Source organism: Gobio gobio (assembly GCF_949357685.1).
Source record: "Gobio gobio genome assembly, chromosome: 3".
NCBI classification, from domain to species: domain Eukaryota; kingdom Metazoa; phylum Chordata; class Actinopteri; order Cypriniformes; family Gobionidae; genus Gobio; species Gobio gobio.
Genome location: NC_137099.1, coordinates 19,870,758 through 20,085,786, shown reverse-complemented (window position 1 = coordinate 20,085,786; position 215,029 = coordinate 19,870,758). Strand labels below are relative to the sequence as shown.

The following is a 215,029-nucleotide window of genomic DNA, read 5'->3' as shown; positions in this document are numbered from 1 at the left end:
ACTGAGACAAAAACAGTGGCCTGTACAGTGCATCCAGAAAGTATTCACAGCATTTCACTTTTTCCAAATTTTGTTATGTTACAGCCTTATTCAAAAATGGATTAAATTCATTATTTTCCTCAAAATTGCTAGGTGACTATTTATGAATAGAGAAGGGAATAAAATGGAGAGTCTCTCAGTTGAGCTTAGATTAGTTATCTTGCCGGATAAGGTCAAACTTGATTTTATTGGTTACACACACTGTAAAAAAAAAAAATCAGGTCCCCAATTGAAAATTTTCTAGTGAAGGATCACATCTAAAATTTTCAGTTGGCCAAATTTAATTTCTTGAATTTTAATTGAATTAAATTGCATCAATTCACAGAAATTCAATTTGGCCAACTGAAAAATTTAGATGTGATCGCTCACTAGAAAATTTTCAATTGAATATTTTTTACAGTGCAGTGAGGCCATATGATATATACAATTGTCAAAAGTACGGGCATGTGGCTATATGGTGTCTAAGTCTAAGAAACGATGCACAAGATGTGGGGGTGACATGATTAAGGCAAATGTGAAGGAGCAGGGCTAAAATGTTGCAACTGTGGAGGAGATCACAGTGTTGCGTTTGAGGGATTTGAGGTGAGGAAAACAGCTACTGAAGTGCAGAATGAGAGCGCTAAGAAGAACAAAATATGCAGAAGCTGTTAAAGCGGTTGATACAAAGAATAAAGAGAAAGAAGTGCAAGAGGAGGGGAAGAATGAGGAAACTTCAGAGATGGAATTAGGATCACAGAAGATACAATGATTGTGAACAAAGTTCTTGTTGTCATAGCTGAAGTAATTAATTGTACTGCCCAAACAGAAAAGAAGACAATTAAGATTCAAATCATAGTCAATGCAGCAGAGAGATTATTAGTAAAGGATATATCATGGGTAATGATCAGGGATGGGCTGGTGACTGAGACACAGTCAAGCCAAGAAGCTTGGTTTGGATAGAAGCATGATTTTAATTTGACAGAATGCGAGAAGTCTTGTGGCTAATGGATTGGAGTTTATAAGTGTTAATGAGATGGAAACTAAACCTGATCTGATACAAGAGTCAGATTCGATTTTGTGAGTGAGAGAAGAGATTGTGGGGAGGGTAATGGTGAAGGGTGTTTTACTCTGATCAAGGAACGTATACAATATAGAACATTATAGGCAAATGTGAGTGTAGTGGAGGTGTGGGTGAATGGAATAAATTATGTCATAATAAACTTTTATTAATGTAAGAAATTAATGTTGAATGAGTTAAAACAAATAGGGTCAAAATGAAGATAGGGTGATTTGGTGGGACTTTAATGCACAGAGTTATGGGGAGGTTTAGTGATGGATGGTAATGGAATGGAGGTGGAAGATTTGATAGGAGGAATTTGGTGTTTGAATGATGGGGGTAATACAAGGGTAGATGTGGCTACAGGTAAAGAGTCTGTGCTAGATCTAACAATGGTGTCTGCCTCAATTGCAGAGAATACTGAGTGGGAAATAATGCGACAATATACTATTGGGAGTGATCATTATCCAATAATGACATGACATCTGTAAGAGTAAAAGCAAGAAGAAATGAGGTGAGTCAAATGAACAGGTTGCAATTGGAGGTTTGATAAAGTGAGTTGGGAAGAAGTTTGAGTGAAGAGGGATTAAAGAACATTATAATAGAACCAAATGATTAGTGATGAAATTGTACATGCAATTCAAATTGCAGCAAATAAATATACCAAAGAGGAAAGGGGGTAGAAAGAATAAGATATTTCCATGGTGGAATGTACAAGTGCAAGGAAAAGGTAAGCATTTAGAACAGTTAGGAAAACACATAATTTTCAATATTTAATAGAATATAAACAAGCACACGCCAATGTAAGGAGGACAGTAGGAAAGCCAACAAAGTGTATTGGATGTCATACAATGAATGGGGCATGATTAAGGAAGTGAAAGGGATTAAAAAAAGTAATAGGTAGGGAGGGAAATGTTTTTAAATGCGTTTATTAAAGTAAATAGTTCAGAAAATTAGAGAGGAAATAAGAGAGGGTGTGTTGAGGAGTTTCCAGATTTAATGGGGAAAAAATAGACTAAATAATTTGTTAGATGTATCATTCTCTATGAGTGAATTAAAGAATGCAGTAAGAATGAGACAATCTACTCCAGGATTGTATGGAATTAGTTATTGTATGATGAAGCATTTTAGTGAAACTTCTATGACAGTGATTTTAACATTTTAGAATATAGATGGAAAGGTATTCCTCAAAGTTGGAAGGAAGCATTCATTTACCTACACTGTAAAAATAATTCAGGTCTCCAATTGAAAATTTTCTAGTGACTGATCACATCTACATTTTTCAGTTGGCCAAATTGAATTTCTGTGAATTGATGCAATTTAATTCACGGAAATTCAATTTGGCCAACTGAAAATTTTAGATGTGATCAGTCACTAAACAATTTTCAATTGGAGACCTGGTTTTTTTTAACAGTGTATAAAAGCCTGGGAAAGATCCAAGTAATCGTATAAATTATAGCTCTAACCTCTCATTTATGCAACGTAATGGAGAGAAGGATAACTGAGATATATGTATCATTTGGAAAAAGGGAACTGGTATTTTCCTTATAAAAGTGGGTTTAGGTATTTTTTGATGGATTTTGGATCCAATAGTATCTTCAGAAGATGAAATAAGAAGACATTTATAAATAAGGAAAATGTCACCGCTGTTTTTTCTATATAAAAAAGGCAAATGATATGTTGTGGAAAGAGGGATTGTTAATAAAGCTACAAAAGATGAGTATAAAAGGAAGAATGTATAATTGGATTAAAGAGTTTTTAATTAGAAGAAGTATTAGGTTAAAGGTGGAGATATCTTCTAGTGAAGTAATTGATAACGGGACACCCCAGGGCAATGTAATAAGTCCACTTTTATTTATCAACATGATTAATGATGTTTTCTCAAGGATGCATAGAAGTATGATGAAATCATTGTTTGCTGATGATGGGGCTCTCTTGTTTAAAGGAAAGAATATAGAGTATAACATAAAGAAAATGCAATGTGTGTTAAATGAAGAAAAGTGGTCAGGGGAAAATGGATTTAAGTTTTCTGTGGAAAAGACAAAAATACTTTTTACAAATATGAAGAGGAATGTGGATGTTAAGTTCAAATTATATAAACAAGAACTAGAACGTGTGTGAGTTTGGTTTGATAGCAGATTAACTTGGAGAGAGCGTATTGAAAAAAATGGTGGGAAGATGCAAGTGATAAATAGTATGAATGTATGTGGGACCATGTGTGGGACAGGAATGGGGAGTGGATTGCCTTAAAAAACCACACACATATACTGTATATATATATATATAGAAGAATAGGAGAAACTGCCCAAAGCCAAGCTTGTAGCATCATACTCAAAAAGATTTGAGGCTGTAATTGTGCCAAAGGTGCTTCAACAAAGTATTGAGCAGAGGCTGTGAATACTTATGTACAAGTGCATTTTTTTAAATTGATATATTTTTTATAAATTTGCAAAGATTTCGAAGAAACTTCGTTCATGTGGTCATTATGGGGTATTGTTTGTAGAATTTTGAGGAAAATAATTAATTTGATCCATAAGGCTGTAACATAATGGTTGCACTTGCAACCCGTTCTAGTGAAGCGCTGTGAATACTTTCTGGATGCACTATATGTGGCAGTTGTATAGATTAATGTCACTTGGAGGATGATGAGAACAAAATAAGGTAAATAGCTGTATTAGCCCAGCCAAACTAGCTACTAGTAGGCCTATTACTAACTTGAGGATGTACATGGATTTAGAAACTCACAAATTCATTATAATAAATAATAGATAAGTAGGTATTATGGTTACACTTTACAGTGTAATTACTCAAAAAAGTACCAAGTAATAGTATTCATCATGTACTTGGTACTGGTTAGGGTTGGTTGGTAGGGTTAGTTGCTTGTAATGCATTGTGCAATTTACTGTAAATAACAAGAACAATGTCAAATAAAATATTACCAGTATTATTCTACATTATTTGTCATTTTTAACATTTATAAATGGGTTTGGGCTTACGTTCACTTACATTGAAGGTTTTGATTTGGCTACCCAGTTTGAACAGACCTTTGTGAGAGTTTATCAGGGAATTACATCCTTTTTGAACAGGTACCAATTTTTACTGTTCGTCATATTTCTACCGGAATAGCTGAGCTTTGGGTTGAGCTTGCACAATCACTGAATATACTACATTATATTATATCGATCCATAGGCTGTCAAAATCATGCTGTAGAACAATGTCAGCATTTTATCAATGCATTTCAATAAGCAACTGTAATGTAGTCTGAGGAATGTCATACGGATATTGACACATGCACACAAACACATATGCACACATATATGTGGGTAGTTTTAAGCAGTAAAAAATGCAAAACTCTACTTTTGAAGAAAAAATGCATATGAGAAAATATAAGGGGTCACTAACTGTCCATTTTTTGAACAGAAAGAATTAAGAATATATGGGTGTCGCACCAAAGGACAACAGAAATGAACACTTATAGTGGTTCCAAAAAAGTTAAATATTTGAACAATTCTTAGACAAAATCTTACCACGTGCAAATGTTACAGTAACATGGCCTTGAATGGGGTCCTTCAACTAATTAAACTTGTCTGATTTAAAATCAGGATATGGTGTCACACCGGAGGACATGCATGGTTTTCAGCGACAAAATGTATCCTACGCTTTTAGAATTGATGAAAACAATGATTGTCATTTACTAAAATAGACACTTGTAAAATTATGCCTGAGGTATTTATTAACATTTGTATGCTTTTATTTTTAATTTATAAAAGTTCTAATTTATTGAACCATGCTTGAGACAGTCACACCATTGGACAATTTTAAGGGCTCAAAAATGTAAAAAATCAAAGCAGTTTTTATATCAACAGGTCCATGTAAGACAAAGAAACATAATTTACTGCATTTTAAACGATTATAATACTAATTATATAAAAAAATTTATCTTGTGTGACAGTGAAAATGCCATGTAATGTCAACAACCCATGTGCTCTAACATGCACACACATGCCCTTTATAATCTATCATTCCTGGCCTCTCAGGCTCCTTAACACACACACACACACACACACACACACACACACACACACACACACACACACACACACACACACACACACACACACACACACACACACACACACACACACACACACACACACACACACACACACACACACACACACACACACACACACACACACACACACACACACACACACACACACACACACACAGTGCTAGTAGTCCATTTACTGAACACAACACTCTACATTTCCATTTATGTCCACTAGAGGTCACTCTCTTTCATGCAATAATATATGATTTGTCATTCTACTTAGTGAATAATTTTAGCTTTAACCACAAGGCGGCAGAGTAGGAAAAGTATTTTTTCTAAAATGTCATGTTATTTATTGTACAGGTGCTGGTCATATAATTACAATATCATCAAAAAGTTGATTTATTTCACTAATTCCATTCAAAAAGTGAAACCTGTATATTATATTCATCCATTACACACAGACCGATATATATTTCAAATGTTTATTTCTTTTAATTTTGATGATTATAACTGACAACTAAGGAAAATACCAAATATGACCAGCACCTGTATGTTTAATTTCTATTGGTTTAAATGTTTTGTGAATTACTTTTACTTGTTAGTAGTCCCTTGTTTGAAATGTATTATTGCTCTACCTCGAGTTTCTTATCCTTTTTTTTTTTTTTGTTGTTGTGATATACATGTATCCCCTGTATTCTTTGTTCAATAATAATAATAAAAAGGGATTGGTTAAAGGGATAGTTCACCCAAAAATGAAAATTCTGTCATTATATGCTCACTCTCATGTCGTTCCAAACCCGTATGACATTCTTTGTGAAATATATATATATATATAATGGAAGTCATTAGGAACCAAAACTGGTTATTAGCATTCTTCAAAACATCGTCTATAGTTCAGCAGAAGAAGAAAAAAAACGTCATGAGGGAAAGTAAATCATGACAGCAAGCTTGTTATGCTCTCTTACAGTGAAAGTGTGAGATAAAACTGAGTGGAAGGTTTATCAGAATATAGTTTCACATAAATCTTTGTCATATTTTAACTTCCTGATATTTTCGCTGTGAATCTCTAATGCATGTCTTTAGTACACATTTAAATAAATTCAAAATCTAAAACTCAATAAGTAATTAAGCGTCATGTGCATTATAATAAACAATACAAAATATAAGGATAAACATTTACAAATTTAATGCATTAATTAAAAAAATAATAATAAAATAAAAGCAAAGCAAAGAAGGGCACTGCGGTTGAAATAGGGGCACTTTCACACCTAAAGCGTTCTGGATGTGGGGGCCACTGGACACAGTTTGGGAGAGAAGTAAATACATTCCACAATATTAGGAACAGATATCTGGATCTGTATGCAATCCAGTTAAAGGTGAGGTTGAGATTTAAGCTTCTTTCTTGAAAAGTCTTTTTTCCTCGTTCTGATCAAAACCTGTATACATGCTCTAAAAAAATAATCAAACCAAGCAACTTTGCATCCTGTTTTCCATCCTTTTAGCAAATATCATACAGTGTTCTTGTGAGCATACAAAGAAACGGACAGCTTTACAGTTTTTACTTACTATGTACAAACCATTTTTAATAAAAAAAAGGGGGGGGGGAAAAGAGCACAAGTAAAACAGAAAATGACAGTCTGAGGAAGAGGTACTCTATGTACAAGCCCTGAGGTATGTTCCCTCCTCAGAGAATTTGTGTATGTTTGTGAAAGAGATAGGAATAAGTGGAGGGAGAGTCAGACAGACAGAAAAGAACAAAACAAGCATGTAACAGAACAAGGCAATTCCTTGATCAAGAAGTGCAACTGTGCATCATTGTCTTTAACTGGAAAAGGGAACATTTATAAACCTTACAAGTCTTTACAAACTGTACAAGTCCTATTATAGGAATAAAATGGCCAAAAGGTCCATAGGTGCCTCTGAGTGAGGGTGGTCCGAGTTCAGAGGTTATCTGGGTGATATCGGGGTTGTAGAGAAGGAGGCGGAGTTTCGGGGCGAGGGGAAGGGAGAGGAGGGCGACAGGCGTCGAGGGCTGCAGAGGTCTCCGTTGTGTAGCTTCCACAGCAACTCCTCGTTCTCCATAGATAGCCGTTTGTTGACCTTTGACTCTTTCTGTAGGGTCTGTTGAAGCATGGCCTGCTCTGTGGAGAGCTGCCTACAGCCAATCAGAAAAAACTAATATTATAGATAATACACTAATATTATAAACAAAATGCTGCTGGATCCCAGAAATACTCAAGGAGAAGATGACAAATCAAACGCTTACTTTGAAAGTGCAGCATGTTTGTCCATCCTAGCCCTGTAGTCCTCGTTCTCCTGCTGGACTTTCTTTAAACACTCTTCCAGTTTCAAATTATCGTCAATCTGTGAACAGTTATAAAAACATTAACTATGTATTCATCGAACAGACACTCCACCAGTGGTAAACCCAAAATGAAATTAATCCGGTTGCATTGAGTTTATGCTCCATTGATTAAATATATATATTTATATACATTGATCTATATAATGATTACCAAGATATTGACTTTTAGTCTTTCTGGATTTCCGTGGGTTAGAAAGTTTAAATGTGGCAAGTTTCAGCAGGTCTACTGAGGGCTATTTCGCTCAAAAATGAAAACTGTTATGTGTTCACCCTCATGCTGTCACAAACCTGTATGCATGTCTTTATTCTTCAGGACATGTAAGAAGATATTTTAAATTTCTCAGTGTGTTTTATGCATACAATAGTAGTCAATGGGGTCCAGTGTCATTTTGGACCAAATTACTGTCATTATATTACGTAAAAATTGTTTTTATCATAATATCTTTTTGTGTGTGTGTGTGTTCCACAGAAAAAAGGAAGTCATTCAAGTTTAGAAAGACATGAGGGAAAGTAAATAAAGACATTTCATTTTTGGATTAACTATTTTTTTAGGTGATCAATCAGTAATAACATAATGGAGAGAGAGGCGCTGAACAGACACAGGTACGCATCTCTCATCTCGCTTTCTCGATAATTAATTCAAATAAATGTAATCTTATGCACAACTTTATCTCGGTGTCTGATTCAAAGTGGGCTGAACGATATCTAAGGAGCTGTAACTGACGAAAATAACCGTCAATTTTACCCTTCCGGGCAAATATTGCCCAGCAAACATCAATAACACCTTTAAGTGGTATAGGTGGAATAATCCATACACATCTGTACATATTCTTACCAGTTTGTCCATTTGCATGAGTTTCTTGTCTTGCTGGTGTATCTGGTTGGTCTTTATTTCAAGCACAGCTCTGAGACTCTCCAGCTCCTGTTCCAAATACAGTGTGTGGGCGTCCTTCTGCACACAGAGAAACAGGTGCTCAGTTTGTTTCATGCCATATGGGACCAAATTTTAATGAAAATTAGACCTAACCCTACTATTTAAAATTGTTATAAAAAGAAACTAATAAAAATAACAAAAGCACATACAATTACTAAAACTAAAATTTAGATAAAGATATTATAAAAATAAAAGCCAATGCAAAATACTGATAAATACTATAAATCTATATTACTGGTAGTTTTTGGGCTGGGGCTTGTTGTAGGAATTAAAATTTTAAAAAGGATTAAAATTAACCAGCTGTAAACCAACCCTGTGCTTTTACTGTGACTAATGTATATCATTGCAAATTTTACCTGACTTTTGTCTGCCAGAGCTCTCCTCCGCTCCTCCTCCTCTCTCAGTCTTTCTTTCAAAGCCTCGTTTTCTGCTGTCAAAGTCTGAATTTTCTCCTGTAGAGGAGAGAACAGTGATTGAATAAACATTCACCAAAAAGCCAGGATATATACACATTCTTTTCCATTTGAAATTTGTGTAAATAACGTGTAAATAATACTATATATTTAGAACTTTAATAGTAAGTTCTTTTAACTTATTCATATTTGGAAGTTAAATGGTGAGATGGTGATGCATACATTGAGCATAGCCTCAGATTCCTTCACTGTTTTATCAAGTTCTTGCATGTCCTGTTCATGTGTCTTCCTGAGCTCTGGAAAAGAAACAAAAAAATCGGATTGATCTTCCTCGTTTGACAGAATAGATTACATCAAATTCAAAATATAGTATATTAAATGAAAGGAAAATAGGCCTTTTCATAAGTGCAGTGAAATTACCTGCAAGTGAAGTCTCGTGTTCATGTTTCAGTGTTGCTATCTGCTTAGTGTGTGCCACTTCCTGTTGGTTCCTCAGAGCTTCTTGTTTGTTCCTCACATCATCCACCTGTCAGTGGAAACCATACTCATCATCATCTTGCAATGAAAACATTAAACGTGAACTTTTTTTGCTTATGTTGTGCCGGTTGGTACTGCAGAGTGGATGAATCATCATGTAAAATATAACATGTTCAATTACTGATACCATTTATTCACAGCCATCCATGAAAAAAGCCAAAATGAAAATAAAAAGAGTGCACACATTTAAAAAAAAAAAAAAAAAAAAAAAAAAAAAAAAAGCACTCGTGATATTGCGTGATTAGAGCTGTGAGATTTGAATAGTTAAACCTGATTACATAACACTTGTGATTTCTTTGTGACGTAAGCTGAGGCGAGCCCAGGTAAGATCCTACCTGCTGCTGCATGAGCACCCTGCATTTATCCGCCTCCCTCTGATAGGCCTCGTGGGTCTTGTCCCATTCTGCAGAGTAGAAGTCCTTCAGTCTGTCCTCCAGCTGCTGTAGTTCTGTCTGATGCTGCTCCTGAAGTTTCTGAAACAATGCCTCCAAAGTCACACGGACCTCCTCCTTTTCTTTCTCCAACTGTTCACAGCATGAGACAGAGTTACCTGGGGAATGGGTGAAGGAGAGGAGCATGTTAGGAAGATGATGAGTCTTGATTATCAGAACTCTCAAGACCATATAAACTTGGCCTTGGTGGCTTGGTCTGGATCTGGTTCTCCAGTTTATTTCCAACATACTATAGTTAATTGACATGAATACTGCCTTTTCTCTTTCAGTTCACTACAATACTTTTTGAACAGGTCTCTGCCTAAATCTTGGCCTTGGGGAGTTTGGTATTGGTCTAGGTTAAAGGAACACGCTGACTTTTTGGGACTTTAGCTTATTCACCGTATACCCCAGAGTTAGATAAGTCCATACATACCATTCTCATCTCTGTGCGTGCATTAACTGTGCGTGCATTAGCTTAGCACAAAGACTGGAGGTAAACGGCTCCAGCTAGCCTACCACTCAACAAGTGACAAAATAACGCCAACATTTTCCTTTTTACATGTTATGATGTGTATAGTTACATCGTGTACTAAGACTTATGGAAAATGAAAAGTTGCGATTTTCTAGATCGATATGGCTATGAACTATTCTCTCATACCTGTGTAATGTTCAAGGAACTTTGCTGCCGTACCATGGGTGCAGCGGCGCAATGATATTACGCAGCCGCTGCACCCATGGTACGGCAGCAAAGTTCCTTGATCATTACGCAGGAATGAGAGTATAGTTCCTAGCCATATCGGTCTAGAAAATCGAAACTTTTCATTTTCCGGCGGTTTTAGCACACAATGTAACTATACACATCACAACATGTAAATAGGAAAATGTTGCCGTTATTTTGTCACTTATTGAGCAGTAGGCTAGCTGGAGCCATTTACCTCAAGTCTTTGTGCAAAGCTAGGCTAGTGGTGGGTGTGTCAGACAGAGTTATGGCATGCATGGAGATGAGAATGGTATGTATGGACTTATCTAACTCTGGGGGATACGGTGAATAAGCTAAAGTTACCAAAAAGTTAGTTTTTGCAATGTGTTCCCCACCGTTGGCTCTAGTCAGATGCCATCTGGGTTTTTTGGGCGATTCAACATGTAGAATCAGCATTGGGTTGTCGGTGATAGAGAGAAATCTGATTGGCTATTCAGTTTAGCAGACAAGTCAGTGCACGAGAACAAGAGCAAAAGTGACAAAAGCAAGCAAAAAAGTCCTGATGGCACAGACAGAAGGCTGTTTTAATTTTACATCATCTTACCTGAGCATTCTACTGCACAAATATTTTCATAATAACATGAGTGGAGTGGAATAAAGAATGTGATTAGCATGATTGATATTCAAAACTGTAAGCAAGCGTTGTTTTGTTTATGGTTTGTATACCAGAATAGAAATCCAGAATAGACTCCTGTAAGGAGTAGGAATTCTATTGTAGATTCTACTAAAGCTGGGCATACAAGGTGCAATTTTTGCTGTCGTACGAGCTCGCAGAAGTTTTTTTTTCTCTCGGGAGAAATCACGTGGACATCGTGGATGCTTGTATGGTTGCGGCTCGCAGCGTGTGAGAGGAATTACGAGACGAGCCGAGCACGTTAAGAGCACCTGACCTCACAACACAAACATGTTTAAAAAAATTCAGGGAGTCGGCCTGATTTTCACCAGCGTATGGCTGTCCCCTATTACCAAATCATGCATAACCACGTCACAAAGGCTAGATCAATGAGTATTATTAGGCTATAGCTCAGGGGCTGCAACCATACAGTGTACACACACACACACACACACACACACACACACACACACACTCACGCGCCCTCTCTCTCTGGTTTCTGTTTGAAAGGAATGGCTGCTGTTCTCTGCTTTTCAACAAATAATTTGAACACAAATGATTTTTCTTTCTTTTTTCTATCTGAAGCTATAGCAGCAACATTGAAAGCTCCAGTATCTGTGTTTAGCAAGAAAGCTCGTGTGATTGCCGTCGGCTCGCCGCGCAATACAGTCGTGCCGTGTACCAGCTGCTTTGATGCGATTATCAAGTTAACTGACTCGTAGCGTGTGCAATATCTCACGATATTGCGAGTGTCCGAATTTGCACAGTGTACGCCTGCCTTAAGAGAGAAAAACTAAATTTAAAAATCTTTAATCTTTAAAAATGTATTGAGCCTAGAAAATTTTGTAACTGAACCACTAATAGATTTACACCAAAAATGACATTTAGAAGGTCTGTGTAGCTGGTTCAATTCTAAATCGTCAATTTTATTTTATTATTTATTATTATTATTATTATAATTTAAAAAAAAAACTTTTATTCAGCAAGGGCACATTTAAATTGATCAAAAAGTGTAAGTAAGGACTTTTACATTGTAAAAAAACCCCAACCTTTTCGACAAAAATATTGTGTCCAACAATATCCATAAAAATAAATGTTTCTGGCCCACCAAATCAGAATTTTAGAATGATTTCTGAAGGATCACGTGACACTGAAGACTGGAGTAAAGATGCTGAAAATGTAGCTTTGCCTTCACAAGAACAATAATTTAAAATATGTCAAAGATATTAGATAAATTGTAATAATATTTCTAATATTACTGTTTTACTGATAAAATAAATGCAGACTTGGTGAGCAGACCAAACTTTTGAATGATAGTGTAGGCCTACTTAATTCCCTAAATACTGAGTAAAATCCAGATTGAAATCTAGAATCTACTGGGATAAGCTTTATATTCTAAAGAATTGATCCACCAGTAAATTTAAAAGGTCTGCGGACAGTGCGGAGCGAAGTGAAGATTCCCTTCAAATTGTCAGTGGACATTAAAGTCTAGCATGCATGTGTTAGCATATGTTTTAGAAGCCTCATGACAAATATTTCTTTGAATTCTGTGAGGTAAAGGGCAGTGAACTTTAGGAGCAGAGTGTCATTTGGCCAACTGCACCTTCAGACTAGCATCCAGAAGCCAGTGTGAGTGAAACATTCCTCATACGCCACACACATCCTTCACACTTGTCCTGAAGCCAAAGGCCATGACAGTGCGTAAGGCCAGACTAATTAAACATAACAAGCAGCACATCCATAACATTCTACAGCATCAGAAATGTGTGTGTCCGGGCTTGCCAAGAATGCGTGTGTGTATTGGAGTTCAAGGTACAAATGCATCGAGGAGTCATATTTTGTTGCCAACACATACAAATAAATACACAGACACCAAACATAGTGAAAGGCTGCCAGATGTCTACAGGGTGTAATAAAACAGGTGACGTGTAATTGCCGTGTGGTTGATCATATCGGTTTCCTAGTTCCCAAACACTGAGCTGTACAATTTCATCAATACTACGCTCATCAGAAGAGCATACAACAGGATAAAACATGAAACAGCCTCACTCTGGAATGTAGGAACATCATCGAACAACAATATGACTGGCTAATCACTCCAAGGCAGTAAAGCCTCATACACATGTTAAATGGCGTTAATGATAATATTAACAGATTACAAGAATTTTACATTTTCAAAAGAAAATTTCAGTGACGCTTGCTTCCACAATGCCAGGGCTAAGCCAAAAAGAGCCCAATATCAAGACTACATTCTGCAATCTCAAATAGGTGTGACCCCGAAACTAGACACTCAGTCAACACTATTTTATCAGGATTGTGCCCTTGAGCAAGGCAGTTATCCCAAGGTTTCTCACAGAGACTTTCCCTACAATTAGAGCTCTTCAAGTCACTTTGAATAAAAGCACCTGCTAAATGACAGCTATCTGACCAAGATGAAAACTTATGTTCTGTGAGCTTTGAGAACAGACATAGAAACCAAGCCTCTGTATATTTGACTGGACATGTGTTGCTTACCCAGTTGCTCTTGCAGGTTGTTGAGTTGGACGGAAAGAGTTTCCCTCTGTTTGACTGCCACCTCACGCTGTAACAAATGACAGAAACAAAACCGGAAAACAGTCATTCAAACCAATCAAGAAAATATAACAAAAGGATAGCTGACAATAACATGTATGACAAAGATTTTAGACTTAACAATATAGAATAAAATAAACAATAAAATACACTGGAATAAATAAATAATTTATATTCATTAAACAAAATATTTTTGAAAGGATATTCCATGTAGTTTAATGAATAATATGAGGTCATACAAATAGCACAATGTGTGTAATTCAAACTGTATAATACGAAAATAAATTGTTTTAAATATTTTTAAAAGTACAGCTTGTCACATTGCAATATTTCTTAAAAAATTTCAGGTGGCAGATCTGACCTAACCAACCAAATCTAGGGAACAGTGTTTTCATTATTTTTTATTTTATAAAAATAACAAACAAACAAAATTATAATTAATTTAATTAATATGAAGTGTTAATTGATATGAAGCTGAAATAAAATAAAATATAAATATTAGATGAAAAACTTAAACATATTAGAACATTTGCAACTAACAGGAATAAAATATGTTTGAGCTAGAGTACTAAAATGACTAAAACTATAATACAAATTAAATGAAAGATAAATATATACAAAAAAACAAAAAAAACAAAAGCACAACAAAATGACTAAAACTTAAACTAAAACTTAAATGAAAACAGAATATAAAAATCACTGAAAAAATTACTATAACAATATAGAACATATATAGAAAAATAGTACATTAATATTATTAGAATAACACAATGCTTTGATTAAAATTAACTACTGCTGTACTTCTAGCCAATTAAATGATCCAATTGTTTGTTAAACACAAATTCACGTTTAAATCACAAACTAACGCTAACTTAATCAGTTAATCCATTCATTAATGTCAGTACTTTTTTGTCTGTCATTAGTTTATTTATTTAGAAGCAACATTAAAGGGATAATTCACCCAAAAATGAAAATTAGCCCATGATTTACTCACCCTCAAGTCATCCTAGGTGTATATGACATTCTTCTTTCAGACGAATAAAATCGGAGTTATATTTAAAAAGTCCTGGCTCTTCCAAGCATTATAATGGCATTGACTTGTTGGATCGTTTTTGACGTCCATAAAAGTGCATCTATCCATCATATAACTACTCCACACGGCTCCGGGGGGTTAATAAAGGCCTTCTGAAGCGAAGTGGCGCGTTTGTGTAAGAAAAATATCTATATTTAAAACTTTATAAACTAAAATAACTAGCTTCCGGTGGTCAGCGGTACGCAAGTCAACTTTACGCCGAAAGAGTAACCCCTGAGGCGATGTACAGGAGCATCGCAAGCTTTGACGCCTCTCGTGGATAGGGCTGGGAAACAAACTCAAGCCCCTCTTCTCTTACATTGAAATTCTCAGCAGTTTCTCTTTAAAAATTCTCATTTTAGACTCTAATTCATGACCATGTTTTGTTTTGCTCTAATCTATGCGCTTCTGTGTTCGTCAATACGTATGCGTCAAGGGTTCAAGGGTCACAGGTTACTCTTTCTTCATAAGCCAACTTGCGTACCGCTGACCACCGGAAGCTTGACCCAACCAACAAGTCACAGCTATTATAATGCTTGGAAGAGCCAGGACTTTTAAAATATAACTCAGATTTTATTCGTCTGAAAGAAGAATGTCACATACACCTAGGATGACTTGAGGGTGAGTAAATCATGGGCTAATTTTCATTTTTGGGCGAACTATCCCTTTAAATACAACCACTAGGAACCCTTCCCGGACCACCAGTGGTCCAAAAAATGAGAACAACTGCAGCTGCAGGTCACTCATTGAAATTTGCTTCAATTCAACCCCACAGATGCTTTAATGAGCCAACACATTTTATTATTCATTTTACACACGAAATAAACACTCCCCCTTAGACTTTGTTTAAACATGCTACAATCCCCAAGCCTTTGCAATGACATCATGCATTACGTGTGGCTCTCAGCTAGACACTGTCAGTATTGGCAGAATGAGCTGTTGTTGTTGGATAAGAACCATCTCAATCAGTTTCTTATCAGCAGGCATGATCAAGGGTCAGTGTGAGGCTGATTCAAATGTTTCAGGAAAGACGTATGTGTGCGTCTGTGATCAAGTGATGGTTAATGTTACAGTAACCTCCACTTAATTAGCCGAAGATGGGAGAGATTACTATGTTTGTTCTGTGATAAAGACTGTCAAAGACTGCTGAACATGTGATAGACAAACTTAACAGAACATGCTGACACACAAATATCGCGTCCATACTGCAGTCAAACTCCATGTTATGGTTACTTTGGCTATACTCGCATACACTCGGGTTCATGGCCTTAGATAAGAGGACAGGAGTTTACACCTCTGTATGGACAAAACACACAAAGAACACTTTCTACAGACTCTTAACACCTCAGGGAAAATGCAAACACATGATTGTGCACTATACAGTTTTGAAAGCTGAATTTGATAACAAACTGGAATTTGAACCACAAACAAAAGATATTACTCCAAACCTAATCCCAGATGTGCAACACATGATACACAACTCAGGATTTCATGCCATCACAAATCATCAATCACCTAACAATGGTTCGGCTGTTAAGGATCAAAAAAGCCTACACAAGCTACTGAGAAACAGAGTAGTAACTAGAAAATCTGCCAATACCAATAGTTGCAAAATAACCACTCAAAATGGAGAGGTAGACTACACCTTTTCATTCTTCTTGGAGCCAGGATGTTTCTTTAGGCCAGGTTTGCTCCCGGAGGAGCCCATCTTCTCCTCCTTCCCTCTCCTCTCCCCGAAAACCCAACAATCTTCAACTACTTTCCTCCTTCTCTACTCTAAAAACTGGTCTGTCAGCATCAGTCTCCAGGCACGCTGCATTAGAAACCATTCCCTCCCTTTCACTGACCTGCCCCCGTATTCCTCCTAAGAGAGAGGGAGCGGAAACTCAGCTCAGAGAAAATGGAAAGATGAATGTTGAAAGAGCGAGTAGGTGGAAAGTCAGTTCTGTGGTTATTTTTATTTTATTTTTATGGGCAAGCAATTTGATTGGTCCTTAGCGATATACTGAGAGCAAAGTTATAGATGAATCACATTTTGCGAGCCAACATGGAAAGAAATAAGTCCAAAAGGTGATATCAGAGTTGCATAACATGGCTGTTCTATAAATGAGATTGCGCTTGGTGCATTGAGTTTATATAACATTATGGTCAACATGGGAACCGTTACATGGTAGAAGGCTACAGGTCTGCAAAGCTGTTCAGTTCATATATATATAGGAGAAGAAAAAAATATATGAAGGATCAGTGAGTAATAACTTGCAAAACCAGATTTTAATCAAATCCAAATGCAATAGTTGATGGCGGTTCAAGCACATGAAAATGTGCTTGAATGCTTTGTTATGTTTTCAGTATGATTTTATAAATATATTATATAATAATATGGATATTCCAGAGCGACATTTTCCACTAGAAACCGCCTAAAAATGACATGTAACTATATTCTATGAAATACGGTATGGTGTAAAAGGGATGGGCGGGTACAGAGAAAAATTGCTCTACTGTTATCAGCCAAACAGCTGTGAGGTGGGAAAATATACCACGCCCCTTCCCCAAGTCCCGCCCCCCCGGGGCTCAGTAGCAGCTGGTGCATTCCTCACAGCAACGTCTCACCTCCTCTGTGCTCACTATCAATCACTGTGGGTGACACAAGTGCTAAAACTGTCAACTTTCCCCAAAGTAAAGTCTCTTTTTTTTCATGAGGGGGAAGAAAGTGAAAGATTTGTGTGTTTCCTAGACAGTATGTGAGTGTATGTGGGGTTTCTGGAGTTGAAGTGCAACATTTGTGAAGTATCCTTGATGTTTTTTTTTTTACTTGTTTGGATAAGAAGAACTTGCTAATACTGAGAGATAAGGAGTTAAGATAACAAATTTGCATTCTATATAGAGTGCTGAGGAATGAGATGGAAAAAATGGAAAAGGACTGACTTAAGAAATAAAGAAAGAAGTTGTGCTTTTCTGGGTGTAATTGTACGCCTGGGGTCAAGATTACTAGACTGGGTGTGGGGTGCACATTGAGTAACCTATTAACATAGTTACACTAACATTAGCACACATAAGCCTACATAAGTCCCCTACTTTAAACCTAGCTAAAAGTGTTTGCCTTTAGATGGGTTCAGGCAGATTAGAGTAAGTTTAAAGTCAACACAAAATCAAAATCGACCCTATTCAATTTCTTAATACACGTTTCTGGCCTTGTGCATGATTTATTTGTGCACATTATTTCGAAGAAAAATGTTGTCATATTCTTTCAACAAAATAATTATAAGTTGCTCCACCTCTGAAACCTTTTTTGGCTGCCATCAGCAGGCCTTATTTCTCCAGCCTTTATCTGCACCAGTCCTTTTGTGAAGCGTTGGCACTTTTCATGATCCAATCAGTTGTAGATTGATAAAATTGGATTAAAAAATATTTTTGAATATTAGGTCCTTTTGAGTGGATGTTATATGCTGGCTCACTTTGATCTCTCCGGCCTCAGATGAACGCAACTAAAATTCAAAATCAAGAAAAAAATTCTGCCAGCCATGCAGGAAATACAGTAAAAGGTTCAGATCATCAAACATCAGAGAGTGCAGTATTGATTCAATACAGCATTGTACGTCTAGATGATTTTATTGCCAGCGGTTATGGCCCTCAAGGCCCATGAGGGCGGGATTACGCTCATTCCTACTCTGTCAAAAACAAAACGAAATGCAAAACAGTAGGGCGTTACTACACCCCAATCAAACCCACAGTAGACTTATGAAACTTCAATCTCACACTTTTCTTCTAAGTTTACCACAGAAGTTTCAGAGTGATCAAAGCTGATTATACAATTGGATATATTCAAGACTAACTGTAGCTTTCACCATCCTAACCTTCCTCAATAAAGAAAGGTCACAAACATCTGAGAAACTCCCTACTAAGACGTTAAAAACGTTAAAAAGGCATTCAATGAATCATTAGCAGTGTGGCAAAGACGTGTCAGTGCTGGTGATTCATTATTACGTTTTACTGGTTTGGCAAGCTAAATACCTGAGGCTTAACTATCTAAAAAATGACTGAATTACTGCTTAGTTGTAATTTCAGTTTTAATGATAATTTTTTAGACACCCATAGAGAATGATTCTGATCTTTTCAACTCTAGTACTATCCTGCTATTGTTTCACAGGGTGTTTACCTCATGGCTTTATGATGTATTCAGACCAACGAGAGCCCTTAAATACTTAGTAACACCTAGTGATTGACAACCTCTTTTGATCTGCAAATATTTGCAAACCGAAAGAAAACAAATGGAGATTTAGCACCGTGACAGCTTTGTATCCAGGATACAGCCAATCACAAAATAAAGGGCTTTTACAGACACTCCCAGATATTTAATCATGCCAGGCCCTATACTTAGAGTTTGATGGCTGACATTTAGTCAAACAGACCCCAATAAGACTGACTGTTTCCTCTTCAGCTTGTGTGGCTTCTATTGTGCTGGATGAAGTCGCTATCAAAGCTACACTGTAGCCACATTCCGTTAATTTAAAGAGTAATTTAAAGGAAGAAGATCAATGCACAAGTGCAACATCTCGCTAAAGAGGCCCATGTGTGGGTCTGATGGCGATGAGCATGAATCAATAGAGGAACCTGTGTTTTTGGTGGGTTGCAAACAGATCACATGATAGGCTCAGGTCCAACTTGGCTTATTGACTAACCCAAACCATGCATGACATCTAGAGTGAATGTGAGAGAACATCCTCCTGCAGCCCTCTTAGTTCCAACACACCTGGAAATGCTGGTTAATGATACCACCATATAAAAAGTTTCCTACTTCTGTTTTCTAGACAAAACAAACAGGAACACACACTATGGACCTGTCCACACGGAGACGCTTTTAGCTGTATACAGAACAATTTTGAAACTTTGAAATTTTTGGAAACTGGGTTCCAGAGTGGATAAATCTGAAACCGACACCCTTGCGTTTTCGTGTGTACAGTCAATATTTTGTGAAACAGTGATGTCATCACACCACGTCCCGCACGGTAAAGGCTAGAAGGGATACAGCTATAGCCACTGGGCATGCGCACATCAATAATGCATCATTTAATTACTGTATTTGCATTATTGTAAGGGTAGGTTTAGGGTTGTTGTAGGTGTAGGCTTTAATAAAACACAATCTGGTAAGTAGCAAATGTATTTATTGTTATTTATCATGAGATTTTGCCTCACTTCCGACCGTTGCTGTACCCCTTCTAGCCACAACTCCTCTTCTCTGTTTTTAGTGTATTTCTGTGGCAGAATTACAGCGCCACATACTGGTCTGGCATGGATACTACATCGTTTTGAGTCGGTTTCAGTGGTTTCGTGCGTACGCAGATATTTCTTGAGACGAGGGGAAAAAAAGATCAGATAGGGGAAGCTCTGGCTTTGTGTGGATGTGGCCTATGACATGCCCTTGTAGCATGTGATTATCCATAATTACATTTCAGATGTTTATAATTGCAACTGACCCAATTACAGTTTGAAAGGATGAAATACAAATTTTAGATCCTTGCAATTATAATCAGACTAATAGAAAAGATGAAGAAGATCATTTGAATAATCATCATATAATGATGTTTCACATTCACCATGGTTCAAAAGTTTGGGGTCAGTAAGATTTCGTTTTTTTCCTGAAATAAAGTAATATTTTATTCAGCAGTGATGCATTAAATTGATCAAAAGTGACAGTAAAGACATTTCTACTGTTACAAAATATTTCTATTTCAAATAAATGCTTTTAACTCTCTATTCATAAAAAACTGAAATAAAAACACATCAATGTTTCCACAAAAATACAGCTGTTTTCAACATTGATAACAAGAAGAAATGTTTCTTTAGCATCAAATCAGAATATTTTAAAATTATTTCTGAAGGATCATGTGACACTGAAGTCTGGAGTAATGGTGCTGAAAATTACATTTACACAGGTAAATTACTTTTTTTTTTTTTTTGGATTAAAATTAAAAACAGTTATTTTTAATTGTAATAATATTTTGCACTATTATTGTTTTACTGTATTTTCCATCAAGTAAATGCAGCCAAAGAGAGCATACAATGCTTAAAAAAAAAAAAAAACACTACAAAAATCTTACCGACCTCAAAAAGCATGGTGCATCTTAATTTGATTCGACACACACATTTCAACTCGTCAACATTATAATTTAGCTATTCGAAAATGTACTGATAGTTTAATGTAAGTTCAATCTAAGTGATAGTTAAATCTAAGTTAAATGGAAAGTGATATCTGTAAAAGAAGGTTAGTTCCAGATATCTGTATCTCAATTGCATATAGTCAGATGTGACCTACAATTTATTTTCAGATATCTTTACTGATGATGAAATAAAATATATTTTATTTGAATATGGCAAATCTCATTCTCAAACACAACTTACAGTACTACTAAAGAAGATTTAGAAAGTCTAAAGAACACTTAAATGACCTAAAATGAATGCTTTATCACACAGTCCCATATCTGCTCTCTGCACGTAGACCATCTACAAGTCAACAGACCACTAATGTGCAATAATCGCTGCAAGGAAGTTAAAATGAAAATGAATGGGGAGAAAACCTGCATAGAGTAATATATAGACAGAAAGAAAGAGAGAAAATATTAAACAGTAAAGCTCTCCAACCTCGCTGAAGATTTGCTGCACGACCAAGGCGAGAGCCTCCAGGCGGCGATTGCCGTTGACGATGAGTTTACGGAGGTGCAGGATGCATTGACTCTTCTTCTCATTTTGAAGACGAAGATCTCTCTCTTCCTCTTCCTCCGTCGGTCCTCCTTGACTAGCTGGACTGTGTTGTTGTGTCCGTCCAGCTGTTGGCCCTGCAGCTTTTGGCCCTTTGGAGCTCTTGTCCACTGTAAAAGAGCACGTGTTCAGTGCGGTCATTACATTCAGCATGATTTCACAGTCCAGAATCACATATACTCCTCGATTCAAAGAAAAAAGAAAAAAAAAATGTTCATGAAAAAGAAAACGCATACACATCCACACACTAGAAGAACATTAAGATACTTAAATTATATCATAAGAAAGAAATTAACATGACTAATAGAAAAGCTCTGCAACAAAAGCTTTAAGCAACAAACTCAGTCACACAAACATCATACGCCCTCTCTTGAGTTGATCCTGAAAAAAATAAGCTCTACTGCATGCTGGGATTGAATCTTAATGATAATGCACTAAGGTCCAGAGAGCACATTAAGAGTGCATTAGAAAGAAAGAGATCTCTCTCTCTCTCTCTCTCTCTCTGTGTGTGTGCGTGTGTGTTGAGAGTGCATTTTGGTCCCATCTTCTACAGGCTAACTGAAGTCAAAGTAAGGTTTCCCATCCCTTAATCTGTAAAGAATACTGACTCACAGATTTATCATACAGAAAACAATCAATATACCATCTACACCAATCATTAAAAGCTTATAACCAAACTGCATACTGAGAAATAATACAGAATTTACAATGAATACATCTGAAATGTAGAAAAAAGTATTTATTTATTGTGTTTGCTGGGACTGCTGGTTAAAAGATGTTTATTAGTGACATGGAAATCCATATATCCGCCATCAAGATAAAAGTATTTCATACTTCACCCCCAAGAAAATTCTTTACAAGGTTATAAAATCATAATTGATTGCAAAAATCTCCCCCCCCTTTAATTATTCACCTTCCCAAATACTGTAAATTATACAAAAGACAAAAAGTACAAAAGTGTGTATCTGACTGTATACTATTTCACTATTATTAGTTACCTTATAGATTTGTCATTTTAATTAAATAGACAAGCAGTGTTACAAATTATAAAAATGTATATTAAAATGAACTAATGAACATGAGGTCATAAATGTATAATATTTGTGCACAAATTAGAAAAAGAATATGTACGTTGGTGTTGATGTGATGCTGCCATTGCTTCACATGTCAGTTACTCATTGGATATGTAAAGCTTAACATGAGGATTAAGCAGATGAAGGCTGGATATATGTGTCCATAATTGTGGTATTCTTCCCTCAAACTCCCAGGACTACTGTAGGTATGACATTTAACAAGAACTGTAATTTGGATGGTTATTTAGTCCTTGTTTAAATGTAATCTATATTTACACAGCAACCATAAAATATTCCACACACAAATCTGCCAAGTAACCACAAGAAACACATGGAAGCGGTGAAAGCTACAAATTGAATATTACTCTCATTTCCTAGTGGACTGATTTGACAGCCGGCCTTAAAGGAACAGTTCACCCAAAAATGAAAATTGTATCATACTTTCTTTAGTTACACTCTATTTCGATGGTCTTACTAAACTATAAATAACTTTGCAACTACATGCCAGCTAACTCTCAGAGTATTAGTAGACCGTAGTAGAGTGTTACGGTTCGAGATAGTTGACATGTTGAAAAGTTAGTAGAATGTCTAAAGTAGACCATCGGGAAAAAGTGTTACCTCTTCTTTCTCACACAAAGCTGTTGCATGGGTTCAGAATATAGAATATTGAATGAATATAGCAGTACAAGCTTTACTCTTATGATGTTTTATGGAGATTTTACAACCCCCATCCCCCCAAAAATACTAGCAGAAAATAGCAGCATCAACATTCTGCTAAACTTCTCTTTTTGTGTTTCATGGAATAATAAAAACATTTTTTTGGAATGACATGGGAGTGAGTAAATGATGACACTTCTCATCTTTGAGTGAACTATCCATTTAAACTACCTTCCATGAATCACAGACTCTTGGATGCCCTCTGCTGGCAGATACTCAGACTTTAGTTGACCCTCAGATTCTGATCACATAGCTTCTTTTGTGTGCATTTTGTCACACGGCAAATCATCAACAAATTATTTATCACTCTTAATGAAAGGAGGCTGTTTACTCAGTGTCAATATAGTAATATATCAACCGCCTGTAGTAATTACACAGACACACAATTCATATTAGACAGTAAAACTAAATAATTAAAACACTCAGTTGGCAGTTAGTATATTAAATGAAAAAAACGTCTAGTCTTTCTTTATTTTCGACTATCATTCAAATGCTTCCTATCTTTCTTTTTTATACACAGTAAAACAAATTTAGTTCTAAATCTGACAGTCCACACAACCCAAATGTGATGTATAATGCAGAGATCACTGTTACATTATTTAAACGCAGGCTTGAAATAGTGAGATTGCTGCAGTCCTTTTCTGGCTCAAAATGTGATGTGAGGGGATATGCGCTTTGAGGTAACTGTAATGTCCTTAGATAACTGTAACCCAGTGGCATCATGTTAAACAGTGCCCTTGCCTGTGGTCACATGACCACATCTGCACAATCTGCGACCCCAAAGGACTGTATCATCAGCTCCGATCACATCACTGCTGACTTCAGATACGCCGCTACTACAGACATCATTGTGGAACAGAAATACATTTTGTCCTCAAAACAACTAACAAATCTGTTCAGTGGCAGTATTGAGGTATCAGATGGTAACTGTGATATACAGTATGCTACTGAATGATTGTCATATATATATATATATATATATATATATAAAAGGGCTGGGTATCGATTCAGATGTTCCAATTCAATTCGATTTCGATTCGCAAGCTCTCAAATCGATTCGATTTCGATTCTTGATTCAACTCAATGAATAGATATTAGGGATGCCACAGTTCTCAATATAATATTGAACCATTCGGTACGGCATTCACGGTATCCAAATACACGCTTGTGAATTGCATTTTTTTTCACGGTTTTATTAATTAATTTATATTTCTCTCCGAATTGGCTCTGTTTGAGTGTGCCTGTGAGTCTACGCACTGATATGAGTAAATATCCAATCACTATGCACCAAAGCTAGGGGGTGTTTAGCCACGCTTGCAATGCTGTTCACACTTTAACAGAGCGGTGAAGTGAGGAATCACGAAAGTTTGTTTTTGAAGCTTTGCAGGTTAAACATTTAATTTAAGTTTTAACATACGCTTTTCTAAGCGTGCACACTAAAAGCCTGTCAAACATATGATTACTGGACTGGTCTTACTGCGCTAATACTGTCAAATACACACAAGGTTAACATAAACACAGTCGGTTATGTCTAAAGTGAAAGTAAAATCAGTGCGTGTCTGTAATATTAGATGCGTGCAGGTCTTAAATTGAAAGCAGCGCAGCCTAGTGAACATGCTGCCGCTTGTCCTTAAAGGGACAGTTCACCTCTAAAATGATGTCATTATTTACTCACTCTAATGTTGTTCCAAACCTGTATTCATTTCTTCTGTTGAACACAGACAGTTGAATACCAGACAGTTGATGGTAGCCATTGACATCCATATTATTATTTCCTACAATGGGGACCAGCAACTGTTTGGTTTCCAACATTCTTCGAAATATATTTTATGTTCAACATAAGAAAGAACTTTATTCAGGTTTAAAACAACTTGAGCGTGAGTAATCGATGACAGAATTTTCATTTTTGAGTGAACTATCCCTTCAATTTTAATAAAACAAAAGACAAAGAGAAAATCACTCACTGCTCTTGACTGAAAAATGTTAATACAGTAGCTTTAATAAGAATCAATGTACATTTTATAGTGAAGTCTATGTAATTTTTTATTTTTTCACTTATTCATTCAATTTCATATTTAAATGCTGCCTTACAGCTCTGAGCTGCCAGTGTAAATCTTTATATATATTTATTTTATATTATACAATACACTAGGAATGTGTACAAGAGTTTTTGAAGTTAAGTTTTAAGTTTAAAGTTTTAAGTCTTTTAGGTTAAATAAAGATATTTAAGTTAAATTAGCAAAAAACTGATGTGACAAGCCATCAGAACCGAACCGAAAACCGTGGTTAAAAAACCAAGGTATGTATTGAACCGTGGACTAACTGTATTGTTGCATCCCTAATAGATATAGAATATATTAAACTCCTTTTATTTTATTTACACTTCTCTATATTTCAAATGCATACAATTATGTTAAATACAATACAATTTTGATGCAACTTTATTCTAAAAAATGTATCTGAGAAGTATTTTATACAATTGTGTTTTTATGGATATTTTGATATATTTATTCTAAAACATAAAAAGGATATTGGATGATTTTCAGTCCACGACAAACTTTTGTAGCGCTTTTGCCGACCGTCATGTGTGCAGTTACTTTTCATACACGAGAAGCCGTTCATACCTGGACACGTTACCACGGCAAGTAGTAAGTAGTAATGAACACTACTTTTATTTGAGGAAATCTGTTTATAATATAAGCTATTAGGTTTGAATTATTGGTCCTGCGCTGTCTATTGACTCAGCTGATTTGACTATAATGGATGACGTACGTGCTTAAGTGAACGCTTAAGTAAATTATATATATATACCGGTATATCCTTAGGAGGAAAACAGCTTATAAATCCTACTAAATTATGTTGTTGTTTTTTTTATGTAAAAATGCAGAAAGTTTTCTGTGATGAGTAGGTTTAGGGATAGGAGCTAGAAAATGTCATTAGCTCAGTATAAAAACCATGACGCTTATGGAATGTCCTCATAATGATATGAAAACCAGATAAGAAATAACATTTTTGGAAAACTAGTTAACGATGCTGCTGTGTTTGTTTGAGGGAATTACACAACATAAAAATGCAATTGTGGATTCTTCTGAGAACCCTAGAAATGTGAAGGTCCATTGGCTGCATCTTGAGTATTTGATTGATGTGTTTACAAAAAGTTTGTTGAATTGGGTTAAATATTATATTAAAAAGTTAAACTTATGTGTACCATGAAATCTTTATTAGATCACAAAGCAACTCAAAAAATAGCATCACTACTCCGTGTGAAATTGGGGCTAGTGCACATACAATTAGAGTCTCTCTTTGTAAGTGTGTGTGTTTGTGTGTGTGAACAGGATAAGTCCATGAGTACCGTGTAATCAGTGTGCAGTCTAGGCCTCATAATAAGCGTTTATGATGGTCTACTGTGATAGGAGACACGCTGCGATTGCTGTCCCCCAAACACTCCACTGGAGACAGACCGTAACTAGCTACCACACACATACACACGGAGTAGGACTTTACCACAGGCGTCCAAACACATGCTCCGTCAAGCGTGTCCACACCCAGGTCGGATATGTTCATGGTTATGCTAACAGACAGAGTGGTGCTCCTTTGATGTTGTTTCTAGCTTCCTCTTTTCATTACACTGCAAGATTATTCAACACACACGCACACACACATACAACCAGCAAACCGCAAGCCTTCCACAGAAAAAAAGGGCTTCCACTCTTCCACATAATTACTGGAAGGCAGATGAGGAAATTATGCACCCGTTCTGAAGGAAAGCCTGAATAAACGTTTCAGCATTTTGCTTAATGGAAAGAATTATCTCGCTTATACGGAAGCAGTGCCACACATTCAAGAGGAGACACATTCAAACACATTACAGCACATCATCTCAATAAAATGTGACAATCTTATCTAGAGAAAACTCTAATGATACAGCTAAACATACACAAATTTTCTGAAATTTTTATTTTTATTTAGTAAAATAGTCTCTTGTTTTTTTCATGTTAAAGTCTCTTATGCTCACCAAGACAGCATTTATTTCATGAAAAAATATTTAAACAACTCTTTTCTTTTTTAATATGTAATTTATTCTTGTGATGGCAAAGCTGATTTTTCAGCTGCCATTTCTCCAGTCTTCAGTATCACATGATCCTTCAGAAATCAGTCTAATAGGATAATTTGCTGCTCAAGAAACATTTCGTATTATCAATGTTGAAAACAATTGTGCTGCATAATATTTTTGTGGAAATTGTAATAAACTTTTAAAGATTCTTTGATGAACAGACAGTTCTAAAGAACAGCATTGAAAATAACAGATATTTATACTGCCACTTTGGAATTTAATGCATCCTTGTTGAATAAAAGTATTTATTTATAAAAAAAAAAAAAAAAATGACCCCAAACTTTGAACAGCAGTGTTAATATTACAAAAGTAAGCAAATCGTTCTTTTATTAATTCAGGTCTAATTCTTTTTTTTAATGTTATTCAGCCTAAAATATCTCTCCTAAAAATGCTGTAAAAAAAGTACCGTAGGATGTAACATGGTACAGTTATGGTATCAGGTAGACATACCATGGTACTTTGATATATGATTACCAAATGCCATGGTATTTACATGTTCCTCCAAGGTATGTCATAGAACACCATGTATTTGTTGGACCATGTCTAAAAACATGGAATTAGAATGGTACAGGCTAAACATAGTGAATTAATTTTGTTGGTTCATTCAGTCATATTAAATAATGATTTTGACTAGAAAAAAAAACCTGTTAATATAACCTCATGGCAACATTTTACCATATTCTATGCTAGCAGTAAACATCTGATTAAGTAGCTTTTGACTGCTAAAAGACTGGAAGTTGACTAAATCAGATCTGTTGTGACAGTTTGGTGAGATTACCTATCTGAGCATTGCTGGAAAGACAGACAGAAAGTGGCCAGTCTGCTGGACAGAGAGAGCGACATCCAGGGCCTGTGGTAGAATGACATACCACCATAATCACAACCTCATTCAAAATGAGTTTGATTATTTATACATTATTTAAGCTTAGAATTGGGGTAAGCAAGGGGTATGGCTCACTGGGAAGTCAAAGGGAATATCTGAAGAGGATAAGTGTGATTACACACACACAAACATGCATTCATTTTCTGTGGATCTCTTTGGATATTAAGGGCTTGGGATTTCCTGTTTTCCCGCAAAAAATCGCCGACATGATAACAGTGTGTCATGGATTGCTAAAGTGTTGTCAGTGGTTTTAGTGCATTACTATGCCGTTGCTAAGGTTTTCTGGGTGTTTGCTAGGGTGTTGCTAAGTGGTTGCTTATTGCCACATGAAGTCAGAAGTACCCACTTCCAAATCTCTATATTCTAGTCCCGATATATGGATATATGGTCTCCGCTTAACTACCTGTAAATCTAAGGTATATTTTTTTCTCTTGCAGGCAAAAATTGTAAGTGAATTCTTTTGCATTCTTCTGTGAATTCTTCTAAGCACCATATTTAAAAAAAGAAATATATATATATATAGCTATTTACTTCACAGATGCAGTTCCTTCACCCACACACACGAATTCTATTGAGATATGTGCTGTACAGAATGAGAAGGTGGGTCCAGGGAAATAATCTGGATTGGAATTACAAGGATAAGGCCAGTGGTAGTGTTTAGATTAAATCGCACGATAAGGGATGAAAACTACAAGTCCAAAGCATGCCATCAAATCCAGATGAATAAATAGATTAAAAAGAGGCTGTAATGACTGTCCGAGTTTGGTGGCCCACTTTGAGTACACTGTGTTCCCATGCATTTGGCACACACAAACACACACACATACACTCACACAACATTACATCCCTAAAATCTGGGTTTGTTTAGCATTTGGTCTGATTAGAGTGGCTGTGTTCTCAGATAAAGATTAATTTGAAGCGATATCACGTGCACTGTGTACAGAAGCGTACGGCATGTACAGACTGTTCTCTCTCCTGATGCTCTCGCACGCTCACTCAGAGCAGTTCAGGTCACATATATCAGGTCTGTTAATAACAGCACAGCATGATCCAGCATGCTAGTTTCTATGGAGACAACCATGAGGAGATGCTGCACTCTGAGTGTATATGTTCAAAAATATTCTGGAATTTTCTTCCATTAGGGTGAAGCCTGTAGATTGCTATACATATACCACATGTGTGGAAGAGAGATAAATATTGTGAACATTTTGGGGTCACATTTGACCCATAAATAACATTTAGAAAATTAGATTTTTTGCATTGTACAATTATTTGAATGAGAGTCATTTTCCACAGGAATTAATTAATCTATTGAGAATTATATATATATATATATATATATATATATATATATATATATATATATATATATATATATATATATATATATATATATATATATATATATATATATATATATATATATATATATATATATATATATATATATATATATATATATACTTATATTATCTTATAAAGCAACAGTTGCTAAAACCTTTTCAGAGAGATGATCAAGACTTGATAAATAAAAAATATTTATTAGGTCAGTACTTTTAAAGGGATAGTTCACCCAAAAATGCAAAAAGAAGATATGTTGAAGAATGTTGGTAACCAGACAGTTGACGGCACCCATTGACTTCCATTCAATGTCTGGTTACCAACATTCTTTAAAATATCTTCTTTTGTGTTCAACAGAAGAAAGAAACTCATACAGGTTTGGTATATGTAAATGATGACAACATTTTCATTTTTGGATGACCTATCCCTTTAAGTGTCGAGATAATCAAAAAGACAGACCTCGGCAAGAAAACTGTGAACTACATTTTGAGAAATTCCTACATGCAATATTAACCTCTATGACTGAAATTCTCCAACATGTTCACAGAGACAGAGAGAGAGAGAGACAGACAGACAGACAGACAGGGAGAGAGCATCCTTACATGAACCCTAACCTAAATTTCGTTTGACACAGAAAGAGGGCGGGCGATGGAACATTTCGGTTAGGGCGAGGTGAAATTCGGTTATTATACCCTAAATCTGTATCTGAAAACACAGAAACACACATAGCAATCAGCTCAGCCCTTACTGTCTTGATACACACACACACACACACACACACACACACACACACATTATCGCATTAATCTGTGATTTATATACTCCCAGCACAATAATCAATACTGTTCTCCTCGCTAATATAAACACTTCAATAGATGCTGTTTACGTATGAATATCAGAATGCAGGCATAGCACAGATAAACCCATTAAAAACACAGCAAGCAGTTTCTATTTGTGGCACTGCACATGGTGCACTCTGGCACAGGCATCACTCCACTAAAGATCACGCGACCGGGCCTTTCACTACATTACACACACAAACACACACGATTCTTTGTAAGCATCTTCTGTAAAAAGAAACAATGGTGAAGGCTGCCACATGCCCCTCAAAGCACGGATGGAACAACGGTAACTATGGAAAGACGGGTGTTAAAAGGAGAAATATGGGAGGGGGGAAGGGGCGTATGGTGAGAGAGAGATGATGGGAGAGATTGAGCAATGGAGGAAGGGAGAAGAAACGTTCTCCAACCTGCATGGAAGACCACCGTGGTCTTTTTGCATCCCGGCAGCAGCTGGAGATTGCGGAATAGTCCTTTAGCCGTGAGCTTCACGTGGAAGTTTGATAGCGAAAGTCTCGGAGACCATAACATGACCTTCGACGTCCAACTGGAGGAGAGTAAATCCTCCACAAAAATATAGGGGGAAAAAAATCTAGAAATTTCTCGGCTGAAAAAAATTAACAAAAAGAAGAAGAAACTAAATAATAAAAACGAAATGTTCGCTAAAGAAAAAAAATCGGAATTTGTCACATTCCAGTGCAAAAGTCTTCTTAAGGTGAGGGGGGAAGTCAAATGAACAATTTACGTGAAAAAGAAGGAAAAACAGAGAAATTTTTTTTTTGTTGCTATTTTTAAAAATCACAAAATCTCCCAAAAAATTAAGAATAGTAAAGAATGACACCCCTACAGAAACACCAAGGTGACGATGAAGATTGGATTGGGAATGACGCGCAGCTCTTGTGGGAACGGCCGCTCTGTTCAGCGGTATCCTCTTGGATGCTGAACCAGCCAGTGTCTCATATATTCTGCTCCTCTCTCTCTCTTTCGCGCGAACGTGCACACGCTAATCCTTTATGTGTGTTGCACATGCACACACACACACACACACACACACACACAAAGCCAAGCTTTCTGTAGTTCGACACACACACACTCGTGCACTCAGAAGGGGGGATGGAGGGAGAGAGGCGATGTAAGAGGGAAGGGGAGGGAGTGAGCACAGAACGAGGAGTAGGCGGTTTATGAATAATGTCGTTCTCTCACTCCCTCTCTCTTGGCTACAGTATGGGTATGAGGATGGAAGATGATGCAGTTGAAAATTATAGACTGCGATTCGCAAATACACAGCAAAAAAAACAATCTTAATCAGTATTTTTGTTTATTAAACATCTAAACATCATATTTGAGAAGCAAAATGATAGTATATTATATATATTCTAAATATATCTTCATGTCTCATTTTCTAATTTTTGTTTTCTTGTTTTAAAGGCAGCGTAGGTGATTTGTTCCAGGATTTTTTTTTGTTGCTGGCTTAAAGTCTTTTCACATCCAGATAGCAATGCACTGTGTACATTTTAGCGACATCTAAAGGTGAGGTCGCAAATTACAACCGCCCACCGCTCAAGCCTCCCTTTCGAACCACAGAGAAGCTACGGTGGCCGCCACAGGACAAAGATTTCGTCTGAGACAGCAGAGAGTAGCTAGCGCTCTGTAGAGCAGTTTGTCCGTTTAGGGCTACTGTAGAAACATGGCGACGCAAAATGGTGACTTCAGTGTAAGGGGACCCGCGGTGTATGTAGATAGAAATGGCTCATTCTAAGGTAATAAAAACAGAACGGTTCATTATGTAAGGTCTGTTCTGTCAATAGATCCTCATAAATATTACACACTGCACCTTTAAGTGGCCTGAATGTAATTATATGTATATATATAGTCTGTGGAAGGCATGGGACCATAAAATATTTGTCCAATACGATGTCCTACCTGCCTGTTAAAGTATGTATTTTCATACTTCCGCGCACCATGCTGCGCATCAGCGTGTTTTATGCCATGCAGAGTTAGACAGACGTCAGTCATCAAGCAGCGCAACCAAAACAACAGCCACCTTTTATAGTTCCCCCTGAACCAAAACAACAAGCTTATGCTGCATTCACGCCATTACTACTGTAATTTGGAAGAGATGGAAACCTGTGACGTTATACTCTGAGCAGTTTGTGACTTGAACTTATACATTTCAATGGGAACACTATCTAGGCCAAAATGAATCTGTAGCAGTCTGGTGGTACAGCACAGTGCTCTTTAAGTTGTTTATGTTCATTATTATTGTAATGTTATGTGTTTTGAGACATGAGGTAGTTTAACACAGTATCATGTGTTTTGAAGAAGGCATGGCTTTGGAGAGCGCTCTGAAGGGAGGGTGGGATCTTATGCTTTCAAAGCTAGCTCGCGATTGCTAACCTGTCCAAAAATCATCTACCCTACCTTTAAGTGTTTAAAATGTAACACAATTTGGTGAGTTTTTTTGCTTAAAACAAAGAAGAAAAAAAACACCAAAGAGGTAAGAATTTAAGATATACTTAATTACTTAGTTCAAGATAAATTCAGCTTGTTTTAATGATGCCTAAATGATAGAAATTCCCCAAGCAATGAAAGTCCTATGTTGGTAAGTTTCTTTGTATGGGCATTTTTCGAAATATATATTTTTGGGTTTTTGGTCAGCTATTCCTTTAACTAATTAATTTTATTGAATTTACTTGATCGCTGAAAGCCTACATTCTCTTTGAATTATTTCTAGGCATATTTAATTTTTCATATTTCATAGGCATAAAGTCCTTATTAGTCCCTAATCTTGCTTCATGTCATCTTTCTTTTAATTCCTCTTCTCTCCCTCTTTCCTCCCTTTTATTGGGTGCCTTCTCTCAGACATCTATTTAACGTTTATGTATCGTCCAAGCAGCAGCTGAATGGGTGCCTTTGTTGGATAAAGAAAAAGAAATAGAGAGAAAGAGAGTGAGAGAGAAACAAGCGCCTCAGAATACTGATGAGTGACACTGTTGAATAGAGAGACGTCAAGCAGCACATGAACGGCTGTGTTCTGACACTATTGTGCTTACGTATTCATCACTAAAGGCCAACAGCTGCACGGCCAGAGCAACGTAAATTAGAAACAGTCAAGGGGTAGAGGTGGTGCTTGTGGGTAAAATTCTGTTAAAGTCAAGATGTTTGTAAGTAACAAGACGTAAAGGCCAGAAATACCAAGAAATGTGCATTGGTTGGGTAAACTTGTTGTGAATGTGACTGGAATTTTGGCCTGAGGATATCTATGGCATTTATGTTACACGCTCCACAGTAAGTCACACAGGGTTACAAAGAGGAAAAATCAATGTGTGAATTAAACCCACAATCAAACTTACTTACAAAATACAGGAGGGCTACATACACACTACAAAGTTGACAATGCCAAGACATGAAATGGCGATAAGTAATGTTGTGTCTGCCCACTTTTTCAGCGGCGCTGGTTCCGGAATTATGTTTTCCATTCATTTCTCCCATAGGGATTTCAAAAAAGTAATTGTTTAAGTGTTATAAGCCATGAACCAAGCCAACCAGATTAGAGATGAATCATAACATTACAAACTTTGATTGGAAGCAAAACAAATTTAAATCTGACCAAATACAAAGGTACAAGTCTGTGTACATAACGGGTTTAGTGAGGGAAATAACTTAAATCCCATGAAGCATTGCAACAACATAACCAAATTAAAAACGATGGAGAAATATAAACCTACACATTTAAAAATGTTGATTTTATATATATATTATATATATATATATATATATAAATATATATACTGTATATATATAAGGGCTGTGCAATTAATCGCAAAACAATCGCGATTTGAGCACATGCGCTTTCTAGACCGCATAAGGCTGCAATTTTATTTATTTATTTATATTTTAATTCAGAATAATACAACGTTCTTGTGCGCACTTCTCTCACTGCAGCGGACACAGCATGCAGTGCAAGTTTCTTTACGGAAAGAAGTGAGAGGTTTTACAACCTTTACAAGCGATGGCTGAGGGAAATTAGTCTATGAATGGAAGTAGGAATGAATTATATTAATGTATCTCTGAAGGGAAATGACTGCCTTGAGAAAAGAGTTGATGTCATTATTTTTCTTTTTCCCTCCGTGTACAGTGTTTTATAAGCTCAGCACTGCTTTGTTTTCTGAGGTTACCAGGGAAACAGCTCTATTTATCTTGTTCAAAATTGTCCATATTGCACAGCCCTATTGTATATATATATATATATATATATATATATATATATATATATATATATATATATATATATATATATATATATATATATATATATTAGAGCTGCAACTAACGATTATTTTTTCTGTCGACTAATCTACCCAAACTTCAAAGACACATTTAAATGATTAAAACTAGAGGCATATCTTAACTTTAATGTTACTTGAATGATGTAAACTACCTATATATAGCATGTTATATATGCATGTGTTTGGGACAGAGGGGAACCCGGTCGCATTTGAAGCAATTATATGCTGCCCATAATAAATAAAAGGGTCGGAGAAGAACACCGGAAAATGTGACCGAATGGACAATATCCTTCTGTATTTGCAATGCACACACACCGGTTCAGCTGCGCGAGACGAACACTGGCAGTGTGAAAGCCGGTGAAAGCCCAACGGGCGCGCGCCGCGCGGCTCCCGCTCTCCATGCGCACAGCTCCTGCTCTGCCACCGCGTGCAGTGTGAAACCGGCGTTACAGAGCGAACAAAGCACAGTTTTATTCGGCTTCTGTTTAAAGTACTCCCACACTTGTGAATATCGCGGTCTAGCTTTATATGATAATTGATAATTTTCACTATGCCCGGGAGCAGACGCCGCCATTATTCTCGATCTGTTCTATTCTAGAACATAAATAATGTGACGGCGACACGTTGACGCATTTCACGCATGTCAACGTATTTTCGTAGTCGCGTCGTTGCAGCCCTAATATATATATATATTTGTATGTTTATTACAAAATATGCATATATATTGAAATACTGAAATATTTTAAGAGTGTAGGGAGAGTGATTATGTAATTTGCAGTGCTTTATGGGAGTGGGCGGGGCTAAAGAGATCTTTTGGCATTTGTTTTGACTCTCTGATTGGTGGGATTTTCTGTACAGCATCATAGGTAATGTAGTTTTTCTCCACAAATTCCGCTATTAAACAAAGATATTAAGTTGAAATAATGCAGGCTGACAGCTCGTAGCTCGCAGTAAGGCTGTCTTTAAAGGTGTATAAGTTATTGTTAAAAATCAATTTCCCCTATGGAGAAAATGAAAGAAGTTTTTACTTCTGGAACCCACCTGTTCAGTTTAAGCCTAAACTACTTTTGACCCAAGTAGTATTAGTAAACAGACATGTGATGTCGACATTTGTAAACTGCCATCAACAGAAACACTGTTAAATGTGCATTAAACTGAGAAAGAACAGAGAATGAAAACACAGAATAGTGTAGTTAGCAACCCATGCTAACCAACAAACCCTTGGGTCAGAATGCCTAAACATACAGATAATTAAATAGTGCAACAGTTACACTATGCCACTTTTCCACCATTGGGCTGAATGATTCTAAGAACAGTCAAGAATGGTTCCAGTTATATTTCCACTTGAGCTTGATTTGGCATGGCACGATTACAAACTCGGCCTCAGCCTGGAATTCTCAGCACGGTTGGCTAATTTTAATAATTTTTTGAATCGTGCTGTAGAATGTGTGTGACGTCACCACTCAGGATTGGTCACTAATCTGTTGCCTGTTCTCTCTAGCTGGCCAAGTGCGCTATTTGAGCGATGTAAACAAGTTAATAAATGAAATAAAATGAAAAGAAATATCTGATCATCCTCCATAATGAGATCGCAATTTGCATCTTATAGCATTTGTAAACTCTTGGTTTACCATGCAAGACTGATGCATTTGGATTACATTCCAAAGAGCTCTATTATCAGCCCCACAGTGGAAAATTAAACCATATCTGTACCGCCTGAGCTGGATCGGCACGGAGCGGAACAGGGAAGCAAAGAAAACGATTTGGCCTAGTGGTGGAAAAGCGGCTTATGAGATGGCAGCCTACAAATTGCTTGCTTATAGTTGACAAAGAGGAAAAAAAGAAAGAAAGAAACCCCACAGATGTCACCTTTGCAATATCAGTGCTTACATCTTCTTAAAGTGAGGGGGGGAGTCCATATCAGAGGTGGAGAAAAACTATTTAACATCACCATTAAATCAATTATTTTTTATTTAATTAATGTGCCCTCGTAATATATAATCAAAATAACTTTCCCTCCCTCTTGCAGCAACATCTCTTCCCTGACATGTTTACTGGCATGAGGGCGGGACAACCTGTCACTTACATTACATCACAGCAATAGCAAACCACAACCATCCAATCAATTCCTGATGGACCCACTCACAATAGGGAAGAAAAGACTATCGCAACTTCCATTTCATGCTAACTTTTAGATAAAACATAGGAAAAATACTAGCAATTTTGCTATTTGCAACACCTCTGCAATACAGCAAGATTACTCATGACTGCAGGTTTTTGATTATAACTGAACTAATGGCAAGTAGAAAAGTGCAATGACTGAATAAACACATCAGTGCAGACTGATACCATTATTCTATAGACAACACAGCAATGGTAGAATGTAATTGGACACACACTATCAAATTCTCTCCTTACCTGCTACTGATGATGAGCGAATAAGTCGCGCAGATCCACTGCGCTGGAAAGCATTCTGGTAAGTCTTAGCTGTCACATGGCTGGTCACAGCTGGGGCTTTCAGCCCTATTGAAACAGTGCAGAAGAAATCAAACTTCATGTTAACTGACGGTGCAGTGGCAGGTTTCGGTGACTGAGTCAGATGTCTTGTGGAGGCTTGTATCTGCATGCGTCTTTTAATGGCAGCGGGTGGGACAGGGCGGGGCAGAAAGAATCCTGCTAAACCATCTTTACACACAAAGCAATTAGCAAGGCAATCAATATCAACTCTAAACACTCACATAATGCTAAAATTCGATCTTTATCTGCACTGCAAAATTTTTTAATTTTTAAGGAATATGTTTATCTTGTTTTGGGGCGTCAAAAGTTTGGGGTTGATAAGATATTTTAATGTTTTTTGAAGAAGTCTCTTATGCTCACCAAGGAATCAAAAATACAGTGAAAACACTAACATTGTGAAATATTATTGCAATTTAAAATAATTGTAAAGGTTTTCTATTTGAATATATATTTTAAAATGCAATTTATTCCTGTGATGGCAAAGCTGAATTTTCAGCATCATTAGTCCAGTCTTCAGTGTCACATGATCCTTCAGAAATTAGAAAGTAAAATAGAAATGTTTTGTAACATTATAAATGTCTTTACTGTCAATTTTGAACAATTTAATATGTCCTTTTGTACTGACCCCAAACTTTTCAATGGTAAGATTTTTTGTTATTATTCTTAATTGTTTGTTTTTAGAGAATTGTGGTACGTGTGCTTTATTTAATCCGTATTTTAAGTCAAGTCAAGTCACCTTTATTTCTATAGCGCTTTTCACAACACAGATTGTTTCAAAGCAGCTTTACAGCGATGATAGGAAATACATTTTGTTTTAGATGAAAAGCTAAAGTACGTTTTTGATTGATTCATTTCTGTTGTAAAAAACTGATTTCAAAATGTAAAAACGCATGTAAAAAAAATATTGCACAAAATGAAAAAAGTGAAAATGATTTCATCTCTTAAATGTCTTAGTGTGTGCTTTGGTCATAATTTAGACTTTTTAAAAATGTAATTTCAGCTTTTTATCTCATAATTAGGACTTTTAATCATAATTTAGATTTTTAAGTCATAATTTTGACTTCAAATCCAATACATTTATTTTATTTTATTAATTTAATTTATCAGTATATCCAAAATATATTTTCTGAAATATTTCTCAATATTTTATGCTTTTAATTTTGCTTCTAGGGCAAATGTATGGGATGTTTTAAGGATGTTTTTTTTAACAGTAGAAAAATATTAAAGAAGAGGATATTTGTGTATGATTTACATGCCATATTTTTAACCTTCCATTTTAAAAGATCTAATCTAATCTCTTTCTATCATAACAAAAGAAGTGGAACAACAATAATGAATTAGGGTATTAAAATCTGTTTAAAACCCTATTAAGAGGGGTATATGGTAGTAATAAGATTGTGATTTTGTAACATCAAAGAAGTGCTAATTGCAGTGTCATTAGTTTCAAGCAATCAGCTTTCCCACTGATTAATGATTATAGAAGATCTTACGACACGAGTGTGAGTTTCCCTTTGAGGCTGTTTTGATATGTAAATAATAAATGATGAGAGACAAATGAATGTGGACTGAAATATATGAAAATAAATGTGGGTGTTAGAGAGAGTTAGTTAGATTATAAGATTAAAACTTCATGTTTCTCTCACCTGTCACTGGTTTAGACGGTGTGGAGCTCGCTCTGCTGCGGTGACCTGATACAGGTTTCATAGCTAGAGACTTTCCTTGAATCGGGGAAGTGGGTGATTGTTTAACAGACTTCTCCTCACTCTTCATCCCTTCAACAGGAACTGATAAAAAAAAAAAATCATCACATCACATTATAAAATAATATTGTACACAGTGCAATAAAAAACTTTTTTTTAAAATAATATTTGATCTTTTTTTTGTTTTCAGAGAAAATATCTTGAATATAAATGTACTGTCTAGTTTCATGCACTTTGTTAATTTTTTTAAAAATTTCACTTAAAGCCACAAAATGTCATTTTTCGCCGCTAGAGGTCGCTTATTCAAAACAAAGGTGTAGCTTGATGATGCCTGGATTGCACAGAGCCTTTATTATGCCACAGACGACCGCTTTTTCCGTTCATACATATGTTATGCAGCGCTGTTTTATCATATTAGATACATTATTTGAGTGTGTTGAAAGTTATGTTATAATGCTACCCTGTGCGTTCGCTCAGCGGCTACTATCAGACATTTGTTGCACACTGTAGTAAGGTAGATCGATATTAGGCATGGTAAAACATGGTACTCGCGGTAAATCAAGAAAACGAGATGAAATAGTAAGACTAACTGTGTTGAGCTATATAACAATGATTAGATTTATGTTGATGAATGTATCCAAACAGTTGCTCACCTGTCTAATAAAACACATACTATATTAAAGCGTCTTTAGTGTTTCCATGGTTTCTACAAAATCGGAAAATCGAGGATAATGCGGGTGTGATGTCATTGATAGGCAACGCACAGACATGGTCCGTGTCCTGGTTAAAATTGCTTATTTCTCTAGATTTAAACATTCTTGCAAACATTTGGGATAATGTATAGTCTGACGTCGTCATACTCAGATTCTAGTCAGAATATGAGTCTGATACTGCTCCATTGGGTCGTGATTATTAGGGCGTGCTCCAACCAAATCAGGAAAGAAAATGCCTGCACTCAATTGGATAGACCTACAACCAATCAGAGCAACGGACTAAGTGACGTGTTGAGTGACGCATAGTTGTCAACAGAACTCAACTGCATGCACGCTGGAAGAAGTAGAAAAATAAGATGAGAGTAAACTATCTTTGCTGGTGTTTTAAAAAATAATTTAAGGATACACGGAGTACTTACCAACACGATCTTGTCTGGACATCACCAGACAAAGCTCAATTTAAGATTGAACATTGATCTGGGGAGTCTGCTATGTATTTTCTACTGCACAAGAGGCATGATAAACGAGCATAAATTAAATGAATCTGTACGCAATTGGATAGTCCTTCAACCAATCAGACCACAAGAGGCGTGATAAACGAGCATAAATTAACTGACTCTGTACACAATTGGATAGTCCTTCAACCAATCAGACCACAAGAGGCGTGATAAACGAGCATAATTCAAATGACTCTGTATTAGGGCTGTACGATTAATCGAAAAATAACCGAAACCGACATTCAGAACCTCTAACTGACGTATTTTTCCCATGTCGGTTATTTCGGTTTTCACGTGACTCCGCCCCGTCAGTCACATCAAGTGCAGTTTGCAGGCACACAGAGAGATGCAGGAGCGGTTATCTGTGTTTATAGATGCCCAGAATCACTATAGCAACTGCACGTTTTACACAGTTTATATACAGGTCAGTTAATTGCTGTCTTATAGCCTATGCACTGACACGCACACACACAGAGACGGCGCGCGCAAGCCCCGAAAGCCAGATCGCTTTCACTTTCGGGCTCATAAAGTTTGTCAAGTACATGCGTTTAAAGGCTTGCCAGTTTCAACATTTAAAGCGATTGTGCACTATTCAAAAACAACAATACGGACAATGTATCCGTTCAAGGCTCAGCTTTTTTCTGTGACACAGAGAGCCGAGCCGTGTCACGTCTCTGACAACGCGCGCGTCCTGAAGGCAGATTCACCTGCATCCTCACAAAGCTTGTCATTTCTATGTGGTTTAAGCCCTGCCAGTTTTCGACCATCAGATGTGTATTATGTTGAACTAATGCCTGATATATTGTGACAAACGAACACTCAGACAGAAGCTCACAAATCATGTGAAGATCGTGCAAAGAGAGCAGCGAAGAAACGCAGTGTCAACGCTGTCCTATGACTAAAGTAAAGTCACTAAAGTAGCTTAGAAACTCAACCGTTATAGGCATATATTTTATACCTTTGAAGTAAGTACAAACCACAGCTTCATAATGAATAGAGACGGTATGAGTAATTCACATACACAATCACTCTCTCATTAATGCATTCAAATAAATGTAATGTAGGCCTACTGTGTTAATTTATCTGTATCTGATGTACAACAAGCAGAAATCTGCCCCATAGACAATAGCCACGTTTCCATTACCCTTCAAATTGCGCAAATTGAAATTGCGAATTGAAAATACGCCCAATGGAAACACGTCAATTTCGCAAAAACTCCCATATATCGCAAAAAGGTTTTTACGCTAGCATGAGGTGGTTTTTCAGGCAATTCGAAAAAGGAAATTTTCGCAAAACTGCAATGGAAACAGTTTTTTTCACATTTACAGGTCACCTGGTACGGTCACGCATTGCTCTCACATAGGGCCTACATATAATTTTTTTTCCACTCAAGTATGTACGAGATCTTATGTCGTTAAAACGACATATATTTTCTCCTAATAAGGAAAGTGGCGTAACTTTATAATGACGGACCCCGGTGCAACCACAAATATCATAACTATCTATAGGCCTACTGTAATTATGACATATAATCAAGAAATGTATTAAAACAGAAAGACGCTATAGTTTCAGCCTTGCTCAAAAACTAGGTCTATCCATTCCCGACGATCTTGGTTTGCTTCTTATTTATTAAATATAGCCTACAGCCAAATAGTTGATTAAACATGGATCAAAATTAAAATACAATTTATACAAAACGAAATTAATTTTAAAGAAAGACTTTCTAGAAAACACAATTCAATTGTGCTCAAAATCCATGTCTCCAGACATATGCGCATCTGATTATGTAGCCTTACTCATGCTGCTCACTTTTCATAATCAACATATGAAATTAAAAGATTATAATATTTAGACATAGCCTAACTATATGAAACTAAATAGGCTACGTTTTCTTTAACCCTCTTTCCGACGAAGTCGTTGTCGCCTTTTGATGAACTTTTTCCTTATTCCAGCGGAAACTTAAAATACTCCGTCATTTTTAGCCATACAGAGATAAGTGCAAGACATAATTATAAACTATAAACTGTCTACTTTTATTTGTGTACACTCACGATAACAGCAAAGGCTGTGGAGTCAGGGAACAGATTATTTTGCACTCCACTCCAAACGCTGTCTTCATTTCAAAAATATATTTTGTTTATTAAACGCAAAGTTTTTCATTTCAAAAGCATTTCTAAATTCAGTTTATATTTCCAAAAAACGAAATTCCGAGCCAAAATAACGAAGTGGTAAAAAAAACGTTGAGTTACCACCATGCAAATTCGTCTCTGTATGTGGCAATGCGCCTGGCGTATGTAAAAGTCGATCATTCTTTACAGATGATGGTAGGCCTATGTTTGGACAGAAGACGAGTTCTTTATTAAACTCATAAAAAAACAATAGAATATAAAATGCCACAATTTATCATAACACCTCATATGTGCCGCTCAGGTATAAGGTGCTTTCCTTGCCATCAGTGCTATAACACGCACGTCTCTTTCCATTAAAAATAATGGCGTGCGGTGGCTGGGATATACATAAACCTAACAACATACGTAGCATGATTTTTGGAATGATTTATCACGAGAGGAAAAAAAATGTTTTAGTCAGTTCCATCAGTTAATGGAAACGCTGTCATTTCGCAATATTTTTTTGTCGACTTTTAGAAAATATCACAAAAGTTTTGCGCAAATCTGTAATGGAAACGCGGCTAGTAACTGCTGAAAGTGAACCGTTTCCTTCAAGTACTTTAAAATCACAAAGAAATTCACTTTTTCATTAGAAAAAAAATTCCACCTTTTAATAGTAGAAAATATTTACAGTACAAACCTTATCAGTGAACTTACTCAAAAACCTTATATGAGGGCAAAAAAAAAAAAGAAGCAAAATAATCGTTCAATTAATCAAGGTTTTTATTTTTGGTCAAATCGTTACAGCCCTACTCTGTATGCAATTGGATAGTCCTTCAACCAATCAGAGCACAAGAGGCGTGATCAACGGGCAACGACCCATCTATCCGTCATCGTGTTAAGCCCGCCAATAGCGCGCCAGGTGGATAAGCCAGTCTGTGATTGGTTCCTGCAAAAGTGTAACAGAAGCAGTAGGAATGAATGTACAGGTTTCCAGACTGAGTTGCAGGGCGAAATCAAATCGCCGGCAGATCAGACTGGGTTTACCTAGTCTAAACATGATCATCATTTTTGAGAGAAATAGTAAAGGTGAATTCATATGCGAACAAGTTCTCTGTTTAAGATTAGAACAAATTCAACCTAAGCGCTCATTTGTGACGTGGATGATTACGTTACTGTTACTACGTCCATCATCGTATAAAGTACGACCTGACAATTTGATTGGTCTGAACAGCTCTGGTTCGAGTTCATAGTTGCTCCACAACGGATCAAGTCCAGACTGAACTTCCCAACCTCAAATTTTGTGGGCGGGGCTAAGTTCGGATGGCATATAAGTATACGAACAATATATATAAAAATGTTCTAGTAGTTTTTGGATATTTTAATCCAAAAATCTTACATATTGTGCCTTTAAATTTTGTGATATTTGTTTTTAAATTTATGTTTAAATGTCTATATATCTCTGACAACATGTATTAATATCTTAAGCAGTTTCTCTAGTAAACAAATCTCATAAAACATAAATAAAAAATACTGATGATTAATATGTTCAAAAAATGCAATTAATAAATACCAGATCAATTAGAAACAAAGCTAAGCAATTCGTCACAGCACAACAACATGATTACTTTATCAGTTAATCATTCAAATAAAAGGCTTTTTGTGGCTTTTTAAATGTCAATTTTAATGAGCAATTTTGTATTTACCTTGAAAATCCTCTTTAGTCATTAGCCAAACACATTCATACCCATTCCTATTGAAACTACAGCTCATTACTCCAATTTACCATGACAACCCAGCGGCAATCTTGATTATTCTTGAATTTAAGCTCAGAGTGTGGGACAGCAGGAGAGTGTGGGAATAAACTAATCATGATTCTGAGAGGGTGTTGTGAGGAGGATGTTGTGATTAATGTCTACAGCGCACAGCTTTGGAATGGCAGAGATTGTATTGTATATATGACTGTTGCTCACAGTCACTGAGCTTTGAGCAGAACTCACAAACTCTAAGCAGATGTGACCTTTGACCTGAGGAAAGGAATGAGGGCAGTCTGAGTCTGATTTCATTAAAGCACAGAGAGAAAGTGCCATGTATCTCACATGTAATACCATGGTACTTTAAAGCCATAGTATGTTAATACCATGGTAATATAGAACAGTGCTCTCTTCCAAAATGTCCCACGACTGAGGTGCCTTTGAGCAAGGTGCCTAACCCCCAATCGCTCCACAGGCGCAGCAGCCAAATGGCTGCCCACTGCTCCGGGTGTGTGTGTCCACGGTTTGCAGTGTGTGTGTGTGCACTAACTTGGATGAGTTAAATGCAGAGGACAAATTCCTCTATGGGTTACCATACTTGGCCTTCACATCACGTCAATTTAACTTTCACTTATGGTAATGACTGAATACCATATACAGTACATGTTTAATTTACATATCAAGTCAATTGATCTTGTTTCTTTTATACTGGAAAACAAGACAACATAATGATTAAGGAAATGACTATATCCAGCGTGAGAAAGAGGAAATCATGTATTTTAGCACTAAGAGGTTTTCAAGTATGTAGTTGAAAACTGTCAAGATGCAGATGGTGACTTCAGACTCTATACACGCACCTTTGTTTACAGCAATACTGTTGCTTTCGCTGATTGTACTTCCCAGTGATGACGAGCTGGGGCTTGTGGGTAGGCCTTTGACAGGCAGTTTGGAAGAGGCAGTTCTCTGAGGACTCTTACAAAAAGAGCTGGAAACAGACGTTGGGCTGCAGGGTACTGCGGACTTGTCTGTGGTGCGCATCCTTGGAATACCTAAACACAAAAGAACAAAAGGGTTATAATTAAATTCTACTTGCTATCATACCAAAGCTTATTCCAGCTAGACTCTATATGTTTTCGAAGTGGTTCTATTCGGCCAGTTGCACTCACAGAGTGTTTAATTATTTATAAATGGAATATCAATGTGAATTCAGCCATGCTGATCTTGAGCACCTCCATACACATAATGATTCTGCTTTAAAAATAGCTGGCTTAGGAAATGTTCATGTTCATGCTTACAAACTGACATGAGTATAGATGACCCTGACTGACTTTTGTGTAAACACTTTTATTTTTCAGTACTCATCACCTTTCCTCTCTAGGTTGTAAAATATTTAAGGATCAAGAAGCTCAGCATACAAGGCGGTGTGCAGTAATCTAACATGTTATTATAAAATATGATGGTTTAACTCTATGTTTCGCACATAACCCCCCCCCCAAAAAAACAAACAAAAAAAGATTTTGCCAGGTGCCTAAAAATGGCTTTTACTCATTTTGTTTTCCTACTTTAGTGCAATGGCTAAAGCTGTATTAACAACACAAGTACTTTATTATATGCACAGCCATTCAAATGTTTGGGATCGGTACGTTTTTTAAATATTTTTAAAAGAAGTATCTTATGCTCAGCAAGGATGCATTAAATGGTTTATAAAAAAATATTAAAATGTTTAATTTTATAAAATTCTATACATAAAATGTAATTTATTCCTGTGATGGCAAAGCTGAATTTATCACAGTTGAAAAGAGTTGTGCCGCTTAATATTTTTGTGGTAACTGTGTGGTTTAGTATTCTTTGATGAACATAATATATTTGAAAGAGAAATCTTTTCTATCATTATAAGGGACAGATTTACTAACAGCTTGCGCCAGTGCAAACCCTCTTTTGGTGTTAAAAAACTACTACTGTCAGGATGTACGAAAGACATGCGGTAATAAATTAGCGCTGAAAAGGCGTGGGCACAGTTATTTTTTCGGCTGAACTTATTGCATATGCATTTGTAGGAGTTTCCCTTTCAGACGCAAAATCTTTCTTAAAAGCACATCTTAAACCAGACGCTAACTGGTAGATTGCGTTGGACATTATGGAAATTATCACGCTACATATGTGTTCTTTAAATTGCGTGTCGTCAGTAGATCACGTGCAGAACTTTCCACTCCCATCTGCACTTTTCTGGAATTGCGCTTTCACGCTAATTTGTCCCTGAATGTCTTTACTGTCACTTTTGAACAGTTTAATGCATCATTCCTGACATATTACATATTATATAAACATATTCATTTATTTAAAATAAATCGTACCGACACCTAACCTTTCGACGGTAGTGTAAATAATATTATCAAAGAATATGTATAAAACACATTCCATGTTATTAGTGTTATGAATGTGTTATGAACATTTTTTAATATACAGACAAAGGTCAAAGAAGAAACTGTTCAAATGTGCATATGATGATTTCCCCAGTGAAAAGTAATACATTTTCCATTAAATGTCATGTTACTCTGTTAATTGATTGCTGAATGTATACGCAGATGATTTTTATAGTTCCACCACTGGGAAGTTGTGTTTGTGTCTTTTTCTTTGTGAAATGTGCAGTAGTGTGCTGGGAAATCTTTTTGTGTTTCCTGTATCCTGTTTTCTACACTACACTACAGATCAGTTCCTTGTGAGAACACTTGTTTGACTCTAATGGGTAGAAGCTGTTTGTGTTTTTGTGAATTAAAGAGTGAGAGAGAGACAACACCTCACACAAGCACATCCTGTACTGTACATAATGTAAGGTCTTCTGGGGGCACTGCTATGGAGACCAACCAACACAAATACTTATGTCAGCTGGTGTATTTACATGCAGGTTTGAATCTGTTGGTCTGGTACAGCAAGATTCTTCAAGTTCTGATCCAGAAACCACTCTGAACCAAAAGACGCTGAATTCAACAACAGTGAGACCAATAAATGGGATAAATGCCACCTGTGGGAGAACACATGGTACTACATTTTGCTTGTTCACCTCCAGACAAAGTCTGATTTTGGGTTTTTAATCTGAAAGTGGGTATTTTATCAACTATTAAAACAAGATAAGGAAAGCAAACAAACACATAGAAAGAGATCTTTGACAAGTGGTGCAGCTACATTTTTGTTGCTTTCAGGATCATTACACCAGTCTTCAGTGTCACATGATCCTTCAGAAATAATTCTAATATGCAGATGTTGACGCTCAAGAAACATTTCTTATTATTATCAATGTTGAAAACAGTTGCGCAGCTTAATATTTGTGTGGAAACTGTAATACACTTTCTTTTCAGTATTCTTTGATAAACGGAAAGTTCAAAAGAACAGTATTTATGTGAAATGGAAATCTTCTGTAATAAATGTCTTCACTTTACCTTCTGATCAATTTAATTCTGAATGAAAGAATACACACTCCACTTATCAGCGAACCACTTATTTACAATCAATAATCTTGTGCTTTATACAAATAATAGTTATAAAAATAACTGATTTTATCCTCATATCAGAGTTTAACTATTCAGCTTGATGAGGGCCAATAAGTATATATATATACAGTCAAACCAAAAATTATTCAGACACCAGATATAATTTTTTACTATTGTGTACAGGATACTATTGTTCATTTATGTAAGTGAGGATAGCAAAATAAAATAAACGGTGACATATTATACCCCCAAATTCTTCATACAGTGAACTACCAGTAAAATGTATAAAAATTTGGGACCAAAATTATTCAGACACTTTGACCTCACCATGTTTTGCTTAAGAGTTTTTTCTTTAATTGCTAATGTGACCTTTTACACCAAAGACTGAACAAAAAGAAGCATTGCTTGGTAATTGGTTGACCTAAATTGGTATTATCTAAGGCCACATCCACACACCAAGCCACAGCTTTCCCTTTCTGATCTTTTTTTCCCCTTCGTCTCAAGAAATATCTGCGTACACACGAAACCACTGAAACCGACTCAAAACGATGTATAATCCATGCCAGGCCAGTATGTGGTGCTGTAATTCTGCCACAGAAATACACCAACAATGGAGAAGAAGAGTTGTGGCTAGAAGGGGTAGAACGGTCGGAAGTGAGGCAAAATCTCACAATAAAATAACAATAAATAAATTTGCTACTTACCAGATTGTGTTTTATTAACGCCTACACCTACACCTACCCCAACCCTAAACCTACCCTTACAATAATGCAAATACAGTAATTAAATGATGCAATATTGATGTGCGCATGCCCAGTGGCCGTAGCTGTATCCCTTTTACCGTGCGGGACGTGGTGTGATGACATCACAGTTTCACAAAATATATGGATTGGTTGGACACGCGAAAACGCAAGGGTGTCGGTTTCAGGCTCCTCAAAAGGGCGGATCCGTCTGGATGAAACGCTGTCGCTGATACGATACAAAATGTTTACATATACAGCTAAACGCATCCCTGTGTGACGGGGCCTAATTCTATACTTAAATTTAACAGCTAATGTAATCCATTAGATACCTTTCTTTCAAAGTTATCTGACATTAATCAAGATGAATTTGTTCTGACACAGTTTAACTCTGAGTTCCTGTCATATTTTATTACCTATACGTAGGGATGAAACGGTATGGAAATTTAACATCACGATTATAGTGACCAAAATTATCACGGTTATCAATATTATCACGGTTTTGTTCAATAGAGATGAAAAGTGTTCAAAAAGAACAGATGCACTCACTTAAAACATTTCAACATTTCAAGTTTTATATTTGAAAATCAACAAACAACAAATAACTAAAGCAGCTCTAAGCACTTTTTTAAGCTAGATTCTGTGGGATTTCCTTCCTTAATGGCCGTCGTCAATAGCAACGCATAACGCATAAATAATAATAATTTGTCGTAAATATAATCTCTAATATTATCTCTGTAAATATATTCTCAAGTAATATTCTCATCAGTGTTCAGCAATGATGCATTTAAATCTAGCATATTTTGTGTAAGAGCCCAAACAGTATCCTAGTGAAATAATGCATATCATATTTCCATATGATTTGACAGTTTATTTAATTAAATATCAAAATGTGTGCATCATACCTGACACCTAAATGATCACTTTACAGTCAGTTTTATGACTGTCATTCTCTTCAAATGCTATTGAAGTTTGAAACGTGTATAACGTTACCAATGTTGTATGTAACTTTAGAGACGGCCCCTAAATTCGCCAGCGTTATGCCAGTCATATCAGAGGCGCTGTGGTTCTGCTGTGTTTTTTTAAACCATTTTTGCTGCTGAAATAGAACAGAAACAGTCAACCACTGTATGATGAGTGAATCTTCTGCGTACAGCACATGTTTATCTCTGCTTTGAGTGCAGATTTCAGCGAGTGAGCGCGGCGCGCGCTCTGAACATAACTCCGCTAATCTGAACGCCTCTGATTATGAGACATAGCATTCATAAACTCAATAGAAACACGTGTGAGTGGTTATAATGCGCAACGCGATTATAACAGATGGCTTTTGAGAAGACTATAATAAGTTCAACAGCCAGAGTGACTAGTGTGCAGCCGAAATAACGTTACACCCGCAAATGGTTGCTAATGTCAAGCCCTGATTATTATCCCTTAAATGTCACCCTATTCTTGTCTGAATTTGTTTGTTCGCTTCACGTTATAATTTGCCAGACGTAGTTTTGGTATTGAGGTAAAAGTCCACTTGCCTTGCGTTCGTAGTTTTGAAGTGTTCCCCCTATTACAGTGACTTTCTTCTGGCATGTTCTGCAGACAAGGTGACCATCTTAGATTAAGTTTCCCTCAGGACTTTTGTAAAAGACAAAATATGACCACACCTCAGATTTGGTCCTTTTAGAAGTCTGGACAATCCCCCGAGTGCTGTCACTGCCATCTGCCATTTCTTCTCATTCAAAAAACAGCGGTGCGCTGCGCCAGACTGACGCTGACTGGACAAGATTTACCGCGAGTTTTCACAACCGTGATAATCACACGCGGTTTTAATGATAATAAAATTTTATACAATATTACTAACCGTCACTAAATTTTATCGTGGTTTATCGTGAAACCGGTAATCGTTTCATCCCTACCTATACGTTATAGCGAATAAACTGTGATAATGTGAGAATATGTTGAAGGTGTCTGAATAAATTTAGGTTTGACTGTATATTCCATGGAATTAATTATTTATTTTCAAACATCTTCTGCATTATGAACTAAAAAGAGTTTTTAAAAAATGGCACTGTTTCCTGAGACTGACCCCACAGTAACATATCCTTCAACACAAAACTTTCCCCTGATTGTCAGCTACTAAATTGTGGAGCAAAAGTCACCGTGTGGGCCAGTGGTCTCTGTGAAGAAACAAGAAGACGATTGTCTAGGAGGAATGTGACCTTCTCTTCTTGAGTCAATTCTACTTTTCATTGACACTGAAACATGACACACACACACAGACATATAGAATATGGCCCCTGAAACCACTTGCACCCAAACATATCCCTGCATCCACATGCAATGAAAGAAAGAAGAAACACACGCAAAAGAGACAGAGAAAGAAAAGGATATGTCGCAGAGGAAGGTTAAGTTACGGGACAGCCCCAAACTTTTCAAAAGTGTAGACATGCACACACGTACACACACCGAGCACAATGAGACGCCTTTTTCTGACCAGAACAGGAAAACTGCCTTAGGCTACACACACACACAAATGGACAGACATACAAACGATGGGATGGGAGGAGGGAAAGAGAGAGAATGACAAAGAGCAAGAGAGATGAATGGGCAATATGAGATAGGAAACAGAAGTTAAGTGCAGTGTTAAACTCAAGTATGTGTTATGGCTTTAAATGCTGAACATATGGCCACAGAAAGAGAGGAGAGTTACGTAACACTACGCAGAGTTTGGACACTGAAGTGTTGAATTCTGCAGGCTTATTAACACCAGCTGCAGCTTCCCGCTTACTCGATAACCCAGACACATGTTAGATTCACTAGTAGGACATTTTATAGGCCTAATGGTTTTTAAATGGAGGTGATTCTATTTGCTAAACGTCAACCCTAATTCTCGCACAAACCTGTTGATATCAGCCGATTTAAAGTAAAAAATTATCCTTTATTTATGAAGGATCAATATTTATGATCCTTCGATATAATGAGGACAACTATAAAAGTTCTGTTTGTCCCCAGAGTTAAATCTTACAAAACCTCCCATTTGAGGGCATCTGAGGACAGCCTTAAAACTGAATCAAAAATAATGTCATTTAATGCTACAAGTTTACTTTTGGGTTAGGTAATTATTTATATATTTAATTATTCCCGTGTATTATCATTTATTTTGTCAAACTGGTAGTAATTGAAGAAGGATGGAGAAGTCGATTATTTGACAAAATAAATTATAAAAAAATACAAGAAAATAATAAACTACAGTTCAAAAATTTGAAGTTGGCAAGATTGTTTTCTGTTTTATATTGCGTACAGTATTGTGAAACATTATTTTCATTTAAGTAGCTGTTTCATATGTTAATATATTTTAAAATGTGTTGCTGTGATGGATTTTTCAGCATCATTACTCCAATATTCAATGTCACATGACCCTTCAGAAATAATTTCAATAATAAAACTGCTTAATTGCTGCTTAATGATTTTGTGGATACTAATGTTTTTTTTTTTAGGATTCTTGGATGAATAGAAAGAACAGTATTTATTTAATTTTTTGCAATTGTTTTAACCATCACTTTTGATCATTATTGCGTTCTTGCTTGATTAAAATATTAATTTCTTTAAAAGAATCTTACTTATCCCCAAAAAAGTACAATTAAAAAACATAAATAATAACAATTATTAGCTTAGTTAGCTTAATTAGCTTATAATTAAGTAATTTGCTTTATATAAAAAAATAATATGCACATTGAAAAATCACAACCCTGGCGTGTCAAATTAAATTGCAAATGTGCGGCAGAAAGGCAGTAAACTTTACTAGTTTTTTCACTCTAGCACAGTTACCTGGACTGTGACAGTGATGCTCAACACTTATAATATCAGTATAAGCTTACAGGAAACATTACACTGAACAAAACAAATCTAGAGGCTCTTCAACTGTAGCGTTAGCACTCTACTTCCTAAAACAATGCCTTTGAGATTTTGTTCTGTGCATGTGGTGCGCTAAACAAGCAAAACTCACCAGCCGGCTGAACCGCTCGGCCTCCCGGTGGACCCAGACTACCTGTGGGTCGGGTTTCTCTGCTAGAGGGCTTCGGTCTGGCTTCTGGGGGTCCAGAGGTGGATGTACTGTTAGTCCCTAGAGATGGTCCCAGCTTGGAAGACACAGTCTGGAGAAAAAGTCGTTGGTTAGTGACAGCATCCCAAGCGAGAGATCCCAACTCTGGGCGCCGCAGGGTAACCATAGTGTTGGCCATTCAACAGAACAGACAGAAAATGTGCAGCGGTACAGAGAGAGAGAGAGAAGCGAGCGCGGTGAAGGAGAGGGAGGAGGAGCGGAAAGGAGGGAGGAGAAATAAGACTCGCCAGCACCAAAAAGCAGAAGAAGAAAAAAAAGAAAAAAGCAAAGGGAAAAACGTTTCTATTGTGTTATTCCCTCAGGGCTTCTGATGCCAGGACCAGCCCAGATCTTTTCCTTCCCCCCCTCGTTTTTTAAACACTCAACACACACATGGAGTGAGTTTGTGGAAAGATTCTGTTGTCTGAATCAGTGTTCTCGAGTCCTCTAAAGAATGTTTCCCTCCACGTTCTGTTCTTTTCCCTCCAAGACAGTTGTTTTACTGGTAAAAACATCTCACTCATGTTCTCTAACCAAGTTGAAAAAGGCAGGAAAGAGAGAGAGAGAGAGAGAGAGAGAGAGAGAGAGAGAGAGAGAGAGAGAGAGAGAGAGAGAGAGGGAACTGGCTCTTGGGTGTTTCTTAACAGTGATAATAAAACAGAAACATGTAAAGCATTTACCTCTTGGACAGTGAACAGATATAGACAAACTCTAATCACAGTATTTACATTTGTAAAAACTTTTTTAAGTCTATATTTACTCTTGGCATTTGGTTCGACCCAAGCTAATAACACATTTAAGCCTGAATAACTACATAGCACAATCATGTGATGACACGTATAGAGCCGGACTTGTTGAAGCAGTTCTCCTCATAAGGAGAAGATTGACATGGAGACAGACAGCTGCTATTGATATGTTGGTTTAAATATTTCAGTTTAAGTAGACCAAGATTTGGATGCATGTCTATAAATGACACAAACAACTTGAAAGGTCTGTCTGATCACATTTAACATAAGTTGTGAAACAAGAATACTTCCTAAACATTAATATTTTCTTCTATTGGTGATTCAAATAAACATGTTTAAACTGGCTGAGGTCTCTTGATTCTTTCTATGCATCTCAGTACAGTTTATTTGACTAATCAAACAAAGCTTCATTAGACATGTAAGGTAATTATTTATATATTTTATTTTATTTATTGTAATATTTTGGTCAAATATTTTGGTTAGTAATTGAAGATGGAATGCGAAAATCGGTTATTTGACTAAATAATACAATAAAATAATAAAGAATGTACACTATAGTTTAAAAACTTGAGGTTGGCAGGATTTTTTCTGTTTTTGAAAGAGGTCTCTTTTGCTCACCAATACAGTAAAACAGTACTGTGAAATATTTTCATTTAAAGTAACTGTTTCATATTTGAATATATTTCAAAATATACAGAAAGAGTCAGAATGAGGCCTTAGCCAGTTGAAACATTTTAATGTGAAAATGAAATGCACTAAATAAAATATTAATAAATGTTTTAATCATATTAAACTTTAGATCACTAATCTGTAAATAATAAAACTTTTCATAATAATACTAAACATATTTAATATGTAAAAATAATAAATTATTTAATATGAATAAAATTTAAATAAATAATAATAATAATATAATAAACTATAATAAACGTTTTAATTAAGTGTTTGATAAATGATAAAAAACACTAATAAAACTTTTAATAATAGCAATAGTACAGATTAAATAAACCTTACTAACTTTCTAAATGTAAAAACTAAATGTACTACATAAAATACTAATGAAGTTGTAATAATAGTCAAATTTAAACAAACCTTATGTTTTACTATAATGAAGAAAAACATTCTAATTGTAAAAACGAAATACTAAATAAAAAAACGAATGAAGGCTTTAATGAGGTTTAAATAAACAAATAAAAAGTAGTTTTAAAAAAAAGTTTTCATTAAATTATAATATTTTTATAGTTTTATTTTGATACAGGGTTAAATAACAGTATAGTAAAATTTAAATAAATAAACCTAAAAAGTTACTGTAATAATAATACACGTTATAAAGTAATTACAATGTTACAATGTAAACTGTTTCTTTGTTAAAAGTGATCAAAATGTAAAAACTTTTTTAAATGTAAAAGAAAAAACTAAATGTACTAAATATAATGCAAATTTCTCCAGAGAAATATGTCCTTCTTACAAATGGGATGATAAAAAAGTAAATAATAACAATCAATAATTAAACTGCAGGAGATAAGTTGAAAGAGAGTACAACTGAATACTAACCTTGCTGTTACTCTTAGAGGTTTCTTCCCCCTCTTCTTTCTCAAGTTGAGGTTCTCCTTCATCTTTAAAATCAGTTAAAGGAGGACATTCTGACTTCATTGCTGTTTCTTCTCCTTGTGTTGGCAAGGGTAAAGAGTTTACATCTTTCTCATGACCACCATTGAAGGCAACCTCTGCACTTGGGCAAGTCTTTGTTTCTTTCCCTCTTGTATGGGTCGATGAGGATCTACTTCTTTTTCCAACAGCATTATCTTCCACCTTCCTGCTAGCAGGAACCTTCACACTTCCTGAAGCTGACTGCTTAACATTCATGTTTGTTTTTGCAGGATTGGCTGATCTTGGCACAGAGGCAGCCCTGGAGATGATCTTGGCCTTCACATTCCTCAGGTCTGGCCTGGGGAACCTCTTCACCTCAGATTTTGTGGCTTTGGCCAGAGCAGCCCTTGTACGAGGCTTGGCAAGAAAATGTCCTGCCAGATCGTTGGTCTTTTTTGCTGTGGACTTTGGCTTGTTGTCCTCTTTTGAGATGGATAAGCGAGAAAAAGTTGTGTTTCTGCTACTTGTTATGGGAATGGAGACTTTGTTTTCAGGAGACACCATCGTCTCGTTCATTATGTCATTTTTTTGAATGGCTGATGACAACTCAACAGAGACTTCCCCATTTTCGTGGACAACTTCCCTCTGTGGTTCATCCACCGCAGCCATGTTAGGCACTTCTGCTGGTTGGCCTTTAGAAATGTCTGGTAAAACGCTGTTTGGCGTTACCACTTCAGAGCTGGTGGAGACTTCCAGAGCAGAGACAACAACTTGGCTTTTCATCATTAATTCTACAGAGGCTAAAGAAATAAAAGAGTCATCTTCCTCTTCTTCTTCTTTAGTGTCATCATCATCATCATCACCACTATTTTCTGAAGAACACAAGGATGCATCATCACCATAAGTTTGCCCAACCTTCAGTGCTACCACCAAAGTAACATTATGGTTGTCATTGTCACTCCAGCAGTCTTCATTAGCATCCAGATAGACAGACACAGAGTTGTCGTTGTCCTCAGTGTAGTCTGGTCTGCAGTCTGGGCTCTGTATGCCTGAATCATCACTGCTGGCCGTTGCTTTTCCCATCTCCACGTCTGGCATGTCCACATCCAGAGGACTATCTGTTCTGGCACTACTCAGGCTGCTCAAGCTACGCATGGAGTCCGGTGATGTCTCACCTCTATCATACAGGAGCGAGGTTTTTGATGATGACAGTGAGGACTCAGAAGTGAAATAATTACTCTGGTCACTACTGTGTAATGGGAGACACATCCCATGCTGAAATCCCTGAGAAGTTCTCTTGGGGAGCGCAGGAGGCGGAAGTTCAGACGTGTTGGTTGGTGGTTCCATGAGACACTTGGGTTGAGACACTATCATACAGTCAACTCCCCCATAGTTAGATACAATTCAGCACTGATGGACAGGAAATACTCAACTTTGTAGAAGATGGGATTAAGGTGTTTCTCCTCATAGAAAGTATATTCCTTTGATCATTCAGAAGATGGCACCCATGGTTTTGCAGATACTCTTTTATTGACTCTAAAAAAAACAAGAAAAGACAAAAACATGTTAATTGTTTCATCTAGTCCTGATCTGTACTGTTAGATGTTTAAAGATTATAAAACCTGAGATAAACACAGGGAAATCAGGGTCAATGCTAATGTTGAATTTTAATTTGAAAGAAAAAAAAATCTAGATGAGATGTAATATTTTATAATATAAAGAAAATGCTGTCTTGTGGGGAATGTAAAATAGAGCACTGCTGCTCCCTACTGGCGATTTCACTTGCACTGCCCCCTACTGGTAACTACTCTTCTATATAGGAAAAGTCAAGGGAGAGAATGTAGCACAAACCAATACAAACTCTTTAATATCTCTTCTGCATTTATGTTCAAATTAAATAATATATTAAGCTGCCTACATATGTTGATGCATACATTTAGCTTTTATATCTAACTAATATAATATAATATAAAAATCTTTATGTCTCTCCAAGTTGACTCATGAAAGCTGTCAATCTGCTTGTGTAATGGCTATAAAAGCTTGTTCAGCACTGCCTGCATGGAAATGTATCTTTAAATTAGCCACTCTTTGCATAGTTTAGGCACACACATGATAGTGCACCTGCACAATCAAGTCTGCGTTATGTCAGAGTCACACTTTTCAATTAAATGTGGGTGATAATGTAGGTCAGATAGAAGCTAATAAAAGGAGAAGGCTTTTATTTTGATATTCAGGGCATTCTCTCTCACACACACAAGGCAATGGTGACAGTTACTTCTACAATGGTGTCCTTGTGTTTCCAGACAAATGCTGAATGGTCCTGACCAAGAGTCTGATTGTTCAGCTCACAAAAACCTTTCACTGAATACACCAAAAGTCATCTTTTAACACAAAGAACAGGCTGATATTGACCCGGGTTGGGAGGATGAGTGGGTGGCAAAATGCATCAATGCCCTTTCTAAGAGCTGGTGCATGTCCTCATGAGAGTCATGACACTGCAAAAAATCAAGCATTGCAGTATTGAATGGGACTGCGGTTATCAATCGTATACAGGTTTGATACTGCGGGTATCAATCGTATACAGGTAATGTATATGATAGATACCTGCAGTCCCATTCAATACTTCCCAAATAATGCTTGATTTTTTGCAGTGTCATGACTCTCATGAGGATATGCACCAGCTCTTAGAAAGGGCACCCACTCATCCTCCCAATGGTATGGGTACAGTTTCTGAAAATGTCACAAATGATAATTAATAGCACTGTCTAATTGACATGGCAATAAACAAGTTGTAAACAAAATATTCCTCTGTTGACCTTCCTGAGATATGCTTATGTGGCAGATCTGGCTATTGTTGATGAGAGAGAGCTGCTGACAACACAAGTTCATTTCACTCCGGAGAACGATATGAGCAAACTTAATAATGCAGAACAGAGACAAAATCGGATCATCTTCTCCTTTAAAACTAATACGATGTTTCAAAAAGCATTGTTATTATATAACATATTACTTTGTTTATTTGAACTAGAGCTCTCAACATACCTCTACACAATGAATGAATAGCTCTTTACTATGTACTACTGTAAAGCGCTTTACAATCATACCAGGGGTCTCTCCTCAACCACCATCAGTGTGCAGCATTCACTCACTTGGATGATGCGACGGCAGCCACCGTACACCTCACACACACCAGCTATAGGTGGAGAGGAGACAGCCAATTAAGTGGATTATTAGGAGACAATGATTGATATGGGCCAATGGAGGAAATCTGGCAATTTGGCCAATTTACAACCTTCTTTAACAAGAAGTGCCATAGGTCAAGTATAGTAACCCATACTCAGAATTTGTCCTCTGCATTTAACCCATCCAAGTTAGTGGACTAGGGCTGGGCGATATGGCTGAAAACAGTATCACGATATAAGTGTTTCATATCGGTCCATATCGATAATTATTGATATGTTTCATGACCTATTTAAAATAAAGACCAGGAGAAAAATATTTTACATTTAAACATTTTTATTTTAAATTTAACCTTCCTCTGATTATAATCCCCTCAGTTATAAAGGCAGAAATGTCAATACAACCATGGAAAACACTCAGATAATTAAAATATAAACACAAGTCTAAAATCACAATGAACACTTAACAATTATCTCTTAACATTAAGGTGCAATGCCTCCGTTATTTTTTTGTAACTGCCCCCTATACCCTTAAATAGTGCGCTATTTGAGGGGACAGCCATTTGTAGTGGTGTCCAAAACGATAGTGGACGTTATCCCACTTTGCACTGCAAAAACGAGTGTACACCCGATGTCATGAATGACATGATGACATGAATTCGCTCACTTGTTTTCATTCATTCCTTCAAGTGAACTGTATCAGTGGACTAAAGTAGGGAATAGTGATTGGGGGCGATTTCGGATTCAGCCAAAGCACGTCCCCAAACAGACGAGGCGCGCGCGCTGTCAGCGGAGCCAGATGAAAGTATAAACAAGGCTTGAGGTGGTAAAACAAGTTTGTGGTATTACCAGTCTTGGTGGGGACGACAGTCTTGCAGACGACATAGGCCTTTATCACAGAGGAATTGAATACCGGAAGTGCGCGTCGAAGCAGTGTGCTGATTCTTCCGGTTATGCATGTTTTCAATGTGCTGTGAACAGCTGAACAAACGACCATTAAAATAAGCATCTGGAGGATGATTTAAAAATCCGGACATTTTCCGAGACAGGAGAAGAGATAAACTGATCATTACTGTGTACAGGATTTTCCAAACTCTGTTGAACTTGTCGTTTTTTAATCCGACATAAGCCGAGGGTCGTAAACATACGTGATTATTTCACCACACGGTGTCAGTGCACGTCTAAATAGTGTCCGCGATTAAGTGAGTGTGAGACCTGACGAATAAGATCTGAATGAACATATTGATTTGTATTAATATTTTAGTCATTGTTCTGTCACTTTTCAGTGACAATCATTTCACTGTAGCCTACAGTATATGTAATTCACACATTTATGCCAAAATTCAGTCACGCTGTTAACGTATTACTGTTTAAGATTAATTAAATGCTTAACATTGTTTACTTTCTTTAAGGCAGTTACCGCGCATTCATTCATCTATTTATTACAAGAAAATGAACCATGGTTTTTATTACAAATAAAATAAAACATGGTTATTGTAGTTTATCATGGTATTTTTTAGTAAAACTAATACAAATGGTAGTCAATCCACGAAAAAAAAACATGGTTACTACATTCTTACTATAATAAAACCATGGTTAACTTTCGTAAGGGTGTTTATCAGTCAAATTAATTAAAAAATGTAACAACAGGTATGAAATATGATTAGTAAGAGAAACACTGTTAATGAGAAGACAATCACTGGACTGCGGCAGGTTAGAAATGTATTTATTATTCAGAATGCACATTTGGATGGGAACATTTCAGCAGGCTGACGATATGAGACGTAAACATCCGCAGTTTGGAAATGCATAGGCCTACAACACACAAACATACAACTTCATCCCACCATATCAGTCTCACCCATGCTCTCGTATATTCTTTTAGTGTCAGGAAATGGTCAAATCTGAGGTAAGGATGTCATTATTTAGTATTAGAGCACGGGATCGCTGCAGTTACACCCGCGTTTTGATTGAGTCGCGATGGGACCGGAAGTAGAGGTGCACTGCTTCACTTACCGGAAATAGGAAGTGTGATAAAGGCCTATTGGTCTGACTACGGTCAGACTTATACAATCCAAAAAAACTGCCATACTGGCGAGCTGACTTGTTTTCCTGTTTTATCAAAAATTTCCTCACTCGCTGCATCACTCATTTTCCACTTATCACTCCACGCCGGTTCTGTTTACTGAAGAATGAATCCAACGCGAGACAACGATATGGCGCAACCAAACTGATACATTTACATGATTGGCTCTCACTCCCTACATTGGCTTGGTTACCAGAGAGTGAGTGCCGTTGTTCATGCAACCAAACTTGCTTCGCAACCTCTGGTTTCTTCCAAACGAAAAAAAAAAAAAGTTGAACGTTTTATCGAACGCATTTTTTATTGATATCGATTACGTGTCTATCGCGATACATATCGTTATCGTTTTATCACCCAGCCCTATAGTGGACACACATTACGAGTAGTGAACACACACACACTGCAAACTGTGGACACACAGCCACTTTTTATTGTGGCGCACGGGGAGTAATTTCCTGCTGGTTTTGAGAAAAGAACCCACAACCTCCAGGTTACCAGTCTTGACTCTCTAACCATTAGGCCACGACTGTCCCCGAAGAAAGAGCCTCCCCGTTGGGAAATCGAAACCTGTGACAGGTGGAGATACTGTCCACTATACTAACAAGGACTGGTAATGACTACAGACGTTCCATCCGAAGGACGGTGCTTGGTACAGTATAGTCCCATCACTATACTAGGGCATTAGGACCCACACAGACTACAGGGTGAGCACCCCCTGCTGGCCTCACTAGCACCTCTCCCAGCAGCAATCTAGTTTGTCTCAGGAGGTACTGACCAGGCTCAAACCTGCTTAGCTTCAGTGGGCAACCAGTGGGCAACTACAGGGAGTTATGGCTGTGACAATGAATCAGTGATTGTAAAACTGGTATGGAGATTGCTACAGGGCCTAAATACCTTGTGAAAGTACTTTTCTTTCCTGTGTTGACTTATTTCTAATCAAGGGACTTAAAGGGATAGTTCACCCAAAAATGAAAATTATCCCATAATGTACTCACCCTCAAGCCATCCTAGGTGTATATGACATTATTTTTTCAGGCAAATACAATCAGAGATATATATAAAAAAAAAATGTCCTGGCTCTTCCAAACTTTATAATGGCAGTCCAAAATTTGAAGACCAAAAAAGTGCATCCATCCATTATAAAAGTAATTTAATAAGGTTAATAAAGGCCTTCTAAGGAAAATTGATGGGTTTTTGTAAGAAAAATATCAATTTTTCCATCCATTTTTGCTTTATAATATGTTAAATATAAATTTTTTTCTTACAAAAACCCATCCCTTCGCTTCAGAAGGCCTTTTATTAACCCCCCGGAGCTAAGTGGATTACTTTAATAATGTATGTATGCACTTTTTTGGTCTTTAAATTTTGGGCTGCCATTCACTGCCATTATTAAAGCTGGGAAGAGCCAGGACATTTTTTAATACAACTCCGATTGAATTTGTCTGAAAGAAGAATGCCATATACACCTAGGATGGCTTGAGGGTGAGTAAATCATTTTTGGATGAACTATCCCTTTAAAATAGCATGATTTGCTACTTGCTATTGTTAGTAAGTGGCAAAATGGAAAGTGTGTCTTCTTTATTTAGCCTTATAGAGCTTGCATATAGATGACACCTATTAAAACCTTCCGTGCTGAACTATGAAGTCTTGCCCAGTAATATTGATAGAACTAAGAATCCCAGCAGAAACAGAACAAAATCCTCCTAATGAATTAGCAGTTGAATAAAATAAAAAAACACATTTACTAATTTTTTATAAATTTTAAAAGTACTACTTACTACCAACAACAGCCCTGTATATCACTGTACATTCAGTGATTATGATATTATGTAACAATCTTGCTTCCTAATGTGCTCAGCTGAAATAACAGTGGGATACTGAACATGACGTACATGACCCTGGCCTGCATAGCGAGTGTCTGTAACATGGGTTTGTCCAAGGCCACTATAATCTTCTGAGATTGATAATTACTCTTGCTTAAACATCTCTGTGTACCCAGATTATCGCGATGAGACAGATTGCTGGAGAGAGAAAGTGTGAGAGAGAGACATACTGCAGCAACGATTCTCGCTGTGTTAGGGTCAGTCCTCTTACCCCCGGGGCGTGATGAGTATAAGAGAGGGACATCGATTGGATTGGGTTAACAAAGGTGAAGTTACAAGACATGTCACATTTCTCAACAACACTCTCTGTCATGGTCTCCACACACCCGACAGATTTGCATAGTTTTCTATACATTTAAGTGCACCTTCACACAATGCATTGGCTAACGAGAAAAGCGAGCCCTGTTGTGCTGCACTGCATGCCTGTCAACTGAAATAACTCAAAGCGGACATCACACTGGGATAGAAAGATCACAAATCTCAAGGCTAGAGATACACAGCTAAAATGCTTAAAGAACTGTTATATTATTACTATAAATAAAAGACAATTGTAATACAATTTTTAGTCTCTGCTAACTAAATTAGCAAATGTAAATCCTTTTAAATAAAAAATTTGCAATATTGTGAAACATTATTAAGTATACCTTCATGCATACATAATTAAAGTAGGTAATAAATTGTCGCTCTTTAAAAAAAAGATTCCACTCTGCCTCTCATGTTACTTGATATTTATTTTACTACATATTTTAAAGTTGATTCTTAGGACATTGGAGACCGTTTTGAAGAAAAATCTCCACATATTCTGCAATTTGGGACAGAGTGCAAACATATGGCTGAGGTTACATGGTAAAAGTTAGCATTTTTCACATATATCAAGAATGTTGGGATATATTTTAGGTTTAGTCTTAGAAAGATGAGCTCTGCAATGTGGTGGTGCGTATATCTAACACTCTGTCCCAATAATCATCCTCAAGCTGAAGGCCTACTTCCTCTTTTCAAGCACTTATGAAAGTTATCCTTTGACAAAATCGTCATATATATCTGTGAGATAATATGTGAGGGTTAAGTTTCAACAGATATTTTTATTTAATTGTATTGATTTAGATTTTCTTTATATATAAATATATAAATATATAAATATATATATATATATATATATATATATATATATATATATATATATATGGAAAACACCTTTAACATTCTCCTTTTGTGTTACACAGATGATGACAATTTAAAACAATCTGTGAAAGAAGCAATTCAATTGGACTGAGCATATTTAGACATGTAAAAGTGATTTTTGCCAAAGTGCCAAAAAACACCTTTCTCCCTACAATAAGTGTGCATAAACTTAGCTAACAAACATACAAATAACTAGTTTTTTTAAATACACCAGGCTCAAAAATCTGAATTGGCGTGTGCTTTTAAATGGGAATGGTGCTTATATGGCATCGTCACACCAGTGAATGACTGACATCAACCCAGTTTTTTTTACTAGTCTATTCACTGGCCCTCTGGGCAAAAAGAACAGTGAAGCGAAGGGAGGCTAATGCTTCCATCCCTGACAGAATGATCCAGAGAATGAATGTGATGTTCTAGGACTGAACTGAGTGGATTTCTAGAACACTTCTCAGTGCCTAGGGCCCCAACAACAACAGAAAATGGCCTATGATCTTATATAATCAATACTGAGCCGTTTCGGTATCAGAAACCCAGTATTTAAGTTTCAGTATGACCTTCCATAGAGTCACGGTATTTCTTTGTCAATTGGATACACAATACATTTGTTTTTCCCAGAACTAAAATGACAACATACTCCACGACTATAACCTTACAGAATATCTGATCATGTTTCTGCACAGTATCTTGAGCATCATGTCACATTTAGCACCGGCATAATTCCCCAGGTTAATATTTATATTTTGGGAAACAACGCCATTCTGAAACACGGTTTTTAGTTAGGTGTTTAATTAGGTGAGTATTCCCTAACAAGGAATTATGCTGATGACCTAGAACGAAAATATTTCAGCATGTGAGGACAAAAAGCTGCTATGCCCTCTTAAACCACCAACGCATGAATTGACAAAGCTATTTTTGGCCACTTTTAGCATTGTCCAAAATGTAGGCTGCTTAAAAAAAGGAGACAAACAAAAGGATACAAAATGCATTTCCATGTGTTTGCAACCTCTGTTACTACAAGTGTCCTTATATGACTTGCCTGTGCAGACAGCCCACAGCTTTATAGATGATGACTTAAACAACATAAATTATTAAGGTGGCCAGTTACACCTCCATATAAATATCATTCTTTCCTAGATGCTGGGTGAGATTATGCAACAGTGTCTCAGTTTTCATGCTAGTCTCTCTCTCTTTCTCATTCTAATATCATTCTCCTCTACTTTTCCCTATGGACAATCACTCTTGCATAGCGCAAAACCCTAAAAATAGATATTTAGATATTTAATTCAGAAATGAGTTCATTTGTAAACTTAATCAAACTATACTGGTAATTCCTAAATGTTTTATTCGCCTTCCTGCCTTCCATTTAAGTCCTAAAAATAGGCTCAGGCACAAAGGACGGAAAAGAGGTCTCTCTCTCTCAAACATGCAGACACCTGTCTATGTGCCCTGGTCAGGTAAATGTAGACGTAGCCTAAGGACTAAAGCTGTTCTATTAAAAACTGTTCCATTGAAAACAGCACAAACTCAGAAACAGAAGGACTTTGCACAATGCGATAACTTTACGTATGCATTCTGATAACAGTCTGGTTGCGTTGCACAAGCAGAGCAATCCTAATAAAGGTATATTAAGAGTGATTTTGTACAGCGAAACTAAAAATGACAGATTCCTCTGTAAACTAGAATAAAATATAGATATAGAACGAGTCTTTTGTCACTTCTTTTGTGTGTCTATCTCTCTCCATACTGTGTAATTATACTCCATAGTTGAGCCTAAGCAGGCTGTTTGCTTGGCTGGTGCTACAGCGGTTGAAAAGATGTTTATTCCCAATAGTAGCTCTTGGTGCCAAAACTGATCTCATAGGCTCATTCTAATTGCCTGAGTGTCAAGTCCAGATTTGCACAACTCTACACAGGACATAAATTGACTAGAAGAAATGCTAAACACAAATAACTACTGGTGCTTGAATTCTTAGGCAATCATTGTTGAACTAAAAGTCAGAGGGCACTGGGTCAGTTGATATTGATTTAGTAATCAGTCAGTTTTTCTGGCATGCATAATAATGTTATGCCCAAAACCATTCTTTAATGTGTTATATTGTTTTCAACATATTAATCATTTATTTATTTTCAAATTTCTACAATGAATCTGTATATATATATATATATTATCCCACAACATAAAATACTAAAACTAATGCAATATATTCTGAAACAAGTATGTACTTGTTTATTTGCATGATCAGATATGCTGTGTGCGGAAGTTTGTGAGCTGTAATTATGCTGCTTAAAAAAAACATGTAACCACATATAATGCTCATGGCTATGATGATGACATATTAATGAGTTAGATGAAGCACTTTCAATAAATGAGAACGGCCATGGAAAAAAAGCTTTTTTATCTAAATGGTTGCACAAAATTGATTTAGAAAGGCCTATATGTTATTAGTTGAACAAAACAGACACTGTACATTTGTTTTTAAATTATGTCAGTTTAATTATACTGATGTAGTAATTCTTACCATGCCTAATCATTTTTATTTTATTTTGTGTGTTCAAGGTTACAAATTATTATCTTTTGACTAAACTCAGATCAATCTAATGTTTTACAATTAGATTCTTATCATGTTCAATATACTTCAAAGCATTTTGTCACAGAGAACAAATGGGAAACGAGAACTATACTTGCAAAAATCAAAATGTGATTTTATACTAATGAAGTTATTTCAACCATGCCTAATCATTTTTAGGTTCTTGAATATACTTCAATGCATTTTAGCACAGAGAGCAAATGAGAATCAAAATGTGATAATGCAGAATTCATTTTTTAAATTAAACTGAATTGCAATACACTTGCGCTTACGAGGTTATTGTGTCTGAACACATTTTGAGCCTTATTATAACTTCAATCTTGTTAAGAACACCATTTCACAGTAAAACACTATTTTAACCCATTTATATTAACACACCGATGCAAAACATTCAGGAAATTTCACACTGAATATTCTCAAACAGGTAAAGGATCTCTCTCTGTTCCCAAACACTTCTGTCAGAACCAAACAGTTGCCATAGAGATAAGCTCTGTCTACTTTTGCTGTGCCGATACCAAAATACCCACAAGCCTCAACAGATAACTCTTTTTTACTGCCTCCAAACATTATTTTTACAGTGCTCCAGTAAAAGAGCTGTCAACATTGGGTCAATTAAGTTAAAACATGATTAGTTGTTCTGAATTTCATTAGGCTAGGTAGAGTAAGGTATATACAGGTACTTACTAAAGCGAATAATCTTATAACACACGCACACACAGTGTCACGTCCCTCTAAAGCAGTGATGGTGTCTGGTGCATTTTGACTTTGGTGCTGGTACATGTAACGTTGTAGCAAGGAAACATGCGTAAACAGATCAATAGATCACCCTGGTTATATCAAAGAGCCCTGGAAAGCATCCAAAAAGAGGGTGTGCTCTAATAACTACATCATTCATATGTACCACACTGATTCGGATTCCACGAACACACTTATCAATACCAGCATCACATGCACAAACAAATCAACATTACATTGCATAACTGTACATGTAACTAGTGTAGCATCATACAAACAGATAGATTGGCGAACAGATCGCAATATGAACAAACTCAATGCTCCAAGAATGTATAAACATCAACATTCCAATCCTAATATAAGTTATTAGACTGTGATGATTGTTATTGAAAAAGCTCCAGCTGACATACCTCTGAAGAAAAGTTAGAGGCTCTCTCATGCAACTACGCAATGAATGATTTACATACGACACAGAAAACATACCTGCTTTTCAAGTGTTTTGAATCAATCCTAGAGTGTATTTCATCTTATCAAAATGCACATTTCCCACAGGTAAACCCGTCCCGGACAGAATGTCCTGTTTCATGTGATCCTGCCAGCAAAAGCACTGCAAGAGAGCAGTTTCAGTCTGAACGGAGACTCAGAGAGAGAGACCCCTCCCCTCTGTCTTTAGCTGCAGCCAAATCGTGCCGCAGTAACCAACCAGATTTGTCTCTGTGTGCGTATGTGTCAGAGAGCCAGTGACTTTTCCGAGGCAGGAATGCATTTTTCTAGCCTTACCCAGAACCCTCCATGCCAGCATACGCAGCAGCAGGGACAATCCCTCCAGCTCTGTGACATACACATGAACATCACATATAAAATCACGACTAAAACTCCAAGATTTTCACTAAACACTGTTGAAGGGTGCTGGGGTTTTCGCGGCAAACAACGAGTCATAAAGCTTGAAGTTCACTGCTGACTAAGAACGTCTGTGTGTGTGTGTGTTAGGGAGTGTATGGGTGGGCAGATTACCTCCTCCTGGCTACAACTTCTGTAGAAATAAGGGGCCCTCCTGTGTGTATCAGAATGCATGGTTGCTAAGCAGCCAAGAGTCTGTCTGTGCAGTTTTAGACCTGGTGGATGAGAAAGAAAGATGGTGATGACAAACAAAAGACATTGTAAAATGTGCCAGTTTCTCTTCTCACTCTTCGGTGAGCTCTCACCACCAGCCCACCTGCACCTTCACCAGCTAGCACTTCCGGGAACAACACCACCGCTTCTTCGCCGCCGGAGTACGCCAGTCCCTTGGCTAAACCGGCGCCCTTCTCTTGTTTGGCGGAGGATTGCAACGGATTTCTCCTACAATGTTCGCTGGTCCTGGAGATGCAGCCGCACCTGTACCCACATGATCACGCTAAAGTAGCGTTCATCTTCTCTGTTATCTGGTAAAGCGCTTTGCTGGGCAGAAATTCTCTGGTCTCAAAATAACCCACTAACCCAATCTCCCACCAGTTTCACCAATCGAAGAACACCAGGGCCAGCTGTTGTTTTCTCTGAACCTCCGCCGACCAGAGTTTGTCAGCCCTCCAGAACCAGCCCACGAGCCCATGCAACTGAAGAATTATCGACTGTCGGCGGCTGACCCAGAATCTCCCCTTCGTCGCGGAGGTAGATGCCTCTACAACTGGAGTGGGAGCAGTCCTGTCACAGCAGCGGGGGAACCCCAGTTGTCTCCACCCATGTGCCTTCTTCTCCCGCAAGCTCAACCCGGCGGAAGTCAACTACGACATCGGCAACCGGGAACTCCTTGCCATCAAGCTGGTGGCACTGGTTAGAGGGCACTCAACATCAGTTCCTAGTTCTCACCGATCACAAGAATCTGGTCACTCCCACACGTCACTGGGCACTGGCCACCCCGGGTCAATGAAACCCTCTGGCTGCTAAAACAGCGCTTCTGGTGGCCACGCATGAGATCCGACGTCAGAAGGTACGTGCAGGGATGCAAGGAATGTGCCATGTCTAAAAGCCCTCGTTATCTACCTGCTGGTAAACTCCATCCTCTGCCCGTTCCTAACCGCCCCTGGTCACACCTAGGAGTGGATTTCATCACCAACCTCCCTGTCTCAGACAACTGTACCTGCATCCTAATGGTGGTAGACAGATTCTCCAAGTCCTGCTGCCTACTTCTCTTACGAGGTTTACCCACCGCCATGGCGACTGCTGAATTAATGTTTAATCATATCTTCCGGTATTATGGCATCCCTGAAGACATCGTATCAGACAGGGGGCCCCCGTTCATATCAAGGGTATGGAAGGCCTTTTTTACCCTCCTAGGTGTGACCGTCAGACTCTCATCGGGATACCATCCTCAGTCGAACGGGCAGATGGAACATAAGATCCAGGAGATTGGCCGCTTCCTCCGTACCTTCTGTCACGGCCACCAGGACTCCTGGAACCAGTTCCTTGGATGGCGGACAGAATTCCCTATGGCAACCTTCCACTCCATTCCAGTGCGTATTCTGCTATCAACCTCCTCTGTTCCCGTTGTCGGGGGATCCATCGGACGTACCCGTGGTCGACTACTGGTTCTGGGAGAGCGAGAGGGTCTGGGACTTTGCACATCACCAACTTCAACGGGCCCTCCGCAGACGCAGGATGACAGCCGACCTTCGCCCGCTCCAGAACTCCAGCATGGTTGGGCAGAAGATCTGGCTGTCGACCCGGGACATCAGACTGCGTCTGCCGTGCAAGAAGTTGAGTCCCAGATTCATTGGCCCCTTCACCATCATCCAGCAGATCAACCCCGTCACCTTCAAGCTCCAACTTCCTCCACAGTACCGTATTCACCCCACTTTCCATGTGTCTGTTTGTGTCCCCGCAGAGCCTGGCACTAATTGGCAGGGCCCGAGGGGCGGGATAAATGGTTGTCTTTCAAATTCCCTCTGCACGCAATAGGACAGCGCTACAACCAACCAGAGCAACGAAGAAGGTGAAGCGTAGCTAGTTGATAGATTAAACTTTCGCCGTATCTGGTTGGCAAAACTCCGAACACATCTTTTTTTTTTAAGAATGACTTCAGTGCCGTTCTTTTCTCAAAGAAAAGCTTAACTCCAAGTCTTCCAGAGTTGCGGCCAAAACCGATTCGAAAGATCGCTGTTCGCTGCTTCTTTGTTTAAAAGTAGTACGTTGAACCGCTGCAAATCTGCCATCATTATGTTAAGCCCGCCCACCGACTCTATACACGATGTGATTGGCCTGACTAGAGTTGGGTTTTTCCAGCTCGCAAGCCAACGGAGAGTTGCTAGACGACCCTGGCTGCAAATTAAATTAGCTGCCGCTAGGGTGCATCTAGATTTCTAGGTTAACAAAATAGTGTGCATAAGTAGTGCATAAGTAGGAAAATTAGGACGCACTTTAAATCACGCAGAAATACACCAAGAACGGTAACTATAACTATATTAGCATCCACACCAGCAGACGATATCATTCTGTTTATTCTAAGCGCACGCTTGTCTGTCACTTTAAATGCTTGAGCTCATTACAGCAGGATGGATTCTGATTGGCTGTGAATATTTGTATCGTTCCTCAGCTGGATAAAATCGTTCTGAAAGTGATTCCAACGATATTGTTTCATTGTGCCTTTATCGTTAACGCTGTGGTGTGAACTCTGCTATTCTTTAATATTGAGAACGATTTTTTTAGAACTATATCTTTATTGTTATCTTTATAGTTATCGTCCTTGGTGTGAATGGGCCTTTATAGTCAAAGAGATATTAAACATTGAGGAGAGTATAAGAAACTAAACTTTTGCTTATGTGATGTGTTTAACTGTTCACAATGCTATATGGTCGCTGGGGTATTCTGGGTGGTTGCTTATTGGCCCAAGTTAAAATAGCACACCAACAAGTATGATATTCTGGCTTAATAGTGGTGTGAGACAGCTGACTTATCACTGAACTGTGGTCAAGTGGTCAATAATAGACTACGGTATCTTCAGTCTCACTGCTGGTTTTCCAGATAAACTCCGTGAATTCATGCCAAGCTTATCATATTAGACGCCAGGAAAACACTGCTGACATGCACTGAGACAAAACATACACACAAACAAACCAAAAAAGTGTGATAAAGAAGTGATAATGTTCTGTCCACTTCACAACACAGCCAACTAGTTAATATTCAACTCGTAAACATAGTCCTGCTCACAATGAACCAACGAGATTCAGCAAGAAAATAAAAAAAACATTATGTGTAGAAAAACAGATAACTACAACGAAACATGCACACAAACCCCAGCCAGTGACCATAACCGCAGCTGTAACCACTGACATTCAGTACATGTTATCAAAGTGCTGTGTAACTGTGTTTAACTGCTCTTAAATAGATGGTTAGAATGACATCTTTCTGTTTGCCTCCAATTTCTCCTGTACCGTTTTGAGAGATGACAGTTAACAGTTAGTGTGTCTCTGACCCCCGTTTTCACAGACAAGGCTAAAATGCATGTTTAAGCTGTTTTAACTGAAAGCAGCTTGAACTGACAAATCTTAAAATATATCAGTGCCATTGTTTTGTCTCAAGATGCACACCAGTAATGTTTTTTTTTCCTTGAACTAAGGCCAAATCCTGGCTTAATCTAGCCCTGTCTGAGTGCGTTGTACGCTCATTCAACACTTACCACACTACATTTGCATATACATTTTAACACAAGAAAAATAATACAATAATAGAAAATAAAGTGCACATAAAGTTGCTGAAATTAAAAGATAACTTTTTTATGTAAACTCAAATTTCACTATTAAAATGAAAACGGAAATTGTACTATCAAGCTGTCAGAACTGAATCGGCCAATCACTGTTAATCAACCAAGCACACATACAAGTGCTGTAAATGTGTTGATTTATTCTTTGTTTTTGAAAATAAGTGTAAATTCATAATTCTTAACCAAATATTTCAAATGTCAGCACAGATAAAACTAAATGGAAATTATATTTAAGTGTTTTTTTTGCAACCAAACAGAATGAATGTTGAGGAATCTGTTTTTACAGTCAGCTATAGCACTTCAAGCCTGGATTCACTGAATAGTGTGTGTGTCATAGTGCATGGATGTAGCCAACAGTCTAGATAACAGGGCTTTAATTTCACTCTTTATCTGTCCAAGGCATTTTAACACCCTCCAACACACTTACGCACACTCAATAGCTAGTTCTTCTTTAAAGAGACAGATAAATAACCTAGCCTAGCTAGGTGCATAATAATGTTAATAGTGCATAATAGTGCATAATATAGCTTTCCTATAGCTCAAACAGTAGAGCATGGCGCTAGCCATGTATTAAGTTTATTATTTATGATGATAATCATTATAAGTAAATAATACATAAACATTAAAAGGCTGTATGCTGTTTATAAAAAAAGATCAAGTGAAAAATAATCAACCATCTAGGCATTATTATTATTATTAGAAGAGCCGTATTATTATTACATAGAGACGTAGCTAAATCTACTGTAGGCTACAACAGTAGCCTAATATATTGCCAATTTAATTTTTTTTAAACCAAACTTTTATTTTGACGGGTTGCCGTGAAGACCTTTGAGTGTTTATGAAATTCTCATGAAGTGACGGTTTATGCGTTCGTGTCCTCATATAGTGACACACGGCAGAGACTACAAAGACAGCGAGCGAGTGTCATGCGTGTGTGTGTGTGTGTGCACCCGACCGCCCGTCATTCACACAGAGACGTATACAGGAGTAATATTTAAATAGTATTTTACAGTTTAATATTCACAGACACTAGTATATATTCGGCTACAGTCTGGAGCCCTGCGCTTAGATAAACGAGGAAGCGACTGAACGCAGCTGCGGGTACCGAATATACTCGGGAGTCGGCACTAGCGGTACTACAGAAATGCTGGTATCGTCACATTTTTATAATTTCAGTAACGACTTGGTACCGAAGTACCGGTACTTGTGACATCCCGAGTGTTCTGTGTTAACGTTTATGGTCTTTGTGTAGTTTTAATGCGCTTTGTGTTAATTAAAGTTCCCGTTTTTCGTGTTTTTTTGAAGCTTTGATTGTGTTTACAGTGTGCAATTTAACATGTGTTCATGTTTCATGTGTAAAAAAACACAGTATTTTTCACACAATTTACTTATCTGTATACTGCTGTTTTCACTGTCCTCAAAACGGCCTGAAAGATTTCCCTGTTCTAGGAAGTCCCTCCTTCAGAAATACGTAACGAGTTCTGATTGTGCCAGCGGTTCCCGTGTTGTGATTCGACAGCAGCTTAGGGTACGTTGCCCGGGAAGGTCACGCCTCTTACCATAACGGGGAGATGAACGCGCTCAAACTACAACACCTGAAGGCCAAACAACAAAGGTGATTTGACTCCGGGATGAAAATAACAGCGTCTGAACGACATGGCGACAAACGCAACCGAACCGAACCGAACGCAACACTTCCTCTTCTCCACGAGGGAGCAACAAGACCACGCCCCCTTTTTCGCATATTCTTGTGGGCAGAGGTTAGTCAACAAACTGTTCTACTGACGTAATTAAAGCAGGATGTACCAGGATGTAGTCCAAACCGGCCGTTCGCTGTAGGCTTTGAAAGGGAACTTCTGTTAAATAAAATATCTCGCTTGGCATTGAACTTTGAGCTTTATAATTTTACAGGTATTATTTATGCTCTAACAGCAACATTACACACTAGCTAAAGTTTGAAAAATGAGATCACGAAGAACAGGACCTTTAAAGTCTATTATCATCCTTGGGATTTCAAAGTAAAATTGACTTAATTTTTTCTTTGTCAAGTTTTTGTACGCATATTTTTAAAGTAAATTTCACATATGGAATTAAGTCAACTCTACTTACCTAAGTTAAGTCAAATTAACAAAGAAAATAAGTCATTTTAACTTGGCCAGTAAATGGTTGAGTAATTTCTACTTAGTTGAAGTTTCCTTTGAAATACTTTTTACTGAAACGACTTAACACTGAATTAAACCACGCTTTTAAAGTGTATGCTTTACTTAGAAATATCTAAGTAAATAATACAATAGATATTGTGTAGACACCATGGGCCCTTTTTTAACGATCTAAGAGCATGGTCTAAGGCCCTGTCCACGCGAACATCTTTTTCTATGCGGTTTGGCCGTTCGTCCACACATAAACGCAGTATCCAGATACTGAAACCAAACTTTTTTGAAAACTTCTGCTAGGGTGAACATTTTTAGAAACTCCGGTTGCAGTGGTGTCGTGAGGACGGTGAAACCGGAGATTTTGGCTTGTTGCGTCAGAACCGGAACCGACAATAACCTTTTTCCAGGCTTCTGATTGGCCAACAGGGCTTTATGGTTAGGGTCATATTGCCACCTGTTGATTTGGCATGCTCTCGACAGCGCTTCATAGCGTGTTTTGCGTTTTCATGTGGATGCGGGTTTGTTTGTTTTTTTAAACAGAGAAGGGGGAAACTTTTTATAAGGATACCTGTGTACGTGTGGACTAGGCCTAAAGCGCACCACGTAAGTACACTTAAAGGCCCCGTTCACACTGGCAAAAGTGGCCCAAATCTGATTTTTTTGGGGTCAAGTGACCAGGTCAGACTTCTTCAGAGGTAGTGTGAACACTCAAATCTTGCCCAGATCTGATTTTTTCAAATCAGATTTAGACCACATACATATGTGGTCCTGAATCAGACCCAGATCTGATTTTTTTCAATGCGGCCGCAGTGTGAACAACCAAGGCGGATTTGATGCGACTTTTAAGTCAATCTACGTCGACATTTGTCACAATTATGCGCCGGCGAGTTAGCCCTAGACACAACAGACACAGACAGTAACATTAAAAACTTGACTAGATATGGAGAACAGCGATGGAGCGAGTCAATGGAGGGAGAGTGAGGTGTTAGACCTAATTAGTATATGGGGAGATACTTCAATTCAAGCTAAACTAGAAGGATCCTACCGTAATCGCTCCGTTTTTGAAAAAAATAGCACACGAAATGGAAGAACGGGGACACAGAAGAACGTTGCTTCAGTGCCAAAGGAAGGTAAAGAGTCTTAAAGGTTAATTTAAAGAAGCAAATGATTCTAACAACCGAAGCGGTCGTGGTCGCATCACCTGCCCATTGTATAACGAGATTAGCCGTGTTATGGGCGATAAACCCAGCTGTCAGCCGTTTAACCTGCAAAAGGCCAAAATAACCAATTTTGCTCTCTTTCTCTTCGTTCTTGTCCTCTTCAGCACCTGCTCATTAATGTTACGGCTTCCATTACACAAACATTTTGAAATAAAATACCTGAAGTGGGTGTCTGATGAGGGAGACAAACAAGATGTGCAGTAGTGTTGGGTCCCCAGGGAAGGGTTCAGAACCACTGCTTTAAATAACACAAAAAATACTGCACTATTGATTGCAGGTTTCAGTTGGTCAATGGCGCAGTCTATTTCAGTTGCCTAAAAATAGCAAAGCGCCAACAATGCGCTTGAACACACCTCGTTTTCAGGCCAGCACGCCCATGGGCGCAAATGCAGTTGCCATTTAAACAACGTGGCGCAGGACGTGAACATGATAACTGCGTCGGGCTGAAACTAAGAAAAACACTTGTATGATAAAAGTAGAAGAACGCCACTCTGAACACAGAGACCTCAATACTTGTTGGTACACAATGACGGTAACATTCGATGGCTCGTTTTTGAGTATGAATGTGTCATTTTGAGTTGAAAATGAACTCCAAATGTCACAAAATGACATGTCACTAAAACTAACAACAAAAGCAATGATACACAGTGTAAATAGAGCAGGAAAACTTCAGCCTTATTAAAAATCAACCGTATTAATTATTCAAACCCCAGTGCATGATGGGAACACTAGTATCAGAATAGTTGAGTCGTTTTGCCTAATTTTATAACGTTGATATTTACGCTTTAATATCCACAAGCTTGAATTGAGTCCTTTGTTTGTTTTTTGTATTCTTGCCTGAACAAAATTTTTTCATGTAGATATTACATTTGTTTTTTCTGTAGTATTTACTTCACCACAGAATCATTTTTATCAGTTTACATGCACCCCTAAAACATATATGGACAATACTCCTTTAGGTCCAATCTGTAACATTCTTTAAAGTTATTTGGTTACTGCATTCAGTAAAGAAATAGCAGCATCCATCTTCACTTAAACAGAAAGGAAACACTGACACTGTCCTGACCACCCATGCACATGTTCCAGCAGTCTGCACATCATATGTTTCCCAGGCTACTTGTATTAAACTAAGAACCTAGTGCTCTCAGAGGCCTGTGGACGTGGGCATTCAACCTGACCAGACTTTAGCGGATAGAGTTACTAATAATATTTACTTAACAAGAAACAAGCCATTAATAAAGTTGTTGGCCCGTTCACTTATTTAGTGAAGCAGTATATAGGGTGAATTCAGGTATGTTGGGTCCCTTTAAGCACAATTAAAATGTATATAAACATGTTTAATTTCCAAAAGTTAAAATAACATGTAAACTTTGTATGGTTCATAAATTGGGTCATTCTTCTAGCCTGTTCTGCAATTTTGTTTAATAAAACATTTTAGGTTATTTTGCAGATTGCTGTTTATTTTAATAGAGACAGTAAATATAAAATTCATGATATACTATAGAGATTAATGTTTTTTTATTTATGTATTACAAATACCACATATTTGGACCACTTGTTATATTTACTCTTTTTATTGAATCTTAAATAATTACAGTATGACACCCCAACTTCATCTGGCCCAATTCACCCTACATACAAATTCTCATTCTGTGAAAATATTTGAAGGCCAAACATCCTAATAAACAAATAAAAACTGAGTAGTAGTAGTAGTAGTAGTAGTAGTAGTAGTACTACTTGGACTTGATGATGTTGAGAAGATCAGATCATACCAGCTGTTGTCAAACTTCTTGTGCATACAAAAATCTCACTGGATTATTACAATTAATGGCAAAAGGAATGTTTGAAAATGTAAAGTGATATGTTCCCACTGACACACTACAGCAAAAGATAGAAATAACTGGCTTAAAAACATTTTCTTTTGTGAAAATACTAATGTGCCTTTTGCACAGTACTGCAGCAAAGACACATGCAATTGATCAAAGTGACAGTAAAGACATTCGCAAAGTTTCAAAGGATTTCTATTTCAAATAAATGCTGTTCTTTTGAACATTCTATTCATAAAAAAAATCCTGAAAAAAATATAGTTCACGGATTCTAAAAAAACATTAAGAAGCTCAACTGTTTTCAACTGTGAAGATATGTAAATATGCTGCAAAAACTTTTATTTTATTTTATTTTTTGTACAAAAACTACTTTTCTACATCACTGAGAAAAAAGGACCAAACGAAGACCAGGAATAAACAACTATGTTCTGTTTCTTGACAGCTCTTGTTAAAGCAGAGTAACAGGGAAAAGAAGATACTGCCACAGCAAGTTGTCCATCATGGCATACAGCAGTTCTGAACATCAACTGGAGTATTTTTCTTAATACTGTCTACAAAGTCTTTGCTACAGATCATAGACTGTAAACTAAGCCTTTCTAAACTTAATTTACAGAGACAACCAAGTAAACCACCATACGCAGGTTAATTCTCCTGAAAAGTATTATAGACCACTGCCTATATCGACCAGCCCGCCACAGCAACCGAGAGTTTGAGGCGGGTGTGAAAATGCATATTTCTCCAATTAAACAAAACTTTGTGGTGTCATAGATTATGAGCAGCATATATAAACTATAAATCTATTTAACAACATTAACCTAACGATAGTCAAAGACGACTTATTTTCATTATTCGTACTTTATTTTTGCTATCGTCTTACCTCCTCACAGTCTTCACATACAGTACTGTCTGTCTGACAGGCTGTTGGGCTCATGAATATTAATCGCGTTGTCTCCGTTGAGCTCTTCGATTTGCTGCAAATGACATGACCGCTAGCGTGTTAGTCCCGCCCACTCTGTCTGCTGTGAAAATTAAAACTGGTAATACCACAAAACACACAGTAAAACATTTGTTGTAAACTATTGTACATGTCAAATAAATTTACTGTAAACATCTTTATTAATTTATATTCATAAAAGAAACAAACAAACCAAAATCAGTATATAATTATATACAGTGAAAAAAAGAAAATGTACACAGTTATCATTATCTCGTTGTATCTCAATTCGTAGAATTGTTTAAAAAAAAAAAACCCCAAAAGACCAAAAGTTGGTGTTGAAAATACACAACTAAGCATTTATCGGAATCAATCAACAAATAAGCAACACAGATGGATATGCCAGACTCTGAAGGAGTATATAGGTATGCAGGGTCACTTTAAGACATCCTGAGCAGGGGTTTTCAAACTGGCCAGGGGTCCTCCAGAAGGTTCTAAGGGGTCCCCAGAAAATTTCAGGTAATAAAAAGATAATGGATAAATTCTACAAAACTGTTTCATTTCTTAATGTTTCTCTCCCTCTCTTGCCGTATACACAGTTTCCAGAATTGTGTTTGCTTTGTATCTTTAGTGAGTATATATCACTATAGTCCCCTTTATATTGCTCTCTGGGGTTGTAAGGCAGTATTCTTGACGCAATACACAAGCTGCTTACATTTATTGTGAAAGTTGCTTATACAAATAATTTTTTATCTAAAAATGTTCTTCTTCAGGTTTTGGAAATTTGGAAACAATATGTTGTATTTATAATGTCACACTTACTATTTGTAAATGTTTTTTCATATATAAAAATATAAAGATGGATTTTAGGAAGGGGGTCCCTCATAAAAGGTTCATCATATTCGGGGGTCCTTGGCATCATAAAGTTTGAAAAACCCTGCTCTATAGAGCACAATAAAAATGTATATAAACATCCAAAAGTTAAAATAACATGCAACTTCATTTGATTAATAAATTGGGTCATTCTTCTAGCCTGTTCTGCAATTTTTTTAAATAAAATATTTAGGTTATTTTGCAGATAGCTGCATATTTTAATAGAGTGACAGTAAATATAAAATTCATAATATAGGCTACTATAGAGAATAAAAAAAAAAGGTTTTTTTTTTTTTTTTTTTTTTTTTTACAAATACCTGTATATCAACCTTAGTTATAATGATAAAATTAGCATGTCAGGACGGACAGAACACATATTTATCCCAACCATCCCCATCCTGGTCAAATCAGGTGCCACACGTCAAAAATAGAAAAAGGTGAAATTATTCTTTTTACTCTGTTTATTGAATCGTAAATAATTACAGTATGACAGCCCAACTTAATCTCGCCCAGAATCAATAATAATCAACAAATAAGCAACACAGATGGATATACCAGATTCTGAAGGTCAGTTATATAAACCTGGTGTATACGTCCCAGTTTGCGAAGCTGTACCAGGAGGAGGAATAGAACTGGTTTCCAAGATATATGACTGGCAGATAAACTGGAGTGCAGAATCATAAAAACAGTGAAGTTTTAAACTCAACCAAAATAATAGGTTACAGCTTTTGCTTATAAACGACCAGCACCTCCTGTTGATGATATGATATATTCTCAAAATTCTGTACTTTTATTACTATTAATAAAACTATTATTGTATTTTTAATAATAGTTTGCAAGTGGAAATAGGGAAAACGTTGCCATCGAGCTTTCAAAAGTAAGGATCACGGCTGTAATTTATCGCCACCTTCTGGACAAATTTTGCATCCGCAGAAACAACAACATTTATCACATTTTTTTATTTTATTTTTATTTTTACAGTCTGCATTTATCGTAATCACGTATTTATCGTATTTTTTTCTATGAAAAGAGTGATCATATAATTAAAGCAGCTATTAATGTTGGAAATGCATCATATGATAAAAGGCCGCTGTAAAATTACTTCAGTTAAATTGTGCAACATATCATGGTGCATATGACATTATTACAAAATGTACAAATGAAACAGCACAAAATACTGTGCTTGAAATCACATGATAAAAGACAAAAGACGTGTGTGACTCAGTCTCAGCTATTGTAACCCTGTGACTGGAAATCAACTAAATCTTAATTAAATGATCGAATCACTGTAAATCATTGAAATCATAGAAAAGCTATTATAAACATCCATCAATACAACTATTAAAAAGATACAGATCTTTATTCGGAACCTTACATAAAGTGCCGCTTAAAATACATCTATAACCTATATTCTTGACCCTAGTCTTTATTATTTCCACGGGCGATAGTCTTCGTTTAAGGGATACAGACCGTACGAGATGTTTGCTCATGCGCTTTTGTGAAATAATCCATGGTAATGCGAAATACGAATCCTACTATAGCGAGGGATTTAGATCATGAAATATTAAATAGCCTAGTTCTGTATGACATTGCTTGGTTACCTTCTTAAAGCGTCCAGTAACCAGGGGCGGGGCCAGAGGGGGGCCAGGGGTGGCACGGGCCACCCCCAAAATGTAATTGGCCACCCCAAGTGCCCCCCCACCCATCAGAGTCGGAGGGTAATATGTTGTTGGACTTGTCAGTTTGAATTCTTTACAAGTAGTTCCAGCGGTTTTCTTAACTAAAACGAATATTTTACAGAGCATTGGTTTATTTATATTTTATTGTATGCATGCAAGTGGCCACTGTACTCCTCGCCCTGTTGTTGTTGTGGAGCGCCTCCGCACTGGGGAGGAACCACTCTACCATGACGTGCTGTTATCGGAGTAAATAGTGGGCGCAAACGGACGGCGAAGTGCGGTGGTTGGTTTCTCTACTTTAAAGCTTATAAAAAAACATTTGAGCACAAACATAAACTAAAACTAAGCCAATTCAGGAGTTAGAAAACGCGAATGAGAAGTTGTGCACGCTGTGAGAAGTGTGTGTGTGTGTGTGTGTGTGTGTGTGTGTGTGTGTGTGTGTGTGTGTGTGTGTGTGTGTGTGTGTGTTTGTGCTCATCCGAAGCGCGCAAACTCGCGTCTCGAGCAAATATTGAGTTATCTTTAAAGTCTTGCGCTTAAACGGACAAATTCACACAAACATTGTCAACATGATCGTCTTGAGTATTCTAGCAAACTAATATTCCTGCTGTCTGTGTTTTTAATGTTAATCAAACTACAAAAGACAAGTAAATCACTCACTGCTTTAGCTTTTATAACTTTAATAACAGTCTTTAATTTATACAGTCAAATATGCAATGTAATTTTACATTTGATTACTGATATTCCATTTCTGAGAACTAATGTTAGACCTACCAGAAAAACCTGAAAAGCACTGTTTATTTTATGAGTATCTTTGCTCTGATTGTATTTATTTGTGCTTTTGCATAGTTAGATTATTTGTTTTTATTTTCTTTATTTTTATTTGACAGTAGTTCTTTTTTCCCTGAATACAGCACATACAGACTGAACCATGAGTAATTTGAACAGTTAGACCCTATAGCCTAAATATTCACATAAAAAATATGTATTACAGGCCCCCACTAATTATTCTAGAAATAAGTTAATTCAACGAAGGTAACCTCTTTTACTGTATTTTTTTGATGGTTTGAATGCATACTCTCCATGTTTTACCATTTATGAACTATCATTTATGTGCCCTATACCATCACCATTCATATCTATGCAACCAATAAATAAATTACTACTAAAGTACAAAATTGTTTACAAAAAACAAATTTCTTTATGGATCTAGTCACTTAATTTTTCTCTCAAAATGCACCAGATTTATGCATTTAAATTTAAAATGAACAAAATTTTCTTTTGGGGAGCAACCCCTAGCCTAGAGGGACCAATGTCTACCCAGCACAGTCTTAAAAAAATCCTGTGGGAAACAAAAATAATATATTTATAATGTAATATGAATATGAATAAACACTGCTACAGCTTCTTGTTGAGCTCAAAAGCCTTTCTACTGTTGTCTAATGTTGGTCCATCTTGTTTACAACTAAATATGATGGAAAAAATCATGCTTGCATTGCATTTACTACAACCCATGTTCTTCTACTACTGTTGAGTTATTTGTTATTTCATATCACATTTGAAGTTGCTCATTTTTAATTCCTTTTCACTCATTATAATACGTTTTGTTATCAATAATATACAGTATTGTTACCTCCAGTGTAGGGCTATTTATACTGGTTCACTGTTTACATGTATTTAAATGTGCCACCCCTCTCTGAGTCTGTGCCCCAGCCTGGCCCCCCCACGAAAAATTGTCTAGACCCGCCCCTGCCAGTAACGTAGCAAATAATAACAAACCACACTCTCCTCAAAGCGAGAATCGTTTATTCGCCCTCTGACTAGAGCCCACCCACCTATCTGCATTTCAACCAATCAGCGAGGATTATTGGACTAACGTCACACAAAGTAGGTAATATTCATACACCATCACCAAGCCGTCGCCATAGTAGGATTCGTACTATTGCCTGTGTGCGCTCTGTGTTGTCCACCGTGTACCAGTCTGAGCGCACGGCGGATCTCCTCACTTTGACCAGAACCATGGCTTGAATTACACTACCAGCGGGCCACCCCATTGTCTAATGGTATTGTTTTAACCAGCATGCGACGCCTTGCTCTGTTCTTCTGACGTGATAAAGAGCCGCTACCCCGGTCGGTTGGGATTAATTTTCTGCGCATCATTTGGACGGGCGTCTCTAGAATGGAGCACATCAGAACACCAAAGGTACTGCTGATGTCCTTTATGTCCCGGACCCGGTGTTTAATTATATCTCACAATGCAGCATTCATCCTCTCGATTTCTTTCATTTTGAATAGCATATGCTTTGGGAAAAAAAACGTAATATTGTTTTCCAAATCAATTTGTAAAATGTATGGTTTGACAGAACAAGCCCAATGATAGGCCACAATGCATCCCCCATTTTCCTTCATCAATTCGAGTGCATTGTAACAAGATCTGAATAATGGTTCTGCCTGAGCACCACTGGTGCACCATGAGAGTCCGCAGATGCCATTTAGTTTTAAATGCATGCTCTTTAGTAAGGTATTTTACTATTTTAATGTAATCAAGGGCAAATTAATCCAGGTTAGGACAAGTACATAGATGATCTGGCCCTAGCTATGCCTCATTTCCTCATCAAATGAAGGTTTTAGAATATGTCAAGTGGGAGAAATGATTAATATTGTAATTATTGCAAAAAATAATTAGCATGACCTTCTGAGCCATTCTATTTTTTGGTAGGGTTAGGGTAGGATGTTCTTTTTCAATTGACAGTATATAATGTATATCACAATGTTTGTAGCATTTAAATGATTATATGTTGCTTTCCAGGTGGAAAATGTGCGTATGTTTGATAAACTGACCCCTAGGAAGTCTATGGTGGGAACATTATACCTCTCCTCTACTCACACTATATTCGTAGAGAACTCGGAGGCCCGCAAAGAGACCTGGGTAGGAATCGAAACCCTTCCATGCAGACATCAAGCTTCCTCCTGAAAATGACCCCAATTGTTTAAACCACAATGAAACAAATCATCCACTATGTTAACTGGTCTTCTATAAATTGCTATAATCAACTGCATTTGTTGTCGCCTTATTCTGCTTTTTATCTGCTATATATGTTAATTTCTAGACAAAAAAAGGTCCTAAAAATATACATATGATTCCAGAGTTGTGCGGGCACTAAAGACCTCTTTTGTTCCGCTAGGTTCTGCACAGTTTGATGAGTAATGTGGAGAGACTCCCGACAAATCCATCAGGAAGTCCTCTCATTATCCGCTGTAAGAACTTCCATGTTTACAGACTGCTGATCCCACTGGAGAAGGACTGTGTTGATGTGCTGGCTTCCCTCACCCGTCTTTCACGCCCAGGTGACGTAAAAATTATATTAAGTACTATAAGTACTATAAATTATTATAAGTACCTCACAAAATGCAATGCTAAACATGGTGCAAAAAATTCAAATATTCATATTCTTTTAAAACATCCCCGAATAGGTTACGCAGAATGTATATTGGCTTTCATTCATCTTTTAGGGTTTAGTTTGGTATTAAAATTAGGGAGTTTCTAGGTTTTTTTTTTTAAAGATTTGAAAGTATGTTTTGTGGATCAAGTAAAATATATGTATAGAAAAACTGGCAGCTTTGGTTGCCAGAAATTCACTGTAAAGAATATGGTGACAATGTTTCAGGTGTTATGGGTTGGGAAATTGGTGATTTGTATATTTTAAAACTTATAACCGTATATTTTATTACGTTATGATAAAATATACTAATTTCCTTGAAGAACAAAATCTGCTTTGATAATCACCATAATAATATAGGTGGTAAAATAGAAAGTCACATGACATATGGCCAGTGCTCAGATGCCATAGACACAGACAAAACACCATCAGGTAAATACACTAAAATAAATAAATAAGGCAGCGGCTATTTGCACTAAGTACATTAGATGCTATTTAGACTAAGTGGAAATGGTGATATATTCAATTTACGCCATTTAAAAGTAGCAGTTCTTATGTGTAAATAGAAATTAGATGCTATTTATACTTTCATTTAGAAGATGCAAACTATTTGCACCTCAGTATTGTTGTACATTAACAGGATACAATAATAACATAGTGTAAATTATTATATTTATTAAAATTATTAAATGGATGCGGACTCGAACCCGGGTCAATCGCGTCAAAACCAAGCTCCATGAGCCTTATGCTCTACTGACTACGCCACTGAAGATGTTGAAACATGTCTTTTTTAATCTTGTGTGGCTCAACCAGGCATTGTTGGGCGGAGCTAGTGCAAATGGCACTTGCAAACAAGGTGCGCTATTTGCACTTGTTGTAAATAGACACTCCAAATAAGTAATAGAAAATGTAACACAAAACTCCTTGATCTGCATTACTGATGACAAAAAGAAGAAACAAAAATAGTTAAATAAAACATAATCATATGTGATGTGTCACTGAGACTTCTGGAAATGTCCTTTTAATGTTTTTCAATGTAAATTATTTCTACTTCAAAAAAGCACAAGTATGTCAGTTTATTTACATTTAAAGTTACATATAATGTGATGTTAAGCCATTTACAGTGTTTCCCCGTATATGGTAAGGTGATTTACAGTTAACCAATAATCAGGTTTTTAGTGTAGCATTTTTACAGTATTTTTCTATTACAAACATTTTATTAGAAATAGTTTAAACTAGTTTCTTGTCAGCTGTGTGCCTCCCTTGGAAGTTATATAACAAATTTACTCACATATGATTTGGCGAAGCATGGTTAATGATCCGTACATTTGCATTTTCTTCTGTGAAAAGTGAACACTGTGGCTTTTTTGCTTAGACAATTCTAGATCTTATCTGTTGCTTCACAGTGCATTATGAAATACACCGTCTGTGAAATGTGGACAATGTCAGAGCACAGTTCTATACAGCTTTGTGAGTTTCAACCATGGGACCCACACACACATTAACTTTTACTTGCGTCTTTCTTTCTCTTTTGCAGAGCGCTATGGAGAGCTGTTTTGCCTCTCTTTTAACCCTAACTTGGATAAAGAGTTAAGGGAAAAGGCCTGGGCCTTCATCGACCTGAAGGCTGAATTCATTCGAATGGGAATACCCAGTAACCTCTGGCATGTCACAGCAGCCAATCACGAGCACAGAGTCAGTATGAGCTCAGATGCCTGTTAACCATCAGGGTCATTAAACATGATTTTCTTTTCCACAAAATGTCAGAGATCAGTGTTTGAGTTTTATGGGTATATATTTTAAGGTTTTATCAGTACCTTAAATTACACTACTAAAACCAATATTAAACATGATGTGTGGATTTTTTTCTGGTTGTGATGTATATGAAAACTGAACAAGGGTAGAAGACTATGTACTCTTGATGAGGTATAGTTAGCCCAAAATGTAATTTTTGTTTGTAGTTTCAAACCCATGGCTTGCTTTCTTCTGTGGAAAATAAAAGCTATCCCGAATCTCGTATTAATCAAGCTAATGATGTTAACAGTGACACCTCTGATTGGTGGATTTTTCACTAGGATTATGGGTAGTTCTTCATTGGGGGTTTGGCTAGTAAACACGATATGTAAAAAATAAAATTGAAATGCTGCTTCTACAAAAGCATGTATCACTGCTTGGCAAGTTCAGAGCTGACGGTCTCAGAGGCAGAGCAAATTATAATATTTTGATAAAAAAATCAAAGCACAGGACCTTGCATAAGCACAGGAATGTTTCTTAAACAGGGCCACTGTTGACCTTAGGAATGTAAAACAACAGTTGTAATCTGAATATTTTGATTGGCAGTTGTGTGACTCTTACCCGTCGGAGCTGTATGTGCCAAAGTCAGCCTCTCCTGCTGTCATTGTGGGCAGTGCCAAGTTCCGGAGTCGAGGACGACTTCCTGTTCTCTCCTACTACCACAGAGACACCAGTGTAAGTGCAAAAATAATGATGATAAAAGCTTTGACTTTTTACACTAAACCCAATATGTTATGTTGTCTTCACCTCCCCACTTTTAAAATTCTCACACCATTGCTTTTCTAGGCGTCAATCTGTCGGAGCAGTCAGCCTCTTTCTGGTTTCAGTGCACGCTCCTCAGATGATGAGCAGATGCTGCAGGCCATTATGAAGTCAAACCCTGTCAGCGAGTACATGTATGTGGTGGACACAAGGCCAAAGGTGAGAACACACACATACACACACAAACACAAAAACAAACGGACAAGCTGTTGAGATTTAGATGGGGTAGTTTGAAAGTTTTTTTTTATCTATGTCTGTTTGTCTGTCTGTTTAATACTCTACCACTCAAAAGTTTGGGTGGCTAAGATTTCTTTTCTTTTATGTTTAAAAAAAAAAGTCTTATGTTTTCAAATGCTGCATTTATTTTTATCAGTTAAAACAGTAACATTTAATTTTGACATATTACAATTTAAAAAAAAAATGTTTTGTATTAGAATATATTTAAAAATGTAATTTATTTCTGTGATAGAAAATCTCAATTTTCAGCATCACTACTCCAGTTTTCAGTGTCACATGATCCTTCAGAAATCATTTTTATATGCTGATTGGGTGATCAAGTTACATTTCTTAGTATATCACAATTGAAAATGGTTGTGCTGCTTAATGTTTTTGTGGAAACTGTGATGCATTTATTATTTGATGAATAGAAAGTTTAAAAGACAGGATTTAAAAAAGAAAGAAAAGGAATTGTCCTTGTAACAATTTAAAAGTTTTTACTGGTTACTATTGACCAATTTAATGCATTTTTGCCAGATAAAAGTATTAACCCCCCCCCCCCCCCCCCCCTTTTTTTTTATGTTTAACTCTTTCCCCACCATTGACTGAATTTTCCAACCGGCTTTCTGTATTTTCACTGTTATACAGTAGAGGGCGCTATTATGCATCTTCTGAAAAAGTAATGAATCTCCCAATCAAAACACAGGAGAAAAAGAAGCAGAAACAAGCAATCACAGATGTAAGCATATGCAAATGCAAAATAGTGCGTTCATCAACATTAAACAGCATATAAATCAAAACCGCCTAATTTTAATGAATGAAATGTCAACCCAGGACAAGCTATAGGACTGTGAAGCTTTGGGGATGTTGATGATCATCGTTCTGAATTTGATCCATACATAGTCTTTGACCACAGCCTGATTTTCTCAGCTTTTGCATAAGAGATTGTTTTTTATGAAACTTACCCACATTCAAGTGTTGATAAAAAAAATCATTAAGCCAGAATAAAATAAAACACAGGCTCTTTTCTTTATTTTGATATATTGCATGTTCAGATATTCATAGAATAAAATATTCTGGGGGCCATGAAAATGTTGGTGTTGACTGGCAACTTTTTTTTTTTTTACACTGACGGGGAATGCGTGTATATTGATATTTGTATCCAGAAATATATTTGGCTTTGTATATATAACTTAAAGAAATTGTGTTTTTTTTGTTTTTTGCATAGCGACATTTAAGCTCCACCCACTCCCCAAATTAGTGTAATGTACTATATCATAATGTACCATACCATAACTATACCAGTAGAATTCCATAATGTACCATAGTGTAAATAATCATAAATACTAGCAGTATTGTGTTTTTGAAAAACTGTTTTTAACTACTTTCAGCTGAATGCCATGGCTAATCGTGCTGCAGGGAAGGGCTACGAGAATGAAGACCACTACACTAACATAAAACTGCAGTTCATTGGCATAGAAAACATCCATGTCATGAGGAACAGCCAACAGAAGCTTATAGATGGTAGACAGATTAATCATTATTATTCTTATACCAGCACATACCTGTCTGGTGATCACTTGCTATCTATATGAAAAATCACTTTTTCTGTCTCTTTGTTGCAGTTGGTGATCTCGTGGCTCCCACCATGAGTGATTTCCTGTGGGGTCTGGAGAACTCTGGGTGGCTAAAACACATCAAAGCTATACTAGATGCTGGAGTCTTCATTGCAAAGGCAATATATTTTTTTACAAAGTTTATAAAGATAATTTATGTCTGGTTTAATTCTGGTTAAAGAAAAATGTGGTAACATTTACAACAAAAATGGAATGGTAATACCTAATTAGAAAACCTAAGTACGAAGAGCATATGATTATTAATCACATGTATTATTCTGTTCATGTGTGTCCACAGGCAGTGGCGGAGGATGGAGTGAGTGTTCTAGTGCACTGTTCAGACGGATGGGACAGAACAGCTCAGGCCTGTTCGGTGGCTAGTGTACTACTAGATTCATACTACAGGACTATCAAGGGACTGATGGTAATAATAACAACTTAATTTTCAAAACAGTGCTAGTCTTACATCATCTATAAAGACTAAATTTGTAAAAAAAAAAAAAATTTTGCCAGTATTTAAACACAAGTTTTCTTCTTTTATAGGTTCTGATTGAAAAGGACTGGGTGTCATTTGGACACAAGTTTTCCCACAGGTTTGTTTTTCTCATTTGAATTTACATGTTTCTGGACTGACATTGGACATGTGTGACGAGTGCTGGCAAAAGGAGTCGGAATGCGCACAGGATAATTTGAAACTACTGGCAAAACAAGTGAAAAATGTAGGTTTTGATCGATTTTGAGGTTTTCACAGAAAATGAGTTAATTAAGCCCTTGTCTCCAAATAGCAATTAAACATCTAAAAGTATCTTTATTTGTACGTTTTCAGAGAAGAGTACCTTTTCTTTGTCTGTGAAAACGATCTTACTCGTGCTGACTGACAGATCCAACACGTGCGCACAAAGACCCCTCAGACTGAGCACAATCCCCATATACACAGAACTACAGTACTTCAAAATATCTGTCTTGGCTAGTATTCACGCAATCATTATCTGTTATGTCTTAAGTGAACGTTTGGTTAACTGTTTGGGAAAAACATCTGATGTTACATTATTATAAACAATATACTGTATACAGTAGGTCTTAATATACAGGCTGTGTGTTTCATTAATGTTAATCAAACAATTGTGGTACACTAAAAAAATTGTGCTATATGACACTAAAAGTGGTTCTTTGGCTCGTAATCATAGGAGAACCACTTTAAGTGCTGTATAGCACCAAATCTTGGTGCTTCAGTGGTTCTTCACCGGTTCTTTGGCTGAGGTGCTATATAGCACCGCTGACTGAGGTGCTATATAGCACCGCTACCATATACTGAACATGTTAAAGGGTTAGTTCACCCAAAAATGAAAATTCTGTCATTAATTACTTACCCTCATGTCGTTCGACACCCGTCAGACCTCCGTTCATCTTCGGAACAGAAATTAAGATATTTTAGTTGAAATCTGATGCCTCTGAAAGTCCTCCATTGGCTCAATGGTACTCTACACTCTCAAGACCCTTAAAAGGTACTAAAGACGTCGTTACAAAGTCCATCTCACTACAGTGGTTCTAAAATAACTTTATGAATCGGCGACAATAGTTTTTGTGTGCAAAAAAACCCCCTAAATGACGACTTACATAGTGATGACGATTTCAAAACAAAGCATCATGAAGCTTCGAAGCGTTATGAATCACTGAGTCGATTCAGCGGTTTGAATCGCCAAATTTCAGCAGTTTGGCGGTTTGACACGCGATCCGAATCATCATTCGGCTCAGTGATTCATAACGCTTCGAAGCTTCATGATGCTTTGTTTTGAAATCGTCATCACTATGTAAGTCGTTATTTAGGGGTTTTTTGCGCACAAAAACTATTGTCGCCGATTCATAAAGTTATTTTAGAACCACTGTAGTGAGATGGACTTTGTAACGACGTCTTTAGTACCTTTTAAGGGTCTTGAGAGTGTAGAGTACCATTGAGCCAATGGAGGACTTTCAGAGGCATCAGATTTCAACTAAAATATCTTAATTTCTGTTCCGAAGATGAACAGAGGTCTGACGGGTGTCGAACGACATGAGGGTAAGTAATTAATGACAGAATTTTCATTTTTGGGTGAACTAACCCTTTAAGATATGGTGATATATAGCACCAAAAGTGGTTCCCCTATGATTATGAGCCAAGAACCACTTTTAGTGCCATATAGCACCAGAGTGTATCATGGAAAAAGTTATATATATTATACACACACACAGTATACATAAATTGTTTTCTTATAGATATTTGGTGTTGACTTGGTGTGTGTCAAATTTGGTGTTATTACTAGGGATTTTAAGGTATGGTTAATAGGTCATTTTTTGTTTTGGATCCTTTCATAAAATTGACAATGCTGACTCTAACGACTTTAAACAGACCTTTTTTGTCCGATTCAAAAAAATCATACACCATTTTGAAGGTTTTTTTAGTGAATGTGAAAATAAAAAGTCATTTTTGAAAATTTGCCCATTCCGACTCATTTTGCCGGCACGGGTCACATATGTTGTTTTTTTTGTATTCATTGAATGGCATGATTGAATTGAAGAACAGCTTTCTGTGAATCTCCTCTACTGTTTTTGTTGTGCATGGATAACATGTGAAACCAGAAAGGCCTCATTACTCAATCCACAACTGTATACTGCATGACTCATGGTTTAGTCACAGTATCTGTTAAGACTTTGTGTCTCTAAGCTTTAGCTGAGCCTCTACGATCTAAGCATGAAATGCTACATGGTCTGTTTACCAAAAAATAAAAATTTTCTTATGACACAAAATATATGTATTTTTAAAGAATGTTCCCATTTTATAGCAAAAGCTTACATGCCCATAGGCAAAAAATGTATAGGCATAAATAATGTGGTTTATACAACTCTTCAACAAATGACATAGTCTTCTGAAGTCATACGATTTTTTTAATGTTTACGTTGATATTTACAGATGAAATGTAGTTTGTATATGCACATATTTAAATTTGGCAACACCACTGGTCCTTTCTTGTTTTGTAGTATGACGCACCGATGTGAAATATGTAAAAGTGCGTATGAAATCTGAGAAAAGGAAAGTTTGGAATTAAATAAGGATAAATGATGACATCATTTTTGAAAGAGGAAGTATATCATTAGGCCGTGTGTCCACCAAAGCATTTTTTCACGCATTTTTAAAATGCCACAATGTAACGAGGCGCTGAGCATCTATTTCGTGCTCAAGCATTGAGTGCTCTGAGTGTTTTACTGCTTGCTGAGAGTTGAAGAATATTCAACTTTGAGTAAAACGCAGCGCTCATCACTGTCCCTTTTCACCCAGCCGTCCAATCACAGTGGAGGAGGGGCGGGACAATGAGTTAGTCAGCACGACAAACCGCCACATTCGGCTTGTACAACGTCGCTAGATGACAACAAGCAGCATAATAATGGAACAAAATCATTTAAAACAAGAGCCAGAGCAAATACTTTACATTTGTATCTGCATTTTTATATAGAATCAATACAGAAACTATCTGTGAAATTTAATTTTGTCAACTAACACTTCTGCGGATATTCTGTATCATAACAAGCAAAGAGTGTCAACTGGAAGAAGAAAAAAACGAACGTTTTCAGCAGAGCGCCTAGCGTTTTCACATGGCTAAAAATGCTTTGGTGGACAAGCGGCCTTACTTCTACTATTTAATTACATTTCATCTTTATTTATTAATATAATAGGTTACACTTCAGATATTCTACTAACCATAAGTAACTTTGCAACTACATGTCAACTAACTCGCATTAGTGTATTAGTAGACTGTTAGGTTAGGGTTCAGGTTAGTAGAATAAGTGGCCCCACTTTATATTAGGTGGCATTAAGTACTATGTACTTTCATCAAAAAATAAGTACAATGTACAATTTGTGTTCAAATTGTATTGCAAAAAACTTTTTCTGATCTTGAGGTGGGATACGGGTAGGGTTAGGGAGAGGTGTGGTGCTATGGGTAAGTTTAAGGGTAGGGTTAAGTATAAGGGAAGTGTCAACTGTGTAATTACAAATGTAACTACAGAAATTTAATTACAGATGTTATTACATGCAGGTATTTTTTAAAATGTAAGTACATTGTAAAAACATGTATGTACACAATAAGTGCATTGTATCAAACGATTAATAAAAATGTTAGTACATAGTAGTTAAGGCCACCTTATATAAAGTTTGTCCGAATAAGTTGACATGTACTTGCAAAGTTACTTGTATTCAGTAGAATGTCTGTTGGGACCATTAAAATAGTGACAGTCTACAAATACTCTAATGACTGGTAGTTGCAAAATTACTTATAGTTAGTAGAATGTCAAAAGTGGACTGTCGTTATAAAGTGTTACCATAAAATCTTCTACAATCAGGTACGCTCATCTTGACGGTGACCCTAAGGAGGTTTCCCCAGTTATGGACCAGTTTCTGGAGTGTGTGTGGCAGCTGATGCAGCAGTTCCCCTGTGCGTTTGAGTTCAATGAGCGATTCCTCATACAGCTACACACTCACATCTACTCCTGCCAGTACGGGAACTTCATCGGCAATTGCCAGAAAGAAAGGAGTTACTTGAAGTAAGAACACCAACCACATTTTGCCACTTTTAAGGATGTTTAGTAGGACAAGAGAAGAGGGGCGAACAGGACCAGCAAAATTTGTCAGACTTGTACTCGCACCAGCTGCAGGAGCACTTGCGGCTCAACGTGTCAGAGCCTGTAGGCTAACAGCTAGGTCACAGCTTTGACAGAAATGTATTACTTTTAGAACTGTGATAGTTATAGATGTACTAGTATAGATGCCCACAGTCTGTTTACTGGCAAATTGCCCAAAAATGGCAGGATCCAAACAGATGCCATTGCTACGTAGCGTTTGTGAGTCCAGGTGCACAGGTTTTTATGAACGGGTGCCGGATTGATATTATGACGGCTCCTAAAGGCCCAGACACAACAAACCAAGATCAAAGAACTAGTAGCGACTGTGGATCAAAGAACTAGTAGTGACTGTGGTTTGAACTCATGTCGCTTGCGTCTGGACCAAAAACTTGGCTGCATCCAAAATCGCATACTTTCCCATTATATACAGTAGTAGGCGAAAAACAGTATGTGAGAAAGAAGTATGTCCGAATGAATTCACAGTATAAAAGAGTTGGCAAAAAGTACCCAGATGACGACCTTCTTCCGGCGAGATTCTGAAGTGTGCATACGATAGACACTTTACTAGTATCCCATGAGGCCACGGGAGAGGATTTATGAATGGCAGGGAAGCAACGTAACTAATGCTAGTAGGTTACATCATAAAGACAACTTGGCAAATGTATTATGTTCAGATTACAATCGTAACACACACATTCATACTATATAGAACATACTTTTTTTAGTGGTCGTGTAGGAATTACTTATTCAAAATAAGTCCCTATTCAAGAGAGTATGCGATTTTGGACGCAGCCCTTGTGTTTGAACATTGCAAAGACTGCAGCCAATGGCCAACGACTATGTACATATTGCATCTGCGTGAGAGGAAACAACTCTCCATACCAGCAGGTGGCAGTGGTCTGTATTTGTCAATCAAAATGGGATACTGGAAGATCTAGGACTGTGGCTATACACAAACTGTAAACAAATGCTGCGCCCAAAATCGTGTATTGCCTAATATGTACTTTTGCGACTGTTAAAATGGATGTTCTGTAATAGTGTGAAAATGGGTGGTATGAATTAAATTTGAATATACTACATCCGTTATGTTGTCACTGCTATGTGACCCCTGTTTGCTATTCACAACTCTTCTCCTGTGATCTCATGGGATGGTACAGTGTTCATCAGATGCACACTTTAGAACCTGGAAGTAGTACCCTGCTAAAAAATCCATCTTAAACCAGAATATGTTGGTCCAGGCTGGTTGGATCTGGTATAGTGCTGGTCTACTGGTGAACTAGCATAGCCATAAGGTTCTCAAGGGTTAGGGTTAACCAAAACTGAGCTGGTGTAGCTGAATAAATGTTACAAAGCTGAGACCACGGGTTCACTAAGCTGAAAAGCTATTAAGAGTGATCGCAGATGGGCGCCGCCAATACAACATGCTCAATCTGCCGAAAAGCTACCAATGGGGGTCTGGCTAGTGCCAACGGTGTGGAACACACCAAAAACTAGGCCAGATGTCTGCGTGGTGTGGAGGCCAGACTGAGAAGCTCTCTGTGAAATGAGCAAAACAAGAATTATGGTTCATCCCTTTATATGTTGTTTAGTAGGGCTGCGCAATATATCGAAATTATCGAAATATCACAAATGTACATATCGCAATATGAATATCGCTAGGGCACGCAATATCTGAATGATTTTAATAGGCAACTTCATCATTGTGAAAAGTATGTTTTAGGTTGATGCAGATAGCAGAGAATAGACTGAGCACATGACTGTTACTTATGCTTGATGTTAAAAAGAGTTATTAAATGCAATAACTTGCGAAAAACAACTCCTTGCAGTCTCGTGCTGTCTGCTGTCTGACACACACACCGAAACAAGCCATTCTTTTTTTTCATGTCTTGTTACACTCTCGAACAGTCAAATACACACACAGTTATGTCTTGATGAGTATTCATGTAAACCCAGTCGGTTATGCTTTAAGTGAAAGATTTCAGTTGGGGAATGAAATAGATTTTATACACTTAAAGCAATATCGTATCACATATTGAATATCGCATTATTTAACAAGGATATCACATTTTTCTTCAATATCGCACAGCCCTATTGTTTAGATTTTCTTCCTGTCTAAAGGGCCAGAATAAACTGCAAAGCTGACTAAACAAACATGCCAGTACTTCTTCAAAAAAGGAGTTCCATATTCAAAACGCTTTACTGATGACAATAGAGTTTACAACTTCAGCAATCAAAAAACTGAGGTTGAGATTTTTTTTTTTTTTTTCATGGTTGTGGTAAGCCCTTGATATAGAATCGATTTTCAAACAAAAGGTATTCTAACTGTTGGATCAGCTTGGTTTCATTACCTTCATGTGCTAGTTTACTCAGTCAATCTCCTTCTTTGTACACTATACAGGTTACAAGAGCGAACACACTCCTTGTGGCCACACCTGTGGGAGAACCGGGCCGAATACACAAACCCTCTGTTCAGGACAGACCACAGCCAAACACAGGGTGTTCTGAAACCTCTCACCACTGCCTACTGCTTCAAGTAAGTCAACATGATTTGAATGGCCCTGATGCCTTTAAACAATCATATAAACTTTTTTAATGTCCCCTTAAGTTATACAATAGTCGTGCTTTCTTCTAATTTGGCTGAGAGATGACAGCTCCATACTGTAAGAATGAGAAATGAAACTATACTGGACACAAAATAGCTTGCAGTGACACATTTTTTCAGCCAATGTAGCAATAGAAAAGGGTGTTGGATTTCTTTAAATAAGAATTAAAGGGGGAAAATAAACTTGTTAATTTTTTACACCAAGGCACTTTAGTGTATTTTGGGTAAGTGCTACTTTTTGATGTAATTTACTAGGGTGTTTTAATTTAGGCTAATCCAATCCTAAGGTGCTTATAGAATGAGAGTTTAACAAATAACATCCATGTTCTTGATCAAAAAGCCTCCTCAAGGGACTTTCAGTAGTGTTTGAGGAAGAGAGAAAAGGGGAGTTTCAGAAAAAATAAATGACGGGCTTTTTAGGTATGTTACCTGGAGGCACAGTGTGACAGTAGATATAAACCAGTTTTACTTAGTAAAAACAGCAGAGGACAAAGCTTATGCCAACCATTGTATTATTCTTATTGGTGAATTTGACTTTAGACTAACTTCTACTTAACAGATTTGAATAAAACATCTAATTTCCTAATTATTTACTTCAAATAAATGAATCACATAAAATTAAAATGTTATTTAAATATTAGGTACAAAACTAAATAGCTTAATAGATATTCATCCATACATCTACATTCATCCACATCTACAGACAATTTAGTGTCTCTAATTTTCCCATGCTGCTTTTTTCCTCACCAAAACATAAATACATTTCCAAATTCAAAATAATTTTCATTAATTGAAATAAAGCGTAGAGAACATAAAAATATTATATGATAAACTTAAACGTAATTTTTTTAAAATATTTCATTGGCAACTAAAACTAAATAAATTAAAGCTAAATATTACTAAATATATACACAAAACACACACACACGCATGTATATTTAAAATTATATTTTGAAGAATATGGGTAACCAAGCAGTTGATGGGGCCCCATAGTCTGCAAGTATGATGTCACTTTGTAGGCCAATCGGCAGTTGGCATCACACTGGTTCCCTTGACAAAAAACCAATAGGATTGTCCCATATGCATTTGGATTATCGCAAATAAACAAGCTCTGTGATCAAGATAATTTTCACAGATGAACACAACTTTTATTAATTTTGAAGCCTAAATGCAGTCGCCAGAAGAAAAAAGCTAAAGGTAGGCTATAAGCAAAATTACACCACTGTCCCATGACTTCAACATCACCATCACTAAGCATCTTACAACAGTTCAGTTTTTATCTAAAAACATGTTCTCAAAAAGTCTGAGTTATAATTGTGCTCTTATAAACTAGTATAAGCATAATGAGGCTGTTAAACTGGACTGAGCTTACCTGTTCGGCGTGACCACATTTAATGTCCCGGATAGCCTCTGTAGTCCCATTTAGCCACATTTCAAGACGCGTAACAGCTTCAAAAAATCATGAGTGGGGTAATACTGGTGTATTTTATGTCGTAGAATAAAATGTGAAAGTGTCTTGAGCTTGGGTTCTCCACAGACCTTATTTCAGCCATTTAACCAAAATCCAATTTTAAAAAAAAACATAGACTTAGGGACGATGGAACCGGAAATGCTAAAATGCTATCTTGTTTCCGCTTTTTGGCCTACAATTTTACGTCACAATTTTACGTGGCTGAAGAATCAATGAATATGCTTACAAATTTAAAGGTGCAGTGTGTAATATTTATGAGGATCTATTGACAGAAATGCAATATAATATATATAACTGTTTTCAGCAGTGGTGTATAAAGTACCTTACATAATGTGCCGTTCTGTTTTTATTACCTTAGAATGAGCCATTTCTATTTACATATAGAATGTATATGTACATATACACCGGTCCCCTTACAGTAAAATTGCCTTTTTGCGTCGCCATGTTTCTACAGTAGCCCTAAACGGACAAACTGCTCTACAGAGCGCTAGCTACTCCCTGCTGTCTCAGACGACGACGATCTTTGTCCTGTGTCGGCCACCGTAGCTTCTCTGTGTTTCGAAAGGGAGGGTGATCGGTGGGCGGTTGCGATTCGCAACTTCACCACTAGATGCCGCTAAAATTTACACAGTGCACCTTTAAATAAAAATGCATGTGCAACAATGGCATTAACATTTTAAAACGCGGGACTCTGTGTGACCAAGACAAAGGCATTATGTTCTTGCTAAGTGAATAAAATGTTTTTTTTATTTTTATTTTTTTATTAATCAATTAAAAATTATGATCTAGGTTTTGGAAGGGGATGTACGGCCGTGCAGAGAAAAGTGTGGCTTTACAGTCTCCAGCCGATTGCCTGAACGCAGTAAGGGAGGAGTCACAGCAATTGGAGGAGGAGCTTAGCACCCACCAGGAGGTACCACGGGAGACGGACGCTGGACAAGGCATACACATGCATGCATAAATATCACATATGTATCATAAGCATTTGAAAACGCATCACCAAGTAGCCATCGCCCTCTCTGGGATGGGATTCATTCTGATATTACACATTACAGTATGCTAGTGTTCCATTTCAAACAGTCCATTAGAATTGAATGTGTTCCTTTTATCTGCTGCACTGATGTAAAATTGGCATCTTCAAACTCCCTCACTTAAACAGAGACTTGCCGAGCTGAAGGAGAAGACGACTTCAGGGGACAGGAAGAAGACCAAGAAGTTGTCTGAACGGGCCCGCCGGCCAATTCCAAGCGAGTGTGAACTCGGCAGCCCACTGGACTATTTCACCACCCCGAGAAGCGAGAAACACACTCCTTCCTTCACACTGCCACTAGAGCTAGCAGCCCAACCTAAGAGCGGTGACCCTGATGACCTTTCAACCTGCAGTGATTTTGAATCGGGCGTGGCTGACCTCAGTAGCCACTCCTCCAGTGCTGGAGATGACGCTAAGGACCCCGATTAGGACGAGGTGCTCAAAACAAACGCCTGAACTAAAACAGAACTGGTGACAATGGGGGATACAAGCACAGTAACCGGTATCAATCTGGGAACTATGTTGTATTTTTAATGTTATTTTATTTGTTTTAAATTTTTATTTTTTTTAATCTGTGTGAATTTATATTTAAGTATGTGCACAATATCCAAGAGTCTGGCAATAAGACCATATTCCATTATAGTAAAGTTATTTCCCGTTTAGTATTTTAAGCTTTGGTTTGACTGTGTATATTTCGCTGTCTGATTCTTCAAGTCATTTTTTTTGTCTTGACATTTTCCAGACATTTTAACTATGTTCGAAACAGCATATTACCATACTACTCATACTAATACACAGAACATATATCAGATACCCAGAATACATACTACAGTGCATTTGCCAAAATACACACTGCTTAAAACACCGTGTCCCACAAAGCATTGCATAAACAATTTTTTTCCCGATCGTTCTTGATTACCAATATTTTTTTATTATTTGTTTGAGAAATGTCGCAACTGTTTCATTTCACCATATGCTAGATGACCGTAGAGTAGCATACTGTTGTTTGAAATGTACTGCATTTTATAATGCTTTCTACTTACTACATACAGCAGGCGGTATAGAGTACGCTAGTTTTGCATTCCAAACATAGCTCATATCTTCATGGAAATTGGACTGTAGCTATCAAGACCATCAGATTCCCACCTGCGCATTTCATTTGTATTCATACTAGGAACTCTTAAATAGAAATAGTGAGAATTTGCTGTATATGTGAAAACAAGAACTGTCACCCACATTACATTTACTTCCCATTTCAGTAACTGTAGTCATTCTCTGACAAATAGACAATCAATCCCTCACACATCCATGTGATTAACTTTTCAGCTGTACCAGTAGGTTTTGTCTGGAACATATGAATATAGGGCAAATGCACTCAATAAAGTGTTTGCCAAACAGCATATCTGGAGCCAATTTTTACTGAGAATGCTAGTGCTAAATGGTGTGTTACATGAATCTGGGTACTTGAGCTCAAGTTATAGTCATTCTTTGATGAACGTTATAGTGAAATGAGTAATTAGCGGCATTAACTCTTTCCCCACCAGCATGGGGACCAAAAATAAATTGCCAGTCACCGCCAGCTTTTTTGATCATTTTCACAAAAATGTCATTGCCCCAGAAAAACGGGTTGTATGAATATCTGAACATACAGGGAGTGCAGAATTATTAGGCACGTTGATTTTCTGATCATATTTTTTTTCCAGGCACATTTGACCATTTCCAAACCACAGTAATCCTAATAACTACTATTGATTTAGTATTTAATAATGTATAAGTGATATATAATTGTTCATGAAGGCTGGAAATGAAAATCACCTTATATTCAGGTGTGCAGAATTATTAGGCATGTTTTCTTTTACAGATAAATTGAGCCAAAAAAGAGATTTAACTCAGACTGAAAAGTCAAAAAGTATTAAATGCCCATGAGAAGGGTGCAATACTAATGCAATACTAGACATTGCAGTTAAGGCATGACCATTGGACAGTGAAATGCTTGTTGGGTCAGCTGGGTCAGACAAAAACATGTGGCGGAGAAAAGACACCTGTTAACTGCAAAAGAATTAAGAATTAAGGTGAAGAATTAAGGGTGAAACCATCAGGAACCCTTTAGTCTCCAGCGCCACCATTTTCCAAAGCTGCAACCTACCTGGAGTCTCCAGAAGTGCAAGGTGTCAGGATCTCAGAGACTTCAGTTAGGTAAAGAATCCTAAAAAATGACCCCCCACTAGATAAGAATCACAAGCTGAAGTGTTGTAAAATACATGAAGAAGGTTTTTTTTTATAGGCTTTATGGACAGATAGGTTGAGAGTGACTCTTGAAGGACCAGCACCACATCCTCTAGTACCACTGTTTGAAGAATTCATCTTCCAGAATCTGGCAGTACGTTTTGGGAGTTCATTTTTAGTCCATCTCTGCAAAACGGACTTCAGGATGGACTAAAATGAACTCCCAAAACGTACTGCCAGATTCTGGAAGATGAATTCTTCAAACAGTGGTACTAGAGGATGTGGTGCTGGTCCTTCAAGAGTCACTCTCAACCTATCTGTCCATAAAGCCTATCAAAAAACCTTCTTCATGTATTTTACAACACTTCAGCTTGTGATTCTTATCTAGTGGGGGTCATTTTTTAGGATTCTTTACCTAACTGAAGTCTCTGAGATCCTGACACCTTGCACTTCTGGAGACTCTAGGTAGGTTGCAGCTTTGGAAAATGGTGGCGCTGGAGACTAAAGGGTTCCTGATGGTTTCACCCTTAATTCTTCACCTTAATTATTTTGCAGTTAACAGGTGTCTTTTCTTCACCACCTGTTTTTGTCAGATCCTGCTGACCCAACGAGCATTTCACTGTCCAATGGTCATGCCTTAACTGCAATGTCTAGTATTGCATTAGTATTGCATCCTTCTCATGGGCATTTAATACTTTTTGACTTTTCAGTCTGAGTTAAATCTCTTTTTTGGCTCAATTTATCTGTAAAAGAAAACATGCCTAATAATTCTGCACACCTGAATATAAGGTGATTTTCATTTCCAGCCTTCATGAACAATTATATATCACTTATACATTATTAAATACTAAATCAATAGTAGTTATTAGGATTACTGTGGTTTGGAATTGGTCAAATGTGCCTGGAAAAAAAATATGATCAGAAAATCAACGTGCCTAATAATTCTGCACTCCCTGTATAGCAAAAGAAATAACAGCCTCTGCTTTAAAAAAAAAAAAAAAAAAAAACATTTTATTCTAGCTTCATGCATTTTATCAACACTTCAATGTAAGTTTCATAAAAGAGCAACATTGTGACATAAATCGCCAAATTCTCTGCGAAAATGAAAAAAATTTGGTAAGACTTTAGTATAGGGTCAAATTCTCACTTTTAACTAGTAGCTTATTAGTATGCATATTAGGATATTGGCCATTTATTATTACTTATACCTATAAAGCAAATATTAAAGCCTCATTCTGCATGACCATATTTTACATCCCTTAATCAAACAAAGTAGGCAGGTTTATGATCACTGAGATCCCAAATGTGAGGTTTAGGGGGCATGGCCCCTCGAGAAAATGTTGATTTTTATGATCTACGTGTCCATTTTAAAATGTTCTGAACGCCAAAAAATTAGATAACAATAGCTTGAAAACCATGTCAGTGGGCAGATATGACTGATAAAGTTTTTCCATTTTTGTCAGTGAAGAAAGTAAACATATGTTTAACTGATATTTATATGTTTTATGAATAATTTTGTAGACATGTTAATTTACTGAAGGCTAACAGGAAAGCTAGGTAACTAAATATATTAAATTAATTCACAATATGCCCACATTCATTACTAATCTTATGCCCAATACAGGCTGAAAAAAGTTGGGCTTTTTTATTTACTGAGAGCTCCACATGGAATTATTAAATTTACAATATGCCCACATTCATTACTAATCTTATGCCCAATACAGGCTGAAAAAAGTTGGGCTTTTTTATTTACTGAGAGCTCCACATGGAATTATTAAATTTACAATATGCCCACATTCATTACTAATCTTATGCCCAATACAGGCTGAAAAAAGTTGGGCTTTTTTATTTACTGAGAGCTCCACATGGAATTATTAAATTTACAATATGCACACATTGATTACTAATATTACTTTGTTGATATTTCTTGTTTGTTAATTAAATTATAAATGACATTACATAGGCCTATTTCAAATCAAAATGGCAAAATTAGACAAAAGTTTATTAATTTGCCTGAATATTTTTGTCATTTGTTTAACATTTCTGACTTAAAGAAGCAGCTGTCAAATACGAAACGTTTAGTTTAGCTACATATCTTGCACTTGACGTCGAGTCCTGCTGCTAAAATTTGCGCTCAGCCACTGCAGCTTCTGTGCTTACATAAAGGCCGCCTACTCTGATTTGATTGGTTTTCTCAAATATTTTGACATTGACGAGCGGTGACAGACCAATGAGGCTCAGATCAACGCACACACCTCTGCTGCCACAGTGGATTGAAGAACACGCTGATTAAAAGACGGGACGAAGCCGAAGCCTCTCGCCAGTTTCATATGTTTGAATGGTTAATCACACATTTTTTTAGGGGGGCTGGACAGGCTAAAGCCCCCCCTAAAAAGTACCTAGTGACGCCCATGACGATTGCAACGTGCATAAGCAATGCTTTTACCGCTTGTTTCTGCTCCTTTTTGTCTCTGTTTTGATCCTGAGATTAACTACTCTTTAAAAAAATGCGTAATAGCCCCTTTACCGTACAACACGGACAGCCAGAAAATTCCATTAATGGGGGTGAAAGAGTTAAATGAATAGTTCCAAACAAGTTTTTAAAGTCCCCCTGTAGTCAATAATTTTATCCCTTATAATTCATCTTTGCACACCAAAATTACATTAAAAAAAAAAAAATTCCTTAGGAAAAAAACATGTCTTAAAATAGCTTGAATGTAACTTTACACCCTTGCGTGGTTATATGAATATGCAAATAATCCCCGCCTCCACCCACTCGCACCAGCGCAGAGAACATAGACTGTAAAAAGAGACCCACTGGTTGACGATCACACGTTGTTGTGATTGGTTGGAGATTTCAAATCGTGTTTTTGACAGACTGTAAAAAAATATGGACGTAGTGTCCGTGACGTCACCGCATAGGATTCTGATGAGCAGTTTTGAAGCGTAAAGAAGGGACGAGCTGGCCGTTGCCATCTTGTCAGAGCGTCATCGCGGGTCACTCGCGGATAACAGAAAATGGGCAAAGAGGCGGGACGTGGGTGGAGCCGAGGTGACGCGATGACTAACAGATAGCAGATTAATGGCTATCCACCTGTCACTCAAAGTGGCCACACCCTTAATTATACAGAACTTTAAGGCTTTATATATTGTAAACGAATGAGTTATAAAAAAATCCACCCCCCCCACAGTTGTCCCAAAGGGTAAAATTTGCCGGATAGACCAATACCACAATTTGTACCAGGCTGTAAACATGTTTTTTTTCTGCTGTAAAGTTGGGCATTTTAACATGGGGCTCAATGAGATTCTGCTCCCTTCTGGAGCCTGTCCCTAGTGGCCAGTCGATGAATTGCAGTTTAAGTCAAGAGAAACTGCGGGAGGGTGTCGCTTGGTTTTTGAAGAGTCTTTGGTTCACTGCAGTTTAAAGGAGAAAATACTCCGCAATGGTGTTGACATGAATTTGCACATGGTTTGTCTTAAAACATCACGTAGACATATAAACAGCATTAAAAGCTTGATTTTCACCACAATAAACACTTCTACACATCTCTTGTTGGACAAACAAGTCAAACGCAGCTCTGCAGTTCTTTTAAAGAGCCACAAAGTGTTTGCTCTTCATAGAAAACATAATGGCTTAGGCCTACTTGAAAAGTGGCACATTTCACCTTTATTACTGGAACTTGGCTTTCAGGGATGCACCGATAATACAATTCTGGCTGATACTGATAAACTAATATTTATTTTCATCTTATGGCAGATGAACAATAAATGCTAAATTGAAAGCCAGTAATATTTTGTCTATATATTAAAAATAAACAACATTGAATGCTCAAATCATTACTTTAAAATGCTACAAATAAATTATTACGACAATGTAGAGTATGACAAATAGACAATCAATCCCTCACACATCCATGTGATTAACTTTTCAGCTGTACCAGTAGGTTTTGTCTGGAACATATGAATATAGGGCAAATGCACTCAATAAAGTGTTTGCCAAACAGCATATCTGGAGCCAATTTTTACTGAGAATGCTAGTGCTAAATGGTGTGTTACATGAATCTGGGTACTTGAGCTCAAGTTATAGTCATTCTTTGATGAACGTTATAGTGAAATGAGTAATTAGCGGCATTAACTCTTTCCCCACCAGCATGGGGACCAAAAATAAATTGCCAGTCACCGCCAGCTTTTTTGATCATTTTCACAAAAATTTCATTGCCCCAGAAAAATGGGTTGTATGAATATCTGAACATATATCAAAAGAAATAACAGCCTCTGCTTTAAAAAAAAAACAAACAAAAACATTTTATTCTAGCTTCATGCATTCTTTATCAACACTTCAATGTAAGTTTCATAAAAGAGCAACATTGTGACCAAAATCGCCAAATTCTCTGCTAAAATAGCAATTTTTTTCAACGATTACCAGGGGCGTTTCTAGGGTTTTCATTTTAGGGGGGCTCAGCCTTCATCTTCTCTTGTTGGACAAACAAGTCAAACGCAGCTCTGCAGTTCTTTGAAAGAGCCACAAAGTGTTTGCTCTTCATAGAAAACATAATGGCTTACTTGAAAAGTGGCACATTTCACCTTTATGCTGGAACTTGGCTTTCAGGGATGCACCGATAATACAATTCTGGCTGATACCGATAAACTAATATTTATTTTCATCTTATGGCAGATGAATAATAAATGCTAAATTGAAAGCCAGTAATATTTTGTCTGTATATTAAAAATAAAACATTGAATGCTCAAATCATTACTTTAAAATGCTACAAATAAATTATTACGACAATGTAGAGTATGAGTTTTTGATTATTACATTCAACAATGTAACATTTTCTAGTGACAATCTCAATTTAAACGTAGGGAAAATAAGCACAAGTAAATTTACAATATCAACCAAATACCTATGAATTTAATACATCTCTCACAACTGATATATTGTGCATATACCTCCAGCGTATGATTTCATTCATGTTACTGAAGATGCAAACCCACACTTAAGACATAACAGAGATTATTCTAAATGTTTTATTAACCTATCAAATTAAATAAACATATAATACAATATCTAATTATAATAAAGGCTTTTTATCAACATCATTAAATACAGTATGTTTTTGTCGTACGTTTACGGCAGCATTAACACAGTTCAAAAATCATTTTCAAGTGCGTACAAGGCCCAACCCCATTTGTCACATCATCAACTGAACTAATAAGCTTAGAACTCAGGCTGTTTCTGAACACTATTAAAGACAGATTGCTCTCCTCTCCTCAGCCTTTGGGTCACAGCCAGACTGGGCACAGCCAGACGTACTCGCATCTGGTCTACTCAACCAGTGTGAGAGTAACACTTTTGGAATCGTGTGCAAAAATCATTTTGATTTCATTAAAGAATGATGCAGAAATCTCTTTCGTCATATATATCTAGGTTTGCCAAATCAAGGCTGTAGACCACAAGATGTGCTGCTTGTCTCAAGACCACCGGTCTGCTGGTAGATTGATCCCGAACCTGCGATAAAGAATATCATTTAATGTTTTTAATCAACATAAGAGCTGAAAACACTTTCTTACCACAAGTGAATCAAACCGTAAACGTACCTTCCTCCAAGGAAAGAGCACTGGGATGTTCAATCTAATGTGTGGTGGGGAACTGTCCATGTGTGTTCATGCATTGCTGGAGCTTTTCCTCTTTGGCTCTTCTGGAATGGCAAAGCTGAAACAGAAGGTTAGATCATCATGTTAACTTTTAGGAAGTTTTTATATCGAACCTTATGATAAGACACAATGAAATGGCTTGACAAGTGATCCTGTGCTGACGTCCTATTGTAACAAGTTGGAGCAGAAAAAAAAGTCTCATGAACATCACACCAGTCTTGTGAAAAGTATAAAGTTATACTTTTGTAACTTTCACATGTCTTTAATATTCAGTGTGGTGCTGTGCAGTTCCCCTATAGATTTCTACTGGAAGTGCATATAACATTTGTTTGTCGTTTCATTCTGAATATTGCTTTAATACCGTTCTCTTTTCCATGAAGTTGCCTAAGAAGTCGTCAATCTCTGTCTTTCCTTCCAGAAAGTTTTCCGCTGTCTCCTCTGACTCCTCTTCAGCCTGATGGGCCGCTACCTTTAATCTGGCCTGCAGCGCACTCAGACTGCAGCTCTGGCAGAGGAATATGAAAATGAACATTTCAATTAAAAAAATTGCTGAATTTTCAGCATCATTACTCCAGTCTTCAGTGTCACATGATCCTTCAGAAATCATTCTAATATGCTGATTTGCTTTGCTGCTCAAGAAACTATTATTATTATTATTATTATCATCAGTGTTGAATACAGTTGTGGTGTTTAATATGTTTGTGGAAACTGTGATAGACTACTGTTCAAAGGTTTGGGGTAAGTAAGATTAAAAAAGAAAAAGGACACATTACACTGATCAAAAGTTACATTAAAGACATTTTATAATTGAATTGAATTTTTTTTTAATATCAAATAAATGCTGTTCTTTTTGACTTTCTATTCATTAAAGAATCCTGACAAAAATGTATCAGTTAAAAATATATATATAATAATAAAAATAATAATAATCATCAAAAAGCAGCAAAAAAGTTACGTGTTTAAGATTGATACAAATAAAATTAAGAAGAAGAAGAACCATTATTAAAAACCATAATAACTAAGCACCAAACCAACTTTGGCATTACAGGAATAACTTACATTTATTTTAAAGTATATTAAAATAGAAAAAGAGGTATTTTAAATTGTAATAATATTTCAAAAAACGTTGTTTTTACTGTATTTATGATCAAGTAAATGAGCAAACAAATGAGAAAAAGACACTTCTTTCAAAAACGATTCACACACACCGATCAGGCATAACCTAATATTGTTGGTCCAGGTTTTGCTGCCAAAACAGCCCTGACCCTTCGAGGCATGGACTCCACTAGACCCCTGAAGGTGTGCTGTGGTATCTGGCACCAAGATTTAAGCAACAGATCCTTTAAGTCCTGTAAGTTGTGAAGTGGGGCCTCCATGGATCGGACTTGTTTGTTCAGCACATCCCACAGATGCTCGATTGGATTGAGATCTGGGGAATTTGGAGGCCAAGTCAACATCTCAAACACCATTTTTGCTTTGTGGCAGGGCGCATTATCCTGCTGAAAAAGGCCACAGCCACCAGGGAATACCGTTTCCATGAAAGGGTGTACATGGTCTGCAACAATGCTTAGGTAAGTGGTACGTTTCAAAGTAACATCCACATGGATGGCAGGACCCAAGGTTTCCCAGCAGAACATTGCCCAAAGCATCACACTCACTGTCTCTGCCGGCTTGCCTTTTTCCTATAGTGCATCCTGGTGCCATGTGTTCCCCGATGCACATGCACCCGGCCATCCATGTGATGTTCACGTGCCCACTTTTGGGGTCAGCATGGGCACCCTGACTGGTCTGCAGCTATGCAGCCCCATACACAACAAACTGCGATGCACTGTGTATTCTGACACCTTTCTATCAGAACCAGCATTAACTTCTTGAGCAATTTGAGCTACAGTAGCTTGCCTGTTTGATTGGATCACACAGGTCAGCCTTCGCTCCCCACGTGCATCAATGAGCCTTGGCCAATTTTGATAGATACTGACCACTGCAGACCGGGAACACCCCACAAGAGCTGCAGTTTTGGAGATGCTCTGACCCAGTCGTCTAACCATCACAATTTGGCCCTTGTCAAACTCGCTCAAATCCTTACACTTGCCCATTTTTCCTAATTCTAACCCATCAACTTGGAGGACAAAATGTTCACTTGCTGTCTAATATATCCCACCCACTAACAGGTGCCGTGATGAAGAGATAATCAGTGTTATTCACTTCACCTGTCATAATGTTATGCTTGATCGGTGTATATATATGAATGATACATCATAGATCAATCATATTTTATCTAGTCAATCTACCAATTACCTGAGACAAACGTAACACGGTTAAAAAGATTAAGAAAAAAAAGAGAGCAAAACATACAATATGGAGGCAGAAAAACCACAAACAACACAGGTATGCAAATCCTGAGGTTTGATATTTTGAATATTAGATCACATGAATACTGCAATATTATATTTGCCATTTCCTTGTCTAACGCGCAATCAGGTATCGAAATGATAAATGCAAAAGAGATTTTTTTCCATCTTTGCATGTGTGTTTTACCTCACTGAGCTCATGTTGTCTTTGCATTTTGGTTTCAAATACCGACTTCATCTGGGTTAACTGTTCATACTACAGAAGAAGAAAAAAAAAACACACACACCAGATTATCGTTAGCATTCTAAAAAGGAAAGATTGTGACAAGATAATAATGTACATTGGGCTCCAGAAGTCTGAGACAGCTTTAATGCTTCTACTTCGCATTATTCTCTTTTAAATACATTTTGTTTTATTACAGATAACATTATCAACATTGACAATGAACTAAAAAAAGTTGAGCTGAAAAATTAAATCGCAGACTTTTAGGCCCAAGTATTTGTTAAAGTACATACTTTACACAACATCTCTTGTCTCTTGCCCTCCAGTTGCGGCTCAAGTTGTAGGTTCTTCTCTGAAAGTAAAACATATTCCTTCTGTTATTTGGTGATTCAAGTTATCTGTGAAAAAATTCCACTCATCTCACTTTAGTCTAAATTTGATCTAGAGGTTAGTAACTAGCTCAAACCACAGTGCGCTCAGGAAACTCACTGGCCATCTCTACAATGTTGTTGACCAGATCCTCTTTGTCAGAGGTTACTTGTTTGAGCTGAGGCAGACACATGAAGAACTCCAACAGCACGTCGTCTTGATCACTCATGTCCTTCAGTTGAGAAACACTAGGAGATGAGACAATGTGAGTAATGTCAAGTTCATGTTCATATGTATTTTTAAGAATAGAAAAAGTAATTGGTATGTTTTAGTAAAGGAAACTACCTAAAAACAAGATCTAATTCATCCTCAGAACAAACAAATGCAAGACAAAACAAATGGCCTGAAGTATCGTACCTCATCTCAGATAGTTCTGGAAATGTATCAGGGATGTCAGGCATCTTGTATATGTGTCCATTTAGTCCTGACTACAAGGGAAGAACATCAAGAGTGATAATTGGTTATTGTGGTTTGAATTATGTGTGTTCCTGTTTCACGCCACATTGAAAGTGGTGAGTAATGTGCTCCATTATAGAATGTTGCTTCATAAAAGCTTATATTGCAAAAGACTATGTTGGTTGATAAGATATAGTGTATTTTCAGTGTGCTACGAGTTATGGAAGCCCATTTTGTCTTAATTTTCTTTTAATTTGGACTTCTCATTACTTTGGCTTAGTATGGCAAAATTTCGATAAAAAAATAAACACTGACATAAATCAAAATTATGACATGTCTTATGACTTTTATCTCATAATTATGACTTTTTACATTATAATGTCATAATTTCAACGTTTGATCTCATAATTTCGACTTTTCATATCATGTTTTTAGTCTTTTGCTACATTTTGCTACACAGCACTACACTGCTTGTACAAATGGTGTGAATACTGTAACCTCTTAATATGGGAAAAAAATATTGTCAACTTAATTATGAGATTAAAGTCAAAATGATGGCATGCTACGTCATAATTGAGATAAAAGTTTGATTAAACACTACGACATAATATAAAAATCATAATTTATCTCATATTTCTGACTTGGTATCTCAAAATTTAAACTTGGTTAACCCCTGGTTTCACATACAAGGCTTAAGCTTAGTCCCAGACTAAAATGCATGTTTGAGCTGTTTTAACTGAAAGCAACTAATGGCCCTATTTTAATGATCTGAGCTTAGAACGTATCCGAATCCACTTTTGCTAGTTTAATGACGGAAAAAACAGTCTGCGCACCAGACGCATGGTTCAAAAGGGTTGTATGTAGTCTCTTAATGAGTCATGGGTGTGTTTTGGGCGTAACGTGCAATAAACCAATCAGAGCCGCATCTCCCATTCCGTTTAAAAGCCAGTTGCGCTTGCACCATGGCAGATTCGCTATTTACATGGCGGAATTTGCAAGCAGAAAGACTGAACGCATCTCCAGAGAGGCATCCTTTTAATTTTAATATTTAAAAATGTTTGCGTGCTGCTGGTGTCCCTTAAACCAGGTTTTTGTTGGTCAATGGCGCAGTCTATTTCAGTTGCCTCAAAATAGCAAAACTCCAACAATGCGTCTGAACACACCTCGTTTTCAGACCAGCACGCCCATGGGCAGATGGGCACAAATGCATTTGCTATTTAAACGTGGATGTAAAAATGAAAACTGCGTCGGGCTGAAACTAGCAAAAAACACTGCGCCGGGTGTATGATAAGGCCCTAAATTTTTTTAAATATGTCAGTGCATTGTTTTGTCTCAAGATGCACACCAGTAATGTTTTTTTTTTTTTATAAGGCATGTTTATAAAAGCTACTTAAATTCCCTAATTGAACTAAGCCCTTGTCTGTGAAACTGGGCCTATATGTCATGGTGGAAATTGGCTTCCATAATGTGTGGCATAAATACGCTGCTTTTAAAAACAGTGTGAACGCCATAATATAACCTCTCAATATTGTGTGTGGTGGTGTGAAACATATTTCTGTAAAAATTGACTGTGTCCTTGTTTTTATTTGAATCAGGATGTGTAGCAGGTGGCAAAGATGGTGGTGGAAATTTAAAGTCATTAAACATAATGACGTATACAAATGTATCACCTCTAGTTTCTATTTTGTTCACGACATCCCAAATCATATTATTGTAGTCTGAACATTAGAAATGAACAAAAAATACGATTTCTATCAAATCAATTGAAGCCACAATTGTAGATGGTTTGAAATTGCAGTCTGAACTGTCAGATCGGAACTCAAGTTGTCATTGTTCAGAACACAAGTACTTAGTGTCACACACAATGTCAGCTCTCTCGATGTAGTATAGTGTAAAAATACAGTAAATGTAATAGTAAGTAAACCAATTGGTTGATTTTGGAATGAATGCCCGTTAGGTACCTGTGAGTCAGCAGTTGGTACAGGAAGAGGAAGGTCTGTGATGAGTCCATAAGCTGGTGCTGCTGGTCGCGGAGGGGCTTGTTGAGGCTCCATCCCTGCATGTGGCACAGGGGCAGGGCCAATAGGCCGCTGACCATCCTGTGGTTGGAAGGCAGGAACAAAATGGAAGCTCTGAGTTGGGTAAGGAGGCATCCCAGATGGTTTGTACATACTGAGCCACAAGACAAAGATGACAACAAACGCACAAATTAGACATAATTCCTTATTAGACATGATTTAACCTCTAGTAACATGGTGAAAAATACTCACTAAGGAAAGTTGGGACCTGATATCAAGGCAGGAGGACTTTTCCAGAACTCATCTAGCAAACTCTGAATAACTTTCCCTAAATCTGAATGCATTCCAAACTAAAAAGGGAAAAGAAAAAGAGAAGAGTAAAATAGTGAGCTGATGGAAAATGTTCAACTGTTACATAATACATACATAGATAGCTATGCAGTTTAATGTCAACACAAAATGGCATTTGACTTGAAGAGTTTATCCAAAAGGTATTGATTGGATTGTGAAAAGTGGCATTAAATTAATGTGTATTAATAAAGTAAATATAGGCTATATAAGTATTGATTTCATGTTTACCCCAAAAAAGTAGAAAACCAGAACATTTACATGCAGTGCATAACGACTGATTTCGCAAAAGTCATATAAAATGACAAATAACTTACATTAGTTATGAGTGGGCTGGTAACCATTGTTCCATTATTACCGTCTACTAAATGATGACCTACTGGTGGAAACACACTGACCACTGGTTTCTCCTGAGGGAACTGTGGTGGGAGTAAGCTGTGGATGACAATTTATATTAAACCACACTCAAAACTCATGTGTAAATGGATAAAAATAAAACAATTAATTTGTATACTTACATATTGACAGTAATAGTTGAATTGTTGATAGTAAAAGGAAGTCTGTACTCTACATCCTTTTGAATTTCTGCAAGACTATAGAGACATCAGAATTAAGTCAGACAAATAAGCAGCCATTGTGTTTTTTTGTTTTGTCATTTTTTATAAAGTCTGCATTCGTTGTGATAGTATTTTCTTCCCTATTGTGACATATTTATACCCGAGTGAAATGGCTTATTAAACAAGAAAAAATGTAGGCAGTGACTTGAGTTTATTGAATTTATTGCGGTGATCTCATGTGAGTGACAGGTAAACACCTCATCAGAGACATCAGAAGAGACGTCATTGCAAGAGGCAAGATATTTTTATATGATTATTCCATAAAATAAGAATAGTTCATTTTGACTTCATATTAGTGACTTTAATACTGCACATACAAATGCCCACAAAAATAATAATAAATATTATTTTGAGCCAATCACGTTGTTTTGGGGCGGGACTATCTTTTTTGTAAACCAATGGAGGAGTCCGGGAAACATTTTCGGGAACTATCATTATATTTGCGAATCGCTTGTTATCTAATTCACTTTCATTGTTAACAAGATGGACTGTCTCATATTAGAGTTATATTCTACGAAACTGATAGCTCAGATGAATTGTGATGAACTCGCCATTTCGTAATGGGTTAGATCTTGTGCTCTGAATAACTAGTACATTTTGCCTCGTCAGAACTATCAGTCTTGTTAAGGAAAATACAGGGTGTAACGTTACTATGCCGCTAATTTAAAACCTGTCCTGTTGAGTAAGAAGGGATCTGGAATAAACTATGAAGAGCTAATACTTTAATCTGAAACATGCACGGCACGTCCAGAACACGCGCGCTCGCTCGCACACACACAAAACACAACAACATACATCGGGGGTTCCGGCCGGATGATACATGTCACTGACCAGACCAGCGAGCACGTGTTATCAAAACAGAAATCATTAGATGTATAGTACATTTTGGCGGTCTCCAATCCTAGTGAGCTCCCTCTTGCTATCTTAATAGATAAACGCTGTCTAGGTATTCAGCTCTCTAGGTTTGGGACACAGCCATTCGTGACACTTACTTGGAGTGAGCAGCTTTGAGAGACTCGATCTGTCTCTGTCTTTGTTTCTGTAAACTGTTCAGAGGAGGGATCGATCCAGAGCCCTTGGATAGAGGGAAAATCCAGTTCATTCTCGACTGCCAAAACGCAAACTAACGCTTGAATCTCTCGGCGGTGTCAGTTTGAAGAGGCCTGACGAAATGAAACAGAAATTCAAGAAATACCCAACGCCACCATTAGCATTAGCTACGACCCTATCTAGTGTTTACTAATATTAGCGACCCAACACCCGTTTGAATAAGTGAAGGCGGAACCTAAAGGAAACGCTGAAAAGCCGCTAAAAGATCTGTTGAGTTTTAATAACAGTAATGAGAGATTAAGAAGTACACGGGCTCGCGAGAAAACAACCCGTGTGAGCGTGACGTCAGGTGTTTAGCGCTGCTCGCGTCATCACTCCCAGCAGGGAGGAGTTTAAAGAGACAGGTCTAAAAAGCGTGGACGGCAGGTTGCTGAGAATTATTTTGTACACAATAAAACATCAGAATAACTGTATATCTCTATTGGTTCTACACCACACAGGAGAACAGCAGAAGAACGACAAACCCCAAACAGTGTGGAAAACATGCTTACAAGTTACCATGCTACATAGAGCGCCTTTGAGAAATAACCAATCACTGGATTAGCAACATTGTGTTTTTCAAACGCGGCAATAATCAACAAGTGCGTTAGCTACAAGTCTATTAGAAACATTCATGATTGTGAAGTCGACGTTGTTTTAGATGTCACTTTTTCAAAGATTTCAAACCCTTACTGTTACCATCTGTGAGACACCTGGTGCCAGAAGAGAGTCGAGCTGGGTTTGGTGATTACAGGTTAAGACTATACTTTCAGGGATCATTTCTATAGTTTTTAACTTGGAAGTGCATTTCTAAAGTGACGAGTCTCCCTAGCCACGATGAAGAGCTTTGATACTCTTTTCTGAGCGTGAATCGGGTGTAGAGTAATGATTCATTTCATAAGCTCTGTATCATTGATGAACGTTCCTCACTGTTTTATACAGTGAGGAGGAAGAGAGTATGATCAGAGTGGTTATATAATATAAAATGTGAAGATAGAATGAAGAAATTGATTGCATTAATAATTAATTAATATAATAATGAACATGTCACATTAATGTTAAATGTGGCATTGAAGTTACTGTATTGATAATTTCTATTAGTAAATATGTTTGATATAGTAGTAATGGGTTGGTAAATGACATCTGCTGGTCAATTATGTTCTCACGTGATCACGATGAGACTGATGTTTGTCTCATTTTATTTAAGAAATATTTTATTGCACGTGGTATAATTTAATCTGCAATGTTTATTTTTTTTTAGCAGATTTAAGTCTAAAAATCCCATTGCTTCAGATTTCACTTTTCTCATCACTATGAGACCCTACCATCTGTGAGACACCTGGTGCCAGAAGAGAGTCGAGCTGGGTTTGGTGATTACAGGTTAAGACTATACTTTCAGGGATCATTTCTATAATTTTTAACTTGGAAGTGCATTTCTAAAGTGACGAGTCTCCCTAGCCACGATGAAGAGCTTTGATACTCTTTTCTGAGCGTGAATCGGGTGTAGAGTAATGATTCATTTCATAAGCTCTGTACCATTGATGAACGTTCCCCACTGTTTTATACAGTGAGGAGGAAGAGAGTATGATCAGAGTGGTTATTGAATATATTAATTAATTTATTATTTATTTGATTGTTTAGTTAACAGGGACAATGCACATTAATAAAACATTTCTGTAAATGCACCAGAATTAGCCTAAAGGCTATTTTTCATCTGTAGTCCCTGGACAGAATATTACAAGTCACCCTAAAAAATACATAACACACTACATAAAAACCATCTCAATATAAAATAAGAAATAAGAAACAATAAATGTACAGCAAGCAGATATAAATTCAATGTTGACAGACCTGATTATTAATAAACCATTTCTTCACATGAACTCTAAATAATTGATATGTATCTAATTCTCTTATAGTTGCTGGAATAGCGTTCCATTGCTGTGCAGCTTTAACAGAGAAAGCAGACTGACTAAAATTACTCCGCCGGAGTGGTATAATGCAATCTCCTCTTAACGCACCTCTTGTGGAGCGATAAGCAGTTGTTCTGATGGTAACTAATTGGCTGAGAGGGGAGAAGTTAAACCATAGATAATTTTATACATCAAGCACACATTGGCATATTTAATCATATTTTCCCAACTCAGCAAATTATATTTTTTCAATATTGTACAATGATGAAAATATACAGACTTCCTATCTAGAACTTTGAGTGTACGTTTATATAAAGCCTCTAATGGTTTTAGAGTCACTGAACTTGCCTGAGACCAGGTTGTTAAACAATAAATAATATGAGTAATAACCATAGAATGCATAAACATCTTAGCAGCCTCTAGTGACATACAATCTCTAGTGAGCTTAAAATTATAAAAATTGCATTTAACCTGCTTGCAGACCTTTTTTACCTGAGCTTTAAATGTAAGTTTAGAATCAATCAATACTCCAAGGTATTTATATTGCGAAACTACCTGCAGCCTCACCCCAGACACAAAAACATCTGGCTCATTTCCAATACTGTTTGACTTAGAAAAAAACATTTATAATAAATATTTCAGGAAATAAACAAAATAACAATGTTATTATTCATGATCTGTAAATTACATATATATTATACTGACATCTTTCATTATTTGAATTAGAAAATTTTCAAAATAATATTCATTTAAATTCAATGCATTCAGTCAATGACATTAGAAATCCTCTACAGCCAACAAGGTGTCAAATGCCCAAAACCTTAGGTGCAAAATTAAAATAGGCTAAAACAACCTTGCCCTCAAATAGAATATATTACAAAACAGCATATTAATAGTCTAATAGAGATTGAACATGCTACTCCAAACTAGGGATGCATGATTTGGGGAAGATATCTAATTGCAATTATTCTGGTTAAAATGCATTTGGTTTTTTTACAAATAAAAAGTGTATGCATATAACATTTTATATATTAATGTTTATATATTCATGAGACTAATAATAATAATTATATTCGATAAATACAAATATTTAACAAAATTATAAACATTATTAACTATTACAATAACATTTGAATTATTTAAAAAATTAAAATAGAATATTTAAGATTAAATATAACAATATAATAATAATACTACTAATAATAACATTTATATTTTACAGAAAACTTATTTTACAAAAAAACCCTGCTGGGTTACCTGTTAATATGCAGACAGCCTATGACTAAAAATCATTAGAAAGGTCTGCGGCCAGCGTTTCTGGAAATGAACGAGGATAAAACCTTTTTTTAGACCTAACTAAATTAAATTTAAGACCTCGGATGAAAATCTGGCCGTTTTTAAGACATTTTAAGGCCTTAAATAAAAAAAATGAATTTTAGACATTTTAAGACTTTTTAAGACCCCGCGGGAACCCTGAGTTTGCCAACAATAAAACTCCTGTTATTACTAGAGGTGTGGAGATGAAGCCTCATGAGGCATTGAAGCTTTTAATTAGAGGCACTGACATGTTGTGGTACCTGTATATGACAATGATCAGATTTTTCCTCATTTGTGAGTTTTATTTAGCTTAATTTTTTGTAGTTTTTTTATGGTTTTAACTTGCTGTGCGGAAAGTAAGTTTTATTGCTGTTGGTTAGATCTGCAGCATTGGCATGTTATGTTTTATTTTCGTATCTATGACAATGATGAGCGTGAAGATTAAGTTCTTATTTTATCAAGGAAACTGTTTTCTCAATATGCAGAATGCGTATGAACTATAAATTAGAGGGCATAAAACATGTTGAAGATGTGCAAAAAAAGGGATTTAAGTGTTGATGTATCCAATCACAGTAGGCTTTATAGAGTTAAATGATTCAGTGCAGTAAGTTAACTGTATTATTATCTTGTTCTTCTAACGTTAGGCTACTTATTCCAGCGTGCGTGCAGACAGGGTTGCCAAGTTTTTACAACAAAACCCTCCCAATTGCTAACGTTCCTCAAAACTAGCCAAAAACAAGCCCAATAGTTTTCCAGGGGGGTTCTCCGGGAAAAAAAGGCATTTGGGGGGTAAAATATGTGTTATTTTGGCAGGGCTGCCTGCTAAAATTCGCATTCCTGGGTCTGTATATCACATAATTGGGGTCGCTTCAACCCATGGACTTGGCAACAAAGTGCAGTTGAGTTCTGTTTAGAGACTTGCCACTTTAGAAATACACTTCCTAGTTAAAGGGAAAGTTCACCCAAAATGAAAATTACTCCATGATTTACTCACCCTCAAGCCATCCTAGGTGTATATGTCTGTCTTCTTTCAAACGAATACAATCGGAGTTATATTAAAAATGTCTCTTCCAAGCATTATAATGACAGTGAATGGCAGCCCAAAATTTGAAGCCCAAATAAAAGTGTATCCATCCATTATAAAAGTAATCCACACGGCTCCGGGGGGTTAATAAAGGCCTTCTTACGGTTTGTGTAAGACAAATATCCATATTTAACACATTATAAAGTAAAATATCTAGCTTCCGGTGGACAGCCAGCGTAACTGGCGCGACTGACATCGGACATAGCGTAAGCGTTTTGAACAGCAAGAGGCATTACACTTTCTTTGTGAGTTGAATACGGGAGGCGGTCCACTGGTAACTAGATATTTTACTTTATAAAGTTTTAAATATGGATAATTTTCTTACACAAACCCATCGATTCACTTCAGAAGGCCCCCTGGAGGCCCCTCTTTATTAACCCCCTGGAGCCATGTGGATTACTTTTATAATAGACAGATGCACTTTTTGGCCTTCAAATTTTGGGCTGCTATTCATAATGCTTGGATTAGCCAGAAATATATATATATATATATATATATATATATATATATATATATATATATATATATATATATATATATATATATATATATATATATACGAAAATTGGAATTATTAAAAAAAAAAATATATATATATATATATATATATATATATATATATATATATATATATATATATATATTTTTTTTTTTTTTTTTAATAATTCCAATTTTATTCGTTTGAAAGAAGAATGTCAAATACACCTAGGATTGTTTGAGGGTGAGTAAATCATGGGGTAATATTCATTTTTGGGTGAACTACCCTTTAATAACTATACAAATGATCCTTGAAAGTACAGTCATAACTTAATCTCACAACATTACCACACTAAAAGAACACGAACTACATTAAAAATGACACTATACAGTTGTTTATCTGCACACCTAGGGCCAATCATATTTAGGGCCCGAGCACCGATGGTGTGAGGACCCTATTGGAATTGCTACGTTTATTATTATTATTCTCCCAAATTAATCGCTTTTTTGGGGGGCCTAAAAACGCTGGAAAACGCACAAAATTTTGCACACGCGTCAGAAGTGGCGAAAATTTACATCTGTTATGGGATTCAGAATAAGCCGTGGCAAAATGGCTCGACAGCGCCACCTACAAAATTTAAACGAAATGGCTCACACGCTACGTCTCACGTACAGATAAGAAAATCGATAACAATACCTAAAATAAACAATTTGTGTCAAACTTATAAAGACAAACAGAAATTGAGTTCATTTACAGTTTCTCTATTAACAGTATCACTTCCAGACTTTAAACTTCAATCGTTTACATCTAAATTTCACAATTTTTAAAATAACCACTCTGATCATACTCCTTTCCTCCCCACAGTATAAAACAGTGGGGAACGTTCATCAATGGTACAGAGCTTATGAAATGAATCATTACTCTACACCCGATTCACGCTCAGAAAAGAGTATCAAAGCTCTTCATCGTGGCTAGGGAGACTCGTCACTTTAGAAATGCACTTCCAAGTTAAAAACTATAGAAATGATCCCTGAAAGTATAGTCTTAACCTGTAATCACCAAACCCAGCTTGAGTCTCTAATGGCACCAGGTGTCTCACAGACGGTGTTCATCAGTTGGTGACTCACACAGTTCTTGACACATCGATTAGGAAAGGAACATCTAAAATATTGGCATTTTCATAACCACTAACGCTTCAAATAATTGTAACTAATACAAATATCGACGAATATCGGAGTACAAGTAGTACACAGAATGTATCTGTTAAAATGAGACATATTTCCACATACGTGTGCTCACCATTATGATCACCGATGAGAAAAACAACAATCACATCCACATTAGAGTGGAATTTGAAACATTGTTCTTATTGTTCCGTTTGCATATATAACTTAAATAACAGCAAACAGCTGTTATGTTTTATTGTAGAAACAAGATAAATGAACTTAAATTATTGTCGCCTATAAAGTTACCCACAATGCACTTCAAACTCTAGAAACAACGCGTGACAAAGCAACCAATCAAGAGAGAGCATATGTATTCCACAATAAAAAATGGATAGAACGTATTATATAAACATTGTAGACTTTCGGACACAAACTGTAATATACACCTACATAGAAAAAGCAGTTATTATAAATATAAAATATTTTATTTAGTCTTTTTTAGGGTAATTCGTTTATATCGTGAGGTGGTACATCACTATCAAATGTCCGGAGAGAAATCGCCCACTCTGTATAAAGGTTCCGGCAAGAATGAAAGTTGTTCACTCAGATCAGATTTGTATCAGGTTCTTTTTTGAATATGTCACATATTATATGTGTTATTATCCAGAAAACTACTTGCTGTATTCTTAAGACATATGTCTTTAAGCTAAATTCAATAACCAAATACAGTCAGCTGCTCGTTTCAAATAACATACAGAAGTCCTCAAACCTTTAATGAAAACATTAAATCTTTTGTGTCGAATTCTTGTGTCTCTGCTAATAATAGTATCAAATAATTTCCTAATAAGGACCTATGTCCAGACTTTATGAGAATTACAGATTGCAGAATCATTGGAGACAATCTTGAACAGTGTTTGAATCATATGGAAACCACTTTATTTACTTGTATAACATTTTGAATGGAATTTCAGGCCTATTTTTCAAGTGTTTGAATTACAGTCTTAAAATGCGTGCTTAGACTGTGGCGTTAATTGCCTCAGATGGCAAGATAACCTCATACAACCTTTGTCAAGACATACCTCTTCAAAAACAAATAAATTGTATGAGAAAAAATAATAGTTTTTAGATTAAGGCAATGCACATTATTGCTACATGAACTACATAATCTCTTTCAACCCCAAATAACAAAGCATTATACTTTTCACACAGTATGATTCGGTACATTTCAACAATCCTGACAGATAACGATGATAAATAAATGTGACTAATAGTTTTGTTTCTAATGGGCATAATACAAATGCAAGGTACAATGCAATCTAATATAGTAAAAATATAATTAATAAAAGGCCATAATGAGTAGCTCATCCTGCTTAAAACATTGCCATTTGAAATACATGAAAAAAATATCTGTACCCTGTCTGGAACCATAAAAAAATTGAACTTGTACCAGCTGAAATTCAGTTACAAGGCCATCCTCCAGGTTACATGCAAACAAGATTAATAGCAGATTACAGAACAAAGTTTGATCATGCAGATGTGCAGATACGAGAACATGCAGTTCAGAGCGCTGATTGCAGGGACACTATCCCAATCCAAGTTTCCCAAGGTTTCAAGATCAGAAGGGGGTGAGGTAGATCTCATGATGGAATCTCAAGCAATGTGCCTTCTGTCTCAAACTTTCCAGAGCAGTTTCCTTCTGCGAAAGAAAAGCCATGTCACTTGTTCACCTGGTGCAAAGGGAAACAGAAAGGAGCTAATTTAAAATATTAAAAAACCCTTTTGATATTTTTCAGTATAAACATATAGGCTATAATGCAGACAGTAAGATTTTTTATATATATATAAATATACATACACGTTAAAGTTTAACATACGTTAAAGTTTGGGGTCAGTAGGATTTTATTTATTTATTTATTTATTTTAAAGAAATTAATACTTTTATTCAGCAAAGTTACATTAAATTGCCCAAAAGTGATGGTAAAGACTTTTACATTGTTAAAAAAAAAGAAAAAGATTTTAAATTAATGCTATTCTTTTGCAAGTTAATATTAAGTGGCACAACCATTTTTAACAATGATAAGAAATGTTTCTTAAGCACCAAATCATCAGAGTAATGATGCTGAAAATTCAGATTTACCATCACAGGAATAAATTACATTTTAAAATATTTAAAAATAGAACACTTATTAAAAAAATTGAAAGTTTAAAAAAAAAAAGTTATAGTTTGACAATATTGATGTTTTTACTGTATTGTGATCAAACAAACACAGTCTTAGTGAGCACAAGAGACTTCTTTTAAAAACATTAAAAAAAACTATATGCAGTCAACATTTTCTCACATTATCACAGTTTATTCGCTATAGTTTAGAAACTGATAATAAAATATGACAAAACCTCAGAGTTAAACAATTTCTTCTTGATAATGTCAGATAACTTTGAGAGAAAGGTATCTAAAGGATTACAATCAACCAATCAGTTGTCTGCGGTTGAATTTAAGTACACAATTAGATAATACCAATTTAGGTCAACCAATTACCAAGCAATTTTTAATGTTGTTCAGTCTGTGGTGTTAAAGAAAAAACACTTAAGCAAAACATGGTCAGGTCAAAGTGTCTGAATAATTTTGGTCCCAATTTTTTTAATCAATTTTACTGGTAGTCCGCTGTATGAAGTCAAAGTTTACTTTATTTTGCCATCCTCACTTACATAAATAAACTATAGTGTCCTGCCCCCATTATTAAAAAAATTATATCTGGTGTCTGAATAATTTTTGGTTTTAAATAAATAAATAAATATAAATATATATATATATATATATATATATATATATATATATATATATATATATATATATATATATATATATATATATATATATATATATATATATATATATATATATATATATATATATATATATATATATATATATATATATATATATATATATATATATATATATATATATATATATATATATATATATATTTAAACACACACACACTATATTGGCAAAGGTATTGGGACACCCCTCCAAAATATTTGAATTCAAGTGTTCCAATCACTTCAGTGTGCCACGTGTATAAAAATCAAGCACCTAGGCATGCAGACAGCTTCTACAAACATTTGTGCAAGAATGGGTCGCTCTCAGGAGCTCAGTGAATTCAAGCGTGGTACCGTGATAGGTTGCCACCTGTGCAATTATCCATTCGTGAAATTTCATCACCACTCCATATTTTACGGTCAACTGTTAGTGGTATTATAACAAAGTGTAAGCAATTGGGAACAACAGCAACTCAGCCACGAAACGGTAGGCCACGTAAAATCACAGAGCGGGGTCAGCGCATGCTGAGGCACACAATGCGCAAAAGTCACCAACTTTCTGTAGAGTCAATAGCTACAGACCTCCAAACTTCGCGTGGCCTTCAAATTAGCTCAAGAAGTGTGTAGAGAGCTTCATGGAATGGGTTTCCATGGCCGAGCAGCTGCTTCCAAGCTAAGTGCAATGCAAAGCGTCAGATGCAGTGGTGTAAAGCACGCCGCCACTGGACTCTAGAGCAGTGGAGATGTGTTCTCTGGAGTGATGAATCACACTTCTCTGTCTGGCAATCCATTGGATGAGTCTGGCTTTGGCGGTTGCCAGGAGAATAGTACTTGCCTGACTGCGTTGTGCCAAGTGCAAGGTTTGGTGGAGGGGGGATTATGGTGTGGGGTTGTTTTTCAGGGGTTGGGCTTGGCCCATTAGTTCCAGTGAAAAAAACTCTTAATGCTTCAGCATACCAAGAAATTTTGGACAATTTCATGCTCCCAGCTTTGTGGGAAGAGTTTGGTGATGGCCCCTTCTTGTTCCAACATGACTGCGCACCAGTGCACAAAGCAAGGTCCGTAAAGACATGGATGAGCGATTTTGGTGTGGAGGAACTTGACTGGCCTGACCTCAACCCGACAGAACACCTTTGGAATGAATTAGAGCGGAGAGTGCAAGCCAGGCCTTCTCGTCCAACATCAGTGCCTGACCTCACAAATGCGCTTCTAGAAGAATGGTCAAAATTCCCATAAACACACTCCTAAAGCTGCAAAGAGTAGGCCAACTCCATATTAAACCGTACAGATTAAGAATGGGATGTCAATAAAGTTCAGGTGCATGTAAAGGCAGGCGTCCCAAGACTTTTGGCAATATTGTGTGTGTGTGTGTGTGTGTGTGTGTGTGTTTGGTTGGTTACTTATCTGCCTGCCAGTTCCTTCTTCAGACATGATCTAAATGAAGTGAAACGCTCTAAAGTCTTATATCCCTGCAGGTAGGAAAAAAACAGAATGAGAGAATGATTCATTAGTTCAATAGCTCACAAATATTTTTTATTAACTATAAACAATAACTAGAAAAAAAAACACAAATTCATAAAAATAAAATAATGCTGCAGAAACAAATTAGCTGCTAGCATTGTTCAATATCAGAATAAAATGCTATGTTGACAGCGGATTTAGGAACAAGACCTAATGTTGATTTAAAACCTTCAGGGAGATATAGGTTTCATTGTACATACATAGCTAATGAACACAAGATGGCACTATAGTTACAGTGATACTGTCCATCCATACCTCTCTGAATAACACTCAAAACATCAGAATGTATCTAACTGATGTATTTAACTCAATAAGGTAAAGAATGATGTACCTCTCTTTCCCTTACACCTCTTTCTTACCCTGCCTCCACGGTGCAGACGGTCCTTCATTATACCAATGAACTCTTTGTAACTGAGCTGATCATCATGATCCACATCAAATATCTTGAAAATGGTGTTAACCAGGTGACGGGTCAGCTTAAGGCCTGTTGCGACGTACACCGCCCGAGCAAACTCATCTGGAAGACAGAGAGTGAAACACATTCATATAATACATTTGCTCTTCAAAACAAACAGGGTGCAGGTAAAAGATTAGCAAATTTGTTTCTCATTGAACATGAGCTCATTTTTGGTTTGCTTAATCGTTAAGTATTTTGACCCTTAAGCCACACTTTGTAAATGTCACTGATAACATCAAACCAATATTTAAAACAATAAATTGCAAAAATATATAGGCTTACAATGGGGACCAAAAGCTTGAGACCACTAAAAGAGAAAATGTCTATTTCAATAAAAATGCTTTTATTGGGAAATATATTCAGCATAATCTAAATGAAACGTTGTTTTGTTTGAATGTTTTCTAAAACAAATGAGATTTTGAATCCCAATTTTTCATATGATCTCATGACATTTGGATCCCACTGTGTTAAACTTTGTGAATCCCAAATGCATTCACCTTGTCCAATGGAACGGCAAGCAAAGTTGTACATCTGCATGGCGATGGCAAAGTCTTCAAGGTTATTGAGAAACTGAAAGAAAGACCTGAACTCCTCGAAGGTGATGCCCTGATCGTGAAAAGGAAGAAATGAGCAAAAAGACACAGGAGTCTTTTAATCTGAGACATCCAATCTAACAGACAGAGCTGCCATCAACTGACGTTACATTCCATTCCATTTCAAAGAGGATCTGTAAGAGTCATGACATCACGCAGAATACACAGGCGGAGTCGTCATTTCATACTCAAGCGAATCTGTGCTGAACAGACAAATGCAATGATGGACAGACAGAAATCGATATGTTGATATATGCAAAAGAAATCAGACGCTGTGCCACTCATGCTTGTTTGCTGATGCATGTTCAGCTCTTTGTGCTCTGCCACACTGCATACAATGATACATGCAACGATTAAAGGCATGAGTCATTTTACAGCACAATAAAATTGTCAGCCTGTCTGAATGCGGAGAGGCGAAAACAAACAGCATGACATCATAGACTGGAATCAAAGAGATAACTTACAATTTAACAACAAAACACCAAGAATCTCTTAAATACACCGCTCAAAAGTTTGGGGTTGGTACGATTTTTTAAATGTTTTTTTTTTTAAATAAGTCTCTTACCAGGGCTACATTTATTGATAAAAAATGCAGGAAAAATAGAAATATTGTGAAATATTATGTTGCTTTTAAAAAAATAATATTTTAAAATGTAATTTATTCCTGTGATGGCAAAGCGGAAATTTCAGCATCATTATTCTAGTCTTCAGTGTCACATGATCCTTCAGAAATCATTCTAGGATGCTGTTTTGGTGCTCAGGAAAACATGTATTATCAATGTTGAAAACAGCTTAATATTTGAAATACAAATGTAAATGTCTGCAGGCAATTTTGATCAATTAAATGAGTCCTTAATAAAAAGTATACTTCCTGACCCCAAACTTTTGAACAAAAGTGTACATTTATAACTTAAAGGGATCTGTGTAATCATTTATTCTCCCTCATGTCATTCCAACCCTGCATTTCTTGCTTCTGTGAAACACATTTTGAAGAACCTTGGACAAAATCCAAAATATTATCTGTGTTCCACAGAAGAAAGAAAATCATACAAGTATGACATTTAATATGCATATAATTTTCATTAAAACAATTAAATAAATTAAGCACAGAATGCTGCAGCATATTGTCCTGTCTGTCAAACCAAAATCTATTAATAAATCTTTCACCTGAGGGTGTCAGATGTATTAACACAGACCTGTTTTTTTTGTTTGTTGTAGAAGAAGATAAAGGGTAATGAGGTAGAAAATGCCTCAAACAAACACAGGGAAGGGTTGTCACAGTTATGGTAATCCACATAAACCTCTCTGAGTATTTAACATAGTTCTAGTTACACATTAGGTTTAACTGAGGGTTAGGTTTGAGGTCAGGATTTATGTGATGTTTAAAGCTGAATTTTGTTTGATTGTGTTGAGGACTTGGTACTCATGGTGGAAAACCATAAAATGCCATAAAAAGTGAGTTTAGGGTCTATTCCGTGGGAATTCGAGAGGGGGTGAAGTCATTCTAGCCAAATGTACAAACTGCTCAAAGGGGCCCCAAAACCTGATACCCTCAACACAAACAGATCCCTCAGATGGGGCTGGGAAAGAGCTAAAAGAAAGCAGTCAGGCATAGAGAAACCTACATCAGGTGACCCTCTATAGAGGGGCAGCATGACAATCTGATTTCAAACACAAACTTTGCCCCAAGCACATACGCACACCACACCCACACAAATACAGTGGGCGAAAAAGTATTTGGACACTTCACTTAAAAAAGTAATGGGATTTCTTTATATACATTACAGACTGACAGATAGGGTAGGTAGATAGACAGGTATGAAGGTAAGAAGGGTAGGTTGCTAGACAGGTAGGTAGGAGGACAGATAGGCGGACAGGTAGGTAGATAGGTAGGTAGGGCCAGTATGTAGATATATAGGTAGGTAGATAGGTAAGTAAGTAGACAGGTAGGTAGGCAGAAAGGTAGGTAGGTAGGGTAGGTAGACATGTAGGTAGGTAGGGTAGGGTAGGGTAGTAGGTAGGTAGGTATCAGAGCATGTGTGCGAAGTGGAGCGGTGTGACTCTCAGCTCAATATTAAAATGCGCTTCACTCAAGTCGCTCACGGCCCAAGCGAATGCTCCACTCATGAACCGCTCACACTCACCGGTAAAACGACATTCGCTCAAATCCCGCTCCGACATGAAATTTTATTCCCTGAATTGCACTATACTTGTAGCCATTAAAAAAAATTTATTTGTTTCATATGTTTATATAATTTCATCAGTTGATTATGAAAAGTAAACAGCATGAGTATAGGACACATCATAAGATGCACAATATGTTGGAAGACATGGAGCGGATCAGAAATATTGCCCACTTCTTTAAGTTTTGTTTTGTAGAAAGCCTTTCTTTAAAGTGAATTTTGTTTTGTATAAATTGTATCTTAATTTTGATCAATGTTTCATCAACCAATTGCCTAGATTTAATAAATAATACGCAAATACAGCAGACAATATATCATGGCGCTAATCATGGACTAGAGCGCGTCTAATAAATGAACCGAAACTCAAGAAATATGTCTATAGAAAGCTTGAACTGTCTACTTTTAAACAAAACAATTCAAAACGAAAAGAAATAGTATCTGTATGACATTTTGCATTTCTCTCTTCAGCATCGCCAACTTCATCTTTGCAGCCGGTAATGACAAAGAAAAAACCTAGTTTATTAATTAACAATTAAATTGTCTCCTTGCTATTTTGGACACATCCATAATTATTACTTTTGCTGTTCTTTGTGGCAAGCTTTATGCGTGTGCTTGAGTGCGGAATAGGCTAATGTATTACGTAAACGCTTGTTTGGAATTCTCTCCTGTATATGTTTAAGTAATTAAATTAGCCTAATATAAATGTGTACTCAGTCGTCAACTAATGGCTTAAATGAACAACTATGCCTACTAGTCCAGTAGAAAAAAAACTTTAGTCAGGGGCAGCCCTACTAATTTCACATATTTTCGAACCAGCATGTCACAAAGGGAATTCTGGGTTGAGGGAGCGGAGGTGAGAGGAATATTAGCACTCCGCTCACATGCTCTGGTAGGTATGCAGGTAGGTAAATAAGTAGACATGTAGGTAGGTAGACAGGTAGGTGGGCAGAAAGTTAGGTAGGTAGGTAGGTATACAGGTAGGTAGACAAGTAGACATGTAGGTAGGTAGGTAGATAAGTAGACATGTAGGTATGTAGACAGGTACCCTCTTAAAAATAAAAGGTGCCAGGAAGAACCAAAAAGGGGTTTTCACTGCGATGCCATAGAAGAACCATTTTTGGTTCCCTGAAGAACTGTTTTGTGAAAGGTTCTTTAAAGAACCATTTTTATCTAACCATTTTATCGTCTAAAGAACCTTTCTGCGCTACAAAGAACCGTTTGTGTAATGGAAAGGTTCTTTGGATATTAAAGGTTCTTCATGGAACCATACACCCCGCAAAAGAACCTATATTTTTAAGAGTGTAGGTAGGCAGAGAGTTAGGTAGGGTAGGTTGGTAGGTAGACAGGTTGGTAGGTAGATTGTAGGTAGGTAGGGTAGGGTAGATAGGTAGGTAGACATGTAGGTAAGCAGAAAGGTAGGTAGGGTAGGGTAAGTATAGGTAGGCATGTACATAGGAAGACAGGTAGGTAGGTAGGACAGGTAGGTAAACTAGTAGGTAGGTAGACACGTAGGTAGGTTGTTAGGTATACAGGTAGGTAGGATATGAAGGTAGACAGGTAGGCAGGACAGGTACATTGGATAGGTAGGTAGATAGACAAGTAGACATAGGTAGGCAGACAGGTATGGTAGGGTAGGGTAGATGGGTAGACAGACATGTATGTAGGCAGACAGACAGGTAGGTAGGATTGGTAGGTAGAAACATATTACGGTAGTTTCACACATTTTGTATGGATGAAGTGACCAAATAATTTTTGGGGGCCACTGTATATCTTAATATAAACTTGGAAGGTCTCTCAGAACAAGATCATTTTAGCTGGTTGAAAGTAAATGGGAATTTACTTTCTTGAACATGTACCACAAGATCAAAGAGAGGGAAAACAATTGAAACACAAAATGAAGGGCATAACAAATCAAAAGACGATCTGATCAAGGACTGCGGGGCGACGGATCACTCTGGCAGGGACAAACCTTTGGTTTCTTCCAGTGCGTGGTAAACAGGGATAACAGAGAGAATACAGGAAGTTTTTGTACACTGTAATAGAGCTGGAATTCGCTCTGCAACTAGTGTGCACGAAACAAGACCTTCTTTGACTCCATCATCATTATTTCAGTGTTAGTAAAGATATTAATATATTGTATCAGCAATCATGCCATAATACAGTGTTACAATTCAAATTGCATACAGCAATTCAAAAATCTGATTATGTTCATTAGGTCTTGCATGCTTTTTCAAATGTCTTTGGCCTTGTTCAGACAGGTAGCAAAAATCCATTTTTTGGTGTATCCATCTCAGATACATTTAGACATTTTTTTTATATGCAAACAACAATAAATAATTTTTTTTACCAACCTGTTTCAAACCACATTGAAAGATGGTTGGAAAATCAATTAATATGTCTCAAGGCATACGTCTCAGTTGTCACATTTGATCATTTGTCTTTAACATTGTTCGAATTCACACATTTTCACCCACTCTTTCTCTTATAAAACTACTGGCATTTTGATATATAGCAAATATGAAACTACTGATTTTGGATCTGTGGAATACAGTTAAATCCCAGTTCTTATATTACTATATAACTTACATTACTGTAGCAAATGCATCATTACTACAGTAATCCCAAATCAAAGTAGATATACTGGACATTGATGACAGTACCTGAACAAACGGATCAGATTTCATCATTTACAAATTGACAGTCGGATTGGATTAATGTGGAGTTTGAACAAAGCCTTTTTTGTTTTCTTCCAAGAACTAATATAGTGCACAGTAGTGCACCAGCTAAACAGTAGGCAAAATAGCACCATGCAATAAAAAGACACATAATATAACATTTGCATTAAGATATTAAAACAACCGAGCCTGGGAAAGTCCAGTTGCACTTTACTTCAAAGTGCGAGTTGACACTTGCTTCTTTAATAAACATGGTAATATTAAGAAAGATGGATGTCTGGAGCATAAAAGGGTTTAGTCGCATGAGTTGTGGGGAGGTGAGATTAGAGGGACTATAAGACTAAATGGCAGTTCACATGCAAGTGTCACTCTCAAGGGTGAATGACCACTCAAAGTGTGGGAATGTGTGTATTTTGGGGCTGGATAACTGAATTATAGACATTGAACAAATGTACGTGAGTGGACAAAAATGTATTTGTTAAATGTATTAGTATTTTTAGAATGATAAACTCAGATAATTTCCTTGTGGGCACAGATTGGAATTTGAGATTGAGATTTGAAACAGTAACCTTCTTGTCCATCTAAAGCTGCTGGGAGGAGGGGTAGCATGGGTCAGTTAAAGGGGTGAAAGTGTGAGCGTGGGGGAGGTGGGCGTCACAGATGTCCTACAACTTTTCAGATGAAGTTAGCGGCTAGGTGACATTACTCATTACCTTCTCGTCTGGTATGCACTGCCGCACATTCTCCAGATAGCTGCGGATATCCTCTACATTAGTGTAGCGCAGCAAGATTCGCGCAAAATCCTCCTCACTGATGGTGGTCATGCCTTTGGAATAGGTCAGGAACTCAATCTCCAACATCTCAGTTTGCAGGTTATCCATAAATCTGAAAGAACAATGAAATGTGTCATTTCTGTGCCATTAGCAACACAAAATGGTGCATTGTGAATGGTGTTTGCCCAAGCAAAACTCAATGCTATGTACCAGCAGGCCTGGCTCCACAAGGGGGCCAGGGTGGACCTGGCCCATCCAATCAGGAGCTTGGCCCACCATGGCCCCACGCCAAAAAACAGAGCCAATCACAAAATGACCTCTCTCTCCCATACAAATACACACACATGGAGTAAAGATACAGACAGAAATTTAATGTGCACAGAAACTTGTTGACAGCGCTGCCCTGTGACTTTATCAATAAAATAGTTTCACATCTGCAAAACTACTACATTTCTTAGTAGTGAGGTAACACCGTTGTTTTTAAAGCAGTTAAACCTCCAGCTTTTCTATTAGTAGACGCTGCCGCCGAACACTGTTGAGAGACTCGGGTAAGTCCAATAACTGCATTAGTTTGCATATCAATGGCTCAAGCCCCCTCTAAAATTACGTTTTGGAATTAGCAACATACAGGTAGGTTTGGGATGAGATGCGTAAAAAATTAGACCTACACACAAGAGTGTTTGACAAAAACCTGACAAGTGTCTTGAGATAAAACATCATGTCTTGAGGCTTGGTAACCGTAGCCCTATTAGTGGAATAACTGACTCTGTGTTGTTAAATTAGAAACATTATGCATTATTTTTCTAATAATTCAATGGCCCATCATAAATTATTCCTAACTGAGTTTGTTCCGGGTTTTCTGCAAAAAGTAAATAAATAAGTATTCATTTTTGTTTATTGAAGCATTTTAATCCCTGCCTCAAACTGATTTAAAAGAACATAATTTCCCATTCATCTATAATAGCAACATTTGACATGTGAGATTAATTTTGAAGCATTAAACAAAATTGTATCATTGAATTTGTGACAGAATGTTCTAAACAGAAGCAAAAAACAATAAATCTGTGCTTCTACAAATAGTATAGCTGTGTTAATAATAGTCCCTTTCAAAACCTGCCCCTTTTGATATAAAATCTAATATTTCAAAACTGTTTCAAAATCTGTTATGAGGAAAAAATTAAATAGTATAAAAATTTGCAAAAAAAAAGAAAAGACAATCAAACTTGATATTGTTAACAGAACACTTCCAGACCCACCAGGAATATCACTTGCCCCCCCCTTGCATTTCAAATGGTGCTTATCCACTGCATGGTTCAGTTCGGTACGGCTCACTTTAGGTGCTTTTCCACTGCATGGTGCGGTTCGGTACGGCTCGGTACAGTTTGCTTAAATAGCACCACCTCAGTTGAGGTTCCAAGCATGCCGTACCAGTACTAAAAAGTGACGTGTAAACACTGCAGATCACTGATTGTTTAGAGAGAATCTTCACTACCATTATATGCTTTTGTGACTGTGATATAGCCGTTGAGACCCTAAACACATTGCTAAATACAACATTAGTTTACCCTTGTGCGCCGTGGAGCAAATCAAGTGATGTTGTCATCTGCGCTTTGTTGTAAGAGTGCCCTACTCTCTTGTTTTTAGCAGTATTTTGTTTTGCTGCTATCAGCCTCCTTTGAAACAAACTTATTCATCTTGTAGTTAAAAACATCCACATGCCAAGAAGTAGAAGCAGCACAATTACAACGATCATTCTATAATCCCACCCACTTTAAAGCGGTGCTAACTGCAGTGGAAAACCAAACCGAACCGAGTTGTACCACACAGTGGAAAAGCGAAGCGAGCTAAGCCAAGCCGTACTGTACCGAGCCATACCAAGTGTTAACATGCAGTGGAAAAGCGCCAAAAGCTGGAGCCGGGCCTGTGTTCCAGAATGTTGTTGCTAGGGTGTATTGCAGGTGGTTTCTATGACTGCCGTGTGCTTTTATGATATTAGAGTTCATAAATATGGCTTTGTTTGTAATTTTATGTAATTCTATGTGATTTTTGTTTCATCTGTGTCAATATCTGCAAAGAAAAATATCTAAAAATGCTGCACAATAACAACCAATCAGAACATTTTGTTGTTTAACATACATTTATGTGGAGCAATGAGATTGAAATGTGGGCAGGGCTACCCAGTGCTACACCCCATAATTAGAAACAAAGGCTGCGTTAATACTGCAAGTCTTAATGCACTGATCCGATCTTTTGACTATATCTGATTTTTTTTGGGCCTGTTTACATTCACTTTAGACACAACTGGTATCCGATATCTGTGTTTACATTAATTACTATGCACATGGTAGACCCTCTGGTTTTGAATAGCTGTGCTATTAAAATTATTAATATAATTCATGTCGGGTGGCCATGATTATTTGCCAGCATGGACAAGATAACACCTGTCATGGATGTTTTGTACCGCAAAATCTGACCGAACGGATATATATAAAAAAGCCTCAATAAAAAAGCTGTGAGTGAGCAAATACAGGCACATCTGCTTCATAATACAACATTAAAAAGCTATCTTTGTGGGCAAAAATGTCACCCTCGCCTTGTGGAATTCAAAGGGGCATAGGATATTCCTGTTTAGAAGTATATCAGATGTCCAGATATCGGATACGTATCTGATTTAAAACTACATTTGGAAGTGGCTCATATCAGATGCGAAAAAAAATCGGATCTTGTGTGGATTTTTTTTGTTTATACTTGTGCAACAAATTCCGATCTGTGTCAGATGCGAGTAAGAAAATCGGATTGTTTTTGTGCCAATGTAAACTCAGCCAAAGTGAAGGGCAAAATGCTGTGTCAGTTTACTGACTGTTTATGACATTTTGTTCAAAAATTTTGGGTCAGTACAATAAGTGCCACGTTTTTAGAGCTGTAGAAGTCGTCATACCTGTAGAAGTCGTCAAACGTCAGCTCCGCCTTCCCCTTCTTGCCAAAGAAGTGCACGAGCAGAGTGGTGTCAATCATCATGTTCTCATCGGCACGCTGCCATTGGTGAGGAGTGGCGGTAAAGAGAGCAAAACGAGAAAGAAGAAAACTATGACAAAAATCCAGCTGTTTTCGGAATAAGAAAGCAGCCTGTCATAGGCTTGCCGAGCCATTCAAAGTACCAGCCATCCACTGCCTGAAAGTGTGCATCCATTTAAATATGGTCTCCCCTAGCCCACAGAGGACATGTTCTGAGTAGACGTGCAAATCTTTATACCATAAGTGGGTAAGAATGGCATAAAGACTGTAAATTAGACACAAACAAAGAGCAATGATTCACAGAAATGCACACAAGCATGCTAGTTGTGTACATATAGAGACCCAGTATACACCTGGTATATTCAATTACCACCGAATGGTGTTTAAAAGAGCCATTCACAAAACCTTTTGGAGTCCATTTAGTGATCGGAAATCAATACCAGGTGTAAATGGGGTCGAGCCAGTATAGGACATAGACCAAGATATGACAACAAAAGCAAAGACACACAAAGCATCCACATCGCATGCATTTCTGCGGCAAACTTTCACACAGAGTATCTGCGGGAGATCTGTGAAAGAAATGCACACGTGTGAGCAGGTTCCACCTTTCCTTCTCTGGACAGAATCTTCTGTTTGTTTAAACTCCTTAACACCAATGTTCAAGATCAATTTGAGTGATCTTACAAGTGTCAAGATTGCTTTTTCAGTGGAGCTCAAGAAAAGGTGTTCATTTGCCAGTTAAAAAAAAAAAAGGTGGCATGGCATCCAAAAAAACTGGAAGAAGGTAGCTGAAAGGTGCAAGGCCAGATTAGGTTATATTTTTTCCCTCTACCCATGCTTCACCCTCATCTGCAAGAGGAGCCTATCATGCTGAAACTACATAAAACCAGGCATAAACTCCAAACAGCACTTTGTCCCTGGTTATGGGCGTCTGTGCAATGAAACGAGCCAGAATGCAGGTCCATGCCACTGCTGTACCTCTAGCTTAAAATCCTATCCATGAAGATACAATCAGAGGAAAGTTATAAAGAGAGAAAGAATTATTCTGTTTCACTAGCCAGATTGTCTCAGACACATATCGCACATGCTTGGTGTTTAATCGACACACTGTAAAAAAAAAAAAAGAGCTAACAAACAAATAAAGAAGTCAAAGTTGTAAAACTGTTCTGGTATGCCTAGTATCAACCCAGGGTGGAAATGTTACAGTTTGGTCCCAACAGCATGGAAGCCTGTTTCAAAACAGATATAAATTCTTAATTGCGATAAATAAAGCACATTTATTTATTTATTAAAGGTTTCATATAAGAGACACATAATATTCACAAAGGCTGTTCCAAAAAAATATGGCTGTAAAGATGGTGTCTTCTAAAAACACCTTTTTTTTTTTAGCTCAATTCAAAGGCAGCATCATATACATCCACATACATTGGAGCTCATCTAAGATGATAAAGTTGAAAGGGATTTTTTGCAGATTGCAAATATACCCATACATTTAATTTAATACTGAAAATATTTGAAAAAAAAAAAAATCAGTCCGCCTAATTAAAACATACCATTTCATCCAATATTTGTATGTGCTGCATTTTTGTGCATATTTGTATATTGTAACGTTGCAGTGTTTTCAGGATGGAGGAGCATTATATATTTATGACCATCATGGGGCAAATCCATAGTGACAATATACAGAAATGGATTGTATGTTAAATATATAAATGTGCGCAAATGTTATATTTCCTGGAATCTGTGGCAACTTTAGATCTGTAAAAATGTTTTCTGGGACTTGGAATGGATTGAAATGTTGCACTTATTTTTTTTATTTTTATGAATAAACTTTCTGGAGCTTAAAGGATTAGTTAACTTTAAAATGAAAACTACATGAAATGTGGTATGACGCACAAGCAATGTGTATTTGTCTTTCTTCTTTCTGATGAACACAATCGGAGTTATATTAATAAATATCCTGATACTTCCACACTTTTTAAACGGCAGTGAACGGGATTCACGAGTTTGAAGCTCAAAAAAGTGCATCCATCCATCATAAACGTACTCCACACGGCTCGATGGGGTTTTGTAAGAAAAATATCCATATTTAAAACTTTATAAAGTAAATTATCTATTCCTATTTAACTTACAAAGAAAGTTGAATGCCTCTCGCAGTTCAAAACGCTTACGCCATGTTCTACATCATACATTGTGTCAGCTATGCTTTTTCCGTAAGTTGAATAGAAGGCGGTCTGGTGGAAGCTAGATATTTAACTTTATAAAGTTTTAAAAATGAATATTTTTCTTTAAAAACCCCATAGATTCGCTTCAGAAGGACATTATTACCCCCCGGAGCTCTGTGGAGTACGTTTATGATGGATGGACGCACTTTTTTGAGCTTCAAACTCGTGAACCCCGTTCACTGCCATTATTAAGCTTGGATTCATCAGGATATTTATTAATATAACCCCAATTGTGTTCATCAGAAAGAAGAAAGTCATACACACCTGGATGTCTTGTGTGTAATTTTCATAAAATTTAAAGTGAACTAATCCTTTAAGTTCAATGTTTGGACATCCATTCTTCTTTTTTTTAATTGAAATCCAGAAAACAATTTTTTTTCTTGCCCCCACTGTCATAAATATGGTCATAAAAAAGTAATGTACTTAAAACTGATGAATTGATAAACGATTATCTTTCCTTTACCTAAAACATAGCTGTTTTCCCCATTTCACAATTTCGTCATCAATCTGTTGGAAGTGTGACATCACAACACTGTGGTTACAGGAAACCATTAATGTGAGGTCATCATTACATGTAACACCACAGCCAGGCCCACAGTGTGACTTAGACCAGGCCTGAGGCCTTTTACTCTTTGATCTAAAAACAGCGGTAAAAACAGTGATTACTGCTGTCGACTTCTAAGATGAGTAATCCCAATCACACTTCCACACATGCTAGCATGCCCCCTTTAGCCTACAAATACACAATGTCTGGTACCCTGCAGTTGTCAGCTCAGACAAACAGACCTGTCTAACTGCTGTGTCATCTGAGGAAACCAAGCTGAAATTACCCTTTCATTGTGAATAACAGACTAAGTAAATACAGGGCATCTGCACACAGCTCTCCACAATCATTAAACTACTGCTTCCTACAGACGCCCTCTATTAGCCATCAGAACACAAACACACCATCAGGATGAGCAGACATATTCCAAACAAAGGCCTTAATGTGCCTCGCAGCTGTGAGCATTTGATATATTATTTTGGATTAGTCGCAGTCAATTCTACACAAATATTGCACACACAAAATAGCAGAACAAGATAAGCTGCATGGGGGGAAAAAATGAACAATTGATTAAAAAAAAATACAGCACTCTTTTGCAATATACTTTAATTTTCTTAATTCTTAAATCTGTCTTTTTCTTGTTTTCCAGTAAAATATCATATATATATATATATATATATATATATTTTTTTTTTAAACATAATAAAATATGAATTAAATCAAATATGTACTTTGATCAAATAAATGTAATTGTTAATTGTGACTGTTTCTCAAAATTGTGCCTTTATATCCCACAATTGCAACTTCTTTTATTCCACAATTATTATTTTTCTCTCTGATGCGTAACCAACTTTTGAAAAATTACCTTATATTCTCTGAAAACAATATATCTCACAAAATTTTGCCTATCGGGTGAATTTATAACAAATGTATCTTGTTTAAAGAATGTTCAGATGTTTTTCGTGGAAAACAGGACAAAGATACTGATTTTGATATGATTTGTTTTGTTTTGGAGTGCAGCATCAGAAACAGATTTACTAGAAGATCAACAGTTGATAAAATGCATAAAAAAGAGGGATGGAACTAATAAAAATAAACAAAAGGACAATTGCATAGGTCATTAAATGGCAATGACCAATGTTATAGGATTAAGGTGGCTATAGGGTTGGGATGCTGAAACAGAAGGAGGAATGAGAGTTACGATGTACCTTTTTCAGGTGAGAGCACTGTGTTAGGGATGGCTAGGGACGAATAAAAACATGGGATGAGACAGGAGGACAGAGGGCTATGGCTGTACCTCTGCCAGGTCAGAAAACAGGGCTTGGCTTGCGCCACGTCTCAGCATGTCCCAGTAGCTCCTGGGCACAAACTCCTGACTCTCTTTTTTTAGCACCTGCAGAAGGGTTAGCATGAGATGGAAAGCTGTTATCATGTTAGCTTATATAGACAGGGTTTAATAGAGGATGTGTCGGGTGGTCTCTCAGTCCTTTCTCAACCGTTAAGGACATATTGCAAATCTATCAACTAATCAAATGTACTGTATGAAAGGTAAATATGAAGATTAGGAGGGGGGGTTGGTTAATGTTATCCAAATGCTAATTGTATGAGGTTATATAATGCGAGTGATCAATAATCTGGGATTAACTAAGGTTGGAAGGTTTTAAATATCAGATAAAGTGTCCGAATATACCAGGTACAGAATCTTCTGTGAAATGGCTGTGAAAATCAGAAGTGTTATCATGTCATTGATTATGATTGGTGGAGTCAATCATTTTAACTGCACAACTATGGAATAGTTTCAGGTTTGTTTACAGATGCATATCACTTCATGATTTTTTTTCAGACACTTTTGAAATGTAACAATAACAGTTATTCAGCCTAGCAATACACTGGCATAATAAAGGTTTTTGGGGGGATGGAAACTGGATATTTTAACCATATTATAAGCAAAATAATTGAACAGTTAAATAATTGAAAACTGCACAACATGGCAGTGTGTCCTCCTCAGTTATTCTGTACAAAGTTATTGAATACAGAGGCTGAGAGACTAAAAGTGACACATCAGGTTAAGGAAAACAGGAAATATATTTCTCTCATCAGTCCTGTGGAGCCACTTTCATGGACAATGCTGGTCTTTCACTCTGTCACTCTCTTTCTGTATTCTGTATGTGATTCACAGATATACAGATTGGCTTTATCCAAACATTACATAACCAGAAAAAAGGACCACCAGCTCAGGAAGGCTTTCATGGAAACTCTTGTATATATGTTTGTATTTGTACTTGAGTTGACCATGTGTTTGATCATGAAAGTGGATGTATCTGTTTGTATGGGGACAAAATTACCCACTAAAGTCAGTTGGGGACATTCACGGATTTATTGAATTAGAAAATCTATTTTAAAAATAATTGGTAACACTTTACAATAAGGTATAATTTGTTAACATTAGTTAATTTATTAACTAACATGAACTCACAATGAGCAATAAATGTGTTACAGTATTCATTAATCTTTGTTAATGTTAGTTAAAAATCAAGCTGTTAATTGTTTGTTCATGTTAGTTCACGGTGTATTAAATAAATATAAAAAAGGCAAAAATGTGATATTTCTATGAATTTGTATTATACTGTAATAGTAGGCTATTGAGCTACACTTCCTTTCACGTCTCTTATACTCACCAATGCTGCATCTATTTGATAAGAAATACAGTTAAAACAGTTACATTTGTGAAATATATATTTTAAAATATAATGTATTCCTGTGATGGCAAAGCTTTGAATTGGTGGTTAAGTAATTTTTTCCTATTATTATTGGTCTCACATTGTACTTATTTTTTGATGTAAGTACATATAGTTAAAGACACCAAATATAAAGTGTGACCTTATTATTATGTTGAAAACAAGACAGCTGTGTTGCTTAATATCTGTGAAAAAATATTTTTAGTATTATTTATGAATATAAATCTTTTAAATGTTTTTACTGTCACTTTTGATCAGATTAATGTGTCCTTGCTAAATAATAAAAACGAATTATTATAAATGATAAATTAATTAATTCAATGAAAGAGTTGAAAAGAAAAATGTTTTATGTCTTTTTATGTCCATTTAATTTCAGTGCTGTCTAGGAGAAGCAATCTCAACATCTCATTTGTGATCTTTCTTTTCTTCCTGGGGTGTCAGTGAGCGAGAGAGATGTAATGCAAGTGATTTAATGTAAGTGAATGTGAAAGACTCCAGAGCTGGCTCAATAGAAAACACATTTTACACCAACAACTCCACCCACTCTTACCCAGACCTGTTCTTTATAGCCCACTGATGAAGTTTGTAACTGACACGTTGTGGTTAAAGAAAAAAAAAAAATCAATAAGAATGAAATTATACTGATTGTGGCAAAACACCCACATGCTCTCTGACCTCTGAGGTCCACTCCACCTTCCTCCACATTTTCATTCAGTCATCTGCAGATCTCTCTCATTCTCCCATCATTCCTTCCATGATTTCAAGATTCACACAGAGGTTATAGTTCACAGGTCAGAGGGCCGGGGGTGATACATACGCTGTTTACGGGGGCAACCTGATATCCATAGAGCTGCATACTCTACACAGAGACGAGAGGAGAGGTCACAGCATGCGGAAGAGGAGAGGAAGGAGAGAACCACATAAGAAGAGATGGACAAAGACAGGTTAAACATGCAGAGTAGAAAGTGGTTTAACTACAGGTCAGTTGGCACACTTTCGCAAGCTTCCAAGAGGGGATGATACGACCCATTCCCTCTCAGACAGGCCTTGATAAACTGGACATGTGAATGAGATAAGAAAGGGTTATGCACCTAATACAGGTAAAACAGATATAGTAGTCTAGAGGAAGTTTACGGAGGATGGCCAATTGTACTCTGATGTTTTTAAGATATATATGGGATTTTGAGCATCCCATATATAACAAGACTTGTACATTTTCTGAAGAAAATGTACATTTTCTGAAGAAAATGTAAGCAGTGCTTGCCTGTGCAAAACCCGGCATTATGATGCTAGGTTGTTGTGGCTGGTTGTCAGGGCGTTGTTCTGCATTGTTGCTAAGTTCTGAGTGCTAGTGTGTTGCTAAGAGGTGGCTTTTTGACCCAAGTCAAGATCCCAAGATATGGCTCGGGTCCCCCGTTCAATGCACACCAATGGGATTTTTAACCTAATTTGTCATCTGGCAGTTCAATCGGAAATGTTTAATTCTGATCAAAAGTAATAAATAGAGATGCACGATATATGCACAGTACCATATCAGTTAGGGATGTCCCGAGCCAATTCCAAGAATCGGGCAGATAAAGCATTTTTTTTAAGTGATCGAATCGGCTATCCTTAGCCCGATCCTTTATTTTACATTAGCTGTAATGCCGGTTTCATGCAGTAGGTGGCGATATGCACTTTCAAGTGGGTTTGCCAACCGACGGCCGCCATTAAAAGGAAAAGAAGCAGCTAAATGTGTGTGCGTGACACACACGAACCAATTAGGTCTGTTCTAGCCAGTCACACACACGTTCAAGCTTCCGTTTTTAGCATATTTGCATTTTTGTATATGTGTGTGTGTGTATTGGAATCACTCTGTAGTGATAGATGCACAAAAAACCTGACCGGGACATCCCTAATATCAAGTTATTGGCCAATATTACACGTATCACTTTTTTTGTTTGTTTTTGAAAGAAGTTTCTTATGTTGACCCAAACTGCATTTATTTGATCAAAAATGCAGTAAAACCTAGCCTAGAAATCTAAATATAGACGCACCCTAGCGGCAGCAAATCTAATTTGCAGCCAGGGTAGTCTAGCAAGTTGCGGCGGTTCCGCATACTACTTGTAAACAAAGAAGCTGGCGAACAGCGGTCTTTCGAATCAGTTTTGGCCCTGACTCCGGAAGACTTGGAGTTAAGCTTTTCTTTGAGAAAAGAACAAAGAACGGCACTGAAGTCATTCTTAAAAAAGGAAGATGTGTTCTGAGTTTTGCCGACCGGATACAGCGAAAGTTTAATCTATCAACTAGCTCCGCTTCACCTTCTTCGTTGCTCTGGTCGGTTGTAGCGCTATCCTATTGCGTGCAGAGGGAATTTGAAAGACAACCGTTTATCCCGCCCCTCGGATTGAGCCCTGCCAATGGTGAGTTCCCAGACCCAACATCTTGATGTGGGTCTGGCTTGTCAGGCTAAGTAAAACCAGTAATAATTGTGAAACATTAATGTGAAATTAATTAATTAACGTCCATCAGAAATCATTCTATGCTGATTTGGTGCTCAAAATTAATATAATATAATATAAAAAGTTCTTGGTCAACCAAGGTTGTTTTAAATGTGCTCTATAAATGTAATAAACTTGAAACTTGAAGTTCTGATGCCTAATTTCACTTGTAAAATGCATTTATTATTAGCTTTTCACTATCGGACTAAATTTTTATATATCGGTGCATCCCTAGATATAACACACCTTCTCTTTGACAACCTGCACGATTTGAGCTATCAAATGTTTATGCTTTGTGTGTTAAAGTTTAACACTTGGGGTTAGGGATTTGCTCATATTACTAACCCCAAGTACGGGCAAAACAAATACTTATGCAAACACCACTTGTTACACGTTACAGTACCAGCACCAGTATTTCACACCAAGTGCTTTTAAAGAGCGCTGAATTCTGGGAGTGTGAATGGATGTCACTCCTTCATTTACATCTTATGCAGAACACATCATTTAGTAATGATGTGTTGAAAGATTTTTACACAAAGTATATGATCCTTTACACAATAGCAATATCTCTGATCAGGTTTTCACAACCTGGCAACAGTTTTTCCCCCTTTATTTTCATATTATAATAAAGCACAATACTTATGAGCTCAAAGTTGTTGTTAAACAGCAATTCTACTTATAGTGGTTCTTTTTTTGCTTATACTTTTAACACTGAAACTGACATTTGAAACAAATTACAACACAATTATATGACAAGTACATTTTTCATATTAATGTTCTTTTCTTAGAAACTAATAAGAGCCTGTAGAAAATGATCAGGACACGCACACTAATCAAAATAAATCCAACTTCTTATCCTCAGTAAAATCAACATCTGTTACATCAATATTCTGAAAAAACATTATTTCCCACTGTTAGGTTTGATTTATATGAAATGAATCATTGGCTCCATTTTGTAGAGTTATAAATGACAATTTAAAATGACATTAGAAAATATTCTGCCCCATTCCCCTTTATACAGAAGAATAACAAAAGAGGCATCAATTTAAATAGGAATCCTCAGGAGCAAAAGACAATGTGGTAAATAGAGAAAGACAGAGACTGTATTCCAAGTCTTTGAACTCCTGTTTATCTATTGAAATCATCTTGTTTGTATGGCTCTGCAGAAACAGCTTATGGGAGATAGTAATCCCTAAAACTGAATAAGTGATTGATTTTGGATCTTCTCCAATAATATGTATCACTCATCATTTTTAAACAAGGGAGACCGTTTAGACAACACTGACCATTACTGATTTTCAACAACAAACTTTGCTTTATAAAGCCCTATAACTCTATCTCTAAAAATCCCTTTCCGCCATGGATTCATAAATCAAATTAAATAAAAAAGGCAATTGTGACTTTTTATCTCACAGTTTTTTTATTTGTTTTCCTCTGAATTGTGCAATATAAAGTCACAAAAAAAAGGTTATTGCGACTTTTTTTCTCAGAATTGCGAGTTTATATCTCACAATTCAGACTTTATTACTTGAAATTGCACAACAAACTTTTCTGACTTTCTTTTTCAATTTCTTTCACTATTCTGTGGTGGAAACAAGCTTCCATACCAATGAGATACTGTCTAAACCTCAGTTACTATTAGCATCTAAATATGTTGTTTATTACGGAAGTAGGTTTCCACCAAAGAATACAATTTTATTGATAATTGCAACTATTTATAATCACAATTCAGACTTTTTTCCCCTCACAAGTGTGAGTTTACATCTCGCAATTCTGACTTTTTTTCCTGCAATTCAGACTTCTTTTCTCAGAATTGTGAGATATAAACGTGCAATTGTAAGTAATAAAGTCCAATTCTGAGGAATTGAGAGTTATAAAGTTAGAATTGTCAGATACAAAAAGTATAAATTACAATATAAACTTGCAATTCTGACAAAAAAGTCAGTTTATATATCACAATTCTACCTTTATTTATCAAAATTGCGAGTTTATATTTCCGACGCTGAAAAAAATGGCAACTTTTTACTTCGCAATTCTGACTTTATGTTTATGTCTGACTGAGTTTATATCACACAATTCTGAGAAAAAAAGGCAGAATTGTGAGATGTAAACTCCCAATTATGAGGAAAAAAGTTATTGTAATGCAACATTGTCTCATTTGTTTCTAAATAGATGACAAATGTATATGGAACTTTATCTAATAGTTTTTGATTTGTATGATTTCATTATGTTTCCAAATTAAATGTCCAAATGTGTAAAACTATATATTTTTTTATATAGGATTATAACTTTAAATGTACAATTTGGTTTACAAAAACAGATTAAAATATTATAACTCAATATCAACTCACCAGTTGGGCAGATTTTTCGGCATCTCCTTTTCTTCCTTTCTTCTCATTTTTCTTTCGGAAGATTTCTTGCAACTATTAAAAGACATAGAAAAGGAATAAAGCAAATAAATAAAGTTGAATGATTAAATAACCAAGAGGATTGTTTAAAAACAAACTTCTAAGGCCAGAATCTATACTCTATCCACTCACCACGAGAAATTCCCGCTTATCCACCATCTGGTTACCGTCAGCGTCAAACATGTTAAAGGCAATCTTAAAACCTGCATGAGGCTCTGAATAACAGATGTGAACAGAATGTTAAATTATTATAATATGCTCTACCATGCATATAATAAAACTATACTATAAATACATTTGCTCATTTAATGCTACAGTCAACCTGGTAAACCATTATTAAATATTCAACCACTAGGTGGCTAAATCAGAGATCAGATCAGAGGTGAGGCCCACATTTGTAAGAACCTGTTATCACCCCAAGAACTTCCAATACCCTTTTGCTTTCACCACTTTTCCTTTCATCACTCTCTTAAGGTGTTTTTCAACCCATCAAGAGCCACATGTCTCCACTTTGTTATGTTGCCCAAGCAACAGCAGAAGAGAGAACACATGTTAGGCAGTTCATTTCTGTTTATACTGTGTGTTACAGCTACTTTAAGACACTAGCCTAGTCACACAACTCTGTGCGAATGGACAATCATAAATTAGATCTCCGTTATTTCTCCAGTAACACTACAAGGAGAACAAATTAAGTCTCCTGTTTCTCAGATTTTTATCTTGAGGAAAAGACCCTAGTATTCTCACACATGAATGTTTTATCTCAACAACGTAATAAACTGTGTTCGGATTTGCCAAGATACTAAAGTCTGAAATATTAATTTGAGCTCAAATATTTCCCATATAATGATCCCATCACAAAACTATCTGGGCTATGCTATCCACATTCATTCATATCTGTACAGTTATACATGTACTGTTATGCAACATTTGTCTCATTTGTATCTAGATGACAAATGTTAATGGAACTTGAAGCGAAAATTTATACTTTTTAATGCTGTGATCAACAGGTTGATCAACTTGTAGCCTAATCAATATTTTGATTTCACTAGAATTGTATATAATATATATAAAGTTTGTAATAATATTTTGCTAATATTTTACCCATTTTTTCAACACCACAAATTTAGTACGTATTACATTTCTCCCTCTTCCAAACTTTCAAACTTGAAAAAAAACACTTCCAATTGGGACCCTGATCACGAACATAAAATTCGACAACTGGTGACAAAATTGGGTAAAATCAAGACTACTCTAAAATTCTCTAGAATTTCAATGTGTATTCGCACTGACTTTGTATTATTATAAAAAAAAGGCTGTCTACGGTCCAGCCAAATATATATATGTATAGAAACATATGACATTTAAATGAGCTATATACATATATAACTGAGAATATAGTCTTGTGAGCTTAGAAATAGCTCAATCTCTCAAACTCTGTTCTCTGGCACAAAGTCTGAAACGTTGACAAATTTGCAGTGAGTAAAATGTGGCTTTTTGGGTGAGGGTGAGAGTCTGGGTGGGCCTTGTCTGTGTCTGAGCCACACTATAGACATAAAACATCCATGGACCAGAACGATCAGTGATTCATGTTTAAAATAGGATACATGCATAGTGTGCTGATTTCAAAAGAGAGGGGCACAGAAAAATAAAGCACGGGATAAAAATGAAAGGTTACGGGAGGGAGCCAGAGGGAGAAAAGATGGAGAGATAGAGGTCATACTCACTTGTCAGAATGCAGAGCAGAAAGAGATACTCCGTGTAAGCGATGATGCCTGAAAAAGGATATCAAAGGGTCACATCCATTCTGCTAATGTACAGTAACACACTAACAACCTTCAAATGGCCACGTCTTCCCTTTTTATAATCTCTCCTTTTTCTTTTTACTCTTTGTCTAAACTGAAAACTCAGGAGGCGGCTCATCTGAAGCTTGGATTAAAATGTTTACTGATTTTCAAAGCTAGGGGCCTCCAGAGATAGATGGAGCCACATACCCTTTTCCCTTATTCTCCTGCTCCAAAAAAGAGGACAAGTAATCCCCCCTTTCATGATGATAACATCTAAAAAGGTGCCTCTCGGCTAAAGTGTCCGTCTACATTTAGGCAACATTTGCCCCGCGTTTGGCCCACACACTGAAGCTGAAGACTTTGACACAGTGAGTGACCACCATGGAGACAGAGGCTGCGTTCAAAGGCTTCTGTTTGGATAAGAGTGTTCTAGAGGCATCCGTCAGGACAAGGAGATGTGCCCCATTTAGACAGGGAACTGTCCCAGCTTTTGTTAGACTCGTGAGAAAAGTGGCAAAGTAGAGTACGGAGGACCGAGAGAGTGAGAGTCAAAAGAAAAGCGAAAAAGAGACAAAGCGAGGTGAGCTGATGGAAAGATGGAAGTCCAGTAAAGGCACTGGGGGAGGGCAGAGAGAAGGGATACATTTTCCTACACCTCCACTGAAAGTGTTCCTCTCCACAGCTTCTGTGTGAAGGGGGACATGGAGACAGTAGCAGGCATACAGATAGTTCAGGGTGAGTGGACTGAGTGTTACGGGACACTGCCTGTGAGCCTTCGGGAGGAAAACCTGACACGGAAAATTCAACCCAACACCCGCAGTCTCACACACTCACTCAAGCAATACAGAGGCATTCAAAGTCCACTGAGCAAGACAACTTGAGCCAAAATAGACAAGATTCTGTATATTTACTTATTTTCCTTAGAAGGAACTGACTCAAGCTTATTCCCTGATAAGTGTTCCCTCTGCCTCTTAAATCTCATTTGCAATCTGGAATAGACGTTTATGGAATAAAGAAAATAATACAGGGTTTATAGCGGCACAAAAAAGATGAAAATTTTTTCATTTTTAGGTGAACTCTTTAAAATTCACTGTGAATTCTGTGGCTCGAGTTAAATTGTTGTAAGACCTGAAAAGTCTGGGTCAAAGGTTATCATTGGGGATCTAAAACAAATTAATTGATGTCTAGAAGCTGCTTTAAACTAGTAAAACAAGGCTTTTAGCTCCAGACATTTTGTTAATGTTTATATGCTGCTTACATATGCAGTAAATCTTTGTTTTGAGCAGGGCTCCTTAAATGAAGAGGCGCTGTTTTACATTCCATTCATTCTTGTTCAATACAGTCCAAATTTTTAGGACGGATTGTCTCCTAGCGAGGTGTATTGACTTTAAATGCCAAATCTGATGTGCTTGTGTGAGATGATCCATACTTTCAAGGGCTTGCATACCGATCGTTCTCAAGAAAGGTCTGGTTCCTGATCTGGATGCATGTCAACAGTAATGGAAAATATTTGCAGAATTTTTGTTATAAAAAACATGCACAGATGTGCCATTCATTTATACAGTCTGTATTAGTGGTTCTCAACCAGATTTTACATGGACCCAACTTAGTTAAAAAATAATAATATCATATTACCCATTAACAGCACAGGTTCAACGGAAAGATGAGGATGAGGACCTGTCCATGTTGGCACGTCTGATTTGGCTGGCTTCTACCAAGTGACAGAATTTTGCAAACATACTGTTTAATTTGGAAAAATGACCTTTGACGTGAAAACCAAAAGGTATGGGACGTGTTTTCTCCTTTCTTAAAAGGAAGATTTAATATTTCTATTTATTTGCCATCAGTGGCAGAGCCAGGATTTTTTTCATAGGGGTGGCACAGAAATCTTCATTATTTCAACATAAAAATGAGTTTGATTATAATGTACTGGACTGTTTTAGTGCCTACAACACAACTGAATACAGTTATTTTTTACTTAATTGTAATTGAGATAGTAGTGAATTATATCATGGAATACTGAGCGAATTTGACCATTTTTTTTATTATTCTTCACCTCCAGGCATATTAATAAAGGGGCTCACCTAAAGTTCAACTTGCTCAGTCAGCTTGGTTCTAGTTCTCAAAACCCCCAATAGCTTCTCCATTGTTTCATCTTCAAATGAGACATGCAGATAACTATACTGTAGTTCAAAGATTATTCAACCTTCATTGAATTTTATATATACAATTCTGAGTTAGACTGTAATGTCTGTTTCAAAAACTTGCAATCGAAAAAGTAAACACTGAATGTTTAACTTTCTAGTTGACAAAATAAATGAATAGCAATAGTTCTATCATATCTAAATTAAAGTCAGTACAAAGGAAAATAATGTGTTCTCTTTTGAATCCCTGTGTGCAAGAATGTGAATAAGGGCGGAAGTCAACAACACATAAATGCCAGAATGTAAAATAGTTATTTTATGCATATGTACTTTACAAATTAACACACATTTTGCGCCTATATTCTAGAAGAAATGTTCAGTGCTCAAATTTATTTGTGCATTAAAAAAATCAGCTCATGCCTTATATTGTGATTTTCTGAGTTTTACTGGCATATAGCCTTGACAACTTCTAATCTGACAGCAGACACTGAATCAAGACAACGCGTTTCACTCAGCATCTGACAGAAGTGTCCACCAGCTTTTACACGCGTCTTTCAAAATAAAAGTGGCCTCAGAAAAACAGAGAATTACGTTTGTTTCTTTGACTGCACACTGTTTGTTTCAATGCGACCCACTCAAAACGGTCTTGCAACCCACCAGATTAGAAACATTGACGTAGGCTATAGTACTGTTCTCCATTCACTGTTGTTCTACAGAAGCTCATTCGGCACCTTTATCTTTTACGCACTCGTTTGACTTGCGCCTGGTGCTAAGGCGAAGTTGGAGTGTGCGTCTGAAAAGAGACGGTTCTGCGTTTAAATAAATGCAATTATTGTCAAGAAAAATAGAAAAAGAAACAGCAGTTTTGAGTAGAGTGGCCAAAGGGGTGAGCAAGCTTAAGCCAATGCCACCCCTGGCCACCCTAGCTCCGCCCCTGTTTGCCATCATAATGCATGCCATTGTAAAAAAAAATATTGTTGGATTAACTTAAAAAAGTAAGTAACCTGGTTGCCTAAAAATTTTGAGTTCATTGAAATAAAAAATTTGAGAACAAAGGAAATTGGTTTAATAAATAGAAACTCAAAATATGATTGTATCTGAACCGCATAAACAAAAAACAAATTGTGATACATTTTCATGAAAATAGCACAATTTGGCATGTTTCTTTGCATTATTACAAAAAAACACAATTAAGCAATATGCTTACAAAATCTTCAATAATATTTTAATAAAGGGTGATGTCGATTCTCAAATGTTCATTGTATTAACTCAAAATTTTTGTTTCAATGAACTCAAAATTTTAAGGCAACCAGGTAACTTACTTTTTAAATATTTTTTTACAGTGCGGTTATTTTATTTTAAATACCAAATTTATTTTTAGAGTTTGCATTTATTTATTTATTATTTGGATTTAAATGTAAATTCAAGCTAACTAAACATGCAGGCCAGAATACTATTTTTATAGGGGGGAAAAAAACATTATTTTAAGGAAACAATCATACTAAAAAATAATAAAAAAACTAAACACATATTTGCTACAGTAAAATCATAATAAATAAATATTTTTTAACCCAAACATGTATTTGCTATGATACATTATTTTAAAGAAAAAAATCATACTCAAATAAATAAATACCAAACAAATACTTGCTATAAATATTATAAAAAAAAAAAAAAAAAAAAAAAAAACTGAACACATATTTGCTATAATGCATTATTTTAAGGGGGAAAAAAATCATTTAATAAATAAATAAATACTTTTGGAACCCAAACATGTATTTGCTCTAATACATTATTTTAAAGAAGAAAAAAAAAATCATACTCAAATATATAAATAAAGAACAAATATTTGCTATAATATTATTTTAAGGGAAAAATCGAACTCAAAATTAAACAAACAATTAAACAAATACATCATTTTTGGAACCTAAATATATATTTGCTATAAAACATTATTTTAAGGAAACAATCATACTCAAAAATAAATCAATAAATAGTGTTGGTGTACAGTTCCTTGCTATAAGGATTTCTCAAAGTCTGAAGATAGTCATGCAACTTTTGAACTTCCCATGCCTCCTTCAAGTTCTTCACTATGACGTCTGCTGTGCTCGCTTTCTCTTAGAAACTACTCCTTGGAGACCAGAGCACATTCACGGATCTCGTTAGCACAGCTTCCTCAATTAACATCTACATGCTATCATTACCACAGCTTGAGATCAGATGCCGTGTCAAGCTGAAGCTTCTGGCACTTGGGCATCTTCTGGATGCATGGCTCCACATCAGTGAAACCAAGATAAATGTATCACCGCCAATTTAAGGTGATGATTTCAAAAACTGCAATTACTACTAGGAAGAACAGAATTCAGAGGGTTTATTTTTAGAGTCCTGCTGGAGTGTAAGAGGGTGGAGTGGTTGTGTGTGTGTGTGTGTGTGTATAATTATCACCACTGGGAATTAGCTGGTGGTGTGAGCAAGTGCTGTTACGTACGCCGCAAGCAAATACTTTAATTGTGGCTGTGCTGCTGAAGAACTGCTCGCTCGTGCAGTTATTTCAACAATATTTATTTATGTATTAATGCCATTCAGCACTCTGTTTTTAGGTTGTACTCTCTGTTTTGGTCAGCAAGCATGTATTTTGCCTGGAGAATGTATGTTGCATTGGTTCCAGTGAGAGAATGAGAGGGAGGAACTGGAAACAGTAAGAGAGAGGGAGCTGAGCTATTTTTAGGAGTGCTCACAGGAAGTGAAAGCCTCAGGCCTAGGCTTAACTGGTGCTTGACTGGTTCCCAATGAGAGAGAGCAAGAAAGAACGAGAACGAGAGACAGGAATGGTGAGGACAATTCAGCGTTACTCAGTAAAACTCTGAAAGACTGGATTTGATTTTATATGATTCTGTACATCAGCCTCAAAAACTGTCTTTTTAGCCCTATTTCTGTCTCCCCATGCCCTTACCAAAAATAAAATAAAAAATACTGTGATGGTACCATGGTACACTGATGGTATTCATATACTATAGTCTTTAGATGAAGGTATCATAATGGTCAAAAACAAACAAGCAAAAAAAGATATTGCCATAGTAATTTTAAGAACAGAAATACTAACAAAATGAAAACCCGATTTCTTTTCCCTTTTTTTTCAAGATTTACATAATATAATTATGCACTGCCGTTCAAAGTTTTGGGATCAGGAAGATATTTTTAAAGATATTAATACTTATATTCATGCATTAAATTAATCAAAAGTAACAGTAATGACTGCGAGTGTTACAAAATATTTTTATTTGAACTAATCACTAATTACTAATTACAAAATAAATCCTGCAAAAATTGTATCATCAAAATTGTATCATCAACTGTTTTCAACATTGAAAATAATAAAATAATAAATAATAAGGTAAAATAAAATATTAAAATAAAATAACAAAATATTTATATTTCATATAAATTAGGTTCTTTTGAACTAATTACCAAAAGATCCTGAAAAAAAATCCACAAAAATATTGAGCAACACAACTGTTTTCAACATTGATAATAATAAGAAAATCGGCATATTAGAATGATTTCTAAAGGATCATGTGACACTGAATGGAATTATGGCTGCTAAAAAATAACAGGAATAAATTAATTAAAAAAAAATATTAAAATAGAAAACAGTTATTTTAGATTGTAATACTATTTCACAATATTTTTGCTGTATCTTTGATCAAATACATGCAGCCCTGGTGAGAATCAAATACTTTTTCCAAAACATAAAAAAAAACGTATTGACCCCAAACTTTAGAACGGCAGTGTATATTATGAGAGATTGAGGCCCCGTCCACACGAAGCCAGAGCTTTCCCTTTCCAATCTTTTTTTTCCTCATTTCAAGAAATATCTGTGTACACACGAGAGCACTGAAACCGACTCAAAACGATGTAGTATACATGCCAGACCAGCATGTGGCGCTGTAATTCTGTAAATCCTCGCCCTAAAGTCTATGGGTTTTTTGAATGGGTTTTTGCTAAATCGCCTGAAATAAGGTCTGTGGTTAACAAAGCCTCTAAATATTTTCACGTTTTGATCTATGACATAAAACACATTAGTTAAAACCTGCTTGTGATTTTTTTAAACTTTATTGTGTCTTAAAAAACGACGGTTGCTAACAAGTTGCTAAAAGGGACTACATCCTTTGGCGGGGACTTTAGACGTCATCGTGACAAACAGGCAATCTCTCACTAGCCCGCGTCTCCGCGTTTCAGCCTTATGAAGAACTTATGTGGCGTGAATAAATCGCGCTATTCGCGCAAAGTTGGATGCTTGAACATTTGGAGTTTACTCTCTTCACATGTTCGTCTCGTTGAGAAATGGCTGACATGGGCTGTGTTTACACGTCTTTTTGTGTTAAAATCTACTGTTAATGTGTGACAACGTAGTTTTAAGACTTTTTCAGTCGATAATGTAGTTGTTTAAAGCTCAAATCTGTGGTTTATTTATAAGAAGAGTGCCTATTTAAACATTTTATCTGGTGTTTTCGGAGTTGTGAGCTCCAGTGAGTCAGCGGCGGTCAGCGCTTGTTTAGCCGGCGAGAGTAGACTTTCCTCGGCTAGTCCTTCTGACGTCTGCCGCTGGCTCTGATGTCTCTGTGGCGTCTCCAGCTATAATTAGTCTTGTGGAGATTTAACGGCCCATATTTGCTCTCATGGATCTATAATTTGTTCCCTGGCAAATCGTTTAGGCTGAGTGCAAAGTGAAGTTTCATTACTTGTTTATTTTTAGGCTATAACTGTACGTTACCGTTGTAAGTTAGCCGACTAGCACTGACTTTGAATGTTTGAATGAATTGTTTGCTTTATTTCATGTGTAGCTTATTATACGTTTTGTATTATTGATCATACATAAACTTGCATTTAACAAAAAGAGACTGGGTTGTGTTTCATGTCATTTAATGTTATCACAGTGATAATCATATTGTCTGAAAAAACATTAACAAAAGATAAATCTCAGAGAGGCACGCATAAACAAAATTAGTTTCTAACATTTTTGGAAAAAACGAATGGGCAATATTTCTCATGAAAAAGTGGATAAGTGTTCATACACAGCGCAGATCATAATGAGCGAGCGTGCTTTTAAATAAAGTTTGAGGAAGCTTGATGATGACGTTGATCCGCGACCATGGTGTGCTGTAGTCCGTTTATAGCCTACCGTTAGCATTTTATATCTGACGGCTTTATTTGGGCTTCAAAATGTATACATTTTGGATTAACTTGTAAAGATTGTCTTGGTAGACAAAACGTGTAAGGGTCATAACTCTTTGTTGAACACAGATCTTATTTTTTGCGATTTTCCAAAAGTCAGTGGGGAAAATGAATGGCTTTTTGATCGAGGGAACCCATGCGCCGCTAACTTCCGGGTTGGCCTACAAAGTGACGTCATTACTTCGGCACTCTATAGTAGGAAGTGAGGCAAAATCTCAAAATAAAATAACAAATAAATTTGCTACTTACCAGATTGTTTTATTAAAGCCTACACCTACAACAACCCTAAACCTACCCTTACATTACAATAATGCAAATACAGTAATTAAATGACGCAATATTAATGTGCGCATGCCCAGTGCCCGTAGCTGTATCCCTTTCTAGTCTTTCCCGTGCGGGACGTGATGATGGGTGTGATGACATCACGTTTCACAAAATATACGGATTGGCTGTACACACGAAAACGCAAGGGTGTCGGTTTCAGATTTATCCGCTCTGGGACCACAGGGTTGCCAACTCTCACGCATTTGGCGTGATACTCACGCTTTCAGGCTCTGTCTCACGCTCTCACGCTGCCCAACTTAATCTCACGCCAAATTGCCAAACCTGCTTTTGTATTAAACAAACATTTTTTACATTTTTTAAGTTTTAATGCGAAATTCAAACAATAAATAGCGTAATATGGCATAACAGTTAAAGCCAGAGTGTTGAAAAACGGAGTTGCGACATGCTCTCTCATCTCCCGGTGGCGCGCGGTCACGTGCTTCACGGAGCTCTCAGTACTTCTACCGCTGTGTCAATATGTGTGAATGGCTTGATACACAACAGCTCCACTTTACAGGTGTTTGCAGCAAGTTTTGGTAAACAGTACAGCACAGTGTGCATTGATTATTACGTCAACCATCCAGGATCGTTTTACAATGGAGAGTGATGGAGATGCAACATTGTTAACATTAATGTTAATGTTTTTTATTGTATTTAGCCCTCAGGTATTCCTTACTAATTGGTCACACTCATAGATGGTCAAATGTGATCATACACCTTAACTATTTTTCAATTGAATAAATGTTCTATATTTTAGTTCAATAATATTTATTGAATATTTTGAGATATTCTGGTACTAAATACTATTTGTGCAATAATTATGGTCCATTAATGACCACTTAAAATATTTTTCTTCTAATATTTGTATTATTTATATTACAATTAGTTTAGTAATTAAGGTTAAATTAGAGAATTCTTATTCAAAGAGGCAAATTAGAGTCTCCCCCCCCCCCCCCCCCCCCCCGACCAAAAAAAGAAAAGAAAATCTCACTCCAACCTGATCTTAAAAGTTGGCAACTCAGGGACCAGTTAAAAAAAAATATTGGTTTCATGCTCCCAAAACGCCCGATCCGTGTGGATGAAACGCTGATACGGTAAAAATGTTTTACGTATACAGCTAAACGCGTCTCCGTGTGGACGGGGCCTGAATGGTGATTGATTAATTATTTCCATATTTTTTACACGCACACACACACACACACACACACACACACACACACACACACACACACACACACACACACACACACACACACACACACACACACACACACACACACACACACACACACACACACACACACACACACACACACACACACACACACACACACACACACACACACACACATACACACACACACGATATGACCCCAATATAGTATTTTAGTTCTAATAATGAGCTGAAATTCAAAACTCACCTCGTTCACGAAGGTTCCGGAACAGCTTGGATGTTCCTCTCCAAACTGGTGGAGTGTCAGACAAGATCTTCTCCAGCTCCTATAAAACATGACAAAACATACTGTGTGTGGGGGAAAAAATCATGCATAAATACAGTATGAAATGCATAATAAAATATTATCTATAAATAATAAAATAATTTAACTGAGCTATCATATTTACAATAGTTTTAAAACAGACCTGTTTGTTGAGGGACCTCCAAGGTTTTTTGACTAAGAAAAATGGACGACCAGAGACAGAGAGCAACAAAAAGAAACAGAAAGAGGGTGGCTGGTGAGATAAAATCAGGATAGGGGTCTCATGCCATTTAACAATCAGACAAAACAACAAGATGGTTTTCAGAGTAGCATTTTTTCTGCTCAGCAAAATTCTGCCATGAACGTTTTTTAAATTCCCACTAAAATATATCTGTGTTTTTTGTCGTTTTTTATGATCAGAGGGAGAGGCAGTTTACAGTCAGTGTACAGGAAGAGAGCTGAGTTACAGTCCTGTTCTCTCTCATAGCAACCAGGCAAGCCGCCCCATGGAGCTCTGCTGAGAGGCTCAAGGTCAGTTTGTCCCACAGGCTTTGCTTCATGTGTCGAGAGCATACAGCATAATCTGACATAATGCAGCTACTATCCTGAATGTATCTTTATTTACGTATTAAAAACTAGGCATAAAAATGTTACGATTCGATTTCTATTCTCAAGCTTTCGATTCGATTCAATTCGATTTGAAATAGATTATTTTGGATATATATCGGAAAAAAAATCTCTCAACAACTAATGCTGTAAACTAGGCTATACGCTGGTGTACTACATTACTGTAAAATTGAAGGTTACATTTTAATTTGTATACACTTAAATTACACAGTTTTTTTATAATAATGAAGTTATAATACTAACTTTACAATTACATAATCATTCTTCTACTCCAATTGTTTTCTTGAATTATAAACATTTAAATGGTGGCTGTCATAAATTATTTAATTTGATTTATTCAAACATGCATTAAATATTGAATAACTTAAAAAAATTATAATGAACATGTAATGTGGTGCATATATTTATCAAAATGCTCCTAGAGTTTATTTTCTAGCATCATCCTGCAAGCTTTTTAAACTCATGATGGCCACATTTACTAGAATTTATCACGTTCCATTGTATTTATTGTGGTAAATTTTGACTAGTTGTAGAATTTATAATAGATAATCAGTTAAGGGAATAGATTTTTCACTTAAGATGTATATTACAACTGTGGCATGTTGTAGCTATAGTTTCTGTGTTGATATTTGATTAGAAAAAAGAAAGAAAAAAGTTAACATTGGCCTGCATGGTAGGCTAATGAGGAGCCGTCAATGGTCTTGCTTTGTAAATAAACCCTTATTGTAACAAATTCTATAGTTAAACAATTACAAGAACTATAAGCTAGTTTTAAGGCTGAGTACAAGTTGGAAAGAGCAAATATGGACCTTCTTGAATTATTGACTAAACAATCCCCCCATAACCACGCCCCCAACAAAGCCCCGCCCCCTCTGGTGAGTACCTAACGGTTCCGAATGCAAGCAATCTTTAACAGTTAACAGTAGGCTTGTTTTAAGCGCGGAACATACTTCAATCCTTGTCCCCACGACATATTATTATATTATATAGAACATATTATGTATTCAGTCCATTTTATCACGAAATTCAAACAATAAATGAGAATCGATTAAAATCGAGAAATCTACGCAGCCCTATTAAAAACAACGTTTTTTTTTTTTTTATACAAATGATACATATCACCTGCTATTCATGCTCAACTAGAGCTGCCTGATTTAAGATAAATTGATTTGTTTTGAATGAATGATTCAATGACAATTACATTTTCAACAGTCACTTGTCGTCACCTACTGGTGTAACGATGTCATTGATACAATCTTTATTTGAAGCGTCAAGTTACTTTCAAAAGGTGATTCTATATACTCTATTTGACTCTATACTCATATCGCTACCGTGGACTTGTATGAACTATAAACTTTTATCCCAGTACTTTTGTGATAATGGGCTGATGATGCGTTTCCACAGTTATCAACATTACAAATTTAGTAAAGGTTTAATTTTTTAAATATAACACACATTTATAACGTTATATGATGTGTTATATTACCTTGGCAGTTAATGACAAAAAAACAACAAAAACTAATGAACACTGGGAACCCTGGAAATGTGAAAAGGGTCCATGTGAGTTATTGTAACACAGAAATAAAGATACTGTTTGGTTGAAAAGACTGTTTGAGAAGAGGTTTCAGTTCATACATAAACATGACAACTGCTCTCTCTGGGTCAGAGGCAGCACCAACACAGATTTGAATGTTCCGCTGTGATCGTACTTCTCCAAAGATTTAACAGATACAGGCGAATCGTTGTCATTTAGGAAGATCACATGGGTGTTTGAATCAAGATCGCGGTCTTTTAACAATTAATCGTGCAACTCTACGCCCAACCTTTGTCATAACATGGAGCATGCAGGTTTTGCAGGTGTAGCATTAATGGATGTCATGCTGCTTTTATATAAGATTAATGCGTGGTGTGTCTATTGGAACATTATGACATTTATTGTATTTATTCTATCAAGACATGCACTTCAAAGACAAAACAACAGTAGAGATTGAATAGGGCTAAGTAAGCACTGCTGTGGGTCTCTTCAATAGCTTTGATCTGACCCATTAAGACCCATTAACTTTCATTACTAATATTTATTCATTAGCATACTATTAGATTAAGACACAACAACAAATCATTTAAAAACTGTTTTATGTGCACTATGAAGTATTGGGGAAAGAGAAGCAAGTCATAATTCCCTCAAATAACAATATGATGATTCTTTTTTTAATCTTATTTAAATAAAAAAGGGGACAATACATCTCTCTCTTCCTTATGTGTAAGTCACTTTGGATAAAAGTGTGTCTACTAAATGAATAAATGTACAAACAAAAATATCACTGACCTGAGTTAAGTCTACTTAGATCTAGTTAAATGGTTTGAGAAGAACACATTAGGTGATTCCAATAACTAATCAAGTGCCTCATAAAAAAGGATACAATTCTTGGTCTATACTTTAATAAATACTGTTGCCCGGTTTCACAGACAAGGCTACAGTCTAGTCCCAAACTAAAATGCATGTTTTAGCTGTCAAAACTTGCACTGACATATCTTAGACTATTTTTTTTTTCTCAAGATGTTTCTTCTAAGGCACATTTAAAAAAAGTTTACTTAAATGTCCAAATTTAACTAAGGCCTAATTCTGGCTTAATATAAACCCTGGCTGTGATACCAGGCCTATATGTTTCATTTTTAGGCAAACATTTAGCATGCTTTTTCAAAGGAAGGCGAATTAAGCATATTTTACAGTAAAGAGCTTTGCAGTCTGCTGCTGTTCCTTTAGTAGAGTAAATGAAGTATAACTCTGAGTTTAGATGGAGCACATGTTACTCACTGCGGGGCTCACTCATGGTGACCGACTCGATGAAGTTGTGAGGAGTCATGTACAGCTGTCCCTCATACTCCACTGAGCTGAAGAGACGGAAACGATGCTCATGAGACGACATGTAGACGTCACCTTCGTCAAAATCAAACATTGGAGCCTGAAAGAACCAATGACAAGCAATGCACACATTTGGTAGCATCTATTTTTTTTCAAAGCCAATGTTTTTATTATCATCTCTGTAAATTATTACATCTTAAACTAAAGTGTTTTTAGTGTTAACTGGCTAATTATTATGTGTAGTGAAGTTGTCTTTTGTTTGGTCAGGATAGACAGATAACATCTTTTTCATCTGACTTCAAAAGGTCATCATGAAGGGTGTCGTGCAATTGTTCTGCCTTTTGTGTCATACAAGTCTTTAACATTTTCACAATGTACACTATTGCTGCCATGTGTCATGCACTGATAAAAGAACAAAATTATACTCTATCTATAAAATATATAGATATTAAAATACTTAAAGATATAGATTTAGATTGTATAACTACAAATAAAATATAAAATATTATAACCTTGTTTTATTTATTTAAGTATTAGTGTATTAGTTTAGTGTGCATATAAATTATATATATATATATATATATATATATATATATATATCATATATATATATAATTTATAATGTTACAAAAGCTTTCTATTTAATCAATTATTTAATACATTTTATTTAATAAAAGTTATTTACACTTTCTATTCATCAAATAATCCTGAAAAAAGTATCACAATTTAAACAAAAATATTGAGCAGCAAAACTGTTTTCAACTTTGATCATAATAATAATTTTAACTGAGGACCAAATCAGCATATCAGAATGATTTCTGAAGGATCATAATTTAGTATATATATATATATATATATATATATATATATATATATATATATATATATATATATATATATATATATACATACACACACACACACACACACACACACACACACACACACACACACACACACACACACACACACACACACACTCTAAACTAAACTAAGTCAAAGAACAGTTATTTAATCTGGTAACATTCAGGGATGAAAGGACTTGAACTGCAACGTTTCCAACCCAATCAAGAAAACATTTAGTTACTAAGTGGAACAGTCAGACCAAAACATCTGGAAGCCCATGGAAACCAAATCTGACCGTCTGCCAAAGGTACAAAAATCCCAAAAATATGTTTATATGCACGTGCCAAAGAATTCTGTGCTTAGATATGACAGCTCTACTCTGATAGGGTACTGTTTGACAGGCCTCTATGATACAGCACAGATAGGTGCATACTTAGCTATTTTAACCAACCGTAACGCTCGGATACGTGATCTGAAACAGTCACTCGTGTGCGCAGTCATTTCAGCACCATGACTGGGGAAAGCGCCGTTCTTCCTGCTGCAGCATCACACAAATGCGCACTGTCATCGTCTCGAAGCATTATGACAGTTTGTGTGTGTAAAACAATTCACAAAACTCCACAGCATGAAAGCACAATCACTGTCCCATAAGCAGTAGCATAGACTTGACACTGACAAAACCTGTGCCAGGAAAATAACAGTAATAGGAAACAGTGTTACGTGGCACTGTGAACAGTGGGAACAGTCATACCTTCTCCTTTGCGGCTACAGCGGGTAGTGAAGGCAGCAGAGCCCGACAGCCCGTTCCGTTTTTCGGGGCTTTTCTCCCTCTGAATGCGCACATATCTGCATAATAATAGTACAACACCGCTCCCCCGGCCGCAACACCCACAGCGACTGCTATTCCTCTGCGTATACATCGTTTGTCCTTCACCGGAGAACGAAAAACAGCATTCCGTGGAGCTGACAAACTCCTAAATAAGCCCCCTAGTCTGCGCACAGCGGCCATTATTGTTGGTATGACAGAATTCGTGCAAGATTCTCGAATTCTCATTCATTCATCGCGAGATCATGTGCTGCTCCCTCACCGGGATCACCAGAGCAGAAGCAAGTCCAATATGCCATTTGTGCTCTGGTCGTAAACTTATATGATGTAACGTTAATATAAACTTATAGGCTAGGCTATAATGAAAATGTACAGCCTATTGTAAAATGTCCAACTCATATGCAAGTCTAATTACTTGGACGTCTAAAATTCAGGATTCCCCCCCAAAAAAAGAAGTGTAAACAAAAGATTGGGGTGTTCTTTTTACATAATAAATAAAACGTTTCAAATAAAGTTATAGCTATTACAACTTAGTCGCCTTTGCGTGATGGGGTAACCATGGCAACTGCCGAGATTCTCGTTTGGTACGTCGACAAAACATAAGTAGCCCAAGTTACGCAATTTTATTTTTATTATAAATTTACATATAGCAAATAAACATCCTATAAATGATTAAAAAATGTTTAAACGTTAGTTTAGCGGCAATAAGGCGGCAAAGGACAATGTTGTTGCGCGAGACTGCAAATGCAAAATACGTCAGAAATGAAAGAAGTCTATACTGAATAATTCACACACTGACTAGTCTGTAGCCTAGTAAACATCAAGAAAATCCCAATTGAGACATTTGTTCAACCTTCTCATATTCAGACAACTTTATCTATTTTTCACACATTTCTACTTGTGTTTATGCAAATCAATGTGTTGGGGCACTTGCACTGTACATTGAAGTCAAATGTGCGCACTTCTGCTTTGCACAGTAGGCCTACGCCTTTAAGCAGAGGGTCTGCCATCGGGACCCGCCGCAACAGAGTGATGATGAACGGGACAAGTTTTGAATTGCTGAGTGTGCGGATGCGGGAGGGAAGATATATTGAAATGTGCGCGAGGAGCGGGAGAAAGAAATGACTCGTGTGCCCCCGCAAAATATAATTATCTAATAATAACAAGACGCAGAAATCTGTCACTGGAGATCTAAACCGTATGTGGCAATTGGGGAGGGGGAAAATTGCCTAGACACGAGGAACGAGGCAGCATCCGGGAATTAATCCACGTACCTACACCTCAGGCTCTTACTACGGGCTTTTGCGGGCGAGAACGGGACAAAACGTGAAAGTTTCAGGCGGGATAACATCATTTTTGGTGAGAGCAGCTTTAATCCAGCCCACGGAGACCTCTAACTCAAAGGTCTTATCAGAGATGAGCTTTTATGAAAACGTCAAAATCCTATCACGTGGTTTACCCATGCAGCAAACTGTCAATGTCACCACGAAATCTGGCACATAACTGACATCTCTATTGCAAGTGATCGATCCACTGTGATATGGATTGATCCTGCTCTAGCTGACCACATTGATTTTGGTTTAAGGTATTTTTGGAGATCATAAATACTAATGAGCTAAGGGGAACGACGTGGGAGAACGTGTCCCTTGAGAGAACCGTTGATAAATCACCTACTGTGGAAGTGATCTATTCCCCTGAGAGATTTGCTAGCAAAGAAGGGGTTTGGCACTTAAATGTTTCAATGATTCAATGATTAAACTGTTTAGTGCATTATATAGTCATGGTATATATATATAGGCCTATATATATATATATATATATATATATATATATATATATATATATATATATATATATATATATATATATATATATATATATATATATATATATATATGTATATATATATATATATATATATGTATATATATATATATATATATGTATATATATATATATATATATATATATATATATATATATATATATATATATATATGTATATATATATATATATATGTATATATATATATATATATATATAGCTATAACAAACCACGACTTAAAACAGTGATACATATGAACAAACACATGCTAATAAATTGGTGTGTTTCGGGAGAAGCGCAGTTGATTGCACGCATCTTGTTAAATTAACAAGGCAACACCAGATCCATACCTAAGTAATCTTTCATGTAATATCTACTTTGAGGCATGTTCTTAGCTGTTGGGCTGGAAAATTTCTATATCAATCACTCATAGTATCAACGATTTGCCATCAAACAGTTCGTTTCCTTTGTGTTAATGACCCTTCTTCTGTGCGTAATGAATCTTTGATCTTTGATATCTTTGATACTTCATCTCAACTCATGTTATGCTGGAACTGTTCAAAGGCACGTTGACATCAGTCAGAGTTGACAGTGCAGTGATGGCGTTCGCACAGATGTGCAGGTTGTTTTGACTTTTCCTTCTTTATTCTTTTAAAGGCAGTTACATGGACACTTTATAGGTCATATACATTTACACCTGGCTATCGATTAAGCGAAAGTTTAAACCTAAGCATGATGGCATAAACCAAGTCGCAAATCAAGAACAAGACTTTTTGGCATCAACTACTAACGCACACACATATAACTACACACACCTTGAAGTCTTGCCTCTCTCTCTCTCTCTCCCTCTCTCTCGAGCACCGCCCCTTTCTTTTCCTTTTTCCTCCTTGGCTTCCACCTGCTTCACACTAGAGATTCGCCAGAGCGCGTCAGTGCGCGTAAACCCCGGGGAACGGAACGGATCGGTACACAGTGCGCATCCCTCTTCACCATCCTACTGCACTTTTCTTTTCCTCGTTGCAAAGCTTTGCGCACTGATCTCCACAATGTTGCTTTCTGCACTTTTATCATAATCCTTCAATGGATTAAACGCGTGGATGCAGATGAAACCGATCATCAAAGAAGACAGAAGAAGAGGATCAAACGATCAAGGAGTTATGTTTCAAACAGTCATCTATAAAGGGCTCCATTAGCATATGTCAAGTGGGCATTTACATAAGGGCCATATTTAGGCTGGTGTTTCAGTACAGAGCCAGTCACATCCAGAGAGCACAAGAGGAGAGACGCCGCATAAGCTTGTGTGCTGGAGTGCGTAAGAGAGAGTATTGGATACACAGGGGACCGGAGCAAAGGGGAGTAGCCTGGAAGGTCGAGAGAGCATGTGCTAAACCGAGAGGGAGAGAGCGAGAGAGAGCGAGAGAGAGAGAGAATCGGATGTAAACACGCATTGACTGTCAAAGCCGCAAGCAGTGACTGCGCAAAACACTAGGGAAAGAAAAACCACAGGGGCTCTCCTCACGGCAACTTTTCTTCGACTGTCGGTGATGGGTGCAGTCGGTGAGCTGGTGGGCAGCTTCTCTCACGGCTTGGAGAGCTTTGCGCACGGGTCTCATTTCGTCCTCACGCCCCCCGGGGATTCCGGTGCTCTGATGAACGAGCACATCGTCTCCGCCGAGCGCCTGTCACGCAGCACTTCACCGGACCTGACGCATCTGAAAGGGATCCTCCGCCGGCGGCAGCTCTACTGCAGGACCGGCTACCACCTCGAGATATTACCGGACGGTTTGGTGCAAGGCACGAGAAAAGACCACAGCAGATTTGGTAAGTACTATTTATTGTTGTTTCATTATTATAGTCAATGCTACAAATATTGGATGTCACCGTAATACATTACTAATCATGCAACACTATATTCACTAGACTGTGCATATAAATTGTCCAGGACTGATTTTTTGAATAGTTAAAAGTCTGATGCATTTGTTATTATTAAAAAAAGAAATGCATCATGATTATTGCTGACTGTTGGTCAATCTCTACTTATGAAACTGCACTCCACTGTAATGCAAAATGTGATGATATTATTACGACAACGTGATTATTATTATTTTCATGGTCATACTTATTTTGAATAATGTTCATTATAATATAGCAAAACACAGTGATTAAGCGTGAAAGACGTCATGAATTAAGTATAGGGCAGGTTGATGCCACTATTGCAGGTGCTTGTCCTGCTGTCTCAACTGAGAACTAACAGCTGTGCTTTTCTCACAGGTATATTGGAATTCATTAGCCTCGCTGTGGGGATGGTGAGCATCCGTGGTGTGGATAGCGGATTGTATCTGGGAATGAACAGCAAGGGCGAACTGTACGGATCTGTAAGTATAGCATAAATATATTGTGCTTCTGTTGCTGCCTACTGCAGATTATTGAGTAATGCAACAATTAATTTCATTCATAGCCTGCCCGGGCTAAATTGAGAGTGTGATTTATGGTGCAATTTCAAATAGCCTTTGGACACCGTTTATCCTTCTGTTTGTACTTATTATGCAGCGTGGTTAACCCTTGCTTTCCCCTCTCTTTCTCTTAGGAAAAGCTGACAGCGGAGTGTGTGTTCAGGGAGCAGTTTGAGGAGAACTGGTACAACACTTACTCTTCTAACCTGTACCGACACGGCGAGCGAGGATCCCATTATTACGTGGCCCTCAACAAAGACGGAACGTCTCGAGATGGAGCCCGCTCTCGGAGGCACCAGCGCTTCACGCATTTCTTGCCGCGGCCTGTGGATCCAGAGCGCGTTCCTGAGCTTTACAAGGAGGTACTAGGTCACAGTTGAAACCACTGAACCTCAAACCCCCCAAAAAGCACCTGCATGCTCTTTATCCCCCCCTAGACAGACCTGTCTCAGGAGAAAGCAGTGGAGATGGGGGGGAAAGAGGCCCTCTTCTCTGCGGCCAAGGTTGGAGCAACAGCAGGAGATGGAAAGCCCTTGACTGCAGTGGCAGGAACCAAATGTCTGGACTCTGGATAGTTCCTGAAGAACAGAACACTGCTTTGGATCCATTCACCTGCTATATGTAGGGATTTTGGATTAAAAGAGAGCAAATAACCACTGGTGGACCTCTTGCCAGAGAATAATGGACATCTACTACTACTGAAAATTCGACAAGGCTTCTGAAGGAATTCTGCGAAATGCTTTTGAGATTTCATACTCTTCCAAACACTGGCATGGACAAGCAGGAGACATAAACTCCTCCAAACATTTCTCTTTAGGTCCTTTAATTTATGTTTTTTAAAGATATTTATTTTATATATTTATTTATTTTGAAAGTATATTTTTACAAGAATATATGCAAGATGTAACAGGACGTCATGAGAGCTTTATTTTCTACCACTTTAGAGACATGACTTCTAGAGATAGAACTACTGAAGAAAGTATTTTCTTATGAGTTGTTAATTTTCGGTTGTATGTGGTCCACCTCGGTGTTCCCCGTTTTTTGTTTCTCTCTCATGTCATTAAACCAGATCCTTAAGAGCCTGAGGATGTTCCAGAATTCACTGGGGAATTAAACAGTTCAAATGATTGCATTTTGTTGTGTCTGTCTTTTCAGTAAAAAACATAAGGTCACCTGTCAGAGGTGAATGGTTATTGAATTTCTATTTGGAGAAAGGGAAAAAAGGTCTACTTTTAGGGAAACGTGAGCAGGGACAGCAGGTGTCTACAGCTGTCTGATTTTTATCGATCCTGTTGCGGTGAAATGAAATCAAATGCGCTTTTAATCGCTTAAAAGCCTAAATGGTTATGCTAAACAGTACACATATAAGTCACGATAATACGATTTGCCCCCCAAAAAAAAAAAAAAGTTAATTTCATGCTTCAGGATCTTTCCATTTCACTAAACTCCCTGCCACCCACTGTTAAAAAGGCAGCACAGTGCTAACATTAAAACACAATGACCTAAAAACAATTTCCCCTCCCCTTCTCTTCCTACGGCAACCTTCTCAAGTGACACCTTGGGCTGCAACTCTGGCCTGCGGGAAGTCCTGCACAAAGTGGCCTTTTCTTTTGCTAAGTGACTTTTGAAAGCCATGCACTATAGGATTCAAAAGGTGTTGTAGAATGCCGGATTGTGGGATTTACATTTTCTGAGCCAGTGCAGGTGGAGGTTTTCTTAGGAAGCATGAGGTCATTTTTTTTTAAGACAGACAGTGCACGTGTGGTCTGAAACACCACAATTAGTGACTGGCAAGTGCTTTGTGTTTTTCTCATCTCTTATTTCTTTCTGTTTGATGCTTTTCACTTCCTTTCCCCCCTTACGTTTGTGATTCATGGGCTTTGATGACACTCGATGAGCTGGCTGCCTGTCAATCTGGCTGTCTGTGAGAGTGAGGTGACTGTATGTGTGTTTAAGGAAGGAAATGATGCTTTTTAAGTAATGTAAGGGGAGAGGTGGCTCTGGGGCACACGTGTGTTTCCAAAATAACACTGACATGTGAATATTGTAAATGCAACAAATCTACTTCATATCTAAATCGTGTAAATCGTCAAAGTGTCAAATGCATTAGTGTCACTACCAGGGTCAGCAGGAACACTAACATTATGTCCATAATGTCAATTTGAATGCAAAAAAAAAAAAAAGATAAAAAAATGGGTCCAATATGATTCAATAAAAATGTATACTTGTACTCAACAAGGACATATTACATTCCTGAAAACTGGCTGTTAAGGCATTTATAATGTTACAAATATGTATCATGTTGTCCACAAATATATTAAGCAGCACAACTGTTTTTAACATTGATAATGATATGAGGAAATGTTTGTTTAGCAACAAATCAGCATATTAGAATGATCATGTGAAGGATCATGTGTGACACTGAAGACTGGAGTAATGATGCTGAAAATCTTTGCCATCACAGGAATACAAACAGAAAACAGTTATTTTAAATTGTAATAATATTTTACAATTTATAGTTTTTACTGTATTTATGATCAAATAAATGAAGCTTGATAAGATACTTATTTTACTAACCCTAAACTCTTGAATGGCATGCAGTGTATACAAAAATACACACAAAAAAACAGACAAACTCTAAAATGCAACAGTGTTAACTCTCACACATGTGGCAAATATAGCCTATAATCTTTCTGGGTCTGTTATAAGTACAATATAAAGTGTTTCAATCGATTCTCTCTGCTCAGTCAAAATATTTCAAGTTTCTATAACATGTAGGATGAAAACGTATGTGGATCTTATCAAACACTAATTACAATTTGATTACACAAATTGTAAATCAAATGTCAAATTTATTACAGTACTGAAACCACACAGAATTCAAACTATCCCTTTAAGGTAACAATTAAAGGTTACCATGTATTACAGTGTAGCTCAACATTGTTTTTTTAAACGTTGAGTAGCAGCAGACAGAGAAATAACAGCAGAGATTCTGCCCTGTGTAAAAGTTCACAGCAGAACTTTACAGCTTACATAACTGACATTATGTAGGGTAGGAGTGTCTGAACTGTGCGTCTTTTCCCCTTTTGGGGGGGTTGGAGGGTGGGATGATACGTCTATTTGTGTGCACAGGCATATCAGCAAGCTCTGTAAGTTGTGTGATCTCCAAATCTCTGTGATGATGAGCCAGGGGTTCTCCTAACTGAGAGTCAGTCGGCCTGCACACACCACAGCCTACACACACACACACAGACAAAGGGGTTTTCCCCCAAGCAGAAACACTGCTACAGCTAAGGATGTGGTAAGGCTGATGTGGCCAGATCGACAGATCTACTTTTCATTATTTTTCACCTCAGAGAGAGAGAGAGCGAGAGAGAGAGAGAGCGAGAGAGAGAGAGAGAGAGAGAGAGAGTCTATGTAGTCACACATCTGTGTGTGTGTATGCGTGTGTGTACACCTTTGTACCTTTGACTTGCCGCATGAACACCTGTGCAGTTTTTACCTGAGCCACAAAGACATGCAGGTGAAAGATCACTCACTTCAACACCTGTCTTAGAACAACACATGTGTTGTAACTGTCCAAACACACATACACACTCAAACAGACATACTAAATGCACACACGCCACTAATGATGAGAATGAGAGAAGTGTCAGATTTTGGATGCTTGAGGGAATTGTTGTTCTGCTAGGTCATTTTTCCACTTGCGAACACAGAAATGAGACTAATTTTTTTTTTGTTGAATAGCAGACATTTCTTGGTCTGCTTAACTTACAGTATATCTAATGTTGCCACTTGCAATGTATAAATGATTTAACATTTGACGTTTGAAATTCAGACATTATAAGCAGAATTACATTTTATAAGCAGAAATTATAAGTAAAGTTTGCTTCGGGTTATATATTGTATATATTGTATATTGTGTTAAATATAAAAAAAAACCCAGAAGGCTTCTCAAATGACTAAAAGTAAAATAAATAAATTAAGTAAAATATATAAATAAATAAGTAGCAGAAAAGACACTTATAGTTCGGATAGGCACTGTGTTAAAAATATAAATAAGAAAAAAAAGGCATCTCTAATGACTAAAAGATAGAACGATCGAACAATAGAATGAACAAACAAACAAACCAATGATAGAAAGATAGAACGAATGAACGATAGATTGAACGATAGAATGATACAACACGATTGATTGATTGATAGATAGATAATACTGTGTATGTTTGCTTCCAGTACACTCTAAAAAATGCTAGCTTAAAAACAACCCAAGTTGGGTTGAAAATGGACTAACCCAGCAATTGTGTTGTTTTAACCCAGTGAATGGGTTGTTTTAACCCAGTGAATGGGTCGTTTTAACCCAGTGAATGGGTCGTTTTAACCCAGCAGTTGGGTTAAATGTTATTGTTACAACTCAATTGCTGGGTTAGTCCATTTTCAACCCAACTTGGGTTGTTTTTAACCCAGCATTTTTTAGAGTGCACCATGTATATATATATATAAACTTCTGAGCTATAATAAAGTCTTCTGAGGCAGTAGATTACAGAGAGAAAGTGGAAAAAATTTAACTAATAAGTGTGTTCCTCTTTCTGCCACCATGTTTGTAGATGTTTGCGGTTGAAAAGCTCATTATAAGTGCAGGTATGTTCAATGTTAACATAATCACTGTTTGTGCCTTTATAAGATGGTATTAGCTGAACCACTAATTCACCACTAATTCACCTAGTACACACACACACACACACACACACACACACACACACACACACACACACACACACACACACACACACACACACACACACACACACACACACACACACACACACACACACACACACACACACACACACACACACACACACTTGAATATTGGGTTACGAGACCTATCCATCACAGAAAAGTTTCTGCATTTTTACATTTAAAAAAAAAACCGTCAAAAAATCACTTCATATGATTTATAAGCTGTTTTCCTCATGGGGACCAAAAATGTCCCCACAATGACAAGGTATTTCAAGGTATTTTGCCATATTTGTGGAAACATTTTGTCCCCATAACAGGGTTTTCTTGAACCACACACACACACACAGACACACACCAAAGCAAAGACTTCAGAGATCAATGAAATGCACATTAAAACATTACGTTCATCTTATTAAATCTATTGTTTTATTGTTTCTTGTAGATTTCTTCCTAAAGCAGGTATAGACTTAATGGCTTACCTATTGGCCAATGCATGGAATGCATGTAATTTAAGATGGTGTTACCATGGTACCACATCTAAAGCCATTAAGATGCTGATTGTCGACAAAATCAAGGTATTAAAGTGCACACATCCCAAAAAATTAGACATCCCTACCCCCTAAAAAAGAACGTTGCAATATACCATGATTTTTCTGTTGCTATTTTAATGATTACACCCCTTCTTAATACACAGTCCACATTTATTTATTATGCTTTGATTCAGCTAATAATTAGTAATTATCTAGACCGAAAAATACCTCAAGAAAGCAAGAAGATAAAATATCCAGTTTATCCAAATAGAGGAAGTTGGCTGTGACAGTGCCAGTTTTAACATGATGGATGAGGAAGACTAAGTCTTTGCTCCCCATCCTGAACTTCTCTTTAAGCTTTGGGAGGAGAAAGAGAAAGAGATTGAGTGCTGCCTCGGGGTTCAGTTTGATTGACAACGCGCTCCCAAAAGACGATCCTCTAATTTGCATGTCTTATTGAGAACATGCCGTGTGTCAATGCAGCAGATTTGGCCTACAGTTTACTCTTACATTCTTAATGGGATAATACGCTTCAGCTGAGGAGGAGAAAAAGGAAGTGCCAAGAAGAATGTAAAGTGTACCATTCTACTGCTGTCATGTTTTGTTTACAGGGATAATTCATCCAAAAATGAAAATTCAGTCGTCATTTATTCACCTTCATTTCGTTTCAAATCCAAAGACTTTTTTTCTTTCATCGAACACAAAGAAAGATAATGCACATATTTAAATATGGCATGGCAACACACATTGCACCAATTTTGACTTGAAAAATATCATACACATAAAGAGGGGAATAATTTGTACCTCATGAAAAGTTATTGTGTAGTTTCAAAAGACTTGGGATATATATGTGCAGTGTGGTTATTGTTTAAAACTAAAACTACATTCTCTTTGGATACATGAAATGTACGAATAAATATTTTGGATTCAATTTATCTTGAAGGCAAAAACATTAAACTATCATTAAACTATTACTAATCATTAATATAAATCTAGCTTTTATGTCATTGTATGTCATCGAATTAAACTGCAAATAGATATGTGTGTGCAAAAAGATTATATGTTATATATTTTCATTAAAAATAAAGCTGAAATTAAATAAAATACAATATTAGATGAAAAACTTAAACCATAAATATAAAACAAAAGCTGCCCTGGCAACTAACTGAAACAAAATAAGTTTAAGTAGTTAAAAGATTACTTTAACAGAAATAAAAACAAATAAAATAGAAATAGAAATACACTCTAAAAAAAAAAAGGTTCTATATTGCACCAAAAATGGTTCTTGGCTCGTAATCATAGGGGAACCTTTTTTAGTGCTATATAGCACCAATTTTGGTGCTTCAGTGGTTCTTCAGCGGTTCTTCAGAGGTTCTTCAGCGGTTCTTCAGAGGTTCTTCACCGGTTCTTTGACTAAGGTGCTATATAGCACCTCTGAAGAACCGCTGAAGAACCACTGAAGCACCAAAATTGGTGCTATATAGCACTAAAAAAGGTTCCCCTATGATTACGAGCCTTTTTTTTTAGAGTGGAAAAAATACTAACATACTATAATAGTAATAGTATAAATAATAGTTTAATTATCTCATCAGCACACCACTGGAAAAGAGCAGCATCAACATTTTGCTAAACAACTTATTTTGTTTCGTGGAGGAACGAAAGTTATTTAATTTAGGAAAGACTTGCGGACGGGTATACACGAGGACATCATTTTTATTTTGGGAGCACTAACCAAAATAAACAACTGTTTTATATTTTGTTGTGTCCCCCTGTTCACTCGTCGCCTCTAAATCACAGTAAACAACTTGAAATATTGAAGCTCTCACAAAGCAGAATAAACAGTCTCATAAGAAGTGTCCTGAGGCACCTGTCTCAGCATCTGAAATACACACACACACACACACATGCAGCGTGAAAGTAATTAGTTAGAGTGGAGGGGGACTGAAGAATATTGAACTCATCTCTCTCTCTCTCTCTCTCTCTCTCTCTCTCTCTCTCTCTCTCTCTCTCTCTCTCTCTGTGTGTGTGTGTGTGTGTGTGTGTCTTTCTCCCACTCTTATACACACACGCACGCACACGCACGCACACACACACACACACACACACACACACACACACACACACACACACACACACACACACACACACACACACACACACACACACACACACACACACACACACACATACATGAACGCACACGCCCATGCACACGCACGCACGCACACACACACACGCACGCACGCACGCACACACACACACACACACTCCCTGAGTGATGACTTGTAAGGATATATTGATTGCAGACAGTACACTTTCACTGCTGCACTCAGATCTCAGAGCTGCTGCAGTGTGTCTCTACATGTGGATGTGTGTATGACTGCATGAGTTGAGCATGTTTCCCTGTAAGTCTATGCTTCTGTTTTGTGCTTATCATCCTTCAAATGACCAATTCGGACCAATTCCAACAGTTCTAGCAAACTCAAACAGGCAGACAAACTGCTATGTGACTATCTGGCTTTGATTCTGTTGAACGATTTTAACTAAATGAGAATCTTGTCTTCTCCCGCCTTTCAATTATCGGATCAATGCTACTCAGGAGTTTTTGCACCTGCACACACACATAAACATGCATATACCCACAGGACAGAAAAATCACAAATGGGATTGTTTTAGTATCTCAGTGGCTTCTTCTGGACCCAAATGAGATTAAATGGAGAGCAAATGGAGACTTTTGGATGGATGAGCCAATTATACCCAGCAAGTCTGCAACAAAAAGTTAGGGATTTCAGAATGAACTCAAACATTCAAATGAAACGATTTCTGATTTCTGTCTTTCTCCTCTTTATTTACCTGTCTTTATCACTTACCACTTCTGCTGGTCTACATTTTATCACTTCAGTGAGATCAAGAAGCAAATCTGAAAAAGCGACAACAACCCGTATGCATATGCATGTGACGAATGCTGCAAGGGCCTGTTCACATATAGGACAGTCAGATGGAGGTCTCTGTTCATTGCATTGCACATTGCTGTTTTTAAGTGGGTGCATCTCAATCTGTTCCCTAGCTCCCGAGCTCTTGAATCAGTGTATTGTGTACACAAATTTGGGCAGTTGTAAGGACAGTAAAGGACACTCCTCACTACACATTGGAACACCTATGACTCTATTTGTGGCGACAACATTATTACTGGTATTTGTGAGCAACAGCAGAGCTGATATCTTTCTGACATTACTTGTAATGTTATTTAAAGTACAGTTTGATAAAGTCTTTGCTTGTTACATATACGTGCAACATTTCAGCCGTAAATAAATTCTAAATGTTATTTTGACATATAAAAAAATAATGGTTCTATTTTTAAAAACATATATCATGTGTCGTTAACAGTCGTTAAATGTAGTGAGTTGGCTCACGTGATTTAAGGGTGCGTCTCAATTAGCTCCCTAGTTCAGTAGTCAGGGCACTGATCAGGGTGTCGGCCATTTTAAAGGCTGTCTCAATAGCAGAATCCTTCCAGTGCACTGAAATGTTCGCTCCCTAAAAAGTCCCACAGCACCGCAAAACCCAGGGTGCATTGATGCTCACTACTCAAATCACGTGAGCCAACTCATGACCGATAACGACACGCGATATGTGTTTTTAAAAACAAGAAACTATGATTTTATTATATTCCAGCATAAACATACATTGTTAGAGAGGTAATGAACACAATCTAGCTAACATGTATGATTTATTTAAGGCTGAAATGTTGCACGTATATGTAACAAGCAAATTATTTATCATAATGTACTTTAAATAACATTACAAATAATGTCATAAAGATATCAGCTCAGCTGTTGTTCATAAATACCAGTAACAATGTTGTACAATGAGGACGTTCGCACGTCGCTGGAAATAGAGTCATTAGTGTCCCAATGTGTAGTGAGTCAGCGTCTTTTACTGTCCTTACCAGTGCCTGAACTCGTGTACACGATACACTGATTCACGAGCTCGGGAGCTAGGGAACTGAATGGGACACACCCTAAGTTTCGCTCTTCAGAACTTCCATTAAGGGAGCATAGTGAGCATCGATGCACCCTGAGTTTTGCGGTGCATTGTGAGACTTTTTAGGGAGCGAACGTTTCAGTGCACTGGAAGGATTCTGCGATTTAGACATGGCCGACTCCCTGATCAGTGCCCTGACTACTCAACTAGGGAGCTGATTGAGACACACACAATGTCTCGCTGCTCTTGCATAATGAGCGCCATGCTTTTTTAAAGGTACACTATGTAACTTTTGTCCCTTTAGTGGTTTAGTGGTGCATTTTTTTGTAAAGAGCTAGTTTACAAAAAGGGTTTGTTCACCCAAAAATGAAAATTAGCCCATGATTTACTCACCCTCAAGTCATCCTAGGTGTATATGACATTCTTCTTTCAGACGATGCGTTTGTGTAAGAAAAATATCCATAGGCCTATTTAAAAGTTTATAAAGTAAAATATCTAGCTTCCAACAGATTGAAAAAAAAAACCGTAACTGGTGTGCAATATCATCAGAAATTGCGCAAGCATTTTGAACTGTGAGAGGCACTACACTTTTTCCGTAAATTAAATACGGAAGGCGATCTGGTGGAAGCTAGATTATTTACTTTATAAAGTTTTAAATATAGATTTTTTTTTTACACAAACGCATCGCTTCGCTTCAGAAGGCCTTTATTAAACCCCCCGGAGCCGTGTGGAGCAGTTATATGATGGATAGATACACTTTTATGGACTTCAAAAACGAAGCAACAATTCACTGCCAATATAAAGCTTGGAAGAGCCAGGACATTTTTAATTTAACTCTGGTTTTATTAATCTGAAAGAAGAATGTCATATACACCTAGGATTTGAGGGCGAGTAATCATGGACTAATTTTCGTTTTTGGGTGAACTAACCCTTTAACGCGCTGAAGAAAACAAATGCAAATAGAAAAAAACACCAGCAAATTAAGATTTAAATTTTTTTTATAATAACATTATTACTGTTTTAACTCTTTCCCCGCCATTGACGGAGATTTCCAAGTTGTGCTCGCTGCATCCTTAATGTTATGCATTCAACCTTAATGTTATGAAGCGACGAGAATATCAACTTTAAAAATAACGACTTTATTTAACAATTCTTTCTCTTTTGTGTCAGTCTCCTCCACTGTTCACATAGTAAACACAGTGCAGCGCTTCCGGGTTCTAAATCAGAACGCTGGGTCATTATTGTCCAGATCCGGTGTCAGCATCACACGCATGCGTCGTGGTGCTCACGTGAACAGCATCGGCCAATAATAAGAAGGCATTCTGACGTAGAACCCAGAAGCGCTGCACTATGTTTACTACGTGAACAACGTAGGAGACATCTATTTTAACAGTGTCTAATTAATGACAGAAATGTAATTTTTGGGTGAACTATCCCTTTAAGATGGCGTGTCAAATTGAAAGTAATTTATTTTTGAAAAAGGCTTTGGTAGACCCCTCCAGAACCCAAATGTTCAATAATATGTTTTTACACACTACAGTTAATAAAAAGTATTATCTTGTTTTCACAAAGGATGCATTTATTTGATCAAAATACTGTTAAACAGTATTGTACATTGTTACTAAAATTTTAAATAGCTGCCCCCCCCAATATTTTAAAAAGTAATTTATTCCTGTGACGATGAAGCTGAATTTTCAGCAGCCATTACTCCAGTCTTCAGTGTCACATGATCCTTAAAAAATCATTCTAATATGCTAATTTGGTGCTCAAGAAACATTTCTTACTTCTTGTGCTGCTGAAAGTATTTGCAGAAACCTTACATTTAAACCTTACAACCAAACAAATACATTTTTGTCCAGTGTTGTTAAATGTTCCTACAGCTTAAAAAAATAGCATTCAAAAACACATGGAGACACATGCATTCTGTTCTATACTACTGCGCTGCGTCTAGCTGTTTTTGAAGAACACGTCCTGTGTGGACAGCCCTAAAGTCAGCACTGAAAGCTCAAGCAGACAGTGTCGAGATCAATCAGACAATCAGAGAGTGCGTGAGCGAGCGAGAGGAGGGGAAGGGGTGGATGGCGAGTCTCAGCAAGCCTGTTGAAAGAGAACTGACACAGGTAACTCTGCCTGTCCATGGTTCTTTCTCACTTTATAAGACACAACAATAATTGTGGTGCACATCTGGGCCTGGTAATTACAGAACCGTTAATATCTAACATTACTGGGAATAGGCTATAGGGCAAATTCTGGACAAAATATACTTTTGACTGGACAGCCTATATAAATGCTGTAACAGAGATGGCTGACATGAAAAAAACAACTCATTCTGAGAAGGAATAAATGAAAAAGAACAGCTCTATCTCTTCTTTTCCTCCTCTCCTGCCATGGTGTGTCATCACTTCTTTAAAAAGGTGTGTGTGTGTCAGCGAGTGCAAAGGGAAACAACATGTACCGTAAGGGGCTGCTGTAACCTGTCGGAGAGCAAACATTATCTGGTTCAGAGTTTTATGCGTTTTGTGTGTGCACTTCAAAAGCGCCTGGTGTTGCGGCGTGCAGCCACTTCTACACAGTCACACACACACACTCACACACACTCGAAGAAGCCGCAGCAAGGAGAGGAAATTCCCTGGTTGGGAAAACCAAGGATCACTCACAATTAGATCTTGTGATAAGCAACAAAGATATCACGGATTGTGCGCATGCGTGTGTGTGCGAGTGCACACTTGTGTTTCTGCATGTCACATATCTCGAACCCATAAGCAATGATGAGTATGATAGAAAAAGGGTGCAAACGAATCCTGACTTACAAATTCTTTGTGTGCGTTTGTTCTGACATACACCCACATTAGCTCATCAGTGTGTTTCCTGCACAAACACACACAAACCTGAGTGAGCTCCACACTTTCCATTCTCTTGTCCTGACAGCTATGCAGTGGCCATCCCTATTTGATGTTGTCATCTCATTCCAAAGGCATTGCAAAGAGCCAGGTGGAGAAAATATCTCTCGCAGGCTCTGTCTTTCTCGATGCACGTGGCACTTTGTTTTTTTTTTTATATACAGGATTCTTCCACACTCCATAGTTCTACCAAGCACGCACACAAAAGATTACACACTGCAGAACAGAAGTAACTTTTGTGATTTATTGTGTAGTTGAACACAGTTTCAGGTCCGTAGTATAGTGGGGTCTAACAGTCTGAGACTACTGAAAATTATTCCGTTTTTGTAAGATACGTATATGCAATATTATTAGCAAATGTATATATATATATATATTTACATTATACACATACATATTTAAATACATAATATTAATAATACTAAAATAGTACACAGTGCTGCATTACTTACAAATTTTAGTCCATTACTGAATACAAATGTTGAAAATTGTAGTTAGAAACAATTCACTACATGACATATTTTAGTTAATATAATTTGACTGTTTGATTTGACCTTATTTTTTAGTCTTAAATAGGATAATTCTATATCATCAACAAAATTAAATGCAATAAATTAAGTCAGGTTTTCCCAAAATGGGGTTCGAAAGTTGTTGAAAAGATAATAATTAATGTTACTGTATACTGATTATAAGTATTTTAAAACATAATCTAATCTTAGAATTTTGGAATCTGAATTTAATCAGTTACTACCCAGCATAAAAGCATAAAAAAATGTGTGAAATGTTTGTTAATATTCTGAAATATTAACAAGAATTCCAGAATTCGTTTTTTGGTGTTAGCATTTTGTGTTTCAACGGAAGCAAGAACATTTGACCGTCTATACAAAAGATTCTACGCACATGGAAATTTACTCAGATTTGTGACCTTTAGAGTTTGAAATGTTCTGTTTATTTAGAATCCCAGATTTTCATTGCACACTCAATGAAACAGCGAGAAAAAGTGTGAATGTGTGCTGGCATGTGTGAGTACCTGTGTGTGTGTGTGTGTGTGTGTGTGTGTGTGTGTGAGTGAGTGTGTGCGAGCAAGGGCAGACTGGATAAACATTATATTTGCTCTGACAAGTACAGGTCTTTTCATACTGAGCCCTGCTGTGTGAAAACAACCCTGTCTATCTGAGAGGAAGCAAACAGCTGAGCACGACTACTCCACCTCCACCCTACACAACCTTTAGCCTCAGAGAAGAGCGAGTTTGTGTGTGTGTGTGTGTGTGTGTGTGAGAGAGAGAGTGCTTGTGTGAACCCTGTGAAACTGCATCAGATCAAACAAGACAATCAAAGCTATGTGTTTTTCCTCCTCCTCTCACTCTGCATCATTCACACACAGGGGAGGCTGAACACTTATCGACTGCTCTGTCGCTTTGAGTAGCATGAGCCTAAAGGACATTAAATTGCTCAAATGTAGGTCTCTCATAACGACATTCTCAGATACAGAATGTTTCATTGAGGTATCAACTTTTGCAATCTTAATTAGATTTACATGCACTCTAAAAAATGCTGGGTTTAAAATAACCCAAGTTGGGTTGAAAATGGACTAACCCAGCAATTGGGTTGTTTTAACCCAGCGGTTGGGTTAAATGTTGACTTTGCATTGCGTGAAGCGGCATCCTTGTCATTTCGGACTTATAACAAAAAACAGAACAATGTCTAAAAGCGGATATGTGACAAAGTGTACAGCTAACAAGCTAAGCAAAACCCACAACCAAAAACTCAGACGTTTTTATAAGCTATTGACCCAAAAAATGAGCGTTTAAGGACAAAAAAGTGGATACAGGCCATTGAGACACGTTATATTACACTGAGAAGTACACCCACTAGAGGGGAACGTAATCAGCGACAGGAAATATCATATATAAAACTGACATTTGGATATTTGACTTAACAGTGACAACATATTTACTGCACACATAGGTATACTGAGGCATACTGAGTGTCAGGATCCCAAAATTTACCCATTCTTCCTGCTGAAGCGTCACGTTTTACTGCCTTTATCCACTTTTGTCTCCTTAAACTCTCGTTTTTTTTGGGTCAACAGCTTATAAAAACGTATTTCTGTGTTTTTTAGCTTGTTTGCTGTACACTTTGTCACATATCAGCTTTTAGACATTGTTCTGTTTTTTTTATAAGTCCGAAATGACAAGGATGCAGCCTCACGCAATACAAAGTCTATGGAGAGCGTTGGATTGTTTCCCCCCCGGTGTGGGCGTGGCCTAAATACGCTCTGTCTCTATGTCTGTCATTATTTAACCACGAAATAACCAATTGACCTATTGGTAAGCCCCGCCCCCCTTAGATTCTGTTGCTAACTCGGACAAACAAACGGAGTTGCTATATCTTACAATGACAGCTGTCAGTGTGAAAACCTTATCCCAAGATGTTTTTGGATACAGAATGTAACGTATATCCCGTCCGAATGATGGCCAAACTTTACTGATGGTTTATCAAGTTTATGTCATTTTTCACTCCAAAAAATCATTGTAAGAGCTGAACAAACAAAGCATAAGAAGTGCGCATTCACGTCTCATTCACAAACTATCTCTCTCCGTTGCATTACCATTAACATACACAGCAAATTACACAGAAACATTCATACAACTAAGAGTAAACAAACATATACACAGACCGCATGCCTTTTCGAGGGTGCAGTTAATAACTGGTAAACTTTGTATCTGCAAAACTCCAATAAACTGCGTGCGAGCTCTCCATTACACAACTCGTAGACTATAATACCCATCAAAATAGGAGTCCTCCTTAGTAAGACAGATAATGTAGAGCTAAAATTAAATTAATTTACATATAACCAGTTTAATATGGAGAGGCACTGAAATGTAGACCTTCGTGTTTTTGACCTACAGTGTACATGACGTGAGAACAGTTCGTTATTTCTGTTTGTATGTTAGCAGGGACTTTAATCGTAACTTAACGAGAGTATGACAAACAGAAAATCCTCTCAGGATCCCTGGAATTAGTGTTACAGTAACTCAGACATGACATTTTAGCGTTTTTTTAGCATAAACACCATCAAACCGATGAGAGCTTTGAATTTTCCAATGTTTCTCTATGGCGCGGACACCTACAGATGTCCGAGTTCCGGTCCCAACGCAACTGATACTCAACTGCTATTGGCTCATCTGCGTTTGAGGGGAGGGGCTTACCGATAGGTCAATTGTGATTTTTTCCCCCCGACCTTTTAACATAACCGAATCATCTTCATGTTTTTTTTTGTGTGTTCACATAGCTTATGCGACAAAGTCACCAAGTGTCATCCCATTCCGATGAAGCAACAAAATGTAACATTTTAAAACATTAAATGTTTCTGCCATTTTTGACCGAAGAGGACCAGAGGGTTAACTACTGTTTACTGTCATTTTTATTGGGCTTATTTTGTTATTGAGATGAAAGCTCAGAGCACATATTTACATATTCATATAAAAAAATTTCTCAGCAGTGGGCAGCGCCGGGATGTTCGCTAACAGTATACCGCTGGTCACGTATTTTGAACTTCTTTTAACCGCTAAGTGAAGAAGTTGCAGTGAGTATATCAGGGCCTTAATACTATCAAAAAAGAAACTTCAGGAAGCTGTCTAAGGCCCTGTTTACACCTGATATTAAGATTCTTTTTGTTTGAATGGATCACAAGTGGACGACGCTAAATACAGGTGTAAACGGGGTCCAAAAAGTTTTGAGCCTGTCCACTTTCGACAACTTCCAGAGGTAGACGAAAATGCATTTGACCGGATTGCTTTCATAGTGTAAACGGTCATGTGCTTGAATGCATTTGAACATCCACAAAAGACTGTCTGCTCTTCGACCTAATGTGTAAAATTTATGGGAAGCACGCTAGCCAGATGGAATTGAAACTTTGCTGGCTGAAGACCCAAGTTTGGTTTGAAGACGAAAAACTTTCTAACTTGCACTCGCCGCGTTCGGTGTGGTCTTGCGGTTGTCAGAGTACAAATGAAAGCTGCTGCTCTCCATGTGTTTTTCCATCATCTCTGGAAGCGTTATAATGTAAATTGTGCAAGCTTATTTGAATCCATTGTCATCTAAAGAAGCCCATACATTTAACCACCCATAGACTCTCGCCTTGAAGAAACCAGGACAGAAGTGGTTGAAGGTGGACAAAAGAGACGTATTAAAACACCAGGCATAAACGGGAATGTGTCTCCTTCGTGTACTTGTGATTCGATCAACGTAAATGCGTCCAGGTGTAAACAGGGCCTAATTACTTCTAAATAAGCTAAATTTATCAGGATGTTTTGGTCTAACATGTGTCAGAAAACACTTAATGCCACAATCTTTTAAGGTATGTTATTGGACATTTATGGTCTTCTATGATCAAGTCAACTATTGTCATGTCATGGTTTGAAGAGAATCTAGTTGAGAAACTGTCAACATTTATAGCTAGCCACCTGAATAACAACACATATGGTTAAATAGCACAGACATTTGATAGCAACTCTATCACAAAGTGATTTCCCATGTCGGCTAAGCATTTGCATCTGTGTTTGCATACTCATGCAGTATAAACAAACTGTGTACAAACTATACATTCAAACCCCTAACCCTACCCATCACAGAAAATTTTCAAATTTTCAAAAAACATAATTTGGTATGATTTATAAGCTGTTTTCCTCTAGCCAAGAAATATAATTGCACCGTAGCGCCAGGGCGTCTAGAAACTCTCCGTTGGCTTGCGAGCTGTAAAAACCAAACTCTAGTCAGGCCAATCACATCGTGTATAGAGTCGGGGGGCGGGCTTCCCAGCTAAAATTTTTTTGTTATAAGAATGTTCTTAGAACATTACCATGCATTGTTCTATAAATGTTTTCAGCGGGTAGGTTTATTTTTGTTCCCTGAATGTTCTTTTAAAAGTTAGGATAACATTCTTTTGAAAACATTCTAAAAATGTTTAGTAGTAACATTCTTATAACATCATTCCCTAATGTTCTTATAACGTTTTCAGCGCATAGTTTTTTTCTTCTTCTTCCAAGAATGTTCTTTTAAAAGTTTGGATAACATTCTTTTGAAAACATTCTTAAAATATTCGTTAAACATTACATTCAAATGTTTTCTTCAGAACATTAACCAAACTTTTAGGGAATGTTAGCCAAAGTTCTGAGAATGTTCCCTGCTAGCTGGGTTAGCATAATGACTGCAGAGTTGCGGCGGTTCTGCGGACTACTTGAAAACAAAGAAGCTGGTGAATAGCGGTCTTTCGAAATCGGCTTTGGTCGCGACTCTGGAAGACTTAACTTTTCTTTGAGAAAAGAACAAAGAAGTAAAAGAACGGCACTGAAGTCATTCTTAAAAAAGGAAGATGTGTTCAGAGTTTTGCCGACCGGATACGGCAAAAATTTAATCTATCAACTAGCTCCACTTCACCTTCTTCGTTGCTCTGGTTGGTTGTAGTGCTATCCTATTGCGTGTAGAGGGAATTTGAAAGACAACCGTTTATCCCGCCCCTCGGATTGAGCCCTGCCAATGGTGAGTTCCCAGACCCAACATCTTGATGTCGGTCTGGCTTGTCAGGCTAGTTTTCCTCATTTGAACCAAAAAATGTCCCCACAAAGGACAAAGATTTTGGATATTGCCATCTAACGTAGGGTATACCACACACACAGACACGTGTATGTTGGTTTTGCTGTAGAGCTGCAACCCAAAACATCCTCTGTTAGTGCTAAATTACATCCTTTTTAATGAGTTTGATGTCATTATATGTATCAAATGTTCTGAATGTTATGAATCTCAATATGCCAATGCAAGTCAGTGAGAGACGTACAAAACAATATAGCTTTTTTATATCATACCACACACACAAACCCCACACACCCAGTGGTGTGGTCTGACCTCCTTCACACTCCTCTACGCTCAGACTGTGTGCTTCCAGATCCCAATCGCATTCGGTAGCAGCTCTCCCATGCAGCTTAGAGATTACACAGCGATTCTGGACCACTACGTCACAGCATGGGTTTGGACCGCACTAGCAGACAAACCGACAGAAGGACAGAGCTGCGAATACACACACACAAATACACAAAGAAGGCCTTTGTTTGTGCAGGAGACTCGCTGGTCTCAGATATCAAAGAGAGATGCGGCCGCGGAGACAGACAAGCAGTGAAGAGGTGACAGGATGCGGGTGAGAGAGATACAGAACTCTAGGGAGACAAAGACCAAAAGATGGGGTTAAGAAAAGAAAGATCAAAATAGATGAGAAAAAAGGACAGCGATATTGAGAGACCGCGGAGATACACAGACAGTTTTTGAAGTGAAGTACGCAGAGGTCTCAGCTTTAGAAGGCACACCCACAGTCAGTTCACTGACCATCTGATGCATAATGCACACAAAAATGCCGAACACTGGCTGAAATCACCAGTTCTAATCTGATTGCCTGGCTTTACACAACTTTGAGGAATAGTGCGCATATTTTTATCAATCCTCCTGTAATGTATAAGGGATAGTTTACCAAAAATGTAAAAGTAATCCAAGTCCTTTTACGATACATGATCGCTTTATGCAGTATGATGAACATATTTAACTTAGCTTTGTATGCACATAAAAACATTGTTCAACACAAATAGCCTACATAAAGCACATCAAATATGGTCAATGGAAGCACAAATATGCTTGCTTGTGAGGGATCATTGTGTCCTGTGTGTGTAAGCATACAGTGTGAAACTTTTACAGTGTCTTTTTGTAAGTTTTGGTTGTGTGGACTTTCACAGATTCAACAAAAATAATGAGAAAATATAAAACATAGACGGTGAGTAAACTATGACAGAATTGTCATTTTTGGGTGAACTATTGACAGAAATAATCACTGAATTGTCAAAATCTATATACCTTTTCTAACATTTTTTACAATATTATATATTTTTAAATGTTTTTCTAGGGATGCAGTATATAACAGATTGATTATAGGTCAACATTTATTTTTTTATCTGTTTGATATTGGATATTTAATTGTTCATGCTCATTATCTATTTTTACATTTAGACTACCTTTATGGTCATATAATGCTCAAAAGGGGCAAGAATTCAGAAACCTTTTCACACTTTTCACACTTGAAATAGTTAAAGGATTACTTCAGCGATTAGCATTAAGCTTTATATCAGTAGAAACCCGGTAGTATATTCAAATTATCGTACTTTCTCCCCTCATGTCCCCCTGAGACGAGAGAATTATGCATTTTATTTCTGGAAAAAATCCTCAGATGACACAAATATCGTCATTTTGCGTCATCTGAGGATTTTTTGGCCAGAGGCTATAGCCAGAAGAAGGAGCTAGTTCCGCATGTTTTCAACCCGCCCATAGGGGCGGGATCTCAATCACAGAATGTAAATACGTACGGCCGCTCGGCTTGGGCATTCATAACGGAGCAGTGCGGAGCAAAGCGCGTGTTTCAACTTTTCAATGAATTCCTATGAAAGTTAAGCTTCCATTGGCATGAACTGAAAACGCACCAGACAGGACACGCGCTGAGAATGACTGCCGCGCTTACCTCAGCTCTTCGCTCTCGTGATGAATGAAATCTGACTCCTGCTGGGTTTGCGCCGTGAAGTTTGTTCGCCGCACTCACACTTTATTGAAAAGACACGTTCAGTTTTTAATTGTAGTGTCTGTTCTCCAACTGAACGATAGGATTTTATTACTATGAAAATCAAAACAACGGCGGGGGCGGTGTCATGGTAGGCAAGTGATAACCAGTAGCCGTGGCTGGGCAGCGAAGCAAGTGCATTCTGGGAGTTGTTGTCTTTCATCCACATGAGACAAAAATAAATGTTCTGTCTTTTCTCAGTCTAGAAGGCACCAAATTCAAAAATAATTTAACATTTCTACTACATAAATGACCCAGTTTAAATACACATTCATCTTCCCAGCGCTGAAGTAACCCTTTAACCCAGGGTCATTCTAAACCCAAGGTAAAGTAAATCCTGGGTTATCTTGATTAATTTTATTTTAAAATTAATCCTGGGTATTCGTACGCTGCTGTTTCACACTGTACATTCCTAAACCCTGGGTTAACGTCCTTATTTGCATATTTGCGGTGTCAGTGTCACAGATTGGATGCACAAGATATGCTTACATAAGGGCTCACTCCAGTTGTGTTTTCTGTTGCCATTTGAAATTTTTCTCCTCAAACTCTGAAGCTACTGTTTATACAGCAGGCGTGTTTCAGTGACTGACAAAAAGCATGTGAATACGATGCACGCTATTGGTTGTTGGATGCTAAGCATCGAGTCAACACTGCTTTGTTTCACACCGTACAATTTTGCAGGGTTAACACCACAAAAGCAGTGCTAACAAGCCTCCAGAGCAGGGTTTCATAAACCTGGGTAAAAAGAAGTGCTAACCCCGCTTCTAAATCACAAGTGTCTCAAGCAGTGTTTAGAATGGCGATTAAGCACAGTGGGAAAAGCCTTCTTGTTATTAGCGACACCGGTGGCTGTTAAGTGTGCACTTGAAGGCCCCAATATACAATATACTATACATATATTTTTTTAAATTCTTAGCTTAGAAGTAAAAAAAAGTTAGAATTACCTTTGCAGCGATATACTGTTATAACAACCAGATGCCACCCATGCTGCTGAGAGCAACATTTAGATGAATATGTAATATGTGCTGTGCGTTTTACTTTCAATTACAAAATAAACATAACAGAGGTAAGAAAACAGCAGTTAAGAAAGCATCTGATATTTTTGCACAAGCTCTGCAATTCACCGGCATCATGTCAGCAGATGAGGTAATTCAAATTAGACTGTTATGATAGTTAGATTATAAAGTATATATTTGAGACAATATACTATATAGATCTGGCTATGTGAGACTATAGTTTGAATTAACCCCTTTTCTTTGCATGACACATCGATATTCCAGTGTAGAATGGCTCTTTTGGCATTATCCTGAACATTGTATAAGCATTTGTTTCATGTGTCAAAGAATGGAAGAGAGGCTCTCAGGAGCATGCATAAATGTCACATCCTTTAGATTTTCCCAGCAAAAATGTCCCGAGCCATTCAGTCTACAGGCTTTCAGAAAATCTAGGAAGTCTGTGAAGTTCTCGCTTTGTAAGTTCCGTTATAAGCTGTTCAAACATTAGCAAAAAAAGAAAATTACATGAAAATTCTTAAATATAGCCCCTTCAAATTTAAACTTTAATAACACCAATAATTTAATAACACTGTTAAATGTAATCTGCTGCAAATCTCAAAGTGGATATCCATGTACTTTATAATGTTATAATGCAAAGTTCACTTGTAGCATTTACAAAAACATATTTTAGTTTTTAGTGTTTTATTTTTAACTTGTATTGACAAAACAGTGTAGAATACTGATAAATATTGGCTATTTATAGTTTATTGGCTAAATTTTAACATCTGTGCATGCCTTTTTTTGTGCCAGTCTAATTGTATGTGGTACCATCTATTTCAAACAACCCTGCCCCTAAAAAGCACACAAAAACAAAAACTGTGGTTGGCCACTTTCCATGTCAATCAAGTGGTCTTTTCCTGTCTAAGTGGGCGTATCTTGGCTGGAAAGAGTTGCAATGGGGACCAGACTTTTTGCCGCAGGTCAAACTAAGTGAACTACTCAAGAAGACCAAGCATTCAAACAACGGAGCAAATCGCACAGTTTCGTCTCACAGGAGCAATGATGTCATCTTTCTGTGTGTGTGTGACTGTGTGTTATTGAGTCGAAAGCATAACATTCCTCAGCGTGGTCTCGGCATGTTGCGAGAATCTCATACACATGTACGCGCACTTGGGCACACAGACACAAAGAAATCACACCGTAAACAGATACAAGACGACAGCAGCCTGCCAAACCACCATGCCAGTGCACACATTCAGAGGAAGAGAAAGAGAGAGAGATAGAAAGGATTGTAGGGAGGGAGAAGGAGGTACATTAGTGTCTAAGGGAAATTCCTGGTGCCCTGGAGAGCTGCAGATCTTAAAACAAACGGTAATGACACACACATAGTGCTTTTAAAGATCTCATTTTAAACACACACATAAATCAAAGCCAGAGGATGAGCAGAACAAGGGAATATGTATATCTTGTACTACATACAGAGCCGCTCTAATGGAAAGATACAAAAGCACACGGCACGCTGATGGACATTTGTAGATGCTTCTGGAGGGTGGGGACGGCTTTGTGTAGGTAACAAGAAATTCATCGGCTGAAAACACACACGCACGCAGTTCCAATTTGAAATCGTTAATATTTAATTTCTTTGGACAAGGCATCTATCAATAACAGTCACCCAAGGGCATACACGCCAATCCGACACACTCTTGAGAGACGTCCCGTGTGCTACATCCCTATGAGCAGAACCTGTTCAGCCCAATAACTATAATGCTGAGTGAGCAAGACTCAGACAATGTCTAATGTCCTCCAAACATTAGAGTACTAGTCACTCACAAAAGGGAAAGATTGTTAAACACATCTGTCTTAATGACAGTCTATGCCCAATGGGGCTCCTCCAGGAGTAGGCATATGGGTGATATGCCGGAAGCGATCAGTCTTGGTTTCCCATATGGATTTATTTGCTTTGAAGTATTGGGATCGCAAAGTTCGATGGGGCTGTGATGCGTTGTGAATTTTGACCTTGCAATGACATCAACAGATTTTGAGGTCAAAAGGAGGTGTAAAATAAAAGTGAGTTAGATTGATGTTAAGAATGAATGACCAAATTCTTAAAAGACTGAAAAAGACACCGCTATTAAAATTAAAGCTGTGGTTAATTTTACATTGGACATCAAGTGGCGACCCAACTCGTACAAAAGTAAACAAAAAATGCCAAAAAATGCCAAAAAACATGGACATTTTTTAAATTTACTATGAACTGCATTTTCATCTAAATGCCATAAAGCTTGTTCAATATAAAATGTTTAACATGACACAATACTAAATAGGAAAATAACAGCTAATTTTGCATATTATTAAACAATTGGTAACACTTTAGTATGGGGAACACATATTCACTATTAACTACGACTTTTGCCTCAAACTCCTAATTTCTTGGTTTTTAATAGTTAGTAAGGTAGTTGTTAAGTTTAGGTAATGGGTGGGATTAAGGGATGTAGAATAAGGTCATGCAGAATAAGGCATTAGTATGTGCTTTAAAAGTACTAATAAACAGCCAATATACTAGTAATATGCGTTTTTAATAAGCAAGTTAATAACGAGAATTGAACCAAAGTGTTACCAAACTATTATATGGAAATAAAATTTAACTAAAAAGTTTATCATATGTAAATGTATTAATATTACCATGAACTGAAAAAAAACAATTTATACATTTTCTAACATTAAGGCTAAATAGGAAAATAACATAATGATTTAATAAGAATCATATGCAATCGTATAATATTTTTTTTCTCCATATTGGTGAATTTTGGCAAAAATTTGTTTGTCATTAGAGGCACATCTTTGGACAGAAATACAACAACAGATATTGGAAATATTTCATCCTCCCTTTTAAAAGAGGATAATGTAATTTTTCCAACTATGTGTGTGAGATGCTTTTTTTTTTTTACGAACACAACCCAAAACAAGAACAGACCTGTGACCGAATTTTGAGAACCAGCGCATGAAAGCCAATAAAGGTCATGAGAGGGAATTTAGTAAAGATTCTGTTATTTGTTCAAGTGAGGAATTTCAATTGCAAGTCAATAGCGAGATCTAAGAAAGCAGAGGTTGCACATCCTTACAAAACTCATTTCCCAAGTCGTTGCGATGTGAAGTCAAGAAAGAAGAATGTGTTCTTTTTGAAGTGTTCCTGGTGCCACCTGCATGCTATAAAAAACTAACATAGTAATAGCAACAACTTCTTACAATTCCTCAACATTGTAAAAGCTAGTCATTGGCAAACTACTGTAAAAGCTTTGGCTCTAACTCAATCATAAGAATAAACATCGGCCTACCTTTTACACCAACCATTCCGCAACTAACCATTTTGGCTATAATGCATCACTATTAACTCTTTCACCACCAGCGTTTTATTTTTAAGTTGACAGCCATTTTTAAGATGAATATGTAAATGTAATCAGCTTTGATGCATAACTTGCATATTTAAGATATAGCAATGAATGATACCTCAAATTGCACAGTTTGTTGAGGAGAGGTGTGCTATTACTTTTCTGAGTAATCAGATCTGCGAGTTCTAACTGGTTTATTATAAAACTGTGAAAAAACACATTCGATTTATATTTGAAGGAAGTAACATGGTAATGAATTACCTTGGACTACCATGGTATACCATTAGTACTTATTTCCCTCTTTACCCTTCCATCCCATCATCACTTTCTGTTAGACTTAGAGCTCTTGAGGGAATGGGTGAAAAAGAAGTAGAGGCAACAAGGGAACCCTCGTTGTTGTGGATGATGAGGGGCAGGTGAATGCCGATAGCTCCGGTGGTTCACAAATCAGAGGGACGGGAGACAATGACGGGTTTATCGACCCAACAAAAGGCCTCTTCACCGGGGTTACGAAGGCTGGGAACCACTGGCAGATGGGAGCCGGGGGGCCCAGGTAAGGCCAGGTATCATGTCGGCTCAGAGACAAGCTTTTTTAAAGCTACATTAGCATGCATTGCTAGTGCCGAATTAGAGGGGGAGATAAGAGAGTTTTGGGAAGTGCATGGTAACATGATGAGACCCTAATGCTTGAAAGGTATGGAGAGATTTCAGCAGCAGATACAGTTGATGGAAATGGGAATAAGACACTAAGAGCGCAATTATGTGCACAAAAACATGCGTGCATACATAAAGCAACATGAATGGACACACAGACTGCACACACACACTGACCAGAACATATCCCACTCATGGATGAGAGTCACAATGTATCTCCAAACTGCTTGTTTATTAAATTCAAACTTGTGTCAGGGGATTTGCGGGACAAAAAAAAATGGACGTGCATTCTAAAACATACATTTATAAATAAATGTAAACTACCGTTCAAGAAGTAAATACGTTTTTCTTACAACTAACACTTGATAAGCTGATTTGGATTGAATTTTAACATTAATTGAAATTTGTTATGAACAGTCATATACAATTAGACTTGTATTCAAAATCGGTTAACCTTAAAATAAATATATTCCAAATAATACTTAAAATAATTTTTACATGAGCGCAATTAAATAAGCGCAAATAAATGCTATTGAACATAATATTTTTCTCACATCGTAAAATGGGTATCATACAGTATGTTTGTGTGTGTGTGTGTGTGTATATATATATATATATATATATATATATATACATACATGTGTGTGTGTGTGTGTGTGTTTGTCTTTGTGATTTATGAGGGCACAAATTTGTATAACTCCACTGGTTTTACACATTTCAGATGTCCTCATATTTAAAATAGCTTTAAAAACATATTAAACAATGTTTTAGTTTCCTGTGATGGGTAGGTTTAGGTGTCGGGGTAGTGTAGGGGGATAGAATGTACAGTTTGTACAGTATAAAAACCATTACGCCTATGAAATGTTCTTACTTAGATAGCAAAACAAACCTGTGTGTATGTGCGAGAGAAGAAAATGGCTGCATATTAGTTAGTCAAAAGTCAAAAGAGCCCATACCCTCATGTTTCTCTAATATTCAAGTACTGTATGGCTCAAGTTCCTCCTTCAACAGTTTAAAATATATTTTTTGTCCGTAGCACAAACAATGTGGGATGAGTTACCAAATTCATGCCAAGGACCCCCAAAAACTATGGTCCTCTTGTGAAAAATCCCTTTCCTAAAATATAAATACAAATATATATTTTCATGAATAAAGACCATTTTATACTTGTCTGGCTATCACCAGACCAAGCTACTAAGTCTACTCTGTATTTTCTACTGCACAAGAGGCGTGATCAATGGGCATAGTTCAAATGACTCTGTATGCAATTGTATAGTCCTTCAACCAATCAGACCAACGATCCGGGTGACATACTTTGCAGAGCGGTCGGTAGTAAGGCAAACACATCCTTCTTTTATAGGAATTGTTCCAGGGCAAGGTTCAACGGGTTGGTGCGCTTCGTTTGCCGCCATGTTGAATATAAACAAAAAGCTGCTTGCCATCGCTTCTCTATCGTCATTGTGTTCAACCTGCCAATAGCACGCCGGGTGGATAAGCCAGTTTGTGATTGGTCCCCGCAAATTTGTAACGGAAGCAGGATAGAAAAATATACAGGTTTCCAGCCTGAGCTGCCCAAACAGATTGGGCTGGGTTTACCCAGTCTAATTTTATACTGTAATTGCTATAAAATTAATGCAGAGAATATGGGGAAAATGAAGTTAGCAATCAAGTAAAATAGTTTGGGATTATCTCAAAGATACCAAAATATTTCACCTGACTGCAAACTTTGGTATTTTAGCCAAAATTAATTTAGCCCCGAAACCCCAGTTTAAAAAATCCCCCTGTGCTAATTAATCCTTTACACTGAAATGTGACTCACAAATTCACAGAAACACACCGAAACACATGCATACACACGCAAACCTGCACACAACGTCAAAACAGCTATTAGTGCTTTGGAGAGGTCTGGAAGTTTCTCCGGTGAGTGTGTGGATGTGTGTGTGTGGATGAGGGTGTGCACAGGGGCGGGTGATAGCCACACTTCAAAGAGAGCCAGGATCACATCAACAGCTGGGCTGAGTGTGTTCTCAGAGAGCCTCGACTGCCCACCCACCTGGCTATAGCCGTCATCGCACACGCACACCCAAATCGCAGACATACAGATGAACAGGGACACAGACGCTCACTTACACACATTCTGACTCAGAATAGAAATGGAAGTTGTGGATTGTCATTACCGAAGAGGTTTGCTTTTAGCCACAGGCTAGTGATTTTCTCTCACTCGCTCTTACACACTTGCATGCTGGTAATCTCCCTCTCCCGCAGGCCAACATGATGAGGCTCTTTGATGGGAGATACAAACAGATGAACTAGAGATGTAAATCTCTGTCAGAGGATCACACACACACACACACACACACACACACACACACACACACACACACACACACACACACACACACACACACACACACACACACACACACACACACACACACACACACACACACACACACACACACACACACACACACACACACACACACACACACACACACACACACAGAACTGGAGCTGATCTTATAGAATCAGTGCTGCCACGCTGTGGGTTCAAGTGGGAATAGTAGATTGTGGTTATAAACCAAAGAACTCTACAATACCTGGAGAAAGCTGTCCATTAGAATTCCCATCTCAACTGGTGCAGAACCCGCTGAAAGTATGTGATTTTTGTAACCAATCAATGTAGATGTAGAATGAATGGAGTTTTTACTGAGCTGTATTTTTGTAATTATTTTTGTCCAAATAGAGAAACTGATTTTTAAAAATAACATATGAACCTTTAAAGACAGCCCTTTTGTGAACAACAAGGTTGTTAACCGAGGGAATTTGCTTGTTAGCTGTCAGCCTGCATTATTTCAGCTTTTTTTTAATATATATAATTATTGTGTTTAACAGAGGAATTTGTGGTGAGAATTTTGGATTGTGAAATATTATTACAATTTAAAATAATTGTTTTCTGTTTAATAAAATTGAATTTATTCCTGTGATGCAAAGCTACATTTTCAGCATAATTTCTCCAGTCTTCAGTATGATCTTTCAGAAATCATTCTAATATGCTTATTTGGTGATTAAGAACCATTTTTTTTTTTTTATTATTATCAATGTTGTGCAGCATTACATTTTTGTGGAAGTGTCCATAATTCTTTTTCATGATTCTTTGATGAATATAAAGTTTAAAGGAACAGCATTTATTTGAAATAGAAATCTTTTGTTACATTATGAATGGCCCTTACTGTTACTTTTGATCAATTCAATGCAGAATAAAACTATTAAAAGTCTTACTAACTGCAAACTTTTGGTACTGTAAAATATGAATGAACTGCAACTCAGTTTTATACAATAATTAATGGGGTTGTCAGCTCCGTCTCTCTATCCAGCAATTGGTCGCTGGCCTGATAAAGGTTACACTATCAACTATAGCAAACAATACTTAATTTATATTAACTATATACTATTTATTAAAACCAAGTCACTTCAAGCCTCCTGGGACAAGAACGCCCCTGGTATAAACACTCTGGAGGAGTGCACTAACTGTGTGTGTGTGTGCAGGTCATGGCTGGCATGGAGTGTATTAGTGAAACCTTTTGAGCGGCAGTAGCTCTGTGTCTCTATTGATCAGGCTGGATCAATGCCAGTGATTTCCAATGAGGCATACTGTGAGCGTTTGTAAGTGTGTGCGTGAGTGTGTGTACATGTGAGACTCTTCAGGGACAAATCTGAAGAAAGACATCTGCTGATCCACTGCAGTATTTCACAGTGTGAAACCAGCCTAATACACTTGCACTTACTTGCATTCACATACACATTCTTTCTGTTACTCCAGCTGCTGCAACTCTTGCTCCTGATGTCACATACGTTTTCTGCTCTGTAAGGCGTTTATTCCTCCATTCCACTGAATTTTGCCATCTTTCCTCATAGATGCTCAATTCGAGTTCTCAGTTCAGCTGCAGGTGCCAGTGCTGATTGGCTGATGACACCACAAGAATGACACCACATGTGTACTGCTAGGTAGAGGGAAAAAAATATATTGTATTAAAAATAAATGTATTTATAATTAAAAAAAACAAAACACAGGTCAAACGATTAATACTATACTATACTATACTATACTGTAATATAATAATATAATGAATATAATAATTCAAGAATTGGCTACTTTTGAAGGGTCATCAATGGCAGTGCTAAGTTAGTATAATTTATATACCATAGTATTTTTTAAATATTTTTAATATAACTTGCTTATCATTTTCTGTTTTCTAACTGTTTTTTAACTCTTATTATATATAAAACTATTTCAGTTTTATATAACAGCAATGATAAATTGAGAAATATGTGTTTTGCCTCCAGAATGGTGTAGTTACTTATAGTTACTGGACCATGCTAACCAGCCAAACCTTTACCTCTTAGTTCAAACCAATCCAGTTCTCTCAGATCCACTTTATTTTGCAATAGGGAAGTAAAAAAGTTTTCTTTAAAAAATGTATTTAAATGTGTGAGACTTCTGATTCATTAACTGCTTAGGTAACAAGATAACTTTCTTAGATAACTAAGAATATCAAAGTTCAGTAAACGGTAAATCTATTTGCACTATGAACCAATGTGTTTATGATAATAAATTAAAATAATATGATGTCAGTTTGCAAAACATAATGGTTCGTTTCTGTACAGGTTGGATAACTGGAAGTGAATAACACCGGAAGTCATGCCCGCTCTGTCACTCTCATGACTTCATGCGATTTCAAAACTACTACTTTTAAGTTTTATGTTACAGAAGAAAACAAGTCACATCATTTTAAGGTTTAGTTGAACTAATTCACTAAAGTCGGCATGAAATGGAAGTCACAATAGTATTGTCTTCCCTATTGTGATGTATATCCGACTGAAACGGCTTCTTGAACAAGAAAAAAAATGTAGTGTGGGACTTGATTTGTCCATCGGGATTCGATTGGATCATTGAGGTTTGCAATTCCTGTGATGTCATGTGAGTGACAGATTGTCCCTCCCTCACGCCAGTTAAATTTGTCATCAGAGAAGAGATGTCATTGCAAGAGGGAGGGGAAGGTGTTTTGATTAAAAATTACGAAGGCAAATGAATAAATACTGCAATATTCCATAAAAAAATAAGAACTGCCAATAGGATGATGACTTAAAGGTGCCCTAGAATGAGTTGAAACAATATTTCAAATTGTTCTCTGATCTACATAGAGGGTTTGTGACGTATTTAAGGGCAAAAATTGTCCAGATATGGTTTTACAGGTCCATTTACAACCCCAGAAATTGTCCCTAGAATGAAATGGTCTGTTTTTGCCTTATTTGGAAGGGTCATGAATATTAATGTGGAGTTCTGCTCTGATTGGCTGTTTCACTGCGCGGCTCATTTTCAGTTGCTTCAGTGACAGAAAAAGATCTATACTGTACGTCATGACAATGGAGAGATTATGCATCCAACCTTATATGTTTGATCCTGTTTCTGACGAAGATGCAGATTTTGAGGAACAACCAATTGTTTTGAGATTGGAAATGGATGCTTCTGAGTGGTAAGTTTAGTCTTTATTTTCATTAAGAACCTGCAAAACGTAACGTCAGTACTATGGCCCTGTCCCAAATGGCCCACTTCATGTGCACTTTCGGCCTTGTGAACTTACATAGGCCGCTGCGTGCGCGAGTCCGTTAAGTCCACGAGACCGCAGAGTGTCCCATTTGTCATTTTAGGTCTCAGAAGGGTGCTCGCGAGCGCCCCCTTTGAGGTCGATATGCGCCCTCGATGCGCACTTCTGCGGGTTACGCAGCGGACTTCTTCCCGGCAGTCAAAGCGGCATTACGTCGTGAAAGTGCGGACTGCAAGGGTTTAGGGTGCCATTTGGGACAGGGCCTAAAACTTCAGCCTACATGTGAACTAGCATATAACATTAAAGGGTTAGTTCACCCAAAAATTAAAATTCTGTCATTAATTACTCACCCTCACGTCGTTCGAGACCCGTAAGACCTCCGTTCATATTCGGAACACAAATGAAGATATTTTTGTTGAAAGCTGATGGCTGAGAAAGGCTTCAGATAGGCCTCCATTGGCATTCAGTACACTTAAACTCCCAAGACGGATAAAAGGCACTCAAAACATCGTTACAAAGTCCATCTCACCACAGTGACTCTACAATAATCTTACGATGCGACGACAATAGTTTTTCTGCGCAAAAAAAATCGAAATAACACCTTTTTCCAACTTGTTACTGCCTTCCGTGTATGCCTCCACGACGCATGCGCGAGAATATGACGCAGATCCGGCGTTCGGACAGATGACCCAGAAGTGATTTGTTTACAATCAGAGGAAGACGCGCGTGTCTAAGCTGTTGGATTCTACATTGATCGTGCTTTAGGTCTCGGCGTAGTGCTCAAAATGGGGTTAGAGTGTGCATTTCATTGATTCCCGAACCCCGGCGCTACGTCATATTCTAGCGCATGCGTCGTGGAGGCACACGCGGAAGGCAATAACAAGCTGGATAAAGGTGTTATTTAGATTTTTTTTTGCGCACAAAAACTATTGTCGTCGCATCGTAAGATTATTGTAGAGTCACTGTGGTGAGATGGACTTTGTAACGACATTTTAAGTGCCTTTTATCGGTCTTGGGAGTATAAGTGTACTGAATGCCAATGGAGGCCTATCTGAAGCCTTTCACAGCCATCAGCTTTCAACAAAAATATCTTCATTTGTGTTCCGAATATGAACGGAGGTCTTATGCTGCGTTCACACCAAACGCGAATTGAGCGTCAGGCGCGAGTGATTTCAATGTTAAGTCAATGGAAAGGCGCGTTACGCGCGGCGCGAAGGACGCGAATCCGCTTCATTCGCGCGTCCAGTTCGTGCGAATGGCGCGAATTGGACGCGAATTGAGCGTCTTGCGCGATACGCGCGTTACACGCGAATGGTGCTTTTGTGCATTCACGCGTTTGAAGCGAATTCGCGTCTGACGCCCGAGTTGAAAAATTTGAACTTTGGCGTCAATTCGCGCCGCGTTAACCAATCAGGAGCCTGCTCGCTGCTGTCACGTGGTAAAGTGACGTGTATGAGAAACCCTGCATAAATTAAAAACAGTACTATTGTGTCACAAAATGTAGTTTTAAGACGTTTTCAGGTGGGAATGTAGTTTTTTAAAGCTCTAATCTGTGGTTTATTTATAAAGAGAGCGCCTATTTAAAAAAAATAATCTTGTGTTTTTGGAGTTGTGAGATCCAGGCGATCACCGGGCAATCACTGCTCATAACCCCGGCGAAGGCAGCCTTTCCTCGGCCAGTCCTTCTGGCGTCTGCCGCTGGCTCTGATGTCCTGTAGTGGTTCGTTTTGTGTAGATCTAACGGCCGAGCTTTGCTCTCATGAATCTATAATTTGTTGTCTGCCAAATCGTTTTGACTGAGGGCAAAGAGAAGTTTAATAACATTATATTTTAAGGATATTTAAATATACATGTACTGAAGATGATGTAGGAGTTGCCTGGACCACATTTGTGTGGCTATTAATGCTTAATATATATGTTTAATGAAAATGAAAAGAGGCAGAGTGGTGTTTTATGACATATTTCTCCTGGAGTGCCTTGAACGCGCGTCAATTTCGCTTCAAACGCTCGATTTCTACGCGCGTCCAATTCTCTGCAGACGCGCGAATGCATTCAAAATGTTCGCGCGTGAAACTAGACGCGGTAGACGCGATTTTGACGCTCAATTCGCGTTTGGTGTGAACGCAGCATTACGGGTCTCGAACGACATAAGGGTGAGTAATTAATGACAGAATTTTCATTTTTGGGTGAACTAACCCTTTAACTTTACACGTTAACGCATAACGTCAGCAGTCACAACTTTGTTTCTAGCATTGTGAAAATATTTTAATCATTGTAATGCATCACCGTATGATTTTACAAGCTTAGCTTCTTCACTTTGAGTCACAAACTCTAAACTGAGAACTGGGTAGCACGTAAATATGTTGCTTGTACAGTACAGTAAAGTTTTTATTTCTTAACAAATTGATAGATGCCTTGTCAAATGACTATCATTTCAACTTAAGTGGTGGAGAAGGTGACGTTAGCTAGAAGGATCGAGTGAGCTATAAGCATCTAAACTAACGTACACTCACCTAAAGGATTATTAGGAACACCTGTTAAATTTCTCATTAATGCAATTATCTAATCAACCAATCACATGGCAGTTGCTGTTGTTGCGCAACAGTCGGTGTTATGTTGAGATTCACCTATTTTTATGTGGTGTTTTTCACGCACAAGATTTACATATGAAGGAGGAAGCAATGGGGTTTGAGACTCACTGTATGTGATGTCCTACTGAACTCTTGTTATTCAACTATGCCATGGTTAATACAATTTTTCATTCTAGGGCACCTTTAATGGCTCGTTTCCACCGAGCGGTGTGGTACAGTTCAGTACAGTACGATTCGGGACGTAAACCCTGATCCGGCTTACATTTCCACCACCAGTACACTTATGATAGGTGTCGCGATCAATGTCATTGTCAAGTCAGGTCAAGTCAACCTTATTTATATAGCGCTTTTAACAATGCAGATTGTTTCAAAGCAGCTTTACAGTGTTAAAAAGGAAAAATAAGGCAACATAATTTCATTCAGCCGTATAGCCATTCTGGAGAAAACGGTGATGTCATCAGTTCATTTCAATTATCATACAGTGACAGTGTGGGCTTTAGATCAGTAATTAGATCAGTAATTTAGTTTATATGGTTAATTTAGTTCCCCTTCGAGGGAACTCGAACTGCGTCATCGTGATGACTCTTTGGGGAACGCCCCTCGCGTTAAGCATCTGAAGAAACAGTAAAATCAGCCCAATCCGATTGGTGTTGCGTGATGACGTAGTATGTGACGGCATACCCGGAAGATACAAAGAGACGTCTGAACGCAACAGAGATAGCTTTTTTGCTCTTCAGCGTTAGCGCTCTGTGTTACCAGTCTGAGAGTATTTGGTGTTGTTATCTACCAACGTTGTTTCACAAGCATACAGGGCTCGCGAATTCCATGGCCGGTCCCGTGCTGTTGAGGCAGCACGGTTGATCTATCATGGACTCGCAGATGGGTCTGTCAGGGGAACTTGAGAAGTGCTTATGCATCTTCTCCTTCCCGGTGACAGCTCCATTGTTCTCCTTCCCCGCGTGGAAGCCCGCGCTGCGGCTTCTTCCCCCGGGGTGGAGGACCCAATGCGTGAGCTGTCTGATTCTGAGGAATTAGATGGGCTCCGTATCGAGGCTCGCCTTTCCTAATGCAGATTCAACCTCGAGTTGCCGAGGCGGCGCAGGTTTGGGTCTGTTATTAGAGTGATACAACGTGACACGGTGAGAAGGGATACTGTGGGTGCGAGGCATGCAGTCAGCTCCTGAGGGGGCGGGCTGTTTTCATTCAGAAATATCTCGACGCGTACTGCCGTGCGCCTTCGGGTGTTTCAGCCTCGCGCCCGTTTGGCTTTTTTCTCGAGGGATGAAAGCCAGTTGTATTATAACGGCTTGAACCGCGTTGCTGAGGCAACGTGTGGTTTACGAGCCGTATATAATACAATTAAGCAGTATGTCTGATATTTGTGGCTGTGTTTTATTCTGAGGAATTAAATGAAATATGATCTGACTTTGAGGAGTTAGATATTCAGCCTATTATTCAGACCATGTTCACCGTATTTGTGAAATGTGATACTGTTTGGCTTTCTTCTCGAGGGAGGAAGGCCAATTGTATTATAACTGCTTGAGCCGCGTTGCTGAGGCAACGTGTGATTTTCGAGCCGTATATAATATAATCGAACAGTATTCGCTTTCACCTTACTATGGCTGCATTTAATTCCGAGGAATTAAATTAAAATATTATCTGACTATGAGGAGTTAGATGTATTTTTTACTCAGCCTATCATTCAGACCAGGTTGCACGGTTTGGGTGATTATGATGACATTTAATTCTGAGGAATTGAGTGTCATGTTATCTGACTTTGTTAAGTTTGATACTTAATCAGTCTGTCGCCCAAGCGTGTTTGACTTGTCTGGATATCCATCTAAGATTGGAGGTTGCGGCCCTGTCGAGCTGCTCCCTTAGATGAGGCCCCTGCTGGCCGGCCCCCTCTCCCGGGTAGGAGCGATCGAGGTCGCCTCCCCTGTGGAGCTTTTGGGAATCGATGTTGTGCTCCCGCCGTCTAGTACGTTTCGGGCCACATCGTTTCTCAGCGGCGCGCGCTGCACCAGCCTCCTCTAGCAAGACCTGCGGCGGTCCAGCAAACGCGTACGCACACCGAAAATCTTCCTCGATTTCGCCCTGCCGGTTAGCCGCTTCAGGGGGTCGGGGAGGAGGCTCGGTTGACACCCGAGGCCGGCCTCGAGAGGCTGGTTCCCTCAGCAGATTATCTCGGCGCATGGTTATGCCTCCGAATATATCTGCGTACTGTAGAACGGGGTTACAGGCCGCAGTTCAGTTCCCTCCCCCGAAGTCTAACGGGGTGGTCTGGATTGTGGTCGGCCCAGAGCAGGTGCGGGTAATGGAACAGGAAGTACACTCCCTGTCGGTTAAGGAGGCTTTGAACGTATTCCTCCGCCAGTCAGGGAGTCCGGGTCCTACAGCCGGTACTTCATAGTTCCTAAGAAGGATGGCCAGATGCGTCCAACTTTAGATCGGAGGTACTTGGATCGTTCTCCGAGGAGATTCAGATTCAAGATGCTTGAGTGTCATGGTTCAGATCCAGTCTGAGGACTGGTCTGTCACGGTGGATCTAAAGAGGACACATACTTCCATGTTCCATCCTTCTGCGTCACGGGGGATTCCTGAGGTTCGCTTTCGGGGGCGAAGCGTATCATTATCAGGTTCCTCCATTCGGGCATCACTGTACAGCAGTTTAGGACTGCTGGGACTTGCGGCAGCTGCGTCCAACAGAATTTCTCTTGGCCTGCTGCACGAGACCCCTACAGTGGTGGCTGGGAACCAGGGAGGTTTTCCTTGAGTGGAAGACCATTCTGTATGATCAGGGTAACGCGCAGATGCCTTCGTTCCCTCGTCATATGGAAGAGACCTTGGTTCCTGTCCCGGGGGCCAGTGCTGGGAGCATCATGTTGCCGGGAAACCGTTTCAACAGACGCATCCCTCACTGGTTGGGACACGGTCATGGAAGGCCGCTTTTTCAGAGGTCTGTGGGAGACCCGGCATTCTTCCTGGCACATCTACTGCCTGGAAATGCTGGCGGTCTACGAAGCTCTGAGGAGCTTCCTCCCGGACCTCCGCGGCCACCATGTCCTGATGCGGAAGTGAACCAGGGGGCTTTCCTTGAGGGGAAATTCATTCTGTATGATCAGGGTAACGCGCAGATGCCTTCGTTCCCTCGTCATATGGAAGAGACCTGGGTTCCTGTCCCGGGGGCCAGTGCTGGGAGCATCATGTTGCCGGGAAACCGTTTCAACAGACGCATCCCTCACTGGTTGGGACACGGTCATGGAAGGCCGCTTTTTCAGAGGTCTGTGGGAGACCCGGCATTTTTCCTGGCACATCAACTGCCTGGAAATGCTGGTGGTCTACTAAGCTCTGAGGAGCTTTCTCCCGGACCTCCGCGGCCACCATGTCCTGATACGATCCGACAATATGTCGGCAGTATCGTATCTAAACCACCAGGGGGGCCTGAGGTCGCGCCCTCTTTGCAGACTGGCGCATCAGGTTCTCCTGTGGTCCCAGGGGAGGTTGTCATCCCTCAGGGCGATGTACATCCCCGGGGACCAAAACTAGGGAGCAGACATCCTGTCGAGGCAGGGGCTGAGGCCCGGGGAATGGCGACTCCACCCCGAGGTGGTGGAGGCTATGTGCGAGCGGTTGGGCCCGGTGGAAGTGGATCTATTCGTGTCTCAAGAGACGTCCCACTGCCCGCTGTGGTTCTCCCTCACTCATCCGGCCCTGCTGGGGCTGGATGCCATGGCACAGATGTGGCCGAGGCTACGTCTGTACGCTTTTCCCCTGATCACTCTGCTCCCGGGAGTACTGGAGCGTGTCCGCCGGGAGGGCATCAGCCTTCTCTTAGTAGCACCCCGGTGGCCCACTTTAGTATGGTTCTCCGACATCATCTACCTGCGGGACGGTCCCCCATGGCAGGTCTCTCTGAGGAGGGACCTGCTATCTCAGGCCGAGGGCACGATTTAAGCCTACCCCCGGCCAGAGGTGTGGGGTCTCTGGGTCTGGCCCTTGAGGGGGCCCAGTACCTAGTAGAGGGCCTGTCGGCGGGTGTCGTAGAGACCCTACGCAGCTCCAGAGCTCCTTCCAGCAGGTTGTACAGCCTGAAGTGGAATGTTTTCCACTTGGCGTAGAGAGCGGGAGGTGAACCCAGTTATCTGCCCGGTGGCTTCAGTGCTGGAGTTCCGTCAAGACCGCTTCTCCGCCGGTCTTTCCCCGTCCACACTTAAGGCGTATGTGGCTGCCATTTGGGCTTTCCACGCACCTCTAAGTGATGGGCCGTTGGGAGGGCACTATCTGGTTGTACGATTCCTCCGTGGGGCTCGGAGGATGAGGCCTGCGGCTCATTCCAGGGTCCCAACCTGGGACCTGGCGGTGGTGCTCGAGGGTTTGGCTGAGGTCCCCTTTGAGCCGCCGGAGTCGGCTGAGGCGAGAATACTGACCTTCAAGGTGGCTTTTTTTCCTTGCCATCACTTCTCTGAGGAGAGTGGGGGACCTCCAGGCCTTGGCTATCACGCCGACTTGCCTGGAGTTTGCCCCTGGCATGGTAAAGGCCATCTTGCATCCCAGTCAGGGCTACGTGCCCAAGGTGCCATCTATTGTGGCACGGTCAGTGGTTCTCCAGGCTTTTCATCCTCCACCTCACGTGACGGCGGAAGAGAGCAGACTTCACCTCCTCTGCCCCGTGCGGGCATTGAGGATTTACTTGGAGAAGTCTGCTCAGTGGAGAAAGTCAGACCAGCTGTTGGTGTGTTTTGGTTCACCCAAGAAAGGGCTGCCTGCGTCAAAGCAGACGATCAGTAACTGGATTGTCCAGGCTATAGCCATGGCTTATCGGGTGCGCAACTTGCCTTCACCTTTAGCCGTGAGGGCCCATTCTACCAGGAGCATGTCCTCCTCGGTGGCCCTCCTTTCTGGAGCCTCTATGCAAAAGATCTGCGAGGCGGCTGGGAGGCCACCCCTCACACCTTCATTCGTTACTATAGTCTGCATCTCCCTGAGACGCCTGGCGCGAGAGTGCTCGCCCCCTAGTTGTGCCTGGTTTCCAGCTTCACACTGGGGTGGGTATGATTGGTGCGGGATAGTTGGTACTCGTTCCCCAAAGTGTCATCACGATGACGCAGTTCGAGTTCCCTCGAAGGGGAACGTCTCGGGTTATGACTATAACCCTTGTTCCCCGAGAAGGGAACGAGACACTGCGTCTCGTGTCCACCCAATCATCAGAGCGCTCGCTTCATCGCAAAGAACGCTATCTCTGTTGCGTTCAGACGTCTCTTTGTATCTTCCGGGTATGCCGTCACATACTACTTCATCACGCAACACCAATCGGATTGGGCTGATTCTACTGTTTCTTCAGACGCTTAACGCGAGAGGCGTTCCCCAAAGTGTCATCACGATGACGCAGTGTCTCGTTCCCTTCTCGGGGAACAAGGGTTATAGTCATAACCCGAGACGTTTAATAATAAGGTTTATTTGGATATTTAGTTAAAAAATTTAGAAAAATTTAGTGTCCCCAACTGAGCACGCCAAGCCAGAGGCAACAGTGGCAAGGAAACCAAAACCCCATCAGGTGACCTAATGGAGAAAAATAAACCTTGGGAGAAACCAGGCTCAGTCGGGGTGCCAGTTCTCCTCTGGCCAATTAACAAACAGCGTATGATTATTATTCTGAAGAAAGCGACACAGTAAACAACAATTGAGGAAATACAGCAGATCTTGTTCTAGGTTCTCGGCATGTGGCTGTTGTCACAAGAAGAAGAAAAGCTTTGTTTGAGCCAAGGCTGCAGGCTGCAAGGAAAAACACGGGCGAAAAAACATGTGCAAGTGACGATTCTCTGTCAACTAATCAACATTCTGCAGTGAGTCTAGCTCTACCCTTTAGTACTGGACTACTGTGCTAGGTACCCCAACGGAAGGGTGCCAAAAAAGTGGTACAGTTAGGTTCGGAATTAGGGTACCATTCAATGACAATGGAAACTTCTGACAATGGAAACGACAAAGATTGCGTACTGTACTGAACCATACCACTCGGAGAAAACGAGCCATAACCCAGCCATTCCTTTCCTCTTCAACAGACCTTGACTCCTCACTCACCTCCTGTGAACATGTACCTCCGCAAACCCTCGCAGACATTTCCTGTTCCTCCCCACCATATTGTACAGTAAGGTCTGATTTACTGGGTGGGCCAGGAGACTCCCGCCCTTGATATGTCCCTCAGGAGTAGTTATTGTCCTAGCCTGAGCACTGGGCTGCAGTGAGGCCCCTCATTGAGCCTGAGAACACTGACAGAATGTGTGTTAGCTCACACGAAAAGCTCTGACCTCCAATGGGTGGCATATGGCTGTCAGAGGAGGTGCCCGTATATTGGATTTGTTTTATTGTCTTGAGGTCAAGCGATAGAAATCAATCAGGCAGGGATGGACTGGATGAGAGAATGACAAAATGAGGAGCATAACATCATTAGATAACAGTTATGATGATTAGGGACATTGGATAAAGGACTAAGGGAGAGAGAGAGGAAGAATAAGAGAGAAAAAGACCATAAAATATTTAAACAAATGAATAATAATAATCTTAAAACATTTGAAAAATGAAAAAAATATTTACTCACCACAATGTAATTACAAACCTGTATTCCATTCTTTCATCTGTGGAACAAAAATATATTTTGAAGAATGTTGAAGAAAGTCCTTTGACGGAAACATACAAATAAAAATCACGAAATGCCTGCTCAATCACAATTTATCTTAAATTGTTGAATTTGAAAGATCATTCTGAAATGCTGGTTTAATTTCTTATACTGACTAATATGCCATAAAGATCATCAGAATTCATCAGAATTCACAATTGGCCGCTAAATTGGCTCATATTCAAATTCTGACAGGACACTATAAAGAGACGAAAAAATAAAAGATAAACGAAAATTAATCATGTTAAATACCACAAATAAATCACATTATAATATAGTGTACAGTATGAAAAAATGGATACTTGTTATATTGTAACATGTTATTAAATTAACAGTGTTTTTATGTTGTTAGAGATTGACTTAGTGAGCATTAGATAACAGCAAATGTAATCTAAATGTAAAAATATAAAAAATGAGCATACATAATTAAATATTCAATACATGCCAATAAATTAACCAATATGAGATACAGAAAAATCCCCCTTTCTTTCTCTTCTTTGTTCCCTCGCATCATTCATCATTAGTCCTTATCCTCTTTAAATGATCAATTTAAACACATCTGCACTACTAAAATGTATTAATACAGGTAGGTACATGTCTTATCATCAGTGTACTCATCAAACATATATATTTTTTCAATATTATCTTACCATTTTCAATTAATTGTAATAAAACAAAAAATTGGACACAAACTTTCAATTTGTCCATATGGTTCATGAAAAAAAAACAGATAAAGCTCAAAGACAGAAATATAGAGGTACAACACCCTGAAAAGTAAGATAACGATGGCCATACTGTCTGTCAGAGATGAATCTTTCTGTCTGTATTGCCCTTGCCTGTCTTACTCCATTATGAAGATTAATGCCTTTACCTTTTCCAGCTTTGAACAGTTTGTCTTTCATACTGAGAAAAAAATGACACCTTTCTTTGGGTGTTTGTGTGTGTTCGTATTAGAGAGTGTTTGTATATTGTAAGTAAGTTGAGAACAGGTCAGCCACCTTTCTAAAACAGGCCATTGTTCTGCTCTTCCTGTCAATTACTGAACAGTAAATGAGGGGGGAAAGACCTACCTAACTACCCATGTCCTCCTCCTCTCTCATTCCTCCCATTTCACACTCCAACCACTCCTTTCTGTGACCCTGCTGCCTCATTACATCTCAGTAATACAGTTTCCTGCCCAGCAATTTGATATGTTGCCATACACAAGTTTGGAGATAATGAGAGATGTTGAACTGATTTGTTCCTGTTGGAGGAGACATAGTTGCACGGTTAGCATATTTATATTTTTTGCAAGAACAATAAATATAAGTCATAACAAATTATTATTTATAATAATTGTGTCGGCAGTGTTTGGACAAGTGTGTTCCCAATAGCGACGCTAAATTTTAGCATCACGTTATATCATTTGTAATCATCCAAACCAGCAGGTGGCAGCATAGGCCTACTATCCATCCTAAATAGTAAGTTTAAGTTGCAAGTTTAATGTAATGTAACAATCCTAATCCTACTCATCACAGAAACATTTTTGCATTTTTACATTTTCAAATAAGCATAATTTAGTAGGCCTATATGTTTATTAATCTATTTCCCTCGTGGGGACCACTGGCTGTTCCCCTCAGGTTTTGCTATCCTTGTGGAGACATTTGGACACACACACACACACACACACACACACACACACACACACACACACACACACACACACACACACACACACACACACACACACACACACACACACACACACACACACACACACACACACACACACACACACACACACACACACACACACACACACACGCACATGCACACAATAATGGATTTATTTTTTGATAGACAATTTCTGCATATGGCCATTCCTTAAACCCTTGTTTGTCTAGGATACAATCAAGCTACTGAATATTTCAGGAACACAGGTTTTTTAATTTTGACCCCTGACAAGCAGCTGATGGGGCCATTGTCACACTACAGTGTATATGAGGTAAATAACCTTAACAGGATACATTTTTTTAAATAGCTTATTAAAGGCTATACTAGGTCAAATATTTTTTTTAAAACAATGTTGATGAGATAGCAAATACAAAAATGATGTACATATTACAAAAAAAAACAACGTTATTTAGAAGGACTTTGTTGCCATCTGGTGGTGGTTTGATAAAGGAACGGCAGCCCTAGTTATGAATGAGGTGCAGGGTGAAAGAAAATAAATCTGCTGCCAATGAGTGGCTAGTAAAGCAAGAAAAAGTTAATTTTAGACACATCTGCCTTTTCAGGAGGACGTCGGCTGTGCAGATTTCAGGCCTGAAACAACAGTAAACCGTAATTATGTCATTGCATCAACAGAGGGCAGCATTGCACCTCAAAACACACACACACACACACACACACACACACACACACACACACACACACACACACACACACACACACACACACACACACACACACACACACACACACACACACACACACACACACACACACACACACACACACACACACACACACACACGTGTTTAATGGGGACATTCCATAGATGTAATGGTTTTTATAGTATGCTATTTTAGATGTAAAAAAGATAATTCTGTATGATTTAAAATATTGTTAAAAAAAATGTCCCCATAATGTAGGATAGGCTACTAGGATCACACACACAAACGTCTGGTTCACTATCTTTGTGGGGACTCTCCATAATGGTTTATATACTGTACAAACTGTATATTATATCCCCTTACACTAACCCTACCCTTAAACCCAACACACAAAACTCTCTGCATTTTTACATTAAAAAAAACAAACAAAAAAAAGCAAAAAAATAAAAACAATTCTGTATGATTTATAAGCTTGTTTCCTCATGGGGACCTCAATTCAGGTCCTCATGGTGACAAAGGTCTCCATGAGTCAGAGGCGTTCAGGTTGAAGTCCCCACCGGGATAGAAAAACATGAACACACACACAGGACATGAACACAGGCCATTTCACACAGGCCTTTTACATTTGACCATTGATGGGCTGCTGATGGGGCCATTTCACACTACAGTGCATATGAAGTAAGTTAATTAATTATTAACAGCATACATTGATAATTATTGGCTAAAGATACAATTATTTTCATTATGTTTAAAACAGAACAATTTTAAACCACGTTTTGTTCTAAAGATCTGTAATTAATACATTGCAAAAAAATTAATTAATTAAATTTTAAATTAATTTAAAACACAAACGTTAAACACTCATTTACACAATAAACAACAAATGCAATCCTCACAACCAAATTCTGTGAATAATAAAAGAAAATAATTAATCTGTAAAATTGTGTTTGCATTCATTTTCAGCAGTTTCACTTCAGTGAGGCAGATCTCAGAAGACAATACAGCCATTCAAGGATTCTTCCCCTCGTGTCAATGACTTCTATACTCCATGGGCATTCACATTTCCATCTGAAGTTTGGGGTAGGGGGCACTTTCAACCCCAATACAATATTAATGCCCGTTCTAAATGTGTGCCGCCTGCCAACACCCACATAATGCATCAGTGTAACTCAGTGTTACCCGACTCAGCACTTTTATGCGGCAACCTCATCACCTGATGTGATGAAGGTTGTCTTGCACCCTTAAGGGGTCACATCGTCTGCCAGGGTCACAGGGCTTTTTTAATACCTCACTACGTGCACCTGGCTTTCCTGTAATGAAAGGTGTTGCTGTCAGGCTAGACAATTTTACTTTGAGCGAGATCCCGCATGTGGATAAAACTGAATTGAAACCTTTGGGATATTAAAATTGGAACTTTCTTGGATATAAATAGGATTTGACAAATTATAGCTGCAATGAGAAATTTTTGTTGGCGGGTTTAACACGATGACGGATAGAGAAGCGATGGGTCATTGCCCGTTGATCACGCCTCTTGTGATCTGATTGGTTGAAGGACTATCCAATTGCATACAGAGTAATTTAATTAATGCTCGTTTATCACGCCTCTTGTGGTCTGATTAGTTGAAGGAGTATCCAATTGCATTCAGAGTAATTTAATTTATGCTCGTTTATCACACCTCTTGTGGTCTGATTGGTTGAAGGACTATCCAATTGCTTACAGAGTCATTTAATTTATGCTTGTTGATCACGCCTCTTGTGGTCTGATTGGTTGAAGGACTATCCAATTGCATACAGAGTCATTTAATTTATGCTCGTTTATCACACCTCTTGTGGTCTGATTGGTTGAAGGACTATCCAATTGCACAAAGAGTCATTTAATTTATGCTCGTTTATCACACCTCTTGTGGTCTGATTGGTTGAAGGACTATCCAATTGCATACAGATTAATTTAATTTATGCTTGTTGATCACGCCTCTTGTGGTCTGATTGGTTGAAGGACTATCCAATTGCATACAGAGTAATTTAATCTATGGTCGTTGATTACGCCTCTTGTGGTCTGATTGGTTGAAGGACTATCCAATTGCATACAGAGTCATACAATTTATGCTCGTTGATCACGCCTCTTGTGGTCTGATTGGTTGAAGGACTATCCAATTGCATACAGAGTCATTTAATTTATGCCTGTTGATCACGCCTCTTGTGCTGTAGAAAATACATAGCAGACTCCCCAGACCAATGTTCAATCTTAAATTGAGCTTGGTCTGGTGATAGCCAGACAAGGCACATCTGGGAACTTCACTGTCAATTTCATCACTCATCACAAAATAAACTAGACTTCCCATAGATATCAATACAAAATAACAGCACAAAACAATTTCCGTATACAACCGGCAGGCTTGAATAACTTAATAAATCACTAAACATGTCAAGTAATTATATGTCCACCCTGCCTGCCATAGAGCGTGAAAGATACATCAACAAACTTAATTTGGTCAATTTAAAAACATGTCCCTTCGTCAAATTGGTGTAACACCCAACCCAGTGGCCAGAGGTGTCTTACCCGGACATTTACTCGTACCTCATCTAGTCACCAGGTAACCCAGACAGCATCATAGTATTGGCCCAGATACGGCCGGCATCTCGTACGTGTTGAATCCTTATGTTCCAGATGTGGCCCAGATCGCGGCCGATACCATGATGCTGTCTGGGAAGCCAGTGAATAATTTAACTTTATGTTTGCAAGTAAACATCTTTAAAGGTATATAGTATGTCTTTATATTTAGAGTACTGAGTGCACTTTTCTGTCCAGCCATACTCGATGAGGTATGAGTAAATGACACCTCTGGCCACTGGGTGGGGTTGTTACACCAATTTGACGCTGGGAGAATGAAGGGACATGTTTTTAAATTTTAAGTTTGTGGATGTATCTTTCACGCTCTATGGTAGGCAGGGTGGACATATAATTACTTGACATGTTTAATCTTAGTGATTTCTTAAGTTATTCACGCCTGTCGGCTGTGTACGGACGTTGCTGCTATAGAAACAAAAGAAGGAGGAAGTAGAATGGCACACGTTTTCTTAGAGTCTCATTCCATGTTTAATCTTAATTCATGTTAAGGCTCATTTTCCAATTCCCCTGGAGTTAAACAGTTTTACCGTTAAGAGTTTTACCGTTTTCGAATCCATTTAGGCAATCTCCGGGTCTGGCGATAGCACTTTTAGCATAGATTAGCATAGATCATTGAATCTGATTAGACCGTTAGCATCTCGCTCAAAAAATGACCAAAGAGTTTCGATATTTTTCCTCTTTAAAACTTGACTCTTCTGTAGTTATATTGTGTTACATTAAAACTATTCGGTCCTTTTTTGAGCAAGATGCTAACGGTTTAATCAGATACAATGATCTATGCTAAGCTATGCTAAAAGTGCTACCACCAGACCTGGAGATCGGCTGAATGGATTCGAAAACAATAAAACTCAACTGTTTAACTCAAGGGGAGTTGGAAAATGAGTCTATTTTCAAAAATAGTGCAGTGTTCCTTTAAGTTATTCACGCCTGCCGGCTCTGTATGGACGTTATTTTGTGTTGCTATTGTGTGTTGAAGTAAATGGGAAGTCTAGTTTATTTTACCCTAAAAAGGGGCAGTGACATAATTGACAGCTAATTTCCCGGATGTTTCAGTAGTACATATCACGATCCAAACAAAGATGCAACATATATGTAACATGAGCAGTTGTTTTTTATTTAAATTATATTCTATAATTTCAAGATTTAAAGCAAGACAGAATGGTCTGACTTTAGCTTTGTGTATACTACATAAAACATTCCTGCACCAAACAAAAGAGCAAACGGCCTGAATAGCGTTTCCTTGGTTAGCTACTGCGTAAACACTGCTTTAATAGACATACGGAGGTAAAAGGAAAAGAAAATTCCATTGAAACTTTTCTGAAAACAGTTCTCTTCAGAGATAAACTCATATGAACCCTCACCCCCAAAATCAATATTTGTATTTTCCTTACAATATTTAGAGCATTGCGAACAGTGAGCTTGCTGTGCCTGATACAGTATTTCCTGTGCTCTGCTCTCCTCTTCACGCCCATCTTCAGCGTGCCCCATCTCTGACCCGTGTTAATGTCCTATTTACAGACTTCATAATATGTCCACACAAAAGACATTTTGGGAAACGATTGCTATGCAGTTTGTGTGCAAGTCCGGAAAAAACAAATATTGGCCAACGTAAACCGATTGATGGCCGGTCGACCGGTGCATCTCTATTAGTTAGCATGAACGTGTCAGGGTTGGTTAAATCAAAGAGAGAGAAGGATCTAATGCTGCCTTCACGTGCTATCGGAATTATCGTAAATACGTTAAAAATTGCACATGAACGCCCTTTGAATCGCGACTTCAGAAGTGGGAATTATGAAATTTCCGATAACACGTGAAGGAAGCATATGTCAATACTAGACAAACACAAGAACAAGGCTAATCAACTTAAACAATGACAAGAACAGACAAAGGACTGGGGGGTATTCCAGAAAGCAGGTTATGTGACATAACCCGGGTATGTTTAAGAGTAAGTAAGCGGATAACCTCAACTTTTGGTTCCAAAAACGGAGGTAACTTTCAGGGTATGTAAGTAGCCATAGCAACTCACTCTCTGAACGTAACCTGCTCCAGGGTTAGTTTGCTTAAGAGGTATTCAGATGCGTGTTATATAATTAATATAGTTATATTAATATAACTAAACTTGTTATATAGTTACAGTTATATAATATACAATATTAATTCTAAAGCACTATTATAACAAGGTTATGTTTAAATGTTAATTGAATTCAAATATATTTATACATTTTTTTTATCACACATGGTAACATTTTTATTTCATTTTTATTATCACACATGGATCTGCATTCAATTAACTAGCCTCAAACAAACAATATAATCCTTAGGCCCTGTCCACACGAACACAGGTATTTTCAAAATCGCATCTTTTTCTATGCAGTTTGGCCGTTCATCCACACGCAAACGCCGTGTCTGGAAACTGAAACTGAACTTTTTTGAAAACTCCTGCCAGGGTGAAGATTTTTAGGAACTCCGGTTGCAGTGGTGTCGTGTGGACAGTGAAACCGGAGATTTTGGCTCGTTGCATCAGAACCAGAACCGGCAATAACCTTTTTTCCAGGCTTCTGATTGGCCAACATGGCTTTACAGTTAGAGTTATATGCCACCTGTTGGTTTGGCATGCTCTTGACAGCGCTTCATAGCTAGGGTGACCACCCGTCCCGCTTTGCGTTGTACCGCACAGCATTTTCACCCCTTGTCCCGCACGTCGCATATTGAGAAAATGTCCCGCATTTTCATCAGTCTGTTGGTTTTTAATTATCATATTAAGAAAACATGCATGCGTTCTTTTGCCTTTTTAAGAAAGCATTTCATTTATTCTTTTTGCGGCATCGTTTTTCACATATTTAACAGCGCTTCGTCAGAAGTAACATCCCGCCTTTCACAAATACAACAGCCTTTTTTTAAAATCCTATCCAATGGTTGAAAAGAAAGGAGTAAACACGGTCACTAGTAGGTTGTGACGGCTGTCAATCAAAATGTGGAGCAGTGATTCGTTCCATGTAGAAAACGAATGGATAATTCGGTAAATTGGTTATATTCTTAATATATAATATAATATATAAGACTGTCAATTAACTAATTTCATGTTGCTTTATATTTTATTTGTTCATTATTGGACTTGGTCAGATCTGATGCCTGCTGCCTTTGGGCTCAGTGATGTTGAATTTAAATGACATGTAAAATGTTACATTGTGATGTAATGGTGTTTTCTGGAAGGGACTAAAGAACAAATTATTTTTATCATCTGAAAGGCAGAATACATGTTTTTATTAAGGTTACATAGACATTGTGTAACAGTTTCAGGTTATGTTTTAGTGTCGGTAACATGTCCCACATTGTCCCACACAAACTTAGTAATTGTCCCACATTTGGTTTGTTTGATGGTGGTCACCCTATTCATAGCGCATTTTGCGTTTTCATGTGGACGCAATTCTCTGTTTATAAAAATACCCATGTAGCCTACGTGTGAATTAAGCCTTATTCTCACTGAATAAAGATTACTTATTAAAGGTTTTGGGCAACCACCAAATATGTGGCGATGTGCACTAAGAAGGTTATGTAAGTTGCCATTAAACCATTGCGCATTTCCATTTGCATTTTCGTTTACGTGAACGCACAACGACTGCCACATTTCAAATGGAAAAGCAAAGTCTGTTTGCAATTGCATTTCCAATGTCTTGCAATTTATGACCCTGCCATTTTGGAATAGCAATAGAAATAGCAACCATTTCATTTCCTCCGTGTCCTGCCACAACCTGCACAAAATTCAAATGGAATTGCAATCCCCTTTGCGTTTGAATTTCCGATGCCTAACACAGTCAACTGTCAATCAGGCTTGAGGGCGGGGTTTATTGGTGTAGTCTGAAAATAGGCCACGTCCTCAAGTGGTGGAAAACAAAGCACTTTTTCATCATTATTCATTCCTATGAAGAAAACGGGGAGAAATATCCAATAAATGTGTGTATTTTGCAACAACACAAAAGTCATACTGTGTAGTTTGACCTGGAACTAAATATATTTTAGTTATATAAAATATAACTATTTATCACCTGCTAACCAAACAAAAAGAAGCCAAAAAAAGACTGATCTGGTTGCAAGGATTAGGGATCCTTATATTGACCATTTAACCGTTTACAAAAAGTAATTTTGACAGATTAATATAGGACAGTTAGCTAAACGGTTTAAAATGTAGGCCTATTTGTTATTATTATTATTTTTATTTATTTTTTAGTTTGCTGCATGGTAAAAGCAAAATTTGCGATATACGGTGTGACGTTCAGTTCAATATATAATATGCCTATATAATCTTTAAAATAGGCCTATCCTTTTATTGAAACTGGTGCAAAGAGACATTTCACCCGCTGGTAGCTACTTTCACTTTTGCCGCAGAGACCCTTGTGATATATGTGTTGTAGGCTATTTATGATAATCCGCGCAGATTTCAGTTGATAAAAATAAATAATAAAAGAGCGATAAGTCGCGAAAGACAACTGAATTACTGACAGGATATGCTGTGTGCGCGCTTCGAGCGCAACACGGGTCGCGGAACGCGCTAAACGGCCAAATAAACACAGAAATATATCTAAATGCCAAGTCGAGTATTCACATAAACAGTAGCCTAGATGTAAGCACACATTTATAACTCAATGTCATGATCCTGGCTCTTTCCTTTCTTTCTTTTCTCTTTTCTCCCTCTTCTGGTCACACTCATTATTACATTCTGTTACGCACACATATTAGCATTCATTTACTCTATCGTTTTCAGCTGTCTCTCATCACCTCATTTCTTTCGTACTCACAGTCTTGTTCATTATCTCTATCGTTCTCATCTGTTGCCCACTTTCTCTGATTGGCTTCTCTATTTCTTGTCCTTCCTTTCTCTTGTTCTTCGTCGGATTATTGCCTTAATGTTACGTACCTATTTGTCTATCTCTGTCCCGTCTTAGTCCCGTCCGGTGCATGTTCATTCCTGACTGATTTGTTATCACCTCGTATCTGCTCTATTCGAAGTCTCCAGCTACGTGAGTGGTTTACGGCTTGGCATTCCTTGCTCTCTTCGAACCCAGCCTATCTCTCTGCCGCCGAGGGTTTCCCATTGCCGTTCCTGACCGGGCGGCTCTGTTCCTTACGTTTGATGAACTTTCTGTTGGATTTATATGCCTTGTAGCTTCCTGAGTAATTCTGCCCTGAACTGAATTAAAACTTTGTCAAATCACCTTCTGCTTTTGGGTCCTCATATCCTGCACGTGACAGAATAATCCGACCAAGAGGAATGGACCCAGCGAAGGAGAGTCATCTTCAAGCAGCGCTCAAACTTCAGGGAGCTTTTCTGGGCCGTCATGAGGAGGAGTTGGCTGCTGCTCGTGAGACCATGGATTCCCTTGCAGCTCGCATGACCGAGATTGCGCAACAGCTTCATCACCTCCGTGTTGAGTTTTCTTCTTCCAGTGGTCAGGGTGTTCCAGAGCCCAGAGTCAACAACCCGCCGTGTTATTCCGGTGAGCCAAGGGAATGCCGATCATTTTTGACCCAATGTGAGGTGGTCTTTTCTCTGCAGCCTTCCTCGTACGCGTCCGAGGGCTCTCGCATCGCCTTTGTCATCTCACTGCTGACTGGCCGCGCCCGGGAGTGGGGAACAGCGGTATGGAATTCTGAGGCCAACTGCCTTAGTCGTTATATCAGCTTCAAGGAAGAGATGCTGCGGGTCTTTGACCACTCCGCGTTCGGGGCAGAGGCTTCCCGGCTCCTGTCCACGCTTCGCCAGGGGAGAGGTTCAGCAGCCGATTTCTCAATTGAATTCCGCACCTTATCTGCCTCCTGTGACTGGAACGAGTCAGCCCTGGTAGCTCGTTTTCTCGAGGGGCTTAATGGCGAGATTAAGGACGAGATCCTTGCTCATGGACTACCGACTCGACTGGATCCTCTTATTGACTCTGCCATTCGCATTGAGAAGCGTTTTGAGATTCGTCGCCGCAGTCGCACTCTGGATGGATCACTTATTTCCTCTCCGGTGCTTTCATCTCCACCATCTCCTTCGGCTGATAAGTCCGAGCCAATGCACCTGGGTGGTCTGCGAATCTCTGCTGCTGAGCGCCAGCGCCGCATCTTGGGACGCCTTTGTATGTACTGTGGGTCTGCATCTCATCGAGTCGCCACCTGCCCGGTAAAAGCCAGAGCTCACCCGTAGAGAGAGGGTTACTGGTGAGCGCTTCTACTTTAGACCCTCCGCCACGCACACGCACTACCTTCTCCGCTCTCATCCGCTGGTTGGGAGATTCCGTTTCCTGCCCGGTGTTGATCGATTCGGGAGCCGAGGGAAGTTTTGTTGATGAGACTTGGGCTCGTGAACAGGGGATTCCCCTCATTGAACTTAAAGACTCCACCCCTGTACACGCTCTTGATGGTAGTATCATCTCTAGAGTGCGCTTTACCACAGTTCCGGTGAGTCTCACCATATCAGGCAATCATCAAGAGACAATTTCTTTTCTTGTTTTCCATTCTCCTTATTACCCTGTTGTTTTAGGACATCCCTGGTTAGTAAAGCATAACCCTCAGATTGACTGGTCCAGAGATTCCATTCTTTCTTGGAATTTGTCTTGTCATGTTAACTGTTTGTCGTCTGCTGTTTCTCCTGTCTCTTCTATTTCTGTTTTCCAGGAGGAGCCGGGTGATTTGTCTGGGGTCCCGGAGGAGTACCATGATCTT

General features: G+C 37.6%; 5 protein-coding genes across 13 annotated transcripts; 2 read left to right on the top strand and 3 right to left on the bottom strand.

Moving 5' to 3' along the window:
- Positions 1-6,296: 6,296 nt before the first annotated feature.
- mtus1b (microtubule associated tumor suppressor 1b) lies at positions 6,297-77,289 on the bottom strand. Of its 2 annotated transcripts, none has more exons than XM_079813570.1 (15): positions 77,255-77,289; positions 54,755-56,326; positions 52,359-52,506; positions 44,991-45,182; positions 39,005-39,145; positions 37,263-37,367; positions 21,472-21,698; positions 13,704-13,770; positions 9,718-9,932; positions 9,266-9,371; positions 9,068-9,141; positions 8,789-8,884; positions 8,334-8,450; positions 7,400-7,497; positions 6,297-7,288 (listed from the first exon to the last, which is right to left on the bottom strand). In XM_079813570.1, the coding sequence occupies exons 2-15, from the start codon at positions 56,162-56,164 to the stop codon at positions 7,081-7,083; spliced, it is 3,204 nt and encodes a 1,067-aa protein (XP_079669696.1). In that variant the 5' UTR covers positions 56,165-56,326; positions 77,255-77,289; the 3' UTR covers positions 6,297-7,080. The 2 variants fall into 2 exon arrangements, with proteins under 2 accessions (XP_079669696.1, XP_079669697.1); XM_079813571.1 differs by lacking the exon at positions 77,255-77,289 and adding an exon at positions 66,924-67,105.
- A 4,498-nt stretch (positions 77,290-81,787) lies between these two features.
- mtmr7b (myotubularin related protein 7b) lies at positions 81,788-98,846 on the top strand. 2 transcript variants are annotated; one of them, XM_079813644.1, is made up of 14 exons: positions 81,788-82,066; positions 82,673-82,792; positions 83,049-83,211; positions 84,841-84,998; positions 85,644-85,772; positions 85,884-86,018; positions 87,467-87,599; positions 87,701-87,810; positions 87,990-88,115; positions 88,235-88,284; positions 92,066-92,266; positions 94,743-94,877; positions 97,207-97,330; positions 97,577-98,846. In XM_079813644.1, exons 1-14 carry the CDS (start codon positions 82,043-82,045, stop codon positions 97,874-97,876), a joined length of 1,908 nt encoding a protein of 635 aa, XP_079669770.1. In that variant the 5' UTR covers positions 81,788-82,042; the 3' UTR covers positions 97,877-98,846. The 2 variants fall into 2 exon arrangements, with proteins under 2 accessions (XP_079669770.1, XP_079669771.1); XM_079813645.1 differs by having other exon boundaries at positions 97,207-97,358.
- A 4,473-nt stretch (positions 98,847-103,319) lies between these two features.
- vps37a (VPS37A subunit of ESCRT-I) lies at positions 103,320-113,859 on the bottom strand. The gene is made up of 12 exons (XM_079813572.1): positions 112,703-113,859; positions 111,612-111,686; positions 111,411-111,528; positions 110,998-111,095; positions 110,689-110,899; positions 108,689-108,759; positions 108,392-108,519; positions 108,196-108,254; positions 107,867-107,935; positions 105,690-105,833; positions 105,272-105,386; positions 103,320-105,182 (listed from the first exon to the last, which is right to left on the bottom strand). The coding sequence occupies exons 1-11, from the start codon at positions 112,810-112,812 to the stop codon at positions 105,306-105,308; spliced, it is 1,164 nt and encodes a 387-aa protein (XP_079669698.1). The 5' UTR covers positions 112,813-113,859; the 3' UTR covers positions 103,320-105,182; positions 105,272-105,305.
- A 5,807-nt stretch (positions 113,860-119,666) lies between these two features.
- Positions 119,667-159,518, bottom strand: micu3a (mitochondrial calcium uptake family, member 3a). Of its 7 annotated transcripts, none has more exons than XM_079811499.1 (15): positions 159,245-159,518; positions 157,600-157,747; positions 154,321-154,352; positions 154,101-154,179; positions 144,917-144,964; positions 143,325-143,407; positions 143,136-143,207; positions 139,122-139,163; positions 136,864-136,959; positions 132,721-132,815; positions 129,723-129,894; positions 124,056-124,164; positions 123,461-123,618; positions 122,981-123,049; positions 119,667-120,484 (listed from the first exon to the last, which is right to left on the bottom strand). In XM_079811499.1, the coding sequence occupies exons 1-14, from the start codon at positions 159,500-159,502 to the stop codon at positions 122,981-122,983; spliced, it is 1,461 nt and encodes a 486-aa protein (XP_079667625.1). In that variant the 5' UTR covers positions 159,503-159,518; the 3' UTR covers positions 119,667-120,484. The 7 variants fall into 7 exon arrangements, 4 of the variants coding, with proteins under 4 accessions (XP_079667625.1, XP_079667626.1, XP_079667628.1 ...); XR_013816129.1 differs by having other exon boundaries at positions 119,674-120,484; positions 123,433-123,618; XM_079811500.1 differs by lacking the exon at positions 139,122-139,163.
- A 3,171-nt stretch (positions 159,519-162,689) lies between these two features.
- On the top strand, positions 162,690-164,007 carry fgf20a (fibroblast growth factor 20a; the record flags this gene model as incomplete). Its single annotated transcript, XM_079811685.1, has 3 exons — positions 162,690-162,966; positions 163,417-163,520; positions 163,733-164,007. 3 exons carry the CDS (start codon positions 162,690-162,692, stop codon positions 163,976-163,978), a joined length of 627 nt encoding a protein of 208 aa, XP_079667811.1. The 3' UTR covers positions 163,979-164,007.
- Positions 164,008-215,029: the final 51,022 nt, after the last annotated feature.

Excerpts from the sequence above, each read along its gene's own strand:
- mtus1b (XM_079813570.1), bottom strand. The coding sequence starts at position 56,164 with ATGATAGTGTCTCAACCCAAGTGTCTCATGGAACCACCAACCAACACG. Across the intron at positions 7,498-8,333 it reads TCATGCAAATGGACAAACTG|ATTGACGATAATTTGAAACT; the intron begins GTAAGAATATGT and ends AACTGTTCACAG. Across the intron at positions 7,289-7,399 it reads AAACATGCTGCACTTTCAAA|GCAGCTCTCCACAGAGCAGG; the intron begins GTAAGCGTTTGA and ends GATTGGCTGTAG.
- vps37a (XM_079813572.1), bottom strand. The coding sequence starts at position 112,812 with ATGAACTGGATTTTCCCTCTATCCAAGGGCTCTGGATCGATCCCTCCT. Across the intron at positions 108,520-108,688 it reads CCAGAACTATCTGAGATGAG|TGTTTCTCAACTGAAGGACA; the intron begins GTACGATACTTC and ends CTCATCTCCTAG. Across the intron at positions 105,387-105,689 it reads ACTTCATGGAAAAGAGAACG|CTTTGCCATTCCAGAAGAGC; the intron begins GTATTAAAGCAA and ends CTTCTGTTTCAG.
- mtmr7b (XM_079813644.1), top strand. The coding sequence starts at position 82,043 with ATGGAGCACATCAGAACACCAAAG. Across the intron at positions 87,600-87,700 it reads CCAACAGAAGCTTATAGATG|TTGGTGATCTCGTGGCTCCC; the intron begins GTAGACAGATTA and ends TCTTTGTTGCAG. Across the intron at positions 94,878-97,206 it reads ACCACTGCCTACTGCTTCAA|GTTTTGGAAGGGGATGTACG; the intron begins GTAAGTCAACAT and ends ATTATGATCTAG.
- micu3a (XM_079811499.1), bottom strand. The coding sequence starts at position 159,502 with ATGGCCGCTGTGCGCAGACTAGGGGGCTTATTTAGGAGTTTGTCAGCT. Across the intron at positions 144,965-154,100 it reads CCGGAACCTTCGTGAACGAG|GCATCATCGCTTACACGGAG; the intron begins GTGAGTTTTGAA and ends ATCCTTTTTCAG. Across the intron at positions 123,050-123,460 it reads GTCTGCACCGTGGAGGCAGG|GGATATAAGACTTTAGAGCG; the intron begins GTAAGAAAGAGG and ends TCCTACCTGCAG.